At 37.6% G+C, this 288,358-nt stretch overlaps 2 protein-coding genes, 1 long non-coding RNA gene, 1 other non-coding gene and 1 pseudogene across 7 annotated transcripts; 3 read left to right on the top strand and 2 right to left on the bottom strand.

Annotated features, from left to right (window-relative positions):
• The first annotated feature begins 19,777 nt into the window (after positions 1–19,777).
• PPA2 (inorganic pyrophosphatase 2) lies at positions 19,778–114,476 on the top strand. Of its 4 annotated transcripts, XM_090267974.1 has the most exons (12): positions 19,779–19,995; positions 38,426–38,490; positions 41,245–41,289; positions 46,273–46,326; positions 50,206–50,325; positions 57,344–57,430; positions 72,409–72,535; positions 89,327–89,454; positions 90,461–90,546; positions 99,379–99,448; positions 112,955–112,991; positions 114,267–114,476. In XM_090267974.1, the coding sequence occupies exons 1-12, from the start codon at positions 19,821–19,823 to the stop codon at positions 114,293–114,295; spliced, it is 1,023 nt and encodes a 340-aa protein (XP_090124100.1). In that variant the 5' UTR covers positions 19,779–19,820; the 3' UTR covers positions 114,296–114,476. The 4 variants fall into 4 exon arrangements, with proteins under 4 accessions (XP_090124103.1, XP_090124100.1, XP_090124104.1 ...); XM_090267977.1 differs by lacking the exons at positions 112,955–112,991; positions 114,267–114,476 and adding an exon at positions 101,177–101,440 and having other exon boundaries at positions 19,778–19,995; XM_090267978.1 differs by lacking the exon at positions 41,245–41,289.
• Positions 46,541–48,025, top strand: LOC150019393 (docking protein 1 pseudogene; annotated as a pseudogene).
• Positions 114,477–132,972: 18,496 nt separating the features above from the next.
• On the top strand, positions 132,973–193,489 carry LOC150019390 (uncharacterized). The gene is made up of 3 exons (XR_016509048.1): positions 132,973–133,180; positions 187,615–187,722; positions 193,168–193,489. It is a non-coding gene; the product is annotated as an uncharacterized LOC150019390 (long non-coding RNA).
• LOC150019391 (U6 spliceosomal RNA) lies at positions 180,205–180,311 on the bottom strand. The gene has a single exon (XR_016509368.1). It is a non-coding gene; the product is annotated as a U6 spliceosomal RNA (small nuclear RNA).
• TET2 (tet methylcytosine dioxygenase 2) lies at positions 186,374–273,878 on the bottom strand. Its single transcript, XM_090266367.1, has 10 exons — positions 273,745–273,878; positions 229,900–233,348; positions 228,179–228,269; positions 226,752–226,845; positions 225,945–226,153; positions 210,066–210,216; positions 208,133–208,222; positions 197,220–197,357; positions 193,074–193,428; positions 186,374–191,143 (listed from the first exon to the last, which is right to left on the bottom strand). The coding sequence occupies exons 2-10, from the start codon at positions 233,324–233,326 to the stop codon at positions 189,603–189,605; spliced, it is 6,096 nt and encodes a 2,031-aa protein (XP_090122493.1). The 5' UTR covers positions 233,327–233,348; positions 273,745–273,878; the 3' UTR covers positions 186,374–189,602.
• Positions 273,879–288,358: the final 14,480 nt, after the last annotated feature.

The raw sequence follows: 288,358 nt of genomic DNA, 5'->3' as shown, positions 1-288,358 counted from the left end.
GCCTTGCCTGTAAACACCTGTCTTTTCCAAGTCCTTCAGGTTTTCCATTGTGCCTTAAGGTCCCTTCTAATCATCTTTCAGGAAAGCAACTTTCGTTCCTTCCCTGGAGAGATTGCCATGGACCGCACAACCAGCCAAGGTACCAGGCCTTTTTTCTTGTGGGCTTTTATTACCTTTGAAAGTCAATCCCTCTGGGTTTTTTTGTAACAACCAGAGCCCAAGCATGTCTCCTTTAGGCATAACATTCCAGTCAAAGTCTTGGTCAGCAAAACCTCTATTAACAACTGGTATTATTAGTTTTATGCAAAGAACCTTATATCATTGCTTACTTCTTCAGAATGCCAAATTCTGGAAGGATCAGGTAGGGAGAAAAATATACAGTGTGAAGGAAAATCCTTGTCCTTCTAATATTCACTAAAATTGCATTTCTATACTTTACATTTTCTTTTGTTCACTTTCCTACATGTGAAGTTTCTTTGGCGGGTGGGGAGGGGGGATTTGCTGGCTCATTTATTTATTTTACTTTAATTTTTTTCGGCTAAAAATTTTGATTTGTTTTTATGTTACAGTTGTACTACCTTTTCCCCCATTGCTATCCCCACCCTGCCCACCCCTTCTCCCACAGTCAATTTCCACCCCATTGTCCATGACAATGGGTCATTTATACGTTTTTTTTGACTAGACCTTTCCCCTTCTTACCCCTTTTTCTCCTCCCCCACCCCCTCTTGTCACTGTTAGTCTGCTCCTTGTTTACTTGCCTCTGGTTCAGTTTTGCTCATTTGTTTGTGTTGTTCCTTAGTCTTCTGTATTAGGTGACATCATATGGTATTTGTGTTTTATTTTCTGGCTTATTTCACTAAGCATAATTTTCTCTAGTTCCATCCATGTTGTCGCAAATGGTAGGAGTTCCTTCTTTCTTTCTGCTACATAGTACTCCATTGCGTAAAGGTACCACAGTTTTTTGATCCCCTCATCTACAGATGGGCCCTTAGGTTGTTTCTAGCACTTGGGTATTGTAAATAGCGCTGCTATGAACACAGGGGTGCATAAATTCTTTTGTTATTATAGGTACTTATTCATTTTCATTTCCCCCCTTTGTACTCGTGTTCCTCTCTGTCTCTCTCTGTTTCTTCATCTTCTTAAAGCAGAGCCTTTAGCATCTCTTGCAATGCTGGTTTGGTGGAGATGTATTCTTTTAGCCTTCTTTTGTCTGGGAAACTCCTTATTTCACCTTCCATTTCGAATGAGAGTCTTGCTAGATAGAGTATTCTTGGTTGTAGACCTTTGTTTTTCATTACTTGGAATATTTTTTGCCATTCCCTTCTGGTTTGTAGTGTTTCTGTTGAGAAATCTGATGATAGCCTTATTGGAGCTCCCTTGTATGTTATTAGCAGTATCTCTCTTACTGCTCTTAGGATTCTCTTTTTGTCTTTCAATGTTGCCATTTTAATTATGATGTGTCTTGGTGTGGGCCTTTTTGGATTCCTCCTCTGTGCTTCCTGGACTTGCATGACTTTTCCCTCATCAAGTTAGGGAAGTTTTCTGTCATTAGTTTTTCAAACAGGTTTTCTATCCATTGCTCCTCTTCTTCTCCTTCTGGTATTCCTATGATATGAATATTATTATGTTTTTTGTTGTCCTGCAGCTCTCTTGAAACCTTTTCATTGTTTTTCAGTCTTTTTTTGTTTTGTTGTACTGTGGGAATTTTTTTCTACATTGTTCTCCTGCTTGCTGATCCAATTTTCCGCTTCCTCTAGCCTGCTTTTAATTCCTTCTACTGTGTTCTTCAATTCAGAAATTGCATTCTTCATTTCCTCCTTGTTCTTATCAATAGCTTCTATGTCCTTTTTCATGCTGGTGTAATTCTCAGTAAGTTCCTTGTAGTTTTCCTGGAGTTCTTTGTAGTTTTCTTTGAGCTCGCTGATCTCATTGAACTTCCCTATGATCCATGTTTTGAATTACCTGTCTGATAGTTTGCTTTCCTCCATTTCATTAGCACTCTAAATGGGGATTTCTCCTTTACTTTCAATGGGAGGTTGTTTCTCTGTCTCCCCATTTTTGTGACTCTTCTTGTTTGTTGCTGTTTCTTAGATTGATCTGCACTTCCTTGAGACTAATATTTTTTAGGTGGCTGGTGACCTGATCTGGGGGACATGTCCCCAAAATATTACTAAAATGTTTTGAGTGAAGGCAGGGAAATCGAAATAACTGCATGCCAGCTACAAATAAGAGATAAATGCTCATTTGAATTTTTGTCAAAATAGGATTAAATACTTTATCATCATTTCTCTTGTCTAATGTCTGAGAAAAGACTCAATTTTTATTTCCAGGATGGAAAATTTAAATTTTACTGGTAATTAGATAAAAGAAAAGCTAACAGAAATTAAACAAAATATTATATTTACAGATAAGACTCAACTGTAGGTTTCCAAAAGTTATAAGAAAAGCACTTTAATTCAGTCACCTCTGTATGCATCTTCTTAAGGCTGAGTTACTTGATGTAATTTTTACTTATACTGTATATATATTTTCTTTTTGGAATCTCTGAGGTGATAAATGTGAAGTTTTTTAGGTATTATTTCTGAAGTTTTACTTAAAAAAATAGATGATTTCTTAGTCATTGAAGAAAGAAAGAAAGAAAGAAAAAGATTTCAGAAAATGAGGCTAATCATTTGCTAGCATTTTCTTAATGGGGTGTGATAGCAGTTAGGTTTCTCTAAGGAAATATCATGTATCTGTGATAAAGTAGATGGCACTGTGACATCAAAGCCAGCCAGGAAGAGTAGAGCAGACTAGTTAGGTAATTTAGATATTATTTTCACTTAGAAGTAAGCTTAAGAAAAAAAGTATTTTAAAAGAGAGAAAATATAAAGGAAAAAGATAAAAAAATAAAATTACATATAATAAATAATATTGCACATAAATTATATGTATGTTATAATAGGATAGATATACTTTATTAGTATACATGCTAGAATTAGGTCAGAGCTTTTGTAAGTATATATACAAAAATTATGCATTCTAGTTGATCATTTACTGTCCTAAAAAGATTATTAAAGACCGTTGTATATCTATCCATTTCTTCTCAAACCCGAAGGGCAGTTTCAGGTTTATAATCTGGTGGCTCATAATTTTCCTGATTTTGTGGCCTCAATCTATTTTCAGTTGCCCTCTCCATCTCCCCTTTGCCCTTCTTCAGATGAGGCCAAACTTAGTCCTGGATGACTCAAGAAAGCCCACATTCCATTGCTGTTTGAGCTACTGGCTCATCCTGCAGACAAGGAGGATCTGCTGTTGGTATTAGCCTGTAGGCAGTTATGAACCCAGATCGGACTTATATAAGGTCTGTTGAACACAGAACCCAGGAATCACTCTGATAAATGAAGCTGGTATCCATAACATGGGTAGGATGTACAATTGCTGCTCTTTGTTCCAGGTCCTTAAACAATACAGACTCTAATTTCTAGACTTCTCCTTGTGTTGCTTTGAAGCTGAGACCCAGATAAGGCTGAGGAGAGTCATTTATTACATAAAATTTATAACTCCAATTATGGCTACTACCAAAGTATGTTAATTAAGGTATACTTCTTTGTGTTATGGATATTACTATTTATTTCATTTGTGATAGAAAAGTTCTTTATTTTAAAAACTACAATAGCGTCTCTAAAAAGTTATATTTTAGATTAAGTAAGTTAGAAGGTAAGTCAAAAAAAGCACAATAAGCTAGCTTCACAAATGTTGTCCTCAACTGAAGTTTGTTCATATGTGCTGCATCACACCAGGTACCACTGAGCACATGACTCATGTAATTTTGATATTTTATAATTAAAGAGAAACTCTTCAATAACATGGAAGTAAATAAAACATGCTTCAACACAGTGGCAGATATTGAGTTTTTAATAAAAATTTTAAAATGGATATAATATTTAATTTTATTAGTGTATGAACATTTAAATTTTTCCTTAGTCAGTGCCCAAATCACTAGGGATTTATGGCCTCCAAATTACAGCCCCACCCAGCTTTCTAACTTTCTTCCCTTGTATCGTAAACTCATTCTTCCCCAGCTTCACAGTTCTGCTTAATTCCTTTTCTTTTCCAAATCCAGTTTTCTTTGTCCTTCTTCTTTCTCTTAGACTCTCACATCTACCTGTGTGCTAAATTTGTTCTTTCCTCCACCCTGGAAATCTGTTTCTATCTCAGCTTCTCTACCTTTTCTATTTTTCCACCATTCTTTCTGCCACTCCCAATGCCATTCTATCTTGTTTGGATTCTTCTAGTGGCCTCCTAACCAGATCCCTAGATGCTATACTACAGTTGCACCCCTCTAGTTTATTGGCCACACACCAACAAGGTGGTAGTTATGAAACAGAATTTGAATCATAGCACATGCTGCTTAAAACACTTTATTGGTTTCCCACTATATATAGGATAAATTCTAAAATCCTCAAAATGTCTCATAAAGCTCTCCATGCTCTCCCTACTACTGTCCTGTCACTCACTGTGATTCACTCGATGTGGACTGTTTTTTGTCCTATCTTCCTCCCTTGCTTTACTTCTGTCTACATTTGTTTTGGAGGGGGAGGGGGTCAGAACTGTGGTTTAATGAGCCTCATAGGGTCATGTAAAAAGAGACTGTCCCTATGGGGTTTAGATGAAGCTCTAAAATGGTGAGCAATTGGAGGACATCACTTTTGCTTGGAAAATCATTTGAAGCCTTTTTTTAATACTAAAGTAATACTTGCTTACTGTAACGACAATTAAAAAACACAGAAATAAGCTTCAGGGATGTCCTTCCAGATTTTTCTCGATATTTATTAGCAAATATGTAAACACAGGTATGTTCTTTTTCAGATAAACAAACAAACAAAATTTTAATTCCTCCCCCAGGAACAGCTGAGCCACAGAAAGGAACACTAGAAAATGGGATGTATTTAGGATGAACTTCTGTAGAAATTTTTGTTTGCTTTTCCCATGGACTATGAAGACATTCAGTTGAATCAATCCATTTAATAGTTTAATTTTGCCACCACCACCCCCACACCCAGTGTGGACATTCACCTTTGTTACTGCAAACCCTGATGCACCATCTAACAGGGCTGCTCCTGCACTGAGGAAGCTGACCCCACATTGTGAGGGACTGCTGTCCAGACACCCTGGGATGAGCAGCAGTGTAACTACACTTTCACGTACTATGGGTGGTATGAGTTATTCAACCAAAAAGACATCTCATTCTAGAATGTTTGCATTTTCCTTATTGCTAATGGTTGCACATATTTGTTTATATATTTATTGATAATGTAATTTTTCTGTGAATTGCCTGTTTTTTGTCTTCTACTCATTTTATCAATGGGTTATTGTTCTTTTCATGAATTTGTAAGTTTTTTAAATAAAATTGAATGCTGTGATGGACACAAAGCTATGTCACACAGATCCCCCTTCAAGGAGGCGCTTGTTGCCTGCGCTACAGGGAGTGCTGTTAGCGCAGAGCCTTCGACTGGCAGTCCCTTCAGGGATGGCATCAGCTGCAGGGTTATCTTGCCCAAGCTCACACCCTTACCCGAAGGGCTTATATCAGTGACAAATGTGATGGAAAGAAGGTTATAAAGTCCAGCCATTCTGGCCCATTAGGGGACAATTCTAACAGGCCCTTTCATCCTTAGATCTCGCTGTGTGGTCAGCCAAGGCTATTACTTGGGTCTGCACTACAATTGAATTTCTCCCTTGGCCAAATCCGGAATCCTTCCTTTGCCTTCCACAGGGATTGATCCTAAGGAAATTTCTTTATAAATATTCTGTTCCAGGTTCTGCTTCCTGGAGAATCCATACTGTGGAAAATATTTATGTCATACATTGTGGCAAATATTTTCTCAGAAAATATGTTTCAGGCAACTGTTGCATCAGGACATTTGCACATTCTCTTCTTCTGCCTTTTTCCCTTGGCTGCCTCCTACTTCTCCTTTAGGTATCAGCTAAAATGCTATATCCTTACTGAGGCCTTCCCTGATCTTCAGGCTAAATCAAGTCTCCCTGTTGTTTTCTGTCATAACTTCCTACATTTTCATCACAGCACTTATCCCATCAATAAATTTTAATCCTATCAATAAATCTAAGTACTTATTTAACACCTGAGTTCTTCACCAGACACTAAACACCATGAGAGCCAATAATTGTCCTATTTTTTCATCATTCTATACCCAGTTCCTGATACATAGTTCCTGATACATAGCATATCTCTAGTAAATATTAGTTAAGTGAATGAAGGGATGAATAAAGGAGAGAAGGAAAGGATGAGTTCTCTTTCTAAAAGTATGATTTCCAAACAAGGGAAACTCATCAGCTATTGAGTTTGTAACACAGGCATCGTCAACGGAAATTATAAAACCATCCTCCATTCTTTTGTGTTGTGGGCATAAGGATTGATATAAAGTAATCCTGTCTCTTATTTCTTTCAATGGATTACTTGAAACTTATTTCAGGGAATTGCCTTTGGAACCCAGGATTCTTTAGAATCCAATTTGAAAATCATCATTCCATATGATTAGCATGGTATAAAAGAGAGAGAGAGAGAGAGAAAAAAAGAAGTTCTATGGTAAAGCCATTTAAAGAGAAAATTAATTTCCACTGCTTATGGCCTAAAGGGAAAATCTAGAAAGTGGGCAGAGAAAATGGGTTGCCTCATTACATTTTGTTCAGGGCCTATTATTACCAATTTATAGCTCACCCTTGAATTGGATTAGAGTATTACCATGATTACTATATTTATAATATGTATTACAAGGGATTTATAATGTGTCATTTGGTGCTGAAATTTCTCATGATTATTTTAGCCTACAAGCAGTAATAATACTTAATCAAGCAAACTTTTTATTTTTTTCATGCCATTTAACAATGTGTAGTTAAATCACATGTGATTCTTGTATGATGGATAAATTTTATTACATCCAATTTAGTGACAGGAAGACTAAAAGCTTAATACCAAATGTATAATGCATATCATTGGAACTTGGCTAAAAACAGCTTGATTATCTTCTATTTTTAAGAGGTACATGGGCCCCAGGACACAGGATTATTTTCACATATATACAATCATTCAGAAAAGAACTGCTACGTGCTAACAACATTTTTCTCCAGACAAAGGTGAAATAAAACTAATTTCTCATCTTTCCAGCAATTATGTCTCTGTTTGGTGGGTGAGTTTGATTTTTGGACCATTTGTTTCTTCAAAACTTGGATCAACATCTCTTTTAAAACAGGGAAGAAAAGCATTTTAAAAAATAAGGAGATTAATCTCTTATCTGCTCTTCAATCATAACAGTCTTAAAGAAGACTCCAAAGACAAAGGAGAAAGACTAAATGCCTCTTCCTTTACTAGGTCTTTCCCACCAGGGGTTCTGAGGTAGAATTTAGGGGGTCATTGAATTTGGATTTTTATAAGATTACATCTTTATTTTCATTACTTCTAACTAAAATTTATCATTTATGAATGTAAGCAACAAACTCGACAGTAATGTTAATAGTATTTATGATTTTTGTCTCCAGTATAAATGATATATAATTGTTATATCATTTTCCTGATGCAACAGATGCCTCTAAATAATTTTTACACTCATCACTACTTCAAAATTATGGTAGTTTATAAGGTCTGCTGCTAGGTCTAGTAACTTAATGCTTCAGTGAAGAAGCATTATGTTATTAGGTCACAATGTCTTTAAAAAAATATTGAGTTGGCCAAAAAGTCTATTATGTTTTTTTCTGTACAATGGTTCTAGTAGTGCTTAGTTGTCTTTAACTTCATTAGAAACAATTTTGTTAGATTATAATGTGGTAGCTGTCATATCAGCGTGCATTTTTAAAAACTTATCAAAATTGGTGAATTTTTGTGCAGCCATTTAAATATTGAAGATGGAAGAAGATACACACATTTTCAGTGTATTATGCTTTATTATTTCAAGAAATGTGAAAACGTAACTGAAATACACACAAAAAAGATTCTTGCAGTGTATGGAGAAGTTGCTGTGACTGATTAAACATGTCAAAAGTGGTTCGCAAAGTTTCTTGGTACTATTGATATTTTAGCCAAATAATTCCTTGCTGTGGGGCTGTCTTATGCATTGGAAGATGTTTAGCAGCACCCCTGGCCTCTACCCACTAGACGTCAATAGTGAGAGATAGCTGGCATACTCAAAATATATAAATCAAGAATTGTTGGTGAAAATAAAGAAAAATGTGTCTTATTTTACAGAAGAAATGCAATTAACTTTATAGCCAACTCAATATTTTTGCAAATATAGGTCAATATAATTGGTTTACTCTTTAATGCTATATTTTATTATATACATTTATAAATATTATTTTGAGATTAATTCACAGGCCTCATATGGCTGTTAATGGGGTTAATGGAATAAAAATGGGTTGGAACCCCTGAGCAGTTATTTTCAACCTCATTAGACCTACCTTTTTCCTTTTAAAAAATTGTGGCGAAATTCCTATAAAATACAATTCACCATTTCAGAGTATACAATCCAGTGTCATCTAGCACAGTCACAATAATGTGTCACCTCCACCTCTCTGATTTCAAAACATTTTCATCACCCCAGAAGAACACCCCATACCTTTTAAGTAATCACTCCCATTTTTCCCTCCCCCTATCCCATGACAACACTTTTCTTTCTTCTGTCTCTGTGGATTTGCGCATTCCGAATATATTGTGTAAAAAAAATCACACAACATGTGGCCTTCTGTGTCTGGCATCTCTTACTTAGCATAATGCTTTTGATGTCCATCAAATTATAGAATGTATAGGAACTTCATTTCTCTTTATGGCTGAATAATATTCCATTGTTTGTATACACTAAAATTTGTTTACCCAACTCAATGACAAAAAGACCAACAACCCAATTAAACAATTGTCAATGAACTAGAATAGATATTTTTTCCCCAGAGGTTTGCACAGCTTTTCCTAAATCTTTTACCTTAACTCATTCCACCAAACAACAATGATGATGCAATAAAATCTGGTGACCAATTTTCTGCCTCTGCCCCAACCCCTACTCCCACCCCCACCCCTAGACAAACACAGACTCTTGAAGGAGTTATCTTGGTATTTGCTGTCACTTTATGACAGAACAAGTTGTTTTACACCTGGGATTTTATATTTAAGGCTTCTGAGCTTTAAGAACAGACTTACTGAAACACGTGGACCTTTGAATCTGTGCTCTACAGCCCTGCACCACCCCCTCCTAAGCCCTCTCTTCTGATTGCTCAAGTGGTTGTGTTGACACCCCATGGTGCCTTCCTCTAAGTAACTGCCGAGAAACTGCTTTAAAACAAATTGACTTCTCTTCTTAAGGGAAGGGTCTAGTCAAGGAACGTGTATAAATGACTCATGGACATGGACAACGGGGAGGGATATGATTGTGGGAGAAGGGGTGGGCTGGGTGGGGGGGAGCACTGGGGAAATAAATGGGACAACTGTAATTGAAAAACCAAAAAATAAAAGAAAAAGCATAAAAAACAAAAAAAATTGACTTGTTCTCAGGGACCCTTCTGATAGTGAAAAGATAGGAAAAGAACTTTGATACGATGTCGTTTCAAGAAATAAAACACAATCCATAGTTTGCTGATAGGCATCCCAAAGGCTGAGCCACCAAGGTCGAGGTTGCAGAGACTCACCATCGGCTTTGCATCAGATGGCTAGAGGCATCAGACCCCCTGGAAATCTCTTTTTACTTGGGCCGAATGTATAACATACTTCCTCCATTCAGAATACTGTGAGTTATGCCCTTGTATTTGAGTTGAAGAATCTTTTCAAGAATTTTCAGAAAACATCCTGCTGAATTACCATGCAGATATGTATCCCTCAGGTATATATGAGATTTGTGATATGTAAAGTGAAAAATGATCACAGTTGAACTACTGCCTCATTTAGAAACTTATCCTATATTACATTAAGAAGCCTTCAAAGTGAGAGCTAAAACTAGTTGCCATTTAATAGCTGCATATGTAGGAAATTTAAAAAATATATTTTATTTATTTATTTTTAGATAGAGCAGGAGGGAGGGAGAAAAAGAGGGAGAGAAACATCAATGTGAGAGAGAAACATGAATTGGTTGTCCCTCGTACTCACCCTGACTGGGGACTGAACCAGCAACCCAGGGATGTGTCCTGCCCAAGAATTGAACCGGCAACCTCCTGCTTTGTGGGATGATGCCCAACCCACTGACCCACACCAGTCAGGGTGGGAAATTTTTTTTTTTAATATTTCATATTATGCATTGAATAGCTTGTCAAAAAGCACCTCTGAGAATTTGAGCTCTTTCTTCAAGTTTAGTGGACTTGGGAGTGATGGAGGAAGTGAGTAAAACTTTATAAAATAATAATTAGATAGGATATTTGCTTAAAAATAAAATGATGCAAAATATTTTCAATAATAATAAAGAATATTATGCTAGAATGTAAAAAAGAGTGAAACTGAGCATGGAATGCCCATAGGGGAACCTACTTCTACTTAACATAAAACGATGAATGATTTTGCACACCAGGCTGCAAAACTAGTGCGGTACACCTATGCTAAAGCAACAGCAATGCAAGTTAAGAGCAAATGTGTGCTATGAATACAGCATCTAAAGGTACCAATGACACTCTTATAGGCACTATTAGAAAGTTTAAAAAAACATGGTTTCATTAGATGATAAAGGAAAATACAGGTAATACAAGAGAAATAAATGAAATATTTCCTAAATTTAAATTACAATACTAGATATTGTTTCAAAAGTTTTTGAGGTGTTAAGTTTCTTGGAATCACTTTTATTTTATTGACTTTATTTTTGTGAGCAGTTTTAGGTTCACAGACAAACTGAGCAGAAGGTACAGAGGCTTACTTTATACCCTCCACCCCTGACACATGCGGTCTCCCCCCACTGTCAATATCCCTCATCAGAGTCATACATCTGTTACAATTAAACTTACATTGATACATCATATAACTTAAATACATTAAATAAGTAGCATTGATACATCATGCTACTTAAATTCCTTAGTGTATATTACAGTTCACGCTTGGTGTTGTATATTGTATGGGTCTTGAAAAATGTATAATGACATGTGTCCATCTTTATGGTGTCATATTTCACTGCTTTAAAAACCTGTGTTCTGCCTAGTTACTTCTTCAATCCTTGACAATCACTGAACTTTTTACTGTCTCCATAGTTTTATCTTCTCCAGAATTCATACAGTTGGAATTATGTAGTATATTGCCTTATCTGATTGTTTTCTTGCACTTAGTAATATGTATTTAAAGTTTCTGCATGTCTTTTCATAGCTTGCTAGCTCATTTCTTTTATAGAACTGAGTCATATTTTATTGTCTGGATGAACCACCATTTATTTACCCATTCACCTACTGAAGGACATCTTGGTTGCTTTCCAGTTTTGGCACTAATGAGTAAAGCTGATATAAACATCCATGTGCAGGTTTTTGTGTAGACAAAAGTTTTTCTTACCTTTTGGTAAATACCAAGAAGCATGATTGCTGGATCATTTGGTTAAGAGTACGTTTATTTTTGCAAAAAATGCAAAACTTTCTTCCAAAGTGACTGTAGCATTCTTCATACCCATCAGCAATTAATGAAAGTTCCTGTTGCCTCACATCTTCAAAGCATTTGGTGTTGTCAGTGCTTTGGACTTGGGATAGTCTAATAGGTGTAATGGTAGCTCATTGTCTCAATTTGCAATTCCCTAATGACATATGATGTGGAGCATCTTTTCATATGCTGATTTGCCATCTATATGTTTTCTTTGGTTAGGTGTCTGTTCAGATCTTTTCTCCATTTTTTAATTGGGTTGTTTTCTTATTATTGAGGTTCTTTGTACATTTTGGAAACCAATCCTTTATTAGATATGTGTTTTGCAAAGATGTTTCTGCCTGTTGGCTTAATATTTCAACTAAAATTTCTCTTTCAATACCATCTTAGTTGGCTTTTAGAGTTGAACTTAATACATATTTTCCCTTCTCATAGAAGTAATTTCTTACTTTAAAAATTTCATATGTAATAATTCATGCAATATTTTTACAGCATTTTTGAGTGAAAATACACAGGTAGTAAAAAGGGGACCTTTAATTAGGTAGAATTTTTCCTAAAATATTTTCTTAGGCAAGAAGAAAAAAAAATCAGAAGTAAGTTCAAGTGGGAGAACCAGAAAACAAAAACAAAAACAAAAAATATTTTTTATGGCTTACATAAACTAGATATTTTTTCTCTCTCATGAAAAAGTCCAAAGGTAAATCTATGACAGCTCTGCTCCACAGAATCCTCTGGGATCCAAACCTCTTTCAGCTCAGAGCTCCATTCACCAGGGGGCAGCCCTTATCTTCATGGACAAGGTAGCATCCACGCTACAGGAAGTGGAATGCAGAGGGTGAAGAAGAAGAGGTAAAGTGTAAACTAACTTCTGCCCTGCCCCCCACTTTATTGAGATATAATTGACAAACAATGTTGTATAAGTTTAAGGTATACAATGTGATGCTTTGGTACATATATAAATACATAGCAACATTATTGCCATAAGGTTTGTCAACACCTCCATCACCTGACATAATTAGTTTTTATTTGTGTGTGTGTGTGTGTGTGTGTGTCGTGTGTGTGTGATGAAAACTTTAAAGGACTATTCTCTGCAGTTTTCAAGTATGCGGTACAGTATTGCTTAATTCTAGTCACTACGCTGTGTTTTTCATTCCTAGAAGTTATTTCTCTTATAACTGAAAATTTGTGCCTCTTGAGCAGGATCTCCCCCATATCAACAATTCTTTTGTTTTAAATGAAGGGGAACACTGATATTGGGACACAAGAAACTTATTCCATCCCTTTGCAATATTTCTCAGTATTTTATTCTTTCTTTCATTTATCCATTTTTTAAAATAGGGTTGCTTGTTTTTTATTTTAAAGAGATCTTTGTATATTTTGATTATAGTCTTTTATGAAATATGTCTGTATCATACTGGTGTCAGACTATGGATAACCAATATTGTGATTGGACCAGCCCTTGCAGTTCTTATCATGATTGCAAGGCACCCTTTAGTAATACCATCAGGAAACCTTGAAATGGTACAGGTTCACCACTTACAAGACCTAGAAGTTACACAGTATATCTGGGGCCACACAGAGAGGTGGTGGAGATAGAGAGAGAGAGAGAGAGAGAGAGAGAGAGAGAGAGAGAGAGAGAGAGAGAGAGAGAGAGCATGAGCATGGGCTTGGAGTTCTGCTTTCATTAGGGTCGAGGATGGGGGCCTAGGATTTCTTGGGCTCACTGTTGATTAATTTAAAACATAAGGATGGAAATTTAAAGCATGGGGAGACAAAACAAGTGGCCCAAATGGTCAGTTATTAAAATCAATGAAGATCTCTAAAACAAAGGAGCCTCAGTGCCAGGGGGCGGCCTCGCTCTTAATCTAGTGGTGTGGCTGGCGATGTGTTTATCTGAGATAGCTGGCGTGGAAGTGAATGCCTCTTTGAAGTGGACGCCTTGCCTGGCAGTTAAAGCTTAAGTTAGGCTCTTGCATTATGAAAAAGAAAAAAAATCTTTTGCAATTATTTCCTCCCAGTTTATGGCTTATTTTCTTGAGGTTTTATTGCTCTTACTAATAAAAATAAATTTATTACAGCATAATATAATATTTCAAGATCTAAAGTTAGCAGACAAAGCTTCTTTTGTTTATGATGATGATAACTTTGTTTCTCAATAAAACAATAGTTAATTTTTAAATGAGAAATGATATAGAACTTTGATAGGTATTTAGAAGGGAAAATGTGGCTGAGGAATAATGGGTAAACATGACCCCTAGACAACATTTAGAAATATTTTTGGAACATTTATTTGATAATATAACAAATATTTTAAATGTTTGGTAACATGAACATAGTTTTAAAATTCCCCTTTTTGATAAAGTATTACAGTCCACATGTCCCTAAACAGGTAAATTAGAAAGTGTTCAAAATAGGTTTAAAATTCTCATTACTTTTACTAAATACTTCTTTTATTTCACAATTCTAAAATTCTTTTATTTCTTATTAGGAGCATCCAGCATTTCAGAAAATGACAACTATAACCATGGTAGATTTTGTGTTATGCTTTCCATTTAGATTCACTAATTATCTAATTTTTCTTCAGCTACAACTCCGGTCCCCACTGCAGTTTCTTAGTTGTGGGAGTCACTGGAATATGGCACTTAATAAGGGACTTCTTGAGGTAGCTGTCAGCCTCTTCGCAGATGGCCTTAGCTGCTTGTCGGTGTCAGGGCTCTCTCCAGGGAAGCCCACATCCAGTCATGGGGTTTATGGACACCCAGCGATTTGTGCCCTACACTGGACAATTCTACTGCCCATTCAAACTCCAGCATGTTCTGCAGGGTCGCTAAGGCTAGTTGTTACCCAATTTTGCTTTTTACCTTTACCTCCACATACCGGTCCCAAGGGAACAACCTAATAAACATAGCACATACTAAACTTGACCTTGGACTTGGCTTCTTGGAGAATCCAGCAAATGAGATACTTCTTTCTACATTGGGAGCTCTCTGCACTGTTTCCAACTCAATGTGTTCCAAGGCAACTTTATCACCTGTCTCAAAAGTTTCTTACATCTTCCATTGTCAATTCATTTCTTCCAATTAGGCATACTATTTTGTAATATTTTTCAAATGTAACATTTTTTTTCTGTTTCCATTGCTAGGATTCATATCTGTGTCCTTATAACCTGATATCTGAATTACTACCAATACCTGGAAACCTTGTCTCTTATTTCCTATTCTGGTCCTTCTCACATATTATTTATAAATCAGTTTTCCTTAGTCATTAGTTTATAAAATCAATTCCCTATTCAAGAAATCTGGTGGTTTTGTATTTTGTAAACTCTGGAAATGTTATTTATGGGTACCTGTCTTTACTTTCCAACACATTTGTGATATAATTAAATATTATGTAATACCTATTACCCTCTGAAATTCATATTTAAACATTTTAAAGACTATAATCTGGTTTACCTAGTATTACATCTTATCATTGATGTTACATACTCTTAATTTTGATTCTCAAATATTTTAGTAAATTGTAGAAAATGAAAGATGCAAATATAAGCGTTTAACAATAAATTCAAACTTAATAAAATCTATTGTATCCTTTACTGAGTGTCTAATAAACTTGGTAACATTTAAAGATGTAATTTATAAAGTAACAGGTAAGTGTTATTTTTTAAGCAAATATTTCATATTCTAAGATTTTTTTTTAATTTTATTTTTTGGTATTTTAATTACAGTTGTCCCATTTTTTTCCCCATTGCTCCTCCCCACCCAGTCCACCCCTTCTCCCACAATCATATCCCTCCCCGTTGTCCATGTCCATGAGTCATTTATACACGTTCCTTGACTAAACCCTTCCCTTACTTATTCCCCTTCTCTCCCACCCCTCTCCCCCCTATTGACAGTTATTCTGCTCCTTGTCCTATTTAGTTCATTTGTTTATGTTGTTCTTTAATTTCCTGTATCAGGTGATATCATATGGTATTTTTCTTTCTTTGCCTTGCTTATTTCACTAAGTATAATTCTCTCTAGTTCCATCCATGTTGTGCAAATGGCAGGAGTTTTTTCTTTCTCTCTGCTGCATAGTACTCCATTGTGTAAATGTACCACCGTTTTTTGATCCACTCATCTACAGATGGGCACTTAGGCTGTTTCCAGCACTTGGCTATTGTAAACAGTGCTTTTATGAACATAGGGGTGCATAAGTTCTTTTGAATTACGGTTTTAGGATTTTTCAGGTATAATCCTAGCAGTGGAATCGCTGGTTCAAAAGGCAGTTCCATTTTTATTTTTTTGAGGTAATTCCATACTGTTTTCCATAGTGGCTGCACCAGTCTGCATTCCCACCAGCAGTGCAGTAGGGTTCCCATTTCTCCACATCCTCGCCAGCAGAAGTTGTTTGTTGATTTGTTGATGATGGCCATTCTGACAGGTATAAAGTGGTATCTCATTGTGGTTTTTATTTGCATCTCTCTGATGGCTAGTGATGTTGAGCATTTTTTCATGTGTCTATGGACCTTATATATGTCCTCTTCGGAGAAGTGTTTGTTCAGTTCCTTTGTCCATTTTTTTTTTTTTTTAATTAGGTTGTCTGTTTTCTTGATGTTGAGTCGTATAAGCTCTTTATATATTCTGGAGATCAGTCCCTTGTCTGAGATATCATTGGCAAATATGTATTCCCATATGGTTGGTTTCCTTTTCATCTTGCTGATGTTTTCTTTTGCTGAGCAGAAGCTCTTTAGTTTGATGTAGTCTCATTTGTTTATTTTTTCCTTTATTTCTCTTGCCTTAGGAGATGTATCCGAGAAGATATTGTTACGTGGGATATCTGAAATTTTCCTGCCTATGTTTTCCTCTAGGACTTTTATGGTGTCACATCTTACATTTAAGTCTTTGATCCATCTTGAGTTTATTCTCGTGTGTGGTGTAAGTTGGTGGTCTAGTTTCATTTTTTTGCACATCCCTGTCCAGTTCTCCCAGCACAATTTGTTGAAGAGGCTTCTAAAACTTTTAAATATTATCATTGGGTTCTTCAAATCAGGATGTGCATAACATACTGGCATTTACCAATAAGATATTTTGCCAGAATTAAGAAAGCTATTGGCAAGAGGGTCCTCAGAACTATATGTTAGATCCTCCCAATGGATAAGTGCAAGTGTTAGGAAATAGAGAAAGATATTAATATGAAGACTACTCTGGGAAAAATTCTTCTCTTCACCATTTCCTAAAGAAGCTATTTTTCAAAACTATTGTTTTTAATGCCATGAAGCAATAACATGTCTAAAAATCAAACACCTGGAATATTTTATTTTATCCTAAGACTATGTTTCTAAGATCATTAGAATTAACCCACAACTTTGTCTCATTAGGATTTTGTCTTGTTGAAACATCTGAAGTTCAAAGGTTACTAGAACAATTAGGCTTTTTTTTTGTTTCAAAAGAGTTGTAGCAGTTATTTTGAATTATAAGGATTACCTTAGCAGTGGAGATAAAACACATCAGAGCAACAAGACAGAAATAACTTGGCTCTCTCACATTTATCCTGAAAGCTCTGGGACCCAAGCATGGTAGGAACCCCATTGTTTAGAGGGCAAGACTGAGGAGCCAAACTGGACCCACAAGCAGTTCTGACACCAAGTGTCCCCTTTCCCTTCTTCTCTTCAGTAAGGGTGCTCACACAATACCTTCCTGTGAAGGTCTAGAATGGCATCCAGTCCCTTCCAGTGTCAGCTCTGGGTGGCTGCCTCAGCTCCAGGATCCTTGTTATACCAGGCCAAGAGGGCAGGAGAATGCAGGGGTCCATAAAAAATAAAGAAAGAAGTAAATAAAAATAAAATTAGGCTGAGGTCCTGCAGCTGATAAACGGAAGCACCACTATTAGGATGCACGTCTGTCTGCCTCCAAAGCTGGACTCACTGCTGACCAGTCTCCTGCAAACTCTTCCCAATACAAAGGAAAAAATGTTTTCCCATCCCTGATCCTCAGCCACAGGGTTAAAGAGAGAAGGGCAGAAGGGAAGAACTTGAACCTGATACCACCCAGATCATCAGCTTTTGGATCAGGAAGCTTGAAGCAGAAGGGAGACACACCTGCAGGTCCTTGCTCGTCCTGATGATCAAGGTCACTCCACGACATTCGTGCAGGACCTCCCTCACAAACTCCTGCTCCTGGGTCTCACGCAGACAGTATAACAGGTGCAGGACCCCCATGATGCACAGTGGGCGGGCCACATTCCTGCCACCGAGCCCTGCATCACCTACCTCCAGCATTTATGCTGATCAAAATTCTGACCAGTGCCTAGACAAAAGTACTATTCTCTCTGTAAAGTTACATAATGGCTAAGAGCAACCTTAGTAAGATTTTTTTGCTTTCAGATTATTGTGACTAAAGCTCTAAACCAATTTTTAAAATTGTTTGTTGTATTAACATTACTAACCCATGGAACAGAGAGAGGTTAACTAGCTTATATTAGGATCAGATGTGCAATCATGATTTAATTACTAAAAATTAGTTAATATAATCTACATGTTTGTCTTGTAAGAGCCAGGATATTAAGAATCATATTTTTCATGAATTTATGTATTTATTGTGCTTATTAACATTTTATTTTTATTGCAGTATTTTAAGAAATTATTTAAAACATGCCTTTCTCTCTTTTTAAATCCTCAACCAAGGATATATTTATTGATTTTAGAGAGAAAGGGAGAGAGAGAAACATTGATGTGAAAAACATCAATTGGTGGTCTCTTGCATGCATACCTACCTGGGGGGATCAACCTGCAACCTAGGTATGTGCCCTGACTGGGCATGGACCCCACAGTCTTTTGGTGTATGGGATGACCAAACCCAATCAACTGAGCCACCAGTCTAGGGCAAAATTTTTTTTTTTTTTTTAAATCTTCACCCAAAGATGTGTTTTTGTTGATTTTGAGAAAAAGAGAGAGAGAAACACTGATCAGTTGACTCCCATATTCACCTAGACTGGGGACAGAATCCACTACCTAGGTTATGTGTCCTGACTCGGAATTGAATCAGCAACCTTCTAGTGTAAATAACACTCCAACCAACTGAACCACTCAGCCAGAGCCAAAAATGCCTTCTTTTAATTAAAACCGTTTCACTTAGGTGTTACAAAGACCACAGTACATTTTCTTTTTCTTTTTCTTTTTTTGCCTTTCTGTAGAATTGCTACTCTTCTTGCTTTTATTTTGTAAAATCATAACTAAAATATTTTTCTTTAAAGTTTTAATTCCTAATTTAAAAAATCTTATATACTGCTTTCTTCAGGATTCTCTCATTCCAATTTATTGAAAATTGACCTTCATGTTGGACAACAAGGTTATTTGATGACCTTGAGAAAGTGGTGGAAACCCTTTGGACTGGGAATCAGGGAATACGAGGAATTGGAGATCACATCTATGTACAATTGTTTCCATAAGTTGGTAACTGGAATTTCATATGCTAATGAGAAAGATTTGGTGAGAAGGAGTTCCAGGAGCAATTTAACTCAACAATGGTTCCCTTATTAGATGCAAGGCATGGAGCCAGATCCTGAGAGGGTACTAAATCTTGAGTCCTATATGCTTGGCACATTAACAATCCAGGGTGAAATAGGAAACATGATAGGTTCACAAATGTATAGGTACAGTACCAAATGCCATTAGGGAAGTGAAAATGTAAGAAAAAGGAAGTATAAATCACCTTTATTTGGGTTAAATAAGAATTTCATGGAGGGAACAGAAGTTACTTAAGCGTTTATGCTTTATAAGTCAGTGTCAAGGTTAAATCTTCAAAACGAGGCCTAACCATTATGTCTCATAATGTTGTATGTGTGTGTGTGTGTATGCTTGTCGCCCACATTGGGCAGGATCTAGGACTGCGCCTAGCACAGAGTAGTCACTCGATATTATATCATCATAATAAAATATTATGATAGTAAATATTGACTGGCTGAGTGAAGAAATTAATGCATGTACGCATTAATACATGGCAGTGAGCTCCTCAAGGGCGATGGGCACTGTCTCGCTCATCTTTGAACGCCGGACTCCCTGGGGTGCAGCGTGCACTACTGGCAATTCGCTAAGCGCTCTGACCTCTCGGATCAGATTCTCCAGGGCCACCCTTGGCCCTGGCGTGGGATCTAGACCTCAGCCCCGGGCCAGAGTGACGACTCCGGGAGGTAGGGGGCGCCGGCGCGCGGCCGGGCCTGGCCCGGGCCCCACCCCGCCAGGAGCCGTACCGCTCGCGACGCCATGCGAGCGCTGCTGCCTCTGCTGCGCACCGGCTGGGGCTGTCGCGCGGGCGCCGTCGTCGTCTCCCGCCTGCCAAGGGTTGGGAGCGCAGGGCTCGGGCCGTGCCGCACCATGGCCATGTACCGCACGGAGGAGCGAGGCCAGCCCCACTCGCCCGGTTACCGCCTCTTCTTCAGTAAGTAGCTCGCGGGGCCCAGACGCGCGGCGTGGTGGGGGAGGCTCGAGTCTAACCTGTGCCACCCGCACGGCCTCCCTTCCTCCTTTGGGCCCACCGCTGTGGCCTCGCGGTCCAGACCACCTGCCTGCAAGGGGGGGTGGGGACGCGCCGAGCCACCGGAGCCGCCTGCGAGGTGAGCAGCGGTCTAAGTCCCTAAAGGCGGGGCGCAGAGACGCAGGGCGGCGAGTGGCTCTCTGTTGCCCTGGGCGCGACCGACGGCCCTTCCCGAGGTGGCGCAGTGGCCCAGCAGTCATTAGCCGAGCCCCGGCCGCCGTCTTGCGTTCACGCAACTGAGTTTCGAAAGGAAAGGCGCAGAGCCCGCCTTCTCGGTGCGCGTCACAAAGCTCCGCCTCCTGAGGGCTGCCTGCAATTGGAGACGCTGGCAGAACTTCGGAGATGCCTAGTCCCGCGGTTCTTTGTCGGGGGAACTCTGATGAGGTTCTCCCAGAATCATGAATTTACACCCAGAAGTTTACACCTTGAATGAAATCCACTCTCAACAGCCTGTTTGGCTCCAGGGTAGCCCTTCTCTCCTTCCCAAATTGAGCAGGCCCATAAGGGACTGTCAGGGCACTGAACTGGCCGACTAAGACGGGGTAGGACCCGGGTCTCCGTTATTCTCGTTTTTATTTGCATCCAGATATTTCACTGTGGAGTTAGCTATAATCTGAAAATAGCGAGGTTGGTGGAGTTGCCGTCACGCTTCATTGACTAAAGAGCTCCGGTTATTGGGGGTGGGGACTGGTTCCTTTTTTCTGTAAAGTCAGTCTTGCTTTATCCGCCACGTGTTAGAATTACTAGTTCTGGAGTTTCAGACCTGAACTCTAATCCTGAATTCCTCAGCTCTTAGCTTTGACCTGGGACAAGTTTCTTAACTTGCGAGGCCTTGGTTTTTCTCATGTGTGGACTAGGGCTGTAAGAATTACATGGTACACTATATATAAAGTGATTAGTCACAGGGTCTAGAATATAAATTACTATTATTTATAATACCTGTAATTACTATTGGTGTACCTGGCTGGTTTGGCTCAGTGGATTGAGCGTCGGCCTGCGAGCTAAGTGTCGCTGGTTCGATCTTCCAGTCAGGGCACATCAGAGAAGGAAAACTCTTGACTCCAAAAAAACCTCCGCTGCCTTGCAGCATACCTCTTCAGGGGAAAGGCTAAGGGAGTAAACCCCGACAGAAAATCCGGAGCCGGAGTCCCTAAGGCGGTTCGACGTTGTAGTCAACACCGGCAACTCCTGCGGCGCACCTGAAGCCAAGCTGTATCGACTCCGTCTTTCCCTTGGACCCTTCAGCTGCGAAGAGAGGGGGGGTCTGCTGCATGGGCAACAGCAGACCCTCCATATCACCCTGCCCAGGCTCTGTAGCTTCAGCTTCACTGGAGAGGACACTCCAGCGTCATCGCAAGATGTCGATTCAACACGGGAGGAGACAGATACCGTGTCACTCCCGAGTCGGACTGCACAGCCATTCTCGGCGGTGCAGATAGACTCTTAAGAAGCTACACCATCGTCTCTCGAGACGGACGGCTGCCGACGAATTACTATTGGTATCTGCAGTTTATAAAATGTTTGCGCATATTCTATCGGAGGTTAGGGTTGAGAAGTATTTTATGGCAGACAAAACTGAGCTTGCTTAAAGTCTGTACTGCAACTGGTACTAAAATTCCCATTGTCTTGAAAATTGATTGCTTTTTCCCTCCATGCTACATACATAGTCTTTTTCATCTTTGCTCAAGACTGATTAGGTGGACAGGAACCCCTAACAAGAAGTCCCAAATTTCTGAATGGATTGTGTTCCAAAAGGTTACAATGTGATGATTACAGGGAACAGTTTTCATAGAAACAATATTATAAAATGGCAGTTAGGTTTTTAAACAGATAAAAGCATCTCTAATGCCTGATATGGTGAAAATATTCTAGCTTTGCAATAAGTACAGTAATTAATAATAGACAAAAAAGGACTCCCAGCCAAGTTGGAGGTTTAGACAGACATGCTGTGTCTCCCTCCACAACTAAGAAGGAAATCAATTACCTCAAAACTAGAAACAACCAGAAGTTCCAGAAAATCAAACTGCATGGAAGTCCAGCAAACAAAGATATAAAGAAGAAATACTCCAGACAGGTGTGACAGCTCTACCTGGGACGTGGAGGCAAACAAACACAGGAGCCTGTCAGAATGAGGAGACAGAGAAGTATGACCCAAAAGGCGGAATGGATCAAGGTTCCAGTGGGAGAACTAAGTGATGAGGAGATAGCCAACCTAACAGATGAGGAGATAGACATCTAACAGATGTAGAATTCAAAACACTGGTGATAAAGATGCTCATAGGCTTGACAGATATGCCTGAGTATGGCAAATGCATAAGAGAAGAAGTGAAGGCTATGCTAAGTGAAACAAAGGAAAATCCACACAAAACCAATGGTGAAGGGAAGGAAACTGGGGTTCAAATCAATGATCTGGAACATAAAGAAGAAAAAGAAACAGTCAACCAGTGCAGAATGAGGAAGCAAGAATTGAAAAAAATGAGGAAAACGTCCCAGATTTTGCAAAGGAGATGGACATACAGGTCTGGGAAGCATGGAGGGTCCTGGGTGAGCCAGACCCAGAGGGGACCACACCAGGATGCATCTTGATTGAGATTCCAAAGGTGAAAGATAAAGAGAGTCCTGGGGGCAGCCAGAGAGAGGCGGAGAGTTTCCTACAGGGGGTTGCCTATAGGACTATCAGTTGATTTCTCAGAGGACACTTTGCAGGCAGGAAGGGATTGGCAAGCAGTATTCAATGTGATGAAAGGCAACCAGCAACCAGGATTGCTCTATCCAGCAAGGCTATCATTTGGAATGGAAGGTCAGATGAAGTGCTTCCCAGACAAGGTAAAGCTAAAGGAGTTCATCACCAAGCCATTATTATATGAAATGTCAAAGAGACTTAAGAAAAAGAAGATCAAAACTGTGAACACTAAAATGACAACAGACTCACAACTATCAACAACTGAATCTAAAAAATAAAAACAAAATCCAACTAAGCAAACCAGAATAGGAACAGAATCATAGGTATGGGGATCATATGGAGGTTTATCAGCTGGGAGTGGGGAGGGGGAGAAATGGGGATATGGTGCAGGGGTTAAGAAGCATAATGGGATGTTAAGAATAATATAGGAAAGGGTGAAGCCGAAGAACTTATATGCACAACTCATAGACATGAACTAAGGAGGGGTGGGATTACTGGAGGGAAGGAGGGTACTGGGCAGAGGGGAGCAAAGGGGAAAAAATATTGGAACTACTGTAACAACATAATCAACGAAATATACTTAAAAATAATAGACAATAAATATTTAGGAAGTATGCTCAGCACTGTTAGGAGTGGCATTGAGTGGATTTAATTATTAGTCCTGCTCTCAAGATTCATAACATTAGTACAATTAGTTAAGGAGAATATAATATTTTGTTTGAATGTTAGTTGAGGAAAAACAATCCTGAGGAGCCTGGAGCATATGGCATAGGTGTCAAGCACTGCCTTTGGAATGGGGAGTCCCAGGCCTTAATCCTGGCTCTGCGGTGAACTCTCACTGTGTGCTGTTGGGTGGATGTTTTCTTCATTTCCTTCTCACAGGACCAGTTCCTTTAGCTGTAAAATGAAGCAGTTTAGTCTAACAGTGATCTTCAAAGTCATTCTCAGCACTGATATTCTTAGTAGGCATTGGATGAATAATAGGTATTCCAACCTCTGTTGAGGCAGGCGTCTATTAGGGCATTTCTCAGGCTGTATTGTGTATTGGCCGCTCACTGTGGCTTTTCCTTTAGCTACAGGTGTATTTCAGACTCATGATTTTTCTGTAACTAGAATGCCACAAATGTTATTTTCACTTAGTTGGGATAAACAGCAGAAAAGAATAAAACAATTTTACTGAGGTAAATGGGCGAGCATTGGAAGAAAGGGGGTGTGGTTTTGCAAAGGGGCCCTGTGGTGAGAATTGCAAGATATGTTGGTTTATACAGTTCCTGAACTAAACGCCAGAGGGCATCCTTGGCTCAGGACTTCTGCTGCTCGCTGGAAGGGGTAGGACAAAGTGAAGAGAAGCGATTTTAGGGTAAAGGGCTTAGAGGAAAGCAATAAAAAAATTGCTCTTTATAAAGTTGGTCACAAATAGGGTATTTTTAATTCTGGCAGTGTCTGTATGCAGCACTAGGGTGCAGTTCTATTTGACTTCAAAGAGAAACATGAGTATAGCACTACTTGGCTGGAAAGGGTTGTTCAGTATTATTAAAGTGGAATAACTTTCCACATTTCCAAATATATCTGGAATACTAGTGCACCAGGAGGTATACCACTTTTGAGCTTAATGTCTGTAAATGTTTTCTCTGCTGCCATTCAGAAGAATCAGAATGATTGATGCAATAACTCCCTGCCCCCCACCCATTTAATTGGTGTTGAACTTTATAGATACAGTATTGAAGTGAGAAGACAAGGTGACATAGGAGCAAGAGCATCCTGGTGGAATCATCAGACCTCCTTGGTGCCAGCCCTGCCCTCCCTGTTAGTAACTTTCTGTGTGGCCTGTGTGGGTCATTTAACTTTCCTCTACCTCATTTTATTAAACCATGAAAAGAGGAGATTGGACTAGAGATGATCTTTTTCCAAACTGTACTTAGTTGAGCACAAACATCCCAGGGGATGTTATTTGGTGTTCTTTAAAAAAGGTCTTCGTGGTTTAATAAATTAGCGGAACACTCCCCGTGTTATCGACTTCTTGGAGAGTCATTAATGTGTCTATAAAGTTCTGGGAAATACTGATGTAAATTGTCCCAAACTTTTGAACCCCAGAGCCCTTGTTTCTCAGAACATTTGTTAACATCTTAGTGACTCCTTGAGTTTCATGGAATTTATTTGGAAAGTGCTGAATGAGATGATTTCTGAAACTTCCAGAAGCAAGTGTGTTGTGGAAACACAGTTCTAGACTAAAAGTCAAAACATTTAAGTTTTAGGCCTGGCTTGACTCTGAAAAACGGAAATAGCATTCACTACTTTACAGAATTGTTGTGGCAATTAATGAGACTGTATGCAAAGATTATCAGTGTCTCACACATGGCAAATATGTAATATGTGTTCTTTTCTCACTTGACTTGAAGACATAAGACCAAAATTTTTATTGTTACATTCTGTCAAAGGTGAAGAAAATGGAATGTAGGGAAAATTGAATATTTGGATCTATTCTAATTTATTAATTCATAGGTCTCAGAGCTTTTTGATTTGTACTGCCCTGCAGTCTTGAATTAATTGTGAAATCATAATGCAGTTATTCATGTTGACATGAGACCAAAGGCTGCATGTCAATATTTCCCTTTGATAGCCTGCATATTATTGCTTGTTTTTTCATTAATAACCTGAAAATTTACTATTTTAAGCTTTTCTCAAAGACTGGGGAGAAGCTATTTTTTTTTATTTTTTTATTTTTTTATTACTATGGATCAGGCAGCTGGCTCACTTACTGAAATAGTGCTATGGATAATCGTATTTATTTAGCATGAGGATGAATCATGCAGTTCTTTAACAGTGAGTTTGTTTTATCATTTATAGTAAGCATACGCTAATGTTGAAATTACTATAGGTTTTATGTTTTAAGTACATCTCTTGAGTAGTAGGTGTAATCTGCCATTGAATGTACCATACATTTGGACCTAATAAATTTTCCTGTGAATAATCTACAGAATATGCATTTCAGTCTTAAATAGATGAGTTTGTGTAACCTTATTGTTTTTAAAAAGCTGGCTTATGTCATGGAAGTTGAATTGACACAATGGAACAAAATTGTTATTGTGCAAATATAGAAAATTATATTTATTTAGTTTTTGTTATTACTAAAGTTTCCAGTAAGAATCTCTATAAATGGTTTCAATAATAGTATGTTATAGTATGTTGGTACTTGGCATACATGAGACCTTTGGTATATATAAATAAAATGAGATACAGGTTTCTCATTCTATTCAATTTTCTCACTTGCTAATACAAATGATAAACTTTTCATCAACTTGCTATTATGAAAGAAAATATATAGATACCTTAAAATGATAGAATAAAATTTTACTTCAGTCCAGTTGAGGAGAGAGTTTTGACACTTTTATATTTGTAAGTAAAGTTTTGTGGAACACAGCCATAGTCATACTTTTACTACCTTTGGTTGCTTTGCACCACAATAGCAGAGTTATATGGTGATTGGACTGATAGAATTCATTAGGCTAAGCCTAGGGCTGTAGCCTGGTTTTTGACAAGAGGGAATACCTAAACCAGATGCCAGGGTGACTATAACTGTTTATCTTATCTCCCTTCTAATAAATACCCTATCAAAGTGATAATAAGTAGTAAAAAAGATACCCCTAAAACAACAAATAAGAAGGAGCCATCAGATGAAAAACAAATGGAGGTTTGGTTATTGATGAAGCAGTGGAGGAAGGCCGAGCTGGAGTGTGTGTGCTGAGGGGCCGTAGTGTAGGAAGAAGCTGGACTGATGTGCAGAGCTTCAGGTCGTGGACATGTTGATGTCACAGGAGAGAAGGTGAGAGTGATGTGGAATAGCACAGGGATCTTTACCATGCTAACTGGGGACTGAGGGAAAATACTAGTTCTACAGAAAATGAAGCAAGTGTTTGGAGGGCAGTCAACTGACCTGGACCTGATGATGTTCCTGCCCAGCAGAGCGCTCTGCATTCTGGCACTTAGGAAATCCCCCAGGAACAGCTCCTTTCTACCTGCGTGTGTCCACGGGAAGCTGGCCCTGCAAAAGGCCTCTCCCATGAATGTATACACCATTTTTTTCAGTCACGGTTTCAGTCTCTTATTCTTAAATACCAACCAAATAGTCAAGGATCACCTTCAGTCAGGCTTTCATCACTGCTGCTCTACCAAACTGCTCTTATCAAGGCCACATGTTACCTCCATGTGACAAATTTAATGATCAGTTTTAAGTTCTTATCTTACATGACCTCAACAGTACTACTTTTCACAGTCAATCATTTTCTTGTCCTCATTTTTTTGCCTCTGTAATAACACTTTCTTACTCTGCTTTGATGGCATCCTTCAGCATTGTCTCCTGCTGGATCCTTCTGTGCTTTTGAACTTTAACCTTTGAAATGCTCCAGGGCTCAGTCCTTATCATACTCCTCTATCTGTTCTCTCTGGGGCAGGGGTTGGCAAACCTTTTCCCTGAAGAGTCAGATAGTAGATAGACTGTGAGCCAGCAATACAGTCTCTGTTGTAACTAGTCAACTCTACTATTGTAGAGTTGTGATACAAAGCAACTGGAGTATTAAAAGTATGGGTATGCCTGTGTTCCAACAAAACTTTACCTACAAATATAAAATAGGCCATGGACTGTATCTGGTCCAGCATCCTGACTTCTGCCATTAATCTAGATGGTCCCATCCAGTCCCATAGCTTTAAATACCCTCTATGCTTCCCAGAGTTATAACATTAAGCCCCAGTCTCTTCTTGAATACAACACTTACACATCTAATTTCCACTTGATACTCCCACTTAAAGGTTTACAAAGCATCTCACGGTTAACGTGTACAATCCAGAAATCCTGACTCCCCCCCAACCTTTGCCAAACTTGTTTTCATATCTATAACCAATAACCTAGGAAACATTCTTATTGCCTGTAACTCTGATCCCACATCTAGTTCATTAGTCTCTTCCTTTAGCTCTGCTTTTAAATGTGTCCAGAAATCAGTTGTCTCTCCACGTCCACCCTGCCACGTTATCCATGTCACCATCATTGTCCACTTGGCCAGTACCTCCTGCTACCACTCTTTCCCCCTGTAGTCTGCTTTCTACACAGAAGTCACCTTGACTCTTTTGAAATGTAAGTCAGGTCATGCCCAGACTGCTCAAAACCCCGGTGGCTTTCCATTTCACTCTAAATAAATTTTAAATATTTACTGTAGTATACAAGGTCCTGTATGACATAACATTGGGCTTCCTCTCTGAATTCATCACTCAGCAGTTTTCCCCTTTATCCTGTGTTCCAGTCCTCCTTGCCTCCTCTCTGGTTCTCGAACGTGCTGTGCCTGTTCTTGCCCCAGTACCTCTGTGCTTATTGAGGCCTGCATCAATCCTTCCTAGATGTCCGCTTGCCCTAGTTCCTCATTCATCCAGCTCTGTGCTGAGTGTTACCCATCTTCTGAGGCCTTTCAATATAAAATAGTATCCCCTTCCGTTATTCACTCTTTTCTTGCCCTGATTAGTTTTCCTTTATGGTGCTTACAGTACCTGATACAGTAAAAACATACTCATGTTCCTTGCTTCTGTATATCCTTCCCCTGTGAACATACGTTCCTTAAGAGCAGGGAATTTGTATACTTGGTACCTAGGACAGTGCTTGGTGTAGTATATGTGTTCTGTGAATATTTACTGCATGAACAAATTTATAAAGACCTTATAACTTAAATGGGAAAAAGGAAAGTAGGAAGAGAACTTGAATTTGAAAAAGTCAAATGGGTATTCTCTGAGATTTTAGAAGCTTTTGCATCCATTGAAAAGAGGAGGCTATGAAGAGAAGGCAGTCAAAGAACAAGAAAGCTTGGAAATTAAAGAATGGTTGTTAAGACAAAGAACTTAATAGAAGTTGTAGTGAGTTGAATGGTGAGTTGTTGGTTTGAAGCCACCAAGTTTGTGGTAATTTGTTATGGTAGCTGAGGAAATTAATATAGAAAAGTTAGAATATAAAGTAAAGAAATCTACCAGAAGTTCAAATAAAATGTCAGGGAAAAAAAAAGAAGAGACACCGAGATTCAATCTGGGAAGTCCAACATTTGACTGATATGAGTTCCAGAAAGAAGGAGCAAACAAAATGCAGAAGGAATTATCAATATAAAAGAGACCTAAGAATTTAAGGACCCAAGTGTTCTAAGTCCCGGATACATACTTGGGAAATCTCAGAAAACTGAGACTATAAGAAGATCCTAAAAGTCCTGGGCAGAGAGGGAGGGAGGGAGAATAGGCCACTTGAAAAGGAATGAGCGCTAAACTGGTGTCTGACTTATCAGCAACGCTGAATGCTTGATGACTGGAAAAATGCCTTCAAATGTAAGAGAAAATAATATTCCTCCAAGAATTCTCTACCCAGACAATCATTAACTTAGGGTGAAGATTGAAGACTTTGGGCATTTACCTCACATGCAGCCTTTCTTACAGAACACAAGTTAGGGATATGCTTCTGTAAAACAAGTAAGCAAATCAAAGAGGAACGCATGGGATCCAGAAACGGTGGATCTTAGCAGGAGACCAAAGGAGCAAAGTCTTAGGATGCCAAGCAAGCATTCAGTCCAAAGTGCAGCAGGACGGCAGCTTTCCAAAGGGAGCTATCCAGGCAAAGAGAGAATTCCATAGTTTTAATGGTGGCTATGAAGCATTAAAACAGTTTATAGATATGGTTATGACTCACAGTGGAAGAAAGATAATTAGAAGCACAAGTCAAAATAGAAGCTGAACAAGAAAAGAAACTTAATTTGAACATTCTACTTGGCTAAAAATCAACACATCGACAGTGCTTCTCAAACTTTTCTGAGTGTAAGAATTGTTTGGGTGTGCTAAAAATAGAGATATCCAGATTTTTCTCCCTAAGTTTCTGATTCACTAGTATGAATGAAGTCAGGGTCCAGACAGAGATCTGCTTAACGAGCACATCAGGTTTTTCTTACCCTTAAAAAAATTTTGGAACTACAACTGACCCTTGAACAACATGGGGGTTAGGGGTGCCAACCCTCTGCACAATCAGAAATCCACATGTAACTATTGACTCACCCCAAACTTTACTGATAGCCTTACCAATAACATAAACCGTAGATTAACACCTGTTTGTATGCTATATGTATTATGTATTGTATCCTTATAATCAAGTGAGCTAGAGAAAAGAAAATGGCACTAAGAAAATCATAAGGAAAATACATTTACAGTATTTCTTGAAAAAAATTGGCATGTAAGTGGACCTGCTCAGTTCAAACCCATGTTGTTCAACGGTTAACTGTGTACTAAAAAGCATAGAAAATTCAATGTTAGGTTATAGAACATTGTATCGGCCTTGAAATGAAAGTATAAAAGTGTAGGAGTCAAAAATTAGGAATAAGAAGAATGAGGAAAGGGGTAAAAAACTGACTAGTAGAGCCAATAAATATTATGTATGTTTGGTGGAATAAAGAACAAAGAGCTATAAAGTATACAGATTAGCCAATAGAGAATTTAGGAGGAATAGTTGGGGTCAAGTGAATTGAACTTGTCTCCCAGAATTGGAATCAGTAGATAATTTCTAAAATGGGTAAAACTAATCATAAATATATTATTTAGAGAAATGAAGATAATTGCTAAACTTAAGATAATTAAAGAGGTGAAGTGCACTGCTCAGCTAGAACTGTATTGGAGAGAGGTGGGTACTTTTTCTTTTTTTAACCATGCACATGCATTGTTTTGTTTAAACAACAACAAAATAGATATTTGAAAAAGTAAATTGACAACGATTTGGATTCAACTCTTAAGAAACAACTAGTGAGGGCTTCATATAATGATGTTCTAACCTAAGATTTATCACTGATTTATTCTGAGCCTCTGAGAAGGGCTACCTGTTTCTTTTTATTCTTTTTAATTTTATTTTTTGGTTTTTCAATTACAGTTGCCCCATTGCTCCCCCCCACCCAGCCCACCCCTTCTCCCACAGTCATATCCCTCCCCGTTGTCCATGTCCATGAGTCATTTATACACGTTCCTTGACTAAACCCTTCCCTTACTTATCCCCCTTCTCTCCCTCCCCCCTCCCTCCTATTCACTGTTATTCTGCTCCTTGTTCTATTTAGTTCATTTGTTTATGTTGTTCTTTAGTTTCCTGTATTAGGTGATGTGCCCATCTGTAGATGAGTGGATCAAAAAACTGTGGTACATTTACACAATGGAATACTATGCAGCAGAAAGAAAGAAGGAACTCCTGCTATTTGCGACAACATGGATGGAACTAGAGAGAAGGGCTACCTGTTTCTAATGTGTGCTTCAGTTCTATTGCCTTAAAAGAGTGACATACACTGTTGCATAGTCCATTTCTGTCTCTGTTGGCTCACATGTATAAAATGGATTACCCCTTCATTTTATAGAGGATCAAGATAGGTAGTGCCCATCTTTAAATCTACCTTTAGAGAATCTTAATACTTTACATGGAGCATAATAGCATACTAATAGCACAGACCCCATAAAATGTTTACTGGAAGATTCTCATTCTTGTTTTGTGTATTAGGTCATTGATTAGCTCTCTAATTGTGCCAAGAGGATTCTTTTAGTTCTCTCTTTTTTAAAAAAATCCTCATCTGAGGATATGCTTATTGATTTTAGAAAGAGGGGAAGGGAAGGAAAATTAGAAGAAGAGAAACATCGATGCAAGAGAGAAACACCATCAGTTGCCTTTCTTATGTGCCCGGACTGGGGACCATTCTCATAAATGCCTGGACTGAGAATGAACCCACAAACTTGGCATGTGCCCTGACTGGGAATTGAACCCCCAACCTTTCCATTTACAGGATGACGCGCCAACCAATTAAGCCACACCTACCGGGGCTAGGACGACTCCTTTAAGCTTGCTGGATGAAGTGCTCCCTCTGGTGGAGTACATGCCCTGTCCTAACTGTGGGCACAGCTCAGTTTTCTCAGTTTTGTATCCCAACATCTAGTACATTTTCTTTTACTTGACAAAATTGTACATTAGTTAATTGAAGAAAATAGGAAAAAATTAAGTTTCCAAGAAATTGATTGGTTCTATCAAGCTTAGGAACTAAAACTCAGGCTCCTGGCCGCTGTATTCATTGCTCCTGTGTGAATTTATTGGCATTATTATCTGAGCCCTAAGGCTAATTTTAACTTTATTTTTCCAGAAATAATTTTTTATGACTATATTTTTATTTATACTATTTGATGATCCAAATATATGGTTACCTGAGTGAGACTATTCACTCATTTGTACTCGTTTTACCTTCTAATAGGCAGTTAGAAAACAATTTAAACATATATTGTCATTACCTTCGTGTTTAAATAGAATACTATTTAGATCCCAATTTAAAGAGCACCTCTCATAGACCTTCAGCTTTTACTGATCACAGCTTTTCTAGTCCCATGTTTTCCTCTACCTTGAGTAAGATGCACTCATCTTACACCTTAATAAATTTGTTGGGGCTTGTCCCCAGTTAACGGGGACAATGGAGCTTTAGGGAAATATAACACCAAATCCGTGTACTAGAGGTATCATTTACTCTTAATTACAAAGGCAGCTTAGCTATTCTGTCAGGTTTCCTGTCCTGCCTTAATTTTAATGATGAATTTATCTGGTTTGTGCAGCTTCCTGAGTTCTTATAGCTAAGAATATTATTAATTTCCATCACAGTGTAGGTCCCAAATATAACAACTAAAGTAATCTGCTAAAGCATCTACGTATGGTCAACCTTTTTCATCCCAGGGCACACATAAACTAAGTACTAAAATTCTGCAGTGCACCAAAAAAAAAGAAAATTATGTTATTTTGCTGATCTGACCCACTCCCCCAATAAGTAATAATTTTGATTCGCACCTGATAGCTATTGTTGTGTTGGCTGTCGTCATTTTTTCATTTGACATCTAAGGGAAAGGAGGTCAGTGATCCTGACTAAATTGTCAGATATTGCATGTTTTAAAAATTATTGCAGCACACTGGTTGAAAATTGCTGTGCTAAAGGACTGTATTTTTTATTATATTCAAAATTCTACCTTATCTTTGAGACTTAAAGCAGAGAAAAGAATTACAGATTAATGATTGTCCTTTGGAACAAGAGCTTCCACTTGCACATTCATATATATATTTACTTGGCTCCTTTTTACTTTTCACTCCATATTTATTTTTTAAATTACATACAGTAAAATTCATTCTTTTTTGTGAAGAGCTCTGAGTTTTGATAGAAATATATTCATTTAAATACCATCACAGTCAAGGTACAGAAAAATGCATCACTCCAAAAATTTTCCTTGTGGTCCCTCTAAACTTAGAGTCAATTCCACCCTCTGACCTTAACCTCTGGCAACTACTGATCTGCTCTTTAATCCTTTAGTTTTTCATTTTCCAGGATGTCCTCTAAATGTAATTGAGTCTAGCTTCTTTCACTTGAAGTAATGCATTTTCAGATGTATCCATTTTGTTGTATTTCATTCTTTTATTTTATTTTTTATTTCTTAATATGCTTTATTGATTATGCTATTACAGTTGTCTCTATTTCTTTTCTCTTTGTTCCCTTCCACCCAGTGACTCCTTTCCCTCCAGATGCCCCCCCATTAAGTCCATGCCCATTGGTTTTGCATATAGTTCTTCTCAACATCTTCCTATCTACTCTGCTCCCTCCTACTATGCTCCTTAATTCCTGTACCATCTCCCTCCCTCTCCCCCTTCCCCCTCCCTGCTGACCTCCCCCCAGTATGTTTCCCATACCTATAGTTCTTTTCCCACTCTCGTTGCCTACTTAGTTTGCCTTTGTTTCAGTTCCCTAGCTTCTGTTGTTGGTTATTGTGATATAGTTTTCATTTCAATGTTCATAGTTTTGATCCTCTTTCTCTTAAACAAGTCCTTTTAACATTTCATATAACAGTGGTTTGGATCTGATGAACTCCTTCAGTTTTACTTCGTCCTGGAAGCACTTTCTCTGCCCTTCTATTCTGAATGACAGCTTCGCTGGATAGAGTAATCGTGGTTGTAGGTTTTTGCTTTTCATTACTTTGAATATTTCTTGCCAGTCCCTTCTTGCCTGCAGTTTCTTTTGAGAAATCAGCTGATAGTCTTATTGGGACCCCTTCGTATGTAATTCTCTTCTCTCTTGTTGCTTTTAAGATTCTCTCTTTATCCTTCATTTTTAACATATTGATTAAAATGTGTCTTGGTGTGGTTCTACCTAGGCCCAGTTGTTTTGGAACTCTCTGTGCTTCCTGGACCTGTAAGTCTTATTTTCTTCCCCAAGTTAGGGAAGTTCTGCTTCATTGTTTTTTCACATAATTTTTCTATTTCTAGTTCTTCTTCACTTTCTGGCAACCCTGTGATTCGGCTGTTGACCCGCTTATAGGTGTCCGATAAGTTTCTGAGCCTCTCCTCATTTTCCTCATTTCTCGTTTCCTCTTTCTGCACTGGTTGACTATTTGTTCCTTCCCTATGTTCTGATTTGTTTATTTGATCCCGGGTTTTCTTGCCCTCACCACTAGTTTCGTATGTGTTTTTGTTCATTTCAGCAGGACTAGCCTTCATTCCTTCCCTGTCTTGTCTAAGATCTGCTGTTAGGTCTGTAAGCTTTCTTTTTTCTTTTTTTTAATATTTGATTGCAGTGGCTATTTTATTTTATTTTATTTTTTAAGTAATTTGTTTGTTTATTTTATTTTTAGAGAGAGGGGGAGGGAAAAAGGGAGAGAAACATCACTGTGTGGTTGCCTCTCACTTGCGCCCCCAACTGGGGGGCTGACGTGCAACCTAGTCATGTGCCCTGACTGGGAATGGAACCAGCGACACTTAGTTCACAGTCCAACACTCAATCCACTGAGCCACAGCAGCCAGGTGTAAGCTTTCTTATAACCAAAGCTCTGAACTGAGCCTCAGAAAGATTTCCTATCTGCTGCTTTGTTAGATTAGATATTTGCTGTCTGGTCAGCGGCGTCACCGGGATCTCTATCATGATCTGTGCCATCTTGATAATTTTGTGTTTACCTTTGCTTCCTTGGCAGGGCTGTCACACCTCCTACACTATAGGCGGAGCCCCATGCACTGGTCACTACCGGGCAACCCATCTCACCACGCTGTGTCATTTTGTGTGTGGGGGAGTGCGTCCAAAATGGATTCCTGCTATTCACTCTCTGCTGAGAGACTTGGAGCCTCCTCCTCCCTCCCCACCCCGTCGGGCCCTCAGAGTCTGAGGCAATGGGGGTATGCCTTCCCCTGCATTGGACTTGAGAGCTGACGGGTTTGGTCTGCAGCCGGGGGTGCTCCCCAAGTGCTTCTTGCCTCCACTTAAATATGGGTGTCTGTGCTTACCGCTGTCCCACTGCCGTCGCCACAGCTGCCACTGCCAGCACAGCTTGACCTCTTCGCCCCGTCTTCACCCCTCCTATCATGCGGATGAGCACCACTTGTTTATAACTTCATACATTGGACTTCCATGTAGCTTTATTTTCGGGAACTTCTGGTTATTTCTGGTTTTGCGGTAGTTGTATTCTTTCTTAGTTGTGGAGGGAGACAGCACATGCCAGTCTAGGCCTCCATCTTGGCTGGAAGTCATTCTTCTATTTTTAAAGATTTTACTTATTTATTTTTAGATAGAGGAGAAGGGAGGAAGAAAGAGAGGGAGATCAACATCAATGTGCGGTTGCTCTGGTGTGCCCCCAACCCAGGACCGGGCCCTCCAACCAGGCGTGTGCCCTGACTGGGAATCGAACTGGTGATCTTTGGTTCACAGGCCGGCGCTCAATCCACTGAGCCATACTAGCCAGGGCTATTTCATTCTTTTTTTATCAAGCACTAATTTATTATTGAGTAGAACACCATTGTATGGGTGTAACTGAGTTTATTTATTTACCAGTTGGGTATTTGGGTTGTTTTCAGTTTTTGGTAATTGTGAATAAAGCTGCTGTAAAGATTCACTTACAGGTTTTTGTGTGAAAACAGTTTCATTTCTCTTGGTTAAGTACTTAATAATAGGATTTCTGGGTCATATGTTTAACTTTATAAGGAATTACCAAACTGTTTTCCAAAGTGGCTGTGCCATTTTCAGTTCCCACCACTTTATTTTAATGGGAAGTATGTAAATGTGACCTCTTTATGAATCTTGCTTATTTATGGAAAAGTAAATAATCATGCAACAAACTGATAATTTTGTTTCTTTTATTCTTGTGTTGCTCACTCATAGGTGACTTTAAAATCAGGCAAAAATAATTTTTTTTTCTTTTTTTGTTGTTGTTAGATGCATCCTTTTTAATTGATGAAGAGCTTTATAGATCATAGCAAGAGTTTGATAGAGTTTGACACTTGTGCGCTTCTCATCTTTTTCCTGCTTCGTGTTTAGGTGCTTAGGTCCTCCTTCAGGGGTTACCTTGTTGCTAGGGTGTAAAAAGAAACATTGTATTTTTGGAGGGGAAAATAAAACAGTAATAGATTAAGTTGTGAGTACGTGAACCACAGAGTTTATTATTGTATTATTATTTATTCTTGTATTATATTTTTCCATACGAAAAACTGTAAACCTACTTTTGCCCACCCTGTATTTATCGCTACCTACTAATTGCTGGCTACTTTTCTGGATGTCAAGGATCCAGCAGAGAGCTAACAAAACAACAAAACCTCCTTCCTTTAGGAACTTAGTCTAGTGATAAGTGCTAAGGCAATGACACAGCAGGAGAGGACGAAATAAAATTTTGGTGGAGTGGGGGCCATCAAGTTTTATGCTTCTGATTTCATTGGGCTAAAGCCAGGGCTGTTTGTTTGTTTGTTTAAACAACCATTATTTTAGAATAATTTTAGATTTGGCAAAGTTCAAAGATAGCACAGAATTCCAGTATATTGCTTACCAAGTTTCCCCTAATGTAGCATCTTTCATTGCTACTGTACATTTGTCAAAACTAAGAATGTGGGCACATACTGTTAGCTAAAGTCTAGGTTTGTTTGGTGTTACATACTAGCTTTTGCTTTGATGGCATTTTTCTGTTCCAAGATCCAATTCAGGATTCCACATTGTATTTACTCATAATTTCTTAGTTTCCTCTAGTCTGATAATTTGTCAGTCTTTCCTTGTTTTTTTTTAATTTTAATTTTTTATAATGACCTTGAGATTTATAAAAGAGTATGGGGTAGGTATTTTGTAGAATGTCTCTCGGTTTGCATTTTTCTGATGAATTTCTCACGATGACACTGGCGTTACGGGTTTTTGGGAAGATTACAACAGAAGTGAGTGCACTTCTCATCCCAGCATATCAGGAGGCACATGCTATCAACAACTTATCACTGGTGATGTTAACGTTGGTCACTTGGTTAAGGTTACTGTCTGTCAGGTTTCTCCACTGTAATGCTTTTTCCCTTTCTGCATTCTATTCTTTGGATGCCAGTTACTAAGTCCAGTCGCACTGGGGCCCTGGGGGAGGGGGGGGGCGAGAGGGTTGGGGGAGAGGAACAGGGTTAGCTTTACTTTTTGGAGAGGGGGAGCATCTGCATATATTATTTGGAGTTTTTTCTGTAAAGAAGATTTATCTGTTCTCATTTATTTAGATAAATTTATTTGTATTAAAGTGGATTTATGTATATTTCTTTTATCCAATACGCCATTATTTATTTTGTTGCTCAGATTGTTCAACTTTGGCCTTTGGGAGCTCTTTCAGGTGGGCTTCCATTTATCTTTGGCATACCTCCAACCTTTTGTATTTTGAGCACTTTGTTGATTTCTGGTACTTCAGGCTCATCTTGTGTATTCTCTGCCCCAGCCTTAGAATCAGCCCCCTCTTCAGGAAACCCAGTTCTTTTTTTATCATAGAATAGTACTTAGAAACCAAGATTTGGTTACTGAATGTACTCATTGATATTGGGGTGTCAGCCAGTCCTTGTTCTATTTTGTCAAAATATTTTTAGAGTCTGAATTTGAAAATTATGGCAAAAAGGTAGCTGGAAATTATAAAGTGAAAAATTTCTATGGCTGTATTAAGCCCAGCTTTTGGAAACAAATACATTTCAATAAAAATGCCTGTTGTGTTATTGTATTTTATTTAAATAATATATACTTTTAAAAGTATTTAAAATATACATTTCAGTATGTAATGAAGATAATTTCTGTTATTAAAGCTTTTTTCCTCTTAAACTTACCTTAACATTAACATTGTTATCACTTTGAGTGGAAACAAGTTATTTGTTTCTTTTATTTGGGTAGGACCTTTAGACCCCTGTTCATATTGGCTTGGAGGCAGAAATTGGGAATTTTGCTGTTCAGTTTCTCATGGGAAAATTGACATCAATTTTAATACAAGTCACTTAGTAAAGACTTTTCAAAATGAGAGTTTTCATATTTGGGGTTTTAGTCTATTTTAGACATTTTCTGCTTTGAATGTTTAAGCCACAGGGATAAGTAATGATTTCAGCAACCTAAAATTGGTTTATTTGGTGGTTTTTTTTTGTGTGTGTGTGTGTGTGTGTGCGTGTGTGTGTATGTGTGTGATTATATTGGAGCAAGTTTTAAAAGCTGAATTAAATTTTAAATTGGGAGTTAAAGTTAATTTTGAAAATACATTTAAAACCTTTTTTAAATTGGATAAAGGTATACTTGCTCTAAAGAATGGGATATTACATCACTTTGACTGTTTGTTTTTTCTTTTCAGAGAATGAAGTTGGTCACTATATCTCCCCATTTCATGATATTCCTCTGAAGGTGGACTCTGCAGAGGTATGGTTTTAACTTGATTTGCGGAGGAAAATACATACTTCTGGTGTCACCTTAAAATGCTTTTGGGAAGCATCTTGAAAGTTAAGAATGTGGTCACACATCAGGAAGGATGAGTTACTCCAACAGGATTGTAACCCTCCTTCTTTAATTAGAATCTGTGTGAGAACAGGATTCTGTCTGGAAGACTTGGGGAGGAAGGGGTGTTAGTGGACCATAAAGCTTAGAATCTGGTTGGAAATAAAGATTTCAGGTTAAGCATTTAAGAGGTTAACAACAGGCTTATTTTTAATAATAATAATAAGATAGTTAACATTTGTGGATTGTTTTTTTCTGTTTGCCAGCCACCATGTGAACATACGACATTTTGTTCAATCCTTATGAGTTACTATTATCTCTGATGACACTGAAGCTTTAGGTGTTTTTTTGACTTTCTAAGATCAAACAGCTGGTAATTTTCAGAGCCAGGTTTTAAACAAGCATATCTGATCGCAGAGCTCGTGGTCTTTAACCACTGTACGGAGCAGGTGCTGGAAAAATAAAGTTGGAAAAATGGTGGTCTTTGAATAGTTGTTGTCTTAGAACCTAGTTACTTGGCAGATATGAGTGAGGGAAGAATATAAGTCCCGCAGGAGTGGGAGACCTGCTGCTGAAAGTGGACTGGAGAGGGGCTCAGAGTCCTGGGAGCCTTTGTTCAGCTGGCGGAGATTGGAGGTGGATGTTAATATTGTCACTAAGTTGGCAATTCTTTCCTTAAAATTCAAGGGGTTAATTGGTTTATTTTATTACCAAATTTACTAAAGGGCACAGCTCTTAAGTAAATAAATAGGACTACATTCCAGGTTGAGATCATATGGGGCTGGTTAATGGGTTGGATTTCCTAGATCAGTGTAGGGCAGAGGCCAATGAAGAAGTGGGAAGCTGCTTCAGATGCAAGACTGTTTGACCTTGCTGTTACCTTGGAGGCTGAATAGAAGGCATCATAGTAAGGTTGTGGAAGCTGAAGTAGGATTTGTGCTGTGTGTTAGCCCGTTAGAGGACTGGACTGTCAATGATGGCAATAAGGAGAATAATAGCAAAGATTTATTGAGTACTTATAGCGCTTAGCAAAGCACTGTGCTCAGTGCTTGCCTTGCATTACCTCTGTAAGACGAGGGCTGCTATTACCTTTATATTGTTAATGAGGTTAAGTGCCTTGCTCATGGTCACAAATCTGGTCTGTTGCTGAGGTGAGGTTTGAACTTAGGACCTCTGACTCCATAGCTTGTACTCTTAACTGCTCTTGTGTAATCCTTCCAGCTCACTACTTCTAAGAAGTGTTAGGCTACAGAATAAAGGGTCATATAATCTGGAGAGAGAAAGAAGCCAAAGAGAGAGGGCAGAAAGAGCTTCATTTTACTGTGTATGTGTCTCTGTAAGTGAATGTGGGTGTGTGTGTGTGTGTCCATCCCTAAGCTCTTGTATTGATGTGTTTCATTTTGTTTGGGACATCGAACTATCCAACCTAAATATCTCATGTTTACCAATGCCTTTCCTTGCTTCTGGACAAAAATGCATGCGTTCACTTATTCATTTATTCATTAATTTAATAATTCAGTAATCATTGCATACCTACCATGAGCTCTAGAGAGTGTTCTAGGCACTATGATTGCAGTGGTGAATAAGATAAGACTTAGTTCCCTCCATTGGAGGAGACAGAACCAGAAAGCAAATGAGTCAAAATGTTACACAACCAGAACAGGATAATGAAAGAAGAGGGAACTGGTGGGGTGCTGCTTCATATGGGGTGTGCCATGACAACAGCTGTGTACCTAATAACAAAAATAATTAAAAAATCATATTATTGGGAAACGTGGTAGGTAGGGGTGGAGGTGTGGAACAAAGAGTGGGCTGGAAATGAGCAGGTCTAGAAATTAGTGGGCCTAATATTCTGCCTGAGGAGGATGGGTTTTGGGGAATATGAAATTTAGGGTTAGGCAAAATTGGAGATAGGGAAGGGCAGAATGTAATAGGACATGACAGTGAATTCTGGGCTTGTGGAGATTTATACACAGTGATTGTATGAATAGGCTTTCCTGGCTCTCAGCTGTAATAATTAGTTAAAACTATTGCATCTTGTACTTTGGGGTGTGGTATTTTAGGAACGACAATAGTTTTCACAGCAAACTTGTAATAATCATTTTTCTGTTTGTTTTGTTTTCTTCATTAGTCATTTTGGTGTGTAAAAATTACATATAATATGTGAGCATTTCTGAATGGTGTGTTTTTTCTTCCCAACCCAGCACATACTCTGTTTTAATTTACACGTGCATGATGCAGACACAGTAATCATACCTTGGTGAGATCCACAGGCAGGGGGTGCTGCCAAGTACCTTCATGGCTTGTTAGTCATGCTCCCCGAAGCTTCATTTCAATAATGAAATGACTGTTTTAAGTGCAGTCACTGGAAACTGCCAGTCTTTCCTTAAAGACTGAACAGAGCCTTTGCTTATTTTATAAAAACTAGGGGAATACACTGGAAAGAGACTTAGCTTTTCTGATAGTTTATTTTATGAAACATTTTGATGCTCATGTACTTGGGTGTGCTGCATATACTGGGAGAACACAGACTGTGCCTTTGGTAGGTTTTCTGTTGCATCAGGTTTTTGACAGGCTGTGTAGTGGGAGGTTTGTGCAATAGGCTTATTTTCATGGCTTTACGGTGCAGCTATTTTTCATGAAATATTGCAATCATAAATACCATCTTTTCTTTTATAGGAAAATGGCATTCCTACAAAGAGAGCACGAAATGATGAATCTGAGGTATATCTAAAGGTGTTTTTTTTTTTTTTTTTTGTGAATCACTTATATTGTCTGTTAAAGACCTTGATGATAGTTTGCAATTGTAAAGCGCATCTAAATTTTCCCCTTAAGACTTTTTTGTACATTCTGATGCTGTTCTTCTAGTATCACTTTAAGGCACTTGTGATGATATTACCATTTCACTATTTTTTCTTGTGGTAAACAAAATATACATTACAACAATTACCATTTTATTTTTTGCACACTTTTTTAAAGTGCACAGTTCAGAGGCATTAAGTACTTTTAGGCTACCATCACCACCATCCGTCTCCAGAATTTTTTCATAATCCCAGCCTGAAACACACAGGAAGCAGTACAGCTCCTGGTAACTACTATTCTATTTTTTGTTTATTAATCTGACTATTCTAGGTGCCATTTCATTTCATTGGGTTGGCCAAAAAGTTTATTTAGTTTTTTCTTTAAAAATAAAAGACACATTTTTTTATTTTCACCAATAACTTTATTGATTTGGATATTTGAATATGTTGGCCATCTCCCGCTACTGGTTTCTAGTGGGTAGAGGCCAGGGGTGCTGCTAAACATCTTCCAATGCATAAGACAATCCCACAGCAAAGAATTATTTAGCAAAATTTCCATAGTACCATAAACTTCACAAACCACTTTTGATACATTTGATTAGTCACAGCACCTTCTCCGCACACTGCACAAATCTTTTTTTGCATTTCAGTTGCATGTTTACATTTTTTTGAATAATAAAGTGTAATACATGAAAAATGTTGCATATTTTCTTCCATCTTTAATATTTAAATGATTGCACAAAAATTTACCAATTTTGGTAAGTTTTTAGAAAATGCCCACTGGTAAACAGCTGTCACAGTAGAACCTAACAAAATTGTTAGACAACTAAGCCATTGTACCAGAAAAACTAAACCAACTTTTTGGCCAACCCAATATAAGTGAAAAACCAGAGTGAATCAGGAAATGAACCCAGATTTTAGTAGCACGTTCTTTATCATGCTAGACAGTTTAAAGTAAAAGCACTTAGGAAAATTGATCAGTTTGCCATCTTTTTATTGCACGGGAAAAGATGTTTTGAAGGCTGTTTTAGAATTCAGGAGCAAGTCTTCTGGAGATAAAGAAAAAAATAGTTATGCCAACTATATGCTAAAATACATATATTTTAAATAGATCTTTTAAACATGTGACTGACAAACCTTTAATATTTCTTGACTTAGGACCAGAATATTTGATTGACATCTCTCATCCCACCCTTTGCTGTTGATCATTGCCTTTTCCTCTTGCTGATTCCAGGCAGCTTCTCTGCTGCGTTCCTCGGTCTTCTTTTCCTGTCTCAGCCTGACTTCCATCCATTCTCTTCTCCAGGGGAAACTGAGGAGCCCAGTCTTCTCATCCACTTCCAGACATAGTTGTTGGGGCTGTTTACTTTCTTCCACCCTTGCCTGCCGTCCCTTTTGCACAATATATTCCTAAACTGGAAAATGGTCCTTAAACCATCTAAAGTGGAACCACTTAAGGAACTTGTGAAAATTTTAGATTCTTGGTGCCATTCTGTATCTACTAAATTAGAATCTCTGTTGGGTGGGGGCTGCTTAATCTGCATGTCTACGTTAGAGTCCCAGGGCATCTGGTCACTTGGAAGTTTGAGAACCACTGCCCTCCATGTTGGGTGAATAGTCATTCAGGCACTTACGACTTTATAGGCTCCAGAGACTTTGTGTATTAACATGGAGACAGTTGTTTCAGTGGGAAAAATGTATTATTCTGAGTTCATACAGCTAACTTAAAATTTAATTTTTAGAATATAGTTTATATGTCAGAGACTGTGTGACTTGAGTTTTTGAGTTTTCAAAGTTCTCTTTCATTTCCCCCACTTCTAGCCCCTGGCAATCACTTTTTTACTCAATGTCTCTATGAATTTGGCTCTTTAAAAAAAGTTTCCACATATAGTGATAACATGCAGTATTTGCTTTTCTCTGTCTGGCCAAAGGTCCATCCATGTTGTTGTAAATGGCAGAATTTCCTTCTCTCTCCCGCATTGTGTATTGTACCACATCTTCTTTATCCATTCATCTGCTGGTGGACACTTAGGTTGTTTCTGTATATTGACTATTGTAAATAATGCTGCAGTGAACACGTAGGTGAATATATCTTCCCAAGTAGCGTTTTTATTTTCTTTGTATAAATACACAGAAGTGGAATTGCTTGATCATATTGGAATTCTGTTTTTAATTTATTGGGGAACCTCCATACTGTTTTCCATAGTGGCTGCACCTATTTACATTCCCATCAACAGTGCGCAAGGGGGTTCCCTATTCTGCACATTATTGTGGTTTTGATTTGCATTTCCTTGATGGTTAGTGATGGTGAGCATCTTTGCATGTACCCTGTTGGCCTCTGTATGTCTCCTTCAGAAAACTCTATGCAGTTCCTCTGTCCATTTGTTAGTCAGGATTCTTTGCTTTGTTGTTGTTGTTGTGTGAGTTTTCTATGTCTTTTGGATATTAACCTCTTATTAGATTTATGATTTGCAAATATCTTCTCCCATTCCATAGATTGCCTTCTCATTTTGTTTATTGTTTCCTTTGCTATACAGATGTTTTTTAGTTTGATGTAGTCTTATTGTTCATTTTTACTTTTGTTGCCTTTCTTTTTAGTGTCAGATGCAAAGTTTATTTGATATTTTAAGTTAGTAGAAGGAAAAAGGTGAGTTCCTCTCATTTTTTTCCCTGAAGTACATAAAAATAATTGACTGCTTTTTCATATCTTATTAGTTTTTTTCTGATTTCTACAATAAAAATAGGAGGAGCAATGGAGAGATAGGAAAGAACTAAAGGAGAAGGTAAAGGTCCCTAGCTCATACCCAGCTTTCTGAATTGAAACATGTCTGCCACCTTATATCTTTGTGATTGTCTGATAAAATTCAGCAGACCATTACTGCTTTATAATGAACACTAATGTTAGGATGACCAGAATAACATGGGCTTTATAAAATTACAGGTCAGACACATTTTAGCTGAAGAGAAGAAAAGAAGGCTGGTAATATGCTCTTAGTGGGAACAAATGGGGCGGGTGAGTGTGGTTTGCAGGCTAAAAATTAAAACCTTATTTATTGTTCTTTTGGCCAAATTCAAGTCTCTCTGTGAGGGCTTTTGGTAGGTGTCACTGTGTAAATAATTGTTACTAGGTTGGTCTTCTCTATCACCTCTGAGTATGCTTCTGCATGCATCTGTTCTCTTAGAGCCAGGCTTTCAGGGATGAATACATTATGTGAACATCTGCCATTTTTTAAAACAGCTACTTCAGACATATTTAAACAGGTGCTGGAGTACCTCAGGAAAGAGCATAGGAAATGAAACATAACAGCAGGACTGTGTATAAGGTTGCTAGGGTAGGTAAGAGACATGCTCCTCAGGAGCAGTTGTTGAGAACTCATTTTTGGCTTTGTTCTTTACTTATTAAGTGTATGTGGTTTTGTCATAGGTCAAGTTTAGTCTTATCAAGAAAAATGTAAAAACTATCAGTAGTTTTGTGGGTCAGTTTATACCTACATTTAACTGTGTAAATGACATTCTTTGAATTAATAGCATTTATGTTTCACTAAGAAAGCCCCAGATTATTGTTTACCAGTGCTTTAAACCAGAGGTTCTCAACTCTGTCTGCATATTAAAATTGCTTGGAGAGCTTTTAAAAATAAAGAATGACCTGGCTCTCCCCTCCATGCCCGCCCCCCCCGCACCCCCGTCCAAAAAAAAAAAAAACCAAAAAACCCACTACAAAAACCAGTTGAATTAAAATATGTGAGCGTTGGGTCTCTAGGAATCCTTTCTTTTCTTTGTAATTGGTCAAAGCTCTCCAGGTAATTTTCATGTGTGGCATGATTGGGAATAGGTATATTTAATCACTGCTTCTCAAATGATCTTGAAGGACTAGACTTTTTTGTTTGTTTAATTCTGATCTGTTGTGGACTGATAACTTTAAAAAATACAATCAAAGTGAATTCCTAGAAAAGTGTGATTTATGTTCCAAAATAAAAATTACTCCATCAAAGTGCGATACGTTTCTCAATGAACTTGCAGATGAAATCTGGTCCATGACCACACTTGGGTAGCACTGTTTTAAACCATTGCTTTGCCATGATAAGTTGTTAGTTACTGATATCAAAATGACATGCAAGTCAACTTTAACCTTAAGACTTCCTCTTTGTAAGTCCAAAACTGTAGGAAAATATGCACTATAGGAAATTATTTTTACTCACCATTGACCCAGAGTCTCCTTTGTTTTAAGCACTCTGCAAAGTTCAGAAATTATAAAAGGAAGAACTGGTCCTTTTGTAACTTAAGGGAACCAGCGATAACAAGATAGAAAGGTGTGTCTAACTCTGTGTAAGCTTTATAACTACCTACCTATACCAATATCCTTAATTTTACATTATGAACATAGCTTAGATTTAAGCATTATTTTATAACTTTCAGAATATTTTCCTTTATAATTTGCTGTGTATTTTTATTTAAATTATATGATTGATCTTCATAACAACCTTGTGTGGTGAGTAGGATGGTGATTATCACACATACTTTACAGATTGGAAAATGAGACTTTCAGCTTACACGGTGGACCTTGTCTCTCCTATTCTAGTTTGAAAATAAAAAATTGGAACAAGTTTTCTGACTCTATTTTAAGTCTGTCTCTATATACTGCAAAGATATTTCCAGAAATGTAGCAACTTTCAACATTGTGTACTCGTGATCACCTGACATGAGAGCTTAAATTCTGCTGTGCTTTATAGACAACTTATCAAATTGTTCAGAAGAAATTTTAGGCATAGGCAGACATTTGATGCAGACTCTAAACAATTTTGTGTGTGTGTGTGGGGGGGGAACTAAAGTGTTCTTGTATAGGAGAAAAGTAAAAAATAAATAATAGGTAAAAAAATTAAATTTTCTCTCTCTTTTTTAATTACAGAAATTGTTTAATATGGTCGTCGAAGTACCTCGATGGACAAATGCTAAAATGGAGGTATGGATATGTTCTATTAATATCAAATGGAAATGATGATAATGATATATAGACTTTGTTTCAAGTTGTGTGCCATAATGTTTTGAATTTGACAAACTTGTTTATAATGAAAATAGTTGAAAACATTCTTGTGAATTTATTTTGCATTTAATTTCAAAAAGCAAAATATTATTCAAAGCTGAATTTATACTTTTAAGAGAATGTTTCCCGAGCCTGCCAGGCTGGGAAGCGAAGACGGAATGGCCCGGGGCCACGGACAGGGCCTTGATGGAAGGGCCGCTCTTCTTGCAGAGTCAGCGTTTCGGTACCAAGAGGTGGAGCAAGACCTGGGCCGTGCTCTACCCGGCCAGCCCCCTCGGCGTAGCGCGCCTGGAGTTCTTTGACCACAAGGGGTCGAGCTCTGGAGGGGGCCGAGTGGCCTCGCGCCGCCTGGACTGCAAGGTGATCCATCTCGCTGAGTGTGTGAGCGGTGCCCGTGGCTCTGGAGAGTGCCCCTGCGCCTGGAGCCGCCGCCTTCCGCCTGGACACCGCACAGCGCTCCCACCTGCTGGCGGCCGACGCGCCGTCCAGCGCCGCCTGGGTGCAAATGCTGTGCCTAAACGCCTTTCCGAAAGGCAGCTGGGCTCTGGCACCTGCTGAGAACCCACCCAAGCGTTTTGCCCTGGAGATGCTGGAGAACTCGCTGTAGAGCCCCACCTGGGAAGGATCGCAGTTCTGGGTAACTGTGCAGAGGACTGAAGCGGCTGAGCGCTGTGGCCTGCATGGCTCCTATGTGCGGAGGGTGGAGGCCGAGAGGCTGACTTTCCTCACTGTGGAAACTCAGAGTCAGATACTGGAGCCACTCCTTTCTTGGCCCTACACTCTGTTGCGTCGCTATGGCCGAGACTAGGTAATGTTCTCATTTGAGGCCGGCCGACGCTGCCCCTCCGGCCCTGGAACATTCACTTTCCAGACAGCACAGGGAAATGACATCTTTCAGGCTGTTGAGACTGCTATCCACCAGCAGAAGACCCAGGGCAAGGCTAGTCAGGGGCAGGTTGTTGTTAGAACTGATTCCCGAGAAGAACTGGCAGAGCAGAAGCTGGCTTCCCACCCTGGCATCCAGGAGCTCCCAGGCAGCCCTCCGGCCCTGTATGCTGAACCCTTAGACTCCCTGCGCATTCCTCAGGGTCCTTCCCAGGATTCCCTATACTCAGACCCTTTGGACAGCACCCCTGCGCTGGCAGGGGATCGGGTACAGTTAAGACTCTCTGTTGGAACTTGTATGAGCATGTGCAGCAGCAGTTGATGAAGGCCAAGCTGAAGGACCCCAAAGAGGACCCCATCTATGATGAACCTGAGGGCCTGGCCCCAGCTGCTCTCCGGGGCCTTTATGATTTGCCTCAGGAGTCCAAGGATGCCTGGTGGTGCCAGGTTCCAGTGAAGGAGGAGGGCTGCGAGCTCCCCTACAACCCTGCCACTGATGACGATGCTGTGCTTCCCCCTTCTCAGATCACAAAGCCCCTCCCAGCTCCCAAGCCCCAGGGCCTGGCCTTCCCTGAACCTGGTGCTGCAGCTGGCAGTGGCAGGAAAGGCCACAGCTCAGACACTGCCCTGTACAGCCGGGTCCAGAAGAGCGGGGCCTCATGGAGCTGAGACTGCGGGGCTCTCTAGAGCAGGGGCTGACAGGACTGGGGTCAAGTGAGAGGGCTCCACATGAGAAGCAGGGCAAGGCTGGGATTGCTGATAGGACCATGGAGAGGTGGCATTGGGGATCAAAGAAACCTGTTAGAACCAGTGGGAACCAGGGGCTGGAGGGCCTGTGTGAGACTAGGGAAACCAGACAGATCAGGAGAGTCAAGGGAAGAATGATTAATCTCTGGAAGTCCTGGAAATGGGACAGATGGCAGGGTCTTGGGGATGGGACCTGGTGAGGCCAGCATCCCTAAGTCATCCCTGCAAAAGGAACAGACAGCTGCTGGAGCAGGTCTGTGGAAAGGGTGCTTGATCAGAGTAGGTACAGTGGGAGGGGCCTGCATGGAGGCTATAGGGAGATGCTGGACTATGCCTGGATCCTTTGCTCTGCATTGTGTTTTGCCAGAGATTTATTTTTTAAAGTTTTATTCTCATTAAAGTCAGTTTGAGTTTAAAAAAAAAAAAAAAGAATATTTTCCATTTTTGCCTCTCTAGTTAGTTATATACATATTTAATTTTTCTTGACTCCTCTATCTTTGAAAATGACAGATATTTTCAAGGTTTACTTAAATAGATTCTGAGGTGTACAAGGGGGGAACCCCCAAAAACTGGAATTATTTTCTGGTGGGCTTCCCCTACCAGGTGAGTGTTCTAGGAACCTACCTGTATCAGAGTACCAGCTGGCATTGTTGTGAGAGGCTGCGTTTGGCTTCAGTGAATTTTCTTGAAGACTCTCAGTGTGTTTGCCCATTTCATGATGGGCAATTTACCAGTGCACCTGCCTACACTGTGCTGAGTGTTCAGTAGTTTTTAACCAAAAACAACATGACCTCCGTGCCCTACGTTCCTTATTCACCCGATCTCACCACAAGAGACTTTTTTTTTTTCCCCCTGGACAAAAAAGTCCTCAAAGGAAAACATTTTGCCAATGTGAAAGAAGTGAAACAAAAAACAGTAGAAGCACTGAAAGACATCAAAATCGAGACATTCAAAACCTGTTTTAAGCAGTGGAAAAATGTCTTGATAGGTGTATTGCATCAAATGGAGAGTACTTTGAAGGGAACTGAAGTTTAAACATGTAAGAGTAAATACACAACTTTTTATAAATAAATTCCGGGTTTTTGGGTTCCCGCCTCATATTTTGTTCATAGACACCACTGAAACTTATTTATTTGGAGCTTATGGCAATTTCAGTTTCTAAGGACTTGATTCTTCTTTAGATTTTGCTCTACCAGGACTGAAAGAATTTTCCTGGCCAACTCTTGATATATGAGCACTGTCTAAGAGCATCTCCTGTTCCCCTGGTTAGCTTTTCTCAAAAAGTCTTTTCCATGAGACACGAACCTATCAAAAACTTCTCTGTTGTTTTTCAGAATTTTATTGTTCCATCTTTAGTTAGGCAAGATCCCTTGTAGTTCTGGGTGAAATTTAATTTATGACACTTATTTTGTTTAGTTAATTAAGCCTTCTTCTGCAACTTTGGATTTGATGGCAAGTATTTAAATTAAGGACTGTTACATACATGTATATTTTTCAGAGTTTCTGTTTGGAGAATTGTCAGTAATTTCACCAGGTCCCGATAGCATTTTTTTTGTTAACATTTTAATAGAAAAAAGTTGGTCTTGCTACAACTATAATGTTTTATCATTCTGGCTACTCTTTACCTTAGTTAGCAATAGAATCAAGGATCTGTGAGATTCTGCTTAATAAAAGCAGTGTTTATTCAAACATAAAAGCATCAGTTATTTTTGTTCACTTTATACAATAGTTTTCTTTTCCTTTTTGCATGGCAATTTGAGTACGTTTGGTAGAAAGGTAACTTGGATATGAAATCACTTGCTGAAAATCTTTATTAACTTTATTTGTAAGACTGATGGTAAAAAGCCCAAGATTAGTAACAAAAAAGCAAGTTGATTAATCTTTATTCTCTTGCCATTTCAATTATTTCATTTGTGTTAGAAATAATGAGTGAATAAATAATAGAGTGCCTAAATATATAATCTGATATTTCCTTTTCAGATGGTTGTTCTTATACAGTGCTCTAAATTAGAAATAAGAGCTGGTTTAATTTATTTTAAAGTATCTTTGATCAGTAAGTTGGAATATGACTTTTTAGTCTGAAAATAGCAGATCTTAAAAATACTATTTAAAGATAGGATATATCATTTCTCATTTCCTACCCCCTTTTTTCCATGACCTGCTTAGATTGCCACGAAGGAGCCATTGAATCCCATTAAACAAGACGGAAAGGATGGCAAGCTACGCTATGTGGCGAATATCTTTCCTCACAAGGGTTACATATGGAATTATGGTGCCCTCCCTCAGGTATCATTTTTGTTGTAATGGTAAAACTTTTCTGTCTTCTGAAAAAAATTGCCTCGTAAATCCTGTGAGCTACTTGAATTTAAATTGGTTCTGAAGACATCAGTTTGAGAGATTTGTACATTTAAATATTTTTAATGTGGAGTTTCATTGTATCAATAAATTTTTTTAAAACTGTATTTATGTTCATACTCTAGTTCTTAGAGTTAGGCATATAGAACACTCACATTGGGCATTTCGAACACATTTCTTTTTCTGGGCTTGGCTGTTAACATTCAGTGAAAAATGGTGTTTCTCCTCTATCTGCAGTCATTTCTTTGCATATGACAAGTAATGCTTTTATATATTCATATATAGTAGCATGAATTTCTTAAACTTCTAACAGATGAATTTTTCTAATTATTAACTTTTCAAAACTCATCATGAATTGCATTAGGTGACAATTATTCACTATTATGAATTTATAATTTTCGGTGGGACCAGTGGAAGCAAGGACTAAATAATGGTAAAGCAGCATTCGTATTAGAGAATGACACTATTTACTTTTTCTACTTTCTTGTCCCTTTTTGTTTTCTTCTGTTTCTCACTTCTGGGAAGTGGTAACTATTTCCAGATTATTTAGTGAGTAAAATTCAGGATATGCAGAATCAAATGGTTAAGTTTGGGGCCATAGAGAATCATCTTCCTTTATGTTTATAAAAGCTATTAGGCCATTCATCTATCTGGATATTTAATTTTTGTATTTTTATTTCGATTAATTAAATTATTGGGGTGGCATTAGTTAATAGGGTCATATAGGTTTCAAGTGTTCATTTCTGTGACGCATGATCTATATTTTGCATTGTGTGTCCACCACCCACAGTCAGATCATCTTCTGTGTGAAGTTCCAGGATGCTTTTGGGGAAGTATCTGAGGAAAGGGGTTTTGTTTTATCCAACTCAGAAACACAGCTGCCTATGCACGTAGAATAAACATTCACAGGAAAAGAAAAAAGAAAATTGTTTTGTGAATAGCCAGGCTGCCTTTGATGCAGTTAGACCACCCACATGGATATATTCTTTGTTAAATAAGCACTTTTAAAGTGACCTGCTAAGAATGAGAATGTCTGTTAAACTATGAAGGCAGGTTTTCTGCACCCAAGATGCCTAAGTAGACATTCTGTTTGATGTGGTGAAAGGGTAAAATAAAATTGTTAAGTTTAGGGGATACATTCTGCATATTAAGTGACTATGAATATGGGTTTTTAACTTTGGGCAAGTTACTTTGTCTTTTTTTGCCTCACTTTCTTCATCTGTAAAATAGAGATGATAAAGTACCTTCTGCATATGGATGTGTGAGGTTAAATGAGTTATTGCAGCTTCATCTTAGAATAGTGCCTAATGGGTGGTAAACACATTATTATTACTACTTGTACTTTTATTATTATATGGTCTTTCTTTCTAAAGGGACTTAGTCTCATACAGCTGATTATCTGCTAAACCAGTGGTTACAGTGGAGCATAATAGGTGCTACTCACTCATCTACTAAATCTAAGCTTCTGTAGTTTATCTATTTAAAGTCCTGATGAATTTTTGTACTTCTTTTGGTGTGTCTGAAGTTTCAAGATGCCTTTATTTGCTGTTATATTAGTCTTTTAGGTATAGTAGTTCCTACTTAATTGCAATAGAATTGGACTGAAGTAGTCTCTTAATGCTCCCTGTATTCACTGTGGCCTACCAAAATTCACACTCCATGCAGTGTCCAAAATAACATTTTAGAAACATAAATTTGCTAATGTTATGCTTATATGAGAACATTTTAGTGGTTTCTTATTGCTAAAAGTGCTAAAAGGATAAACTAAAACATTCTTAACATGACCCCCCAATCCTGCATAATCTGGCCTCTGCTCCTCCAGCCTCATTTCGAAACATTTATTCCTCACTTCCATTTCACCACGATGACTTCACCGTTTCTCATTTCCCTTGTCATTTCCCCACCAAGCTTTCACAGAGCTGTGCATTCATTCAGTACATTTCCTTTGAGTGACTGATGTTTACCAGGCAATGATGCTCTGAGACTTTTATCCTGCCCAGAGACAGACCAACACACACACACACACACACACACACACACACACTCTACATCAGATGGTGGAGTATTGGAGAAAAATAAAGTAGGAAATGGGGCTAGGGGTGTTGGGATGGTTGCAGTTTAGGCAGGGAGAAGGCCTCAGCGAGGTGTTATTTGAGTGAAGACCTAAAGGAAGTGAGGGAACAACTGCTATGGACATCTAGAGGCATTCTGCAAGAAATAGCAAGTGAAAGGTCCTAGGGCAAAAGTAGGCTGAGCTGGTTTGAGAGATGGAAAGGAGGCCAGTGTGGCAAGAATGGAAGTGAGGAAGATGAAATAGACCTGTATTCTCACTACCCTTTTTTTTTCTTTTTTAATACTGGTGATTTATTTTATTTTTTTATTGAGGTAGTATCGGTTAGTACCATTATAAAAGTTTTAGGTGTACAACATTGTAATTCAATATCTATCTGCACTGTAGTGTGCTCACTGCCAAAGGCTAGTTTCCATCCATCAACATACATTTGACCCTATTTTTACCCATTTCACCCTCCCTTTACCCCATTCTTGTCTGGTAAGCACAAGAAGATATTACCTCATTCCTGTTAGATAGGCTATTATCAAAATGGCAAGAAAGGGAACCCTTGTATACTGTCAGTGGGAATGTAAATTGGAGTAGCCTCTGTGGAAAACACTATGAAGATTCCTCAGAAAACTAAGACTAAAACAACTCTATGATCCAGTCATTCCTCTTCTGGGTGGTATGCCAAGAACATGAAAATACTAATTCAAAAAGATACATGCATCCCTATATTCATTGTAACATTATTTACAGTAGTCAAGATATGGAAGCCACCTAAGTGTTCATTGGTGTATGAATGGATTAAAAAAGTGGTATGCATATACACAATTGAATACTATTTAGTCATAAAAAGATGAAATATTGCCATTAATGACAAAATCTTGAAAGTATGCTAAATTAAATATCTCAAGACAGAAAAGGATAATGTATGATTTCACTCATGTGGAATATAATAGAAGAAAGAAATAACCAAACAAAACAAAAACTCTGCCATTTTTAACCAAATATCTTTACTATTTTTTAAAACCCAAACTGATCTTGTAGTGTGCATGTGAATGCGTGTGTTAGTTTTCAGCAAATGAACACATTACAGATTGCTTAGAAGTTATTTACCAAACAAGACAAAACTAAACTAAATTGATTCATGTTTATAAAAAGTTGAAATTAGTTCAGTTGTTGATGTGCAAGAATAATTCACTTCATTGTCCGTATTAAGATAGACTGAGCCTGTTAAAATGGAAGCAAGCTGCTGGTCCCATTTATGTCTTCCATCGCATCTCCAACTTCCCCTTCTGCTCCTCCTTCTGCGCCCTCACTGCCAACAGTGGCCATCTCATGGTTCCCCTGATTCTCCAGGCACGCCCTGGCCTCGGGCCTCCACATTCGCGGTGTCCTCCGGCATGGAACACTTTCCCGGGTCTGAATGTGCGCTCCTCCGTACGTTCGCTCAGGAGTCATCTTCTTCACTATGTCTGCCCTGAACCTGCCTTACAATTTTAACCCTGCCTGCTGTACTCCCATTCCGCCTTCCATTTTTTCCTTTTCATAACACCTACCAGCTTCTAACATGCTATGTAATTTAGTTATTTATATTTATTGTTCATCCTTCCAGCCAGAATGCAGACTTCATGAGGGCAGGGATTCTGTCTGGTTTGTTCATTGATGTCTTCCAACTGCCCAGCTTAGTGCCTGGCACAGAGTAGGTAGTCATTAAATATTTGTGGAATGAATAAATTAATGAATGCATTGTGAGAGTTAACATTTGTTTCATAGATGTGTTTGGGTTTTGCTGTTCTCTTCGGATTTGTGTTGTATCAGCATGAATTTGTTCAGAGCAGTTACCAAGCCAACCATCTTTGCAAGCACATTTAAGAAGCAGAATACTGTTTAAGGAGCAGTCTCTCCATTTAGCTTGTGAGATTCATCACTGTGCCATCATTATTTCAGATCTTCAGCTGTCTAGATTATTTAATGTTAATAACTTCTCCCACACTAGCAATAATGCCTTCCTCAGAGTTTGAGTTTGGCTGGGGCAAAAATCATTTTTTTCTTCCCTCAGTCTTTCTGAGTGACTATTTAGAAGAAATGTCTGGATAATGTTAAAGGACTAGAATCACTAAATTCAGTCCTAATGTAATATTGTTGCATTTGTTATTTAGAATTTTATTGCAAATTTGGTTTTTTGACCCTAACTATCATTTAGTACCACTTAGTATAGTAGCTTTCTGTATACCCTGCTGGGGACCAGTGACTGAAGCTCTCTAGATTTTTTGTTCACCTGTGTCATCATACCAGCCACCCGCCCAGGTTATTGTGAATCTTGAATGAGATGATCGAAGCCAAGTGTTCAGCCCCATAGTGAGTTCTCAATTTTATTATCTTGATGATGACACTTGCTATTGATATTAGCTGCTAATAGTGACACCACTGGTAGAATCTTTTGCTCCAAATTGAAGCTGATAAAGTACAGATAGTGACTGAAGAGATCTTACTTCCTTTGACTTGGTGACAGGAATCCTGATCAGTCAGGAAGTCGTTTTCAAGAAGCACCAATGGGTACAGCTCTGTAGAGGTCACTGATGTTTTAAGGAGACCTAAGGACCAAAGCATGGTGATTGGTTGATGTTTATGTACTGGTTGATATTTATAGATCATAAGGTAATATTCTCAGACACCTGTGTGAGAATGAGTGAGATTTGTTTTAGGCTTGATCAATATCCTATGAACTGATTTATTTATTTTTATAGCTTTATTGCCATTCTTTGTATGATTTTAACAATATTTATATTCCTGTTGATAGATTGCTTTTATTTTTTTTATGCTTATGCCCATTCTAAAATTTTTCTATATCATACTATATATAGGTATGTACTCCTCAGTGTATACCTGTTAGCCAAATTGCTAAATTGTGAGTTATATATCTATTTTGCTTTATTAGGTATTCCCAAATTATTTACAAAAGAAGCTGTAATAATGTATACTCCTGCCTGTTTTAGGAAAGAGGGACTTCTCTGATATTTTTGGATTCTGCTTCTAGGTTTTTTTATTCCAATTATCCTCAATCCTACCTTGGTTTCTCCAGCACATTAAGATTAATTTTATAGCATTTGTAACAAATGCTATACCATTTATTAACATGACATTCTTCAGGGTATTACCTGTGTCCTTTTTATCTCTGTTCCTAACTCCTGGCCCCGAGTAGGCACTCAGTGACTATTTACTGCATGAATGGATGCCTGGCAATAGGTCAGAGAGAACAAGAACCAGTAAGGGCAACAGTAGGGAAGAAGACAACTCCACAGTAAATATACTTAGGAGGTTCTGAGAGGAAGAACAGATATTTAACAGAAGAGACCATGAAATATAGAGTAAGGTTATATTTGAAAGTATTGTCATTCAATTGTTACCAAAATTTGGGCATCATGACATAATGGTTAATATAATAGCATGAGTTCTAAACCCTTTGCCACCATTCAGAAACTGTGAGCTTGGGCACGTTTAAACTGTGCTTTAGTTTACGTATTTGTAAAATGGGCTTAATAATGATACATTACCCATGGGGTATACATTTGTATGTGTGTATATATGGGTGTGAGAGTGTGTGTGTGTCACTTAGAAAGTGTCTCTCACCTATAACCTGTGGGTAAGGTTAACAATTAGTTTTATTCTTATATTTTATTAGTAATATTAGTATTTGGAGTGGTGAAGTGTTAGATTTGGTTTAGTGATTTTTGTTGTTGTTTTTTCTTTTTGTATGAGTGGGTTAGTTTTTTGTTGCATATGCTATAATTAGGGCTAGAAGAAAAATATGGGGGGGGCAAAAGTGTTTACAGTTGTTCATATGGAGATAATAAAATAATTAATCAATACTAATGCAAGACTAAACTGTGTTTTGTGTACTCACAACTGTAAACCTGCTTTTGTCCCACCCTGTGTTGGACTTTATCTAGAGTTAAGCTTTAAATGAGAGTTTACATTTCATTATTTATATAAAATTAGAGGAACCAAGCTTAGCTCATCCGAAATTCTAGATATAACAATCTTGAGGTGACACAGTCTCTGCATATCTTATAACATAATCCTGAGGAAAATAATTTTAGTGAATTTCTACAGTTCCATTTAGATTCAGGTAATTATGAAGCTTTTTGAGAAGGGTAGTATATGGGGGATGTTTAAACTGGATAACAAATTTCTGTCATACTACCTATTCACTTATAAAAGTACCTGTGTATATGTATATTTTGTAGCCAACAGGGTATAACCTTTCAGTAAGCTAAAGAGTTGATCTCTTCATGTTTTTGTCAAAATCTTAAGATTTGATGGAAAACGTAGAGACTTTTTTAATGGAATGAAATGAGACAAAAATAGCTTTTTATTTTCTTTGGAAGTCACTATCTTGTTCTTTAGTTTAAAGGGAAAACTAGGTTTCTTTTGGTAGAGGTCACTTAAAGAACAGGGAGTTTATTTTCAAACCCGGGAAGCCAGACCCAGGGTTGTTACCTGGTCAAAGGAAGTGGCGAATGAAGGAAGCAGTATTTGAGGCAATCATTGGAAACAGAGCGTAGATAGCAGGACCATCCAAATTGAAACGCTAAACATGAACATGAATTTAAACATTGACTAAACTTGGAAGAGTATATTTGGAAATACCACCCACTTTCAGATGTGATTATACAAACAAATAAGAGACAGAGAGGAGGAAATAGTATAAATATCCTTTAACTATTATTATGCTTACGGGTGTACTGGTGTGTTTGTCTTGAGTCTATACAATATCTGAGAATTTTTCTTGGATTATGGCTATCTATAAGACTTCATGATCATATGCAAAAGTTAAAATACATTATAGTGAGTATTAACCTATATTTCTGCTCCCCTCCCCCCTTTTAGACTTGGGAAGATCCCCATCGAAAAGATAAGAGCACAGACTGCTGTGGAGATGATGATCCTATTGATGTTTGTGAAATAGGCTCAAAGGTTTGTTTTATAAACTGTGTTATTCTGACGTGTTCTAGTTATTCACGCCATAAAATTTCAGTTCTCTTTAGAAAGCACCAGTTCTTCAACTCTTCAAAGTTCTAGCCTGTAGATCTCTCTGGTATCAGTAGCTTTTTGTGTCTTTACTTCCTTCTCTTAAACTAGGGGTTGGTAAACTTAGCCCAATGGCAGGTCAGATCTGGCTCACCACCTGTTTTTATAAATAACCCAGCTACACCCATTCATTTACGTATTGTCTGAGGAGTGGTGGCAGAGACCGTAAGTCTATAAGGTATTTACTGCCTGAGGTTTTACAGAAAAAAGTTTGCTGAGTTCTCTCTTCAGTTTCTTGCCCATTATCCAGGCAGGAAATGCAGAACTGATGAAAGCCAATGGGATTTTTTTTGTCCTTGCTTCCAGGCTGCCAAGTCCTACTAGGGAAAGCAGAACCCCCAGTTTCATAAGTTGCTGCAACCCATAGAATTCTTTTGAGTCTTCGGTCAATTTTTTTTCTGCTGCATTTATTGCTAATATATGCTGTTTTCTATAGATATTCAACTCCTTGCACTTTGTTCTCACCCCCAGCAGAATGTCTTATCTTTAATTTTGTTGAGCCCAGAGAAACCAGCAGATGAGCACTCCCTCACCTTTTCCCCTCACACTGACAAACTACCTGTGCTTTCGAACATTGTTTCTCCCCTTCCTTCTGTGACTGTGAGGGTTGTCTTTTTTTTGTACCTATGCTGTAGACCTGTCTCTTTCTGCCTCTGAGTCACAGAATTTTCCTGTCTTTATTCTGTCCTGTATTTATAATGTCTCTTTCTTTATTATCTTTCTTCCATATGTCTCCTCTTCTTCCCCTTCCCGTGAAGGCTTGTAAACAGTTTTCCACTTAATATTCACCCTATTTCAAAATTGTTTTCATCCTGCCATTATTTTAATAAAACTGCTCTCATGAAGGTCCTTGGTAACATCTTTTTTAGCCAAATCCAACAGGCCCGTTTCATAGGTTTTGTCTGTCGATGTAACAAATGTCCAAACCTGTAAGAATTTTTATGTGTTTGAGTCAAACTGATGACAATTACCAGGAAGCAACATCTCAACAGAGTGAGAAAATGCTCCAGAGAATGGCAGTTTTTCACTTTATTTTGTACATTAGGATCAAAGGAGGAGACGTAAGGAGGGGTACATGGAATCTTTTGGTGGTAGAGTAGGGAGGCGGGAGAAAGCAAAGCGGGGGTATCTCTGAGATTGGATAAAATGTAAAACAGAGAGACACATCTCTTTTACACTGGTGTGTATAATATACTTAACACACGATGGCCATAACAATGAGGGGTTTTGTGGTTTCTGCTCTGGTGCAGTGAGGGGTCTGGGAAAAGTAAATTACCTTGACATTCCAAAGGTGTATTACTGTAATGCAAAAAGACAACTAACAGTCTGAGTTAAGGTAAAGACTGACCTTTGTCAAGGAAGAGACCAGCCTAGGATGAGACTGCTCCCCATGACTATTTTAGTTAGGAAGTTTTAATTTCAGACTATTCGGTGTGGTTACTTTTAGTTGCCTGTGAGTCTGTAAGGCCCACCATGCTGAACTAGTCAGGTTTAATATGTGGCCCCTTTTTCATTCACATGTTTAACTTAAATTTACATTATCATTTTTTACTGTTAGCCTTGTCTTTTTTTCTGAGACAGTCTCTTCACTTGACTTTGTGTTATAATATCTTGGCTATTCTCTAATTCTGGTTCCTTCTTGGTTTCTATTGCAAGATCCTTTTCTTCCACCTATTCCTTAAGGATTGGTTCACTTGAGGATTGTCCTTGTCCAGCTCCTTCCCCTCATTTAGGAGGTCCCTTGGTAATCCAATCCCAAGCGCTCCTAGTTTTGCTATTGAATTAATATCCCCAGCCTCCAGCTCAGACCTACTTCAGTGCTTGGATGTCTCCATGCATCTCAAACTCATGCCCAAAACCGAGTTCATACTTTTCTCCTCTCCTAGTAACTCCTCTCAGTATTTTTAGTCCCAGAAACTGAGGGGTCCTTCTTGATCATTCTATGCTTTTCTTCATCCTGTTAATCTTGAAATACTGATTCTATATTCTTAACAGCCTTTAAATCTCTATATTTTTTTCTCCGTGTAGCTTGCTTTGTCTAGCTCCCTGTTTATCTCACTTGAATTATTCCTGCTACTGACCAGTCCTTGCTGAGGCTTATTTTCCCTACCATCATTTATTCCACACTCTTTTCTGCTTTGCTCTTTTTTTGTGTGTGCCTGGTCCCTGTGTCTTTTTCTGGCTTCCTCTCTTAGCACTTCGTGTTGCACACCTGCCTCCAGCTGCGCTGATCTTTCAGTTCCTATAATGCATCTGCTCTCCTTGGTGTCCAGGCCTTTGCACAAGCCAGTCCCTCTGTGTAGAATGAAATCTGCCTCCTCCATTTTATGTTACTTCCCCTTTTTTTCTTTCTCTTCATCTCCTCCTGCTCATCCTTCAGACCTCAGCTAAAATATATCACTTCCTCTTAGAAGTCCTCCTTTATGCCTCCCCTCAAATAAAATACTTGCTCTTTGTTATGTGCTTTCTTGGTACTAACTGTGCTCTGTTGTTTGTTCCATTGTCCTCTCCGTGCGATGTGAGTTCGCTCCGTGGGGGTGGAACTCACCATTGCGGTTTGTAGCTCAGTGCGTGGTACATAGCATGTGCTCAATTTAAGAAATACCACACTGAATTATTACTTGAGTCATATTCTTATAGTTAAGATTAAAGCAATTTTAGGCTTCTAAATAGTTCAGGAGATAGTTTACGCTGATTCTTTGTCACTTTATTTACCGTAATTATTTTGTTACTCTTTTTTCTTTCTCTTTCTTCATTCTCCTTTTCATTCTGTTCTTCATCATCTTCTTAGATTTTCTCTTCCTTCTTTTGCTTCTCCTGTTCTTCTAGTTCTTTTTTTCCATCCTTCTACTCTTCTCCCCATCCTCTCCCCCCTCCCCTTTTATTTACCTTCTCTCTCTCTCTTACTGCTTTCATGCAGGGGGATTCCCATCCAGCTTATATTTCTGGCTTTACACACAGATAAGGATGAGCAGGGGTTAGAGTCTTTGTGTTTGTGAGACTCCGTATTTCCTGTATCTCTCCAGCAGAAATATATCACATTGTTAGCGTTCTTTCAAATGTAAGCTGTAGTTTAGGAACTTATCTTTCAGACATTTTCTCCCCAGAGGGGTAGTAAAGTGTGTCTAAAGTTAATAGAGGGAAGGAAGCATATAAATATTTTAATTAGTACCTCCTGTATTTTAGACCCTATGTTACATACTTGAGTCACTTTCACCTGTTCTATTTCATGATAAGTAAAAGTCATTAGATTAAATAACATTACATGGATGGAAAGGTTTATATTTTGAAAACTCTTATTCTGAGGACATAATCCCTGGGGCCATTCAGTTCATATTAAGTGCAAATTGTTATGTTAATTTAAATTCTTGTGCAGATATTAAGTGTGAGTGAAAAGATTAAATAGAAATATCTTATTTTCATTTAAAATTTTTAAATTTTATGTAAAAATTTGTCAGTGAGTATGTAATTAATGAAATTGGTAACTGGAAGAATGCATATGAAAATGTATGTACCCAACAAATTGATTTGGCTGAGTAACACTTTCTTATTGACAAAGGAATCACTCTAAGAAAAATTGTTATAAAGATTTTTAAATAAACCTGTCAAAGTCGTTAAATACACAGAATACAATTAAAGGTTTCAAATGTAAGTGATTCTTAATAAGATATATATAATTAATCTTGAAAGTATACTTTTATATTTTACATAGACAGCTTGGTAAAGAGTAGGTGTTTGGCATATTATTACTGAAAAACATTGACTCATTGTTATTTTTTGTAGAAGTGTAGTGTTGATTATAAATGGTCAAATGATCAAATGACTGTACTTCTGGTTTAATTTTGATCATACAATGTAAGGTATAGGAGAAAATCCTATGGACCAAGAGCTGCCAAGAGAAGGGAAGACACCCTAGAATAGTGAAATAATAAATAATTTAAAAGGAAAAATGAATTTATAGGTACTATAATTTTTAGTAAGTAAAATATTGACTGTTTATTTTAGAACTTAATATTTTTCAGGTCTGGCAAATATTTAAACCCAATAATCAGTAATTTTTTTCTGATTTCTTATTTTTATCTGGTTTTGTTTTTATATTTGATTCCAATTCCTTCTATTTTTAGGATTTTTCTTCAACAATATTTACTTTTAAAGAAAATTTCATTTATATTAATGAAAACAAAATCAAACATCAACCTTCCCTCACAATCCTGCTATCTCAATTGTCATATTGTTTTTTATCTGTGTTTTCTTCCTCCTTGGATAAATACATAAACATTTTTATTTTGTTGGGCATTTTTCCAGTTTATTTTCCATTATAGAGTTGGTGTAGTTAAAAGTTTCCCTGAATATAGCATTTACATTTTAATTTCTTTAGGGACAACTGCATATGGTAGGCAAAGTTCTGAAATGGCCCTTCCAAGATGGCTGCCCTGATCCGTGGAATCTGTGAATATATTGCTCCCTTGATATATCACAATTTACTTGAAAGTAGGAAGGTTATTCTGCATGTCCCATGCATGAGCCCTAACAGTCAGTGTGTGTGTGTGGGGGGGGGGTGGGGGGGTCGGAGGTTCCAAGTGTGAGGAACAGTGACACACCATTGCTGTTTGAAGATGGAAGAGGGGGTACAATTGGATAGTGGTGGCAGAGAGTAGTCCCTTCTTGACATCTAGTGAGTTAATGGGGACCTCAGTCCAGCACCTGCAAAGAACTGAATTTAAGTTGAATCTTCCTTTGAACCTTCAGATCAAAGCCTAGCCTGGCCAGCCCCTTGATTTTGGCCTTATAGGGCTCCAAGCAGAGAATCTAGCTATGTTGTGCCTGAAATCCTGACTGATGGAAGCTGTGAGATAATAAATGTGCACTATTTTAAGCCTTTAGGTTTTCAATACATGATTTGTTACACTACAATAGAAATCTTATGCACAGGCTAACAGGCCTTAACAGTTTTGCTTTCCATGGTTTTCTTATATTAATGGACCCAGTTGAAGTTTTACCCCATCCTTCAAGTTCTAATCAGCATAGAACTTTTATTGTAGGCCACTTAGTAGTTGACAAGTGTGAGCTAAGTACATGTAGAGCCCAGAGAGGAAAAATGCTAATATTTGTGGAGGACCTCTTATGTTCTAGTTCATGTATGTGTTATTTCTGTTGCTCTATCCTTGAAGGAAAAACTGCTATGAAATGCCATTATTTCCATTTTACTATTGAGAAGCCAAGTCCTAAAATATTGAGTATATCAATTTGTCTAAGGTCACCTTTGGGAATGGTGGATGAAGAATTCAACCCCACATATTTGTGACTTAAAAATCCTATCTTTTGAGGGAACTTCTGGTTAAGATGAAAGCATAGGTAGACACACTTCGCCTCCATGAACAACCATAGAAAGAATTACAACCAGGTCTCACAAACAAATAACTAGAACCATCACAAAACTGAGCAATATGGAAGTCAGACAATCAAGGATTTAAAGAAGCCACATTTACCCAGACAAGTAGGAGGGGCGATATGGCTCAGACAGGTGGTAGCAGTGGCGGTGGAACAGATAGTTCCATATTTACATGTGGTGGATAAAAATTGGGAGGGATAACCTGGGAGCAAGCAATCCCAGCCCCAGGCCAGATAGCACAGCCCAGAGTTCCAGCACCAGGTAGATAAACCCCCATTACCTCTGACTATAAAAACAGTGGGAGTTGGGGTGGTGGAAGAAACTGCTGGATTTTTGCCACTTAAAGGGCCTACATAATCTCAGAAGGTATGCAAACCCCAGGGCAGCAACTGGAAGGGCACCAATCACATATGGGAAATGGGTGAAGTGACTGCAACCTGGGTGAGAGCTGGGCAAATCGCCAGAAGCCAGGCAGCAGTATTATCCCCTCTTTGAGCTCCCCACCACAAACAGAGCCACAAAGTAGTGAAATGGGTAGCCTCATCCTGGCAATTACCTAAGGCTCCACCCCACACAATTCATAGGTGCCTTTGCTATGTAGGCCACACTACTAAGACAGTAAAAGTGGCTCTACCTAAAATACAGAAACAAACACAGAGAGGCTGCCAAATTGAGGTGGCAAAGAAATATACCCCAACTAAAAGAACAGAACCCCAGAAAAAGAACTAAATGAAATGGAAATAGCCAACTTATCGGAAGCAGAGTTCAAAACACTGATGGTAAGGGTGCTCAGAGAACTCATAAAGTATAGCAGAAGCATAAAGGAAGAAATGAAGGTTGCACAGAGTGAAATAAAGAAAAATATACAGGGAACCAACAGGGAAGGGAAGGAAGCTGAGATTCAAATCAACAATTTGGAAAAAATGAAGAAATAAACTTTCAACCAAAACAAAAATAAGGAACAAGAATGCAAAAAAAAAAAAAAAAAAAAGAAAAGAAAAAAGAAAAAGAAAAAAGAAACCAAAAAAAACAAAACAACAACAACAACAAAAAAAAAAAAAAAAAGGAGAGGCTTAGGAAACTCTGGGACAACTTTAAACGTACCAACCAACATCCAAATCACAGGAGAGCCAGAAGGAGAAAAGGAAGAGCAAGAAATTGAAAAACTTATTTGAAAAAATAATGAAAGAAAACTTCCCTAATTTGGTGCAGGAAATAGACATAAAAGTCCAGGAAGCACAGAGAGTCCCAAACAAGCTAGACCCAAAGAGACCCACACCAAGACATATCATAATTAAAATGCAAAGGTTCAAGATAAAGAGAGAATCTTAAAAGCAGCAAGAGAACAGCAGAGAGTTACCTACAAAGGGGTGCCTATTATACTATCAGCTGATTTCTCAAAAGAAACTTTGCAGGCAAGAAGGAACTGGCAAGAAGTATTCAAGGTGATGAAAAGCAAGGACCTACAGCCAGGATTACTCTATCCAGCAAAGCTATCATTTAGAATGAAAGGGCAGATAAAGTGCTTCCCAGACGAGGTAAAGCTAAAGGAGTTCATCATCACCAAGCCACTATTATATGAAATGTTAAAGGCAGTTATTTAAGAAAAGAGGATCAAAACTATGAACATTAAAGTGACTACTAACTGACAATTATCAACATCTGAATCTAAAAAATAAAAACAAAAACAAACTAAGGAAACAACCAGAGTAGGAACAGAATCATAGGTATGGGGATCATTTGGAGGGCTTATCAGCTGGGAGGGGGAAAGGGGAGAAGTGGGGAAATGGTGTAGGGACTAAGAAGCATAATTGGTTGGTACAAAATAAACAGGGGGAAGTTACAAATAATCTAGAATAGGGTGAAGCCAAAGAACTTACATGCACGACCCATGGATATGAACTAAGAAGCGGGGGGTTGCTAGAGGGAAGGGGGATACTGGGTATAGGGGTACAAATGGGGAAACGTTGGGACAACTGTAATAGCATAGTCAATAAAATATACTTAAAAATAAGTTACTTATAAACGCTAACAAAACTAAAAATATATCTTTTGAAATCTTTTCATACTAGCTAGAAAAAATCAATAGTGACTCTTTTCTGAGTCTTCCTAAAACCTTTGTGGCCTATCTGTGTTCTTCTTTCAGAATCTCAGCTCATTTTTCAAACATGATGAGCTATATGGTTTCCAAAGATTTAGTAATAGAATCTGGTGTGTACATTAGTTTTCTTGGAAGGTTAGACTGAAAGTAATCAGAAGCTACAGTTTGTCAACAACTTTCGGCCCAGTCAGCATTCTTAGCGCGTATGCCCCAACCCTCTGCGCCACCACTGAAGAGAAAGAACAGTTCTACCATGCACTGGACGAAGCGTTATCCAAGATCCCCAGAAGTAACGCTCTCTATCTCCTTGGAGACTTCAACGCAAGAGTAGGAGCCGACCACATGGCCTGGCCCACCTGCCTTGGAAACTGGGAGAGGAAAGATCAATGAGAATGGTCAGCGACTGCTTGAGCTTTCGTGTCACCACGGCCTGTGCGTGACAAACACATTCTTCAAGTGCAAAGAGATCCACCAGGTGTCATGGAGGCACCCCCGCTCCCGCCATTGGCACCAGCTTGACCTCGTCATCACCAGAAGAACGGATATTGGCAGCACCCTCCTCACCCGCAGCTACCACAGTGCAGACTGCGACACGGACCATGCCCTCGTGGTAAGCAAGGTGCGCATAATGCCGAAGAGGTTGCACCACTCCAAGATGAAGGGTCGCCCACGCATCAACACCAGTTGTGCCAGCAACCCAGTTAAGACCCAGCAATTCATCAACAAGATGGAAGATGCACTCGGCGAGGGAGTGGCGGCAGATGACTTTATCGAATCCAATTGGCCACGTCTCCGCGACGCCATATACAACTCCGCCATTATTGCTTACGGGAAGAAAGAGCGGAAGAACGTTGACTGGTACGAGGCTCACTGGGAAGAAATGGAACCCGTGATCGAGGCTAAGAGGAAGGCCCTACTGGCTTACAAGGCCATGCCCACTCCCAGTACACTTCAAGCTCTACGGGCTGCCAGGAGCAAAGTCCAGAAGACCGCCCGCCACTGTGCCAACACCTATTGGCTAAACCTGTGCAGAAGCATCCAGGAAGCCGCCGATATAGGCAACGCACGAGGAACGTATGAGGGTATCAAGAAGGCAACAGGCCCAATCCCCTCCAAGATCGCCCCCCTTAAGTCCAAGACAGGTGAGGTCATCACTGACCAGGAACAGCAAATGCGGCGGTGGACCGAGCACTGCCTCGAGCTGTACACAACGAGGAACACCGTAACAGACACTGCTCTTAACGCCATCCCAGACCTACCAGTCATGGAGGAGCTAGACACCCCACCTACTGCGGCAGAGCTCAGCAAAGCCATCGACCGCCTCGCTTGCGGGAAAGCACCAGGAAGCGACGGAATCCCTCCAGAAATCCTAAAGAGCAGGAAACCAGTCCTGCTACAGCCGCTCCACCATCTACTCTGTCGCTGCTGGAAGGAGGGTTACATCCACCAGGATATGAGAGATGCCAACATTATCACCATGTACAAGAACAAAGGAGACCGCAGCGACTGCAACAACTCCCGGGGCATCTCTCTCCTCAGCGTCGTCGGCAAAGTATTCGCCCGGGTCGCTCTTGCCCGCCTGCAGACCCTTGCTTCCCGCGTCTACCCAGAGTCCCAGTGTGGCTTCAGAGCTGGCCGTTCAACAGTGGACATGATCTTCTCCCTACGCCAGCTGCAGGAGAAGTGTCACGAGCAGCATAAACCACTCTACCTCGCCTTTATCGACCTTACGAAGGCGTTTGATCTGGTCAGTCGAAGCGGTCTCTTCAGCTTGCTACAGAAGATTGGCTGTCCACCACATCTGCTTGCTGTGGTCATGTCCTTTCACGACAACATGCACAGCACGGTGTCCTACAACGGCGCAACCTCTGAGGCCTTCCGAGTCAGCAGCAGAGTAAAGCAGGGCTGCGTCCTCGCGCCTACGCTGTTCGGAATCTTCTTCTCCATGCTCCTCCAATACGCCTTTAAGGACTGCAGCGAGGGTGTCTCCATTCACACCAGATCCGATGGCAAGCTCTACAACCTGGCCCGTCTACGAGCCAAGACCAAAGTCAAAGAGGTGCTCATCGTGAGATGCTCTTCGCCGACGACGCAGCTTTGACATCACACTCCGAAGAAGGACTCCAGCAGCTAGTCACTTGCCTTTCCCACGCATGCAAGGAGTTCGGACTAGCCATCAGCCTGACGAAGACGAATGTTATGGCTCAAGGCACGGGGACTCCCCCATGCATCACCATCGACGGGTACACCCTGGAGGTTGTCAACGACTTCACTTACCTCGGGTCCACCATCTCGAGCTCTCTGTCAGTCGACTTGGAGGTCAACCGGAGAATCGCCAGGGCAGCCACAGTTATGGCCAGACTGAACCGGCGAGCGTGGAACAATTCCAGCCTCACTGAGAAAACCAGACTGCGCATCTACCAAGCCTGCGTACTCAGCACTCTCCTCTATGGCAGCGAGACGTGGACCACCTACGCAAGGCACGAAAGGAAACTCAACAGCTTCCACATGAGGTGCCTGCGACGCGTCCTGCATGTCGCCTGGCAGGATAAGGTCCCCAACACCGAAGTGCTGAAGCGAGCCAACATGAGCAGTTTGCATGCAGTTCTTAGCGAGAGACGCCTCAGGTGCCTCGGCCATGTCAAAAGAATGGATGCAGGCCGTATCCCCAAAGACCTCCTCTACGGCGAGCTAGCAGAAGGCCAGAGGATGACAGGGCGCCCAAAACTGCGGTTCAAAGACATCTGCAAAAAGGACATGACACAATGCTCCATCAATCTCAACACATGGGAAGTTCAAGCAGACGACCGCCTAGCCGGAGGCTCGCGGTCAGGCAAGGTACGTCATGTGCAGAGGCTGTGCGCAACGAGGAGGCGGTCCAGAAAAGATCGAGGCGGAAGTAGCGTCAACAGCAGCAACAACGGCCATCTGCCTTCACCTGTAACAAGTGTGGCAGGGATTGTCACTCCCGAGTCGGACTGCACAACCATTCTCGGCGGTGCAGATAGACTCTCAAGAAGCTACGCCATCGTCTCTCGAGACGGACGGCTGCCGACGACGACGAGACTGAAAGTTTTATAATGAAACTGGGAAAAAAGGTTTCATGTTATAGCCAGATCAGTTTATTCCTTTAGAGGTCTGAAATAACATTTAGTAGTTATGAACTGAGTACTTAATTGCTATGTAAAGAAAGATGGAGGCCTAGACAGACACACTGCATCTCCCTCCACAACTAAGAAGGAATACAACTAGCTTAAAACTAGAGAAAACCAGAAGTTCCAGAAAATTGAGCTGCATGGAAGTCCCACAAACAAAGATATAAAGAAGAAATACTCATCCAGACAGGTAGGAGGGGCGGAGCCGGGGTGAAGAGGACGTGGTGTGGCAGCAGCGGCAGCGGTGGCAGTGGCAGGTCAGTGGAAAGTGCAGTCACACGTTTTAAGAAGTCAGGAAGGACACCTGGGAGCACTCCCAGCACCAGACCAGACTGCACAGCTCACGGTTCCAGCACCAGGGAAAATAAAGCCATATTGCTTCTGACTGTGCAGACTAGTAGGGGTTAGAGTGGAGGAAGAAACTGCCAGTCTCTCAGCAGAGTCAGCTTGTTTAAAATGGGCCCCTACGGTCCTAGAACGTCTTCAGACCCACCCACTCGGGGAATGCCAGCCAGGGCAACATCTAGAAAAGCACCAGTCCCATATGGAAGTGGGAGAAGTGCCTGCCTGGAAAAGGGGCAGGTGCTAAGAAAGTGGCATTGTTCCCTTTCAGACCCCTCACCCACATACAGCGCCACAACATGGTGAAACTGGTCGCCTGCACTGACGAATACCTAAGGTTCCACCCCTTACAATGTAACAGGTGCTACAGCTCTACCTATGACCAGAGGCAAACACAGGAGCCTGTCAAGATGAGGAGACAGAGAAGTATGGCCCAAAAGAGGGAACAGATCAAGGTTCCAGTGGGAGAACTAAGCAATGAGGAGGTAGCCAACCTAACAGATGCAGAATTCAAAACACTGGTGATAAAGATGCTCACAGGCTTGACAGATATGTTTAAGTACAGCAGATGCATAAGGAAAGAAGTGAAGGCTATGCTAAATGAAACAAAGGGAAATCCACACAAAACTAATGGTGAAGGGAAGGATACTAGGGTTGAAATCAATGATTTGGAACATAAGAAAGAATAAAGCAGTCAACCAGTATAGAATGTGGAAATAAGAATTGAAAAAAATGAGGAGAGGCTTAGGAACCTCTGAGACAACTTTAAATGTGCCAACATCCGAATCATAGGGGTGTCAGAAGGACAAGAGGAAGAGCAAGAAATTGAAAGCTAATGTGAAAAAATAATGAAGGAAAACTCTCCAAATTTGGTGAAGGAAATAGACATACAAGTCCAGGAAACACAGAGAGTCCCAAACAAGCTAGACCCAAAGAGACCCACACCAAGACATATCATAATTAAAATGCAAAGGTTCAAGATAAAGAGAGAATCTTAAAAGCAGCAAGAGAAAAGCTGAGAGTTACCTACAAAGGGGTGCCTATTATACTATCAGCTGATTTCTCAAAAGAAACTTTGCAGGCAAGAAGGAACTGGCAAGAAGTATTCAAGGTGATGAAAAGCAAGGACCTACAAGCAAGACTACTCTATCCACAAAGCTATTATTTAGAATAGAAGGGCAAATGAAGTGCTTCCCAGATAAGGTAAAGCTAAAGGAGTTCATCATCACTGAGCCATTTTTATATGAAATATTAAAGTGACTTATTTAAGAAAAAGAAGATCAAAACTATGAACATTAAAATGACAACAAACTCACAACTCTCAACAACTGAATCTAAAAAATAAAAACAAAATCCAACTAATCAAACCGGAATAGGAACGGAATCATAAGTATGAGGATCATTTGGAGGGTTATCAGCTGGGAGAGGGAAGGGGGAGAAATGGGGAAATGGTACAGGGATTATTAAGAAGCATAATTGGTAGGTACAAAATAGGGGGATGTTAAGAATAATATAGGAAAGGATGAAACCAAAGAACTTATATGCACGACCCATGGACATGAACTAAGGGGGGTGGAATTGCTGGAGGGAAGGGGGTACTGGGCAGAGGGGAGCAAAGGGGAAAATATTGGGACTGCTGTAACAACATAATGAATAATTATACTTAAAAAAAAAGAAGATTTTTGTTGGAACTATTCTCCTTTCTTTTGTCCTTAGATATGCAAGAGTCCTTAAGTAATTTGAAAGGAACGTGATGGTAGAAAGTATCCTGGAAGTTGATAATAGACTGAAAACCACGGATAATAGACATTTTTAACATCAAGTTCCTTGAGAGTTTATGTATCATTCATTTGGTGTCTACATTATCCTTTTGCTATAAATTTGTTGAATTGATTTGAAATGAATTGAATTGTGGGGGGTTCATAAAAATTTTAATTTGTTCCTAAGCATCTAATCCTGAGTTTTTGGTTTCACTGAGAGTTGCCTTTCCAGTTTGTTAAGGCAATAAAACAAGGCAGTGGTTTGTCTAATCCCTCTCTGTTGCTTATGAGAGCAAAAACATTATCGTTCTGATGAAACTTGATAATCCCCAGACATACTTCCTGCTTGCCCTGGTAACCAAAACAATCCAAAAGCTTCTCTTGCTCTTATGATGTCTGATATTTCAAAGTAAATTAATTGTTATGAATAAAAATAAAACAAGTTAGAATGTGCTTTTTAAAATTATACACGTATGATTCCCAGTAATTATGATGGACACGCTTGCCACCAGAATCTACTGCAGGCTCCTTGGCTTTGGCACTGTTGACATTTTGGATGGATAATTAATTTTATTACAGGGAACTGTCCTGTTCAGCATCGCTGGCCTCTTTCCACTGGGTGCTACTAATACCTCCCTAGTTTGACAACCAAAAAATATCTCCAGACATTGCCAGATGTCCTCTAGAGGGCAAAATTGTCTGTAGTTGAGAACCAGCAACCTAGTTTATCACTACATTAAATGATGTAGCCAGCCTTTCATTGGTAATTATGCGATAGGATAGCTTTAAACACTTCTGTTTTGTAAAGGATCCTCTGGCATGTGCTGTGTAGGCCTCCCAACAAGATTTTAAGCCTTTGAGAACAGGGATCCTTTCTTTTTATATACATAGTGTCCGATATGGTGCTAAACATGTAAGAGTCTGGTTCATATATTTGTGTATATTCCCCTAAAACTGAGATTTCAGTTTAGTTTATGCAATCTCACTAATCCGTTGTGTAAACTAATTACAGCTTCATACAGACTTATATTAACATTTTAGATTTATTTTGCATATGTTCTAAAAGGATATATTTTGACTTTTTGTTTAAGGTTAGGTATATTTCTCAAATAATTTTAAGACACAAAAGTGGCTTTCTTTGCATACCTTGCTTTCCAAATGTAAAACTGCATTTAAAATTTTTTAATTTATTTAGTTTTAGAGAGAGGGAAGGGAAGGAAAAAGAGAGAGAGAGGGAGAGTGAGAGAAACATTATTGGCTGCCTCCCGTATGCTTCCTGACTGGGGACCTGGCCCATAGCCCAGGCATGTACCCTGACTAGGAATCGAACTGGCAATCTTTTGCTTTGTTGTGATGACACTTAACCAACTGAGGCATGCCAGTCAGGGCTAAAGCTTCATTTTGAAACATGAAGGAATATATTCTGAAATGTGTATTCAAATTTTAACTTGCAGTGAAATTATATAGCTAAGTCTTTAAAAAAAAATAAAAGGCTATAGAAGTAATGCATGCATTTAAACTTGTCACAGACATCTTAAAGGAACCACTGAAATTATTTTAGCTCATGAAACATCTGCTTGAACATCATGTTATTTCTTGATTTTTCTTAAAATCTTTAAAAAATATTTTATGAAGACTGTTTTGTCTGTATCCTTAACATACTAATAATTTTTTCATTGTCATTCATTAGCTCCTTAAGGCTATATTCTAATATGTTAAAATTTTACTTTTCACTGTACCTGAAAAATGTGTTTTGCAAATATGGTATTATGAAGCAATATAAAAGGAATCTTGGGTCTTCTTTAACCCCAAGCACCAAAGCCAGGGTTATATTATGTAATGCTATACATGGGTTTATTTTCTGTGTACTGTGTATTTCTAGGCCTAGTACATTAAATTTCAAGATTTATAAATAACTTTAATTTCTAAAAAGGGATCAAGATACTTAATTTTAAGAGGCATTTCTTGAAAGTCTTTATGACTTTTTACATTATTTTAAATTACTAAACCTTTATTAAATTTCAGTCTATAGTGCAAAAGCACATGGATTTTTATGAGATATGAGTAAACTTCTCCAAAGCTTTGCAAATACTGAATTTCTTTTCTCTTTAAAGGTTCTTTCTCGTGGAGAGGTTATTCGTGTGAAGATCCTTGGAATTTTGGCTCTTATTGATCAGGGTGAAACAGATTGGAAATTAATTGCTATTAATGTGAATGATCCTGAAGCCTCGAAGTTTCATGGTAAGTCTATAACTGCCCAGAAACAGAAATAAATCAGTGTGTCATTGGAATTCTTAGAATTTAAAAAGTGATTATGTAAAACACACTGTATATATTTGGGAGTTAAATTTATGTTTTGTTTTTTATTCTCTCTCTATGGAGTTTGAAGGGCATTCCACGCTGGCTGAGTCTAATTGTGTCATATTGCTAAAGAGGAACTAGAGAGAAAAGAGGATGTAGACAGACTAAAAGCACATTCTGTGGGTTCGCTTCCCCCTCTCCTTCCCTCCCTTCCTTCTTTTCTTTCTTAAAACTCTCTTGTTCATTTGAGTAATGGGAAAAACACTAAGGAAGGAGTACTTATCAAGGCCATAAGCTGTTTCTCCACTTAGTTTTTGTTCTGTCCTGTAGAAATGAAGGGAAAGATAACTGCCCTCTGACAAAATTTTAATTTTCCAGAAATGTTAAGTTCCAGAAATTGCTTGGTGTGATGCAGAACGGACTTTCTTTGGAGTCAGACAGGCTTCAGTTTAAGGTCCAGCTGTGCGGCTTTCTTCTACCTGAGCGACTCCGGCTAGATCATTTAACCTTGCTGAATTTCCATTTGCTCATCTGTAAATGGAGATAATTATACCTATTTGTGAGGTTGTTAACAGGATAAGAGCTAATTTACTTAAAGCATTTGGCTGTCTTGTACAAATGTTGACTGTGTGGCCACTATTACTGTTCTTTGACTGCTTTTTTACCCCTATTTCTCTAGCCTTTTTTTTTTTTCCCAGCTTCACCCTTATCAAGATCCTGGTTTTATCTAGATTTCAGCTGTTATCACAACTGGAACCTATATCATTTCTGAATTGACTGAAACTCATTAACAATTATGTGTTAATCTTTCTTAATTCATATGCATTTAAAACCTTTTCTTGCACATGGAATAGCAAAGAAGGATTTCTGTTATTTTTGCATGTACTTGAGAAAAGGAAAGGTCTGATGGGGCGATTACATACAACCCCATGGTCAAAATTGAAACATGACACTCCAATTAAAATAGGAAACTTCAGTTTGTAATCCATATATATCTTGTCTGTCTCATTATTTTACCCTGGGTTTCTTTATTATCATATTTCTTAAACACACATATATAAGAAGAGTAAATAAATACCCAGTTTAAAAAATTATAATACATTAACTGCTTTTCCAATGAGAACTGATAATAAATGGTTCAGCATTCCCCCAAAACAAATCATTTGCGAAGTGGCATACTAAAGTCATGCCAGTCTACTAAAGGATACCCCCTTTAACTGGATATCTGAGAGCTGGAATCAAACTAGTGTTTAGGTGGAATGAACTTGTCATTAGCTTTGTACAGCTGGAGATGTGATTTAACATTTTAAACTCCCCTAGCATATGTCAAAAGTACTGGTGCCTGTTCTTGTACATATTATTATTATTTTTTTAAATTGAATTTGTTGGGGTGACATTCATTAATAACATTATGTAGGTTTCAAGTGTACAATTCTATGCTGCATCATCTGTATATTGTACTGTGTGCCCACCATCCAAAGTCAGGTCTTCTCTGTCACCATATATTTGACTCCCTCTACCCTTTGGGCTCAAAAGATTTAAATAACTTGTCCAAGTTGTATATCTAGTAAATAGATGAACCATGAATTGAATTCATTTCTGTTTGATTATGAAGTCCATTGTCCATCTATAGTACTATACAGAGCAATTCATACTGGATTGTAGTCAGTTGTAGTATTTGTAACTAGTGATATTGAAACCAGATTACAAAGCTAAGTACCTTACTCCCTGAGTGTCTGAAGGCTTAGAATGGAAAATTTTAGCTCTCTTTCACTTTACTGCTGTTTGTACCCAGATGGAGATGACTTCACATTTAGTTATCTTTTAAACTCTTTTTGTGTGTGCTTGTACAAAAAGTATGCAGAAATACTGAAACCATGACATGCAGAAATACTGAAGATTTAGGTTGAGATGAAAACTGGAATAGAAAAACAAATCATTGTTTTGAAAGGAAAAAACTTTTTTTCATTCTACTAAAAGGTTACACATACATTATCTTCATCATGAAAAATATAACAATTCTTCTTCCTAAGTTTTTAAAATCCTAAAATTAAAAGACAACTATTATTCACATATTTTACTCTCAAATGGTATGCTGACATTATGTTTGGTTGTATTTACAGAATGGGTAAGATATAGGGGACGACGTGGAAATTATTTCCTTTAAGGATATTTGCATATTGCTTGCACTGCATAGTACCTTAAGTACTCGTATATATCTAAATATTATAAAGTAAATTGTGTTGTTTTAAGTTATAAACATTTTCTTTTACCTCTCGTGTTTTTACCTTCACATGATTGTAATACATTCCACACACCTTGATTGAATTTTCTTCTGTCTTCGCTCTTATTTTAGTGACCCAAGGAAGAAATAGATGTAGGCACAAATTGAAAGGCTGAAGGAATTATAGTATAAGTTTTATTTTTTAAATCATAAATCATGGAATACGAGGTAATCCTATGTAGCAGCTTTTATTTTGATTTTAAACACATTTAGATTTATAGTTATCATATCTCTCAAAACATCATATAGCTGTTGTCTTAACTCTTACAGACAACAGAGTTTCCATTGACCTGCTGCTTAAGGAAGTATTAATGCACAGAAATAATTTCTAATGTTAGTCTTTTTTCTTTACTCCTTAGCCTGCTGTGTTGTCTGTGTTTTCATTAGCACCTGCCAAAGAGGGGAACTGGAGAGGATGAGAACTGAGTGATGCTCAGTAATTATAGGGGTTGGAAGCTTCCTAAATTGTGAAGGAGTTTTTTTAAAGTTTCCTTAAGAAAAAAGTTATGATTTGATTACAATATTTGATAGCTTTTTTTATATCATACTAATTAAACTTTAAAGGTATCTATTTTATAATTCATGAGGAGCTCAACTATCATGAGCACATGGCTTATTTTATATGTTACAGGTTTAAAACAGAAACTTAGTGATGAGACTTCTGAACTAAAGGAACCAATTTTATGATTATGCCTCTTAGGACAACTTATGATTTTATTATAAAAGAAAAGTATATATTAGGACCCATATGATTAAATAAGTGTTAGCTAATAGTAAAAGTCTGGGGCTGTTCTCTACTATATATCTCTGAAAATTAATCAACTATATTTAATATTAAGTTAAGCAACTTTAAAATTTTTTCTTCTGTGTCCCGCCAACATTTACTTTCTAAAATCGCAAACACAGGATTTTGGATGGCATTTTTTTAAATCATAAAAATAATCATAATAGTTGGAAATAGAAACTCAGAAGTATAAAAAATGCATATAAAATGAAAACTAAAGTTCTTCCTACTTGTCACCACCCTCAGTCTTCTCATAACTTCTTTGTCACATGTTTTTAGTTCTCTTAAGTGGTTGCTTCTCTTCTGTGAACCATGTGCTTACACCTCTATTTCTTAATTCATGTCTTTTCCCTCTTGACTCAAGTTGCTACTTTGAAAGATTAGGAAATTAACTTCTTATACACTTCTCAATTTTGTTATGATATTTCTTCTACTATCTTAATAATTTTAGTATTACACTTTGAGCCATATTTCTTACTTCATTAATTTTAAACAGTAATGGGTGACTGCCTAGGATAGAACTAGACCATTTTCCTGTACTTCTGTCTTTCTCTGCCCCTTACTACCCAGCTTCACTCAGCTACACTATTAGTTCTACAGCGTCAAAACATATAATGTTTAAAGTTATGTTCTTTACCTCTGTTTTTCATATTTTGACTTGATCTGAAACTTGGGAACTAATGAATAACATTTATAGTATTTGTGTGAATGTTTTTCACACAGTTTATCATCCATTTATAAAATGATCAGTTTTTGAGAGGCTATTCTCTTAAGTCCTCTGCATAGCTATTATTATGGGTTTCTTTTCATTGCTCCCCTCCCCCCTAGCTTATTAGTGCTACTCTTTCTTAGATTCTTTGACGTCCTCTTTTTTGTTTTTCATTTTTATTGCCAACTGGTACATTTCCCAAAAATTATTACAAAAAATGCATGAGAGATTGATTTTCTGAGTGGGTTGGTACCTATTAGAATTCGTGTGTGTGTGTGTGTGTATTTGCTATATTAATCTAGACACATTTAAGATATGATTCTGCTGGGAAGTTTTAGGGTTGTTTTATTTGCTATGAAATAACTTCTTTGATCCCAATGAACATATGTGCAAACTTTGGGAGACTCTAATATCCTATTATAATAGTTACAGTTTTTAACTCTTACATGACTGAACTAATATTAGCATTTGCATTAGAGAATGTATTCTTGTTAGAAAGAAACTGGTTACTAGCTGTATTTCTGTAATTTCATATTATTATTTAAATCTTTATGTTTTATCTTCTGAAGCGGGAGTAGCCAATGTGAAAATCTGAAAAAAAAGTCTAAATATCATTTGAAAACAAATTCCTTATACTCCCTGATAGAAAATTGGTCACATTGTCTGGCTTATTAATACTCAGAGAGCACTAAGACCGTTAATGCACTGTGATTAGGTTCTAGGCTCTAATGTCCTTAATGGTGCTGTAATGGCCAGAACAAGTGACTTAGACTCCCAGGACACCTAAATTGTGACTAGAGAATGCTTGGGCCATTAGGAATAATAGTGCTTAGTTATGAAATAACCAAATTCAGAGCTTTTTGAGAAGATTGAAATACGGGAGTTGTATAATTTCACTCTTGGTTAAATTAACCACCTCTATAATGTAGAGCTTCAGATATTCATCAAATAGATGTTTGAGCCTCTTCAGAACTGCCCTTGAGGCCTGCGAACCTTGTGTCTGGGGAAGCAGTGTCATGAGAAGGTAATTTTGGCCTAGAAGCTACTTCAACTTGCAGAGCAATAAAGATTTCTTTTGTTTGGTCTCTTTAAACAAATGAAAACTATTGTCTGTTGTCCTGTAATAACTTGCTGTTGTAGTGATTTCATAGTTTAAAATATGAAAAATTAAAAATCAAAATTTGAAATCAGAAACCATCATATTGATGTAGATACGTTCTGGGATGAATAAATTACATTAATAATAAGAAAATTATTTTAGGTGAGGTAGTTGAGACTTTTTTCAAAGGCCAGCATTGCACTTGTTCTAATATTATCAGAATTTATATGTATTTTATATACAGTAGCCCACCTTATCTATGGGGGATACCCTTAAGACCCCCAGTGGATGCCTAATGCCTCAGATAGTGCCAAACCCTATGTATACTATTTTTTCCTGTACAAATATACTATATAAACTAACTTACAAATTAGGCTCAGTAAGATTAACAATAATAATAGAACCATTATAACAATACATTGTAATAAAAGTTCTGTGAATGTGATCACATGTTTCAGAGGATCCTTGCTGAGTCTTCATGTAGGCTCAATGCTTTCTGGCTTAACCCATTGCCATCAGTTGGAGCGTTTTCTGCTCATGTCTTCCACCCACAAATTTAATGCCTTTTCCATCTGAACCAAGCACTTATCAAACACTGGTTGTAACTTTTGCAGTGTGAGGTACAGTAGCAAAAATAGCATGGCTTTTATTTTCCTTCATAATTTTACAGGTAGAAGGTTCATTATTACTGTAGATGTTTCAATTGAAGCATACATTTTTTTTTCTTTCTTATTGAGTTGAGAATTTTTACCTTTACACTCAAAGAAAGCACTTTATAGCGTCTTTTGGCATATGTGAATTGCCAACATCACTACCTGCGTGCTTTGGGGCCATGATTAGGTAAAGTGAAGGCTACTTGAGCACAAGCACTGCAGTGCCGCAGCAGTCGATCTGATAACTGAGATGGGTACTAAGAGATAACAGGCAGGGAGCATCTACAGTGTAGATAACTCTAGACCCAGGTGTGATTCACGTCCTGGGTGAGATAGCATGAGATGGCAGGAGATTTTACCACACAACTCAGAGTGGTGTGCAATTTAGAAAGTATGAATTGTTTATTTCTGGGATTTCCATTTAATGTTTGGACCATGGTTGATCGTGGGTAACTGAAACTCCAGAAAGTGAAACCGTGTTTAAGAGGGCCTATTGGTATATTGTTTTTCAAGGCAGGAATATACATGTGGAAACAATCTCTTTGGCTTAAGTTTTCATTTGCTAAATTAACAATTTTTGTGTCCCTGCAATTATTAGTTTTAAAAAATAAGCAAATTAACAGGTGTTTGATTCCCTTACTTCCTAAAACATAATTTAGTGCTGTCATTTAAAGAAAAAAGGAATAGCATAGAAATCTTAAGGAAAAATATTCATATATGTGTTAACCTTTGTAACCAGAAAGAATGGAGTTCCGTTTGCTTTCCCGGGCATGTATTCTGGCACAGAAAGGGGCTGACGTGTCATCATTGTCATTCTAAAAGCTCTGACGTTTCTGGAAGAGTTACTGCCTGCCAAGGAACTCTGCTGAATGCTTCCTTTGGAATAGATGTTTAATGTGTACACAAGCTCAAGCAAGATTTCATCACGCTACTCAGAATGGTGCACAATTTAAAACTTATGAATTGTTTATTTCCCTTCTTTTCTTTCAGGTTGAGAAACTGATGAACCAGTGGTGGGGAGGATTGGTTAATAACTTGTGTAAAGTCATGCAGAGAGCCTTTGGAATCCAGTTGGCGTAGCTGGATATATTTGTGGTCTTGGGACAGTGTTGCCTTCTGGGAGTGCTGGCCATTTGCTCTTCAGTAATGTAGGCATCCGTGGGATGATTATGGTTATAGGTCCCAGTAAAAAGAAGACTCTTTTGCTCTTTATTCCTTTGATTCATTAATGGTTGTACCTTAGTAGGTGTGGGTGTGTAGGGACGGGTGTGGGAGGAGGTAGTTGAGGAATGGGGACAAATTGAGTAAAATGTACTATAATTAAGAACAGAATTAAACTTCTGGGAATCTTTTGCTTCTGTTTTAAAACTTGATATCTTTCAATGTCTTTTAGGTTTCTATCATATTTCTATGATGTGGTGAAGAGTAGGGGAGATCTAAATTCTAAAATCCTCTCTGTGTTTGTTAGTTATCTGACCTTGGAAAAGTCATATGACCTCTCAGAGCTTCTGTTTTCTTCTCTCAAGTTGATTCCCTAATCAGTAAATGTTCCCAAGGGCTTTTCCCATCTCTGAATTTTGGTTGTTCTAGGAAAAGGAAATATTTTTAATCCCTTATTTTTAGCCCATCTTCTTCTGAAGCAGAAAGACCTAAATTATTTTCAAAGTTAATGATGAAGGAAAAAATTTAAATTAAAGGATCACGAAATAGACTTCTTGGGAACATTGTCACATTTTTAAGTTCTTTGGCGTAGCTGCTAAGTGATATAGTTGGAGCCTCTGTGGGGCTGTCTCTGACCCACAGTGTGAGCTTTAGCCACTTTGTTATATGTTTCCTATTAAAACTAGATTAGAAGAATGTTTGAATTTATATTATGCACAAGACATCTGGATGGTTTTCATTTTATTGTTCATGTCAAATTTCTCATGAAATGGTAATGAACATGTATGTATGTTTCAGGAAAAAAATGAGCTAACCTTATTGAGAGGTTTTTCTTATACAATACAAATAGGCCTCAATGTAGAATTACCTTATTTGATATTACTTTTTTTTGAAATGTGTTAAGTTCCGTTATTTTTCATGATGTTAACACAGATTTTCAGTACAGGTGTTGATAAGAGTAGAACTTTGGGAAAGGAGAATGAGAAGGAAAGGACAAATGAAATGGCGGATGCCGTTCATTGGTCTGTGTACTCTTAAACACAGACATGCGGAACAGGGTGGGAAACATGGAAATCTTCTAGAGATCCCGAGTAAACACACACTATTAAAACAAATCTCTGACTTGGAACCTCTAATTGTGATAGAGAAAATACAGTGTGTTCTGGAAAAGAACTGTTGTTTCCTGTGAATGTTTATAAAATGTCATTAGAAACATATGTGCTTGCTCCCGCTATTTTGTGTAGAGGCTGGTGTGACCCGATTAGTTCTGTGAGAGCAGCATCTGTAGTGTTGAAACAAAAGTGTTGTGCATTCGCGTCACTTCCTTTGGTAAAATCCATAGAATTGGAGACTATTTATTTATTTATTTGCACTCTTTGGACAAGATTTCAGGCATGAAGCCATTTCCTAGTGTCTTTTTTTCTTTGGACTTTAGATTTACTGTATTATGCTAAATATGTTGTCATAATTTTCTCATGTTTCTAATTTCTTACTGTTTTCTTTGTTTTTAGTACATAATCATTTTTAGAGTTCATTAGTTCTTTAATACATCTATAGATTTAAAAGATCTCATGCTTTAGATATTTCTCTCAGATTGTTCGTAGGCTGTATGTGTAAAATGAACCTTATCAACTCAGTTTTCACCTCATTTACATAATTACTGTTTGCTTATCTGGCTTAAAGAGAGTATTGTCTTAAAGTAGTTTAATTCTGAAATCTGGGTAAAATTAAGTTTCGGCAAACACATGTGACTAGAAATTCGCCCTGGTGTGAGAGAGTGTATTTTTTTTTTGTATAAAAGAGAGTAGAATGAAACTTTTAATTCACAAGTCACTTTTTTCCCTAGTAAATCACAATTTGTGACATTCTGTTGGGTGTTAGAGATAAATGAATTGGTTTATACTGAAAAGAAACTTCATTACATACAAGGTGTACAATATCCCTGATGAACGAAAAAGATAAGTCATAAAGATTGCTTTTAAAAATTAGGAAGTGTTATGATCCTCTCATGTATACAGAGATAGAATTGTAGGGTTTGACTTAAGATAGTTTAGATCAATTTCTTTACTTTCATAACTTCCTAAATCAAAAGTAGTTAGTAAAATCTAAATTAAGATGGAAGAGCTCTGGACTTTGTAAAACCAAATTAAACTTTAAAATTTGTTATTTTATTTCATCATTATTTTGTTTTGCATTTTTTAGCTAGCATTTAATAAAGAAATTATAAAATTTCCAATGGATGTGTTTAGAACTCTGATTATTTTTATAAATCATATCTTTAGTTTTAATAAAAAATATCCTCTTAAGGAAACTATAATTTTTGTTAATTAAAATTTCAAATTTGAAAACAGTCCTGTAATAAAGTACCTTATGTCTACACATGATTTGTCAGAAATTAAGATACCTTATGAAGCTTTAAAAAAAAAACTAGGGTAATACATATTTAGGTAACTGTTTTAACTTAATTTTACAGACTAGTCCTTTTTAGCTCTTTCATACTTTAAGTTCTATTTAAATCTGATCTTTACTGTTTTTTGTTGTTTTAACTTTCTTTTCCTCTTGGTAAGTCCTCTCAGTTGTGCTTTTTATAGATAATCCAAAATTGACCATTTGTCACCACGTCCACACAACTACAGGTATACCCTTAGTAGACGTTTATTGGATTTCCTGCTTCCACTTCTCTCTCCACACAGTCTTTTCCCTGCACTGCAGACATATCTTCTTAGAAACTTGTGCTCCTCTGCCCAGAACCCTCTACTGGTTTCCAGTTTCAAAGTAAAAAGCCAAGTCCTTGGTGTGGCCCTTAGAGTCCTATGTGACTGCCTGTGGCTGCTTCTCTAATCTCATCCCCTCACGTGCTCTTTCTTCACTCCGTTCTAAATACAGGGCTTCCTTACTGTCTTTCTCAAACGTTTTACGTACACTCATACCTCAGAATATTTGCACTTACCATCTTCCTCCCAGGATGACTCTTTCAGATATTTGAATGAGTTGCTCCCATACTTCATTTACTAAAATATTTATCAGAGACTGTCCCTGACCTCTCATATGTAAAATCTATGTGCATAATTGTAGATTTCTATGTCTTTTTCTCATCTTTAACTATTTTCTTAAGCAGGCCTAATTTGATAGTTCTTTTTAGCAACCTGTTTTATTGAATTGTTTCAAAACTTTCACATTAATTTATAGAATCAAAGTCTCTATTTTGTACTGGAAATCACTGCCTGATCTAATATTTTAATAAATCTCATAATATAACTAAGACACAGTTGGCATAAATGTTCTGGGAACTAACACAACTGGTGCTGCTAAAGCTGAAACAACTGGAGGAAGCAGAGTGTGGGCTTTATTTAGAGTTGTCTATTCAACTCAGCATGCAGACGACAAGACATCAGGCAGAGTATTTTATTTTATTTTTTTATTTTTTTGGTTTTTCAATTACAGTTGTCCCATTTTCCCCCATTGCTCCCCCCCGCCCAGCCCACCCCTTCTCCCACAATCATATCCCTCCCCATTGTCCATGTCCATGAGTCATTTATACACGTTCCTTGACTAGACGTTTCCCTTACTTATTCCCCTTCTCTCCCTCCCCCCTGCCCCTTATTGACTGCTATTCTGATCTTTGTTCTATTTAGTTCTTTTGTTTGTGTTGTTCTTTAGTTTCCTGTATTGGGTGATATCATATGGTATTTTTCTTTCTTTGCCTGGCTTATTTCACTAAGCATAGTTCTCTCTAGTTCCATCCATGTTGTCGCAAATGGCAGGAGTTCCTTCTTTCTTTCTGCTACATAGTACTCCATGGTGTAAATGTACCACAGCAGGCAGAGTATTTTAAACAAGTCTTTCTTAATCGTCCAGGAGGTTGATCAAGTTGATCTTAATTAAAAGTGTTCTCATTTGTGCCCTGACTGGTGTGGCTCTGTTGGTTGAGTGTCCTCCTGTGCACCAAAAGGTCACAGGTTCAATTCCTGGTCAGGGCACATGCCTCAGTCGCTGGTTCATTCCCTGGTCAGTGAGCGTATGAGAGGCAACCAATGCATGTTTCTCATATCACTGTTTTTCTCACTCCCTTTCCCTCTCCATAAATTAATAAAATTTAAAAAATAAAAAGTTCCATTTGGAATTTAAAACAGGAACTGAAATAAACTTAGCTTGATTATGTATAAAAAAGCTCTTCTAGATTATTTGTATTGTTGGGTTAGTTCATCTTGAAAATAAACTATATACTGGTAATTATCCATAGTAGAAACTTTAATATGAAGTTATGTATGTTTTACCACAATAAAGAAAAACTAAAATAAAAATATACCTAGCACTTATATTTTAATGTAAATAAAATCTGACAATATTGTTTAGCGTGGAAGAAAAAAAATTATGGAATTAGAAGACTTGTATTTATGTAATATAGTAGTCTCCTCTGGTCCCCCCTTATCTGTAGTTTCAGTTTCGCGAGGTCAACTGCATCCAAACCTATGAAATGAAAAATTCCAGCATTCAACAATTTATAAATATTTAGTTGCACGCCATTCTGAATAGCATAATGAAATCTCATGTCATCCAATTCTGTTCTACCCAGGATGTGAAACATCCATTTGTTCAGCATATACATACTTTATGTATGCTACCTGCTCTCAGTTGTCAGATTGGTTACCAGATATTGTGAGAGAGAGACCACATACATATAATTGTTATTACAGTATGTTGTAATAATTATTCATTTTAATGTGCTATTGTTAACCTCTTATTGTGCCAAATTTATAAAGTTAACTTTATGAAAGGTATGTATGTATAGGAAAAAGCATAGTATATATAGGATTCAGTACTATTTGTGGTTTTAGGCATCCACTAGGGGTCATGGAACAAACATATTGGACACAGATAAGGGGGGACTGCTGTACTAGTTCCTCCATGAATTATTTAATACATTTAGGCAAATCATTTACATTTTCTTAGTTGTAGTTTTCTTTTCAAGTCTGTTGTATTGATTATGCTGTTACAGTTGTACCAATTTTTTTTATTTTTGCCCCATGCACCTGGTACCCCTCTTCCTTCCAGTAATCCTTCCCCCCTTAGTTCATGCTCATGGCTAGTGCATGTAAGTTCTTTGGATTCTCCCTTTCCTATACTATTCTTAATATCCTCCTGTCCATTTTGTACCTACCAATTATGCTTCTTGATCCCTGTACCTTTATCCCCCTTCTTTCCCCCCACCACCCCTGCTTATAATCCTCCAAATAATGTCCATACCTATGATTCTGTTCCTGTTCTGGTTGTTTGCTTAGTTTGTTTTTGCTTTTATTTTTTAGATTCAGTTGTTGATAGTGGTGAGTTTGTTGTCATTTTAATGTTCATAGTTTTGATCTCCTTTTTCTTAAATAAGTCCCTTTAACATTTTATATAATATGGAATGGAGATGATGAACTCCTTTAGCTTTACCTTGTCTGGGAAGCCCTTCATCTGCCCTTCCATTCTAAATGATAGCTTTGCTGGACAGAGTAATCTTGGTTGTAGGTCCTTGTTTTTCATCACTTTGAATACTTCTTGCCAGTCCCTTCTTGCCTGCAAAATTTCTTTGAAAAATCAGCTGATAGTTCTATGGTAACTCTTTTGCAGGTAACTCTCTTCTTTTCTCTTGTTTCTTTTAAGATTCTCTATTTATATTTAACCTTTGGTATTTTAATTACGGTGTATCTTGGTGTGGTCCTCTTTGGGTTCAGCTTGTTTGGGACTCTCTGTGCTTCCTGGATTTGTATGTCTATTTCCTTTGCCAAATTAGGGAAATCTTCTTTGATTAGATTTCATATAAGTTTTCAATTTCTTGCTCTTCCTCTTTGCCTTCTGGCACCCCTATGATCCAGATGTTGGTATGTTTAAAGTTGTCCAAGAGGCTCTGAAGCCTCTCATTTTTTTAAAATTCCTGTGTCTTCTTTTTGTTCTGGTTGAATGTTTATTTCTCCTTTTTGTTCCAAATCTTTGATTTGAATCCTGGCTTCCTTCCCTACACTGTTGTTTCCCTGTATATTTTTCTTTAGTTCACTTTGTGTAACCTTCACGTCTTCCTTTATTTTTTGGCTGTACTCAATCATTTTTCTAAGCATTCTGATCACAGTGTTTTGAACTTTGTATTTGATAGGTTGGCTATTTCCATTTTGTTTAGTTCTTTTTCTGGGATTTTGTACTGTTCTTTTATTTTGGCCATATTTCTTTGGCTCCTCAATTTGACAGCCTCCCTGTGTTTTTTTTTCTGTTTATTAGGCAGAACTGCTTTGACTCTGTTTCTTGGTAATGTGGCCTAATGTAGTAGTTGTCCTATAGGGTCCAGTAGCACAGCCTCCCTTATCAACCAAGTTGGGTTCTCAAGGTCCGCCCTTCATGCGGGCTGAGTAAACCCTCCTCTTGTAGTTGAGCCTTGGTTGCTGTTGGCAGGTCAATGGGAAGGGATTTAGCCAGGCCAGTCAGTTGCAAGGACTGGCTGTGCACACTGACCACCAGCCTCCTCCCTCTGTGGAGGATCACCTGTGCAGGGGCAGGGTGGTGGTGCTCCAACATGGCCTGTAGCTATCCATTGGGTGTGCTGGACCTGGGTTTCCTGGGTGGTGCAGGCCAAGGTCAGCCCGACCTGTGTTTTGCCTGGGCCACCCTCCATGAACTATAATGCAATCTGTAATGGCTTCTGCTTGTGCTGGGTGAAGCCAAGCTGTGAATCTAGGCTGGCTGCTGCAAGTGCCAGGCCTGGAGCTCACTGAGGCCAGCTGTTGCTTGTTTGATAGGATTTAGGAAGTTGTGAAACAGGAACCAAGACCAGCCATTCATATAGAAAAGCAGCTTGGGTGGGCCAGTAAGTTGGGTGGGGTGGAGTCTCTGGGTATCTCCAAGGTGGGTCACACAGTGTTAGCCAGGTTGATGGAGTCTCAGATATAGCACCAGCCTGCTGGCTCTATGGCTCTGTGGAGAGAGGGTTTAGAAAAGAGACAATGGTCTCTGCTGGCCTTGATGCCAGACACTTCAGTTTCTCCCTGTATGCCGCTGGTGTCTTTCAAGCTGCTACCCTGGTGCTAGAGCTCAGAGGCAGTGAGTCTGAGTAGGTGAGTCTGCGTATGGGTTCTTTAAGAGGGACTGCTTGGGGCTCCAGCAGTTTCTTCCACTGACTCACTCCCCACTGGTTTTTGCAGCCGGAAGTTGTGGGGATGTGTCTTCCAAGCACTGGAACCCTGGGCTGGGGGGCCTGGTGTGGGACTGGGAAACTTCACTCCTGAGATGTCCCTCCCAAATTTTTATCCACCACATGTGGGTGCGAGACCAGCCCATTCCATGCCTGTGCCCCCTTTTAACCATCTCGATGGAGGTCACTTCTTTAAATCCATAGTTGTCTGACTTGAATTCAACTTGATTTCTGATGGTCTAGCTGATGGTTGTTCTATATTTTACTTATAATTTTGATGTGGTTGTGTGAAGAGGCGAGTCACGTCTGCCTACGCTGCCATCGTGACAGGATCTCTCTTAGCTGTAGTTTTCTAATGTTCTGCATGAATGTGCTTATTCTTCTTAACTCTCACAAGTTTTGTGAGGAGCAAATAAGGTTATTTATATAAAAGTCTTTTATAAGCTGTAAATCAGTTTATAGGTTTTAGGTGGAATTTTTCATATTTTCAGAAGAGTAAATCACTGAACTGACAACTGGTATTGGATTTAAGATTTTGGTTTGAGGCACTTGTATTGAGGTTTTTTAAATGTTTAAATTGCTTATTTTCAATTTTGGAGTTTTTTTTCGGTGAAAATCTAGCTCCCCCCAACCCAGGATATAATTATTTGAGAATGATAAAGTTCAGCTTATATTCGGAGAATTCATTTCTTATTGGTATTATTAAAATTTGCAGGTTTTTATTACTGTATTTGCTTAACAGATCCTCTTCATAATCTTTGAAGAGAAAGCCTCCTAAGCTGAGATAGATATTGAATAACTTAGCTTTTCCTTTCTTATTTGATGTCAGTAAATTAAAAATCAGTTGTTGAAACAAGTTTATACATGGGACAGAGAATGGCAGATTGGGTCAAGTACAATGATGAGGCCATAAGCCAAATTTAAGTTATAGAAACTCATTTATTTAAGTGCCTTTCTGATTGCTCACCTTGAGTGGACTAAAAAAAATTTCTCCTTCGAATAAGAAAACAGTGCATTGGAGGAACTCAGTATTACCTGATTTACAGATATATATATATATATATATATATATATATATATATATATATTGTGTGTGTGTACAAAAACAGAGAAAGGATGTAGGAAAATGAGCAATACAAAGCTCACCTTGGAAGGAACTCTTAAAAAGATGAGCAAAGAAATAATCAGAAATTGAAGAGGAAACAGCATGTATTAGGTGAAATATTTATTAAATGTTCTATTTGTGGCATGACAACGACTTCTATGACTAGGATACGATGTAATACTAAAAAGATTCTACTGTCTTAAACATTTTCCATAATTTAATCAGTAACTACATATTGACCATGATTAATCGAGCAAGTATAGCCTGTGTTAGCTTTCAAGTGATTCTTTTCCCTCTTAGTCGTAATGTTTCTGCTCTTTGCTCCAGAATTACTTTAGGTAGACGTGTGGCCCATTGAGCTAGTGTAAAGTTTTAAATTTGAGAGCCTTTAGACAGCACACTGCCTACTGCTTGCCGTGGTCTCTGCCACCCCTAAGGTGTCTGCCGCGCCATGCTCATTTCACTTCCATGAAACATCTGGCCTCTAGAAGACCTATGTAACTCTTGCTAAACCTTTCCACAGTAGGCAAAAGGCAAGCATAAAAAGCAAAAGGACAATTTCTGTTTGTTTAACCCATGCCTGCAAAATGTGTACCTTTCCTGACTGCCTAGTGAGAGAGGGGTTCCCACAAGGCTTGGGTGAGCAAGTCAGAAACCATGTGCTCTTTAAATTATCCCTGCGCATTTGTTTTCTTCTGATTTTAGTTCTCACTTTCTAATTTTTCAGTGTTTCCAGGTCTGTTTGTCATTTGCTATAATATATTATGCTAAATTAAGCATTCAGCCACAGTCTGGTGGAGAGTAAAGACTTCTAGTTTTATCTAGTTATTTGTCATACTTTCTGAATTGATATTTATTGGAAGGGATACAGTCCTTGGGAACCTTTTATGGAGAGGGATTCTATTATTAATACACTAATATCCAATTATTTAAAAATGAATATCCTCAAAATGTAGTGGGTAAGCTGCTTACATGATAATAAAACTTAAAAATAAATCCCACAAATCATTATAAATTAAAAACTCTATGAACCATCCACATATCACCCTGTTTAAAATTGCCCCATCTGCATTCTTTCTTACTCTGCTGTTCTTCATTGGACTTTTTGCCGCTAGCATACACATATTACGTATTTGTTTCTTTCTTTGTTGTCTGCGTCTGTCTACTCTGTGAGCAGTGAGAGCAGGGACTCGTTTTCCATTACTGTTCTCTTTCACTGCTTCGAACAGCATCTGACACAATGAATGAGGAACTTAGTAAATAGTTGGTAGATACATTCGTGAAACCTTTCTCATCCAACTTTAGTTATGTTTTCTTCTCCGTGCTGCCCTCTCCTTTCTATTTCCAGTGTTCCTTTCGCTTAATGTTTCTAAACCGCTGACCCTGGTGTAACTTTCCCTACTTTAAGCCCTCTGTTGCCCACTGAATGACATCTGCTTTAAGCACATCTCACTTAATCTTCTTACTTCATTGCATTTTGTTGTCTGTTCCTTTAATTAGACCACTGAACTCCTTGAGGAAAAGAACTTTGTTGTTCTCATCTACTGTACCTAACACAGTGTCTGAAAATGCTCAAGAAGTGTTTGTAAAGCAATAATATTTACATTGCAAACTGAAGTCTGGAAGAGATAGGATGTAAGTTGATGATTATGCTGCCAGTTAGCAGAGTCGGACTAGACCCCATGTTTTCTGACTCCCTCAGTTCAATGCTCTACCATGAATAGGAATGAATTTTGATTTTTAACAAAAAGTATTCTTGTGTCTTCACTTACAGATATTGATGATGTTAAGAAGTACAAACCAGGTTATTTGGAAGCTACACTTCATTGGTTTAGATTTTATAAAGTGCCAGAGGGAAAACCAGAAAACCATTTTGCTTTTAATGGAGAATTCAAAAACAAGGTGAAGATGATCATCTTTATTTTAAAATGTACCTCGTGATCCCCGTGCAATACTTTTTCATTCCTGGGGTTTCTTATATGAATATTTGTATATAGCATGAAAACAAATGTTTTTATAACTTTTATACTTACAAACATTATATCATTTTTATTAAAAGATTTTTTTTCAGGCTGATAAGTATCTATATCCATCTATCTATCAGTAGCTCTTTAATTAAGAAAATGAAAGATTTTCATGATGAGTCTAATTCGTCAATTTTCTATGAAGAAGACCCTTCTATTTACTGTTCTGGAGAGGAGACAGTTACTTACTTTTCATGTAAATTGATGAAAGCTTATCTCCCTTGTGCTCATTCTACCATGACCGAATTAAGCTGCTAATTTAAGGAAGCTCGTGAATTATCTTGCTGTTGTAGGATTTTTCTATTAGAGTACCATAAGTGTCCCTAATATGACATAAATGGAGAAAATAGGCCAAAAAACTAAGGTATATGAAACATGGGATAGTTGAATTGTACATTATAAACCAACATTTAAGTGGGTGTGAATAAGTAAATTATGTTTTGTTAATAAGTCATGTTAATGAAAACTAAAATTTACAATTAGTATTTTGCTGGACCCAGTAGTTTTTAAAGGGCATATTAAAAGAATCTTTAAGATTTTGAGGACTTTTTATAGGATTATTAAGTATAAATATGAAACTGTTCAGTAAAATTTATTTACAAAAACAGGTGGCAGACTAGATCTGGCCCATAGGCCTCGTTTGCCGACCCCTGATTCCAAGTGTCTCATTACATTCTGTTTTAAAAATGAAGAAATTAAGATTTAGTGAGATCAAGTAACTTGCCTAAAGTCAAACTGCTGATAATTAAGGATGCCAGAATTTATACGCAGGTTTGCCTGACTCCACAGCATGTTCTTATAGTAAGTATAATGTTATTATATACCTTGTTAGTATAATGATGCGATTGCGATGTCTTCTTTTTCTTTTTTTGGTTTGGAACTAGGCTTTTGCTCTTGAAGTTATAAAATCTGCTCATGAATGTTGGAAAGCATTGCTTATGAAGAAGTGTGATGAAGGGGCTATAAATTGGTAAGAATCTATCTTTTCCACATAATATTATTATTAATTGTCACTAAACAGCCATTACTCAGGTCTGATTGTTTTAAAGAGAATTGCAATTTTTTTCCACTTAAAAACACGTACAGAGCACCTGTTTGGAAGACATTACTAAGTGCTGGGCACCGTGAAACTAGTAACTGACACCATGTCAGTTCTCAAGGGATTCATACTTTGGCAGAGGCGTTTATAATAACGTTATTACACTATATTGTGGAATGTCCAAAGATGGAATAAAAAACATTAACAAAGTTTCAACATGCAAACATATGTTTACATTATTTATCTTATAACTACCACATTATTTCTTGTTAAGAACAGTAAAAGCCTTCTTATCCATTAAGATTTGGATCACTGGCTGATTGATTCAGCAATATCCCACCCTTAATCTGCAGCTTTGCTTTCCATGGTTTCAGTTACCTGGAGTCAACTGCAGTCTGAAATATTAATGGAAAAGTCTAGAAAAAAATTGTAAGTTTTAAATTGACACTGTTCTTAGTGTGATGAAATCTCACATTGTTTTGCTCCATTCAATCCATGATGTGAATCATCCCTTTGTCCAGTGTATCCACACTCTGTACACTCCTCACCCATTAGTCACTTAGTAGCTGCTCAGTTATCAGATTAGTTATCAGAAAGAGAGACCATATTCATATAACTTTATTATTATTTTAGAGTATATATTAGAATATAATGTTATAATTGTTCTATCTTATTATTATTTGTTAATTTATCTTTTTAAAAAATTAATCCTTGCCTGAGGATACATTTATTGATTTTAGAGAGAGAAGAAGGGAAGGAGGGAGGAAGGGAGAGAGAGAGACATCCATGTGAGAGAGTCATATCGGTTGGTTGCCTCCTGTACAGGCTCAGACCAGGGACCGAACCGGAACCTAGGTGTGTATTCTGACCTGGAGTCAGACCCGTGGCCTTTTGGTGCATGGGTTGACACTCCAGCCAACTGAGCCATACCGGCTAGGGCGTTAATTTCTTACTATGTTTAATTTATAAGTTAAACTTTATCATAGTTATGTGTGTATAGAAAAAATGTAGTGTATACAGAGTTGGTTACTATCTGTGGTTTCAGGCATCCACTGGGGTCTTAGAACATGTCCCCTGCAGATAAGGGGGGACTCCTATACTTTATGAATTTGTGTCCTCTAGAAGTTCCTTGAAAGCAATCGAATAAAGCTACCTTAATCATCTCAGTTTCTTACCTGACATGTAATAGCTATTTAGTAAATACCCACTGGGGTAAATTGTTGAATAATATTTTAAAGCCACCAAATATTATTGTGTTTTTAATTCAGTAGCGACTCTTGTGTTTCTAGGAGCACTACATTTATTCAGTTCTTTACTTGATATTTTGAGTAATTATCTTTTTCCCAAGTTTTGTTATTTTTATTCTGTTTTTCCACTGTTTAATGTTTACTCTGAAAGCTACATAAAGAATGTCATTATTTCTATTCTTACCTAAAATAATGTTAAACTCTATTGTAAGACAAATATAGTTTTTGCCATTTGGGACTACTCTTAATTGCCTCTCACCCTGTCTTCAGCCACAGTTTATTTATCTATCTTACTTTTAAAAAATCTAAATTGTATTGTTCATTTTACCAGTTCATTTATTTGCTTATTTATTTTAGAGAAGGGGGAGGGAAGGAGAAAGAGTAGGAGAGAAACATCCATGTGTGGTTGCCTCTCACTCTCCCCAGCCAGGGACCTGGCAACCCAGCCATGTGCCCTGACTGGGAATTGAACTGGCAGCCCTTTGGTTACAGGCTGGTGCTCATTCCACTGAGCCACACCAGCCAGGGCACCAGTTTATTTTACTTTACTAAAAATTGTTTATTGTGATATAAATTTTTCAGGTTTTGATTGATTCTCAAATGCCCTTCTGGTTGTAAAACTGCTTTAATTCAGTTACTTATAAATTGTTTTACATATATTGCAACTACTCTCCTGTTTAATATGTTTTATACAGCACTGTCAAAATTATCTTTGAAAAATGTAAATGCAATTGTCATTTTTATTCTTAAAAACTTCATATGGTTCCCTTCCAGTATAGATCATACCCAGCTCTTCTGTGCATTAAATAATGTGTCCACCCCTGCTTGTGTAGCCCTGTGTTCTGTCCCCTCCTACCTCACTGTCTTTCCTCCATGAACACCTGCTCGTTCTTCAAGAAGCAGCTTAGACATAATCTCTGTGAAGAATTTTTATTTTTTTTCTGGAGAGAATTAACTATACTCTCACCTGGGCACTTATATCACAGCTGTACACACCTCTGGTGAACTTGGGGTGGTTTATTATTATATTTTTATCCTCTAAATTGACTGTACCTCAACACTTAGTGACAGGACTTAACACACATTAGGTAGTTGATACTTACTGAATGAAAATATCTGTGTGTGTGTGTGTGTGTGTATGTTTGCCTCTAAATTATTGAGGTCTTAAGTTGTTTATTTTTACCTTTCTGGAGGAAGGTGGGTTTGATTGTATACAGATAGCTCCAACCCTTTCACCTTTGTGTAGCTTTCCGCCAGTGTCACTTTTCTCCTACATCCTTGGGGGGTGGCAGGGTTAGGGTTATAGTCTAAAACTATTATCATTCTTAGGTCTCTGTCTCTCTCTCTCCTTTTTTCTTCATTACTTTGCTGTAGAATGAAAAGCTTGAGCAAATCTATATCCTGAACCCTGTCTTTGGAATTCTTATGAGCCTGAGCCTTTGTCTGATTTCAAATTGTCATGAAAAAAATAATTTCTCTTTACTAAAGTTCTATATTGTTGGCTGTAAATTTCAACTTTTATGTGTCTGTTTATTATTCACAGGTAATTTTATATTTGTTTTTATTTAATCAATTATTTTTGCACTATCATGTATCTATAATATGCTTTATTATTTTAAAATGCAGTTAGGGTTTGTTGTGCACCACACTTTTGGTATTGCTCATCTGTTGCTCAGATGTCATCTCTGCTTATTTTGGTGAGTAAGATTGTATACGGACTATATAGTGAAATTTACAACAAAATATTTGGGATTTTATTATAGAAAGGAAAGCAGTACATTCCTTTCAGTCACATTTAATATCATTTGAAGCAGACACCATCAGCTTAATCATCTTTCCTTTCAGGGACTTCCCTGCCTCTTCTCTTGTGGGCCTTGGTCAAGTATGAGCTAATGGGAACCCTAAACACTGTGCACTCCAGGGAGGCCCTGGGGCTCAATATCGGATCCCCAGCATCTAGATATGGTTTAGTTTTCATGTTAAAAACAGTGCATTTACAGTAATGTATTTGCTATACACTCTGCTTTCTTTTTGCCTTATTCTTTTTAAATTTTGTTTTGACTTTCTTTAGGGAAACATCTGAGTTATAAGACTTTACTTTTTTCAGTTTTTAGTTAAACATAGGATGTAGAAAAGAGATTAAAAAGTAGTTTAGTCTTAAAGATGATAATGCCAACTTTCATCAATTTTATTCATGTCAAGAATGGAAATAAATTCTACATTTTGAGTCTGGGTAGAAAGCAAACTGACCAGTTATGATAATTGTTAAATACCCAATGTCTACTTAGAGATAGATGTAGTTAAAAATATAATAAATAGATCTTCTTATCATACACATTCCAACATATTTCACAAATCATTGCAAAAATAAATTTGATAATGTATCTCTCATAGACCCACTTCTGTTAAAAATTAATTGTGCTTAACCCTCTTCTTACCACCTCTTTCTGTATCTATATTAATGTGCTGATTTCTTGGATGAAATTTATGTTTGAAAGAGTGATGCCTTTGCTTTCACCTAGGAAGGAGTGTGTAGCATGCTTGTGTAGAGAGCACGCTGTTCCACATTGGGTGGAAAGGCTTTTGCCTTTACAATAGTCTGTCTCTATAGCGTGGTTCACTTATTGCGGCCTCACTGTATTGCGGGATTTTTAAAAATGTTACATTTAATTATTTATCGCGGATTTTTCGCTATATTGCGGGATTTTGTGGTACTGTAAACGTATATTGTTAAAGTTATGTAGGTTTAAGAGTGTAGAATATGTTTAAGAACATAAGTAGTATGTTCTAATTTACTGATTAGAGGCATGGCACTTGGAGGACATTTAAGAGATGTTTATTGTTGGGTGAGTATACCCAAGCAGGGTATTGGTAGTATCTGCTTAGAAGGTTACACTGCCAGTTTTCTATTTTAGCCTGTAAATGCTGCCCTCAAGACTGTAAAGGAGGAAAGAGGAAGGACATCTCTAAAATCAGAGAAGGAAAACTCTGACTCCAAAAAACCTCCGCTGCCTTGCGGCATACCTCTTCAGGGGAAAGGCTAAGGGAGTAAACCCCGACAGAAAATCCGGAGCCGGAGTCCCTAAGGCGGTTTGACATTGTAGTCAACACCGGCAACTCCTGCGGCGCACCTGAAGCCAAGCTGTATTGACTTTGTCTTTCCCTTGGACCCTTCAGCTGGGAAGAGAGGGGGGGTCTGCTGCATGGGCAACAGCAGACCCTCCATATCACCCTGCCCAGGCTCTGTAGCTTCAGTTTCACTTGAGAGGACACTCCAGCGTCATCACAAGATGTCGACTCATCACGGGAGGAGACAGATACCGGTTATAAGCTCATCCGATTGGCAAAGGAAACGAGCGCCAGGGGTCTCCTCTGACGGTGGGAGAGGTCATCGCACCTCACTGGACAGCTACTGTCTCGCCATGGCTCGCCTGCCCCACTGGGTGCGTGGGGATCAGAGAGGCGCCTCTCGAAAAGTGGGCCACAAAACACCCGCACCAGTTAATTCCAAGCAAACAACAAGAAAGAAGCCTCCGGCTCTTCGCCTCGCTAGCTGGAACATCAGGACCATGTGCCCCGGACTTACTACAGACCTTCCGTGGATCAAGGGTGCCAGGAAAACCGCTGTCATCGATAGGGAACTGGCACGACTAAACATCGACATTGCGGCTCTACAGGAGACCCGGTTGGCCGACAACGGAACTATCAGAGAAACCAACTACACCTTCTACTGGCAAGGGAAGTCTCCGGACCAACCAAGACAGCACGGTGTTGGGTTCGCTGTGATGAACACGCTTGTTAACTCCATAGAGCCACCCACAGGAGGCACAGAGAGATTACTTACCCTCCGATTGTCAACAACTTTCGGCCCAGTCAGCATTCTTAGCGCGTATGCCCCAACCCTCTGCGCCACCACCGAAGAGAAAGAACAGTTCTACCATGCACTGGACGAAGCGTTATCCAAGATTCCCAGAAGTAACGCTCTCTATCTCCTTGGAGACTTCAACGCAAGAGTAGGAGCCGACCACATGGCCTGGCCCACCTGCCTTGGAAACTTTGGGAGAGGAAAGATCAATGAGAATGGTCAGCGACTGCTTGAGCTCTTGTGTCACCACGGCCTGTGCGTGACAAACACATTCTTCAAGTGCAAAGAGATCCACCAGGTGTCATGGAGGCACCCCCGCTCCCGCCATTGGCACCAGCTTGACCTCGTCATCACCAGAAGAACGGATATTGGCAGCACCCTCCTCACCCGCAGCTACCACAGTGCAGACTGCGACACGGACCATGCCCTCGTGGTAAGCAAGGTGCGCATAACGCCAAAGAGGTTGCACCACTCCAAGATGAAGGGTCGCCCACGCATCAACACCAGTTGTGCCAGCAACCCAGTTAAGACCCAGCAATTCATCAACAAGATGGAAGATGCACTCGGCGAGGGAGTGGCGGCAGATGACATTATCGAATCCAATTGGCCACGTCTCCGCGAGGCCATATACAACTCCGCCATTATTGCTTACGGGAAGAAAGAGCGGAAGAACGCTGACTGGTACGAGGCTCACTGGGAAGAAATGGAACCCGTGATCGAGGCTAAGAGGAAGGCCCTACTGGCTTACAAGGTCACGCCCACTCCCAGTACACTTCAAGCTCTACAGGCTGCCAGGAGCAAAGTCCAGAAGACCGCCCGCCACTGTGCCAACACCTATTGGCTAAACCTGTGCAGAAGCATCCAGGAAGCCGCCGATATAGGCAACGCACGAGGAATGTATGAGGGTATCAAGAAGGCAACAGGCCCAATCCCCTCCAAGATCGCCCCCCTTAAGTCCAAGACAGGTGAGGTCATCACTGACCAGGAACAGCAAATGCGGCAGTGGACCGAGCACTACCTCGAGCTGTACGCAACGAAGAACACCATAACAGACACTGCTCTTAAAGCCATCCCAGACCTACCAGTCATGGAGGAGCTAGACACCCCACCTACTGCGGCAGAGCTCGGCAAAGCCATCGACCGCATCGCTTGCGGGAAAGCACCAGGAAGCGACGGAATCCCTCCAGAAATCCTAAAGAGCGGGAAACCAGTCCTGCTACAGCCGCTCCACCATCTACTCTGTCTCTGCTGGAAGGAGGGTTACATCCCCCAGGATATGAGAGACGCCAACATTATCACCATGTACAAGAACAAAGGAGACCGCAGCGACTGCAACAACTACCGGGGCATCTCTCTCCTCAGCGTCGTCGGCAAAGTATTCGCCCGGGTCGCTCTTGCCCGCCTGCAGACCCTTGCTTCCCGCGTCTACCCAGAGTCCCAGTGTGGCTTCAGAGCTGGCCGATCAACAGTGGACATGATCTTCTCCCTACGCCAGCTGCAGGAGAAGTGTCACGAGCAGCATAAACCACTCTACCTCGCCTTTATTGACCTCACGAAGGCGTTTGATCTGGTCAGTCGAAGCGGACTCTTCAGCTTGCTACGGAAGATTGGCTGTCCACCACATCTGCTTGCTGTGGTCATGTCCTTTCACGACAACATGCACAGCACGGTGTCCTACAACGGCGAAACCTCTGAGGCCTTCCCAGTCAGCAGCGGAGTAAAGCAGGGCTGCGTCCTCGCGCCTACGCTGTTCGGAATCTTCTTCTCCATGCTCCTCCAATACGCCTTTAAGGACTGCAGCGAGGGTGTCTTCATTCAAACCAGATCCGATGGCAAGCTCTACAGCCTGGCCCGTCTACGAGCCAAGACCAAAGTCAAAGAGGTGCTCATCCGTGAGATGCTCTTCGCCGACGACGCAGCTTTGACATCACACTCCGAAGAGGGACTCCAGCAGCTAGTCACTTGCCTTTCCCACGCATGCAAGGAGTTCGGACTAGCCATCAGCCTGACGAAGACGAATGTTATGGCTCAAGGCACAGGGACTCCCCCATGCATCACCATCGACGGATACACCCTGGAGGTTGTCAACGACTTCACTTACCTCGGGTCCACCATCTCGAGCTCTCTGTCAGTCGACTTGGAGGTCAACCGGAGAATCGCCAGGGCAGCCACAGTTATGGCCAGACTGAACCGGCGAGCGTGGAACAATTCCAGCCTCACTGAGAAAACCAGACTGCGCATCTACCAAGCCTGCGTACTCAGCACTCTCCTCTATGGCAGCGAGACGTGGACCACCTACGCAAGGCACGAAAGGAAACTCAACAGCTTCCACATGAGGTGCCTGCGACGCGTCCTGCATGTCGCCTGGCAGGATAAGGTCCCCAACACCGAGGTGCTGAAGCGAGCCAATATGAGCAGTTTGCATGCAGTTCTTAGCGAGAGACGCCTCAGGTGGCTTGGCCATGTCAAAAGAATGGATGCAGGCCGTATCCCCAAAGACCTCTACGGCGAGCTAGCAGAAGGCAAGAGGATGACAGGGCGCCCAAAACTGCGGTTCAAAGACATCTGCAAAAAGGACATGACACAATGCTCCATCAATCTCAACACATGGGAAGTTCAAGCAGATGACCGCCTAGCCTGGAGGCTCGCGGTCAGGCAAGGTACGTCACGTGCAGAGGCTGCACGCAACGAGGAGGCGGTCCAGAAAAGATCGAGGCGGAAGCAGCGTCAACAGCAGCAACAACGGCCATCTGCCTTCACCTGTACCAAGTGCGGCAGGGATTGTCACTCCCGAGTCGGACTGCACAGCCATTCTCGGCGGTGCAGATAGACTCTCAAGAAGCTACGCCATCGTCTCTCGAGACGGACGGCTGCCACGACGACGACGACGACGACGATAAGTAGTATTTATAAAAGTGTGGAAAAGGTTTATAAGGGAGTGGGAAAGGATAATAAGAGACTGGGAATGGTTTATAATCTGTGAGAAGGGTTTATAAAGCCTTAAAATCTATATAAATACTAAAATAAAGGTAAGGTTCCTTCTTCGCGGATGTTCGCCTATCGCAGGGGGGTCTAGAACGTAATACCCGCGATAAGTGAGGGAGTGCTGTATAGAGCCTTTATTCATCGTGGACGGAGCTGCTCTTACGCCTTACTGAACTTCCTTACTTGTAAAAAAACTGAGTTTTCATGTCCATATGCTTTTCTATTGCCACTCTTAGCTCAATTACCATACCTTTCTGAGAAAGAGATTCCACAGTGTCTTTCAGTGCTAGTTACAATGCTAATCGCTTCACTTAGAGGAAAGTCTTCCTTGTCATTGTCATTCTATGGGTCACATTTATTTTTCGCTTCTTCAGTGCAGGTGAAATGTTGTTTTAGCCTTTTCTATGTACCAGGAAATTATTTAGATTTGTATATTATTATTTAAATTTTTTTTAAATTTGGGAGAGTGCAGTGCTAGGGAACATTTGTTTAACCTTGCCTGAAAGAAAATACAAAAATCTCAAGTTTTCCTAATTTATATTCACTCAGGTCCTTTTCACTAGTTAGAATCATACTGTTGGTGTGGAGCATTTCGAGTTGCCTTTGTTTTTGGTAATTGTTCCTTTTTTATCCTGTGTAATAATAACATTCTCTTTTCATTTGTAGCACAAATGTGCAGGTGTGCGATAGTCCTTTCCGTTGCACTCAGGAGGAAGCAAGAGCATTGGTTGAATCGGTAAGGGGAAAATGTCCTTTACTCTTATAAACGTCATGAGAAAAATCTTGCAGAATTTCTGAAAAGTCTAGCACTGACATGTATCAAGTCTTTGGGGAAGCATAAAGTGAAAAAACAACATTAAAATCTATTTTTTTTAATCCAGGGAATTTAAATGAAGAACCTTTCGGTTGAATAATTAAATTTTCTTTTCTAAAGTATATTAACCATTTAATTAATTTCACATGATGCCGTTTTTCTTAATGCTACCAACTTATTGTTTATGCACGTGTTCTCTTCTGTGCCGCACGGTTCTCAGGAGTCCCCGCCGTTCAGCGCTGCCGTGCAGAAGCCTGCTGGTACAGGCGCATTTGGGCAAGAGAAATGCAACAAGGAGGACTCCCTTTTCTTTCATTTCATTGGACTATCTCCAGGCAGTCCATATCCTAGCTAAGAAGAGATCCTTGGATTTTTACATGTCCTACTGATTTTGCTGCCTGGTAACAAGTGAATTTATTAGTAAATTAGTACTTTATTTGATACCACTAAATAAGAAAATTCATATTAGAAAAATCAAGTAATATTGCTATATAAAGTGTTTTTACAAATGAGCTTAGGCCAGGAATACCATTTGTAAATTAAATGAAAAAATAATAATTATGAGGTAGGAAACTGGTGAATTTAGATGTTTACTTCAGGAACAACAAGCATGTTTCCTCACTATGGCTGCTTTGATTTTTTTTCCCCCACTAATTCAGCAACTATTTAATTAGTGCCTCCTATGTGTGGAGAGATTCTAGGTACTGGGGATGTAACATTAACAAAAAGATATAAAACCCTTGCCCTTGTATAGCTAGTTGGGAAGATGGATAATAATTAAATACACAAGTAAAATGTACAGTGTCTCAGAGGGTGATAAATGCTATGATGAAAATCGAGTAGGGAAGAGTGCCGGGAGGGGGAAGGGAATTGTAGTTATTAAAAAAAAAAAAAAAAAACGGTAATCAGGGACAGCTGCCGCGAGGAGAGGACTGCCCTGAGTCAAGATTCTTAGAAGGTGTGGGAATGAGCCAAGTGTCTAGCGGAAGGAAGAGCATTCCAGGCCACAGTCCCAAAGGCCATGAGGCAAGAGGATGCCGGAAACGTTCTAGAAATACTCGAGGAACCACAGTGACTGGTAGAGAGAGTCTAGGGGACAAAAGAGGAGATAAGATTATAAATGTTTGGCTCCAGGGGTTGGAAATGAAGGCAAAGTGCAATATTATGAAAGACCTTGTAATATAGTCTGTGAAGATTCTTTTAAGAATTTTGTTTCTCATTCTGAATGAGATTGGGAACCATTGGAGGGTTTTGAGCAAAATGAGAGATATGATATGACTTAGACTTTAACAAGACACTCTGTGTTGCTGAGAAGGGACTGGAGAGAGGTAAGGGAAGATGCATAGAAGCCATTTAGTAATGAAGCCACCATATATTTATTTTCTTCACATTTTCAATTTTGTATCCAGATTACATTCTGAATTTAGTCCTCATCAATATGTACTATTAGTTCTTTAAGGGAATAAAAACAAAAAAATTTTAATCTTTGCCCAAGTAGTCTCAGCAATTCAGATTAAGAATATTCCATCTATTTTGGTTTTGGATCTATATATAATACATATAATAGATACTTGTCTTAAAATTAGCTTTAAAATTAAAGTTTCTATCTTACATTCTGTTTTTTTCAATTGTTTTCTATCATATTACTAGGGAAACGGTCCTCTTTGGGAAAAAAATTGGAGCACACGGATCTGATCTAGCTGAATTTGGGGAAGAAGATTAGAATTCAGAAATAATAACATTGAGCTTTAATTACATGGTGTGGTAACTTTGTTGTGCTTTCTGGAATAATGAAGAAAGTGCTATGCTGATTTTTCGCTGAGAATACTACAGTAGAAAAACAAAATGCAGAGAAAGCAGTCCTTCACCAGTTCTGATGGAACTTACCATAAATGGGATTTCACCATTAAAGAGTTGTAAGTCAAACAATTACACTATTAACAGCCTCCTGAGTGAGGAGGCCAGATTAGGTAACATAATCTTCTAAAGATTTATCAGTTTGTAATAATGAAATTCTTTATAATCAAAGCATTTTGACTTGGCACTTTATCTCTTTAAACCACATTGAGATGTTTGCATCAGAATTATTTAAGGGTACGTTCCCAGGTCTTTCTGTTTTGCAGTGTACTGAACGGTGCACTGGTGTCCAAGTACTGTCAGCTGGTTTGTCCTTTGGTCACTCAGAATAAACTGAAGATGCTGAAGTCATCCATAAACTTGATCATATTCAGTCCATATCAATTCTGGGCTTGTATAGAAACAAATGAAAACACCAGGGTTTATTCATAGTCTCAGAATGAATAAACTCATTCTTACAAATTAACAAGTAATATTATCTTGAGACTGATGTATACATGTTAAATGAATCTGAAGTATGGTTAAAACAAGGCCAGATAGTAATAGAAGTTTTCACTTTCTAGATGGATATTGATAGAATACTCATGATGAGTTGATTAAAGTGAAAGTTTCTCAGATAAAGTAACTGCTTTGATGAACAGATACTTTAAAGGTACATGAAGAAAATAAATGGGACTAAACTTTTGAGTGATTAACAGAACTGTTGCAGGAAGCATATATTACTGAGTATATCTTGATCAAAACAAAATTAAGTGTAGCAGTAAGACCAAAAAATAATTTAAATAGTCACTCAACAATATTGTCACTATAGCGAAGAAAAGAAAATAAATGACAACAGCCTGATGATTATTATATGGAAACATTTTAGAAACAAAATAGAAACTATCTATAATAATTGTTGTACTTAGGGTAGAAAACATAAGAAGAATAATAGATTTGAAAAAGATAAGGAGAATTTAAATGACCCAAAGGGTTTTTGGATTTTGTTTATTAGTATAGATCTTGAATTTATATACAATTATGAAAGGCATGGCTATGTCAAAAACAGTTTGCTACATAGATCTGAAAACACTAGGGACCCCTGAGAGGCAGAGGACTACACTGCCTGGTTACTCTGGGTGTCTGGGCAGCAGCATGTGGCCACTATCAACAGAAGTCACTCTCTAGTAGTTCAACCACAGGGCCACCCGATTACATTTTGTGGATATTGTGTCATTTTCTAACCTTCACCTAAGTTTACAGGCAAAAAATATGGACTCTTTCTCAATGTTTTAGGACTATGTGACTAGTAATTGGAGCTTTATTTCAGGGAGCAAGGTTCAGAGCATGTATAAGGAACAAAGAATATATGTGTATGTATGTGTGTGCACACATGAGTATGCATGTGTACATACATATTATGTGATTTGCCTTTCAGATCTAATATTAGTAGATATTTAAATGACAATTGAGTCGACTATTGGGGTTTAAGATGCCATTATAGGATTCTTCACTGTATGTAAATGTTATTTTGAAGTGTGTTGATAAGATAGAAACAAAATTTGTAAGCTAATCTAGTAGATATAATTAGAGAATAAATGCATAATTTGATTCTGGTACACATGGACACATCCAAAAATTGAGTACATATTAGGCCACAAAGAGAGTCGCAAAAAACTGCCAGAGTTGTTGTCATGTAGACCACATTAGGTAATATAATAAATTTACTAATCAGTTATGAAAATATTAAAAGGAAAAAAACTCAAAATCTGTGTGTTTGGAAACTTAAAAACACTTCTAAATAAGTCGTGCATCAAAAAATGAATTGAAATGAGTTACAGAGTATTTAAATTGAATGACAAACAAATCACTGTATGTCGAACCTTGTGCAATGCAGCAAAAATATAGTTTTTGAGAGAAAGTAAGTGTACACAACAGAAATGAAGGAAGAAAATAAAGGCTAAACATTAAACTCAACAGTTAATTTTTCAAGTATTTTTACATTATAAAAGAGAAAATTACAAAGAGCAGAGCAAATACTTGATGAAATAGAAAACAAAGAAATGATGGCAAGGATCAATGAAAACAAATAAGACAGGTAATAGACAAACTTATTAAGGAAAAGATGATGAAGTAGAGGAGGCACAAATTAAAATATCAAGAATTCAAATGGAAACACAATTATGGACATAATCAGAGGGAGATAGTATGAGATTTTTTTTTTGGCAATACCTTTCTAAATATAGATAAAGTAAATTTTTTTTAAAAAATATATAAATTAACCAATATTAAGTCAAGAATAGATAGAAAACACAATAGACTTTATATAACAGCTTAAAAGGATACTTAATCATGAAGATGGCAATTTCTCCCATGTTAATTAATGAAGTCAATTCTGACTCTCTTAGAAACCCAAGAGAGTTTTCACCAAACTTGAAGGATGATCCTAAAGTTTATACAGAATAGTAAAGAGCCAGGAATAACCAAGAAAAAACTGATAAATTTAAAGTTTTTTAAAAAGCTGTCAACTACCAAAGATACCTTAGAGTAAATTAAAAGATAAGCTATTGATTGGGAGAAGAGTTTTGCACATAAACAACAAACTTTATAAGTGATTAAAAACTTATCCATATCTACAAAAGAAAGGTAACCCAGTAGGAGAAGAAATGGGCAAACAGTATGAATGGACAGCTCACCAGAGAGAATACTGAAATGGCCAGTAAATATCCAAAAATTTGCTCTATCTCACTAGTAATCAATGAGATCAATCTAAGACACCATTTCCTAGTTATCAGTTGGCAGACAGTTAGAAGTCACACATACCAAGTGGCAAAAGAAGACCTCTCATACTTGCTGATATATTTGATGCCATTATAAATTGGTACAACTACTTTGAAGAACAATTAGTAATTTCTAATAAAGTTGAAGATGCTTTAACCCACTAAGGAATTACCCTTCTAGATTCTATAGTTTTTAATATATCTGTTTATATGATCAGACATGGAAAATTGGAAACCAAATGAATTACTATAAATTAAAAAAAAAAAACTGGATAAGTAAACTGTAGTATATTATACAGTAGAATAGTGTGACACAGGTAAAATATGTGAATTAGAACCGCATGAGTCTACATTGTGTTTGCAAATTTTAAAACACCCAAAGCAGTAGTGCCGTATATTTCTAATGAATGCAAAGAGATATGGTGTTCACATTTCAGCAACAAATAACAATAAATACCAGTGTCAGCATAGTGGTCAGGGGAAGTTACTTCTGACAGGAAAGGGAAGTAAGATTTTAATCTTGGTGAATAGCTAGAAAAAAAAGACTAGTTGTAAAGTTTCTGAAATGACAATGTTAACTCTTAAAAATCTAGGGAGTAGATATGCGCTATAATAGTCTAAGAATTTTCTGTATGTTTGAAGTATTTCATAATTCTAAAAATTTGTATGCCCAGAAAACCAATAGAGAAAATTAATGAAACCAAAAGCTAGTTCTTTGAGAAGACCAATAAAATTGATAAGCCTTTATTCAGAAAGATCAGGAAAGGAAAGAAAGAAGACATACCTTCCGTGTCAGGAATGAAATAAATGACATCACTGCTGATTCTACAGATATGAGGAGAATTGAGAAATATTGTGGAAAACTTTATACCAATAAATTTGACAACTGGGATTAAATGGACACATTCCTTGAAACACGTAAAGTCCCAAAGCTTACTGAAGAAGAAATAGGCATATACAAATTAAACTTGTGTTTTAAAACCTTTTCATAAACACAGCTCTTAAGCCTCGTTGTCTCCTACTGCTTTTATTCAGCATGTTTGTTGAAAGTTCTAGCCAGTGCAATAAGGCATTAAAAAGAAGGGAAAGGCTTCCAGATTGTAAAAAGGGAGAGCATGATTTCCTGTGTAGAATGTCCAATAAAATCTGTCTAGAAGTTACTATAGTCAGTCATGTAAGTAAGCTTGCAGGATACAAGATCGATATATAATAAATGTATTTTTTATACAGCAAACAATTGGAAGCTAAAAATACTTAATTTATGATGGCATCAAAGTATGAAACACTTAGGGATAAATCTGGAAAATAAATATGTGAAGAACCTATACCCTGAAAATATATAGCATTGCCAACAGAAATCAGAGAGCTAAATAAATTGGAAGATATGTTCATGGGTTGGAAGACTCAGTTTTGTTATATCAGTTCTCAAGTTGATGTATTGATTCGATGCAGTGTCAATCAAATTCTAACACTTTTTTTTGTAGAAATTAACAAACATATGTAAATGCTAAGGTTCTATGATGTATTAAACAACTTTGTAAAAAACAAAGTTGGAATAGTAACTATTTCTGATTTCAACATAGTTTATAAAGCTACAATAGTCAAGAAAGTGTAGTAATGGTATAAAACTAAACAAAGAGATTAATGAATCAAAATCCATACCACATGGGGAAAAAACACTATTTCATACCTTGCACTATATACGATAATAAAGTGTATCTTAGACCAGAGTTTAAAGCATAAAACTATAAGTCTATTTGGACCTTGGGTTAGTTAGGCAGGCTTTCTTAGATATGTTATTAACAGCACAATCAATTTTTAAAAATGATAAGTTGAACATCATTAAAATTAAAATTTCTGTAAAATACACTTTTAAGAAACTAGAAAGAAGCCACATACTGCAAGAAAATATTTGGAAGTCATACACCTGAGAAAGTGAGTTATATCCAGAATATATTTTAAAAATTCTCACAATTGAATAATAAGGAAATAAATCATCCCCCACCCCCCAAAGTGCAAAATATTTGAACAGTTACTTTGTCAAAAGAGATATATTGGAAACACATGAAATGAAGCTCAGCTTTACTAGTCATTTGGCAAATGCAAATTGAAAACCACAATGACATACCTATACACACTTTTAAAAATAGCTGACAATTAAAAGATTGGCCATACCAACTATTGGCAAGAACGTGGAGGAACTAGTATTCCTGTACCCTGCTGAATGGAATGCAAAATGGTACAACCATTTGGGAAAATAATTTGGCATTTTCTTCAAAAGCTAAACCTATACCTATCATATGATCCAGCCATTCCACTCTTAGATATATCCCCAAGGGAAATGGAAGTGTATGTCCATGCAATGGCTTATACACAGGTGTTAAAGCAGCTTTATTTGTAATAGAATATTCATACAAAGGAATACTACTCAGGAAAAGAAAGAGAAAGAAAGAGAGAGAGAGAGAGAAGGGAGGGAGGGAGGGAGGGAGGGAGGGAGAGAGAGAGAGAGAGAGAGAGAGAGAAGAGAGGGAGAGAGAGAGAGAGAAGAGAGAGAGAGAGGAGAGAGAGAGAAAGAAAAAAAGAAAGAAAGAAAAAGGAAGAAAGAAAAAGGAAGAAAGAAAGAAAGAAAAGAAAGAAAAAGAAAAAGAAAGAGAAAGAAAGAAAAAGAAAGAAAGAAAGAAAGAGGAAGGAAGGAAGGAAGGAAGGAAGGAAGGAAGGAAGGAGGGAGGGAGGGAGGGAGGGAGGGAGGGAGGGAATTTGATACATGTTAGACATGGCCGAATGTTTTTAAAAATTATGTTGAGTGGAAAATAGATACACATATTATATCATACCATGTGCTATATAAAATTTTAGGTTATGCAAATGTTTATATATACTGACACAAAACAGATCATTGGTTGGAGGGTTTGTGGGAGAGCTGGGAAGGAGGAATTTACAGCCATTTTTACAAGGTCTTGGGAAACTTTTGAATATCTTTATTATCTTGATATATCTTGATAGTGGTTTCACCAGTGTATATAAAAACTTATGTGCAGTTTGTTTCATGTCAGTGTTAGTCCTTTATTGGAAGAAAGGAAAGGTTTGTTCTGGAGTCAGGCTCTAGGTCCAAATCTTAGCTCTTTAGTTCTTAATTTGAAACAAATTATTTAACTCACTTATATGCTTTGGTTTTCTTATTTATAAAGTGGAGCTAAAAATAATATCTTTCTTATTAAGGCTGTTGTGGAGAACTGAATGAAATATTCCAGGTAAAATGTGGACTAGCGAGAAGGTATTCAATAAATGTCAGGGTTTATTGTCACTATTGTTAGTGTTGTTGAGTTCAATGGACCGCAGAGAGAAGCCCTGTCAGTTCCAGCCTCTTTTTGAAAACTTCAGTGATGAGATTGTCACTCCCTCATGTGATGGCCCATTGCATTGTTGGATAGTGAAAAAGTCAACCTAATTTAAATTATTCTATGTGAATGAGTCCTATTTTCAGACATTAAGCAGGAAGAATGGGAGGGAGAAAGGGAATATATTAGTTTCTACAACATAACTTATTTTAATTCTTAATCATTTTCCCATCTGGGAATTTTTTCCTCAAAATTCTCCCACATGCTGCTGTTTAAGCACTTTCCTTCTGTGCTGCCCTCTGAGGAATCAGAAATCCTCTAAGCATCGTGTGAAGTTGGGGAAAGTTTGAATTAGGAAATCTGTAAGGTTCTCTATTATCTAGTGACTTAGTCATTTTATGAAGTATATATATATTTTGTGAGGTTCCACACAAAAACCCAGTGCATAAAGGACTGAGAAAGAACCACATTCATTGCTAATGGAATTCCCAGACCTGCCTCTGACCTTGCACAGCCTGGTAGCCTTGGGGATTTAAAAATCTTAGAATCTGGGGCCATGCCAGGGAGAGTAAGTTACCACACTCCTACTTAGTCGCAGAGATCTGGTCCCGTGATACCATGAACCTTTAACTTACATTAGTCATTGAAAACGTTTCAAAAGGTTAAAGGCATCTATAACTGGATAGATAGAATGCCTCCCAGAGAGCTCTCGGCAGCCTCGGTCTGGCTCTCTTCTTGTCTTCTCATGGCCAGATCTGTACTAAAAGCATCCCAGCCAAACCTGGCATAGACAGCCTGGAGAGGACACTGATAACGGTGCACAAACGCACAGTAAGCAAGGAGGACATTTCAACTTGAATTAAAGATGTGTTATTCTGATTGCATTTGGAAGATTTTTTTTTTTTCAGTACTAAGATCTGTAATATAATCTGAGTTTGGGATGGCCATTTTATATTTTATGCCAAGACTTCTGAGCTGAAGTTTGAAGAGCATTGTATTCAGGAGTCCAGGGCACAGAATGAATCGTAGTGACAGTTGATATCAATATATAGTGTGGCCATCTATTTTATCCCTAAACTGGACCAGCAATCTTATAAGTGCACATTGGTATGTACATAGAGATTCAAAGATGAATCCATGTGAAGAACTTTATGTGCATCCATCAACACAAGCCTCTCATATTAGTCTGAGGCATTGTTATCATTTAAGAATAGCACTTTTAAAAATGCATACCAAAGCCCTGGCCGGTGTGGCTCAGTGCATTGAGTGCCCGTGGTTCCCAATCAGGGCACATGCCTGGGTTGCAGGCCAGGTCCCCATTGGGGGGCATGCAAGAGGCCCACAACAAAGATGAATCAATAAAGCAGCAGGCTTGGACTTGCACACTTAGGGGTTCTGTGCTCTAGTAGAAAAATGCCAACTTATCAGTGTTAAAGAATAGTTTCAAATTCAGAAAGTGATGACCAGAAGAGTTATATTTCATTAGTTGTTGGATAGGAATTTTAATAGCATGCTTCTCAAATGGTTTTCCTGTGAGCATATACTTTATCTCTACTGAAAGCTATTGATGACATGACAGTAACGGGTATCTTGCATATCCCAGAAAGCGGTGACAATTCTAGCTTCTGGTTATTGAAATCAAGCCAACTCAGAGCTAGCTCTGAAGTCAGTCTGGCTGAGACTCCCTTTTATCACCAGGGTTACTTGCACCCCTTGGAATGCCTGGCAATAGACTTCCTCTGTGGGCACTCACTTCAATCAAAGCTGCGCCTCCATCAAAGACGGCTGTTTCCCTTTAGGGCAGAACCGTTCTGTGGATGTAATTTTCTAATGATGTCACGCTACAATATTTATGCCATGAGGATGTGTTTTGTTTGTGACGTCTTTATGGCAATTCATTATACAAACTTTTAAAGTAATGTCTTTCTTGATAAATCAGGATCTGATTCTAGTGAACTTATATCTCCCTCCTCCTTTCCCTTTTTGCCTCTTAAAAGCTTCACTGTGCATTAGCACTCAAAGAGGGGCAAAAGAAATGAAAATAAAGTCAATCATGGGGTTAGCTACTATCCAATTATATACATTCTTGAAGAAGTAGATTAAACTTACATGACCTTAAAATACTTTCATGTTTTGTTTATGGAACTAAGAAAATGCTTGTAGGAAGCTGGTGGGACTATTTGAAGAAGATACGCTAAGTACAGAGCAGTTGTATTAATATTTTATTAATTTAAAATACAGGTTGTTCTTGAATAGGGTTAGAATAAGGACAGAATAAACTTTCTTTGATCGATAAAAGAAAGAGGGATACTTTGGTCATGAAAACACTAGATTTGTTTGAAAGAAATTAAAGAGAAGTATTTTTGGAGCGGGAAGAGCAGAGGAGATAGCATTTTTAGAATGGGGGTATGAATGAGTAGGGGGTGCCTACACTTTTCCTTACTGAGAAATAGAGGTAACTCAAAAGCATTTTTGTTTATTTGTTACTTACAAGGAAAATATAATGGTGGCGACTCCTGTTGACTGAGAATGATTTGGGGTTAGTGCTGCTCTGTGTGCTGCTTTGTTCTTACAGTTCCTCTAAGCAAGTGTTATGTATGTTGTTACATTTAAAGGTCAGGAAGTCATTATAGTTAAATAGCTGATGTGTATCATGAACCCATGTAGTTGTTTTTAAATATAACTTCCAGTCTCTCCTTTGGTATATTAAAGTTAATATGGAAAAATGCATAAAAAATAAGTTACCTTGAAACTTTAATGGTTTATTATATGAGGGTTAAATTTGCCTGTGATATTTGTTTTCTTTTATATAAGACTTTGTACATTCTGCATATGTTCTATCAACCAAGAAATACATTTTCAGAATGAAAAATTAAAAGTCTGGAAATTATTGCTGTTTTTTAATTTATTGATTTTAGAGAGAGAGAGACAGAAGTCGATTTGTTGTTCTACTTTTTTATGCATTCATTGTTTGATTCTTGTATGTGCCCTGACTGGGGATCATACCCCCAACCTTGGCATATTGGTATGACACTCTAATCTGAACTACCCGGCCAGGGCCTGGTGCTGAATCCCAGAGTGGGTGGATCTGCGTATGTTTTAAGTTCGTGCTGGACCATTAAGTGGAGTCTCCTGAAAATCTGGCAGTTTCTTCTGCTGCCCCAACCTGCACTGGTTTTTACAGCCAGAGGTAATGGGAATTTGTTTTCTGATGCTGGAATGCTGGACTCTTAGGTCTAGCCTGAGGCTGGGATCTCTGGCTCCCAAGGTATCCCTCCCGATTTTTATCCACCACTTGTAAATGTAGAGCTACCTCCTCTCTATACCACACCATGTCTCTGCCTCTCTCCACCCATCTCATCATCTCCACCCCTCCTACCCATCTGGATGAATGTGGCTTCTTTAAATCTTTGTTTGTTGGACTTCCATATAGCTCAGTTTTTTGATGGTTCTGGGTGTTGTTTTGAGGTCCAACTGTAATTCTTTCTGAGGTTGTACTAGGAGGCAAAGTATGTTTACCTACGCCTCTGTCCTGACTAGAAGTCTTGATTAGCATTTTTTTAAAGAGTTGAAGGAAGAATAACTTTAAATCATTAATAACTTGGGAGGATGTATTAGGCTTCTCCAGACAGACAGTCGGGGTGTGTGTGTGTGTGTGTGTGTGTGTGTGTGTGTGTGTAGAGAGGTGGGGTGGGGGGAGAGTGAGAGAATGAAGGCTTTGTGAGTGCGAAGTCTGCACATTGGGCTAGCAGGCTGGAAACCCAGAAGAGCTGATGATGCAGATGAAGTCCAAAGGCATTTTGCTGGAGAACTGAGTTCTCCGCAAGAGCTTGGGGAGGTTTGTCTTTTTGTTCTATTCAGGACTTCAACTAATTGGGTGAGGCCCACCCATCCAGTGAAGAGCAACCAGTTTTACTCAGAGTTCACCAATTTAATTGCTAATCTCAGCCAAAAACACAGTCCTAGGACACACATCACCTATTATAGAGAATATTTTAATATTTCTGAAGTCTAAATTTTTTTTCCTTCTGAGTTGTTCTTATTCAGTACTGCCCTTAGACGTAGAGGGTCCTACTTTGAGTCTACTTTTTAGAGGATCCCACTTTGGCCCTCATCCAGTCATGTCCCTCTCCGCGGGGCAATACCAAGGCACCAACGTTATGCCTTCGCCAGGAGCCCAAGCCCTTTATTCCTGACCACTTTCTGCTACTTAAACCCCTGGAATTCTTTGCCTTGACAGCTGCAGGCCCATTTTCAGAGCCTGCCTGGGCATCTGCCCAAATTCACATTCATTTACTATGGGACTTGGTGTTCACTGTTAGTTCTGCAGGGGCTGGGGGTAACCATTTGCAGTTAGAGGTTGCACAGACATGTGGGCTGGAATTTCCACCTTTGTGCAGATGAGGCCTCCCAAAGCAGAATGGAGCCAGGGCAGGAGGTGACATGGGGCAGGGCGACTGCCATGTGCCTCTGCTCACCTGTCATCCTCAGGGAGTCTCTGAGGCATCCAGAATGCTAAACAAGAGCTTTAAGTAATGACAAAGGTATGTTTACAAGATAGTAGAATGAAACATGCTTTATATTCTAGTCACCACTTTGTTAGCTTGATTTATAACTTTTAAATATTCAGATGTATGATAGATGGTCTTTCATTTCTACCTTTGCCCTAGACCTCAAATGTTAAAGGCAGATCTTCCCTATTGAGAGTGAGAAAATTCAGAGAATTGAAGTCAATTATTAAATTTGAAATCTGAACAGTGTGTTATAAAATCAGGTAGGGTTATCCCTTGGGGAAATGAGGTTAGGACTGGGCAAGAGCCTGTCATGTTCCAGTTCTCGAGTTCAGTAGTGATTACAGAGATGTTTATTCAAAGTACTCTTGGGCTTTGTGCATTTCTATCTATGGAAAATGATCTTCAAAGAAATATTTTTTTAATCTTTTAAAAATGTATTCTTAGTTAGAAAATATTTCATATCTCAAGAAAACCTTTCTTTCAAACTTGTCCACCACAGATTATATTACGTTTGCCCTAAGAATCTTGGACTAGTCATCGAAATAAAAGTTATCTTAAAATTTCTAGAAAGCAGCTAAGTAAATTACATAATTTCCATGTGTGTCTCTGTGTACACGCATGCACATACTTATGAATGTGAGTGTTTTTTTTTTTGTTCTCAGGACCTCAGCCAAAGAAAAGAAACAGCTGAAAGAAAACCTCTCTCTTCATTCTCAATAGTTCCCATGGGTTAACAAGAGAAGATATTTTCAAGCATGCTTTTTAAAATTTGACTCCTAAGTCTGTGGTTTGTTTATCTGAAAGACTGAGCAATGATAATAAAGGCACAGGAATATTTACTTTTTTCAGGTTAGAGAATACTATGTGTGAACTTGGTTCTATAGGCTCATGAAAAAAACTTGGATTCAGTTTCTATACATCAAAAGATTAATTGTAACAGAGACTGTTCTTATCTTTCAGGTGTCACCTTCAATAGATAAAGAAAGTAATGAAGAAGGTATGATATATTTTGGTTTTTGAGGAGCTAAATGTGTAAATTTATTCATTTACAGTTAGGGGAAACAAATAAAAAAAAAAGATGATGACGAAGAAATAGAGGTTAATTTAAAAGTTATATAAATAATTGCTCTGGCCAGGTAGCTCAGTTGGTTGGAGCGTCATCCCGATACACCAAGGTTGTAGGTTTGATTCCCGGTCAGGGCACATACAGGAATCAATCAGTGAATGCATAAATAAGTGGAACAACAAGTCATTGTTTCTCTCTCTCTCTCTCAAATCAATAAATAATCATTTTTAAAGTTATATATAAACTAAGTGAAATACTTTTAAAAAATAGTCATTAAAATTTTCACGTGAAATACCCATTTCCTAATTTCAGAAAATGAGAAAGAGTACATTTATTACTTTTAGGCTACAAAATGGTTTGATTATGTAGTGACTTTTTGGTGAAGTTCTTATAAACTTAAAAAGAGTCGAAATATCTGATCTGGGAGATTGTCTTTATTATCTTTTATCAGTTTAATCTTTCATTTTAACTGGAGAATTTAAAAATCAAATTTTGTAGTAGGATTAAAAATACTGTACTTTTTATTACTATTATTTGAAGCTCTTTTGAGAAACAAGTAAAAATGTTCTGTGGTATAAACTTCAGAATACAAGCACATACACATATCATTTGTCTTTCAATATTTGGCAAGACCTGTGTTCTTTTGCTTTAATAGAAAACATTAGAAGAGTATTGAACTTGTAAATTTGGAGGAAAAATAAGAACTATTTACTGTGAGTCCAGTTCTAGGATGTATAGAAAGGAGCAAATTCATAGACATGATTTCATGAGGAAGCATGAAATCATTCCCATTCCTTATATGGAAAACCAACCTATTGTTTCTTTGTGATAATGTCCCATTTGAGATATTTGACAGGTAGTCAAATTTTATAGTTTAAGGTTTTTCTAGACCTTTCATACTGTACATAGTGCATTAACTTCTATGGCATTCAATAGAAACTAAAATGACCCAGAAAAAAGTAGGAAACAAAGTGGAAAGGCTCTAGAATTTTTAGTGTGGTTTTATGTGAGGCTTGTTCCAAATGACAGAACTTAAGAGTTTAAATGGAAGTGCCTTTAAATAGAGAAGTGTGTCATACTAAGCTTCTTGGTTGTTTTTATCTGCCTAGACACTTCCTAAATGTGTAAATTAATTTCTCTTATTCTTCTTTGCTCCCTCCCTTGTCACCCTTCCCTAACACCTTTCTCCCTCCATGTTAAACACAGAGCAAGTGTGGCATTTCCTTGGCAAGTGATGAGCACCTGTGAAGTTCTGCCATCAAGACTTCGTTTCTAAGGACCTCCAGACTCCAAGTCTATCTCAAGTGCTAGAGATAGCCTGATCTGTGAGGATTTGATGACTTTCTGTTGAAACTTTATTTTCTTTTCAAGCTTTCTGAGACATGCATTATGTAAATAAACACTGGAATTTTTGAATTAGTCTCTTCCAAATATTTATTGATATGAAAAAGATCTAATGTTATAGCAGAAAGTTAGAAGCATTGAGTTTCCACTGGTTCAAATTTCTATGCCTGAAGGGGCCAAAGATTTTATTGGCATTTATTTGTATAGGTTAATGTAAAAATTACAAATTTAGTACATTAATAAGATTTCTGTAGATACTATTGTTTTATTTTCATACCTTATTATCTCTTTTCAGGTCCATTGCTAGTGAAGACTTCATTTAGCCAACCCCTCTCCACTTATTAGTCCTGTGTAAATGTCTTTACATTTTAAGTCTCTTCCTTATAATTTATTGTTTTAAACCTACTAAACTCTGAGCCTCATCCAGTTTTCTTAGTTTCAATTCTTGTCTCTATGATCATGACTCCAAATCTACCTTAGAAGCCTGTGTCTTTCTCCTGGGGTCTGCCTGTTGGACATCTCTTTTTTTTCTTTTCTTTCTTAAATCAGGCTATTTATTCTCTTTTTTTTTAAATTATTTATTTATTTATTTGTTTATTTATTTATTTTTAGAGAGAGGGGATAGGAGAAAGAGAGGGAGAGAAACATCTCCGTGTGGTTGCCTCTCACTTGCGCCCCCAACTGGGGACCTGACGTGCAACCTAGTAATGTGCCCTGACTGGGAATCGAACCAGCGATGGACATCTCTTTAAATGCCTTTGACCCCTCTGATCCAAAACTGACCTCATGTTAATTCCTTTGTTCTTGTTAATTCTTTTGTTCTTTAACAATGGAATTAACATTCTCCTAGTCCCCCACTCAAACCCTTGAAATCATTTGAACATGTCTTTTATGGTCTTTACTCATAAAGATCATCTAAATGTTTCTTTGTCTCTCCCACCCTTCACACCCATTCTTAGCTACTTCCCCTTATTTCACCAGTACCGTCACCACAGCCTCTTCTTTGTGCTCTTCTGATCCCGCCCCTCCTCCTCTTCCCCAGTTGTTCCAGCTCAATTTCATACCCTCTCACCTCCAAACTAAGTTCTGCCTCTGGCTTTTCTCCCTCCAGTCCATCTTCCACATTTCTAAACAGTTGTTTTCCTAAAGCACAGGTCTTGCCTTGTTATGTTTTTCTCAAAATGCCTTCAGTGGTGTTCCATATTCTTGAGAGAAAAACAAAACAAAACAGACTGATTTCCTCAGGAAGTCCTCCAGCCACGCCACGCTGCTCACTCCTCTCCTCGCACACCTTGTACGCTCACATTCCCAGTGTTGTGCTTCTTTTCTCTTGCCACATCTTTTTCTTCTCTTTTTGTTCTGTTATCATCGTCAACACATGACATTGGCAGAATATGCTTTGTGGCTTACAAAACACTGTTATGGTAATAGTTACCACTTATTGAGTATCTATGCTATATTAGGCACTGTTTTAGATGCTTATGTGCACATACATATAAGGTACAATAGATATTGCCCACTTCATAGTGAGACTGAGAAATTCTATAACTTGCCTGAGGTCACATAGCTAGTAAGTTTAAGAGGCAGAATTTGAACTCATGACTATATGGCTCTAAATCCATTGGTCTTTCCACTTCTTTGTGCATGCTGCTTGCCCCCATACAGCTCCTTCTGAGCTCAGAGCATGCATGTTTTATAGAACAGGAAACAGGCACACAGGGTGTGATGAACCCAAGTGAAAGGCAAGGTTCACCTGAAAAGTCTTTGGGAATGCGTGACCCTCTTTGAGGGACATCGAAGAATGTAAGGGAAGAATTGATTGGTTTTAATTTTATTGATATATCAACTTTTTAATCATGAAAATAAAACCTCTAGAAATATAGAAAGTGGCAAACAACTGTTATTTTAATAGCTGTAAACAAGCAGAATTACCGAAGGACATACAAGTGAACTTGTGGCATGTGGCATGTCAGGCTCCTGGAAGTTGGAAGAGAGAAGCCATGTCTGGTGGGCCTCTTTGTATCAGGTGCAACACTGCCTCTGTCAACCACATCCCAGATGCCACAACTTAAAGGGCTCTTTGGGCACCTTGAGAGGGAAGCTGTCCATGCTTCCTCTTCTCTGTTTAGAACACACAATGTATAGGGCTCTTTGCCCCCCTTTTAAGTGCCTTATTGCAAAGAGTTGACTCACAGAAATATTAGGGGGATTTGATTACATCAGCCTGCAATACATTTCATTATAATGATTTTAATTAGCCAACTCTGTTTAGACATGCTTTCTCATTAATGCTATTTTAAAATGCATTCATTCAACAATTATGTACTGTCCATATATACACTAGTCCTCACTTAATGTCATCAGTAGGTTCTGCAACTTCAAGTGAAATGATGTACTGTATTGGGTTGGCCAAAAAGTCTATTTAGTTTTTCCTGTAAAATAAAAAATATATTTTTTATTTTTGCCAATAACTTTATTGATTTGGATATTTTGAGTGTGTCAGCTATCTTCTGTGTGGTATGACGTTTATTGTTTTCAGTTAATGTTTTGATTTGATCGCTATCAACTTCAGCTGGTCTACCCAACGGTAGAGCATCATCCAGCAAGAAGTCTCCAGCATGAGACTTCACAAACCACTTTTGACATGCTTTGTCAGTCGCAGCACCTTCATCCGCTGCACAAATTGTCTTCTTGCATTTCAGTGGCGTTTTTACATTTCTTGAAATAAAGCATAGTCTGCCAAAAATGTTGCTTGTTCCATCTTCAATATTAAAATGGCTGCACAAAATTCACCAGTTTTGATGTTTCTTTTTTTAAATGTACACTGCTATGACAATGGTCACAATACAATCTATAACAAAATTGTTTTGAATGAAGTTAAAGACAACTAAGTGCTTCTAGAGCCATCTTATGGAAGAAACCAAACTATTTTTTGGCCAACCCAATATAACAAAACCAGTTTTCCATAGGCTAATTAATATAAACAAGAGTTCCTGCAGCATCTCATCAACGTTATAACAAAACAACAAGGAAAAAAATGTTAGTGAGGACCTGTGTGTACCAGGTACCATTCCAAGTTTTTAGGATACATCACAGCAAAGCAAATCTCTCTGCCTGTATGGACCTTGCATTTTGTTTGGTGAAGACAAATCATAAATATAGTAATTTATGTGTAGTATGTAGAAGAGAAAGAACAGGTTAAGGAGGGTCAGCAATCCAGCTTGTGTTCCAGGGTAGAACCGTGACTTTAAGTGTTAAATTGAGCAGGTCAGGGCAGGCCTAGCTGGGAAGATGACAGCCGAAGAAAGGTTGAAGAGAAGCAGGAGTGGGCTGAGGTGGGTCTGGGAAAGAGAACTGAGGCAAAGGCAACTCCAGGAACAAAGGCCCTAAGACAGAAGTGTGACCCACTTAGAAGAAGAGTAAGGGGGCCCCCTGGCTGGAGGGAAAGGAGTGGGGGAGCAGTCACAGATGGGATCCCAGAGGTAGCAGGGAGATCACCTAAGGGCCACGTAGGCCTTTTACCCTGATAAAATGAGCCATCAGGGGATCCTGAGCAGAAGAGTGTGGGTCACTTCAACTACTGTGTTAAAAGTAGATTGTGCTGCCCAGGCTGGGTGGTTCAGTTGGTTGGAGTGTCCTCCTGTGCGCCAAAAGGTTGCGGGTCCAACCCCTGGTCAGGGCACGTGCAGGAGACAACCAATTGATGTTCCTCGCATTCTCCCTCCCTCCCTCCCTCCCTCTCTTCCTTCCTTTCTAAAACCAATGAGTATATCCTCCAGTGAGGATTTTTTTTTTTTTAAATATATTTTATTGATTATGCTGTTACAGTAGTTCCAATTTTTTCCCCTTTACTCCCCTCCACCCAGTATCTCCCTCCCCCAGCATCCCCCCCCCAAGTCCATACCCATGGTTCGTAAAAAATAACTATCCCTCCCTCTCAGATATTAAGACCCTTTGTAATCTTGTAAAGGACAATGGGCGAAGGTCTCAAGCTCCTCTAGCTGCTTCAAGCTGGACATGGTCGTCGTCCTACCTACCCTTGGGTCCAGAAATCCCTAATAAGAGTGGGGGTGTGGAGGGGAGGGTGGCCTTCCCACATGGGGAAGGATCATGCAGACTCCAGGTCAGTTGGCTGTCTCCGGACAACGGCGTGCTTGGTTTAGCAGGCTGGCATCCTTGTTGTGTTCTGGGGGCAACAGATTTGGCAAAAAGGGTTAAAAAGCATCATTCAATCCATAACTACTAGGTGGCAAAAGGCAGGGATTAATTTTTCAATGTTCCACATTAGGAGAAAAAAAAAAAAAAAAAAAGGGCTTCTTTGGAGGAAGGTGTGCTAGGCACATCTCTCCTGTCCAAAACCCTTTTGCCCATTTTATTTAGTTTGGGCTGAGGGAAATAGTTTATGTTTCCCCCCTCTCAGACCTCTGGGCCCTTTCTGTCCAAGCCATTAGGATAGAAAAGAGAATTCAGTTTTAAAGTGAAGCCCACAGACCACCCCATTCTTCACCAACTCAGCCATTTAGTTCAGCCAAACTGTTGAGTCTCCAGAGGCAGCGCTGCAGAGAGGATTAAGTGAGGCTTATGCGTACAGACAATCACTCAGGTAATGCGGTCATAGGCTTATGCCCTTTGAAAACAGAAAACACATGTTAATTTATGTAACATAACCAACAAAAAAGTCTCTAAATCTGTAAGACTGTCTTATTGGGAAGACATACAGTTGCAAGGCACTTGACATTCTACTTGCCTGCAACCTGAGATATCACAGGTATGGTTTAATTTTCAAGTGAAACCATTTTTTAAATGAGAAGAAACTTTTAAGACGGTTAGCTGCCCTACTTTACAGTCTGCCACTGATCATTGTGATTTTCCTTGAATACTGATTTTTCTCCCTAAGATTACTCTCCTTGTCTTTAAAGGGACTACATTAAGTCCATTTTTAATTTATCCTGTTCATTTGCATAAGCATAACAAGAGCAGCAAATGATCACTTATGATCTTTAGTTCTGTTTTGCTGGAACTTACCCAAGGAACATTTAGGGTGGCCCTCAGTCTGCTCTTCAGTGCACAGAAGCTGGGCCACATACCTGGCATTCATCCTTGCCTGTACACACCTGTCCTTTCCAAGTCTTTCTGGTTTTCCATTGTGCCTTAAGGTCCCTTCTAGCCATCTTTCAGGAAAACAACCTTCGTTCCTTCCCTGGAGAGATTGCTGTGGACCTCACAACCAACCATGGCAGCAGGCCTTTTATTTCGCGGGCTTTTATTACCTTTGAAAGTCATTCCCAGTTCCTTAGGGCTTTTTGGTAACAACATGAGCCCAAGCATGTCTCCTTTAGGCTTGACATTCCAGTCAAAGGCTTGTTCAGAAAAAGGAACCTCTATTAACAACTGGTCTTATTAGGTCTATGCAAAGAAACTTAAGTCATTACTTACTTGTTTAGAATGCCAAACTCTGGAGAGATCAAATAGGGAGAAAAATATACAACGTGAAGGAAAATCTTTGTCCTAATATTCACTGAACTGGCATTTCCATTCTTCATATTTTCATTTTCCCCCACTAAAAAAAATTTTTTTGTTTGTTTTTCCATTACAGTTGTCTCTCTTTTTTTTTTTTTTTTCCCCTCTTGCTTCCCTGTATCCTGCCCCTCCCTTCCCCCACATTCAGTCCCCACTCAGTTGCCCATGTCTGTGGGTCATTTATACATGTTCTTTGATTTTACACTTCCCCTTCTTACCCCCTTTTCTCCCTCCCCCCTCCCCCCTTGTTACTGTTAGTCTACTCCTTGTTTACATACCTCTGGTTCAATTTTGCTCATTTGTTTGTGTTGTTCATTAGTTTCCTGTAATAGGTGACAGCATAACGTATTTTTCTTTCGTTGCCTGGCTTATTTCGCTAAGCATAATTCTCTCTAGTTCCATCCATGTTGTTGCAAATGGTAGAAGTTCCTTCTTTCTTTCTGCTACATAGAACTCCATTGTGTAAATGTACCACAGTTTTTTGATCCACTCATCTACAGATGGGCATTTAGGTTGTTTCCAGCACTTGGCTATTGTAAATAGTGCTGCTATGAACATTGGAGTGCATAGGTTCTTTTGAATTGGTGTTTCAGGATTTTTCGGATATAATCCCAGTAATGGAATTGCTGGTTCAAAAGGCAGTTCCATTTTTAGTTTTTTGAGGAAATTCCAAACTGTTTTCCATAGTGGCTGCACCAGTCTGCATTCCCACCAGCAATGCACCAGGGTTCCCGTTTCTCCGCATCCTCTCCAGCACAAGTTGTTTGTTGATTTGTTGATTATGGCCATTCTGACTGGTGTGAGGTGGTATCTCATTGTGGTTTTTATTTGCATCTCTCTGATGGCTAGTGATGTTGAGCATATTTTCATATGTCTATGGGCCCTCTGTATGTCTTCTTTGGAGAAGTGTTTGTTCAGGTCCTTTGCCCATTTTTTAATTGGGTTGTCTGTCTTCTTGGTGTTGAGTCGTATGAGTTCTTTATATATTTTGGAGATCAATCCCTTGTCTGAGATGTCATTGGCGAATATATTTTCCCATATGGTTGGTTTCCTTTTCATCTTGCTGATGTTTTCTTTAGCTGAGCAGAAACTTTTTAGTTTGATGTAGTCCCATTTGTTTATTCTTTCCTTTATTTCCCTTGCCTTAGGAGATATATCAGTGAAAATGTTGCTACGTGGGATATCTGAAATTTTCCTGCCTATTTTTTCCTCTAGGACTTTTATGGTATCACGGCTTACATTTAAGTCTTTGATCCATTTTGAGTTTATTCTGGTGTATGGTGTAAGTTGGTGGTCTAGTTTCATTTTTTTGCATGTCCCTGTCCAGTTCTCCCAACACCATTTGTTGAAGAGGCTCTTTTCACTCCATTTGATGTTCTTTCCCCCTTTGTCAAATATTAGTTGACCGTATGAACCTGGGTTTATTTCTGGGCTCTCTATTCTGTTCCATTGATCTATATGTCTGTTTTTATGCCAGTACCAGACTGTTTTGATTACCGTGGCCTTGTAGTATAGTTTGATATCAGGTATTGTGATTCCTCCTACTGTGTTCTTCTTCCTCAAAATTGCTGTGGCTATTCGGGCTCTTTTTTGGTTCCATATAAATTTTTGAAGTATTTGTTCTAGGTCTGTGAAATATGTTGCTGGTATTTTAATAGGGATTGCATTGAATCTATAAATTGCTTTGGGTAGTATGGACATTTTAATGATGTTGATTCTTCCCATCCATGAGCATGGTATATGCTTCCATTTATTTGTATCTTCTTTAATTTCTTTCTTCAATGTTATGTAGTTTTCTGAGTACAGGTCTTTTACCTCTTTGGTTAAGTTTATTCCTAGGTATTTTATTTTTCTTGTTGCTATGGTAAATTGAATTTTTCTTTCAGTTTCTATCTCTGAGTTTTTATTTTTGGTGTATAAAAATGCCTTTGATTTCTTAATATTGACTTTGTATCCTGCTATTTTGCCGAATTCACTTATTAGGTCGAGTAGTTTTTTTGTGGAGTCTATAGGGTTTTCTATGTACACTATCATGTCATCTGCAAATAATGACAGTTTTACTTCCTCTTTTCCAATTTGGATGCCTTTTATTTCTCTTTCTTGTCTGATTGCGGTGGCTAGAACTTCCAAGACTATGTTGAATAGGAGTGGGGAGAGCGGACATCCTTGTCTTGTTCCTGATCTCAGGGGGAATGCTCTCAGTTTTTGCCTATTGAGTATGATGTTGGCTTCAGGTTTCTCATATATGGCCTTTATTATGTTGAGGTATGCTCCCTCTATTCCCATTTTGCTGAGAGTTTTTATCATAAATGGGTGTTGTACTTTATCAAATGCTTTTTCTGCATCTATTGATATTATCATGTGGTTTTTGTCTTTCATTTTGTTTATGTGGTGTATTACGTTTATTGATTTACGAATGTTAAACCATCCATGCATCCCTGGGATGAATCCTACTTGATCGTGGTGTATGATCTTTCTAATGTGTTGCTGGATCCGGTTTGCCAATATTTTGTTGAGGATTTTAGCATCTATGTTCATCAGCGATATTGGCCTGTAGTTTTCTTTCTTTGTTGTGTCTTGACCTGGTTTTGGAATTAGGGTTATACTGGCTTCATAGAATGAGTTTGGCAGTCTTCCCTCTTCTTGTATATTTTGGAATAGTCTGAGAAGGATAGGAGTTAGTTCTTTCCTAAATGTTTTGTAGAATTCACTTGTGAAGCCATCCGGTCCAGGGCTTTTGTGTGCTGGGAGTTTTTTGATTACTGCTTCAATTTCACTAGCTGTTATTGGTCTATTCAGACTTTCTGCTTCTTCTTGATTCAGTTTGGGAAGACTATAGGTTTCCAGGAATCTGTCCATTTCCTCTAGGTTGTCAAATTTCTTGCCATACAGTTGTTCATAATAATTTCTTATAATCCTTTGTATTTCTGTGGTATCAGTTGTGATTTCTCCTCTTTCATTTCTGATTTTATTTATTTGGGTCCTCTCTCTTTTTTTCTTGATGAGCCTGCTTAAAGGCTTGTCAATTTTGTTTATTTTTTCAAAGAACCAGCTCCTACTTTTGTTGATCTTTTGAATTGTTAGTTTAGACTCTATGTCATTTAATTCTGCTCTGATCTTGATGATTTCCTTCCTTCTACTTGATCTGGGCTTTGCTTGTTGTTCTTCCTCTAGATCTTGTAGCTGTAGGGTTAAATTTTTTATTAGATATTCCTCTAGCTTTTTTAGGTAGGCCTGTATTGCTATGAACTTTCCTCTTAGGACTGCTTTCGCTGTATCCCATAGGTTTTGGGTTGTTGTGTGTTCATTATCATTAGTTTCCAGAAACTTTTTGATTTCTTCCTTGATGTCATTGTTAACCCATTCATTATTTAATAGCATGTTATTCATTCTCCATGAGTTTGAATGTTTTTGAGTTTTTTCCTTGAGGTTGATTTCCAATTTTAAGCCATTGTGATCTGAGAAGATGCTTGATATAATTTCAATTTTCTTGAATTTGTTAAGGCTTGTTTTGTGTCCTACCATGTGGTCTATCTTTGAAAATGTTCCATGTGCACTTGAGAAGTATGTATATTTTGCTTCTTTGGGGTGAAAACTTCTATATATATCGACTAAGTCCATTTGATCTAGAGTGTTGTTCAGTGCCTCCATATCTTTGGTGTTTCTTTGCTTCGAAGATCTGTCCATTGTTGACAATGGGGTGTTAAAGTCCCCTACTATGAGTGTGTTGTTGTCTATATCTTTCTTGGAGTCTTTCAAAAGTTTCCTTACATATTTGGGTGCTCCTAAGTTTGGTGCATATATATTTATAAGGGTTATATCTTCTTGATGGATTTTTCCCTTAAGTATTATGAAATGCCCTTCTTTGTCTCTTTTTATGGACTTTGCTGTGAAATCTGTTTTGTCTGATATAAGTATTGCTACCCCGGCTTTTTTTTCATGTCCATTTGCTTGGAATACATTTTTCCATCCCTTTACTTTCAGTCTGTGTAGATCTTTTGTTCTAAGGTGGGTCTCTTGTAGACAGCATATATGTGGGTCATTCTTTCTAATCCATTCAGCTACCCTATGTCTTTTAATTGGAGCCTTTAATCCATTTACATTTAAGGTTATTACCGATAAGTACTTATTCATTGTCATTTTTCCCCTTTGTACTCGTGTTCTTCTCTGTCTCTCTCTGTTTCTTTATCTTCTTAGAGCAGACCTTTTAGCATCTCTTGCATTGCTGGTTTGGTGGAGATGTATTCTTTTAGCCTTCTTTTGTCTTGGAAGCTCCTTATTTCACCCTCCATTTTGAATGAGAGCTTTGCTGGGTATAGTATTCTAGGTTGTAGGCCTTTGTTTTTCATTGCTTGGAATACTTTTTGCCATTCCCTTCTGGCTTGTAGTGTTTCTGCTGAGAAATCTGATGATAGCCTTATTGGAGTACCCTTGTATGTTATTAGTTGTTTTTCTCTTGCTGCTTTTAGGATCCTCTCTTTGTCTTTGAATGTTGCCATTTTAATTATGATGTGTCTTGAGGTGGGCCTGTTGGGGTTCATCTTCATTGGGACCCTCTGTGCTTCCTGGACTTGCGTGACTCTTTCTCTCGTCATGTTAGGAAAGTTTTCTGTCATTAGTTTTTCAAAGAGGTTTTCTATCCCTTGCTCTTCTTCTTCTCCTTCTGGAATTCCTATGATACGGATATTATTACGTTTCATGTTGTCCTGCAGCTGTCTTAGAACCTCTTCAGTCTTGTTCAGTCTTTTTTCATTTTGTTGCATTGTCTGGGAGTTTTTGTGTACGTTGTCCTCCAGCTCGCTGATCCGATCTTCTGCTTCCTCTAGCCTGCTTTTAATTCCTTCTACTGTGTTCTTCAATTCAGAGATCGTATTTTTCATTTCCTCCTGGCTCTTATTGATAGCTTCTATGTCCTTTTTCATGCTCACGTAATTTTCTGTGAGTTCCTTGTAGTTTTTCTGGAGTTCTTTGAAGTTTCCGCTGAGCTCATTCAGCTTCTCCATAATCCATGTTTTGAATTCCATATCTGATAGTTCGCTCCCCTCTATTTCATTTAGCACTCTTTCTGGGGATTCTACCTTTCCTTTTGATGGGAGGTTGTTTCTCTGTCTCCCCATTTTTTTGACTCCTATTGTTTGTTGGTGCTTCTTGGAATGATCTGCACTTCCTGGATCTGCCTCTGGTGGCGTCAGATCATGTACCAGTCTGGCCCTAGGCAGCCTGTTGGAGACTTCCAGGGATCTACTGCTGTTGTCTGTCTTCTTTGATTGTTAATCTATTCAATCTGTGATTAGCTGTCAGGCTTAAGAACTGTGGGTGTGGCAGCTTAATTCCTGTAGGCAGGGCTTTTGCTTCCCCTCAGGCTGACGCCACTTGGAGGGGAATGGTCTACCCGCAGTACTGGGGATGAGTCAGCACTGGGACCCAGTCAGCTGCTCCTCCAGTTCTCCCCTCAAAGCCACCGTGCCAAATTCTCCCCTAGTGTCTCCAGTCCTCTCTGCCTTCCCTCTGCTTGAGCCCAGGGTAAGTGGTGGCCAAAATATTTTCGTATGTGATCCACTTAAGAGCTCTTTTTCTCCTGCTGTTTCTCTCCGGCTAGCAAGAAAGCCTGTGGCTTTTCGCTTTTCACAGCTGATACTATTTTACTTTCCACTCTGTCGCTGTAGGCTGGGAAGCGCAGCTGGGGGTTTAGACCCTGCCCTTCTCAGGGGGAATCCCCGGCTGCTGAGCTGTTTCTCAGTCCCTTCAGCAGCCACCCGTGTGAGCCCAGCCAGCCCTTCCGCGTCTCCGCACTCCCTACCGGTCACGTTGTGATGTAGCGGCCTTTTCTGTCTCTCCGTGGTTATAAGACTTCTTTCCAGCTAGTGTTCCGTTGGTTATTCCAGATGATTTCTCCAAAATTAAGTTGTAAATCCAGACTGGTCCTGGGAGGAGGTTAGTGTAGCTTCCACTTACTTCTCCGCCATCTTGGATCTGTCCTCCAGTGAGGATTTTTAAAAAAAAGGTTGCACTGGGGTGGGGGATGGGGACAGTATAGGTCAAATGTGAAAACAGGAAGATCACTTATGAGGTTTCTACAGTAATCCAGTAAATTTGATGTTTTTCCTTTTTGGGGGTAATTTCCTAAGGTAGAATCAAAGAATAAAATTTTATGGCCAAATACATTTTTATAAGGGCTATTCCAAGTTTTATTGCCACCAGCAATAGATGAGATTTCTAGTTTCTTCTTTCCTATCCTTCAGAGGATAAGGATATTTTATTGTTGCCGCTGTCATTATTATTATTAATAAGTTTAAATTTTTTCCTATGTATTTACTAATTATATTGTCTTCTATGGATGTTCTATTTAATTGCCTGTTTTTCTACAGAATCTTAATGTTTTTTAAAAAATTTATATGATGTCCTTAGTTTTAGGTGCAAAATTTGGATTGTAAATAGAGAAGCCAAATTTAAAGATATTGTCCACATTCAAATAAAAAATTTAAACATGGGCCTTGGAAATATTTATACTGAGTTTACTGGGAATCAGGGGGTGAAACATAGTTATTTTCCTTTACACAGGACTAGCGTTAGGGATATACTTATTATGTTAAACTGCTTCCTGTTCTCTGTTAAAAGTTAGGGAAGAAAGTAATTTTTAATGCTAATACTCTAAATTTAAAATGGATAATATGCTAAAAACAGTACAGTTTTAAAAGAAATCATGAAAGAATGTCAAACAATGAGTCTTATCCAATTAAAGCAGCTGAAACGGGGTAGATGTGCATCTGTGGTCCTCAACCAGAAGAACCTGGCAGTTGGTAGGACCAGGGAGTAGCACCCTAAACCGAGGTTGGGGAGTAGAATATGACTACTTGGATTCAGACCAGAATCTAAATAAAAAGAGCTGAACTCACAGTGAACTGGGCAAGTAGACGTCACTATTCCTTCCTGTCTAAGCCAACAGCAACATAGGCGAGGATGCAAACCCAAGACCTGCACACGTCCTGTGAGTGGTGCAGACAAAAGTAGAACAGAGCTTGCGCTGTTAACTCCGAGACCACGTGTTGCCCTTTTCATATATTGCTTCTTGAGCTTTTTCTTATCCTCAAAGCCCACCTCAAATGCTGCCTTTTCTGCAAAACCTTCCCCAATCCTTTGTATTGGAATCAACCATTTTCCTGTGTGAGAGAACAGCTCTATTGATTTTTAGCACTATTGCAATATCTAGCCCATCCTGGTTTATATTGTATTAGACTTGTTCAGTGTGTCTCTACTACTGGATTATAAACTCACTGAATTCAGTGACTGTCATAAAACTTTGTTATTGTTTTGCACATTAACAATTTGTTGTATGAAATTGATGCAACGTCCTGTGAGGAAGACAGATATTCTATTTCACTTATATTAAATTTAGAGAGGTTAAATAGATTCCCAGAAATCATGGGCCTTCTGCATCTGAAGTTCTATCACTGCAGTTGAATGCATTTTGATGGATATTGCTCTAGTCTGTTCTAAAAGGCTGTGTAAGATCTTTGAAATATATGAATCTATTCCTTTTAGGAATCTACAGGAAGAGGGGATTTAGTATCTAATCTAAATACTTGTGACTTTAATTTTATTTTGTTTTTAATGTATACTCAGAGAACTCATAAATCTCAAGTAAAAATACGAGTCATTTTTCTAAGTTGAATAATTCTTGCCTCCTAAAACTCTACCCATCATTGAGATTTTTCCTAAAGTCCTTTCTAAATTATTTTATTGTCATCTTTGCCATGGAGTCCTCAAATGAATAAACATTTGCCTAATGAAAAAAAAACTTCAATTTTTTTATGTATTCCATACTCCTAGAATTTTTCTGATTTCTGAAACAATTAGTATTACCCAATCCCCAGCCCCAACAAGTGAATAAATGATATCTGGAAAGTAAGATTCTCTGAAAAGGATCTTATTTATTACTAGTATTTAAGCCTTTTTGAGAGTTCTTACACAAGAATCTTCTGATGCCCCAGGAAAAAAGTTTTACTTATGTAAAGACAATACCTAATTGTGAAAAACTAAGACTGAGCGACACATATTTACTATTGCTCTTTTGTGAAATATGAGGCAAAAATAAACATGAAAAACTTAAAAATAGGCTCAGGGCTCAAAAGTCAAAGTTATTATTATTTTTATGTACGTTGGTATCACTTTCTTTTTCCATACCTTTGCACAGTATGAGCACCCATCATGTGATTAATATTGTCCTATATTTAGGAAATATATTCCTTGAAAACAGTGACAGCTGTGGGGTTTAGATAATGGATTTCTGTGTGAAAAAATGCATGTCACATAGAGCTGGTTTTGCAGTTTTTAAACATTTCATATCGCAATGAATCTTTTATACATATTTAGAAAATGAAGAGGATGAAATGAAATTTACATGGTTGAGCTCTAAAGGAAATAGTCTTAGAGTACAAAGTCACATGTCCAACATTATGTAATGCTCACTAAGTACTAATTTCTTTTTTATTTTTAAAATTTTATTCCCACCCCTACCCACCCCACTCTTCCTTGGCAACCATCAGCTCATTCTCTGTATCTGTGGATCTGTTTTTGTATAATTTTGCTTAATGGTTTATTTTGTTTTTTAAGGTTCCATATATTAGATAAATCATACAGTGTTTGTCTTTGTCTGACTTAATACCCTCTAGATCCATCCATGTTGCCACAAATGGCAAGATGTTATTTTTTTATTTCTGAATAATATTATATATGCCACATCTTCTTTTGTGTTATGCATCTATCGATGACATGTAGGCTCCTTTCATAGCTTGGCTATTGTAAATAATGCTGCATATATAGGGGAGCATATATCTTTTTGAGTTAGCGTTTTTGTTTTTTTCAAGTAAATACCCAGGAGTATCTCAATTGTTTGAGAGATCTCCATACTGTTTTTCAGAGTGGCTGCACCAATATACATCCCCACCAATAGTGCACAAGCATTTTCTCTTCTCCACATCCTCACCAACATTTGTTGTTTGTTGAGAAGTATTAATGATAGGCATTCTGGCAAGTGTGAGGTGATATCCCGTAGTTTTAATTTGCATTTCCTTGATGACATTGAGCATATTTTCATATGTCTTTTGGCCATCCGTATGTCTTATTTGGAGAAGTGTCTGTTCAGGTCCTCTGCCCATTTTTTAACTAAAAAACAAAACAAAACAAAAAGAAACATGAAATACTTAAAAATCAAATAGGGTCAAGGACCAAAGGCCAAAAATTTTTTTTCTGTATTTTGAAAAAAATTGAATACAGCTTTAGATTGTCTCCAAGATTAACTGTAAAATTTTTACTTCCTTTTTGTTTTGAACAGTTAACACTTATGAAAGCTATTAGCTTGTCACTGTTACTGGAATAACTTAGTTGTCTTAGCCCTATGTGTGCTGCTAATATAATGAATATGAAACATTAATGAGAACCTAGATTATATAGCTCTTGAGACTGCCCTTCTTCTAAGGGTGTGTGGGTGTCCAGAGTGGCTTTTTACATGAGTTTTGGTGTAATTATTGATAATAATTTTCATGTTTGAAACTTGACCTCCCAAATTTGAAAGTAAAATAACATGTTTTGATTTTCATATTAGAAATATCATGAGAAGCACTGTGATAGATCTGAATTATCTTATGAGAGTGCTAAGACAAATAAGAATATATTTATAATGAGGAAAAGGTAATCCATGTGAATCTAATATAAATAGTTCAGTTAATAAACTCTCATGAAAAATAGTTTTAAAGGCCATCTGTTGTACTTAAAACTCTCTAAACTACTATATTTATGGGATTTTTTATTTTTTACAAAAATGTTAGTTTTTCCTTTTCTTCCCACAATATCAAATGTCGCTCTTCTCCTTTTCTTACATTTTTAAGAATAATTTAAGACTAAATTATTCATGGAAATTTTAGATGTTCTTAGTAGGCTCTTTCTCTCAAACCATAAGTTGATTTTCACCAATATCCAGCTCAGTCTCTTCTCCTGCTCTCAAAACAAGCACTATAAATGTCACTTACAGTAGTATTAGTATTATCTCCAGAATACACTTACCCACTTACAAACAGATTTTATGTAATTTGGGAGCTGCTAAAAGCATAGTAGTACAGACCATAGGTTGCTTTTCTGAATCTGAAGAAGGATTTCGAACATGGAACATTTTGAACTGTAAAGAATCTTGCACAAAAGATGAAGCAAGTATATTCTAGAGAGGTGAATTGCCTGAAGCCACAAGCTAACAACTACGGGACACTGACCTAAAACTAGGTCTTTTGAATCCAAGCCTGCTGTTTTGTTTTTGCTTTTTTAAAAAAATCGTGCCTTTCTGTGTACTTTGCCACCTTAAAGTAGAAAGGTACTCATATGCCCCTTTGTGGGATATGTGTTTAAAAGTAATTGTGTTGTCATGGCTGTGGGAATGAAGATACACATGATTTTGCCATTCTTTGCTGTAAAATTTCCCCCACTAATAGGTATTTAAAATATTTATGGTTTTACTACAAAACAGTATTCTTTATTGAGAGATTTCTTTTTTTAAAAGATAAGAACGTTATGCTCTAAAAACATTTGACTTTTGCCACTACCCAACCTCATCATATTTCTTGTAAGTGTGGCTACGAATAAAGATCACATGAAAGTCAAGAAATACAATGTATGGCTTAACATTTTAAATCGTAAAGTAGTGTTTGGTTGAATTACAGCAATGTCTTTTGCAAAATTATGTTTAATTTTCGTGCATGATTCCAACAATAAGCTTTTCGTTTATCTCTGACATGTTTCCAGTCTGTGGCTCCCTGTATCCCATGCTGGGAACAGGAGGGAAATGAATGTGATCTGTCTGCTTGCCCCTTAACACTTACCAATAGTGAAAGTGTGGATCAATCTTAAGTTTTGTATGATATGGCAGTACTTTGAGCAAATGAGATGGACATAAGCCAACTATATTATTAAAAATACTCCCTTAATCTAGCATCTTTGGGGGCATGTTTTCCCATGGTCTGAAACAAAAACTGCAACAAATCAGGTTTGCCACTCCTTAGTGCTTTGAATGAAAGATTTAAAAGGGAGACCGAATTCCAGAGAAAACAGGTGGCGTGGGAGCTGGAACTGACATTGGCAGTTTCATCCCCTGTAACCAATTGTCCGTTCCATGAAAGCTTTTTGCAATGGATCATAAGAAACATATGTGAGAAATATTGAGTTGGCCTCAGGGTTGGACACTTGGAGGTACGGTGACAAAGAATTATTGCTGGTACCTACATGCACTAGAAAAAATATACTTTTTAAGTGCAATTTCAACTTAAATTAGTACTTATTTCTTGGAGAGAGGAGGTACATTTTTTTTTTTTTTTTCAAGCAGATGGCACTTGGTTTCTTATCCCCATTCGCTCCCATGGGAAGGATCATCTCTGTGGCAATTATACTTGACTGTTTTAGCGCAGACACCCATATGTATACGTTCAAGGTGATGGGTGCCTCTTGGAGAAAAAAGAGAAAAACACTGAGTCTTTATGTTCTCCACAAACAGAAAATTGGCACTTGCTTTAGCAGTATGTAAACCACTGAGGACAGGATCAGTGTAAAAATTTTGTTCCCAAGGAAATAACTCAAAAAAATAATTATCTGACTTTAATTTGTGAAATTCACAGTAAAACTTCACAGAGAATACGGTCTTAATGCCAAAGTTGTGACAACATCATCAGAAGGGGTTGATAATTTTAATTTCTTCACTACAACTGATAATTATCTACCAGCCTGATTTGCATTCACTTTGGGATTAATGTTGGAGACATTTTAGATCATAAAGAGATTTTCTCTACTATTCTCATTATCTTCTAATGTGCTCTATCTTTACCTTTTGAAATTTAAATTGTTATTGTGAAGTATTTTAGCAAAGGATATTATGTAAGGAAATTGGTGGTAGAAAGAACGTTAGCTGAGTGACCTTGGCAAGAAGTCACGTTGAAAGACTGACATGAGGTAATGATCATGAAGTGATCATTAAACTGAGGACTCCATAATCACGTTAGGAATGTGCTTGTTCTCACTTCTGAACTGTTCGCATGGTAAACGAAAAACAGCCTCAGACCTGCATTTGTTTCTTTCTCTGTTCCTAGCATAGTATACTGGGAGCCATTGACAAGGAACACTCCAAATATGAACGAAAATAGCCTATTGTCTACCTCACATAAAAGTTAAACAATTATTAAGATGATTTCATCCAGAAAATCAAATACATGATTACATTAGTATGATAAGAGAAAAATTGACTTTTAGGTATTACTTTATTAATCTATTTCTGAATAACAAATTATCACAAACTGAGGGAGGGGAGTATAAGGGGACTAAATGGTAATGGAAAAAATACAATAAAGATTAAATTTAAAAAAGAGAGAGATTAAAAGACCATATTTTTACATTCCTGATCCCAGGTGTCCCTGAAGTTCAGCTTCATTGTTGCCTTGAATCCTTAAAGTAAATTAATTTTTATGCTGGTTCAAGCTATATTTTTGTTATTTGCAGCTCCCAACTAATACCAACAAGCCACATGTAGGTGATAATTGCAGGTGTGAGGAGTGAGCAAACCCTCTGAGGAAATAGGAAGAAACCATCAAAGGAACAGCAAAGGTACAGTACAAGGAATGAGGACAGAACTAACCCAGTATTGTGGGTGACACGGAGGGCAGATTGACAATGTGTCAAGTGCTGCATTATGGTCAAGGAGAATGAGGTTGGAGGAAAGCCCACTGAACTTAGTTTTTCATTTTAATTAAACTATTGCATTAAAATTTCATTTTTGGGAGTGACCCTTGGTAACTTGAACACTCAACAGACTACCTATAATAAAATTTCTTAATAAAAAATTTTAAGCCTGGCAAATAGTGTTCCCCCCTTTATACATCTTAGCACACATGTGGAGTATGTCTTTTCATTTAGAACTGTTGGTTAAATAGACTGCATTAAATCTACGTTGATTATGGTTCAAAATAGACTGACCTTTTAATGTCAAGGATACTTATTCGGGCTGAGTCTGCTACTCCTGAGCTTAGGAGCCAGCTCCGAAACAGCTGAGAGTGACATTGTGGCCGCTATAAAAGGCAGAAGAGGGGTGTCTCGTGTTGCTTCAGGAAAATGAGAACGAGGGGAGCGCTGAGAGGAGCAGCCGCAGATCAGTATGACGCGCGACACAGAACAGCGGAGTGGATCAGAGACAGGTTTCTCTGAGAATCGAGAACGATTCGGAACAGGTGAATTGAGTACATTGTAGCTTTTGGCAACTGAGTAAAAAAACTAGGAAACTGTTTAGCTTGTTAAACACTGGGACTTGACTTAAGATACGTCTTATTTGTCCCCCTTTGGTTTTTCTTGTTACTGTGTGGCCATGTATTTGTGTTTGATAAGGAATGCACTGATTGCTTTTGAAATGTGTGTCGTAGGATAAACAGTCGGTTTTAGTTTGACCAGCTTTACACGTCTGTAGCCTATGTCACTGTGACCTTGTCGCTAACCAGAAGAGGCAGGCAGGTCTTCTAGAAACAATGACGGAGGGATGAGATAAAAAAAAAAAAAAAAAAAAAATCAGAGATGTCCATTAACAGTACCAAGGCATTTTGAGTCCCTCTGAGTCTCAGCTGCAGTCATAAGGGAGAAAACGCCATTCTAGGTTTCTCTGAGACACATTCGGGCAGAAGACAGAGGCAAACAACTTTAAATGCTTGAGGAAAACACAAGTTTTGATTGGTACTGCCTGTTGCTACTTACCAGTACTGCTCCCAGGAAAGAAGGTATCATTGCCGTGATCCCCAGCTTCTTTTTCTGGTGCTTTTGGACCCTAAGCTGAGTGTGAAGAAATATGTACAGTATTCCAAAATCTTCTGCCTGGATCACTGGGTAGGAAATAATGGTTACATATTACTCCCCACCAGGCAAATGAAAAAGCAATAAAACCACTTTGGTTTTTGTTCACATGTGGCCAATACTTGTCAACACTCAAGGTGAGGGGGATGAGGGTGAACTTGTCCCCTAAAAGGCTAGGTAGTGACCAGATTCAGAATTGTTTAAAGAAGTAATTTAAACAATTGGAAGTTTAACATCAGACATGGGTGGATGTAGCCACTCAAATGATAACTTTAAAAAATGCTTCCTGAAAAGTTAGGTGAAGGGAAGCTAAATACAGAATAGCATGTGTTATGATTAGAACTAGGTAAAAAGTATACATGTGTATAAATAGAATGCAAAAGACTAAGGACAAACTAAAGAGGGTGATTTATTAGAACTGTGGGCATCTGGATGATTTTTTTAAATTCTTGTTGATGTTATAATGTTATGAGTGTAGCAAACTTAAAGTAACCAAAATCGATGTACTTTTAGCAAGTGATAGTTTTTTGGTTGAACTACAATAAAAACATCTTAACCTAAACCATGCACATGACCATTGAATCAAACAGTGGCCCAAGTCCAGGTTCTTGTGATCCAAGCAGTTACAGGGGGTGATAGAGGGGTGAGGCCTCACATCCCAGGACGAGCGCCAGGAGAGAGCAGAAGGGGTAATAGGATCTCTTAAGTGAGTTTCTTTCTCTGTGGAGGATGGATAATAGCTAAACTCTAAAGCTGGACTGTTCAGAAGTTATATGAGTAACTCTGGGTTCATGGCTAGTTAGAAAGAGAGAAAATATATGTCAATTTGTTTTGGGAAATTGTCCGTGAAGATAAACAATAAGGATGGTCTAGTGACAATAAATTGTACATAGAAAATTGACCAGAAGAAAATGTAATTTTTCCTTGGGAGGAGATCTAACCTACTGGAGATATATGTGTTCTGCAAAAGCAATTAGATTTGGCTCCTCGAAAGAAGACCAGTTCAGCTAGAAAGCAGGAAGTTTCACTTCCTTCGACTTAATGATGTGGATGAAAATATGGACACTTTATGCCTGTCTGTTTCCAGTGAGCATTTGTTTTTGCATGTTAAACTTGGAGAAGACACAGCAATAACTTCTGAAAATCACAAAGGCTCTAGCTCAGTGGATTTAGATGTCTCTAGCAGTTTGCAATGTGTGTTGAAGTTTTTTGATCTGAGTTAATCTAGTGGTCAAAACACAGACTTTGGAGTCATATGGACTTGGGCTAGAACTCTACTTTTTACTGTCTGCATGATCTTGAGCAACTTAACTTAAACTGTCTGAGTCTATTTCCTCATCAACAGGGTGGGGATAAGAATACTTTCTTAGAGACCAGTGTGTTCTACTGAATAAAGTGTACTCCAAGTAACTTAAGAAAAGAAAAATGTTTGTAAGGAGACAGAGTATCTAATGAACTCCCTGAGACAAGAAGTGTGTAATGCTTCATACGCAGGTGAATCTAGGAACTGAAATATAGTTGGGTACCAATGTGACTTCTGATTCAGTCAGTCTCTCTTAAGGCTGAATGGGCTATGTAACATTCTTTATTCTTTCCAAAGACCTGCAAATGGATCCAACATTGCTTTTTCATTAGAACATTTATTAGTTCTAATCTTCAACAAAGACCAACTTGATTTCTCTATATCCAACTGTGAATTCCTACAAATTAGGGATTGATTGAAGTAGTTTACCTGGTGTCAGGTGTCCATCTATGGTCTAGTCAACAGTGACCTGGTGGGTCGTGCACTTGTCATATGAAGGTCAACCTCTTCCTGAAATGTGATAAGGATGTGGGAGTGAAGAGCAAGTGATAGCCATCTCTTTAACGGAAACTTGACAATATGAGGATCAAATGAGATAATGGAGTGAAGTATCTAGAATAGTGCTTGACATGTAGCTCAATAAATGGAGTCTGTGAAATAACACAGCTGATAGGCAAGGGCCATAACAATTCATTTGCTTAATCTTTGAAACCATATTTTGCCACACATGTCATCAGAGGAGGAAGCTCACAAAAACATTTGTCATGTGATATCTATGACAAATTTCTTTCTTAACCAGAGTGATCACTCTGAGAAGGAGCTGCCTCAGCAACTGATGTTAATTGTGTTCACGTTCCTTCAAACTGGTCAATGTTCACACCCCAACTTCAGTCTCTGTGGTCTTATTTGAGTTTCCCATGTGCATTTACTGACTATGGGTAAATAAGTAGATGACTACCTGAGAAGTTACCTAGCAGAAAGGCTGAATTATTCAGATATTTTCCTTGAGTTTATGTAAAAGACAAGTGGCTATTGACCAACTTTTTTGCTAAGTTGCTTTCTCCTCCTGCATTGATTTTGATGAGATGATAGACTACCAGAGTCAAGACATTGGGCCCTAATGAATGCTCCTTGTTTGAACATTGAAGTAATAATTATTCTTCCCAAGCACCTCTTCTCTGGCTATCAGAAGGTAACCCCCAAGCAGAAAGAAGCAATCATTCCCCTGAATAGCCAAGGTCAGCTGAAACACAAGCTACTTCCCAAGATATGCTGTTTCATTCCTGCTTAAATCAGGTTGTCTATTTTTAGAATTCAATCATCCCCTTCAATGAAAGAAACATTATGAAGTAGATATGAGTGCGATTTTTCTTCTGCACCTGAAGCAGTTATGGGGTCTAGAGGTACTGTTATCTAGAAAGGAAAATAATATCCCAATAAACTTGAGTTCTGTAGTTGTTATTGTAAACTAGGTAAGTTTTTGAAAAATTCAAAACCCCAAATACAATGTACAGCTTCTCTTTGAGATTATCTGAACTCATTATTATACTGAATTAATGAAATGCCTTTACTTGATAGACTATGAGGTCAAACAATATATAAATAAAGGCAAAAAGTTAATTTCTGTCTGAAAGATTTTTCAGGGACTTCATGCTCACGGGAGGCATTACCTAATACATTTCCTTCATTTCTTACTTGCAGCTTTCTAGGCCTTACCCTCCAGGGCTAAGTTCTGCTCTAGTCTAAGGTCAGTATTTATTTTAGAAGCAAAGGTACTGGTGCAGTTGCCATTGCAGGGTACCAATGCAGGAAATGTCTCATAGAAAATCATGATGCACAAGTTATGAGGAGAAACATACATTTTGTAGATGTCAGTAGATTGGCTCTCGCATCCTCTAGTTTTAGGCTGGAGAATTTGGGGGAGAAGTTCAGTCTTCAGTCTGGCTTAGGTTAACATCAGGAACCTATATCTGTCCTGCGTTGGTCCAGCCACCCTGGTGCAGTCTTCCTGAAATTGCCCCAGATGGCCTTGATAAAATGGACCTCAAGGGCCCTTCACTACTGGGGAGTAAAGACAAAATGATTTTATGGTGGATTCATCATGTCTAGCTGACATGTTGAAGAGTGCACAGACGATGTGGAGGACATCAGAGCTACCCTGGTTGTTAAATGGCTGAAGTTAGACAGAGATAGAGTGAAGGTACCAGACCTTGATCCTGATGCTGGAGGAGCTTTGCATAAGTGACCGACTCTATCTTACCAAGTCAAACTTCTCCTCTGAGCCTGAGCTATATATCCAGCTAGAAAATCCACAGGCATCAGCCTGGTCAAACATTGAACTCATGGTTTTTCCTTCCAAAATCACACATCTTCCTCTGGTGAATCGGTTCCAGCTTCCATTCACTTGCCTAAGCCAGAAACCCAGGAGCAACTCTTAATTCCTCTTCCGTGTGCCTCCATATCCAGTTTCCCTCAGTCATGTCAATTCTGTCTCTTAGTAAATCTTTGACTTTGAAGTTTGCACTATTCTTGGACTACTTTTGAAGTGCTGCACTTAAGAGTAGTTTTCTCTTTCAGTTTAAATGATGGTTAATTTCCTAAAAATGGGCCATTAAAAAAATACAAACGGATTTTCCATAAGAAAAACAGCAGCATTTAAGATATATATTTAAGTAGTGAAAATAGAATAACCATATTATAGTAATGTGAATAATAAAAAGTTTATAGAAAAATGAATATATAGTTTTTTTTAAGAAAAAAAAAAATTGTAATGACAGTGTCCAAACAAGCCACTGATTTAAAGCTCAGTCTTCCTCAAACTTTAATGTGCTTACAGATCACCTGGTGATCTTGTTAAAATGCAGACTCTGGTTCAGGTGGTATGGGATGGAGCCTGAGACTCTGGATTTCTGCTGCTGGTGCTGGTTAGAGACTACACCTTAAGCAGCAAGACCTTACTTACCCTTACATCTCTCAGCTACATTCATTCATATCTTAGAGAATTCTTGTCCCCAGATTGTCTCTGTCTTACTGGGTGGGGTGGCATCTCAAACTTGGGATTAATTATTGGCAACATTGTTCTGATGTTTTCCCTCTGGTAAAGGAGCCCATCAGAGAGATGACCCATTCACATTTTTTCATTTGTAGGTGATACTATAAAATATAGAAATAGAAGTATTTTTATACCAGAGGTAAACACATCAATGTGCACGAATCCCAGTGGCATTAAATGACATTTTACAGACATGAACACTCTTTAAAGATTAAAAATAAAAATAAAAACAACACTCTGGGAGTACCCATATTTATGGAGTATGAACTTTAAAGCACTTCAACAGTAACTGAGAAATGCCATAAGATCCTTAGCCAGGCTCAGCATGAGAACCTCCGCGGCCAGCAAAGGATACCAAAAATGTTGTCAGGCCATATGAACCATGTTATACTGGAGGTGACACAGGCATATTTTCCCTAAAACAGTGGTGAAAATTTTCATCATTTTATTCTGAAAATACGAGATAACTTTGAGTTGTAAAGTTTGATATTTTCCTGAAACAAAAATTTTAATTCTTTTTTACACAAATGAGATCATGCTACCTATACTTCTTCAACTTGCTCTATTTCCACTGGACAATGACATTGGGCATCTTATGTACTAGTATATATAGTTTTTAGCATATGCTTTTGCTACCTGTGTAGCCCATTTTTTGGTATATTTGTATCTATTCTAAGTGTATTTAAAATCCTTTTGGCCTGAGGTAGAAGGTTCATATTTATTCACTGAAAAAAAAAGTTACATGACTTTAAATTACATTGTATTGCTAACATCTTCTGAATGCTTCCTCTATACCAGATACTGTACCAATTGCTTTACAAACATAATTTCATTACATCCTGGGGAAAAATTTAATGTGGGGTGTTGTAGGATAATATGCAGAAGTGAATTACTGCACCTACCTATCTCCAAAACCCATCCAGCTTGGTGGTTCCTTAATTAGCCTAGCATTTGCAATGACAAAAATAAAACTTCATATCTAATGAAATATGGTTCAGTAAAGAACTTAGTACTTACTATTTTTTGCTAATGGCAGAGATGAAGAGAAAGAAAACAGTCTAAGAAAATCATTTGGCTCAAGAGCGGAGGATCACATTTGTCAGTGGTTTGGATCAGCATTGATTCCAACTAGATTATTGTGAAAAGGATTTCAATGGGCATTCCAGTTTGAGTGCAAACACTGCTCCAGTGGAAGAGGAAGATTTAATGGAAAGTTAAAATTATTTAACTTGTGGTATTTAGACAGGCACGGGATAGGAATCTCTAAATGGAAATGAAAAGTTATGTGGGAGAAAGCCAGGCACTTCCGTAAACATTACCATATTCATCAGATTGGGGAACCGTAGGACAAATCCCTTGTGAATGTCAAAGGCCTGCTGTACCAGGTCTTTTGAATTGGTCTTCTTCTCTGTTTCCCCTCTGCCACTAACCCAGTTCAAGCTTTTGTGATTTCTCAACTGGACTATTGCAGTAGACTCCCACCTGGTCTCACTGTCTTTAATCTTGCTGCCCATCCTGCCCCAAGCCATTTTCTACGCTGGTGACAGAATCGCCTTTGCAAAATGAAGACCTGACTCTGTCATTTCTCTACACATCCTCAGTGATGCCATCAAGTACAGGGTGAAGTCTCAGCGTATGCGTTCCCCACAGCTTGGCATCGTGAATGCAGAAACAATCTGCCTTGCTTACATCTCAGAGTCTAGCACACTTACGAAAGGTGTGGAATGAATGCCCCTTTATTTCTTCTTATATGTCCTCCGTTACTGCTGTACCTAGCATATATCTAAGATGATGTGGTTTTTGAAATCATATTGCAATTATTTATGTCTCTGCCTTCCTCAACTACATAGAGAAGGGGTCGAGTATCGTACCTGACGACAATTTCTTATTCATGTTTGAGGCCTGACAGGGCTTTTGTTTGTTTGTTTGTTTGTTTTTACACAATTTTCAGTATAAAACTTATTCTTCTATTCATTTATTTTCAGATAAATTACTTGAGGTGGGATTCCTCATTCAAAAGGCAAATACATACTTTTGGTTCTTAATACATATTTTACCAGATTGCTCTTAGGATTTCACCCATTAACTGTTTCATTACTTCAGAATGCCAATGGCATTCAATTTTACCACAACTTCATTCATATTGGTTTAATATGTACTATTATTTTTTAAATAATCCAGTAGGATTATGTATTTGGCAGGTGATTTTTAGATATATCTCTTCAGCTTTTCTAAGCTGCTTGCTTTGAAAAGAGGAAGGAAGAATGTGGATGAGCATAGAGAGGCAGGAACCTCTGGGGTCCGCTGGGACTGTGTCCAATCCACTCTCTTCACTCTTCTCCACCTTTGTTGTATTGACTTATTCTCTCTGTTAAAAATCAGGCCATACTCATGCATAGAACAGGTCTCTATTCCAAAGGAGCTGAAGATTTGCTCTATATGAGATTAATTTAGAGAATAAGCTATTCTTTATTAAGATGAGCAATAGAGGCAAAAACTCTTATTGACTTTTCTGGATCTCACCAAGGAACTTTCCAGTCTTTTCTCGTGTTCATGGATGATGTCTGACCTTAAGATGTTTTAGGTTGCTTAGGTGATATTTATTTAGTAATATTTAAGTTCCTCATTGTCGCCTTGTGCTTTGTGAGCAAGCCATTTGGGGTAGGAAATATAACTGAGTGACTTCATCAGACACATGCCTAAAACATACATTGTGAGTAACTGATTGAGGTTTGAGTCTTTATGTGCAGAACCTGCAGTGGGGCCTCTTGCTGTTTATATCTGTATGAATCCTGTGATAGTGATAAAGCGGATGGGAGCTGGGCAGAAAGAGAAGCTCAGAGGAGGGGAAAAGGAAGCGCATGTGTCAGCTATTTCAGTTCTCATCATACTTTCTATTTGGATAGCACATCACATTTGGCTGCAGCTGAAAAGCAAAATCCTATATTTAATGAGCCAATAAAATGCCTGGAGCACCAGTGCGCTCAGGGAGGCTTGACTTTCCACTAAGCTAAAAGCCGATAATTGAGCCTGTGTGCCAGCTGAGACCGGAGATTTCTACTGAAAGAGCTGTGGCTTTAACTTTTTTTTTTTTTTTTATTCCCGTGTCATGTGCAGCCAGCTTCTGATGAGGACTCGAATCCTCCCAAGAATTAACTGCTATCACCTACATTATTTTGATTAACCTTAACTCTGAGATTCTCAATTTATTGACATGCCACATTAATGCAATACCCCTGTGTAAATGCCTGTGGGAGAAGTGATAAACCAGGTCTAATGCCAGGGGGACGAGGTTGAGGCTTTTTTCTTTTTACTGTTTTTTTAAAGCTTGAAATAGAATTGTAACTCTTTCTGCTTCAGAGACACACAGGGAGAGGAAAAGGTTAGCAGGAAAGACCGTTTTATGTAATTTTTGGCTAATCTCCCCTTTTAAAGTGACAAGTTTAGCTGTGAGCTTGTTTTAGTGGGAATTTTTTTTTTTTTTTTTTTTTTTTTAAGTTGAAGGGAGCCAGCTCTATCATATGTTTAAACAATTTTCCTAATATATCTGGCCCTTGGTTTCTATAGTTTTCACTGTGCACATTCCGAGAGTTGATTCTGCTGGGAGTTTTACACACACTTTCTCGAGCTTTTTGGGCTGATGGAGAGTTGTTTTTGGATGTTTAAGAAATTCAAACAACTACACAACAAAACATTATAGGAATATCTTGTTTTATTGTGCTTTGCTTTACTGCAATTCACAGATGTTGCTTTTTTTATTTTTTATTTTTATTTTTACAAACTAAAGGCAAGACCCACTACAGTGGTCTGGAACCAAACCTGCAGTACCTGCCAGGTGCGCCTGTCTTGTTTTAGCTCACTCAGGCTGCCATAACAAAACCCCACAGACCGGGTGGCACACAAGCAAGACATTGATTTTAGAGTTCTGCAGGCTGGGAAGGCAAAGATCAACGCACCAGCAGAGTCAGTGTCTAATGAGAGCTCTATTCCTGGTTCATAGATGACTGTCCCTTGATCCCCTCACATTTGGAACTTCTTTTATAGGGCACTAATCCCATTCATGAAGGCTTCACCCTCATGACCTAATCACTTGCAAAGGCCTCACCTCCTGCTTTCATCATGTAACCAAGCAGCCTGGGGTTCCACCACCTGCCACCCTGCACAAGCATAACATGAGGATTGGTGGTGAAGAAAAAATGTCTTTATTAACAGGGTACCCAATTTGGAGGAGGGGAACAAGGTACCCTGCTTCAAGTCAACCTCTTTGGCAAAACACAGAAATTCCCTTTTTCCCAGAAGGACGGAAATCCAAACGCATGCCCGGAAGTTCCCTGTCATGCTTATCTGTCCTTTTGGAGCCCAAGGCGGCCACACGAAAGAGTCTCCATCTGTCTAGCTTTCAGGATGTCTCTCTGGGGTGCACACTTGTGGGTTTCAGAGTCACCATTGCCTCACACAGCGTCCTCTCTCTCCTGGGGTCTGCAGCGCGCTGCCAGATTCCTCCGGCCAGCCCTGCAGGGGAAGCTCCATCCATGAGCCCCAGCGCCACACGGTTCCTCTAGCCCCCACGGCAGTGAGTGCTCCCAACCCACACCTCCCTGTCCTGACCTCAGCACAAGAGCTGGACGCAGCCCCAGACCCGTGTGGCGAAGCGGCCCAGCCCGGCCGTGCTGTGCAGTGGAGAGCAGCAGCGTCTCAGGGCCCGGTGCCAGGCACGACGTGTCCCAGCGAGGGACTCCGGCTCTGTGAGCTGGTTCTCCACCATGGGGGGCGAAAAGCTCCCAGTGGGTCCAGCGTCTGCCGGTGCCCCACCCCAGTTGGGGGCAGGAGGCAAGAAGAGAGAGCTGCACTTCTGTGTACGCTCTGTTTTAAAGTCCTGGCCCACAAACGCACGTGCAACAAAGCATCCAGCTTTTCCATCAATGCGCACTAAAGTCTGCCATGTTTGGCAGCCTCCACCCCTGTGTCTTTGCCCCTTTTCTGGCCACTATTTTCTGGAAGCAGGCCGTGTTTAGCACGGGGCTGGTTTGTAGCGCACTGGCTTTGTTTGGTGTTGCCTTAGGCAGCCTTCTCCGTGGCAGCCCCGCCCTTCTCTGGGAGGGCCAGGTTTTCATGCCACCTTAGGGTTTCTCCCCTGCTCCCCAGTGATCTGACCAGACCCTCCCTGTTACAATTATGTTGGGCATTAGGGATTAATATAGTTTCCTTTGGCGGGGCGTGGGGGGTCAGGGAGACACAAAACTCTGGTCTCTAGCAATTATGGTTGATATATTTTTTCAACTATATTTGAGGACCTAGACTCTAGTAATGTGATGGCTTTTAGGTTGATCCAGAACCTGGCTCCTACAGTGTAAGATATGACAAAAGAAATAAATTATATGCCTGAGTCCCCTGAGGTTTTGGTAGAAGTTTCAATGTGTATAAATTGAGATTCAAGGAAGCATTCTATAATTAGGCATATGTCAAGATTAATCTAGCTATGATTGCACACCCCCAAATTTTATAGACAGTAGGCAAATTTAAGTGAAGATAGGTCATCACAATTTAGGTAAGTGCCTTATTATATTTTAGGCTAGGGTAACTATGCCAATCTTTTGCCATTTAATTTGCAAAAAGGTTTTATGCCACATTATTCTTTTATTTAAAAATGTCTTTAGAGCATTGACTATAGGATAAAATGATTTCTTTAGCATGTGTTGGTAAGAAAATAATTCCCTTCTGGCCTACATTTGCAAACTTCATATACACACAATCTAGCCAATTTGGAAGCCAACTGGAAGACTCATTTTCTAGAGGCAGATTTTGGCTTTTCTCCTCCTCTTTCCCCTTGCACCCAATTTCTTCTGCATCAATCTGATTTCATTTGAAAGTTGTAATTGAGACTTCAGGAGAAGTCAGAAAAAATGAGGAAAAAGTTTTCAAATTAAGGAGGTACCTGAAAAGTTCATCTCAATTCTCCTAACTATCCAGAGACAGAGGGGTTTCTAGTCTCCTGTATGGAGTTCTTCATGCATTCTTACTTATACATTATCCTCCACAACTAGGAACTTTTCCCCTTAAACCTGACTCTTTTTCAAAAAGTTATATACAAAAACCTCTTTTGTTTAGGGAAACAAAAATTTCATTTGTATGCATTAAAACTTAAATTGCGATCCATCACATTGAATAAAACTGAAATCAATAAGATTGATATAATGTAAGTAACATAGTCATGTATTATTGAAAAAGAATTTATTTAAGTAAGTTCCTTCCAGAAAATCACTTTAAAATTGAGAACAGATGTTCTTGGCTTAACTTTTAAGTTTTGAAATCAAACCATATGTTTTAACCCTTCCAGTTATCTCGGTTGTTCTCAAAGCTTAAGGGCTTGTTAAACCACAGATTGCTGGACCTTCCTCTGAGAGTCTTGTAAATCTGGGATGGGGCCTGAGAATTTAAATTTCTAAAATTTCTCAGGTGTGATAGGCAGAGTTCTAAAGATATTCCACCAGGATTTCTATCCCAAGGTTTTCAATCAAACACCAGTCTAAGAATTCAGGTTACTAATCGCTGACTTGTAAAAGAGTAGATGGCCCTGGATTACCTGGGTGGGCCCAATGCAATCACCTGAGCTCTAGAAAGTGGAAGGAGAGGTCAGAGAGAGGTGAAGCTTGTTGGAGGTAGGGACTATAATCCAAGGCTGTGATTGGCCTCCAGAAACAGAAGAGTCCCAAACAGCTCAAATAAACAGGGACCTCAATTCCACAGGAACTAAATTCTGACAACAACCTGAATGAGCTTGAAAATGGATTCACTTCCAGAGCTTCTAGAAAGAAGTTCAGCCCTGATGACACCTTAATTCTGGCCTGTGAAACTCTCTATGCTGAAAACCTTGGGAGCCATGCTGTGTCCAGCCATCGAACCTACAGAAACTGTGAGATAACAATTTGTGTTATTTTAATAATTAAATTTGTGGTAATTTGTTATAGCAACAGTAGAAAATTAATACACATGATAATACTGATGCTGCTCATCCCAGAAACACAATTTAAGAATCACTGGTTTATCTTTTGTAAATCTTCTCTTATTACTAATTTTACAGACTTTTGAAAAAAGTTCAATCATTTAACTTTGTTTTTCTTAATAGATACTAAGATGAAGGTTGTGCCTTTTATTATTTAAAATAGAATAATGTATATAAGCTGTTTAGAAGAGTGCTTAGGCCCTTGCTATAATAATAATTTCTATTAGTAGATAATATTTATTAAAATGCTCAATGCCTGGCTCATGCTAATTATTTACTGTGATCTTTGCCTGGTTTATCCTCATATTAACTCTATGAGGTAGCTACTATCATTGTTCTCATTTTACAGATATGTAAACTGAGACTCAGAGGAAACGTACCCCAAATCAGGCAGTCAGTAAAAAGTAGAGGTGAGATATGAGACTGGGCAGTATAACTCTGGAACCAAGATTCTTAATTACCATAGCTTAGGTTATTTCCCATATGGTGAGGCACTCACGTCTTGTTTGCCATGTGCGTTAAACATCTCAACATAGTTTCACAAAATAATTAAACTTAAGCTATATAGTTTTGTCTTTATTAAAGGATGCTAACTTAATAAAGAGTATCTATTATTTACTTAGCTGAAATCTATTGAACATATGCTGTATGCCAAGCACTGTCCTAGGATTGAGAATACATATTTGTGAGTGGTTCCTACCCCTGTTAAATTGATAATCCTGAAATCAACAGTCTTTAAAGTACTTAGAGAGACACTGCACAGTCACTCCGAGTGAAATCAAGAATAATACAGTAATGTTCTAAGCACTACTGTTGGAATGATTCTTGTAATTCAAGCAATGCAAGTAGATGCTCTAGATTTAGCAAATAAAAACATAGAACACCCAGTTAAATAAATGTGAATTAAAAAATATTTTTAGTATTAATATATCTAAAATATTGCATAGGAAATGCTTGCATTACCTGTTGTTTATTTGAACACATAATTTTTGACCCTTTATTTTATCTATCTAAATGCTGTTAAATAGAAAAACTAAAGATATATATATATATATATATGATTATTACTTGTAACTAATCAACTGAAAATCTAGTAGTACTAGTAAAAGATATATTAAAAGGATTAAAAGGCTGGGTATAAAATATACAAGAAACAATGACTTTTGCATATACTGACTATAATTAGAAAACATAATGGACAATGATACTTTTTAAACTTATTTTAAAATTGAGACATAATTGACATATAACAGTGCATTAGTTTTAGGTGTAAAAAATGATTATATAGATAGATAGATAGATAGATAGATATGATTACCACAATAAATTTAATTAACATCCATTATCACAGTTACCTTTTTTTTTCTTGTGATGAGAACTGTTAATATCTATTCTCTTGGTAACTTTCTGTTAGCTACAGTCACCATGCTGTATATTACATCCCTAGTACTTTTAATCTTATAATTTTATGTTTGTACCTTTTGACTATCTTCACCCATTTTCCTGCCCCCAACCTCTGCCTCTGGCAACTACTTATTTATTCTGTATCTGTGAGTATGGTGTTTAAGTGAAATCATACAATATTTGTCTTTCTTTGTCTGACTTCTTTCACTTAGTATAATGTCCTTAAAGCCCATCCATGTTTTCACAAATAGCAGGATTTCCTTCTTTTATGGCTGAATAATATTCACATATACAGTTCTCTCTCTCTCTGTCTCTCTCTCTGTCTCTCTCTCTCTCTCTCTCTCTCTCTCTCTCTCTATATATATATATATATATAGCTTTCCATATATATACACACAAATACATGTAGCTATCTAGTTTATATATATATATATACACACACACACATGCATGTAGCTATCTAGCATACACACACACATGCACATACATGTAGCTGTCCAGTATATGTGTGTGTGTGTGTGTGTATGTGTGTGTGTATATCTGTCTGTCTGGAAAAAGTCCAGCCATTGTTAATATAACAAGAACAGTTTATGTGACATCAATGTAACCTGACAGCCAAGGAGAGTGGACTGGAATGTGCATGCTGGAACAATGATGAGTTCACTGTACTAGTCAATGGGGGCAGTAGACACTATTGAGTGAGCATTTGTACTGGGTGGCCATCACATTCAAAATGACTGAGAGAATAGAGCAATGAATCTGCTCTACTTAATGCATCAGATTTTGCATTAAGCTTGAACATTCCTCCATGGAAACTATTCATATGATTCAGAAGGCTTTTGGGGATGATGAAATGAGTGCAAAACAAATAAAAGTGTGGTACAAATGATTCAAAGATGGTTGAGAGTCTGTTGAAAATGATCCACATTTTGAAAAGCCTGCAACAAGCAGAACACCTGAGAATGTTGAATGTGTATGGCCTGCAATCAATGAAGATTGGCAACTGACAGTGTGAGAACTAGAAGCTGATCTGGGGATTCCAAAAACTACTATGTCCATGATTTTGATGCAGGATCTTGGCATGACATATGTTGTGGCAAAATTGGTTCCATGGCTTCTGCTACCAGAGCAGAAGGAACATCATGCTACAGTTGTTAATGATTTGATTCAAACCACTTACAATGAACCAGATTTCCTCAAGAAGGTCATATAGCCAGCTCTGAATCGTGGGTTTACAGCTATGATCTGGAAATGAAGGCCCAGTCATCCCAATGGGAGTCGCCTGGTTCTCCATGCCCAAAGAAAGCACTGGGAGAACTGTGTGAGATCCTAAGGTGCCTACTTGGAAGGTTACTGAGGAGTCATTGTCCTATGTACAATGTTTCTTGTATCTTGTGTTTTATTCAGTAAATATCTCTTTTTTTCATATTACATGGCTGAAGACTTTCTGGACAGACCAAATATATATGTATTTATCCAAGATGACATACCAGTATATATATCACATCTTTATCCATTCATCCATCAATGGATTCTTTGGTTGTTTTCATGTCCTGGCTACTGTAAATAATGTTGCAGTGAGCATGGGAATGCATATATCTCTTCAATGTAGTGATTTTATTTTCTTCAGATAAATTCCAGAGGTAGGATTGCTAGATCATAAGGTAACAGTATTTAAAAAAATTTTTTGAGGAAACTTCACACTGGTTTTTATAGTGTCTGAACATGCCTTGCCTCCACATTCTGGCCAACACTTATTACTTTTTTGTCTTTTTATAATAGCTATGCTAACAAATGTGAGATGTTATCTCATTGTCATTTTGATTTGCACTTCCCTGATGGTTAGTGATGTAAAACATTTTCTCATGTAACACTTGGCCATTTGTATGTCTTCTTTGAAAAATATCTTCAGAACCTCTTCTATTTTTTAATTGAATTTTTTTTTGCTATCAAATTTTATGAGATCTTTATATATTTTAGGTATTATATAATTTGAAAATATTTTTTTCTCATTTAGTATATTGCCTTGTCATTTTGTTGATTTTGTTTTTTCTGTGCAGAAACTTTTTAGTTTGATGTAGCCCCATTTCATTACTTGTATCTATTGCCTTTGTTTTTGGTAGCAAAAAGAAAAAAAAATCATTACCAAAACTGATGTAAAAGAGTTTAGCATGTATGTTTTCTTCTAGAGGTTTTATGGTCTTGGAACTTATGTTCAAGTCTTTAACTCATTTTCAGGTGAGTTTCATGTATGGTGTAAGATAGTGGCCCAGTTTTTTTCTTTTGCATGTAGCTGTCCACTTTTCCCAACACCATTATTGAAAAAATTAACTGTTACCCATTGAATAATCTTGGCCCCTTTGTTATAAATTAATTGGCTGTATACTCATATTTGTGGGTTTATTTGTGGGCTCTCAATTCTGTTCCATTGATCTATATGTCTGTTTTTATGTTAATACCATACTGTTGTGGTTACTATTGCTTTGTTGTATAGTTCGAAATCAAGAAGTATGATGTTTCTGGCTTTGTACTTTTTCCTTGACAGAGCTTTGGCTATTTGGGATATTTTGTGGTTTTATACAAATTTTAGAATTGTTTTGAGAAAAATGCCTTTGGAATTTTGATTGGGATTGTATCAAATCTGCAGACTGCTTTGGGTAATATAGGCATTTTAACAAAATTGTTCCAATCGATGAGCATGGAATATCATTCCATTTATTTGTGTCTTCTTTAATTTATTTTATCCATGTTATAGTTTTAAGTGTAGGGGTCTTTCATCTCCTTGGTTAAATTTATTCCTAGGTATTTTATTTCTTTGATGCAATTTTATTGCAATTGAATGCCACACACAGAAGTAATTGGTCTGTTTATACTTTCTATTTCTTCATGATTCAGTCTGGTAGGTTGTATGTTTCTAAGATTTGTTTATTTCTTCTAGGTAGTACAATTTGGTGGCATATGCCCTTTTAAAATATTTCTATTCCTCAAAATAATGCTGACCTATTTTAGGTGCTTTCCTCTTACCGACAGCTTTGATTTAGATATTATTGGTATGGTAAATTTTTAAAAGGCAGAGACCAGTAATCATTTTTTTATTTTACTTAATATTTTGGGTACATATAAAAGCAAATGCAGTCTCACGTAAGCTAAGGGAAGTTAATTTTTAGTCACTACATAGAGGAGGCTTGTTCTCATGGGCTGTGTCACTAGGAATTCTGCCTGTTCAAAGGAAATGTTTTCATTATGATTGGAGCTGTGCTAATTACAACATCCTGACATTTGTATGTCGTTTTAAAGCATTAACTCCTTGCAATTCATCACATTTACTTTACAGTAGACCAGTGATGCATTGGTGGGCTGCTATGTACAAAGACTTGAATGTGTAACCCAGATGTCAGCTGGAGCTTCTGTTTCCTGAAGGGTCAGATGAATTGGGTTCAAATCCTCAATATCTTAGTTTTTATGCATACAGAATTCTCCATAGAATTTTTGTGACTTCCCACATTTATTTTCTAACGGTCACTCCTACCCATCTTCAATCCTAGCATATCCCTAACATTATATCCAACCTATACCACCCAATGTGAAGGCTTTCACCATTTCACTTTATTTTTCTATGAGAAAATCCAGTTATGATTCTGTGGATTTAGTGTTGCTGTTGAAAACTTGAAGGGTTGTGAGGAGCAATCACATCCTATAGTCCTCCAGTTTGCTTGCCTCATTCTAATGCCTGTGCCTCTGAAAAAAGACCCTTCTCATGATTTTCAGACTCCTGAAGATTATAGTCTAATTCTATCAGTTTGACTCCTTTTATGGCGAATGTTGTTTTCAGCTTATTTTGCCTACCTCTGATGCCTGGAGAATATACATTTTCCCATTTTGCTACATTGATATATGGAAATGTAATGTTACCAACACTCATGCCACAAGTCTGTGGCAGGGGAGACACCCCCATTCAACAGACAGATGTCTATTAGGCACCCTCCAACAACCCCAAATTGTGCGAAGTACTGAGGATACAAAGACTTAATAATGGAATGTTTTTAGAGCCTGTTCCATTAGAAAAAACTTATGAAGTTACAGAACTTTACAACTAGAAAAGCTCTTGGAGGCCATGTGTTTGAACTCTATCATTATAGAAATGAGAAAACCAAGGAATAAGATTTGTACAGTTGATGGTGGCAAAACTTGAACTGGTACCTGTGTCTTCAATCTCATTGTCTAGTTCTTTTTTCTGGACATCTTGGAGGGAATTGATCAAGTCAGGATTCATGTGTGAGATGTGATGAAGGAATACGAAGGGGAAAGATGTAGGAGGTGTACAAGGAAGGAAGAGATGAAATGAGCAGGGCCTCATGGTGAGAAAAAGTGAAAGAGGATATGCCGAGCCACAAGGCAGAGGAGGCTCGTTCAGGTCAGAGTAGTTCCCCCGCAAACAGAGGTGTGTTGCAGAGAAAATGAACATAGATGTATGCACGAGTAGGTGGGAAAAGGAGAGTAAAATGTAAAACCAGTGCTTCCTGAAGCTTGATAATGTTTTATCTTGTTTATTTCAAACTGATTGCCCCTAAAATTTCCTCTGATGTCACTTTTCTTACTGTGGGCTATGAGAGTAGGAGTGGGTAGATTTTTGAGAAATCAGGCTATGTTTATGGGATTCCCAAGGGTTGAGAAAATGAACTGAACATTGTAAAAGAAAAGAAAAACTTTTCTTTCTCTCAAAGGATTTGTTGGAATCATTGGAATAGACTAAAACTCCGTATAGTATGAGTGTTAACCTAAGGACCATCCCAAAGACACAATATGTGATTTCTATGGTCCGCAGGCTCTACAACATCTGATTGCTTGAAAGTGGTGATAGTGGGAGGATGGAAATACACTGAAGATGTTTGTTCCTTACTACTTTCCAAACAGAAGCATCCATTTTGCTAAGGAACACTTTTCCTTTACCTCTGTTGTATAGTATTTTCGTTGTCAATTAGTACATGTGAGTTGGTAGCCTGGGTCAGTTATAACAATATCTTTTAAAGTTTTATTGCTTTTAAGGAATAAATACACACTGCTAGACTAGAACATGAATGTAGCAGAATAGAAAGCACAATAGAGCAATGCCAGGCAGAAACTAGGGCTGGGAAATAAGCAAGGTGCTGCCTGTCATTTGAGCCTGCATGCTCTTTTCATTCCTGATTTTTGAAACTCTCTTCCCAAACTTAAATGGTTTTATCAACAGATAGCCCAGTATGGTGGCTCCAGCATAATTCTACATGATCCTTCTCATAATTCATGTACACATGACCCTATTATTGATTCAGTTCTTGTAGCTCAGAGCTCAAATTCTTGAGAGGTAATATGGCTCATTGTGCTCAACATACACCTTGGCTCCCTTTGGAAAGATGTCCACTGTTGATGAGCTCAGTTGTGGCTAGAGAGGAAGGAAGGCGTGATTAAGGCCACTCTCTCCAAGGGAATATGCTTTGCTGCTTCCAGGGAAGTCCATATGCTTGAATCTATGATCTAAATTATTTTTTCAAGCGCATAGTTTTAAGGAACAAATAAATCACCCTTTCCAACTCATTAAGCATTTCTCAGTGGTCTTTTGGTCTGGGATTTGAGTTTTCTTCATGAGAACTTAAGAAATTTAGAATTAGAATTTGAGATCTCATCAGAGAAGGTGAGAAAAAGTTAAAAACAGGGAGATGTGGGCTTTTATTTGTCTCCTTAACTATAAATGTCAATAGCCACAATTTAGTTAAATTTTCTTTATGTTCCCGATTCTCTCAGAAGGCCTAAATTTAAAAAAAAAAAAAAAATCAGAGTAGGTTTTTAAAGGAATATGTATTTGACATGGTGGGACAACATGCCTCCAAAAATAAAAGCCAATTTGAGAGATTAAACAAAATCAGACTATAATGTGAGGATATGCTGATTGGGTAGGGGGGATTGGGTTTTTTCCTTTTTCTTTCTTTTGTCTGTAGATTTTGATAAATGGTGAATTCAGTCAATTCCATTTGCCCTTTTGTGGAGATGTAAGAACCTAATGCGAAGCACAGTCCATAGCTCCTAGTAATGTCTGCAGGATTCAGTGAGTCATAATGATGCATTTGTTGATTACATGATGAGAAATCAATTCAAAAGTCACCCAGACCCTTACTCCAGGATGCCTTCTGTACATGCAGTGGCAGGGTGGCTGTTCACTACTGTGGCTAAGACTGAGTACCACGGGTGCCCAATTACAGCCCTGGTGAGAGGATCTTTAGGAAAGCAATTTTGGTTTCCTTCATTGCTGTCATGTGACCTCTGAGTGAGGAGCCTCACGGTTGGCTCCTTCCCTTTGGGGGGCAGCGAGAGCACTAACAGAGCGCTCTGTAATTCTGACTTCCCCACCCACTGGATTGAGTCAGTGCTTCCCTACTCCTCCAATAAAACTCTTTCCCACAGATGCTGAGCAGCTGTCCTTCTTTGAAGATGCTCCAGGAAAGATAAGCAGGGGCTAAAAATACGCCCTTCTTTTGTTCATAGTGAGCAGACTTGTTCATTGAAAACAAAATGTCCCCCGAGAAAGGAGGCGAGCAGAAAAATACTGGGTTAAGGAGGAAGCCAGAGAGGTGAAGGGGTGTCATGGAGGAGCTTTGTCAGGAGCCCTCCTACAAAGGCTACATTCTGGTGGGCATCTGGCTCTCTTGTGCTAGAATGGAAATGGTTAATAAAGTGCTTTGGATCAAATATGTTTCTTAAAATGAATATAGAATGTAGGTATCAAGGCTGTTGAGAGAATTTAACCCACATGCCAAAAAAGAAAACAAATTATCAGAGCTCTCCGGCCAGATTCTAATGTCTCCTAATCATTGTGTAATGACTTATTTTGATCTTCTAATATTCTGGTTTCATTGTAGAGTCTCATGTTGAGAGAATGAGGTGGAAAGAGCATGACTGTATGTTAAAAGGGAATGGTGTTATTCTTTATATTAAGAAAGGGATTTAATTCTCCCCATGTTCCTGAAGTCTTTCCATTTGTCTGGGAATGAGGCACAGCAAAAGGAGAACAATGGGCACTAAAGGCACTGAATTAGGCTCAGGTGGGGATGATTGTCGATGCAGTCAACATGCGCAGCTCAGAGTTTCAGTCTCCTGGACTAGAGGACTGTTGGTCTGTGACTCTGGAAATTTGAGAGGCAAAATCTAATATAGACGTACCTCAGAGATACTGTGGGTTTGCTTACAGGCCATTGCAATGACATAAGCATCGCAGTAAAGCAGGCCATAATCCTTTTGCTGATGGAGAGTCTTGCATTCAATCTGTTTTTTTTTTTTTTTCTTACTGCATCTGTAAAGCACAATAAAGTGAAGCGCAATAAATGAGGTATGCCTGTAGTGTACATGATTGGATTTCTATTACATTTTTTCCAGTTGTGACTAATCTTCTAGATTTTGAGTTTTCACAGCAAAAGAAATAACCTCAATATCGAAGCTTTAACTGTTTTTATCCCACTCGAAAGAAATAGATTAGACTTTCCTGGGGATTCTGTTATAATATATGGGACTCAGTCCTATAATGCAATCAATCACCATGTATTTTGCAGTAAAATAAACCACCATCCTTGTAGGTTCTTTAGCGCGGGAATAGGGGACAGATGATGAATGCAAGGTGGTGTTCACAAGCAAGCTGTGAAGAAATATTGGTTTCTGTTTTCAAAAGCAAACTTTTCTTGTCTCATTTTTCTTTGATTGAAATATAGCAAAATATAAAGTTTGGGAGAAAAGACTGCTATCTGAAACGTAGGAAAATATTTAAGCTACATTAAGTTAGCTGCGATGAGTTTTGGTGGTTACTGGGTACAGTACTGGCAGTTTTGTATCTTCAGGGACAAATTGTCAGTCTAAACTGTGGAAGACAAAATTGTCAGCTATGTTTCTGGGTAAGCAAAATTATTGATTGAATCTCAAGAAGGTAATGTCCTTAGGAGTGAAAGAAAATTGTCAGATGCATAGTTTTGAGACAGACTCATTGGCCATGTCAGTTAAATAACAGGTTACTATTATTTTACTGCTGAACTGTGAAATTTCGCATTTTTATCCCCTTTGCCATTTGAATTGATGGAGTGAACTCCGCCCAAATTGTCATGTGCATTGGTACTTTGCAAGGACAGATGTGCCACATGTGTTTCTGTATTATGACTGGAAAGATAGATACATATGGGCAACCAACCAGACAGTGTATGATAAAATGCTGCATGTGTTAACAGAAAAATTGCCATTCTAGGTTCCTTGAATGGTGCTTCAATTGAAAATGAAAGGCAGTTAGGTCAGTGGGAGGTGGGACAAAGGCACAGGGAGAGGAGCAGTCATTACTAGAGCACTATATTTAATAACATGGCTGGTGACAGGTTTTTGCTAAGTCAGTAATTCCCTCTGAGTCACATTGTTTGGCTCCTGAGTGTGTCTCTGTGTGTGTGTGTGTGGGAGAAAGAGAGAGAGAGAGAGAGAGAGAAAGAGAGAGAGAAAGACAGACAGGGAGAGAGAGAGTGAGAGAGACAGACACTGATTGGCAAGAAGTGTTTGTAACAGAGGAAGTTATCCTTAAGAATAAGGAGCAAATAGATAGGAATGTGTTGTGTTCACCTATATGACAAGAGTTTTCAAATTCATATTTGAGAAACTGGCCTGAATAACACTGCCAAAGTGAGGTAGAGTTTCCATTAGTGAAAGGATTTGAATTCCCTTCCCCATTACTAAGAAGTTAACACTTTTTGAAACCAAGATGGTATGCTTCAACTTCCCAGGAGCCTCTGGGTCATTCCCAGAAATTAGTTGTCTATTTGTGGGAGAAATCTTTTCATGAAGCTCCTGTATTTAACTGGGTAAATTTCTATTCCATATGCCAGAATAGAAGGAAATGGAGAAAGCTTATAATTTTCAGCATCTAAATTTGGTGAAACATTTAAAAGAATCATAAATAGTGACAAGTTTTTGGACACCTTTATTTTGTAAAAATTTGTACCAAAGGACGACACTCTGAAGAGTGGCAAAAATATAGTATCTGCGAAAATATTTAAGCTGAAATGCTTCCAATTTCAACATGCAAAATTTGATTTTGGCCTAAGCTTATCAGGAACCATAATGATACTTTCTCAGTAAGAAATACTATAAGCTACAGAGAAGAGCTGATTAAAGGTGTAAAAACTTCATAATATGCAACTTTAAAGATTTCATATAATTTTATGAAAACAATAATTATTCAGAAAATAATAGTTATAGGATTAAAGTAATATAGCTGAGAAAGAAATATAACAAATATGTATCAAGAATATTCTACTACTGTGATTTTTAGTTTCAGATAATCCACGTAAATGATTTTTTGCTTTAATATATACATAAATATGTTATTTTTTAGAAAGAATTTTATTTAATGTGGTAAGAAATAAAAATATTTGCCATTTTAACTTTTAAATTTAGTGACATTAATTACATTAACAATGCTATGTAATTGTAGTCACTATGTATATACAAAACATTTTGACAGCTGAAAGAGAAACTCTGAACCCAAAACAATAACCCCTACGCCCCTGGTCCCAGCTCCTGGTAACCTCTTATCTACTTTCTGTGTATATCAATTTCTCTTTCTGTAGTTTTATATAAATGGAATCCTACAATATTTGTCCTTTTGTGTCTGACTAGTTTCACTTAGCATAATGTCTTAGAGGTTCATACATCTTATCTCATAGATGGCTGAAGAATATTCCATTGTATGTATATACCGCATTTGTTTATCCATTCCTCTGTTGATGAACAACTTCTGGCTATTGTGAGTAATGTCACAATGAATACTGATATATTAATATTTGAGTCTCTGTTTTCATCTCTTCTAGGTATATACTTAAGAGTAAGATTGCTAAGGTATATGATAAGTCCATGTTTAGTTTTTATTTTTTCAAGGAAAGAGCTTTTCTTTTTTAAAAAATATTTTATTTATTTATTCTTAGAGAGAGAGGGAGGGAGGGAGAAAGAGGAGAGAAACATCAATGTGTGGTTGCCTCCCACATGCCCCCAACAGGGAACCTGGCCCACAGCCCAGGCATGTGCCCTGACTGGGAATCGAACTGGTGACACTTTGGTTTGCAGACTGGTGCTTAGTCCACTGAGCCACACCAGCCAGGGCCGTGTTTAGTTTTCTGAGGAACTGCCAAACTGTTTTCCATAGTGGCTGTGCCATTTTACATTCCTACCAGAAATGCACAAGGGTTTCAGTTCCTCCAAATCCTCACAATTTTTTGTTTTTTAAATTTGTTCTTTTATTTTTATAACCCTCCTAGTAGGTATGGAGTAAAATCTCATGGAAGTTTTGAGGGATTTTACTTATCAAAAAGAATTCTTGAATAGAACTCTTTTAGAAGTTCACCAATATATTGAAATCAACTTGTCACTCAAGATAGCAAATATGGGAAGGGTAAAAAATAAAAGTAGGGGGACTGAATGGCAATTGTTATAGTCCAGGCAGTAGATGATGATGTCATGAACATGGGGAGTGGTAATGTGAAGGAAATAAAGAGATTTAAGAAGTAAATATCCAGAGGTATTTAGCAGGTAAAGTGAATGGACTTAAAGACTGACTGTTATGGGGGGTAGGAAGAGGAAAGAGTAAATTACATTTCTGACTTGAGTAACAGGGTGGATGGTGGAGCCATTTTCTAAGCTATAAGCCCCAGCAGGAGAAAGAGAAGGCATTGACATGAAAGTGGATGAGGGTGATAAGCTGGGCATGTTGAATTTGAGATATCCATGGAGCATCAGAATGGCGATGTTCGCCCAGCAAGCGGGTGGAGCTATGGGACTGATGCTCAAGAGAGAAACCTGGGCTGGTCATGGAAAGTTTGAAACCATTTTTTTTCTGTGTTCTTATCTTCCCAACAAGATGATAAACTTCTTGGGGGCACTTCAAATATTTCCCTGTATCTCTGTTTTCTAGCCATACAGCAGATTTTAACTGAGCGACTTTCATGCTTGAAGCATTGTACTAGATTTTAGAAAAATTAAGTAAAAGATGAAGATAGTTCAGTTCTTGTCCTTAGATAATTTACAATCTAGTAAGGACAAGTAACATTTTAAACGTATAAGTAAATACAAAGATTAAGTGAGGTACTTGGAGGCATGGAGAAATGTATCATTTATTCTGATTTAGGAGATATTAGAATCAATGATACACTTAAAAGGACTTAGTACTTCTTTATTGATTGAATGATCTAATTATGATGGCTACATCATTTGCAGGACCCAGTGTAACATTAAAATATGGGGTCCTTTGTTCAAAAAGCAGGAAATACTACTCATTTATATGTACGTATGAACTTTTATGACTTAACAAATTGTTTGCTATTTGCTATTTAATGGTGGTCTCAGTTAAGAAAAGTTAAAATCTTGAATTATTAGCATAAATTTTACCATTTACATTTACATTGTGCAAAACTAGTTTAAAATGCAAATATTAATATGCAGAATCACTAAAATTATACAGTTTGAATTTTGTGGCTCATCTCCAATCAGAGTGCTTAAAAGTGGCTAGAATATGTAAGCACAACAAAGGAAGAGAGGATCCCCGCTGAGCAACTCCTTCTTAAGGACCTGCATGCCAACCAATAACACTTAGGAGAATCCCCGAGGATCTTTATGCCTCTGAACCTGAATAGGTTCAACTCCTGAATCAGGGATGAATGTGTGAGGGACTTCCCTGCTAAGATGTCAACTCTGGCTAGCTGTACACATGACACACCGTGGTGCTGCCAGCCTGGAGTGGGACCAGCTGCCACCATGTTTGTCCCATAGAGGCTCCAAACTGAAAAGGAATGCGCCTTCTTTGCCTGACCTCAGCCCTCTGCCACACCCTGCAGGGGGGAGACTGGGCAGGGCCAGTGCACCAGAATCATCCTTGACAGGCAGTGTGAGGCAGCCTGCAGGTTCCCAGAACATTTTCCATGGTCCATGAGACTTCATTAACACACACACACACACACACACACACACACACACACACACACATTTAAAGTGTCTTAAAAACTTCAAAACAATGACAGCACCAGCATTAAACCCTAATGATGGGGCCCTCTGAGCACTGCGGCGCGTGTGGCTGGGCTGGTTGTATGTCCATGGAGCTGGCCTGGATGGAATCAGCTCTTCAGAAGAAGGAAACAAATTAGTGGGTTTCTGGATCTGGGCATGCCAGGCCCTTGACTCCATGCTCCTTTTTCAGAGAAGCAGGAACATGATCTTCCTCACCTTGGGAGTGAGCATAAAGATGCCCCTTTGAGAAAAGTCAGGTTCAAGTGGGAAGGCGTGACCCCAAATTGCCCTACCTACTTACTGAGAGGACAGTTCTGGCAAACCCTGAGGCTGCACGCGGAGCGCCCCAGAAGAATTGAGCCTGCATAGCGGAGCCGTGTGTTCACTGCTCTCTTCTTCTCTTTATGACTTCTTTCCTAGAGGGAAAAAATAGAAACAAATCAGAAATACAGAAAATGTGAATGCATTCAGTCTAGATTAAGCCTTTTATTTGGTTTTGATTGGCCTTTGGTGGGGCGGGGTGCAGGGCAGGGGAAGGAAGGCAAAGGAGGCTTCATCTGGCCTTGGAAAAAAACTTCTCAAACAAGAATTACTTTTATTATGGGTTGCATTTCACATACATCATCTTGTTGAATTCTGTTAACTCTGCAAGGTAGCCATCATTAGCCCTGTTTTTCCAGCTGAGGACAATAAGGCTCAGAAAGTGAAGTAGCTTGTTCCTCTCCAGACATTCAGAACCAGATTCTGAGCCCAGCTGTTCAAATGAAAAGCTATGGCTTTCTTTTGAGACTAGGTTCTTGTCCTCAGGCAGCAGACTAGTCGCTCCCCTGGGTCTCAAGAAGACCTAAGTGACACATTTTCAGGGGACCTAATTAGTACCAAAGAGGTGGTTTGTTCAACAACTTTTTACCAGCCCAGGCAGACTCTGAAAAATTTTCTAACAGATTAGCACCTATGAGATTGTGCCATAAGTATGAGAGAGGAAGAAGAATTGGGAAATAGCTCCCTTTCCCCACTATGAAGTTTTTAACTTCTTGGCTTTCTACTGGGGAAAGAGCCATTAACCTTCCCTCCTCCCCCACTTCTCCCCTCCCCAGTCCCCTCATGAAGTCTGTAGCCATAACTGGTAAACCTAGTCCATGTGTACGAGATAAAAGAGAAAGTAGGGAGAGGATTTTTCTTGCCTAGCTCAGTTAACCTTTCTGTCTCTGTGATTTTCCAATGTATAGGCTGTGCACACTGGGTTGTGAGGTCAAGTTCTTCCATTTGTGGATTCAGTCTCTCTGAAACTGAGGTAGATGGACTCTGCCACTTCTGAGTCTCCGCCTTCTGAGAGTGTCATCACTAAATACTTGAGAAGAGCACCAACCCCGAGGAAATGCTTCTGAGTCTCTTCTGCCCTCCCTCAGCCTTACCACCCCCACCCCCGCACCCCTCCTCTCTCTGACCCCATTTCCAGGACAGGTAGTGCTCTCTTGAGTCATTCTTTCTGTTTCCAGATGGCTCACATTAATAGTGACTCAGAAGTGGAACAGCATCTTTTCTCTGAAAAATCTCCTGGGTAGATTTAGTGAGTGGTTTCTGGGTGTCTTTCTATCCTTGGGTTGTGGAGTGTCATTCTGTGCAGCCCTGGGGTTTTCCCTCTTCAGCTCTCGTTATGAATGGCTACCATGAGAGTGAATGAGTCACCACTGTTTAACATGCCAAGGAATAGGCGAGGCTCTGTGACATCAGCTGCTGGCCTGCGCTTGTGCCAGACACACGCCCACTTATACCCACACTGCTTTACTTTTGTCATTCGGAGCCGGAAACCCCGAATACAGCAGGGTCTCGGGTATTTGTAACATCATGTGTGGTGTCATGTTTTCCACTGACGCTCTTCAGAGAGAGAAGAGGGCGGCCCAGTTACGGGGGTTACAATGTGTGCATGCTAGATACTCACCATCCTGAGCCACGTTGTTAAATCTGAGGCCATTTTTGTCTTTCCCTTTCACTCGCCCTTTTCGCACTGATGCAGACCCCTTTGCCAGGGAGTAAAGAACTAACAAGCAGTGCATCTTAGCCAGTTCCTTAATAGGGCCAGACACGATCCACAGGGCTCAGCTGATGGCCTCGATCAGACTAACAGACATGTGGTCCCCTGGGAGCTTGAATAAAAATTGGACACCTGGCCAAAAGGCTGATCTACTGAGCCTCTGACTGTTTGAATTGGTCAGCCAAAGATCCTATCGCTCAGATAAAACAGACTTTCTCACACCCGCCTTACCTTCTGCTGGGATCTAGAGGCTCTTACTAGTTCTGTGATCCTGAGAAAATTATTTCAATTCCATAACTCACTTTTTTTGATGATAAAATGGAGGTAACAGCAGGACTTCCCTTAAACGGTGATCAATGAGGATTGAGAGTTAATCCATGTAAGGCACTTAGATCAATGCTTTGACCATGGTAAAATTTTAAATAAATATTAATGATTATTAATATCCTTACTAAACTTCTAGTTTGGGAATTTCCTAAGTTGCAAATATATAAGTAATATCACAGCCTACCTGGGAGATGGAAGCATAGTTTTTGCATGGTTCTGTGCCCTGACATGCAAATACTATGACGACAGATCCATAAGCACTTGAATACTCTTCAATGTGATGCTCTTTACCTGCAGCGGTATTTAAAAGGAAACCTGGAGGGGCTGGAACCAAGTCTAATTGCTCTATATTCAGACCTTTTTGTGGTTCTTCCATGAAGCCTGGCATGTTGAGATGTTCGTTTGAATTGCCATCGAAGGCCATGATTTTCAATGTTTACTATGAAAATGCTCCTTATGCGTGGCTGTGCAGAGATGTCTGCTCCATAGCACCGTGGAGGATGATTTCAGGCACTAGCGGCTCCACAACTCCTGTCTACTATGATGTAAATGCCCCAAAGACACAGAGGTTTTTTTAATTATTGTATTTCCATTGTCTAGAACAGTGCCCGGCCCATGGTCAGTGGTCAATAAATATCTACTAAAGATATATTAAAAGAAAAACATTGACTTTGGGAGGTAATGTGTTTGGGAAAGGCACAAAGAGACTATGTGAAGTCTGTGATTGCATAACATAAAATTTACTATTTTAACAATTTTTAGTTGTATAGTTCATAGGTATTAAGTAAATTCACACTATCATGTAACTATCTCCATCATTCATCTCCAGAAAATTTTCAACTTCCCAAATTGAAATTTTGTACCCTTAAGACTAACTTCCTTTTACCCCTACTCCCAACCCTGGCAACTATTGTACGTTCTTTCTCTGTGAATCTTACTTCTCTGAGTATCTCATACAAGTGAAATCATACAATATTTGTTATTTTGTGTCTGGCTTGTTTCACTTAGCACAGTCTCCTCAAGGTTCATCTATGCTGTGGCATGAATCAGAATTTCATTTGTTTTTGTGGCTGAATAGTACTCAATTGCATGTATATATTTCACATTTTGTTTATCCATTTTTTAGTCAATTTGCACTGTTGTAATAAATCACCAGAGACTAGGCGGCTAAACAGTAAACATTTTTCTCATACTTCATGAGTCTGGGGAGTCAAAGATCAAGTTGTCAGCAAATGGTCATCCTCTCATTGTATCCTCATTTAGTGGAGTGCAGAGAGAGGGGCAAGCTTTGGTGTCTCTTCCTTTAAGGACACTAATATCATTCATGAGGACTCTCACATTTTGACCTAATCATCTCCCATGGTCCTACCTCCTAATACTATCACATTTGGAGGTTAAGATTGCAATGTGTGAATTTGGTAATAGACACAAATATTCTGTCTAGAATACCATTTATCTGTCAATGGACACATGGGTTGGTTTCATCTATTGTGAATAATACTGCTATGAACTTTGGTATACATATATTTGTTTGAGTCTCTGCTTTCGATTATTTTGAGTATGTATCCATAACTGGAATTGTTAGATCATATGGTGATTTTGTGCTTGATAGGTTTTGTTTGTTTGTTTGTTTTGAGGACCCACCATACTGCTTTCCACAGTGATTACACCATTTTACATTCTCACTAGCAATGCACAAGAATTCCAACTTCTCCACTTCTTCTCCAGCACTCGTTGTTGCTATCCTGATGGGTGTCAAGTGATACCTCATTGTGGTTTGATTTGCATTGCTATAGTGATGAGTGAGGTGAGCATCTTTTCATATACTTATAGACATTTGTACATCTTCTTTGGAAAAATGTCTATTCAAATCCTTTACACATTTTTAAGTCAGGTTGTATGCTGGTTTCTTGTTGAGTAAAACAGTTGTTCTAAATTCTTTGTCTGATTTCTTTAAATTCTTTGTCTGATGTCTGTGCTTTTTTAGGGATGCTTTCTGCCAGTTTTTCTTCGTCCTTGCAATGGGTATGTTTTCCTGTTTCTTTGTCTAGTTTGTGATTTTGTTGTTGAAAATTGGGCACTTGAAAAAGCAGCAACATCTTCTAGTCTTTGTAGACTGTCTATGGGCTGAGCTTGTACTTCACCAATTAACTGGGTGTGTTTCGGGCTTTGAGGTCAGCCTGATTCGAAAATTTAAGATTTTAGGGGGTCTCTTCTGAGCATGAGTTCTGTCTGGACCCTGTGTGTCTTTTTCAATCCCCTCCACCTTCATACAAGACTGTCTTTGAACATTTTACTTCTTCAGAGTGTCTCACTCCAGCTTCTTCTCAGAGCCTTGGATGGCCTCTTATATGTCTTCACCAGTAATCTCTTGCCCTGGACTGGTCTTAGTCTCCTTGCAGCTTCCAAGAGCAGCTCCCACTCCTCCCCACCTGAGTTATAAGTCAGATGAGGAGAGACAGATGTTCAAGACCCCATGCAGATTAGAATGTAGACTGTAGCAAATAAGGTTTGTTTTAACCCACTGGTTTATGGGAAGGAATTGGAAACTGGGATGCACTACCTTTCCTGATCGAGACACTGCCAGGAGGTGGTGGGGCCAGAGTGAGTAAAAACACTGCAAAATTCTCTACCATTTTGAATGTGGCTTTTTCCTGACTGGATGTACTCTTGGTTGCTGGTAGACATTTGACTTTTTTCCATTCCTATACCATGATTTTAGCTAGTATATATATGTGTGTGTGTAATGTTTCTGTGGGGAAGGGAAAGCTTAGAGATAAGAAGTCTGACATTTTGTTGACATCACTCCTCAATTAATTAATTTTATTTTACTTTTTGTTTTTCTTTTTAAATGCAATCTTTATTGTATTTTTATTACCATTTATGTCCCTTATATCACCTTCCCCCAGCAGTCACCACACTGCTGTCCATGTCCATAAACCCTTTTTCATTTTTGCTCAATACCTCCACCCCTTACCCACCCCCCATAAGCTGTCATCATTCCTTAATTTAGATTTTATGACTTCTTTTTATGATAGGTTTGGGGGGAGTATTGATGAAAATTGATACTCTTTGAATTCCCTCTCCACTGAAGTTACTGTTAGGCACTATCCAAGACTACTGGATTTTGAAACCATGAATATAACTAGAATCTCTCATTAGAATGCAAAAAAAACCTCCCAGCCAAGATGGAGGTGTAGGTAGACATGCTTTGCCTCCTTGCAAAACCATAAGGATTACAACTATCGCAAAACAAAACAAACAAACAAATGCAAAACTGCCAGAAAGTCAAACTGTATGGAAATCTGCCAACCAAAGATTTAAAAAATAAATATACATCCAGATGGGTAGGAGGGGTAGAGCCAGGGAGCCGGGGCAGAGAGGACATAGTGTGGTGGAGGCAAGGTGGCGGCGGCAAGGCAACAACTGTGGCCAGTGGAACGAGCAGTCACACATTCCTGGTCTAGCCCCAGGCTAGATCATGCAGCTCATGGTTCCAGTGCTGGAAAATAAAGCCTCATAGCTTCTGGCTATGAAAACAAGTGGGGGTTGAGGTAGCAGGAGAAACTGCCAATCTCTCAGGAGAGTTCATGTAGAGGGCCCTCACAGTCCTAAAATGTATACAAACCCACCCAATCTGGAAACCATCACCCAGACAATAGCTAAAGGGGTACCAGTTACATATGGGAAGTGGGTGAAGTGACTGGAAAAGGGGCAAGTGCTGATCAAGTAGCATTGTTCCCTCTCTGACACCTCCCCCACATACAGCATCATAACACAGTGAAATAGGTCATCCCTTACAAATACCTAAGGTTTCTTCCTTTACAACATAGTAGGTAGGTGTCACAGCTCTACCTAGTGCACATAGGCAAACACAGGGAGGCTGACAAGTTGAAGAGACAGAGAAATATGGCCCAGGCAAGGGGGTAGAACAAAACTAAGCAAAAAGGAGATAAGCAACTTATCAGATTAAGAGTTCAAAACAATGGTGATAATGATGCTCAGAGAAATGAGTGAGTATGGCTAACACATAAGGAAAGAGTGAAGGCTACACTAAGTGAAATAAAGAAAAATACAGAACCAATTGTGAAGGGAAGGAATCCAGGGTTTAAATCACTGAATTGGAACATAAGGAAGAAATAAATAGTCAACCAGTACAGAATGAAGAAACAAGAATTAAAAAAAAAAAAAAAAAAAAACAAGGAGAGAAGAAGACTCTGGGACATCTCCTAAAGTGCCAACATCCTAATCATAGGCATGTCAGAAGTAAAAGGAGAAGAGCAAGAAATTGAAAACTTATTTGAAAAAATAATGAAATAAAATGTTCCTAACTTGGCAAAGGAAATAGACATACAAGTCCAAGACCCAAAGAGGATCATACCAAGACACATCATAATGAAAATGCCAAAGGCTAAAGATAAAGAGAGAATCTTAAAAGCAGCAAGAGAAAAGCAGAGAATTAACTTACAAGGAGTTCCCAGAAGACTATCAGCTGACTTCTCAAAAGAAACTTTTCAGGCAAGAAGTGACTAGCAAGATGTATGCAAAGTGATAAGAAGCAAGGGCCTACAACCAAGATTACTCTATCCAGCAAAGCAATCATTTAGAATGGGAAGGCAGATAAAGTGCTTCACAGTTAAGGTAAAGGTAAAGGAGTACATTATCACCAAGCCATTATTATATGAAATTTAAGAAAAAGAAGATCAAAACCATGAACAGTAAAATGACAATAAATTCACAACTATCAACAAATGGATCTAACAAACAAAAACAGAGCCTTGGCTGGTGTGGCTCAGTGGACCGAGTGCCAGCCTGCGAACCAAAGGGTCGCCAGTTCAATTCCCAGTCATGGCACATGGCTGGGTTGCGGGCCAGGTTCTCAGTTGGGGGTGTGGAAGAGGCGACCCACACATTAATGTTTTTCTCCTTCTCTTTCTCCCTCTATTCTCCTCTCTCTAAAAATATATAAAATCTTAAAAAACAAACAAACAAACAAAAAACAACTAACTAAGCAAACAACTAGAACAGGAACAGAATCATAGATATTGAGATCATATGGAGGGTAATCAGCAGGAAGGGGGAAGGGGGAAAAGGGGAAAGGGTACAGGGCTTAAGAAACGTAATTGGTAGGTACTAAATAGACAGGGGAATATAAGGAATAGTAAAGGAAATGGAGAAGCCAAAGAACTTACACACAAGACCCATGGGCATGGGTAGCAGAGGTGAGGGTGATTGCTGGAGGGGTACCAGGGAAAGGTGGGCAAAATGGGGGGAAATTGGGACACCTGTAATAACATAATCAATAAAATATACTTTAAAAAAAAAGATGGCAAAGGAAAGAGTCTATGGAGAGCCATATTTGGAGTTGGGAGAAAGCCCTCCTCTGATGTTCTACATGTGTTATTTATGAGATTCCAAAAGAGAAGTTATTCTCTTTACTTGGTAAGATTTAAAGTGCATAAGTATTCTTTGAAAAGTAGGCAAGACATTTATAATGCCCATTTGCCTTATGAGGAAACTGAAAATTATTACAAGTTTTAGTTAGATTCTTCTTCCCACTGTACTGTGCTGTCCCTCCTGCCTTCCTTGAGTATAGAAGATATATTTGTAGCTAACAGTATCTTTGTCTTGTTTGCTGATGTATCTCATGCATCTAGAATGATTCCTGGCACAGAATAAGTGTTCAATAAATGTCTGTGGCATGAATAAATAAATGGGAGGAGCTAGTTTTCTACAGTATACAAAAGTAAAAATGAGGACTTTCTTATCTTTTTAAAATTTTGGTGAACTTTATAAAGAAGTAGAATGTGCATTACAGAAAAGGGCACCTGTCCTAAGTATATAGGTCAGTGATTTTCTATGTGAACACATCTGTATAACACTATACCCTCTGTCAATCAATACCACCACCAGCCCCCATCTTCTCTCTGAAGAGTAAAACCTACCCTGACTTCCCATCTGCATAGATTTGTCTTGCCTGTTTTTGAACTTTCTATAGATTAAATAATGTAAACTGTACTCTTTTCTCTTTTGTATTTTGCTTTTTTTGTTTTTGTTGTTCAACATGTCGTGAGATCATCCATGTTGCTAAGTGAAGGTGTCATTGAACTTTGACCTTTTGAATCTTTAAAAACATTATTTTGAAATTAATCAATGCTAGGGGAAACCCCAGATTTATAGAATAATAGCCTTCAATAACCACCACTTTTTAAGTACAGAGTGACAAACTCTATGCTGAAAAGTGATATTCATGAATGATCTTAACGCTCTCAACAGTGTTCTGAAGTGTAGCTACCATTTTCTCTACTTTCTTGATGGAGAAATTCAAATATAGGGAAGTTGACTAGCTTGCTAGTAAAAAACAAAACACAACAAACCAAAAAACAGGCTTGTAAATGATGAAACCCTCAGTTGAACGCAGCCCTCCCCCCACCCCCAGTCAACCGTGCCCATGATTTTGTTAACCGCTACTATCATTTGCATCTGCACTGTGTGACAGGACAGTTTCCCAGGGCCCCTTCACTGACCCTTCAGGTCCTTTGCCCTCTGATCACCATGGCTGATGCAGGGACCCAGAGCCCAGGAGAAGAGGAAGAGCGGGCCTGGCCCCCAGACTGTATATCCCATATTTGGGTCTCAGGATCAAGTCAGGAAAGACAGTCTCCTGCCATGTCCTTTCCTTTAGGCCCCAGAAGTCATGGGTCACAAACCAGCCAGAGAGGTCAGCCTCATACCAGCTGTTCTCAATTTCTGGGTGGGAGGTGGTGACCTTGGTTGAATCAGCCCGGGCTGAGAACTGGATTCCTCTGTCAAGTGGTGAGCATCTGTGGGGCGCTTCTCCAGAGGCAACTGCCAGCCTCGGATTACTGTGCTTACTTCCCAGCTGTTTTTGAGCCACCATTCAGAAGCCTGCAAGATTTTCTCTTGGATTTTCCTTGGGCCCACATTTGGCCTTCTCCATTTTTGTTGGCCTTCAATATGGCAGGCTCACTTGACTCTCAATTTTGCATTCATTTGTAGGAGACATCCTACAAGCGAGTGAGGACAGACATCCATTTGGCACCAGCAGTGGCTGTCCTTGCATTGTGTTGTCTTGCCAATTGGCCTGTCTTTGTGAAGCAGGACACTCCCTACCGTTCTATTCTCCTTGAACCTTCAGCTTTTTGTTAAAAAATGAAAAAGGTTTTATTTGCTGAGTTGACAGATTCAGCCAGCATTTAACTTTTAGTGTAGATTTCTCACTTCCCCAGTTTTGGGGAAATGCATGACTCTGTTTCTTAGTCCCTTTCCCTAATTCTCTTATTTCAGGCCTTCACTGTTTGGGGTAAGCTCTCTTGTTGGTATCAGCCTCCTTTGTCAGTGTAACATTTTCTTTTATGTCTCTCTTGCTTTTAAAGATATATAGTCTCTGTGCTGTTATGATTGTGGCCTTTGCTAATTTCTTCTGCTGACCTAACTCTCTTTAAAATACATCTTGCTCCTGGCTCTCCCTTTCCTGTTCTATTTCCTCTTATGTCAGACAATGATGTTAAGTACAAATTTCCACTCTCCACAGCCTCTCTGAATTGCCTGGAAGAGCCCAGCTTATTTTGCACCAGACTTGTTGGACATGTTCCCATGCTTAGTGCATGAGTCCTTGCTGATACCTTTGTGAGGGAGATGCCACTATTGCCAGTTAATAAAGATGAAGAAATCATGCTAAAGCACAAGGAGCTGGGAGTCAGACTTGGGTTATTAAAACTGAAATTTTGTCTTTTTTTACCCCATTGCCTCCATGCTTTTTTTTCTTTCTTACCTTCAGTAATTATACAAGAATGCTGTCCAGAGGAGAAGGATCTCATCCTATAATTTGCAGAGGGAGTTCCCTAAAATGGAGGGTCCTCGGGCAGTGCTTCTCTAACCAAAGCCTGCCCTTCAAAGCTCAGCTCAGACCTCACCTCTTCCACAGGCCCTGCCTGGGAACTGCCCTGCCAGTGCTGTTGCGCCTCTGGAAGCCCCAGGCCTGTTTGGTCGCGCATTTGACACCTACTTATTCACACTTTCCTTTCATTCTTTATAATGTGACACATCCCCACCTCCCATCATCAGTGTTGTAAGGATGGAAGTACTTTCCGTGCCTTCTCTTCCAGACCTCCCTGAGCGTGGTTTGCGCCCCAAGAACATATTTTGATGAACTGAGTAGAACACATCTCTTGATTATTTTGTAGATTCTGGCTATTCTCTTTCACCCTAGATTTTTGTCTCTCTCTTTTTTAAATTTCTCAAGTCCAGGGATATACTCTTGAGTTTCTCTCCTTCCTTTCTATTCAAAAGCCATGAGACGTTTCCAGGTTGCTTAAATGTCACCCTTCCTGGGCTCCTGCTGGGGGTGTCTCCGTCCTTTGAGCTCCCGCTAAGAGCAACAGCTTTCACGGAGCTCCAATCCTATGTAAACTTGCATTAATATACTTTCATAATAAATTCCTTAGGGAGCAATTAGTCCATCTCGTTTGAATTCTTCTTACATTCCGGACACTAGATTAAGTGGGGGATCAGGAATGGGGAGTAGAATGAGGGCCCATGGGGATCCCAGTCCCTGAGTTCGAGGGGCTGTGCTAGCTGTGGCAGCCTGGTGAGAGGAGGCCGAGGGCAGACAGATCTGCTGCGAAAGGGGGATACTGATCTCAACTGGAGGAGTTGGGGACTGTTCCTGTGAAGTATTGTTTCTGTGGGCGAACTAACACATGTTCAGTGTGACGATAGTATAAAATGGACTAAAGATAGAGGCACAGGAGTGGCAAGAGATGTCATAATAGCGAATATCTGGAAACAGCCCAAGTGTCCATCAGTACAGGAGTAGATAAAAAAGCTGTGGTACATCTATATGATGGAATACTACTCAGCCATAAAAAAAAAAAGAAAAAGGAAATCTTACCCTTTGGGAAACATGGATGGACCTGGAGAACTTTATGCTAAGTGAAATAAGCCAGTTAAAGACAAATACCACATGATTTCACTAATATGTGGAATCTAATGAGAAAAATAAACTCATGAACAAAATAGAGGCAGAGGGATAGATACGGAACAGACTGACAGCTGTCAGAGGGGAGGGGGTTGGGGTGATTGGATGAAAGAAGGTGAAGGGATTAACCAAAGAACATACATGAATGATCCATAGACACAGACAACAGTGTGGTGATGGCCAGAGGGAAGGAGTGGGGGGCTAGCTGGAGGTGAGCAAAGGAGGAAAACATGGGGACCATGGAGACCATTACAGAATGGTCTCAACAATAAAAATAAAGAAAAAAAATGTGACCAGAACCAAAAGTGGGGGCCCATCTTGAAGGACCTGGTAAGTCGTGCTTAGGAAATTGATACTGAGAGCGATGAGAAGTGTGAAGGTCATTCTGAAAGTCTGTCACCCTGACTTGGTGCTAAAGTCTTTGAAGGCAGAAGCTTGTGTGGCTTTTCGGTAACCCTATGGTACTTTGCACATAATTGCTGCCTCTATTGGTAATGACATAATATAGGGCCAGACTTCTGGCTTTACTCTTCTCAGCCCATTGCCTGAAAGGACGTGAACAAGGACAGTGAGGTCATGCTGCATTGGAGCACTTCCTCTGTGTTGGGGAATTGGGAAAATAAGGAGCTACTGGTCAAAGGATGTAAACTTGCAGTTACAAGGTTTACAAGTTTAGGAATCTAATGTACAACAGGGTTTTTTGTTGTTGTTTTGGTTTGGTTTTGGTTTTATTTATTTATGTAGGAAATCTTTACTGAGCACCTAGTTGATACCAGAAACTCTACCAACAGTGAATGAAAGCACGTATAAATACTGAGGAAGATATATAAGCTTAGTCTTTAAAAAACAATGTAGAAAATACGTAGTGATTTCAGCTAATAATACTGTACCAGACACTTGAATGTTGCTAAGAGAGAAGTCTTAAGGATTCTCACCACACACACACAAATGATAACTATATGATGGCAGGGGCTATCTAATGCTATGGTGGCAATCATTTTGCAATATATAAATGTATCAAATCAACACATTTACACCTTAGACTTATAAAGTGTTATATGTCAATTATGTCTTTTAAAAAGTGGGTTTAAAATGAAAGTTTTAAAAAGCAAAGATATTATCAAGAAAGCTAGATAGGAGGTCACTGTAATAGGCCAAGTAGGACCAGGATGATAGAGGTGATGAGAGGTGGTTGAACTGAGGATGTGAGTGTGAAAGAAAGTCAGAACGACTTTGAAGTTCTTGGCTTGAGCAACTGGAAGACTGGAATTGCTATTTACTCAGGAAGAAAAAGTGAAATTCGAATAGGAAGACTAAAAAGAGAAGGCTGGGGGCTAGGGTGGAAAGAGTTAAGTGTTTAGTTTCAGAGAGTTTGACTTTTTTAGATTCCATGTATATGCGTGATCATAGAATATTTGTCTTTCTGGCTGACTTATTTCACTTAGCATAAGGACCTCGGGTATCATTTGAGTTGTTGCAAATAGCAGGATTTCCTTATTTTCTATGACTAAATAATATTCATTTTATATAGTCCTTATATATGATTTCACTTTCCATGGTTTCAGTCATCTAGAGGCAACCACAGTGTGAAAATACTAAGTGGAAAATTCCAGAAATATAAAAATTCCTAAGTTTTAAATTGCATGCCATTTTAAGTAGGAAGGTGAAATCTAACACTGTCCATGCTCAGTCCTCTCTGGGATGTGAATTATCCTTTTGTCCAGAATCTTATATTGACCTGTCTGGGTTTTTTTTTTTTTTTGCCAACACCATACTGTTTTGATTACTGTAGCTTTGTTGTATATTTTGAAATCAATGCCTCTTGCTTTGTTCTTCTTTCTCAAGATGATTTTGGCTATTCAGGGTCTTTTGTGATGTCATACAATTTTTTTCTGTTTCTGAGAAAAATACCTTTGGAATTTTGATAAAGATTGCATTGAATTTGTAGAATGATTTTGGAAGTTTGGAAATTTTTACATTTTTTTCAGTCCGTGAGCATGTATCTTTTTATTTTATGTGTCTTCTTTAATTTCTTTCATTAATGTTTTATAGTTTTTAGAGTACAGGTCTTTCACCTCCTTGATTTAAATTATTCCTAGTTATTTTATTCTTCCTGATGCAATTGTAAGTGGGATTGTTTTTATAATTTTTCTTTTAAATTTTATTACTGAGTATAGCAGTACAACTTCTTTTTCTATATTGATAGTTTTATATCTTTCAACTTTATTAAAGTTATTAGTTCCAAACTTTTTTTCATGTAGTCTTGAGAGTTTTCTACCAATAATATCATGACACCTGCAAACAGTGAGTTTAGATGCCTTTTATTTATTTTTCTTCCCTAATTGCTCTGGTTAAGACTTGCAATACCATGTTGAATAAAAGTGGTGAGAATGAGCTTTGAGCTTTTCCCCACTGAATATGATGTTAGCTGTGAGCATGTCATATATGGTATTTATTATGTTGATTTACATCTCCCCCGAACCATTTTGAGAGTTTTTATTATAAATTAATGTGAATTGTGTCAAATGCTTTTTCTGCATCTACTGAGATCGTATGATCTTTGCCCTTCGTTTTGTTAAAATAGTATAACACATTTTTGGTTAGCAAATGTTGAACCATGCTTGCATCCCTGGAATAAATCCACTTGATCATGGTGAATGATCCTTTTATTTTATTGTTGATTTCAGTTTCCTATTATTTGTTGAGGATTTTTGAAGGTTTGTTTAGCCTGGATATTGGCCAGTGATTTTCTTTTCTTGTAGTGTTCTTACCTTGTTTGGTATCAGGGCATTGGTGGTCTTGTAAAATAAAATTGAGAGTGTTTTTTCTTCATTGTTTTTGGAATAGTCTGTGACAGTTTCTTGATAATTCCTCTTTAAATATTTGGTTGAATTCATTAGTGATGCTGTTTCATCCTGGACTTTTGTTCATTGGGGAGTTTTTGTTACTGATTTAATTTCCCTCTTTGTTATTGGTCAGTTCAACTCTTCTGTTTATGAATTATCTTGGTAGGTTATATGTTTCTAAGAATTTATCCATTTCTTCTAGACTACCCATGTTTTTTTTTGGGGGGGGGTGTGTACTTGTTTTTACTAGTAATTTCATGATACTCTGTATTTCTGTGGTATCAGTTGGAATGTCTTTATTTTAGATTTTGAGTTGTCGGTTCTCTTTTTCCGAGCAGTCTAGCTAATTGTTTGTCAACCTTATCTTTCTTTATTTTTTTATTTTTTTTTATGTTTTTTATTGATTATATTGTTACAACAGTTCCAATTTTCTCCCCCTTGTTCCCCTCCACCCAGCACCCCCCTCCCCCAGCAATCCCCCGCAAGTCCATACCCCTGGTTCGTAAAAATTAACTATCCCCCCCCCTCTCAAATATTAGGACCCTTTGTAATCTTGTAAAGGACAATGGGCGAAGGTCTCAAGCTCCTCTACCTGCTTCAAGCTGGACATGGTCGTCGTCCTACCTACCCTTGGGTCCAGAAAACCCTAATAAGAGTGGGGGTGTGGAGGGGAGGGTGGCCTTCCCACATGGGGAAGGATCGTGCAGACTCCAGGTCAGTTGGCTGCCTCCGGTCAACGGCGTGCTTGGTTCAACAGGCTGGTGTCCTTGTTGTGTTCTGAGGGCAACAGATTTGGCGAAAAGGGTTAAAAGACATCATTCAATCCATAACTACTAGATGACAAAAGGCAGGGATTAATTTTTCAATGTTCCATATTAGGGAAAAAAAAAGTTTCTTTGTAAGAAGGTGTGCTAGGCACATCTCGCCTGTCCAAAACCCTTTTGCCCATTATACTTAGTTTGGGCTGAGGTAAATAGTTTAGGTTTTTCCCCCTCTCAGACCTCTGGGCCTTTTCTGTCCAAGCCATTAGGATAGAAAAGAGAAACCCGTTTTAAAGTGAAGCCCACAGACCACCCCATTCTTCCCCAACCCAGCCATTTAGTTGAGCCAAACCGTTGAGTCTCAGGAGGCAGCGCTGCAGAGAGGATTAAGTGAGGCTTATGCGTACAGATAATCACTCAGGTAATGCGATCATAGGCTTATGTCCTTTGAAAACAAAAAACATGTGTTAATTTATGTAACATAACCCGCAAACAAGTCTCTAAATCTGGAGAAGAAACTTTTAAGACGGTTAGTTGCCCTGTTTTATACTCTACTACTGATCATTGTGATTTTCCTTGAATAATAATTTTTCTCCCTAAGGTTACCCTCCTTGTCTTTAAAGGGACTACATTAAGTCCATTTTTAATTTATCCTGTTCGTTTGCATAAACATAACAAGAGCAGCAAATGATCACTTATGATCTTTAGTTCTGCTTTGCTGGAACTTACCCAAGGAATATTTGGGGTGACCTTCAGTCTGTTCTTCAGGGCACAGAAGCTGTGCCACATATCTGGCATTCATCCTTGCCTGTACACACCTGTTTTTTCCAAGTCTTTCTGGTCTTTCCTTGTGCCTTAAGGTCCCTTCTAGCCATCTTTCAGGAAAACAACCTTCGTTCCTTCCCTGGAAAGATTGCCGTGGACCGCGCATCCAACCAAGGTACCAGGCCTTTTATCTCACGGGCTTTTATTACCTTTGAAAGTCAATCCCAGTTCCTCGGGGCTTTCTGGTAACAATCTGAGCCCAAGTATGTTTCCTTTAGGCTTGACATTCCAGTCAAAGACTTGGTCAAAAAAAAAAAAAAAAAAAAAAGAACCTCTGTTGACAACTGGTCTTATTAGTTCTATGCAAAGGAACTTATGTCATTATTTACTTGTTTAGAATGCCAAACTCTGGAGGGATCAAATAGGGAGAAAAATATACAACGTGAAGGAAAATCTTTGTCCTAATATTCACTGAACTGGCATTTCCATTCTTCATATTTTCATTCTTCCCCCACTAAAAAATTTTGGTTTGTTTTTCCATTACAGTTGTCTCACTTTTTTAGCCCTCTTGTTTCCCTGCACCCTGTCCCTCCCCTCCCCCACATTTAGTCCCCACTCAGTTGCACCTGTCTGTGGGTCATTCATATATATATATATATTTTTTAACTTGACCCATCCCCTTACACCTTTCTTTTCCTCCCCCCCGCCCCCCTTGTTACTGTTAGTCTACTTCTTGTTTACATACCTCTGGTTCAATTTTGCTCATTTGTTTGTGTTTTTCATTAGTTTCCTGTAATAGGTGACAGCATAACGTATTTTTCTTTTGTTGCCTGGGTTATTTCACTAAACATAATTTTCTCTAGTTCCATCCATGTTGTTGCAAATGGTAGAAGTTCCTTCTTTCTTTCTGCTACATAGAATTCCATTGTGTAAATGTACCACAGTTTTTTGATCCACTCATCTACAGATGGGCACTTAGGTTGTTTCCAGCACTTGGCTATTGTAAATAGTGCTGCTATGAACATTGGAGTGCATAGGTTCTTTTGAATTGGTGTTTCGGGATTTTTTGGATATAATCCTAGCAATGGAATTGCTGGTTCAAAAGGCAGTTCCATTTTTAGTTTTTTAAGGAAATTCCAAACTGTTTTCCACAGTGGCTGCACCAATCTGCATTCCCACCAGCAATGCACCAGGGTTCCCGTTTCTCCGCATCCTCTCCAGCACAAGTTGTTTGTTGATTTGTTGATGATTGCCATTTTGACTGGTGTGAGGTGGTATCTTATTGTGGTTTTAATTTGCATCTCTCTGATGGCTAGTGATGTTGAGCATACTTTCATATGTCTATGGGCCCTCTGTATGTCTTCTTTGGAGAAGTGTTTGTTCAGGTCCTTTGCCCATTTTTTAATTGGGTTGTCTGTCTTCTTGGTGTTGAGTCGTATGAGTTCTTTATATATTTTGGAGATCAATCCCTTGTCTGAGATGTCATTGGCGAGTATATTTTCCCATATGGTTGGTTTCCTTTGCATCTTGCTGATGTTTTCTTTAGCTGAGCAGAAACTTTTTAGTTTGATGTAGTCCCATTTGTTTATTCTTTCCTTTATTTCCCTTGCCTTAGGAGATATATCAGTGAAAATGTTGCTACGTGGGATATCTGAAATTTTCCTGCCTATTTTTTCCTCTAGGACTTTTATGGTGTCACGGGTTACATTTAAGTCTTTGATCCATTTTGAGTTTATTCTGGTGTATGGTGTGAGCTGGTGGTCTAGTTTCATTTTTTTGCATGTCCCTGTCCAGTTCTCCCAACACTATTTGTTGAAGAGGCTCTTTTCATTCCATTTGATGTTCTTTCCCCCTTTGTCAAATATTAGTTGACCATATGAACCTGGGCTTATTTCTGGGCTCTCTATTCTGTTCCATTGATCTATATGTCTGTTTTTATGCCAGTACCAGACTGTTTTGATTACCGTGGCCTTGTAGTATAGTTTGATATCGGGTATTGTGATTCCTCCTACTGTGTTCTGCCTCAAAATCGCTGTGGCTATTCGGGCTCTTTTTTGGTTCCATATAAATTTTTGAAGTATTTGTTCTAGGTCTGTGAGATATGTTGCTGGTATTTTAATAGGGATTGCATTGAATCTATAAATTGCTTTGGGTAGTATGGACATTTTAATGATGTTGATTCTTCCCATCCATGAGCATGGTATACGCTTCCATTTATTTGTATCTTCTTTAATTTCTTTCTTCAGTGTTATGTAGTTTTCTGTGTACAGGTCTTTTACCTCTTTGGTTAAGTTTATTCCTAGGTATTATATTTTTCTTGTTGCTATGGTAAATGGGATTTTTCTTTCAGTTTCTATCTCTGAGTTTTTATTGTTGGTGTATAAAAATGCCTTCGATTTCTTAATATTGACTTTGTATCCTGCTATTTTGCCGAATTCACTTATTAGATTGAGTAGTTTTTTTGTGGAGTCTAAAGGATTTTCTATGTACACTATCATGTCATCTGCAAATAATGACAGTTTTACTTCCTCTTTTCCAATTTGGATGCCTTTTATTTCTCTTTCTTGTCTGATTGCTGTGGCTAGAACTTCCAAGACTATGTTGAATAGGAGTGGAGAGAGCGGACATCCTTGTCTTGTTCCTGATCTCAGGGGGAATGCTCTCAGTTTTTGCCCATTGAGTATGATGTTGGCTTCAGGTTTCTCATATATGGCCTTTATTATGTTGAGGTATGCTCCCTCTATTCCCATTTTGCTGAGAGTTTTTATCATAAATGGGTGTTGTACTTCATCAAATGCTTTTTCCGCATCTATTGATATGATCATGTGGTTTTTGTCTTTCATTTTGTTTATGTGGTGTATCACGTTTATTGATTTGCGAATATTAAACCATCCTTGCATCCCTGGGATGAATCCTACTTGATCGTGGTGTATGATCTTTCTAATGTGTTGCTGGATCCGGTTTGCCAATATTTTGTTGAGGATTTTAGCATCTATGTTTATCAGCGATATTGGTCTGTAGTTTTCTTTCTTTGTTGTGTCTTGACCTGGTTTTGGAATTAGGGTTATACTGGCTTCATAGAACGAGTTTGGGAGTCTTCCCTCTTCTTGTATCTTTTGGAATAGTCTGAGGAGGATAGGAGTTAGTTCTTTCCTAAATGTTTTGTAGAATTCACTTGTGAAGCCATCTGGTCCTGGGCTTTTGTGTGCTGGGAGTTTTTTGATTACTGCTTCAATTTCGCTAGCTGTTTTTGGTCTATTCAGACTTTCTGCTTCTTCTTGATTCAGTTTGGGCAGACTATAGTTTTCCAGGAATCTGTCCATTTCCTCTAGGTTGTCAAATTTCTTGCCATACAGCTGTTCGTAATAATTTCTTATAATTCTTTGTATTTCTGTGGTATCAGTTGTGATTTCTCCTCTTTCATTTCTGATTTTATTTATTTGGGTTCTCTCTCTTTTTTTCTTGATGAGCCTGGCTAAAGGCTTGTCAATTTTGTTTAGCTTTTCAAAGAACCAGCTCCTACTCTTGTTGATCTTTTGAATTGTTACTTTAGACTCTATGTCATTTAATTCTGCTCTGATCTTGATGATTTCCTTCCTTCTACTTGATCTAGGTTTTGCTTGTTGTTCTTCCTCTAGTTCTTGTAGCTGTAGGGTTAAATTTTTTATTAGAGATTCTTCTAGCTTTTTTAGGTAGGCTTGTATTGCTATGAACTTTCCTCTTAAGACTGCTTTCGCTGTATCCCATAGGTTTTGGGTTGTTGTGTGTTCATTATCATTGGTTTCCAGGAACTTTTTGATTTCTTCCTTGATGTCATTGTTAACCCATTCATTATTTAATAACATGTTATTCATTCTCCATGAGTTTGAATGTTTTTGAGTTTTTTCCTTGAGGTTGATTTCCAATTTTAAGGCATTGTGATCTGAGAAGATGCTTGATATAATTTCAATTTTCTTGAATTTATTGAGGCTTGTTTTGTGTCCTACCATGTGGTCTATCTTTGAAAATGTTCCATGTGCACTTGAGAAATATGTATATTTTGCTTCTTTGGGGTGTAAACTTCTATATATATCGACTAAGTCCATTTGATCTAAAGTGTTGTTCAGTGCCTCAATATCTTTGGTGTTTCTTTGCTTTGAAGATCTGTCCATTGTTGACAATGGGGTGTTAAAGTCCCCTACGATGAGTGTGTTGCTGCCTATATCTTTCTTGGAGTCTTTCAAAATTTTCCTTACATATTTGGGTGCTCCTAAGTTGGGTGCATATATATCTTCTTGATGGATTTTTCCCTTAAGTATTATGAAATGCCCTTCTTTGTCTCTTTTTATGGACTTTGCTGTGAAATCTGTTTTGTCTGATATAAGTACTGCTACCCCGGCTTTTTTTTCATGTCCATTTGCTTGGAATACATTTTTCCATCCCTTTACTTTCAGTCTGTGTAGATCTTTTGTTCTAAGGTGGGTCTCTTGTAGACAGCATATATGTGGGTCATTCTTTCTAATCCATTCAGCTACCCTATGTCTTTTAATTGGAGCGTTTAATCCATTTACGTTTAAGGTTATTACTGATAAGTACTTATTCATTGTCATTTTCCCCCTTTGTACTCGTGTTCTCTGTTTCTCTCTGTTTCTTTATCTTTTTAGAGCAGACCCTTTAGCATCTCTTGCATTGCTGGTTTGGTGGAGATGTATTCTTTTAGTCTTCCTTTGTCTGAGAAACTCCTTATTTCGCCTTCCATTTTGAATGAGAGCCTTGCTGGGTAGAGTATTCTTGGTTGTAGGCCTTTGTTTTTCATTGCTTGGAATATTTTTTGCCATTCCCTTCTTGCTTGTAGTGTTTCTGCTGAGAAATCTGAGGATAGCCTTATTGGAGCTCCCTTGTATGTTATTAGTTGTTTCCCTCTTGCTGCTTTTAGGATTCTCTCTTTGTCTTTGGATGTTGCCATTTTAATTATGATGTGTCTTGAGGTGGGCCTGTTGGGGTTCATCTTCATTGGGACCCTCTGTGCCTCCTGGATTTGTGTGACTCTTTCTCTCCTCATGTGAGGGAAGTTTTCTGCCATTAGTTTTTCAAAGAGGTTTTCTATCCCTTGCTCTTCTTCTTCTCCTTCTGGAATTCCAATGATACGGATATTGTTACGTTTCATGTTGTTCTGCAGCTGTCTTAGAACCTCTTCAGTCTTGTTCAGTCTTTTTTCATTTTGTTGCATTGTCTGGGAGTTTTTGTGTACGTTGTCCTCCAGCTCGCTGATCCGATCTTCTGCTTCCTCTAGCCTGCTTTTAATTCCTTCTACTGTGTTCTTCAATTCAGAGATCGTATTCTTCATTTCCTCCTGGCTCTTATTGATAGCTTCCATGTCCTTTTTGATGCTGGTATAATTCTCAGTAAGTTCCTTATAGTTCTTCTGGAGTTCACTGTAGTTTTTCTGGAGTTCTTTGTAGTTTCCGCTGAGCTCATTTAGCTTCTCCATAATCCATATTTTAAACTCTGTATCTGATATGTTGCTCCCCTCTATTTCATTTAGCACTCTTTCTGGGGATTCTACCTTTCCTTTTGATGGGGAGTTGTTTCTCTGTCTCCCCATTTTTGTGATTCCTTTTGTTTGTTGGTGCTTCTTAGAATGATCAGTTCTTCCTGGATCTGCCTCTGGTAGCGTCAGATCATGTACCAGACTGGCCCTAGGCAGCCTGTTGGAGACTTCCAGGGATCTACTGCCTTTGTCTCTCTTCTTTAGTTGTTACTATACTCAATCTGTGATCAGCTGTCAGGCTTAAGGACCGTGGGTGTGGCAACTTAATTCCTGTAGGCAGGGCTTTTATTTCCCCTTAGTATGACACCACTTGGAGGGGGATGGTCTGTCTGCTGTAAAAATAGGGAACGCTTCACGAATTTGCGTGTCATCCTTGCACAGGGGCCATGCTAATCTTCTCTGTATCGTTCCAATTTTAGTATATGTGCTGCCGAAGCGAGCACTCAACCTTATCTTTCAAAAACCAACTTAATTCCATTGATCCTTTAATTGTTTTTCTGGTCTTCATTTATTTTTGCTCTGATCTTTGTAATTATCTTCCTTCCACTAACTTTACACATAGTTTGTTCTTGTTTTCTAGTTTCTTAAGGTATAAAATTAGACTGTTTCTTTAAGATCCTTCTATTTCCTTAATTTTTGCATTTATGTACAAGCTGCCCCTTTAGAAGTGCTCTTGCTTTATCCCATAGGTTTTATGTTAGTATCTCCATTTTTATTATGTTACAAGATATTTCTCGATTTCCCTCTTGATTTTTTCTTCCATTCTTTGTATGTTCAAGAGCATTTTGTTTAATTTGCACATATTTGTGTATTTTCCAGCCTTCCTCTTGTTAACTGATTTCTAGTTTCATACCATTGTGTCTGGAAAATATATTTGCTATGATTTCAGTCTTCTTACATTTGCTAAGACTTGTTTTGTGACCTGTCATATGATCTATCCTGAAGAAACTTCAGCATGCATTTAAGTGAAATGTGTATTCTGTTGCTGTTGAACCAATGTACTGCATATGTTTATTATCTTTATTTAACGTTTGGTTCAAGTCTGATGTTTCCTTGTTGATCTCCTGTCTGGATGAGTTATCCATTGTTGAAAATGAGTGTTGAAGTTGCCTACTATTACTGTATTGTTATCTTTTACTTCCTTCAAATATGTTAGTATTTGCTTAAGATATTTAGATGCTCTGACATTGGGTGCATGTACACTTATGTTTATTCTATTTTTTTTCAATGAATTTATCCTTTTATTATAATATTTGTCTTTTTTTCTGGTTATCATTATTGGCTGCAAGTTTATTTTTTCTGATATAAGTAGGCTACCCCTACTCTCTTTTGGTTTCCACTTGCACAGAATATTCTTTTTCCCTTTATTTGAGTCTCTTCAAGGCAGCATGTAGTTTGGTCTTTTTTTTTTTTAATTATTTTTATATTTTATCTATTCAATCATTCGTTGGGAATTTAATTCATTCGGATTTAAAGTGCTTATTGATAAGAAAAAGTTTACTGATGCCATCTTATTTATTGTTTACTGACTGGTTTTACTTTTCTTCCTTTCTTGCTGGCCTTCCTTTGTAATTTGATTGTTTTCCCTAGTGAAATGCTTTGATTCTTTTCTCTTTAGCTTTATGTTAACTGTTGTGGATTTTGGCTTTGTTATCATGAGATTTACATAAAACATATGTTTGTACATATATTTATATATTACAGTCTATTACGACTTTAATTACATGCAAAAACTTTATACTTTTACATCTATGTTTCTGAGGTCATCATTTACCATCTTTTTTATTGTGTGTTCATTAACAATTGTTGAAGCTATAGCAATTTTTATGCTCTTGTGCTTTAGCCTTTATTGTAGAATTAAGTAGGTAGTACATCACCATATTACAATATTAGTGTATCTAACTATATGCTCACTTCTACCTATGTGTTATATATTTTTATGTTTTCATGTTACTAATTGGCATCCTTTTGTTTCAACTCATTTCAGCATTTCTTGTAACTTTGGTTTAATGGTGGTAAATTTCTTTAGTTTTCTTTATTAGAAAAAGTCTTTATTTTACTTTCAGTTCTGAAAACAACTTTACTGGGTAAAGTATTCTTTGTTGACAGTTCCTTTCTTTTAGCACTTTGACTATGTTATTCCTATCACCTAGCCTGTAAGGTCATTGCTGAGAAATCCACTAAAAGACTTGTTGGCTTCCTTTGTATGAAAGTTTTATTTTTCTCTTGATTTTTTTTCCAAATTAGCGCCTTGTCTTTGGTTTTAGTTTTATTATTATGTCTTAGAAAAGAGCAGTTTGAATTAAAATTTTGAAGTGACCTTTTAAAATCCTTTCTTAACATAATTATTCTTTAAAACACAAATCAGCTCATGTTTCTCCTTTTTCTGAGAACCTGTTACTAACATCATCATCTTACTTAAAGACTGAACAACTTAAAATGCTCTATAACGGGCCCTCGACCATCTGACCTTATCACCCACCCCCCATTTCCACCCCTCATTCTGTCCACCCTCAGCCTTGCTGGGTTCATGAGCACACCTCAGTGTTTTTCACTTGAAGTTTTCCTACTTAATATAGTCTTTCTTAAATATCCATACGGCTTGCATCTTTACTGCTTTCAAATGTTAACTTATCAGTGAGACTTCCCTGGCAAACCTATATTTAAAAAACCCTCCATTCCTCTCAATGGCCAACACTCCCTTCCCGCATTCCCTTGACTTACTTTTTCCCACGACACTTATCTCCAGTTTTACTTTATTCCGTGTCTATTTCTCTCAACTGGAATTGAAACTCCAGGAGGATAGGGGCTTATTGGTTTTGTTCATGGCTGGATGCCTAATTCCTAGAAATGGACCTGACACCATTTTCACCTGACACCATTTTTAAGAGTGGGTGCTTAAACACATTTGTGAATGAATGACTGATGGAATGATTATATAAAACCAGGGTGTTAAGAAACATGATCCCTAAGGTCTCACTCAAATCTACTTATCCATGATTTTGTCCAGTTGATAAGTACTTTCTCTTTTGCACTTACGACTTGAAAATGCACACAAAACCACCCGATGGTAAGAAAAACAGCCTCGACTGAGTTAATAAACATAATTGTAATAGCTTTTTAAATAAATTTGATGTGCTTTAAATGAACTCACTTATTCCTCACAACAGCCTTGTAAGATAGGTATTATTATTTGCATTTTCTAGATGCAGAATTTGAGGAGAAAGAAGGGTTAGTACCTAGCCTAAGGTTACACAACTAGTAACTGGCAGAGCCAGTACTTGAACCCAGAGCTATAGTTCTTCATTGTATATCATATCCTGTGGAAAACAAAAATAAAAAATTTTAAAGTTAATGATACGTAACCTTTAAAACATAACTAGTGTCTGCCTTCCATTGTAACACACTCTGCCTTAAAATATTTCATTGAAATGCAGATATTTGAAACACAGATATTATAAACATTTATTTCATAAAATATATCTACTAATAGGTGACATCATATTAATAGAAATACAAATATTACAATTTCCTCAATTTTTTTTTTTCTCTTTGGTTGATTTTTTTTTTTTCCCTGTTGCTTTTAACTCTTAAATTGTTTGAGCTTTTCATTAGTCTTTGTGTATTTGCTATGTTAGGGACTGGGACATCATTCCAACTATTGCAATTTTCACATAATCACAAGGGAATTATTAACTCATCTGAAAATCAGTCTGAGGCTTTATGAGATTACAGGACAGGGGATTATTTCCCTTTTTTGTCACTGTCTTATCTTTAGCTTTGAGGTGCTCATGGAGCTTTGCTGTTATGTAAACCTGTTTTGTCAGGTGAGGGATCCAGGGGTCCTGCCCATAGGGAGAAGGGCAGGGGACTGCAGGTGTCAGCCAGACAAGCACTAGGTATGATCAATGGAACGAACCTCCTAGCAGGAAGCAAAGAGAGATAAAAACCTTTGTAAGAATAACAGTTTGTTCTAGTTTGTGTGTAAGGCTTTACATTCCTATCAATCTTTAGCATATCCCTGTGAGAAATACACTGTTTTACTGAGTTTTAGGGATGAGGTTTCACAGCACATAACTAGTATACTGTGAGGCCGAATTGAAAGCCAGGAGTTTCCATCACACTGTTACTTGTACGTCCATCATCCTGCTCTTCAGAGCTGAACCAACAGTGGCCAATGAGAGAAGGATGAAGGGCACCATGAGCATCTCAGGTTTCAAGCAACACTCACTTTTCTATTCACATGACTATTCTCTGCAAGGAATAAAAGCAAGTGGTCAGTGAATATGCCTGTAAATCTTGAATTCTATGCATTTAAATGATCTGAATTCATTCTTGCGGGGGTGGGAAAGTGGAGTATCTTTATGTGACTACCATTTTACTCAACACCTGAGTAGGAATCTCATTTCAGTTTGAATTAAGAATTGATTAGAGAGTAAAATGTCAAACTGAGTGGAGAAATTCCTTTTGAAACAGCATAAAAGAAAGCCCCCAAAGAAAGCATATTTGTCAAGCGCATATTCAAGGAAAAGACTGGCCCCTTTCAAGAATGAATGTTGGCTAGACAAGCAAAACAATTTGTGAGAAATTGCCTGGTGAGAGAGGGAAATGTAGGCAGGTGGCCTCGAATATATGGGAACAAAAGTATCTTTGTTCTTTGAAACTGAAGAGTGCTGGTAAAACTGAAATAATCTATAATTGCAGCTAATTCTCATCTCAGTATCTTTTATGAAAGTTTTCTCACCATGCCAACAGCTGGAGAGTGTGTTTCTGGGGTGAGGGGGCAGGGAGAAAAGTCCCAACTCCTTACTGGTAAGCCAGGTGCTGAAGTTAATGATCAAGTGTTTTCATGCGACAGGCATTCTCCCCTCACATTGATTTTGGAGGAGAAAAGATGCTTCCCCAGCCTTCATTTTCTGTGATACTCACCTCCACCTGGCTTTTCAGCCAACAAAACCAAGGTCTTTACTCACTGACTCTGGTCCTCACACAGCTGACCAAGTACAAAGCGGTAGAACCAGACAGGAAGTCAACACTAAGCTAGAATTACTCAAAGCAGGAGGATTTTTGTGATAAATCAACTGGTTTTTCCTGAGAGACTGAAGAAGGAGCAGTGGTAGCATATGTGACAAGGCGGCTGTGTGCCCTCCTGTCTACGTGAAAAGGTTCATCTTGGCAATTATTTCCAGAAAAGGTAAGGAGCCAGTAAAGCTTTGTGAATGCTGGCTCCTCTGTCACTTCCAGTTGCCTCCCTGGTTCAAGTCCACCTGCAGACAAGAGCAGCAGGCCTGCCCACACCTTTATTTACAGTGCGCTAGCCTCAGCCAGCTGGGATCCAGAGGGGGCCCTGACAGGGGAAGCTTTTGAGCTCATGGAATCTTAAGTTCCCTTTGCTCTGGGCATGAGAGACTAACAAATGAGACTGTGGGAGGTTCCAAAGATTCAGCCAAGGATGGATGGTGAAATAAGGGTTGACAATGTCCCTGAAGGGCTGAAATTAAAAAAACAAAAAACCATTAGATCACTGCTTTTAAGGGACACTGCTGCTGCATTCACTGGGCTGGCTTTGAGTAGTGCTTGAGGAGTCACCCAGTCAAGCTCAAAGGTGACTAAATTGCAGTCATTTCCTGGGCTCAGAAATGACTATTTAAGTCAAATTTGCCCAGACTGAACAGAGAGAAGAAAATGGGAAAGGGATTCCCTGAATGCATGATGAGAATAATTTCTTTGTCAATCTGGGAAGGGATGGAGGTTGGGTTGGAAAGGGGAAGGGCTGAGAGACTCCTAAGTATAACTAGTTACCGTGTTTACTACCTTGCTTCTAGGAAGTGTTTCATCAGGGGTACACTGATGCTGCGTGAGGGGTGATTCACATAGAAGGGGCGCAGATGGGGACAAGCTGGCCCCTGATCCCTGAAGCCATGTGAGATGTATGAGGACATACATGCATGTCTCTCTGGTGCCTCCTAGACCACTTCTGCCCTCTCCTCCTGCCTAACATGACCTGCTTTTGAATGGGCAGGAAGAGGAATTTTTCTTGAGAAAAGTGGATGTGAAGAGGAAGATGTGAATCAAAAATCAGGGCTGGCCTTAGATCAGAGCAATGTGAAGTCAGCCCCAATGTATCTGTGCTCACTGATAGCCCTCATAGACTACACACCAAAGGGAGGGTCAGTCTGAGGTCAGCAAAGGTACTTCTGCTCTGTTCCTGACTTGCACTGGCTACACATGTAAGTTCATGAAGAGACTAAATAGAAAACTGGAGAAAAAAAGTTGAATATCTAGACTATTCAACCAGAGAAATATTTTGGCCTTAATTATATGGATATTACTTTAGATGTAATTTACCATTAAGAATAACCATCTAAAATTATTTTTAAAAAACAAATTCTTTTCATTCCTTTTGCCTCATTGAGATGGCAGTAATTTAGGCAGTAAACAGAAACTTCCACAAGACAGTACTTAGAGTGCATTAAATAAATATAAATTTTATTAAAAACACTCACATAGCGTTATCAGGAATGATATAATAATAAACACTTTGAAATAACTTGCATTCATAACATTACAATACTTACAATATTTATAACCATCCTCAGATTTTATAGACAAACCGACATCTCATGAAAATGAAATGGAACTAAGTTTTAAAAAAGCATAGAGAAATGCACACAGAGCTCATTATCTTAGTGTCAAACTGCAAAAGTTTCCTACACAAGTTGACCACTAGCTTTAGAAGTGAACTGTACATCACTGTGCGTCAATCAAGATGAAAAATTCATTCAAGTAAAGTTGACATCACTCAGAAGCATTTTCAAGTATGGCTACACAGTCAACCTGATATTCCTATATAAGCAAATTGGAGATCTGCTTTCCATTCATTCTGAGGCAGGTTTTATATTTACAATTATAGATCTGATATTTACAATATGCCACTCAACTTCCTCTTCTCCTCCCTACCTAACCTCTCCGAAGCCCCACAAACTATACTTCCTGCTCGTGCTGGCCAGCAGTTTGACAAGTGACAGCGGGTAATATAGAAGTAAAATATTTGTATAGGGATGGCTTACTCAAAACCAACAAATGAGCATGTAGTAACCAAATGTTTGGAGTTCGACATATAGTATATGCAAAATATTAAAATCATGTGGTTTGACATATGCAAAGCAAATGTTTTTGAAATGATTATAAATTGGTCACAGACAGAAACTGGAGAAAATCTTTTAAAAGACAAAAGCCATGTTATAAAGAAAGATTTGACCAATAAAACTCAAAGGCTCCCTTTGATCAAGAATTTATTTGAAATATTAATAAGCAAAAAATGTACTTAGACTAAAATGTAATTGTACAGTTGATGGCACACCATACCCCCAAGTGTTTTGCCTGTTTGGGGAAGTCCTTATGGATCTGTACCTATCCTGATTACAGGATCAAAACATCTTTATTTAGAGAGTTGAAAGACTCTAACCAGCTGCCACTTGCCAAACTCCTGCCTTACAATTTTCCCTTTATCAACTCAGTGCATTCTATTTTCATGTAATTTTCTTTTTCTGCTTGACACAGTCAAAATATCCCCCAAACTTTTAAAATGCTTTTCTTTACAATAAAAAGTCAACAGATTTATAAAATTAGTTTTAGTTACTTCAGGACATATACAAGCAAAATAGGAGGGATTCAAAATAAAAAGGTTAAATCCCTGAAAAAAGAATATATTTATTAACCTACAGCAATTTTACATAAACACAGGTGACGTGTTGGCAGAAGGAGAACATGAGCTGAAATATCCCTGATTTTTAGAACAAAAAGGCTGACGTTCAAGTTACACTTGCTAAGAAATCAAGTATTGAAAAAAAGGTATGTTTTTTTAACAATAAAAAAGAAAGTCTTGGAAAAAATAATGATGGTACACAATGCTCTAAGCTTTCACTCAGTTCAATATCCTATTGCCAACTAGTGTTGAGGTATATGACAAGTAGGAACATCACTCAAACCTTTAATGAATTCTTAGCTCACATTATAATATATTTGTAGCAGGCTGAGTAGCACCATCATGATGTGAATTCTGCTTCAAATCCATATATTTATATCTATATGTATATATTTAATTTTTTACAGTACTAAAATACTAAAGCATTGTGTTAAAAAAGTTTTGTTTACAATTAATTTACTTACTATACATCTCTTTGACTTCTTCTTTATACAAATCAATGATTTTAAAACCACCACAGCAAACTAGCTGCCTGTTTTTCTTTTTCCTTTTAATTAACAGATTCACATGGAACTAACCCTGTTTATTCATCTTATGCAGGCATCAGTCTGCTCCGTCTTCCTGGTAAAGAGGACACTTAAGCTAAGAAATGACAAAGTCACAATGTACAACTATCAACACAAACGCAGACCAACAGTCGGCTTGCTGAAGAGCATACAGAGCCATAGAATCGCTTTGCGTCACTGAACAGCTTGGTTGAGTCTGTGGCATGCAGTTAATTATTACTGCAGTTGATAGAAAATTCTTAAAACTACATACTTGAGCAATGAACTTGTCATATAATGTTGTATAAAACGTTTACAGTACAACATGTGAGATGAGCACCAGAAAACATGTTTTATGGACTAACGTATTCCCTTAAATCCAGTAAGCCCCCTTTTGGATCGAACTGGCTGTATGAAAAATAGACACATTGCTCATCAGCAGAGGCATGGCTAAAAGCAAAAATATTTTAAAAGCTTTCCTTTCCTTAAAAAGATCAACTTTGCATTCTAAAATGAAAGTAAACTTTTTAAAAAACATCTCAGTACCTTAGCATTGTTCAAGTTGTCAAAGCTTAGGTAGGCAAAGTGCTTCTAAGACACCATTTAAAATATTTATATATACATGTGTGCACATATACATATGTGTGTGTATATATGTACATATATATGTTTATTGTCCTACAAGGACTTCGCTGGAACAAAATCCAGGGGCCTTTAAAATGTCCACATTTTAAAAACAGCTTGTGTAAGAATAGGTAATTATGATAAAAACTTGAATGAAAAGGTACCCCTATTATTGAAGGGCATTGGAGTACACTGATAGCATCTTGATGATGTAAAGGCATTAAATTTTCAACTATTAAAGACACCATTTTCTTTAGCACCATTTCTTAGAACACCCAAACAAATTCAGTGTTTTACTGTCTGTTCATTTGTTTCCTGGAACTATTTTGATAAATAAAAGTTAATATTAAGATTACAGTAAAAACTGCATGTTAAAAAGCCATAATTCCAGTATTTCAGTACATCGTGTTCAGCACCAGATGGTATTTAAAAGTCCTGCCACTGTAATACTACAGTACTTGTTTGATTTGTGTCATGACCATGCAAACTGGCATTATTAAAAGTGGTCACAGATGTGTCGAGTTGTAAGGGGGGAAGAAAGTTACATTTACATATCATCTCATCCAATAATAGAACCAGTGTTTAAAAATGTAAATTGTGGAACACTTTCTTCCCCACCTTCTGTTTGCATAGAATGCTTTGGTCTTTTGCCTAGATGCCAGATGTGACCACTTAGGAGTCAGTGGAAATTAAGTGCTATGGTAAGACGACCTCTTTTTTTTGCTGGTGCGCTGAGGTTCTTCCCAATTTGTCATGAATACTGTATCCTTTCCCCACTGCCCGTGTCATGAAAACTACACTACAGACAGGTTGGTTGTGGTCTTGTCAAATGAGGTAACCACCGCATGGGGGGGATATCATATGTATCTGTTGTAAGGCCCTGTGACCCGAGTGAAGGCGTAGGGAGATGTAGTCACTGTGGAGTCTGTGGTCACGGACATGGTCCTTTCCGCAAGGGACTTGAAGAAGCGCAGGTAAGTGGGCTCGGAAGGTTCATGCGGCTCAGCAGGCTCCCGTTTCACTTTTTTGCCATGTGTCTTCTGAGGCACATAGTCCGGGCCGTACTTTTCACACTCTTCTTCTTTCTCGCGGGCTTTTTCGGCCATTTTGGCTTCCCAGAGCGCCAAGCCATGTTTTGGCTCATTCATGCTCTTGTGCTGGTAAAAGACGAGAGAGATCCTGGTGGGGTGATTCCTGTTGGGATTCTTTAACGGGGTTGTGGCATGAAGCTCACGCTTTGCACACTCAATGAGGATTGACCCATGAGTTGGAGCCACAGCCACTCCGCCAATGTCAGGGTCCAGGAAGCTCTGCTCGCTGTCTGACCAGACCTCATCGGTTTCTTCGGCGGCAGAAGGCTGCTTCTCCTGACTGCCCGCATCGTGGAATCTGTATAAGCCTTCTGGGACAGAAGCGGTTCTATTATGGTTAAGACCGGGAAGCATCTTAGGCAGCCCATTGGCTGTGTGGGAGAGCAGGTCATTCTCCTTGTTTTGGAGATGCAGGGCATGGAGAGCGCTGTTGAACATGCCTGGGGCTGCGCTGTAGTTCTGCATGATGTGAGAAGGCGGGTGATGTTCACCATTTTTAAAGTCTGTGTTTGGATTGCTCATATTGGGTGGTAATCTAGAGGAGGTTCCCATGAAGTGACCATTCATCTCATGTGTGGAATAAGGAGGAAATGTCCCTACGTGGTGTACATTCGGCCTAATAGTACAACTGCTGAAGGCATCTCCCTGCATATTTTGGTTTCCGTAACCCAAGTACTTAGAAGTATAACTCTGGCTATTTCCAAACCTTGGCTGGTAAAGTGTATGGATGGGTTGTAGATTTAGCTTAGAGAGAGGGTCTTGGTTTGGATACCTATACAGATCCATGGGCTGAGACTGCGGAGAATAAGAACTCAGATACCGGGAGCAGTTGTCCACGGATACATTTCCATTGCACTGATATGATGGATATTGATTATTCTGATTTAAAAGCCCAGGATAAGGGTTCATGGGATTAGATGGATTCAAATAGGAACCTGCAGTTTGGGATGAGGTGGAATAGAAGTTCATACAGTTGGCACCTCCATATATATTTGAAGTATGTGAAGAGCTTGGATAAGGACTAACTGGATTGGGCCGTCTCATATAGACATTGGTGGGTCCAGAAGAAGAGTAAGAGCTGACGGCCTCTGACTGAGGGTTCACAGTCAAGGGCTGATGTGGCGGAGGAGGCGGCGGCAGCGGTGGTGGCTGGGGTGGCGGCGGCTGCTGGGGTTGCTGCGGCTGCGGCTGCGGCTGCGGCTGTGGTGGCTGTTTCTGTAGCTGTGGAGGCTGCTTCTGCAGTTGTTGGGGTTGTGGCTGGGGCTGCTGGGGCTGCTGGGGCTGCTGCATGACTGGTCCTGAAAGTCCTAAAAGTTTTGTGGAGAAGATAAGGAAAAGAAGAGACAAGTATGCTTGATGATTATTTTGTAAAAGCTAGTGAGGATGCTTAAATGCATTCAAGAACCACCACCAGGACTATGCAACACCCATCAAACAAAGATAAGAGCAAAGTCAGGATTCTGATCACTGGTCTAATTTTTAAAAATAAAATGGCAGACCTCTTAACAGTACAATTGGGTAAGTGAAGACAAAGGTAATAAGCACCCAAAGGCCATGGCATTGAGAGCATCCCGTTCCCTGGAGCTCTGTGCTGACCGTGCCGCACTCTCTACATGGCCTGCCCTCCTCCCGCCAGTCCCTCTCCCCGCCCTTCCCTGGCACGATCGTCCCTCCTTGAAGGAGCCTCTATCACCTTATCTTCCAGTGCTTTTGCAGTACTCACTGCAAACACAGTCCTGTGAAGCAACAGTCACAATGTATTGTAATTATGAATTTTTAGTCCCATTTTTACCCCCCTGAAAAGGATTTCCTTGAGGGGAGGAACCAAGACTTATTTTACTTTATTTCTCCATTGCCTGGCATGCAATACAATTGGATAGATAGTTAAAATAAAGTAGCATAAAATTTGTTATGAAAGATTCAGGAATGCTATGAGAAAAAGAATGACACTCATTTATCCAAAAGCATGCTAATGAAATGGGTTCATGTATTATAGAAAATGCTTTCAAGAAAGGAAATTTACACAGTTGTAGATAAAACTTTAATGAAACTTTAAGCTTTGCAAGTAACATTTAAAGAAGTCATACTTCCGTTTCATGACCCCACTTAAGGAAGCGATCTGAGATAAGGGCATATGGAGCTGTAATGGCAGCCCTGGCAATTGAAACAACTACTACAGACACTAGTTAGAAGGAACAGGAGGCCATGTTCCATGTGCTTATACTTTACAGCTAACTTACAAGAGGTATCAGGGACTGAAGATGCTTAACTTCTCTTAGTGTGAGTCAACCAATAAACCAATATTTATTAAGCATCTTCTACATATTCCTCTAAATTACTTAGTTTCTTTGAGCTTCAAAATCATCAGGGAAATTTGACTTTGTGATGCAAAGATGGTTGGTGGTAAGCAATCTGTACACTAGATTTAAAAAATATATGTTTTTCTTTTGCCAATATCATGTCTAAAATTTGGATATGGACATTATATTGTTGTATGATTTTTTACATGATTAACTGCAGACATAAAGCAAGGAGCTTTGGAAAGAAAATATTACTATTAATAAATCATGAACTACTGTGATGGGTAAAAGCTTTATAAGAACTACTAAACCACTACTAGTGGATTCACCTACTAAACCTCAGATTCAATATGTTGAAGGAAAGGTATCTTATTCTCTTGCCACTACCTCCACTAATGTGTTTCCAAACTTATTCCCATAAATAGTACTGTTTTAATTGTCTAGGCTTAAAATTTCAGAGTCATCCTTAAATTTTTCTTCTCATTCCATTGTTTTGTCACCAATGTACTGATATTCATTTTGGCAGAATTCACTTTCATCATTTTTGCTACAGCTTCAATGCTACTGCTAAGATTTATTAAGCTCTTATTACCTCACTCCTGGTTTATTTTATCCGTCTCCAAACTATTTGCTCCTTTACCTCTAATGTGGCCTACCTGCCACTGCTAGATTAACACGAATTTCACCATATCCCTTACCTATCAGAAAACTTTGCCATTTATTATAGAATAAAACCCAAAATTTCCCAACAAGTACAGGTGGATGGTGCAATATCTCAGCAGTACCATCTCCAAGAGCAAGGCCGGCCCTCACTACTTTACAGAAGATCCTGGTACAGACCTAAGACCATAATTAAATGTAACCTTCCAAAATTGACAGTGTTCATTTTTAAGTATGATATAATACATATTTCTACAATGCTTCACATTAAATTTACCTGCCAATTGTTTAGCCTGGGTAGCACTTTCGGTCTGTTTTGTACGAGATGGGACTAACTTGTCCTTTTCATTCTTATTTGTGCTGTTCTCCAGAGAGAGAAGCTTTTCAGCTGCAGCTTTCTTGGCTTCTAGTTTCCTTTGTCGGCACGTCTTCACCGGCTCTGCTAACATCCTGACTTTCCGCCGAAAAGAGCTCAGTACCTGAATGGCACCACTTCGTTTTTTATTCTCCTGAGCTTCTACACTCCCAAACTCATCCACATCGGATATTTTGTACAGTGGCAGAACATGGAGCTGCTCATCCTCGGGTTTTCCTCCAATTTCTCGATTGTCTTCTCTAGTGAGGGTGCAGACCTGGTAGGAAAATAAGACAGTACAGCCTCAGTTTCAGTCCAAAAGAAAAGTGTGTGTGTGTGTGTGTCTTTTTTCCTTGCTCTCAGAACTTAGATTTGTGGTGTTGACCTACTGGACCAGAGCAGTGACCATGAAACTGTGTCTGTCTGTTATTAATGAACATTGGCTCAAAATGGTTCAAGGAGAGAGACTAGCTCCTATTGACCTTCTTTTGTGTGTGTGCCTATCAGGAACTATTATCTCTGGTGATTCTGTTCTTCACATATATTTCTGACTCTAAGGGAAGAAGCAACAATCCTACAAAATGAAGCAATCTCCTACTTTTCACACTTCAAAAAGAGTTGTGATAAAGGTACAGCCTTTTCAGAAGAAGCCTCAAAGTTTGTTCTACCAAATGACTTTCTCTGTTTTTGGTCATATTACATTAGCCTCATTTCATATTTCTGTGCACAAAGAAATTTCACATCTTTCCTCACACCTGACTCTTAACTCTCCTTCAATGTGTTTTAGAAATTTCCATAAGATACCAAAGTGAAATCTAAATAACATAAAATTGAAGATTTGTTTGGTATAGCTAAGATGTAACTTAACACTGTATCTATCTTCCCTTTCTCTCCTCTGTCCTCTGTTAAATCTAACTCATTGTTTCTCTTCTCATTTCTTTTCTGAGACATCACTACATAGAAGGAGGAACTCTGAAAAGGGAGGAAAAAATGCTACTTTTGTTGCCTTAATAGTACTTTTTCCTTTCGTTAGCCACAATCACTGTTTTTGATGAAGCATTATGGTTGGTTTTAAAATACTAGCTTTTAGTATTTAGTGTTGTTTGATTGGTGGAAACGATGTAACCATGGTTATTTAAAACCTAAGGAAATATAAAATCGTTGGAAAATACTCTTGAAAGAGATGTGACTGTTATCATAGTAGACTTTTATAAAAAAAGTTTATCAAGAGATTGCATTAAAATGAATTTTTCACTTCCTATACATAAGTCTTCCAAATCCACATCTCTGAGTACTTGTCCCTTTTCCCACACGCATTTATCTTGTCCAGGTCACCTCACAGAACCTGTGACCTGGCAGAGGCAAATTTCCCTTCATTCAAAATACCTTCCCCATTTTCTTCTGGAATGAAACATGTTATCTTTAGGACCCACTACAACTCCAGCTATCATTTACTTCTTCTCTTCCCAGAAACTTGCACGTCCTCCTCATAAAGAGCAGGTGCTCAGTACGTGACTAGTGATGACTTTAGATACTGTGGGTAGTAAGCCTTGTATTTGTTCTCTTGGGTCAGACATCAGCACGCAGGGCCTGTGGGCAATCTGCGTCACACCCGTTTTTATATGACCAGGGACACTAAGCTGGTTTTTGCATTTTTATAGGACTTTTAAATTAAAAAGCCCCAAAGTACTCTATGGTAATCCTATGCAGCCCACAAAACCTAAACTATTTACTATGTTGCCTTTAATAGAAAAGTTTTCTAACCCCTGCTCTAAAGCAGTGATTTTCAACCTTTTTCATTTCATGGTACACATAAGCTAATTACTAAAATTCTATGACACACCAAAAAAATGTTCTTTATTTTTTTCTGATCTGACAGTGTAGAAAAAGGTATAATTTGTTTCATTCACATCAGGTGGCTATTACTGTGTTGACTGTTATCATTTTTTTATTTGACAGTCTAAGGGAAAAGAGAGCAGTTTCCCTGACTAAATAGTCAGGTATTGCATTTAAAAAATCGTTTATTTTCCACGGACATGAGCTTTATTTGCAGACTGCTGGGGAAGAGAGGGAGGAGCTATGACTGGTGGATATATGGGGTGAGGGGCTTAACTTGCTTTTTAATTTAGTGCTTGTTGCCTGAAGGTTAGGATGAGTGAGAACAGCTGTAGAAGTGAGAGGAGAGGAAAAGGGGAGGTCATAGAATGGACGCTTTCTTTAGGGAGGGAAGCCAGGGCCAGGATAAGGGACTAGGGGCAGGGAGGGAAGGCACCCTTCATATACTGAGACTCAACCAAGGTCATTTTTAAAGCCAGCTTCCCCAGCCAGCCAACTCCTGGCCCAGATGCCTGCCCTACTCGTTCCCTCAACTTCCTGTAGAAAGGAGGGACATGAAGATGAATGGTGGCACCCTGTGTCTCCAGGTCCCTTGCCTAGGAGAACTGCTCACTCAGTCTGTCCGGAAGTCCCAGCCAGAGTCCGGAGGTCAGGAAGCCAGGGCGCAGGCAGGGCAACCATGTGCCCTTCTCCATCTCTCCTGACACTCTGCCCTTCCCCACCCCCTCACATGAGGTTACAATGCTTGATTCAATCCTTGTATAATCTATCTCGCTTTTGTTCCTGTTTCCCCAGTTTGGCCATCCTGCTAGCTAAGTGGATCACTGCAGTCCCCAGTGAGAGTCAGTGTGGTGCAGTTACCTATGGCCACAAACAAGGGAGGCCACTGTGGCCTCGTGGAAGACATCCCTGATGCTGCACTTGGAGTGAGTGGGAGGAGAACTTCACGTAGGACACAGCCCCCCCCTGCCTGGCCAGCACAGTGCCCTGCTCACGTGTAAGAGGGATAGGCTACTGCTTGGACAGCTCCCTCAGTGTGGCCAGGTCAGCCGGCATGTCCAGTTTATAGCCAACCAGCACAACCTTGGCACGGGCAGAAACTCCTGAGTCTCTGCAGGCCACTTCTTGAGGACACTGCCCAGTGTTTACCTGCAGCAGTGCCGTCTTGTCTTGCTGCACTCTGAGGCCCCTACCGCTGTGATCTTGCAAGAGTCATTCTGCCCATCCCTGGCCTTGGCCACGCACCATCTCCCTCCTGGGCCTTGCTGCTGGATACCAGCATCTGGCAGGTGCCCCAAGCTCCCACCTGGGGCCCCCAGTATACCCTGCCCTGCCCCCATCCCCTTAAAAATATTTGTGGCACACTGGTGGAAAATTGCTGCTCTAGACCATTAAATAAACTCTCTCTGCTTCTCAAGAAAAATGTTGCACTAGCTTCCTCAGATTCCACTATTGTCTACTACCTCCCTGAATTCATTTCTTTCTAGTGTATAACTATAGTGTCTATCTTCTGTTTTTCATTTTAAGTCTCACTGGTCATCTTCCTTAACTATAACTGTGTCCATGCCGGTGACTCTTTAGGTTGATTATTGTGTAGTTTCTTCACCAGAACTTTCTCATTCTTTGTCTCTACTCTGGATCCTCTCTCTAGAAGCAAGGCCCCACCTGGACTTTGTCAGTATGGAATGCTGCCCTACTTTAAGGCTGTATCCATCTTCTACCCTGGCCATAGCCTCCAGTAAGTCCCAATGCATTTCACCCATTGGAGTATGCAGTTCTCGTGGGCTCTTTTCACTTTGAATCTCCTATAGTAGTTTCTGTGACGATGATGATGCGTTTTTCATTTGTACTTCTCTGCAAGATGAACTGGTACCTTGGCTTGTTGATGGCTTTTTGCTTAACTGATTATAACCTAGCAGATACCTGACACTTAACTTTTAAAGATTTGTTGGCAGCCAACTGTAGCTGGCAATGCATACTCACTGGTTTAAATTAGCACCAGGAATTTCCGTGATTTTCATGTGCTTGTCAACACAGTTTTCCACCAGTGTGCCAACCTGTTATGAGAGTACTAGTTATGCCAAACAATTATGCAACAGCAGGCCACTCATGAAAACACTGCTGTGCAGAGTGACCCTTGCAGGGGACATGTTTCGCTAACCAGTGCTGGTAACTCCCAGCCCTCTGGTCTTCAACAGGGCGTACTGCTTGCTGGTCCTCAGCCTCACTTACCAATGTGCTGCCATTCTGCATATTGTGCAGGTCTCTATGGGCATGAGCACAGAAGTCCAAACATGCAGTGACCCCTGAGAACGGGCGGCCTTCCTTCAGACCCAGGCGGCACTCTGGTGCTCTATGTTCATATTCAATCTGAAAATAAAAATGTGCGTGTGAGTGAGAGGCATTTGGGCATACATTTACAAAAAAGCACAAGACCTGTGCACTAAAGAGGCCAAAAAGGCACATAACTATTTAGAATTTTTAGAAATGTTGCATGCTTTATATCCAAAAACACAATAGAATTACACAAAATAAAGCAAATACCTTGACATTGTAAAGTTATTTGACAGTGTTACTGAGGTTTAGCTGATAAACATTAAATAGGACACATTTAAAGTGTAGTATTTGACAAAGAAACATGGCCCAAATGAAAGAACAGATCAAAACTCCTGAAAAAGTGAAACATAATGGAGATAAGCAATCTCTCACGCAGAGTTCAAAATACTGGTTATAAAGATGCTCAAGGAACTTAGTGAGGACGTCAGCAGCATAAAAATGATCCAATCAGACACAATGGATACACTAATTGAAATAAAAAACAATATACCAAGAAACAACAGTAAAGTGGATGAAGCCAAGCACCAAATTGATGATCTGGAACATAAGGAAGCAAAAAACAACCAGTCAGAACAACAAGAAGAAACAAGAAGTGCTGGCAAGGAACCCTAGTGCACTGCTGGTGGGGATGCAGACAGGTGCATCCACTGTGAAAAACAGTTTGGAATTTCCTTAAAAAACTAAAAATGGAACTGCCTTTTGATCCAGTGATTCCACTGCTAGGATTATACCCAAAGAATCCTGAAACACCAATTCAAAGGAGCCTATGTACCACTATGTTAATAGCAGCACTATTTACAATAGCCAAGTGCTGGAAACATCCTAAGTGCCCATCAGTGGATTGTTGGATCAAAAAACTGTGGTACATTTACATGATGGAGTACGATGCAGCAGAAAGAAAGAAGGAACTCCTACCTTTTGTGATAGCATGGATGGAACTGGACAGTATTATGCTTAGTGAAATAAGACAGACAGTGAAAGACAAATACCATATGATCTCATCTAATATAGAAACCTAATGAACAAAACAAAGAAACAAGCAAAACAGAACCAGAGGCATGGAAACAAGAAACAGACTGACAGTGACCAGAAGGGCAAGGTTTTAGTCAAGGAACTAGTATAAATGACCCATGGACATGGACAATGGGGTAGGAATTGACTGTGGAAGAGGGGATGGGGGTGGCGCAGGGGAGAGCGATGGGGGAAAAATGGGACAATTGTAATAGCACAACAGTAAATTAAAAAATAACTTAAAAAAAAGAACAACAAGAAGAAAAAAGAATCCCCCCCAAATGAGGATAGCATAAGCAGCCTCTGGGACAACTTCAAATGTTCCAACATTCACATCATAGGGTTGCCAGAAGGAGAAGAAAAATAGTAAGAAATGGGAAATATATTTGAAAAAATAATGAAAGAAAACATCCCTAATTTGGTGAAGGAAATAAACATGCAAGTCCAGGAGCACAGAGTCCCAAACAAGATGGATTCAAAGAGACCCACTGGAAGACATATCATAATTAAAATGCCAAAGTTTAAAGATAAAGAGAGAATCTTAAAAGCAGCTAGAGCAAAGCAGTTAAGTTACCTACAGGGGAGTTCCCATAAGACTGTCAGCTGATTTCTCAAAAGAAACTTTGCAGGCTAGAAGGTATTGGCAAGAAATATTCAAAATCATGAAAAGCAGGGACCTACAGCCAAGACTGCTCTACCCAGCAAAGATATCATTTAGAATTGAAGGGCAGATAAAGTGCTTCCCAGACAAGGTAAAGCTGAAGGAGTTCATCATCACCAAACCATTATTATATGAAGTATTAAAGGGACTTATTTAAGAAAAAGATCAAAACTATGAACATTAAAATGGAAAAACTATATAGCTATCAACAACTGAATCTAGAAAACTAGGCAAATAAGAACAGAAACAGAATAATGAATAGGGAGAGCAATTTAGTGGTCACCAGATGAAAGAGGGTGTAGGGGAATGGGTGAAGAGGTGAGGGGACTAAGAAGTGCAAATATGTAGTTAAAGAATAGCCATGGGGATGTAAAGTACAGTATAGGAAATGGAGCAGCCAAAGAACTTATACACAGGACCCATGGACATGAACAATGGTGGGGGAATTGCCTGAGGTAGTGGGGGGTGCTGGGTGGAGGGGGCAAGGAGGAAAAACCAGGACAACTGTAATAGCATCATCAATAAAATATAATTTAAAAAATAAAGTGTATTATGTGATATGTTTTGACATATTTATATATGAAACCATTATTTCATATTTATATATGAAACCATTGCCACAATCAGAATAATATACATAGCCATCACTCCCAAAAGTTTCCTCATAACCCTTTATAATTCATGCCTCCTCTTCTTTGTTCCCAGGCAACTACTGATCTGCTTTCTGTCATTATTGATTCATTTGCATTTTCTAGACTTTTATATAAATAGATCCATTCTGAGTTAATTTTTATATATGGTATAAGGTTAAGAGTCAAGAGTAATTTTTTTCCATATGGCTATCCAACTGTTCAAACACCACAGGATAAAAAGATTATTTCTTTCCCACTGAATCTTTTTTCAGTTGAAAATCGACCCTATATGTCAGATCTTTTTCTGGACTCTGATCTTTTGGTATATAATGGTGTGTGTGTGTGTGTGTGTGTATGTGTACCAATATTAACTGTCTTGATTACTAATAAATGTAGATGTTTAGTAAATCTTGAAATCACAGTACAAATCTTCAAATTCTGCTCTTTTTGAAAAAACAGGGGGATTAGTCAAAAAACATATATATAACCCATAGACACAGAAAAGTGTGGTGATGGCCAGAGGGAAGGGGGAGTGGAGGCTGGGTGGAGGTCGGCAATGGCAGAGGGAAAATGGGGACATCTGTAATAGTGTCAACAATAAAAAGTTTAAAAATGTAGATTTTTAAGTTAATCTTAAAATCAGTATAAATCTTAAAATGCTGTTCTTATTTATAAAAATTTGTTTGACCATTCCAGGTCCTTTACTTTTCTATTTTAGAATCATCTTGTCAATATCCCAAAACACCTGGTGAGATTCTGATAGGTGATGTAATTGAACTCATTTGCATTGATTAGTCTGGGGACAACTGACATCTTAACAATATTATCTTTGTGGTCATGAACATGGTATATCTCTCCAGATATTTAGGCATTCTATAATTTCTCTCAGCAATGTTTTGTAGTTTCAGTGTAGAGGCCTTATACACTTTTGTAAAATGTATACCTTTGATGCTCTTTTGATTGCTATTGTTTTTCATTTCAATTCTTAACTGTTTATTGCTAGTATTAAAAATACAATTGATCTTCATGTTTTGCAACTTTGCTAATTCATTTATTAGTTCTAGGAGGGTTTTTTTTTTTTTTTTTTAATAGATGCTTTGGGGCTTTCTGTGTAGACAAGCTGCTGTCTGCAAAAAAGAAGAGCTGTATTTCTGCCTATCCAATCTGCATTATTTTAATTTCTTTTCACTGTCTGAAATTTTCAGTTAGATGTTAAGTATAAGTGGTGAGAATGAAGAATAAAATCCTTGTCTTGTTCCTAATCTTACAGGTAAAGTGTTCAGTCTTTCACCATTAGATATGATGTTAGCTTTAGGTTTTTGATTTATGCCTTTTATAAGGCTGAGAAAGTTCCCCTCTATGGATGCTGAATTTTGTGAATTTTTTTTTTTTTAATCTATTGAGACATTCATGTTTTTCCATTTATGTTGGTTAATAGGGTGAGCCATATTGATTGATTTTTTAAATGTTAAATGAGCTAATAAAAACTCCTTTCAGTCATGATGTATTATTCCTTTACACACTGTCAAATCTAATTTGCTATAATTTAGTTAAGAATTTTCACATCAGTATTTATGAAGAATATTTGACTATAGTTTTCTTTTTCTTTAATACCTTTGTCTTGTTCTAGTATCAGAATATTTTCAGCCTCATAGAGCTGGGAAATATTTACTCCTTTTCTATTTTCTAGAAGTATTTCCATTGAATTACTATTCTTCCTTAAGTAATGGGTCAAATTTGGATAGAAAATCATGTGGACCTGGAGTTTTCAAAAAGTTTTTAACTACAAATTCAATTTCTTAATAGACATAAGACTATTCATGAGTTTTAATTTTTCATTAGTGAGCTTTGGTAATTTGTGTTTTTCAAGGACTTTGCCAATTTCATCTAAGTTATTGAATTTATCGGCATAGATTTAATAATGTCTTTATTATTAGTTTAGTTGCTTTAGGATATGTAGTGATGTCTCATTTCTAATTCTCGATACTGGCAATTTTTACCTTCTCTTTTTTTCCTGATCTAACTGACTTAAGCTTTTTGTTTCCCTGACTTATTATTCTCTTGTTCTCTATATTTTATTTAATTGATTTTAGTCCTTTCTTTAGCTTTTCCTTCCTTTTGCTGTTTAGGGCTAAATTGCACTCAGTTCTTAGGGTAGAAGCATAAAGCATAGCTCATTAATTTAAAACTTCATATTCTCCTAACATTAAGTGTTCAGTGCTATAACTGTCTCTCTAAGCAAGTCTTTATAGCTGCATCCCACAAATTTCAATGCCATATCTTAAGTTTCATTTAGTTTGAAATACTTTCTATTTGCCTTGTAATTTATTCTTTGGCCTATATGTCACTTAGATATATATTGCTCCGTTTACAAATATTTAGGGATTTTGTTGGTATCTGTCTGGCACAGTTTTAATTTAATTTAACTGGCTTTAATTTTGTGGCTGATTTCTTTATGGTTTACAGTGTACTCTTTAGCTTACCACAGTCTACATTCAAGTGTTATTATACTATTCCATATATAATGTAAGAACCTTACAACAGTATACAGAAGTCTCCTCTTATGTGCAGTTTTGCTCTCCACAGCTTCAATTACCCATGGTCAACCATGGTCAGAGAAAATGAAATAAAAAGTTCCAGAAATAAACTACAAGTTTTAAATTGCACACCATTCTGAGTAGTGTGATGAAATCTTGCACCAACCTGCTCAGTCCCACTTGAGTTGTGAATCATCCCTTGGTCCAAAATCTCCAGCTGTATGTGCCACCCTACCCACCCATGAGTAACTTAGTCATCTTGCTATCAGATCACCTGTCATGGTATCCCAGTGCTTGTGTTTAAGTAACCCTTAGTTAATAATGCTCCCCAAACACATAAGTAGTGATGCTTGTAATTCAGATATGCCAAATGGAAGCCATAAACTGCTCCTGTCAACTGAAAAGGTGAGTACAGTACAGTAAGATCTTGACAGGGTACTTTTTTACAAAATATTGTTATAATTGTTCTATTTTATTATTATTGTTACTCTCTGTGTCTAATTTGTAAATTAAATTTCACTGTAGGTATGTATGTACAGGAAAAAAAAACATGGCATATGTAGGGTTCGGTACTATCCAGTTTCAGGTATCCTCTGGAGTTATTAGAATGGATTCCCTGTAGATGAGGTGGGGCAGGGGGTGGGGAACTACTGTAGTTTCAATTCTCAAGCCTCTGTGCTACTTCTACATATTATAAATCTCAAAGTACATTGTTATATTCTTAATTAGCAATTTATCTTTTTAAAAAATTTATTGTTTTTCTATTACAGTTGTCTCATTTTCCTCCCATTACTCTCCCTGACCCCACCCACCCCATCAATTTTCCCAGTCAATCCCCACCCTGTTGTCCACATCCATGGGTCATTTATACATGTTCCTTGGTTAATCCCTTCCCCTTTTTTCCATCTTTCCCTCCCACCACCCTCCCCTTTGGTTACTGTCAGTCTGTTCCCTGTTTCCATGACTTTGGTTCTATTTTGCTTGTTTCTTTGTTTTGTTCATTAGATTCATGTATTAGGTGAAATCACATGGTATTTGACTTTTGCTGTCTGGCTTAAAGAAAATTTTAAAATAAGGAAAATCTTTTCACACACTTATATACAATTTGTGATATTTTTCATTCCTTTTTGTCAATCCATATTTCTATCTGGTATCATTTTCTTTTTACCAGAGGGCTTCTGTTAACATTTTTGAAGTGTTAGTCAGACGGTAGTGAATTATTTCAGCTTTTGTCTGAAAAAAAAAAATATTTTGCCTTTAAGAGTTGTTTTTACTGGTTTTCTAAGTTTTTCAGTACTTTAAATATTTCTTCTCTATCTTCTTTCATGCATTTCTTTTCTGACATGAAGTCTCTGTGTTTATCGTTTTCCTTATTAGATGTAATATGTCTTTTTTTCCCCATCTGCTTTTCACATTTTTCTCTTGATCTCTGACTTAAGCAAATTGATTCTCAGGTACCTTTTATGTAGTTTACCTCATGTCCTTTTTCCACCTCTATTGGGGCTTGCTGAGCTTCCGGAATCAATGGGCTTATAGTTTTGAACAGATTTGAAAAAAAAAAAAAGCTATTATTTCTTAAATATTTTTCTGTACCCTACTTCATTCTGGGATTCTAATTACATATATATTAGTGTAATAATTAGTTTAATCACTAATAGGTCACTGACCTATTTCATTTTTTCCAGTTTTGTTTTTTCTGTTTATTTCACATTGGAATTTTCCCAGTACTGTGTATTCCAGTTCATTAATCTGCTTTTGATTCCATCTAGTGTATTTTTTAAAATCCAGACATCATATATTTTTTTATTTCTAAAAGTTTAATGTGGGTCTTTTTGATATCTTCTTAGCTTTCTTTATTGTGCTCATAATTACCACTGTTGTCTTAAACAAATGGAATACATATATGATTAGTATTTTAATATCCTTGTGTACACATTTTTATCATGTAATTTCTGTAACTATTTTTGTTGATTGCTTTTCCCCATCCTCGTTATGGGTCATATTTTCTTGTTTGTTTTTGTGACTAGTAATTTTTGATGGGATGCTAGATACTATAAATTTTACCTTGTCTTGGGATGCTTTTATTTGGAATCAGTTTGATGCTTTCAAGTCTTGGTTTTAACCATCTTTAGACGGGACCAGAATAGCCTAATCTACTTCTACTACCAAGATCATAAGATTCTTTGCAATCTCATCTGTTAATAGGTCTTTTCCTTTTGAATGTTATTAACAAAAAACTTCCTAGGTCCTGCATGAAACGAAGGGATTGTTTTGTCTGCTTCTATAGCATTGGTCTTCTCTTCACAGGCATGTGATGCTCAGTCCTCAGCTGAAGACTCAAGCAGAACTGTGGGCAGATGTTGGGAGCTCTTCTCAACGATGCTCTGTCTTCCCTGGTACTCTGCATTGTGTATTCTATGCTTTGTTTCCTTAATGCATAGATAACCCTGGGGTCTGTTCAGGATCCTCCTTCTGGCCCTGGAGCCTAAAGTGCTCTTCAGGAAATAGGTTACAGTAATCATAGGTTCACCTTTTTAATTTCCTCCTTTTTTCCCCTGGCATAACTATCCGTGCTTTTCTATTTTCCTATGTCTAAAAAAACTGTGTCATATTTTTTGTTTTGCTTTTTTACTTTGTAAAAGCACATCCAGTTCTTGTTAATTCCTCATGACTAGATACTGAATTCACAAGATGATGTTTTTGATGGCTTGAATATTATTTACTACTGGGTTCATATAACATAATTGTGTATCGAAACTCATGACTATGGCCAAAGGAAAGTGAAGGCGTTTAGCACTTTATTTCATAGTTGTGTAGTTTGTGACTGTTTATTCCATGCTGTGTTATGGTCAACATCATTCTGTTCTTATATAAAAGTGTATAGAAAATCTAGTTGGTCATTAGACAGGCTTATGCCATCTTACAAGAAATACCATGCTGGGGTTTGTGCAGGAATTACTGAAAATTCATCTCCATGTCTGGAAGACAATTCTAAGTGTATGGCTTTCTAATAATGTAAAGCTATATTATTCAATATGGTAGCCACTAGCTAAATGTGGCTAAATTTAGTTTCATTAAAATTAAAATTAAAATTCATTAACGCCATTGCACTAGACACATATCAAGCATTCAGTAACCACATGTGGCTAGCAGCTATCATACTGAACACCTAAACAAAATATTTCCATTGTCACAAAGTTTGGATAGCTCAGATCTAAAATGTTATTTCTACATATGAAAGCACATGATTTTGAGATTTGAACCTGCTAATTCAGGTCTAAAATTTAATGTTAAGACAACCATGGAAAAGACTGATAATAGCACCTATAAAAAATTCATTCAATTGAAAGTGGTTGAACTTAAAATTTAGCAACACAGATTCAATTCATGTTCTTCTTTTTCACCTGATGTACTGTGTTTCTCATCCAGAATTATTTTTCATCAGCACCAAAGCATCACTTATACTTTTCTGTTATACTGACTAAAATAGGTGAGGTTATAAAATAATAATTTTAATCCCACTATTATAAATAGCATTTAAAATAATTTTCACAGACATTCATATACATTTCTAAAATGCTAAAATTGTGACATAAAAAACTTATAAATAGCCCATTATTATTAAATTTGCTTTCTTTGCTTCCACTAAAAAGAGAGTTGAGGTTTAGGGAAAGTATTAAGATTACAATGGAAATGAATAGCTAAATTATTTATTAGGATTGTTTTGTCTCCTATTAAACTAGTCTAATCCCATTAGTCTTTAATGTTAGGTAAATGGTTGCCAATGTACTACTGCCCTTCGTACTTCCCCGTATCCCTTTCTGCTGTGTACTCCACTCCATACCTTCTCATCACCGCCAGCTTCCCTAGATCTATTAGTCTGCCTCTTGCCCTTAAATCTTTAACCTCTCCTACTTCATTGCTCTCACCCCTAGCATGCACTTCACTGGCTTCTCTTCCTCCACTTACCCATACAATGTTGATGTGCTCCAGAATCCCATCATTACCATTAGCCCTCTTTCCTCTTTATAATCTCCACTCTAAAAAATAGACATTCCCACCTATGTACTCAGCTTTAACTATTTCCTGCATTTTTGGCAACTCCCAAATCTACAGTGGGAGCCAGGGTTTTCCGTCAGATTTTCCAGATAATTATCCCAAAAGTATATAAAACCTAGCATCTCCAAAATGAAATTTATCCTTTTCCCTTTCTCTCCCCCAAATTTACTTTTCCTCTCTGATTCCTGATACTAGTTAATAGAACTACCTGTTCAAGTCAGAAATTTAATGGAACCTCAAAGTCTCTTGATCAGCCTCAAATCCAATTGATCAGTAAATCCTGTAAGTTTCACCTCAAATGCTTCACATCCTTATTTACTTTTCTCTATCACTGCCATTTCTTTTGACCAAAGATTGCAACAGCATACTGCTTTTACAATTTAATCTTATACTAATCTAAATTATATTTCATTTATTTGGGTAGTTGAGTGACCTTTTAAAATTAAATCAGTTTACCCTCCCCAACCAGCCCTGGCTGGTTTGGCTCAGTGGATTGAGCATCGGCCTGCGAGCTAAGTGTCGCTGGTTCGATCTTCCAGTCAGGGCACATCAGAGAAGGAAAACTCTGATTCCAAAAAACCTCCGCTGCCTTGCGGCATACCTCTTCAGGGGAAAGGCTAAGGGAGTAAACCCCGACAGAAAATCCGGAGCCGGAGTCCCTAAGGCGGTTTGACGTTGTAGTCAACACCGGCAACTCCTGCGGCGCACCTGAAGCCAAGCTGTATTGACTCCGTCTTTCCCTTGGACCCTTCAGCTGCGAAGAGAGGGGGGGTCTGCTGCATGGGCAACAGCAGACCCTCCATATCACCCTGCCCAGGCTCTGTAGCTTCAGCTTCACTGGAGAGGACACTCCAGCGTCATCGCAAGATGTCGATTCAACACGGGAGGAGACAGATACCGTGTCACTCCCGAGTCGGACTGCACAGCCATTCTCGGCGGTGCAGATAGACTCTTAAGAAGCTACACCATCGTCTCTCAAGACGGACGGCTGCCGATGACCCTCCCCAACCTCAACACACACTTAACATACCCAAATGGTAACTTTCTTACCTACATGATGAAGTTCAAAGATCTTTTTGTGGCCTTCAAGGACCTGTGACCTTACGTACACCTGTGCTCTACTTTCAGGGAGAACATTTTTGTGTCTTCAGAAATGTGTGCTTATTTCTATCCTGGCTGTTATTGTATTGTTCTGTATTGCTATTTTACATATTTCTTATCTCTTCTAGGGAAAAAAAATTCCTTAAAGACAGAAAAATTACATTGCTTATATGTATGTTCACAATGACTAAATAGTGTCTAGTTTGTAACAGGTTTTCATTAATGCTTTTATTGTTGTATTATTGAAACAGGAAAGACTTTTATAGTCTTTTGTCTCTTTCCTATTTCTGAACAAGTATTTTAGAAAATCTAGCTTTCTAAATAGGTACAGTGTAGAACATACTTATAAAATAGAAATTTCTTTTTTGCTTGGTTCATGGAACCAAGGTCAAAATAAAGAAGATCTAGCAAAAGCTGGCACATCTGGACACTTATACAGCAGTATACCCATATCCATACACACACACACACACACAAACACACTTTCTGTGAAAACAGTTAAGTGGTTAGAGCCTATAGTATGGGCCATATAATTTTAATTAATCACCAAAGTCTGCTTACAGAGACAAAATTACTCATATGAGAACAAGGTTAGTCGATATTGTGAGACTCAGAAACTCATATTTACAGATTAAGACCAAAATGGCGTCATTTTTGTTTAGCAGAAACAGAATATTGCAGGAACTTCAATGAATAGGTAAAGAAAAAGTTAGAATAATAAAGAAATATTATTGTTTCAAAAATATTTTTGGTAGGTCATCAACAATAAATAAATGGTTCCAATGATTGTCAATTATTTAAACTTACCTGATTATTATATGCATCAGGTGCAAGTTTCTTGTATGTGGGTGCCATGAGAGTGGACAGGTTTTGTAAATGCGACTCCAGTTTCTCCTCCTGTTTAAAGTGAATAATTCTACATTAAATTCTAAATCCATTTTGTCTATATACAGGAGAGAATATCAGTTAGATTCTCCTGTATATCTTATATCCAAATTACTATATACTGTTCTTACTAAATAACTAAAGCATTTTAACATGACTATTTCTAGGTGAAAGGATAGGCCATATATTACCAGTTTTGTATGTGCTATTAAATATCTAGTTCTTCAGTATTTTCATAAGATTAACTTTCCACTTTGCATGCAGATAGTTGGCATTTTATAATTAGAAGCCTATGCTAGTAGTAGGGTAGAAGAATGAAACATGGTCTTAAAGAGGTCACATTCTCTACTCCCTCTCCAATTGGCTGCCAAGGATGACAAGCTATTGAAAGGACTGGTTTGGTTTAATTTGTCAATTTCTAATCTTTATACTTCGATATGTCTTAATTTGAAATGATCTTTTCATATAACTAAAAATTACTAGATGCTTCAAATATGAATAAAACTTTGAGAACTAGAATGTGGTTTTTATGAAGAACTTTGTAGAGTGTACTTGAAAGGAGAAATGTTCAGTCCCCCAACAAAGAACAGATTTTTTCAAAGTAATATACTTTTTTAAAACTGTGGGTGATAATGCTCAGTTGTCTATTCATACTTGGAAATTCTCATTTCATATTGGTATCTCTCTAAAAATTTTGGGAGATGTAACTACCAGGTAGACACGTACTTACTCGCATTTTTGGAAGATGAGGAGGTTTCTGAGTGGAGCTCTCCTACCTAACTGAGGATGTTACTAGCCACTTCCTGGGTTTGGTTTACATGAAACCTGGCTGGAGTGATAAACATTTATGAAATGGTGTTGAAAATGCTCTTCAGTGTGAAAATTAAAGTGGGTGACAGCATGCAAAATTCCTACTCTTCATTAGGTTTATTAAATATTGATTTTTTTCTTATAAAAAAAGACATCTAGCACATTTAAGTAATTTATTTAAAATATCTTATGAAAATGTTATATCATAATTTCAAGTTTTTGCAGTTCTATTATAGTCATAAATAAAAGTTAACAATTTTTTCTTTTAGAAGGACATATCAGTATTATAATATCCATAGCATAACTTTATATTTTTCAATTGCATTTATAATTTGAAAGATAATTATAAGGTACACAGAATAACTAAAAATTTGGTCATATATAAATGATAAATATGATTAGGTTTTCTGATCATTCAATTAGCACACTCTAGAATGCATGCTACTCAAATGTTGAATTTGATACAAACCTGCAAGTTATATTTTGAGAAATATATATTCTTGAGAAAAGAAAAAACCAGTAAGTTAATAAGAAATCAGTGTTCAGTGATTTCAATTATTCTTCTATATTAAAATCTAAATATATTTTAGGTACTTAAATGCATTCATTATAGTTTCCAAACTACCAAATCTCATGGTGTGTAAATGTGACTAGAAATGATTTTTTCCGAATGTGGCAGTCATGAATGTGACTTCTATTATTCAGGTTCAAAAGATGAGTTTTTAACATCAAAGTGTTAATGTTTAGTTTTAATACTGAAATGACAGCTGCTTAAAAGTCTGGAATTAACAAATGATAAAGAATAAATATAAAAAACAACAGGTATGAAGAGTTTATATTGCTTAAGTTTTATTTGTTACTTTGGTATAACATGGTTATTATGATAACTTAATAAATTGTAATGTATCTACATACAGTTTAGCAAAAATCTTGTTGATTTCTCTCTGAGATGAAAGTCTTAGGGTTTAATGGCGTGTATCATATTGTTCATCTGTGCTCACCAGTTCTCCATGAAAAATAAAGATATTTCAGGAAGTAAACAAACCTCTTTTGGGTCATCCCCAAGCAGCTTAAATTTTCTTGGTATCTTGCTTCTGGCAAACTTACATCCATTGTAGTACATGCTCCATGAACAACCAAAAGAAAAGGAGGCACCACAGGTCTCTGGGTCCAGCCCTTGACAGGCACAGGTTCTCCTGAGAAATCAAAGGATCAAGTTCATGGCTATGGATAGCATTATCTAGACTACCAATCTCATATTCTGGGTATCTGCATGCAAATATGGGTGAAAATTAGTTTTAATGACCTCTTATCTAATTCTATATTAAGCTGTGACATACCCATATCAGAAGAAAACTATTTCAATTGACTTTAAAACATAATTTAAAATGAACTTTTTATTGTATTATAACACACACACAGAAAAATACACTTCATTTTATAGCTTGCAAATGCTCACAAATGAAATACTCAAGAGAGTAGCACCTAAATGAAGAAACAAAACATATTCTTGCACCACAGAATCTCCTCTTAATTCTTCCTTCCAGGCATTGTTCCCCTAACAATAACTTCTATCAGAAGAGATTAGTTTTGCCTATTTTTATAATTTGTATAATATGTAGACACACACACTATATACAGTAGGTGTATAGTATCCTACATGTAGTATAAAATAAGCAATACTATGTGTTTGTATATAATAATTCATTTTATAATTGAAATGTTGTATTCTTTTATAAACCTCTTCCTATTTTCCCTGCTCCTGAGCCTCTTACACTTTTCTACTCTGCTTCTATGAGTTCAACTTTCTTTAGCATTTGTATACATATATATAACATATATACACATAGTATTGCCTATTTTATACTGCATGTAGGATATTAGATACCTACTGTATATAGTGAGGATCTACATGTACACATATGTATCTACATATACACATATGTGTGATGTATAGTTTTGCCTATTAGTATAAAATACTATATTAAAATACTAGTATTAAATAAATAATTGTATATATATTATAAAATAGGCAAAACTATATATACATACACACACATATATATGGAATTATATAGTATACGCTTATTTGTGTCTTGCTTTTGTTTATTATGTTCAGAATATACATCCATGTTGTTGCATGTGTTGTACTTTATTCATGTATTTATTCACTGAGTTCAGTTTTTCATCAGATGCCACCAATTAACCATTCTACTACTGATGGACATTTGAGTGCATTCTAGTTTTGGCTAAAACACACTATTGTGCCTTTACAGCCCAAGTCAAATATATCCTAAGGGCAATAAAAAACAAGCTAAGAAGCCAAAAAACAAAACATGATGAAACAACCTAGTAAGAAGACTATATTCAGTAGGTCTTCTTTCAGCTTTACTGAGGTATAACTGACAAGTAAAATTGTTAAGATATTTAAAGTATACAGCGTGATAGTTTGATATATGTATGCATTGTGAAAGGATTCCTCCATCAAGTTAGTTCAAATATCCATCACCTCACATATTCATATACACATACATATATACATATATATGAATATGTGAGGTGGAAAGAACATTTTTTTGGGGGGGGGTGTGGAAAGAACACCAAAAAGTTCTACTTTCTTAGCAAATTTCAAATATGTGTTAACTATAGTCACCATGTTATACATTAGGTCCTCAGATATTACTCATTTTATAATTGAAATATTGTATTCTTTTATAAACCTCTTCCTATTTCCCCTGCTCCCAAGCCTCTTACACTTTTCTAGTCTGCTCCTATGAGTCTGACTTTCTTTTGCATTTGTGCTTGATTCCACATATAAGTGATACCATGTAGTATTTGTCTGGCTTTTATTTCACTTAACATAATGCCCTTCAGGTTTATCCAGATTGTTGCAAATGTCAAGGCTTCCTTTTTTAAGGCTGAATAGTATTCCTCTGTGTGTGTGTGTGTGTGTGTGTGTGTGTGTGCATGTAACACATCTTCTTTGCCCATCATCTGTTGATGGATGCTTAGGTTATAATCCTGCAATAAACACTGGAGTGCAGATAGCTCTTTGAGATAATAATTTCATATTCTTTGGATATATACCCAGAAGTGATATTCCTGGATCATATGGTAGTTGTTTTTAGTTTTTTGAGGAATATCTATACTGTTTTCCATAGTGGCTGTACCATTTTGTTTCCAACAACAGTGTATAGAGTTCTCTTCTCTACACATACTTGCAAGCATTTGTTCTATCTTGTTTTTTGATAATAGCATCCTAACAACTGCGAAGTGATAACTCATTGTGGTTCTGATTGGCATTTCCCTGATGATTAGCGATGAGAAACACCTTTCACATACCTGTAGGCCATTTGTATTTTTTTTATATAAAAACGTCTATTCAGGTCCTTGCCCAAATTATAATTTTCCTTCCCTTCCTTTCTCTTCCCTCCCTTCCCCCCTCCCTCCCTTTCTACATTCCTTCCTTTTTTTGCTATTGAGTTCTATGAGTTCCTTTCATATTTCAGATATTAACATCTTATTGGAAATATGGTTTGCAAATATTTTCTCCCATTCCATAGGTTGCTTTTCATTTTGTTGATGGTTTCCTTTGCTGTGCAAAAGCTTTTTAATTTGATGTGGTCACATTTAATTTATTTTGCTTTCTGTTGCCTTAGTTTTTGGATTTTGTGTCAAATCCAAAAATCATTGTCAAAAACAATGTCAAGAAGCTTACCCCTGAAGGGGTTCAAGTCAGGCCTCCCCAGGATGTGCCACTTTGGTATGTGAATTATTTTGAAGGCAATAGAGACCCTGTAGACTCACAAGACACTTTATCTCTCCTTTAAGTAATTTAATTTAGGGGACTTGCCTATAATAAGAGTTATTAGAAATAATTTTTATGACTTATCTACAAGGTGGGGCAAACATTTAATTACTGAACATCTGCTCTTCCTTGCATCCATCCTGCAAATGACTTTCCTTCTGAAGCCCCAAGGTGCCCTAACTCAGAATATTATATATACATCACTTTCCCTTCCTGTCTCTGAACCTCTCATGTATGTGAGGTCTCTGACTCTCTCATGTATGTGGTTTTCCCCTATGTATACATGTGATTAAACTTGGTTATTTTCTCTTGTTAATCTGTTTCATGTTGGTTAAATTATTAGACCAGCTGGAAGAACCAGAACAGTAAAGGAAAGTTTCTTCCCCATACCTCCTATGCTTTCTCCTACAAGTTTTATAGTTTCAGGTCATATATTCAAGATTATAATCCATTTTGATTTTTGTGCATGATGTGAGAGAGGAGTTCAGTTTCATTCTCTTGCATGTGATAATCAGTTTTCCCATCACCATTTATTGAAGAGACTACTTTACTCCCATTGTACAGCCTTGGCTCCTTGGTCAAAATTAAATGACCATATTTTCATGGGTTTATTTCTGGGCTCTGTATTCTGTTTCATTGATCTATGTGTGTTTTGATGTTAGTACCATACTGTTTTGATTGCTATAGCTTTGTAATATAGTTTGAATTCAAGAAGTATGATGACTTTGGCTTTGTTTTACATCTTAAGATTGCTTGAATATTGGGGAGCTTTTGTGGTTCTATACAAACCTAAGGATTATTATCATTTTATTTAAGTAAAAAATTGCCATTGAAATTTTGATGGAAATTTCACAGAATCTATAGATTTCTTTAAATAGTACAGGCATTTTTAACAATATTATTTTTCCAATCCATTAGCTCAGAATATCTTTCTAGTTATTTATCTTTTTCTATATCTTTTCATCAATAGCTGATAGTTTTCAGTGTTCAGAGCTTCCTCCTCCTTGGTTAAATTTATTCTTTTTTCTGCTATCATGAACAGTATTGCTTTCTTAAATATTCTTTCAGTTAGTTCATTGTTAGTGTATAGAAACGCAATGGGTTTTTGTATATTGATGTTGTATCCTGACATTTTACTAAATAAGTTCCTTATGAGTTTTTTGGTATAATTTTAAGAATTTTCTATATGATATTTTTCTACATATATGTTATCTGCCAATATTGATGATTTTACTTCTTTCTTTCTAATTTTGATGTCTCTTATTTCCTTTCTTGCCTGACAGGTTTGGCTATGATTGTCAGTAGTATATTAAATACAATTGGGGAAAGTGAACATTTGTGTCTTGTTTCTGATCTCATAGGAAAAGTTTTCAACTTTTGAACACTGAATATGACATTAGCTATGATCCCCTCATATACAGTTTTTATTATGTTGAGATACATTCTTTTTATAATCAGTTTATTGAGTTTTTATCTTGAAGGGATGATGAATTTTGTTAAATGCTTTTCCTATACCATTTAGATAATCATTTGATTTTTATCCTTCATTTTGTTAATGTGGAGTATTGCATTGATTGGGTAATGTGAAACATTCTTACATCCTGGAATGTAGCCCCCTTGATCATGGTGTATGGTCCTTTAAATGTATTAAAACCTTGGTTTGCTAATATTTTGTTGAGGAATTTTACATTTTATGTTCATCAGGGATAATGGCTGTTGATTTTCTTTTCTTGTAGTGTCCGCTGTTTTGGTATCAGGGTAATAATGGCCTTGTAAAATAAATTTAGAAGTGATTTCTTCCAATTTTTGGGAAGTTTGAGGTGAATTTAAATTCAGATAAATTGAAGACAGCCTTACTAGTGAGGTCTTGTAGCAAATTACAAAACAGGTAACATGACAACTCTTCTCTGAGAATGGGGCTTTGGATGATATCCAATCTAATTCTGCTGCATTCAGTGGCTGCCAGGATGATTTTTACCATAAAAGAAGCCTCTTGGTTTCCAAAGCTATCCTGGAGTTCAGGGTACAATGGGAATAAGGCAAGTTAAAACACCACAAAACTCATTCTTCTCATCAAAATTCCATTGCTTTTCTCGAATAAATGTTCCCCAAAAGCTGCAAGCCTTTTGTTAATTCCTAGAGTTCTCAGGAAAATCCTGATAATATTTACCAGTATTCTCACTCCTTTTATGGTAGAGAGAATTTTCAGAGATTCTTATTCTGCCATTTTTGTTGACATCTGTAAAATGGTAACTTCTAATTGTAACATTTCTTCTGCATTTATTAGCTTAAATTCTTTAAATTTTCTTTATCAGCTGTTTGGTTACCATTAAATATAGTTTGTAAACAAATGACAGAATAAATTCATGGTAAGCTGTGAAATTTCTGAATAATTTAGTGCCTTAGAAATCATCCAAAAATGATCAATTATTTTGTTCATTAGGTTCCACTTATAGGTGAGATGATATAGTATTTGTCTTTCATCATCTGGATTATTTCACTTAGCATAATACACTCCATTTCCATCACTGCTGTTGCAAAGGGTAGGAGTTCCTTCTTTCTTTCTGCTGCATAGTACTCCATCATGTAAATGTACCACAGTTTTTTGATCCAACAATCCACTGATGGGCACTTAGGATGTTTCCAGCACTTGGCTATTGTAAATGCTGCTGCTATGAACATCTGGGTGCATAGGTTCTTTTGAATTGGTGTTTCAGGATTCTTCAGGTGTAATCCCAGCAGTGGGATAACTGGATCAAAAGGCAGTTCCATTTTTAGTTTTTTGAGGAAATTCCATACTGTTTTCCACAGTGGCTGCACCAGTCTGCATTCCCACCAGCAGTGCACTAGGGTTCCCTTTTCTCCACATCCTTACCAGCACTTGTTTGTTGATTTATTAATGATGGCCATTCTGACTGATGTAAAGTGATATCTCATTGTGGTTTTAATTTGCATATCTCTGGTGGCTAGTGATGTTGAACAACCTTTCATATGTCTATGGGCCCTTGGTATGTCCTCCCTGGAGAAGTGTCTGTTCAGGTCCTTTGCCCATTTTTTAATTGGATTTTTGTCTTCCTGGTGTTGAGTCATATGAGTTCTTTATATATTTTGGAGATCAAACCCTTGTCTGGATATTATTGGCAAATATGTTTTCTCCTATGGTTGGTTCCCTTTTTATATTGCTGATGTTTTCTTTAGCCATGCAGAAGTGAGCAAAATAGAACCAGAGACATGGAAATAAGGAAAAAACTGACAGCAACCAGAGGGGAGGGAAGAGGGAGTTAACAGGGGAAAGAAGGGGAAAGGTCTAGTCAAAGAACATGTATAAAGAACCCATGGACACGGACAACAGAGTGGGAATTGACTGTGGGAGCAGGGAATGGGTGGGAGGGGCAGGGGAAAGCAACTGGGTAAAAAGTGGGACAATTGTAATTGAAGAATAAAATAATATATATTAAAAAAATAAAAATGATTTGACTTCATTACTGTAAGCATCAAGCTTGCAGGAACATTTATTACTTAAACTAGCTGTGAACAAATGCTATTGTAATTTCTTTATTTAAAAAAAATGTGATACATGGCTTTCAACAAGCAAGATATTTTATGTGCAATAAATATTTTAATTGAAAAATTATTTAAAAAAAACAAAAATGATCCATTAGTTCTTTCTTTTAGTATCATCATTAACTCATGGATTTTAACCTATATTAATAACAAGATTTCTTCATGTCACAATATAGAGAAGTAATTTCCAAATAATATCATTACTACTAATAAACTACTGATGTGCAATGAGGTCAAAATGACAATGCACAAACAAAATGAGAATTTTAGCAGAGACAGAAAATATTAAAAAGCACCAAACAGAAATCACAAAGCTGAAAAATACATAACTCAATTGAAAATTTCACTGAAGGGGTTCGACAATAGACTACATCAAAGGTAAAAGGATCAATGACATCAAAGACAGGGGAAAGAGCAGTAAAATTAATCTAATTAGAGTAGCAAATATGATTGTGGGAGAAGGGATGGGCTGGGTGGGGAGGAGCAATGGGGGAAAATGGGACAACTGTAATTGAAAAACCAAAAAAAAAAAAAAAAGAAAAAAAAAGAAAAGGAATAGGAGTGAACATAGCTTAAGGATTTATAGGATACCATGAGGACTAATATATATATTATAGGGGTCCTAGAGAAGAAGAGATCACTTCCAAATTTATTTTATAAGGCCATTATTACCCTGATACCAAAACAATGGACACTACAAGAAAATTGCCAGCGAATATCCCTGATGAACATAAATGTAAAATTTCTCAACAAAATATTAGCAAACCAAGTTTTATAGTACATAGGATTGCACACAGTGATCAAGGGGGCTATATCCTAGGGATGTAAGAATAGTTCACCATACCAAATCAATGAATACTCCACATTAACAAAATGAAGGCACTGGGATAGCAATATTAAAGTGCTGTAAGAAAAAGTTGGTCAACTATGAAATTCTATATCTAGCAAAAATATCCTTCAATAATAAATTAAGGTATTCCCTGATAAATAATCTGAGAGCATCTATTGCTATTAGGCCAGCTCTAAAAGAAATATTAAATGGAGTCCTTCAGGCTTAAAGGAAAGGACACTAGACATTAACTTGAGTGTACATGGAAACAGAGAACCAGTAAAAATATATATTTTTTGTTTTAAACTTTTTTCTATTTGATTTAAAGGCAACTATATGAAGCAATAATTATAAATCTATGTTAATGAATACACAATGTATAACATATAACTTGTAGGAATAAAAAACAGTAAAAAGGAAAAAGAGGGAATGGAGCTATATAGAAACAAAACTTCTGTATACTATGGTAATTACACTGATATTTCTCCAAATTATGTTGTTACAATTTAAGATGTCAGTTAAAATCTCCTGGGTGCAACCAACAAAAATATAACCTCAAATAATATAATAAAGCAAATGATAAGGGAATTATAATGGTACACAGAAAATATCTATTAAACATAAAATAAGGTAGTAATCAACAGAGAAATAAAAAACAGACATGCAGAAATCAATAGGAAATTGGCAGACATAAATCCAACTTCATTAGTAATAACATTTGATTATATGGATTAAATAATACAATTAAAGGCAAAGACTGAAAAATGGATTAAAAACACAGTCCAAATATGTGTTGCCTACAAAAGAGATGTTTCAGTTTCAAAGATGCAAATCGGCTAAAAGTAAAAGGATGGAAAAAGATGTTATGCAAAGAATGATCAAAAGCTAAGTGAAATGGTACACTAATATTAAAATAGAATTGAAGACAACATTATTGTCTTATTAAGTAATTAATAACAAGAAGTAGACTTTATAATAATAAAAGGGACAATTTGTTAAGAAGATGTAAAACACATACAAACCTAAGAACAGAGCACCGAAATACATGACATAAAAAATGACAGAATTAAAGGATAAAATAGATAATTTCATACTCTACTTTTAATAATGGATGGAACAACTATACAGAAAATCAAGGAGAAAATAAAGAAATGAAAAACACTATAAATCAACTAAAGGTAGCAGAGAACCAAACAGCAGAGCACACCTTCTTCACACGTGCACATGAGAAAATTTTTCCAGAATAGATTATGTCAGATTATAAGACAAGTCTAATTAAATTTAAAATAATCAAAATAATACAAGGTATATTCTCTGTTATCAATGGAATGAAATTATGAATGAATAAGAAGCAGAGTTGGGTAATTAATAAACTGTAGGAATAAAACAATATACTCCTGAATCCAGTCAAGATGGTGATGCAGGCAGACAGCTCGCCTCTTTGCATAATCACATTAAAATTACAAAGATTTCTGGCCAAGATGGAGGTCTAGACAGACACACTGTGTCTCCCTCCACAACTAAGAAGGAATACAACTACCTCAAAACTAGAGACAACCAGAAGTTCCAGAACATCGAGCTGCATGGAAGTCCAACAAAGAAATAAAGAAGAAATACTCATCCAGACAGGTAGGAGGGGCGAAGTTGGGGCAGAGAGGATGTGGTGTGGTGGTAGCAGCGGCAGCGGTGACAGTGGCAGGCCAGTGGAAAGCACAACCACACATTTTAAAAAGTAGGAAGGGAAACCTGAGGAGTACTCCCAGCACCAGACCAGACTGAGCAGCTCATGATCCCAGCGGCAGAGAAAATAAAGCCTCACTGCCTTTGACTGTGCAAACCAGTAGGGTTTGGGGCAGAGGAAGAAACTGCTGGTCTCTCAACAGAGACCACGTGTTTAAAGGGACCCCATGGTCCTAGAATGTCCACAGACCCACCCACTCTGGGAACGACCAGGGTAGCAGCTTGAAATGCACCAGTGGTAAACAGGGAGAAACTGAAGTGTCTGGCATCAAGGCCAGCAGAGACCATTGTCCCTTTTCTAAACCTTCCCCTCACAGAGTCAGCAAACGTGCCATATCTGAGACTCCATTAACATGGCTAATACTGTTTGACCCACTCTGCCCCACTTAACTTACAGGCTCACCCAAGCTGCTTTTCCATATCAATGGCTGGTCTTGGCTCATGCTTCATAAATCCTTTCAGACAAGCAACAGCTGGCCTCAGTGAGCTCTAGACCCAGCAGTACCAGCAGCCAGTTTGGATTCACAGCTTTGCTTTGCCTGGAAATCTCCAAGCCCAGCACAAGTAGCAGCCATCTCAGATTGCTTTATAGCTCAGGCAGGGTGCCCCAGGCAAAACACGGGGGGTGGGGGGGGGAGGCTGACCTTGGCTTGTACCACCTGGGAAAATCCAGGGCCAGCACACCCAGTGGACAGCTACAGACCACGCTGGAGCACCACAACCCTGCCCCTGCACAACTGACCCTCCATGGAGGGCAGAGGTTGGCAGTCAGTGGTCACAGCCAGTCTTTGCAGCTGACTGGCCTCGGTAAATCCCTCCCATTGATCTGCCAATAGCAATCAAGGCCCAACTACAAGAGGAGGGTGTACTCAGCTCACATGAAGGGCATACCTCGAGTACCCAGCTTGGGTGATAGAGGAGGCTGTGCCACTGGACCCTACAGGACACCTACTACATTAGGCCATTACTACCCAGAGACATGGAGTCAAACAAGCTCTACCCAATACACAGAAACAAACACAGGGAGGATGCTAAATTGAGGAGGCAAAGAAATATGTCCCAAATGAAAGAACAGAACAAAACCCCAGAAAAAGAACTAAATGAAATGGAGACAGCCAACCTATCAGATGTAGAGTTCAAAACACTGATGTTAAGGATGGATGCTCGGAGAACTCCTTCAGTATGGCAAAAAACAAACAAACAAACAAAAACAAATGGAGAAATGAAGGTTATATTAAGTGAAATAAAGAATAATTCACCACAGGAAACTAACAGAGAAGGGAAGGAAGCCAGGATACAAGCCAACAATTTGGAACGTAACGAAGAGATAAACGTTCAACCAGAACAAAGAGAAGAAAAAAGAGTGGGGAAAAAAAAAAAGAGAAAGAGAGAGAGAGAGGCTTAGGAACCCCTGGGTCTCCAAACATGCCAACATCTGAATCATAAGGATTCCAGAAGGAGAAGAGGAAGAGCAAGGAACTGAAAACTTACTTGAAAAAATAATGAAAGAAAACTTCCCTAATTTGGCAAAGGAAATAGGCATACAAATCCAGGAACCACAGAATCCCAAACAAGTTGGACCCAAAGAAGAATACAGCAAAACACACCATAAGTAAAATGTCAAAGACTAAGGATAAAGAGAGAATCTTAAAAGCAGCAAAAGAAAAGCAGAGTTACCTACAAGGAGTTCCCATAAGACTATCAGAGGATTTCTAAAAGAAACATTGCAGGCAGGAAGGGACTGGCAAGCAGTATTCAATGTGATGAAAGGCAACCTGCAACCAGGACTACTCTATCCAGCAAAGCTATCATTTGGAATGGAAGGGCAGATGAAGTGCTTCCCAGACAAGGTGAAGCTAAAGGAGTTCATCATCACGAAGCCATTATTACAGTAAGTGTTTAAGGGGCTCATTTATGAAAAAGAAGATCAAAACTATGAGCACTAAAAAGGCAACTTATTCTCACCTATCAGCAAGTGAATCTAAAAACAAACAAACAAACAAAAACTAAAGCAACCAAAACAGGTACTGAATAATAGGTATGGAGATTATTTTGAAGTTTACAGCTGGGAAGGGGAAGAGGGAGAATGAGGAAAAGGTGCAGGGATTAAGCAAATTGGTAGGAACAAAATAGGGGGGGGTGTTAAGAATAGTATAGGAAAGGGAGAAGCGCAAGCATATATGCACAACCCATGGACATTAACTAAGGGGGAGACTGCTGGAGAGAAGCGGGGTACCTGGTTAAGGAGGACTAAGGGGGAAAACTTGGGACAACTGTAATTGTATAATCAATAAAATATACCTAAAAAAAGAATAAAAGTACAAAAAATTCACTCAAAATAAATTTGATTAAACTAAAAAAAACGTTTGTGCTTCAAGGACATTATTAAGAAAGTGAAGATGAAATCTACAGAATAAAATATCTGCAAACCGTATATCTGATAAAATTCTAGTATCCAGAATATATAACTGCTACATCTGAAAAGCAATTTAAAAATGAGCAAAGATTTACATAGGCATTTCTCCAGAAAAGATACATGAATGGCAAAAAGCACAGGAAATTATGCGTGGTGCCATGGCTGGTGTGGCTCAGTGGATTGAGTGCCAGTCTGTGAACCAAAGGGTTGCTGGTTTGATTCCCAGTCAGGACACATGCCTGGGCTGTGAGCCAGGTCCCCAGTTAGGGGCATGCGAGAGGCAACCACACATTGATATTTCCCTTTCTCTCTTCCTCCCTTCCTTCTTCTCTAAAAATAAATGAAATATTTTTTAAAAGAAACAATGCCTGGCATTATTAGTCATGAGAAAATGCAAATCCAAACCTTGAGATACACTTCACACCCACTGGCAGGGCTATAATGAAAAAGGCAGACAATAACTGGTTTGGTGAGGATGTGGAGACATTGGAACCACCATATGTTGCTGGCAGGAATAAAAAATGGTGCAGCTGCTTTGGAAAACAGTTCGACAGTTCCTCAAAATTTAAACATTATAATTACCAATATGACCAACAATGTCACTCTTAAGCCTATACCTATGAGAACTGAAAACATATTTCCATAAAAATACTTATACACAGATTTTCATAGCAGCATTATTCATAATAGTGAAAGCGAAAACAACCCAAATGTCCATTAACTGAAGAACAGATAAAGAAAATGTGGTATATATTCACAGTGGACTATTATTCAGCCGTAAAAAGAAATAAAGTACTGATTAATGTTATATGGATAAACTTTTAAAACATTATGCAAAGTAAAAAATACCACATAGGAAGGCCAAGTATTGTATGATTCCACTGATGCCCAGTATAGGTGAATCTATAGGGATAAAAACTGATTAGTGGCTGACATTTAGGGGAGAAGAGAATGGGAAGTAACTGCTTAATGGCTCTGAGGTTTCCTTTTGGGAGTGATGAAAATGTACAATTTTGTGAATATACTAAACCACTGAATTGTACTTTTAAAGGGTGAATTTTATGTTATGTGAATTATATCTCAAAAAGATCCCCATATAATAAGTTAGAGTGATTTTAAGGTGATTTTCTATGTGAAGAGGCTACTAAAGGCATCTTATTTCTATAGGGGCCTTTCAAATATTGTTAGAATTAGCACAAAGCCTCATTTTAATATGACACAGTATTTGACCCATCGCTAAATGATAAATCAGTAGAACAATTATAACAAAAATAATTCATCTTTATAACAGATCTTTTAAAAATTCTCAACCTTTGAGTTACCATTTGGAATTCAAATTGAAAAAAATTAATAATTAGTTCAGATATTCAAACTTACGCAAGTATAGAAAAGCTAGCAAAATAAATTAATTTAAGTGTATCTAACAATTAAATTTACACATCAAAAAATAAGAAAATTATCAAATTTCAAACTCTTAACAAAATACTGGAAACAGGCAATAATCAAGAGATGTGCGAAATCATTAGGTGCAAGTCTTCTGGGAAACTTCATAATGGATGGATCAGGCTGACAACTCCTGAACTAACTGAACACTCTTAATATCACTATAAAGGAATTAAAAATAGAGGTACATCCCTCCTAATAGATAAGAACTAAGACTGATTCATCACCAGTTATGAAGCATTTCTGCATATAACTTATTTAAGTCTCTAACTACCAGTGTACAGAAGAAACGGGACAGAGTAACCAGTTAAATGAAACAAGTGTGCAATTAGCCAATCAGAACATGGGAAATTTTATAGAGCAAATCATACAGTTTCTCTAACAAATAAATTCATTAAAAAGAGAGGGAGGCTATTTTAAATAAAAAGGGGTCTGTGAATTATATAACTTTTTTTCCAGAATGGGACACTTCTGAGAATGCAAGAAATTCTATTAACAAGTATGCTAGATAATAGACATGAACTGGGAGCACTCTACTCAAAAACATCAATCAAATGCAAGGTGCAGACGTTGTCTGAACATTAAATGATATTTACAAATTATAATCAATTTTATCGTGAATGATAAAGACACCGTAATCTTTGTAAAAAAAGTCATCTGTTAGATATACATACTGCAATGTACATAAGGGAGATGAATTAGTATCTATGTTTTGCTTTAAAACACTAGTGGGGGTGGGGGAAATATATAAAATGGTATTGATAAAATGATAATAAATATTTAAGCTACATGATGGGCCCATAGGGATTGTTATACTACATATCTCCATTTAATGTACATTTGAAAACTTCTATAAAATAAAACTTCTTTAATGGTTTAACATCACCCACTATGGCAGAAAGCATTTCTGGCTTTGCCTTTCTTATAATGACAGATACAGACCCACAACATTTACTTGCCAAAAAGTTATTGGTTAGGCTTAGTCATAAAATGGAAATCTCAAAGGGAAATCTTTAAAGGAGAAACAGCTGGTTTGGCTCAGAGGAAATGTATAAATCTATTCTTGACTGTCCCCCTAAAAGCTGCTCTCAGGGTTCTTTCCTGGACTCACAGAGGGTGGTTACGGTGCATGTGGGCAGTGGGATTTTAAGAACTCAGCAATGATTCTAACACAACCTTGAACATTAAACTGAGTCAGCAGCTCTAATTTGATATCATCTTATTTTCTTGGCAAAAAGTCAGAATTCTAACTTCTGTCAGAAATAAAATTTATTTTATGGGGTACAAGAAACTTCAAAAGTATATCAAGTGAAGTCTGTTGCCACTGGTTAAGAGTCTATTTTATTCATGTTTCTCAAGTACATTTTTTGAAGAATTGCTATTTGGAGAATAGCCCACAGTTAAAATTTCATCTAAATAATTACCCATCTTCACCTTGAAATTCTAGACAAAGATAAGCAAAAGTTTACAGATTAAATAGTGAGACATGTTAAAGGTCAAGGTACATCTTTTAATTATACTTCTTTTTAGATCCTGGCTCAATTATTGTTCTTACACAGAATTTCCTTCTATATGTCAGATCCATTTCAGGCAATGACTTTTATAGGAATAAAAGAAAAACCTTAAGAGGAGAAATACCAGAGATGTATAATACTCATGAAAATTAAATCAATTACAAAGAATATGAAATATAGTTTGCATAAAACTTAAAGAAATTTAAATAAAACTGTCATTTTTCACTAGTTCCTCAGTGCTTCAGGAAGTTTAATGAACTCAAGGTGCCTTGACTTTCATTTGTGTGTGTGTGTGTGTGTGTGTGTGTGTGTGTGTGTGTTGAGGCACTAAGTGCATTTTTAAATAAGAAACAAGGAAAGTTAGGGTAAACTGAAGAGTACTTTACACCTAAAGCAGTCCATTGTAAGCCTGAGTTGTGTTATGAATCAGCAACTTCTACATACCACCTTATCATTCATAACATGAATTTATGGCAGTGAGGTACACACCATGGCATTTTTGCATTATAACTACCATAAAAAGCCAAGTAACAATTCCATGTAGAAAAAAGAACTTTACTAAACAGATTATTTATATTTGATTTGCACTCCTTCATGACCCAGAGAGAGAACCTATTTTAAGATATAGTAAAACGATACCAGTGAGAGTAAGAGCAGAAGAACAAATTTGGTTAGCAATGGGTTGTTGCAGAGAGCAGCAGAGTATTTCTATAAGCTTAGTAAACTATTCTGCAGTTTGGTGGATACAGAGGAAAGAAGACTAAAGAAAGAAGTGCAAAATTAAAGTTATTTCAGGAACAATTGTAAGATAACTACTGCAGGATTTCAGTATAGCATGGTGAATTATCCTATAATCTTTGAACATTATGTATACAGGAATAGCATAGCAGGGGACTAAGAAAAAATGGGGAAGTTAACAACAAACAACAAACAGAAGCATACTAATAGTTGGATGCACTAAATATATTTAACTGCAAAACCCTGCTCTTCTATTCCGAATATTTATATTCCTGTAAAAATGCATATCCATAGCCACTAAATTCTCAATTATTTAGTTGTAATATAAACGGAAGCACTTTTGATTTCAACTGTGGAAATAATGAACTAAATTAAATGGAAGTCAAAGTCAATGTGTGTCTCTATAACTTCTACAGGCCTCCTATTTTGTTTGCCACATATACAATTAAGGTTCTTGACCTGGGAATCCTAAAGTTTCTCACCAAATTTACGTTCTGTTTCAAATACTGCCACTTAGAAGGGGTGTCAATACTTGCTGATGTGATGGCCAGGCACACAAAAGAATTGTCATTTGTAGCACATGGACACACAAGTATTTTCAAGGTTATGTCTGATGGGATTCGTGTGGTTAACAGATGTTCAGGCTAGTGGGTCCTAACTAATGGCTATGTTGTCTGAAGGTACAAAATATTAATGAAACCACCAAAAGCTGTCCATGTTAGCAAACAACAACCGCCTATTGCATGACTGTGAAGAAGCACTTTGACCCCTATTTTATAAATGTAAAAATGCAGGTTCAACTCTCTTCCCTCCAACCAAAGATCAGGCTTTCCTATCAGAGGAAAGAAAGGAGAGGCCCTGGCTTCACTTACTCTTCATTGAGGGCACACCGACGGTTGGTGAGCGTGCCATATTTCCTCAGCGTCTCGGTGAGCTCCGAGTAGAGTTTGTCGGCCAGAGACAGTGGGATTCCTTCCCACACCAGGATGAGAATGACAATCACTGCAGCCTCACAAGTGTGGCCAGCTCGCTCCCGCACCAAGCACAGTAGCTTCTCCTCACTGCAGCTTCTGCGCACCACCTGTGCGGGTCACCATTCCACCCCAACACCCCCCACCCCAACCAAACAAAACAAGGGTCACTTGCAGCAAATGTCAGCATTGATTTATGTATGCATATTTTCTCATGTCTGGGACACAGTTAGGGCAACAGTCACCCCCCCTGCCTGCAGCTTGCCTTTTGCTGCCCATGTACAAAGTGAGGGTTTACCCTGAGGTCAGAACTGCTCAATGTTTTGCAGACTACTGTATGCCCAGGAGAGTGGGAGCAATATCCCCTGCATTAAAGTCAGAGCTAGAGGGAAGCCTTTTCCATAAAGTTCAAGGTTTTCATAAATGACAATATAAAGATTAATTTCTGAAGCTATGTATTTAAAGGAAGAATTATACTTGTAGCAGGTATGTGAATGAACCTCCTCCTTTCAATTAAACATGGTTAATACATAATTATAGAACTATTCTGCCTTTTAAAATATAACACATGATAAAATAAATATAGGCACTATTCCTTTTAACTGTCACAGATGACTCTTTGATCTGGGTAAACTCAATTCTCAGGGTTAGATTCATGAATCAAAATTCCAAGACTGAAGACCAAAAGCCTCATCAAGTCACACTTACCCATTTGGCAATAGGACATCCCTGAGAACTTTTGCCTTCTTTACCAGTATAGATGACTCTTTCAATCCTAATAGCTTTACCCTTCTGTCCAAACCTTAAAGAGATCCACAGAAACACACACACACATAAAATTAGCAAATGGATCTAAGAGGCATCCAAAATATTGAACATCTGAGCATAATCTTATTCTATTACCACATCCTGAGAAATAAATGGTTTATTAAAAAAAAAAAAGACAAAAAACAGGTCTAAGTGAAGCAAAATGGATAACAGACTTTAAGCTTAGTTTTTCTTCAGTATCAAAATATACTGGTAATTGTAATGAACTATTTTGAAATTATATGTTGGGTGAAAATAATGGGAAAGCTTAATTTTACACATAATATCACAAAGCATGAGTTCTTTTTTTTTTAAGTTTGCTAATAAATTCAGTCTTCTAAGATAGGTACTATTTGGTTTTGTTTTTTACTAAATTTAGCTACTTTAAAACTTAAAAGAATCATAATAGATTTTAGTTAAAACTATTTCTCAAAGAATCTCTTGTATTTTTTAAAAAGGAAGTTGGCAAATAACTAGTATCCAGCAATTTTGAAAATATAGGATAATTCTAGAAATAGACTATATTTTCCCTTATGTCCAAGGTAGTACCCACTAAATGATTATTTAGTGTATTTCTACATGCTAACTTAGAAATAATTTGGAAATGGGGTGAGAATGATGTGTAATATGTCCTTGCTGCCCAGAATGTCTCCTACCTCTTAAAGACACCCTAGCATAGTAACAGCCCAAGAGCTGTGGATACCTATATGAAAGTCTCTCTGCATTGATTATCTCACTCTTAAAGAGTCTTCTCCATGCAAGAGTAACTGTGTAGATTCAAATAAATACTTGCACACCTGTGACTGAGTAAAAAAGAAAATGCAGCTATGAATAGAATGGCTATTTCTACTCAGTCTATCACACTTGCCCTTTGCTCACACCAAGGGACAAATCCTTAGAGATAACTACATCTTTACAGCTCCAGGTGAATTGAACTCAATGGTTCCTCTCTTATACCACACTTCCCCCCTCATTCTCTGTGACACTTTATCACCAGTGGGAGAGCCAGAGTGGGCCTCTCTCTGCAGCTTGTGCCAGCACCCTTGTGCCTGGCAGGCAGGCTGGCTGGGTCTTGCTCATGCCTAGGTTTTCCGGCATCCATGTCAAAGTGGGCAGCCTGTGTCAGCTCGCAGACTATTAGTCCTGTCAAATATTGTGGCTCTCTGGTGAACAGCACAGCGTGTTGTGTTGGCAACCCTGGAATAGCTAAGCCTACTAATAATTACTCAATTTACAATGGTTTACTGCTTTGTATGTGAAAGCTGGAAAAATTCTGACATATACAAAAGGATAAACGTTAATCTGCCCTGTGCCTTTGCGTTAATTACCTTTCTTCCATGATTTCTCTAATAGCTGCCACATTAGGACCTGCTCCTAGATGGGTATAAAAAGGACCTTCATCTTTTTCAATAATTTGCTCTGTTGAGATAATAGAAGATTATTATTTTAGACCTCAATTTTACTAAATATAAAGGCTACATCCACAAAACTTATCCCCCAACTGCACATTAAGGGCCCTAAATGTGACTTTACACATTTTTTCCTTTCGAATGAGTAAATTGATGGAATAATCTATTAGAAAATGTGCAAAATAATTAAGTATATGTACATGTTGGCTGTTGGATAAAAATATATTAAATTATACTTCACATATGGGATCAGAAATTATTTTATACGAAACATGTGGAATGAAACAAAGCAAACAGTGTGGGAATTATAATATATTATATGTAATATCGACTGCAATCCAATTTTTTAAACTAAAATAATTTTGTTACAACTAACTAGAATCCTATCTGCTACCTGAGTGTTAGAAGATTAAAAATAAAATATCCTTTCTTAACCAGCCCCTCTGGAGATTGATCAGTTTATTGTCAAGATACCTTTTTCTCCTCTTGTCTCCCCACAATATTTAATTGCTCTATTTTGAAAATAAAACATTGAATCCAGACCCATAGTTGTATGTACTTTAGAACAATGTATGAAGAGAAAATATACTGGAGAAAGGGTCAGATAAAAGGAAGAGGCTCCTGCAAACTATCAAAGATGAAAAGTTGGGGGGAAGGGTTAGGGTGATGAAAAGGGAGTGAAGGTGATGATAACTTACCTAATATTATCTATGACGTGAAGCACTCTAGCCCAGTGAAGCAACCTAATACCACAAACAAAGGGCCAGGAGGCATCCTTCCTCCATTCATCTATAAAACGAGGGGTGGCCCGTTGTAAGAGGAATAACACGTGGTGGGCGGGCCATTAGCCACTTTAGTTTTAACATTTGTTTTTTGAACTGTCTTCTACTGTATCCAAGCCGAGTAGCTATAATTAAGATCTCTGTGTATATATGCATAAAATCTGCATTCATAAGCAAAATGTTTCCCTATTCTAACAGACCTGTCACGTATCTTGAATTTTAACAAAAAGGTGTTTGTTTCAAAAAAATTACATATTTTTATCAAAAGATAAAACTTTATAAAGAGAAAGTAGAATCAAAATGAATATAAATCACAATATTTCAAGTGGATAAATGAAGAAAGGGCAACTTCATAAATATTCAGAATTTCAGCACTACAATTTCTCCCAACTCACCAAGACTGAAGATAATTTCTCCCTTATCTAGAAATTAACCTTGTAAAACTACAAATAGATTCAACCCTTAATTGAAAAATATTAAAAGCTTTTACATTAGTTTGCATATGGCAGTTATTTCTCTCATCTTAATATGTTTTTACTGCCTGGCTGTCTCTCCAGAAGATGATATACAAAGAGTTAAAGATTGATTCATATAAAACAGATACCTTTATATTTTAAGAGGCTTGAACACAAGGAAAAAAATGAGCATGCACGATTGTTTTAATATTTTGGAAAAACTGAATGTAAGTGAAGTTCTCTCTTGCACAGCACAAGCATTTGTAATTTCAAGAAATGTAAGCTTCAGATTTTTATGAGCCTTTACGAATTGCTGCCAGACTTAAAAAAAATCCCATATCTAAAGATAAATTTGCTAATTCTGGATAAACACCATGTGTCTCAGGACATTTTTGGCACTTACCTACACATCTGCATGATGGGAAATCATATTGAGTCTTGACAGGTGTATCCAATAAATTTTTTATAGGAGTATCTAGTAATTTGGAAGGTGACTCTAAAAAATTATTGAGAACAGAACCAGCTGTTCTTTTGGTTGGTGTCTTTTCTGAAGAAAGAGTTGCCTGCTGCTCTAAAGCTGGGGTGTGGTTATCCAGTTCTGCAGCGGTGGTTTGTCTAGTTAAAATCGTGACTGGCCCTGACATTTCAACTTTTACTTGCTTCTGTGATTTGAGAGTAAGAGCCTTATGGTCAAATAACGATTTGACCTGAAACTGCTTCAGATGTTGCTCCATGGCCTCAAGAATGCTGCTTTGCTGCACATTATCGCAGCTCGGAGGTGGAATCTCTTGCTTGCTTATCTTTTTCCATGTTTTGTTTTCTGGCTGCGCTGACTTGGGGTGTATACAGGCGTGGGGTTTGGATCCAGGTTCAACCTTAATTGGCCTGTGTGCCTGGTTATGGCAGGGCTCGGTATGGGATTGTTGATTTTGCTGCTGTTCTTGCCTCTGTAAGAGGTGCCACCTTAGAGCAGCATGCTTTTGAATATCCTTCTGGGGAGGGGTCTGAGTGTGACTTCCTCCTTGGTGAGGCACAGGGAAAGCATTCCCTCGGTTGTGCATCAGGTACCTTTGCTGAGCGAGTTGTGCTTGTTGACCAGACATATCCTGGTTTTTACTCTTGTATCCCTGTAGAACTGAAGTTTGTTGAGGCTTCTGTTCCTGTTCTTGAAAGCACCTGTGAAGAGCATCTTGCTTTGGGGTCACATTATTTGGAAAAAATTGCATGTGATGCAAGTTTGGGGTCCTATTTCCTGCAAAAAGTTCAGAATTTACAGTCTGTTCTGTATTCTCTGAAACTATGTGAGTATTGTTTGAACAAGAAATCTGTACTTTGCCTGCATTTGATTTCAAGATGTGACTATAGGGAGAATTTCTACCATTCATGCTTTGTATGTGCTCCAACCCCATTTGGGTATTATGAGCCTGAAACTCACTTGATTTTGAGTACTGATTCTCACCATGAAAGTTTTCTTCCACTTTAATCTGACTAAAGAATGATCCTTCTCTTTGCTGATCATTGTTGCCTTGGGGATGAGAAAAAGTATGAGGCATTTGTTCTTTATTCTTCATGTGTAATTTTTGCTGCTGCTGGTTTTGCGGGAGATGTGAATTCTGGGATGTTTGTATTTGTGCTGCCTGCTTATGAGGTTTATGTTGCAAAAGGTGTGAATTTGAGAACGGCTCCGTCTCTGAAGCCTGTTGATTCAAGTGCTGCTTTAATGATGAGGGCATGAGTTTCTCGGTTTGGGAATCTGGTCTGTGTTGAAAGTGAAATCTAGGGGTGCACAGTGACTGCATGTGAGTTTCGGGTGAGGGGTCCGTCTTGGAGAAGTGCACCTGGAGTGAGGGTTTCTGGAACTGGAGTTGCTGGTCCACCGTACCTTGAGACTGCCCTTGATTCATCTCAACCTGGTACCTTTGTGGCCTCTGCTCTGGTTGCATCATTTTCTGGATGTGAGCTTGCCCTGGGAGCCCCCCAGGCAGGTTGGAACTTCCAGTGTATTGTTTGGAGGTCACCTGATTGGAGGAGTTGGACTGATACTGAAGAATTGACCGCAGTGATGCTTTATTATATTTTAGATGGGATTCCGCTTGATGAAAGTGAGGGGCCTTCAATTCAATCCATCCTGGTTTTAGGTAGGGTTGTGTTGGGAGCACAAGGTCTTGTGTTTGTTCCTTGTCTTGACCCTTCCGAATCTCTTGTTCTTTGTGTCCCATCCACTGCTGGCAGAGGTCCTGTGGTACTCCACTGTGACTGAGAGTTGGTGGGTTATGCTTCAGATGTTCTGATAAGTGCCTCGTTTTCTCAGAACACAAGGGAACAGTTATTGTTCCTGGAATCCGTATGTCCTCCTTATTAACACAGTTATTCTGAAGCCTTTCTGGAAGTGTCAGAGAGGGCTTGGGTACATGTGTAGATGGATTAGGACTCTGGGATGGTGGTGCCTCAGGCTGACCCTCTGTTTTCACTTCCCTTAAAAGAGCTGCATTACTTTGGTTGGGATAGTGATGGCGTTCTTCCAATACGCCATCATTCAGAGTGCTTTTTCCTTCTGAAGGAAGCTGAAGAACCTCTAGAAGAGGAGGAGGGGGAGGAAGAAGCAATTGTGATGGTGGTGGTGTGAGAGCGGCAGAAAAGGAATCCTTAGCGAACACTGAGGTTTGCTTGAAGTAAGCACCATTCGTCTCATTTTGCTTGAAATACCGTTCAGAGCTGCCACCGGGAGCCTGCAAATTGCTGCTGGAACCTGAACAGGATTCTTTACCAGATACTAGCTTTGCAGTTCCTTGGATGTGACTGTTTTCTGCAGGAGATGGGCATATCTCAAAAACTGAGTTTTGTTGTTCTGGTTTCTGAAAGGAACAGGTACCTAGCATTGCAGCTGGCTTACTGACATTATCAGCATCACAGGCCTCAGCCACCGCTGCAGCTGGCTCTGGAGGCAGCTCCGAGTTCAAGGTCTGTGGCAAATTGATCTGCCCTGAGGTATGCAACGGGTGAGTGATCTCACAGGACAACTCATTAGTAGCCTGACTGTTAATGGCATGTATGTGAGATGTGGTTTTCTGCACCGCAATGGAAACACAACCTGGATAATATTGAGACAGTGTCTTTTCCAGGAGTTCACCGTGTGTGTTCTCCATGGAAGAGGCAGAAACTGTAGCACCATTAGGCATTAGCACTGACTTGTTTTTAAGAAGTAATACAATGTTCTTGTCATGGTAGTTAGCATTTTTCCCCTCCTGCTCATTTAGAATCTGATGCTCTGGATTTTCAGACCCACTTGAGTTATGTGTTGTAAAACTGGTGAAATCTTTAACTGCGTTTTCTGGGGCCACAGAGCTCACAGATTCTCTCTTGTCATTCGTATTGGAGACATTTGGTTGACTGCTGCCTTTGCCTTGATTTCTTTCTTGGCTTTCCCCGAAGCTCTTTCTTTCTCCATTAGCTTTTTGGTCTTGTTTCAATTTCTTGTTCTGATGGAGCCCAGAGAGAGAAGGTTCACTAACTGTGCGTTTTATTCCTCCATTTTGCAAGTACTTGGAATACCCCCTGCCTTCTTGTATAAAGTCCGGACTCACACGGCTATCCTGGCGTCCCTTCATATGGGGTATTCCATAGTAACTTTTGAAAGACTGCCACTTGGTGTCTCCATTTACTTCTGGGTAAGGTCTCTCTGTTAAAGGGCATCCATTCTGGAGCTTTATAGCCAGAGGTTCTGTCTGGCAAATGGGAGAAGGAGATGGTGTCAGGAAGGGACTTAGTCTGTTGCCCTCAACATGGTTGGTTCTGTTCTGTTCCATCAGGCTTGCTTCGGGGCCATCCATAAGGCTGCCCTCCGAGTGAATTCTAAAGAGCAGGGGAACAAAAATTAAAGTGCATTAATACATATCGAACACTATTCATGCTTATTAGAGAATAATCATGTCATTAATAGTATTGGAATTCTTAGACATAGCAAATTGTGATGTTTTCATGTTTCAGAGTGACAACGGTAGCTACTCAAGTAATTATTATTCTTGTGTTCTCAGCGATTGTCAAATAGTTATGGTCATAGAGAACAAAGATGATAAAAATCACCAGCTAACGTGGGAAGTTCATACTACATTAGTAAATATCATTAACTTCCTTTCAAAATAATTCTTTGTGTCAAAATGCCAAGAACAATGGAGAAAGACTATCTCCTTTCTGTCCTCTCTAGCACCTTACATACCAAATCACTTGCTAGGCTGTCAGTTCCATTTCCTGTATATTCCCTGAATTTTCTTCACTGCCACTTGGTAGCCGGATTTACATTATCTTGCTTCATTACTGATAGCAGTAACTTTTTAAAGGTTCTCCCTAGCCCAGCCTGTCCTCTCCCCAGCCCCCAAGGATCCTTCAAATTCTTATCAAAGGGAAGGTTCTAAAATGCAAATCTGATGTCATACCCTCCTTATGGCTTTATATTGCCTACATTAGTAGTTCTCAAACTCCTATACCCAAACACACCTGAAGGGTAAGGCATGCTCGCTTTAGTGTTAGCATCCCAGGGGAGGGGCCAGAGATGAAAAGCGTAGTTTATAAAATGCCCTTTCTAGATTAATCTATGTGTCCTTCTTCAGCCTGGCAGCCCACTTCTATTAAGAATTCCTAATATAAATGCTTTTTCATATGCAGATTTCTATTGTTCTCTCCTGCTACTTCTTCTCACAGTTTATACTACAACTATAAGAACGGCTTATAAATACATAGCTTAAGCTGGTTCAGACCTCCACGATTTCTGTCGTGTCTGCCCGGAATACCGTCTTAGTCCCCTTATCTGTCCAGTGACTCCTATTTATCCCTCTAAAACTGTCTCAGATATCATATCCCCTAGGATTCCTCCTTTGATTTTCCAAGAGAATTAATTATTTTCATTTCCATGCTCTTTCTGTATCTTTCATATGGTCTACAACTAAATATATCACATTCAATTATATTTTATTCAGTCTCTTTCTGGACTGTAAACCTAAGAATATTCTACTCTGTTCATGTTTGTGTTTAGTATAAGGTAAGCATCCAGTCAATCTACTATATTAATATAAATTTGCTCATCTTATGATATCTTCCTTCATTCATTCAAACATTTTTGAGACCAATACAAATGGAGATTTCAAAGTCCAGATGATAGAAAAAGTAGGAAGAAATGGGCACTAAAAACATAAATAATCCATTATATAAAGTGAATGCTGCCCTATTCATGATATAGACATGCCTTATTTTCCCACGGTTTTCTCTATTACATTTATTTGAAGGATGTAAAAAAAAAAAAAAAAAATCAAGACTATTTTGCCTTTGGGCTATGAAAAGGTCTATTAAAATACCCATTGCTTACTAACCAAGACAAAACAGAGGAAAAATAAGATATTAGCACTGGAAAGCAACACTAAAGTTATCATTATTTGCAGATAATAAGACTGCACACTAGTCAACCAAGAGAATCAACTACAAAACTGTTAAAGCTGATGAAAATTAAGTAAAGTAGAAGAAAAAAAATATCAATAGCCTTGGTATATAAAAGCAACAACCAGCCAGAAACTTAGGTGGAATAAAATCCAGTAATAAAAAATTTATAAAACACTAGGAATATGCTTAAAAAGAAATATGAAAAACCTATTTGAATATAAGTTTAAAACAAGCAGAAAGGATATATTCTTTTATAGTTGTCAAATTCATCACTTCTTTTAAGGTACTCTTGATAAAAATGCTGGCAGAATGTCTTGAGGAATTAAAGAAGCTGACTCTAAATTTCATGGGGACAAATAATTTGGGTGGCCAGGAATAATCTGAAAAAGAACTATAATGGGGCCTGGACAGGGCAGTAACCAATTTAAAAGATACCTAAAAGAAACTAAAACTACCATACTTAAAACAGCTTCTACTTGCACAATGACAGGTAAGAAAGTGTTAATAAGACCAATGGAATTGAACAGAACATCCAGAAAGTTATAAACAGAAGTATGGCTTGAGGTAATGATGACATTTCAAATAAATATGATATTGAAACAATTGGACAGTCTTCTAAAAAATGATACAATTGAACTTACCACTTACATTGTATACCAAAATAAATTTTAGATGGATTTAAAATTTGAATATAAACTCCCCCCAAATTAAAAGCAATCTAAGAAACTTAAAAAAAATATCTGATGACTAGCTGAGTTCTTTGCGACACAACCCTCAAAGGCAGAAAAGAGTAGAAAGTTCAGTAAAATTTATGCATACAAAATTTAACCCGTAAGTAAAGTTAAAAGTCACAAAAAACTTAATATATAAAACTCATACAGATTGACAAGGAAAAGCCCAACTATCCAATAGAAAAATGAGCAAAGGACATGGACAGTTTACAGAAAATGAGATGCAAATAGCTCATAAATATTTTTTTAAATCCAGTATCACTCAAAAATATATGCAAATTAAAACTGCAACAAGATACAGTTTTTCTGAAATTGGGAAAGATCAAAGTTTGATAATGCACAATGTTGGCTAGCATGTAGGGAAACAGACACTCCACTGCATGGTTCTTGGGAGTCAAAATTAATAGCAATGCCGTGAAGACCAATTTAGCAATATCTACAGAATTTCAAAGAAACTTCTAAAATATTTATTTTTATTACATTTACTGGGGTGACATTGTTAATAGGATTATACAGGTTTCATGTGTACACATGTATGATACATGATCTGTATATTGCATTGTGGGTCCACAACCCAAAATCAAATCACCTTCTGTCACCAAATATTTGGCTCCCTTTATACACCTCACCCCACCACCCTTTTCCCTCTGGTAACCACCATACCATTGTCTGTGTCTATGAGTTTCAGTTTTATATTCCACATATGAGTGAAATCATATGGTTCTTAGCTTTTTCTGACTAAGCTTATTTTGCTTAGCATAATATTCTCAAGGTCCACCTATGTTGTGGCAAATGGCAGTACACTTATTGCAGTCTCACTGTATTGCAGGATTTTTAAAAATATTATATTTAATTATTTATCACGGATTTTTTCTATATCGCGGGATTTTGTGGTACTATATACATATGTTGTTAAAGTTACGTAGGTTTAAGAATGTAGAATAAATGTAAGGTTCCTACTTTGTAGGGGGCATCTGGAATGTAATACCCATGATAACTGAGGGAATACTGTATTTCATCTTTTCTTATGGCTGAGTAGTAATCCATTATATATACATCTATCTATCTATCTATCTATCTATCTACCTCACTTCTTCCTTATCTAATCCTCTATCAAAGGACACTTTGATTGTCTCCATGTCTTGGCCACCATGAATAATGCTTCAATGAACATAGGGGTGCATGTATCTTTGAGAATAAATGTTTTTGAGTAGAGAAACTTTTCTGACCCTTTAGTTTTAACAAGTTATGTAACAAATATTCTCATATGTATGTTAAATGATGTATGAATGATCTTTTTCAATAGCAAAAGGAAACAACCTAAGTATTTCCAAGTAATTAAATAAAATAAATCAAGCGACAGGACAGTATGTTTAAGAATGTCACACCTGCACATTTACAAAAATAAATATAAAGTCAGCTCTGGAAGAATATACAGCAAACTGATAGTAATACTTTGCCTCCAGGAAAAGGACTGGGGAGGATGGAGCAGAGCACTGGGGGTGGGGGGTGATTGCTTTGAACTCTCTGCTGTTTCTGTAACTTTTAAGCATGTATATTAATTAGTAAATAAGACAAGTAAAAAATCATAATTCCTATGGAATAGAAGAAGAAAGAAAACAGAGCCAAGTGATGTGTTTATTTCTGTGAGAACTTCTTGCTTTTAAGTATTAAGAGACGGGCTGGATGTACATAGCTACTAGTCACGCTGGCCAGTGAGCCCTTGACATGTGGTCAGTCCAAACTGAGATGTACTGGCAGTGTAAATACACTGTGTTTTAAAGACCTCAGTGAGGACAAAAAGAAAGAAAAGAAAAGAACTCAATTTTAAAAACTATTCATTACATGCTGAAATACAGAATACTCTTTTGAATATATTATTATATAGCATCAAATTAATTTATTTGTTTCTTTTTACTTGTTTTAATGTGAGTACTAGAAGACTTAAAGTTCCATTATGTGGCTTATGTTGTAATTTATCGGACATCTCTAAGCTAGACTAACACTCTTAATCATCAATAACTCTTAATAAACATTCTAGGTTCTGGAGTCATAAAAATTGATTTGTAGGCTTTGATGTAAGAGGATTCTCCAAAATCAAAGCATAGAAATAAATCTAGATTAGATCAATTAGCTTTCCAAATACTATAACAAAAAAATTTGTTTTCTTTTGGCAACTGTAAAATCAATTCACACATTACCAATCAACAGGTATTTATATGTACACACATGTACATTTATGTTATATATTACATAAAACTTACATGCTCTGTAGACATTATGTAATATCCTACTTAATTTTCTAGATATAAAATATTTTTAGTATTTTTATTCTCTTATAAGCTATTCCACATAACTTGGACATTCTTTAAAGTGTCAAGGCAGAGTTGCAATAAATGGAGTTTGCAGATCTTTTATGAGCATAATAATAACTCCCAAGAGAAATGAAAGGGACTTAAAATGAAATTTGTTTTAATATGGACTTTTAAATGCAACAGCCATTTTTAAACAATAATTTAAATCAATTATCAGAATTATTCTGTCTGTGACAGCAGTTCCTTTACTGAGCACACTTATTAGATGTGTAAAGTTTAATGTTTAATTTTTTCAGAGAAGGCAGGAAAATTATATATCTTTCCATTTTAGAATGAAAATAATTTGTTTTTGAGAAGTATTTGTTACTAACTTATGGGTCTGATTCAGAACATTTAAACCAACAGAGTGTCCTTTTAGAGGGAGGAAAAAATATTTTCTTGTCCTAAACCACACTGTATGTATATATCCCAGAATATTACATGGTCCAGTAACCCATTTGCACAGCGTTCTTTCAATCACCTAGTGCTTTCAGGCTGACATTGGCAAGCAATACTTTTAATAAAAAAGAGAAATGAGGCCTGTTTGTTTCACTCAATATAGAAATACTGAGAAAGCTTTTAGGCTGTAATTTTTACAGTGTTATTTATACCAAGTTTTTTCAAACTTACACAAAGTCAATAATTTATGTATAAGACAAAAAAAATCTTCCAAGACAATCCTTGTAGATATCTGCCTATTAACCAGTAAAATAGAGTTGATAGGTTATTTCTACAAATTTAGGGAAATAAGAAAATTTTTCCAAACTTAAACTAAGTTTTTCAAATTAATGTACTTTTTGCTATAAAGATATCTTTGTGTGGCATTGCTTTAGCTTCTCAGAGACCAAGAACTAAGATATAGAATTGTTATTCATTCACATCTGCTCTTATAAAGTGACTGGTATCAGAAATAATTTGAATTCTCACAAATTATTTTTTTTCAAATTGAGATTAAACACCCTTTATTTTTCTATACCAGAGAATGTGTAATACAATATACAGTACCAATCAGGATACTATTCCCTTATGCAATTTAATATTCAAATACCAGCTCTTGGACATTTGTATATGTTAATTTATGCCAAATAAAAATTTATCTATAAAAATCAGGAGAAATAAATTTTATTTTAGAATGAGACTCAGTTTTACAATAGGGACAATGATTCATTCACCTACGAAGACTTTGATCAATCAAAATCACTAATTTTTTTCTTAAAACTATTGTGAAGTGTATATGCAAAACCCTAAGCAGAAGAGTCTTTGGCAAACCTGAAAAGGGTAACTGGTTGTTTTCCAGGAATGTTCTTCATGGTGTCAATACTTCATGATATAGCCTTTAGTTACATTAAAATTAACAATAGAATAAAGAGAGTTGGAAATATTGGACAGGGACAAGCAAAAAAAAAAAAAAAAAAAGAAAAGAAATCAAATCACCAACTTACATGATACACAAGAATACACTCAAAATGATAAAAGACTTAAATGTAAGTTGTGAAACCATAAAAATCCTAGAAGACAACACAGGAAGTAAAATCTCAGACATTTCTTGCAGGAATATTTTTGCCGATATGTCTCCTAGGGCAAGAGAAATAAAGGAAAAAATAAACAGGACTACATCAAACTATAAAACAAAAGAAACAATCAACAAAATGAAAAAGGAACCCGCTGTGTGGGAGAACATGTTCGCCAATGATACATCTGGCAAGGGGTTAATTTCCAAAATATATAAAGAACTCATACAACTCAATGCCAGGAAGACAAATAACCCAATTTAAAAAGGGGCAAAGGACCTGAATAGACACTTCTCCAAAGAGGACATGAAAAAATGTTCAATGTCACTAATCATCAGAAAGGTGTAAATTAAAACCACAATGAGAAGTCACCTCACACCTGCCATAATGGCTATCATTAATAAATCAGCAAACAACAAGTGCTGATGAGAATGTGGGAATGCAGATGGGTGCAGCCACTGTGGAAAGCAGTAAGAAGTTACCTCAAAAACTTAAAAATGGAACTGCCCTTTGATTCAGCAACCCCACTCTTGGGAATATATTGTAAAAATCCCAAAACACCAATTTGAAAGAATACATGCATCCCTATGTTCACAGCAGTGTTATTTACAATCGCCAAGATCTGGAAACAGCCCAAGTGTCCATCAATAGATGAGTGGATAAAAAACTGTGGTACATTTACATAATGGAGTACTATTTGGCTATAAAAAATAAGGAAAAGTTATCTTTTGTGACAGCATGAATGGATATGGAGACTATTATGCAAAGTGAAATTAACCAGTCAGAAAAAGACAGATACCAAATAATCTCACTTATATGTGGAATCTAATTAAAAAATAATAAACTGACAAACAAAATAGAAAGAGACATGAACACATGGAACAAACTGACAGCTGTCAGAGGGGAGTGGGGGGGACTGGTTGAAACAAGGTGAAGGGATTAGCCTAAGAACATACATGCATAACCCATGGACACAGACAACAGTGTGGTGATGGCCAGAGGGAAGGAACCACAGGGGCTGGGTGGAGGTGGGCAAAGGTGGGCAGGGGGCTAATGGGGACATCTGTAATAGTGTCAACAATAAAATTTTAAAAAAATAAATAGCCAGCTGTTAACATACTTCTTAAGTGATGCTCTTAGAGGGCATGGCTGACTTCAAGCTAATCAACCTCCAATTCACAAAATTCCTGAAATTTTCATAATCTGCTCTTGCAAAGTGCTATGAGCTGGTTCTGAGCACACTACTGTTAGCGCTACCAAAATATCATATTACTTCTCTTTCCTTTTTTTTTCCAAGAGAATAAAAGTTCCTTGAGATCAAATGCATGCCACATTATTTCAATAGTTTTCCTGAACAGTACTGGACAAAGAGCTCTTGCTCACAGAATTACTAAACAGTGTTTTAAGCTTCTGGAAGGCTAAGAAATTTTAAAATAACATATCCAAAATAAGTGGTAATATGTGATGATGATGAACCTAACAATGTATAAAACATTCACAGTATAAAATATCTAATTCCATTCTCTTATTTTATAGATGTAAAAACTAAGCAATTTGTTTAAGGTTAGGCAACAAAATAACCATTCTCACAGGGGCTTAGACTGGCAATTTCATAGAAGCATTTCCTGCCACAAAATGTTAAGAAAAAAGTACAATTCAGGGATTAGATTTTATTTTGTTAATAAATCAAACAGCCATCATTTGAGTTTTTTTCAAGCTTAGGATGAAAAAAATAAAGTATTCTGGTTATATGTTTGTGGGCCTGTAATAATTATTATGTTTAAGGGTATTTTGCATGTTATTTCATCAACATATCATTTCTTTGCATGGACTAGAATTAAAATGAAAATGTTCCATGTAGTAAATAGAACTTGAAGTAGCCACAAAGTTATCCCAATCTCTTCTTTGCTACTTTTCTAGAGTACTTTTCAATCAATACTGGGTTGCTTATGATTTTTCTCTAAAATATTTGAGGACAGTTTATAAATCTCCACTGATAATATCATTGAGAGTTGGAACTCAATGCCCATTAGTTCATTTGTGAAGTTCATAGTCATAGCTCCTAAGTCAAGCACTAGATGAATCCCCACTGACTGCAAGTGTTACGGCATACAGCTCACACAAAGGCAGGCAGGGCCTGCACCACCCTGGACTGTGAATATGGGAAGGCAACGTGACTGTTCCAAGTGCCACAGGAGCACGGGAGAGGGGAAAGCACTTCCAGATATCAGGGTCTGCGTGCTGTCAACCCAAATCTCTCTCAAGAAATTCATTCCCTACATGTCCACTGAGTCAAAGTTAGTTTTAAAAGGGTGACAATGAATGTACATCAGCCATAGCTATCAACATCACAGAGGCAGAAGACTTAGTGCCCCAAGGCAAATACATATCAGCTGTCATCTAATACAGAGAAGATTATGTAAAAAAACTCAGTGGGATGCCTTTTAAAATTAATAATATTCAACTAATGACATAATTACTGAACTCTTAACCTAGGAAATTAATGGCATATATTTATATGCTTTACTCTAACAGTTGTCTTTGGTAATCAAAATGTAGTAAGTAGCTTATTATTTAAATTGTACACATACACAGGGTTTTTGATTAAATGGTACAGCATGAGGTTCCTTCATAGGTTTATCAAAAAAGGCAACAAAGGGACTTAAACTTTAAGAATGAAAAAAATATATAACACTCAAATTCTAAAACCAGCTTCAGGCTTTTTTAAAGCCTAAAGAGGCAGTTTTAGAAGTTATTTACCTCAGTGACAGGGGTTAATTTAATCACAATTTAAAGTGTCATAATTTAGATTCTATTAAGTCATATTATTCATGTTTATTCTTTTATTCTAAGTCTAATATTTCCATGAAGTATTGCCTTCTAAGGAACCCAAAAGAGTAATTCTAGCAGCAATAAATACCACCGGTATTTTTGAAAATTCCAAAGGCCAAATTATAACCAGGTGATATAATATAAATAGAATTGTGTGTAATAATATAGTATTGTCATTCTATGGTTTCAGCTAATGCTCCAGAACAATTTTTCATAAGCTATGAGAAAGAGAGACTGAGGCAGAGATAGAGAACTTTAAAAATGCCAAGTATGTCAGCCTTCATCCTCCATGTCAGAGGAACACATTCAGGAAGCTTGTTTACCTAAGTTGAAAATACTGGCCCTTTAACATTTAGGTTTCCTAACACCAAAGCAGGTTTTAGCTGTAGCAGTTTTCCTTTGGTATTTGATTTTGCTCCTTCTCCCACCTCTCTGACAGTAGTTTATTATGAATTCAAGTCACATCAGCAGCATCTGTGAAACAATTACTGCATCTAGGACTGACTCTGCAGTCTAATCCATCATAATTATGACAGGCCTCTTTGAAGATGCTATGATGCATGACTTAAAAATAGCACATTAGTGTGCAAATGGATCAGCATCTCATTTCACCAATATGCATTTAGGGTTGTAATTTAGCTTAGAACCATTTGATTCTTTTTGAATCACTCAGGAATGGAGACTGTATCTTTTCCCCACATAAAGCTGTAGATGATGCTCAAAATTTGTGAAGAGGGCTTTTGGTTTTTTGTTTATCGATTTTGTTTTTGGCGTGTCTTTCACTGCTCTAAGAGAAAAAAAATCCACATCATTTAAATCTCATGTCAGCTTTTTCAAGGAGACAAAAGAGTCAATTTATATATCTGTATAGTTGCCATACTGTAAAGCAGTACACTTTTCTCTATAAAAACCTTTGACTTCATGTTCTAATATTAAAAGTACATAAAATACTCTGCCATCATCAAATGAATTATGTTTATTGATATATCCAAATTATTGGGGGAATTCTTAAGACTAATTATTTGCAGGGAATGTATATCCTAAAGACCATGTGTGCAGCATAAACCTTAGGAACTTACTGTATAAGTCTCTATCACGCTGCTGACAAGCATTGCCCCTATCAGTAGCTTGGGTGTTAGGAATGAATTTGTTCTTGACACAGAAAACGTTAAATAAAGCTGACGTATTTGACAACACCTCCTACAAAGATGGCACTATTCTCCAAAACTATTTTTGATTCTTCCTACCAAAATGGGACATAATTTGCATATTACACATTTATTTCAACATATGTGCAGGACAATGGGCCTGAGCACTGGCTATTAAAAGTCCCTCTAGATAGTGCTGCTCTAAAATGTTGGTTTCAATAATCCCTGTCTTCTGCATCTGTCAAATTGCCTTTAGTTTGACTTTCTTTCTTAATTAATATATAATATTAGTATGGTTGTTAAGTCCCACTCTGGTGGTAAGCAAACTGTTTTCTATAGGGCATTATGTATAAAATTAAAAACATATTTATTAATGTAATAGGAAAGCTAAATTTTTAAAGAAACAAAATCACCAATCCAAAACATATATTTTCAACAGTAAAATTAAGGTACCAAAGCTACACATTAGGTATGAAATATAATGCTTCATGTATGCATTAAGTATGGGAAACATGAGGTAAGTTAATTTTTTATGGCAAAATTGACATTTATGTTTCTCATCTGATAAGAAATTTCAATCTCAATATTAAAATTTTGTGAAGATGTATTTTACATCTCTGGAAAAGGTGCCAGTGAATACAAAAGCACATCAGTCTCAAAGGAAGTTCCTTCATTTCCAGAAGTGTGTTAATTGAACAAGAATCCGCACACACATGACAAGCAGCACAAATACGGTGATGCCACAGTGTTGCTGCAGGCATCCTGGGGAGGTCTGGTCAGGCTTCTCATCATCCTCATCATTTAATTCCAACATGTGATGTTTTAAAATTTGTTCTTATCTCAAAATAACGGTGTAGACAAAATTTTAGAATGTACAGATTAGTTGAGGGAGGGGAGTCGGGAGGAATGTCCCTGGAGAGGTCTGTGGACAGAAGTCTGAGTCTAAGATGTGGAGACAACTGACATTTAGAAATAAATCTGCTTACAGTTTGCAACTCTAGTCAACCAGCTTTCCAACTGATGGGCAAGATTTTTTTGTCAGTTCTCAATTATCCACTTATATCTGTTACTCCTGGGATGATTTTTTAAATTTGGGCTTATTCCTGGTCTCTCTTCAAACTAATATGTGCCAAGGAAAAAGATCATCAATTCTAATTAGCAATGTGATTTGATACAAGCAGTATTTGTTTCTCATGAATTATAAAAATTATCTGAATATTTTTCAGTTTCAGTCTACTCCATCATTACAATGGCTAATTATGAGCTGATTAGTCTTACTAGGACATCCTCTAGGTCAAAGGATACACTCTATCAAGTTTGACATTTTCAATTTTTTAAAAATGTACTGCAGAAATTGTAGTTGTTTGGGCTTGATCTCTCTGATACTCTACCTCAGAATCTCTCTAGTGGGCAAGCAGATGCCAGCAGAAAGGTGGACTCTCCATATCAGGGAGCTATGCCATAAGAGACCCTGCAGGCTCCTCTGAAGAACCCACATGTGCCAAGAGAGAGCTAGTATTTGGTTGCCTGCCCCACAAAGGGCACTGGATGACTAGTCAATGTCAGCTATCAAAATAGAAACATCTAAAGTCTGCAGCCTTGTTTAGGCGAATATGGAGCCTTAAGCTTTTATTGTTCTTCCTTAGACCTGCCCAAAATCCTAGGGTCTGTTGCTTAAAAGAAAGGGGTAAAGTTGGGGGGGAGATATTCAGAGTGCGACTCTCCTGCTCTCAAAGCCAAGTGTGGGAGCCAGAGATTAGGACTGTGCTGGGGGAAGAATAGTACTGAATCAGGCTGGACTTGTACATCTATTTCCTTCACCAGATTAGGGAAGTTTTCTTTCATTATTTTTTCAGATAAGTTCTCAATTTCTTGCTCTTCTTTTTTTCCTTCTGGTGTCCCTATGATCGGATGTTGGCACTTTTTGAGATGTCCCAGAGTCCTCTTATTTTCACTCTCTCTCTTTTTTTTCCTGTTTTTGTTTTTTTGAATTAGTTTCTTCATTCTGTACTGGTTGACTGTTTATTTCTTCCTTACATGCCAATTCGCTGATTTGAACACCAGTTTCCTTCCCTTCACTTTACTATTGGTTGCATGTGGATTTTTTATTTCACCTAGTGTAGCCTTCATTTCTCCCTTTATGCATATGCTGTACTCAATGAGTTCTCTGAGCATCCTTATCACCAGTGTTTTAAACTCTGCATCTGAGAGGTTGGCTATTGCCTCCCGGCTTAGCTCTTCTTCTGGAGCCTTGATCTGTTCCCCCTTTTGGCCCATACTTCTCTGTCTCCTCAACTTGACAGCCTCCTGTGTTTGCCTCTGTGCATCATGCAGAACTTCACACCTGTTACGTCGGAGGGGGCGGAGCCTTAGGTATTCATCACTATGGGTGACCTGTTTCACTGATTTCCGGTGCTGCATGTGGGGGAGGGGTCAGAGAGGGAACAATCCACTTGTTTGGCACTTGCCCCATTTCCAATCACTTCCCCCACTTCCTGTATGCAACTGGTGCCCTTCTAGCTATTGCCCTGGTGATTGTTGCCAGAGTGGGTGGGTTTGCATATGTTCTAGGACTGTGGGGGCCTCTAAACAGACTCTCCTGAGAGTCCAGCAGTTTCTTCTGCTGCCCCAAACTCCACTGGTTTTCACAGCCAGAAGCAATGAGGCTTTATTCTTCCTGCACTGGAACCATGAACTGTGCAGTCTGGCCTGGGGCTGGTATTGCTCTCCAGGTGTCCCTCCTGGTTTTTATCCACATGTGAATGTGGGACTGCTAGTTCCACTGGCCACAGCTGCTGCCCCTCTTACCTGTCTGGATGAGTATTTCTTCTTTAAATCTTTGGTTGTTGGACTTCCATACAGTTTAATTTTCTGGCAGTTCTGGTTTGTTTGTTTGTTTTGAGGTAGTTGTAATCTTTACGGTTGTTTGAAGAGGTAAAGCTGTCTACTTATGCCTCTATCTTGGCCAGAAGCCCCCAGAAAAGGTTCTTTTTCTGGGAACAGAACTTATGGGATCCAGAAGTAATTTCAAATATGGTTTTTATCTTTATAGATTTTTAATTATTTAATTGGTGAGATAAGATATATACATATAAGAACAGCTATTCAGAACAAGAAAGCTGGCTTCTAATTCTGGATATGAATTTCTGAGCAAGCCACAACCTCCACAAATCACAATTTAAAAAAATAAAAAGATCTCTGATATCACACAAGGGAAATTAACAATAATACATCTAAGGTCTTTATGGGTAAACACTACAATTCTCTAAATTGGCAATGATAAATATCTACTGAGGTATCACTGAAATGTCATTACAAAGACTACTTTTGGTCTGGGAGGTATAATTTTCACCTCATTTACATATAAGTAATCAGAAGCTAGAAGAGTAAAGTAGCTTGGCACAGCTGACCCGAGGCAGAGGCAGATATGAAATGCAGGCTTGTCCAATTTCTGAGTCAAGTGTGAATAAATTGGGATTGGTCAGCTGAGGGCAGAGAAGGAGATTTGGCACTTTATCAACAGTGTCCTGGGAAGGAAAACACTGGATTGGCCAATGTGAGTACAGTTATTAAGCAAGCAAACTCTTCTGTGTGAAATGGATGACTAAAAAGCTTTCTTCATTGAGGTCTAGATAATAAACTACTAAGACTCTCTGCCTCCAAGAAACATTGGGTACCCTTAATGCAAGTACTACTTTGGACAATGCACATAAATTATATTTTGATCACTGGAAATGTGAGTTTCTGATTATGAATTGAGATACATGTGTGTGTGTGTGTATGTGTGTGTGTGTGTGCAGTTCTTATTAATTTAATTAAAACATCACTTTTTCAGGGGAAGATAAAATTGGGTTTCTGATTTTTCAAATTAAGGAGAACCTGGGCAGTGGCGTCTGCTCCAAAGTGCTATCTTTTTTATATCTCTATCAAGTCTCTTTTTGAGTGTGTTGTTAATCAACTAGAGATGCATATACATGCATAGGTGCATGAACACAAATACACATCCATACTATTGGAACAGAGTTATGTAAATTTGACCCATGAAACACTAGTTCTATTAGATATTAATATGTATTTTTAAAAAGGGCCAGACTGATGTAGAATAAGTAATAAAAACTGGGTTAAAAACAAATTTAAAACTCCTTTTAAATGAAAGGCCTCAAAGCATTTAATATGATAAAGTGATCTCTAAAAAGTCACTGTGATATGTGGCATTTCACACATATAGCTTGGGTTCAGAGTATCCTGAACAACCAACATCCCATGGAATAGCGCACACAGAAAAAGCCCATGTCAAATGCATATGATAATTTTATGCAGTTTTAATATGTACATGGATCTTGAGGCATTAATGAAAACTTGTGGTCTAGGAGAATACAAATTCATTTACCATTCATAAATTAGCTGTAAAGAGCTCTGTGTTTATCATCAAGAGCCAAGGACATGTATATATGCAAGTCTTGCTTTTACCTTAAAATTAAACTTATAAACACTGAAATGTTTTGTCTTATTTCTTCCAATTATGTAACTGTTCTAATTATTCAAACTCTTCCTTAGAAAGGATCTTGCCTTTAGCTCAAAATCTCTTCTGTCCTGATGAAAATATTCAGAAACAGTTACAAAATTTCAAACTGAAATGAAAGTTTTGAAACAGTAACTCAGAATTCTGTAATTAATAGTAACATTTTTCTCAATAACTTCAAAAGTAGCTGTCATTTAATTAATGCCCGAAGTGATTTTCATCAAATACATCCAACAAGATCACATATAATTTTGCTCATTGCAACTTCATTATAACTTTTATGAGATGCTTTAGGGACTTAACTGTTTATATCAATTAGCTCGTAGTAAAATTGGTTTCCTTATATGTCTTTTCCTTTAAAGTTGCAGAACCGATTGACAAGGTTAAGTAAGGACTTACTGTATCTCAAGAGACAAATAAGTACTTACTTTTATTTTATTTAATTGAATTTATTGAGGTAACATTGGTTAATAAAATTATATAGGTTTCAGGTGTATAATTTTATAATACATTGCCTGTATATTGTATTGTGTGTTCAATACCCAAAGTCTAGTTTTCTTCCATCACATTTATCCTCCCTTCACCCTCTTCTACCTTTCCTACCCCCTTTCCTTCTGGTAATCACCATACTGTCTCTGCTTTTTTTTTTTTTTTTTTTTTTTTTTTTTGCTTAATTCCTTCACCTATCTCACCCAGTCTGCCAACAGCCTCTGCTATGAGTGTACTTAGTTTTAAAGTTAAATCTCATAAACTATCCTTTGTGATACCTACATTTCCACCTGCTACATCAACAAAACTACCACTAATTGTCCAATACCAGATCACATAAAAATGTAAAAGAAGCATGAGGATTGGCATAAGGTAAGTTTTAATATATTAAATGATAGAAATAAAATCAGATTAGAGTTAAGAAACTATGGTAATATAAGAATCCAATTAAGGATAACATTAAATAAAATGGGAACAAAACTTAATTTTTTATAATTATTTTCTAAATACCAGAAATGCTATTATATTCATACATCATAAATGTAATTAACTTTGAAGTGAATTAAAGTTTTTGTAACATGACCACAAAAGTCCCTATTTTCTTTTAAATTCTTCCTAATATGTCATGTACTAGAAAGAACCTTCAGCACTAGCATAGAATGCAATATAAAACAACCCTGAAGCATAATTAAAAAAAATACGGTAGTCCCTAGCTATATTGCGGTTCACTTATTGTGGCCTCACTGTATTGCAGGATTTAAAAAATATTATATTTAATTATTTTTCATGGATTTTTAGCTATATTGTAGGATTTTCTGGTACTATATACGTATGTTGTTAAAGTTACGTAGGTTTACAAGTGCAGAATAAATGTAAGGTTCCTACTACGCGGGGGGCTCTGGAATGTAATACCCACGATAAGTGAGAGAATACTGTAAAATAAGACACACAGGAAAATTCAGATTCCCAGAAGACCTTTTATTTATATTAAATTATCCTGTGTAACCCTGTCCTTTTCCCAAATACATAGAAAATCACTAATTTTTTAATAAACCATTTAAGTTATATCTAAATTTAAGAGAAAAGTGTGCTCTCAGGGTATAATATGGGTGATTTTTCCTTTAATATAGCATTGCACTAATGTATATCCTCACAGGGCATTCCAGGAAGGACAAAAAGCAGAAAAAAAAGAAGTTTTTAAAGAAAAGGATTGTAACTCACTAAATCTAACCATTGAAGAAAGCTAAAAATATACTTCCACATATGCCTGAATTAATAATATCATTTGAATTCAAAATAAGATCTAATTACCTGCAAATTAATTTCCATACAACCACTGCCTTATTTAGATATCATACCTTCACATGTCACAGCAAATGGTGCACTTAAAATTAATTTGGCCACTGGTTTGCCCAACACAAATAGCTATTCATCTGTTATCATGACTTTAACTATATCTGTAAAAGATGAATTAGGTTTTTGTTTGAAAATAGCATCAAATTAACAGATCAGTGAATGATCCAAATTTATGACATTTTTTCATATACAACATAACTTTCTAGATTAAAAAACCTAATAGAAAATGTCATAAATTTTCTGCTTAAATTTATCATATAAATTTTCTTGTGTCAAAACATTACTTTTATCCCTGGCCAGGTGGCTCAATTGTTGGAGCACCATCCTGTATACTAAAAGTTTGCGGGTTTGATCCCCAGTCAGGGCACATACCTAATTCCTTGTCTGGGTGCTTAGGTGATTCAACCAATCAATGTTTCTCTCTCACACTGATGTCTCTGTCTCTCTGTCTCTGTCTCTCTTCCTCTCTCTCTAAAATCAAGAAATATATCCTTGGGTGAGGATTAAAAAAAAATTACTCTTACACTTCATTTTATTTTAATATGGTATATACAATATAAATCTGAAACAATGTACACTAAAGATGTCACTAACCCCCTAAAAATAGCGTTCTCTTCTTTCTCTTTTCCATCTTTCAGTGGATATAAGAATTATGATTTTAATTTCTACCTTATAAATGTGGCATCATAAGTCCACCAGTTAACTGCCACATTTATAAGGTTGAAGAAGAAGAGCTTCTCAGATTAACTCTTAAAGGTTACAGAACTGTAATAACTAGAAACACCAACATTTCCTTGAAAGGCCTTTTGTTAAAATTCAAAACAGTTATTTCCTTTGAACTTTCCTCCCCCTCACCTGTTTCAAAGAATTACAGTGAAATAAACACATCTGAACATTCATTTGTTTTAGTCTTTGTCTTTAAAATTATTAATTTTTACTCTACTTGTACTCTTCCATCCCTCTTAGAAGTTCTAAAGAAATTCCAAGTCGACTAACTCTAATATTCACAGTGTAGAAATGTTTTACATTGCCTTCTAAACCCACGATTAGCAATAAAGACCATAAAATACTCTAAAGCTAAATTAATTTTATTTGAGAAAAGAACAAAGGGTTGAAGAAAATGGTGGTTAGTGTCCTAAAGGAAAAATTGCTTAAGCACATATAAAGAAAATAGAGCTCTGAATTGGCAGTTATTTCTATTTGAAGGGACTGATTTACAGTTGAAATATTACTCAGGCCACCTATTTATGGTATTTCATAAAAATTCAACACTACTCTGCTGAAAGAAGTCATGGGTTAGAGTCCCAGAACTGAGTTGGCATTCTAACTGCCTTTCAGTTACATACAATTCAAGGCAAACTCTTTTCCATGTTTAAATGTTCTCTTTGTGGCAACATGAAGCATAAAGAGATAGTGAAATCACTGGAGCCAAACACACACATGCACACACCCACACATACACATGGACACAACTGGCTGATCTCAACTGCAGCTAAAGCATTGAGATGATGTTTAAAATGGCATTATGGAAGCAATGTTGGGAAAAATGTATTTCTTTCTGTTTCTCTATTTGAAATACTTTAAAAACTCTAGATCTCTTCTCAAAACCCACTCTGGCATTTCCAACTTTGGAAGACTACCACAGAGCTACCACTCTTATAAAGATTTAAAGTATCCCCTAGCTAGTTTAAGTTTTACATAATTGAAATTATAATGTGTTGAATAAGAATTCAGGCTTTTTGGTAATAAATATAAGTCAAATGTCACAAAGTTTTAAAAGCCCTTTCACTAATTTTTTTGAATATATATTTCATGCTCTGGTAATTATCATAAGATATTTCTACAGACAAATAACCCATTCTTTTCTGTTTTACTGTTATTTAGTTGAAGAAAATTAAATTTTATAAAAAAAGTCTTATGGAATTTTCTATAAGAATAAGCATTGTACCTTTACCACTATTCATGGTGTACTTTTTGGCACATGTTTTCAAATCTGTAGTTCAGCTCACTTTGTATTAAGCCTGTGAGTTGAGCACCGTGCTAAGTGCCGTGAAAAACCCAATGATGATGGTCATAGTGCTTTAAGGGAGTTTATTCCTAAATTTAGAGGTAAATCATGGAGTTAAAAGAAGGTAAGTGCCACCAGATTTACCCAGAGATGGAACTATGAAAACATACATCTAAATGGAGATGATTTTGGTAGAGAGACTTAAGAATTTTTAGGATTTCTTGAGTTGAAGTGGAAGAAGAGAAATTTAGGTGAAGGGAAATGCTCGAAAAAAACTTATTTTTAAAAAAGTTAAAACACAGAGATTTTAAAATAACAATAAGACCATTTGGTCAAGCACAGGCATATGTAAAACCTTAGAATGAGAAGGGTACAAATGTGATAGTACTTGGGGTGTCATTTTGACTAAGACTATTTCTTTCTTAAAAAAAATAATTTATTTATTTGTTTATTTACTTATTTTTAGAGAGAGGGGAAAGGAGAAAGAGAGGGAGAGAAAAATCACTGTGTGGTTGCCTCTCACTCGTGCCCCCAACTGGGGACCTGACATGCAACCTGATGTGCCCTGACTGGGAATCGAACCAGTGACACTTGGCTCACAGGCCGATGCTCAATCCACTGAGCCACAGCAGCCAGGGCTTGACTAAGACTATTTCTGATGGCCACTACAAGCTTTGATGAATAATCACTCAACTTGATTAAAATTTGCTAAAAAAATTAGTATACTTTTTTTTAGATTTTTACTTCTTCTGGATATATTTGAAAAGCTGAGAATCTTCCTAAGCTCTACCTTTCTGATCTTATAATAATCAAGTAAGTATACTGTCAAATTTTAGCAGGTTATGTCAGTATGCTTATAGATACTGAGTTCCAGACCTAAAAATTGCCACTCTAGGCTATTTCATCCTGCAGATGTACATTTCCATGTCAGAAGAAGGCTTGAGTTGAGTCAAAATTTAAACTCAGGACTTGATGCACTTAAAAAAAAAGATGACTGATGTATTTGTAAAATAAAACATCTGTGGAGTCTCTGGGGGAGGAGAGGTAGTGAATAAATACATCTTCTGTTTAAAATAGAAAATAAGAAAAATAAGGTTAATAACATTAATTCTATTTTTAATGTATTTAGGCTGAAAAAAATGCACTGGAAAATACAAATAGCCTTCACAATTTCAGTTTCTAAAATTTTGAGAATCCTAACTTTGATTTACTGTGCACAAATGAGTAGTTTTACTTTAGTTTAAAATATAGATGTGCAAACTAAAAGTAGAAGGAAGGAATTAATAAAGATTGGAGCAGAAATAAATGAAACAGAAAACAATAGAAAAGATTACTAGAACTAAGAGTTGGTTCATTGAAAAGATAAACAAAATTGACATACTTTTAGCCAGATTGACAAAGAAAAGAAGAGGAAGGACTCAAATCAATACAATTATAAATGAAAGAGGAAACATTATACCTGATACCACAGAAATATAAAGCATCATCAGAGATTACTATGAACAACTATACATGAACAGACTGAACACAGAAGTAAGTCATAGATAATTCTGAGAAACATACAAACTACCAGACTAAATCACAAATAAATAGAAAATCTGGATAGACCAATAATGAATAAAGAGATTTAGTCAGAAATAAAACACCTCCCTACAAAGAAAGGCTCAGATGGTTTCACTGGTGTACTTTACTAAACATGTAAATAATTAACACCAATCCTTCTCAAACTCTTCCAGAAAATTCAAGAGGAGGAAACACTCCCAAACTCATTTTATGAGGCCAGGATTACTCTGATATCAAAGTCAGATAAGGACACCACAAGAAAAGAAAACCATAGGTCAATATCCTTAGTAAATATAGATGCCAATAATCTCAACATAATACTAGCAAACTGAATTCAACAGCACATTAAAAGGATTATACAGCATAATCAAGTGGGATTCATCCCTGGGATGCGAGAATGGTTTAACATACCCAAATCAGTAAATGATACATCTCGCTTCAAGAGAATACAAGATAAAAATCATATGATTATCTCAATATATGCAGAAAAAGCATTTGACAAAATTCAACATCCAGTCATGATTTAAAAAAAAGAACAAAAAACAACCTTCTCAACAAACCAAGTAAAGGGGAAATGTACTTCAACATAATAAAGACCATATATAGCAAGTTCACAGCTAATATAATATTAGTGGTGAAAGGTTAAAAGTTTCCCCTCTACCATAAGAACAAGACAAGCGTTCACATTCTCACCACTCCATAGTACTGGAAGTCCTAGCCAGAGCTATCAGTCAAGGAAAAGAAATAAAAGAAATCTGAATCAAAAAGGAAGAAGTAAAATTGTCTTTATTTGCAATGACATAATTTTATGTACACTAAATCCTAAAGACTCCATCAAAAAACTGTTAGATCCCATCAACAAATATAGTAAAGTTTCAAGATGCAAAATTAACATACAAAAATCAGTAGTGGTCAATAAATTAGCTAAAAAAAAAAAAAAATTAAAGAAAATTATCCCATTTTACAATAGCATCAAGAGCAATAAAATATTTAGAAATAAATTTAACCAAGAAGGTGAAAGATCTTTACACTGAAAATTATAAAATACTGATGAAAGAAATCAAAGAAGAAATAAATGTAAAGCTATCCCATGTTCATGGACTGGAAGAATTAATATTGTTAAAATACCCACACTACCCAAAGTCAGTATTCCAATGGAATTTTTTACAAAAAAAAAAAAAAAATCCTAAAATTTATATGGAACCACAAACGACCCTGAATAGCAAAAGAAGTCCTGAGAAAAAAGAACAAAGTAGAAGACATCACGCTTCCTGATTTCAAGCTATATTATAAAGCAACAGTAATCAAAATTGTATGGGACTGGCACCAAAACAGACACACAAACCAATGGAACAGAATCAACAGCCCATAAATAATGAGATGAATATATGGTCAACTAATATTTGACAAGGGAGCCAAGAATACTCAATGGAGAAAAGACATTTTCTTCAATAAACAAGACTGGGAAAATTGGATATTCATATGCAAAAGAATGAAAGTAGACATCTATCTTACACTGTTCAAAAAATTTAACTCAAAATTGATTTCTACTTCTAGTCTTCAGCAGAGTTCCCAATTTATATTTGAAACTGTTTCCCAGTCATCTGTATATCTAAAATTGAATTCATTATCTCTCATTTGAAACTTGTTTTCTTTTGCTTATTCTCTATTAGATTGAGTGGTAAATATAACCTACCTATTTATTAAAAAAGAAACCTTGGATGCTTTATTCTCTCTTCTCTTTTACAAACATCCCATGAAATACCAGGTATTATTGGTTATACTTCTTATTGTCTCTGGAATCCATAAATTATCTACATCCTCGCTCTTAGTACCATAGTTTTTGCTGTCACTATCTCGTTCCTGTATTACTACAACAATCCATTAAATGGACTTTTTGCCCCTAGTCTTGTTCATCTTCTAACTCTTCTTTATACTAAAGTCCACCGCTGAACACTATTATTCCTCTACTTACTTCCCACCCTTCAGTAGATCCTCTTAGCTTCCCATATCCCTTACTGTGACCCTAAGGCCTTCTTTCTAATCTTTTATCTCATGTCCATTTGCCCCAACCTCTTACTGATATATTTATAACTTATAGTTCCTTTAACACACCACATGTGCCTTTTCACATGTGGTTTCTCTCACTGTGATAAAATCATACCTATCTTTTTTCTCTTTACTATTTCCACTCTGGAAAAATTAATTCTTCCTTATTCTATTCAGGTTTTAGTATACACAATACTTCCTTTAGAAAATCTTGAATGAATTCATTGAAGAGGGTGTTAGATGCTTTCCTAGATGTTCCAAGAACAACACCTTTATTTGCTCACCATAGCACTTACACTATGCGCTACCTGCCTGTGAGCTAATCTGCATCCTCCACAAGGCTTAAACTTCTTGCTCAGTAAGAGCTGTGACTACTGGTTTCACAGTCATGAATATAATTATCGAACTCAATACCCGGCAGAAAATATTTGTTGAATGAATGATTGACAGCATATATACTCTCTCTTTTACTGGTTTATAGGAATCATAAGATCCATATTTAGCAAGTATGCCTTTTAACACAGAAATTTATTTGAGTGATTAAGTGCATTAAAAACTGAAAAAACAAAAAACCTATAAAGAGCAAAAGTATGTATCATACAATCAGGTAGAGCTAGTACATAGGAAAAAATAACTACTTAAAACAAATAACACCTAGTCATTGAATTAGCAATTAAGGAAAAACAAATTTAAAGTCTCTTCTCATACATTCTTATTTTCAACCCAGGTCCTAATACACACACACAAAAAAAATAAACCCTCAAAAAACTACTTTGACTACAATATAAGTGATTGTTTCTTTTTAAAGCATATTGGCTAAAGGTATAAAGACTTTACATAGGAATTTGGAGCCCTAACTCCCTTAGTTGATTCCCCTTGTCATCACTAACAAGGCTTCTCCTTTGACTCAGTTGTTTCTGAACTACCTACAGGCAAATTCTATGTCTTACCTACCTTTCTTCTCCAACTTAATGGCTAGCACAGATATGCAGCAAGCACTAAAAATTTTTCCGTTTATTGAATACAAATAGGGTAGATATGCTTATTCTTGATAGGTTTTACTAAAAACAAATAAAGCTGAAACGTCAGTGAAATACTTAAAACTAAGTATTTTATGCCAACCACAGGGCTATATTTTTAGCATTGGTGTTCCCAGATAAACAGAAATAAACTCTGAGTTTTCTGTTTTTGTTTAAAATTGTTATTTCAATGTTGGCTACAAGTTTAAGATTTCTAAATTTTCTTACGGACGTCTACTAAAAATAAAACATTTTCACTGTGAGAGAATAAAATCATATATTTAATTGCATTAAAAAGTGCGGACACACACACACAAACACACACACAAAAGAAATCTGTGGTCAGATATCTATTTGATTCCCATTGTGACAAACCTACCTGACATATGTACTATTTTAATTAAAAGAAAGTTGTTGGAAGCGCATCATGTCACCCCTGAACCTCAATTAAAGAGCACAAAGTATTTAAATCTCTAACCCTGGAAGTCAATTCAGCTGACTATTTAATGTAAAGACCCAAAGTCAGTGGGTTCAGTGGGTTCCAGGTCCAGGATTATCCAGAGCATCTCAGTTGGGATAAGAACAGAATTTTCAAATTTCATACCAGATAAGGTTGAAGACTCATTTTGATACAGAAATCTGTTATTACACTTGACTCATCCAAGAACAAATTCAAATGTCAAATACTGTCAATCAAATGCAAACCTCGAATTATATTGTTATAAACTTAACCACCCTGGTTGTATAACTCATAACTGGAATGAACACCAAAGGTGAATGTATGAATAATATTCATGTAGACATTCATGCCAGTGTATTCAGTTTGGCTAGATGCAGCCCTCACTCAAACATACACACCATTCATGAGGCATCTATTTGTGTTTCTGCTGTGCTAGTTGTATTTATCAAATTCCAAACTTAATTAAACTGGCATGCATTTTAATCATTTTCCAGCAGATGTTCACATTTAATAGCTTTGTCCCTTTATTCCTGTTTATTTCTAAAACACTTATCACTATTTGAATTTGAGATTACATTTGCTGACAGTTTAATTCTTTGGTGGAAGGAGACTGGTTTTAATTGGTACCAAGTTTCCTGCTGTTTCCTCTTTGTTATGGCAGGTCACCATGTCAAAAAACAGGAAGACATCAAAGAATAGAATTAATACTAAATTAACCCCAAACTTTGAGATTAATTGGAAACACTATATTCTCACTGCTGTGCCTTTCTGCACTCCAATTTTACTCTTCTTTATCCTATAAGCTAGTAAACAAAATTGGACACTCTCAGCAACTCTTCTAGGACTGGAAAAGATTTAAGAAATGTAAAAGGGATAAGTGGTAAAATAAAGATGCCCTAATTAAGTTTTTAAACTTTTTTGCACGTGAAAATAAATACTCTGTGTCCCTTATACTTCAGTTAATGGCAAGAAAAATAATTAGATGATAAAAGTAAGTGAGAGAACCAAAGTTTACCAATTTGGAAAACTGATTCTACAGAGAACTTAAAATGTAATTAGGAGAAATATGTTGGAGAGTCTTGCTCCGTGCTGGGCAGTCAGATTATTCACAAATTGAATAAAATATGTCTTCATATTTCCACCAAAATAAAAGAATGTTTGAAACTATTCTGATACATCTGAAGAGAGAGATTTATTCTGCTAATGCCTAACTATATAACAAAATTATTTATCATGATTTCCATAGCTGACAAAGTTGTGTTAGGGAGCCCAGCTCTTTCTCTCCTCTGAAAATACAGAAGTTCAGAGTTGCCATCATGACCCATCTTTTAAATTCCTTCTTATGTTCCCCACTAAAACTGAAGTCATAGTCAAAGCCTAGTGAAAATGCTTACCACTTTTCTCTTAAAACTCCCTCTTTGTTTCTCCTGCAGCATATCAGAGGAGCTATGCAAGGAAAGATCTTGCTTAAAATCTATTGGTTATTCTGGATAAACTTCAAATCATCACAAATCCAGTTTTCTGCACTATAGCTTAAAATTTTTGTGTTTGTGTTAAAGCAATCTCTTGTGGAATTACGTTTATTATCCTCATTGGTTACTCATAATAAGGTACATTTTTGCTTTAATTTTCTTATAAAGTTACAGCATTATTTCCTTAACTTTGATATCCCGTTGAGAATCTTATGAAGTCACCCAGACCCCTCTTCCTCAAAAAATTTATGTAAAATTTCTTTACTTTTTTTATGGTTGTTCTATTACAGTTGTCCCAATTTTTCCCCATTGCTCTCCACTGCCCCCCACACCCCTGCTCCCACAGTCAATCCCCACCCTGTTGTCCATGTCCATGGGTCATTTACACCTGTTCCTTGACTAGACCCTTCCTCTTCTTTCCCCCTTTACCCTTTCCCCCTCCCCTCTGGTCACTGTTAGTCTGCTCCTTGTTTCCATGCCTCTGTTTCTATTTTGCTCATTTGTCTGTTTGTTCATTAGGTTCCTGTATTAGGAGAGATCATATGGTATTTGTCTTTCACTGCCTGGCTTATTTCACTTAGCATAATACATTCCAGTTCAATCCATGCTTTCTCCAAAGGTATGAGTTCCTTCTTTCTTTCTGCTGCGTAGTATTCCATTGTGTAAATGTCCCACAGTTTTTTGACTCATTTACTGATGGGCACTTAAGCCATTCTAGCACTTGGATAGTGTGAATAGCACTGCTATGAACACAGGGGTGCAGAGGTTCTTCTGAATTGGTCTTTTAGGATTCTTCAGGTATAACCCTAGCAGTGGAATCACTGGGTCAAAAGGCAGTTCCCCTTCTAGCTTTTTTGAGAAAATTCTATAATGTTTTCCAGAGTGGTTGCACCAGTCTGCATTCCCACCAACAGTGCACCAGGGTTCCCTGTTCTCCACATTCTCAACAGCACTTGTTTGTTGATTTGTTAATGATGGCCATTCTGACAGCTGTGAGGTGGTATCTCATTGTGGGATATCTGCAATTTTCCTGCCTATGTTTTCCTCCAGGACTTTTATGGTGTCACAGCTTACATTTAATCTTTTATCCATCTTGTGTTTATTCTGGTGTATGGTGTGAGTTGGTGGTTTAGTTTCTTTCTTTCTTTTTTTTTTTGAATGTACATGTCCAGATCACCCAACATCATTTATCAAAGAGGCTATTTTTACCCCATTTTATGCTCCTGCACCCTTTGTCAAATATTAATTGACCATGAAGACATGGTTTTATTTTTTGGCTCTCTATTCTCTTCAATTGATCTATGTGTCTGTTCTTATGCCAGTACCAGACTGTTTTGATTGCAGTGGCCCTGTAATACAGTTTGATACCAGGTATTGTGATCCTTTGAACTATTTGTTTAGTCTCTATGTCATTTAGTTCTGTTCTGATCTTGATTATTTCCTTTCTTCTACTTGCTCCTGGCCTTGTCTGTTGTTGTTTCTCCAGTTCTTGTAGATGTAGGGGTGGCTGTTTATTTGAAAGTTTTCTATTGTTTTTAGGTAGGCCAGAACTGCTATGAACTTCCCTCTTAGGACAGCCTTTACTCTGTCCCATAGATTTTGGGCTGTTGTGTGTTCATTATCATTTGTTTCTAGAAACTTTTTTATTTTTTCCTTGATCTTATTGTTAACCCTTTCATTATTCAATAGCATGTTATTCAGTGTCCATGAATTTGAATGTTTTTGAGTTTTTTCCTTGCAGTTGGTTTCTAGTTTCAAGCAGTTGAGATCCAAGAAGTAGCTTGATATGATTTCAATATTCTTGAATTTGCTGAGGCTTGTTTTATATCCTACCATGTGGTCTCTTTGAAAATGTTCCATGTACATTTGAAAAGAATGTATATTTTGCTTCTTTGGGGTGAAAGGTTTTGTATATATCAATTAAGTCCATTTGATCTAGAGGGCTGTTCAATGCCACATTATCGTTATTGTTTCTTTGCTTAAAGGATCTATCCATTATCGACAATTGGGTGTTAAAATCCCCTCCTATGAGTGTGCTACTGTCAATATCTTTCTTGAAGTCATCCAAGATTTTCCTTATATATCTGGGTGGTCCTATGTTGGCTGCATATATGTTTAGAAGGGTTATATCTTTTTTTTTTAATTTTTTTTATTTTACTACCATCTCCTTTATGGGTTATATCTTCTTGATGGATTGTTCCCTTAAGTATTATGAAGTGTCCTTCTTTGTCCCTTTTTATGGCCTTTGTTAGAAATATGTTTTGTCTGATACGTTTTTTTTTTTTTAAATGTCCATTTGCTTGGAATATTGTTTTCCCATCCCTTCACTTTCAGTCTGTGTAGGTCTTTTGTTCTGAGGTGGGTCTCTTGTAGACAGCATATATGTGAGTAATGCTTTCTAATCCATTGAGCTACCCTATGTCTTTTGATTGGAACACTCAAATCTATTTACATTTAAGGTTATTATTGATAGTACTTATTCATTGCCATTTTTCCCCTTTGTACCTGTGTTCATCTCTCTCTTTCTCTTCATGTTCTTAAAGCAGTCCCTTTAGCATCTCTTGCAATGCTTGTTTGGTGGAGATGTATTCTTTTAGCCTCTTTGTGTCTGGGAAACTCCTTATTTTGTCTTCCATTTTAAATGAGAGACTTGCTGGGTAGAGTAGTCTTGGTTGCAGATCTTTGCTCTTCATTACTTGGAATGTTTCCTGCCATTTCCTTCTGGCTTGTAGTGTTTTTGTTGTAAATCAGCTGTTAGCCTTATCAGAGATCCCTTATATGTTACTAGTTGTTTCTCTCTTGCTGCCTTTAAGATTCTCTCTTTGTCTTTGAATTTTGCCATTTTAATTTTGATGTGTTTTAGAGTGAGCCTCTTTGGGTTCATCTTAATTGGGACCTTCTGTGCTTCCTGGGCTTGTGTGACTTTTTCACTCATCAACTTAAGGGAGTTCTCTGTCATTACTTTTTCAAACAGATTTTCTATCCCTTGCTCCTCTTCTTCTCTTTCTGACATCCCTATCATATGGAAATTATTGTGCTTCATGTTATCCTGCAACTCCCTTACACTCTGTCTGGGATTTTTTTCTACCTTGTCCTCAAGCTCACTGATTAGGTCCTCTGCTTCATCTAGCCTGCTTTTAATTCCCTCTACTGTGTTCTTCATTTCAGAAATTGTATTCTTCATTACCTCTTGGCTCTTACTGATAGTTTCTGTGTCCTTTTTCATGTTGGTGTTTGTTCCAGCAAGTTTCTTGTAGCTTCCTTGGAGTTCCTTATAGTTCTCACTGAGCTTGTTGAGGATCCTCATAACTGTTATTTTGAACTCAATGCCTGATAGTTTGCTTACCTCTATTTCATTTAACAGTCTTTCTGGGGACTCCTCCTTTCTTTTTGATTGGGATTGTTTCTTGTCTCCTCATTTTAGGTGACTCTTCTTGTTTCTGCTTCCTAGGTTGATCTGCTTTGACTCCTTGTCTTCATGGTGTGATGTTCTGTGGTAGGAGACCTGTGGGATTCAGTGGTGCAGTCTCCTTGATCTCTTGAAATTGATGCTCTTGGGATGCCCATTATGCAGTTTATGTGGGCTCTCTGGTAGTAACTGGGCTTTGGTTGTTGTTGGGTCACTCTTTGGTGGGTCCTTCCCTCCAGCTGGCTGGCTGAGAGTCTCTCTGCCCATCACATCTTGTATGCTGTTGTACGGGTGCTGCCAGAACAAAACCCAACAGCCCAGGAAAGAAATCGACACCTACAAAAATAATCCTCACCCACAATCACACGATCAACAGCAAATGAGCCAGTATTAATAAAGGTGTAAAGAGATTAAGACAATATAAGAAATGAAAAATGGATATGAGATGACTAACTGAAAGAAAAATGTTTTTGAAAGGGTAGAGGGAGGAGGAATAATAAGAGTAGGTAATAGGAGTGAGAAAATGAGAGAAAATAAAATTTATATCATCAATAAATGAGGGAGGGAAGAAAGCAGAATGAAGTAAGGGAACAGAGGCATACAATATATATGTGGGGTGGGGGGGGAGGGAGAACAACAGAAAAGAAGAAAAAGAAACAAATTGGAGAATAAGATCCACCACAGCACTACTGAGAACCAATGAGCAAAGATTAATATAGGTGGAATTGGAATATGATGGAAAAAAGAAAGAAAAGCTTAAGAGATGTCTAGAGGAAAGGGAAATGATTTTGAGATGACAGAAGGAGAAGGAATACTAAGAGTGAGGAATAAAAACCAGGCTAAATGGGGAATATTTGAAATTTAAAATGAAAACAAAAACAAAAGGGCAGGAGGAAGGCAAACTATAATAAACTAGTGACTTAATATGCACAAAATTGAAGGATGACAAATGAATGTTAAAAAGCTATGCAGGAAAGAAAATAATGGAAATCACAAAGAAGACAATGGTGGAATTTGTCTCAGTAGTATCTAGTGTTTACCACTTCTCTTTCTGGATCCGCCCCTGGTGATGTCAGATCACATCCCACTCTGGGCCCAGGAAGCCTGTTTGAGACTACCAGATATCTACAGTCTGTGACTATCTCCTTCACTTGTTAATCTAGTCAATCTGTAATCAGCAGTCAGGCTCTAAAACCACAGGGTGGGGCAGAGTAATTCCTGTAGGCAGGGCTATTGCTTCCCCTCAGGCTGATGCCACTTGGAGGGGAGTGGTCTGCCTGAGAAGATGGCTCCTGCAGTATGGGGGATGACTCAGCATGGAGCTCCCTCACTTCTCTCCCCAAGGCCACCATCCCTAAACTCTCCTCAAGCATCTCTAGTCCACTCTGCCAGAGCAGGGCCCCTTTGACAGAGTCCAGAGTAATTGGCTGCAAATGAAATTTTATGTGTCGGCCTTTTAAAAGGCTCTCTGTGACTCCAGCCATTTGTCTCTGGCAGGCAGAAACCCTCCTGCTTTTCATAGCTGGATGCTATGTGGATTCCTTTCTGGCTCTGATGCTATAGACTGGGGAGCCTATCTTGGGGTTTAGACCCCATATTTCTCAGGGGGTACCCTCTGGCCACTGAAATATCCCTCCAGAACTTCAGCTGCCACCTATGGGAGCCCAGCCAGCCCTCTCACATCTCCAATGCACTCTGTACCAGTCACATTGTGGTGAAGCAGTTTCTTGTCTGTTCATGGTTATAAGGCTTCCCTCTAGCTATTGTTCAGTTAGTTATTCTGGATGATTTATCTCCAATTTAGTTGTCCAGATTGGTCCTGGGAAGAGGTTAGTTTAGATTCTACTTACTCCTCTGCCATCTTGGATCTCCAATTTATGTAAAATTTCCAGTGGGCTTAGAGAGTCCCCAAAATTAATGCTTAGAAGCTTTATCAGGTAAAGACTTTAGCTCTTCAATTTCATTTGAAGGCTTCAACTTGAATTGGAAATGTAAAAAAAGTTTATTCCAAAACCTTTTATAAGGTTTGGCTTATTTTTGTCTTCGTGAGACTGGTTGACAACTTATTCTCTCTTCTTAAAATCTAATTTTCTGTTTTGAATTTCCTTGAAAGCAGCATGCAATATTAAAGCCATTCAAGGAGCTAATTTTCATCATGTTCATGAACAAATTTAGACTTGAGCACTTGTAGAGAAGTGGTAACATAAGAGCAGACACCTGAGCCCTATTTCCAGTAAATAATTGAAATACTTTTTAAAAATTGGAAAATATCCTGCATCAGCACCAAAATACCAGGGAACAGAACCAGCTGAGAGGCAGAAAGTTTGAGGAATATCTGGGTAATGTGTAGATGAATCCGTATCAAAGGACATCACTAGTAGTCTAATCGCAGCCCCTATTCCTAAGTCAGTGTGGAATGCTGCAGGAAACTAAAACAAACAAACAAAAACTCCCAATGTGACTGCCCAATACTCTTTATTTTTGGCATGGATTTGGTAGACAGGGCTAACAGAAGAGGGGGGAACTTTATAACAGAAAGCCCTCTACTACTGTCCCATAGCTGAGAGGAAGCTAGAAACCCAACAGAAGCTCAACAGTGCGGTGGTATTTCTCTCTGAGCTACCTACTTTTTTGCTCAGCTTACCCTGACAAAGGAAAACTGTTTTCCCAACAAAAAGGAACCCTCCTACTGTAGAATAGCAAAAGCTAAATGGGAGGGAGCCTTTGGAGAAAAAAAAATTTTTTTTCTACTTAACTGTGAGGCAGCCAAAGGAAGCAGAGTTGGCAAAATAAAACATGCATGAACTCTCCAAACAGAACACTTCGGTGTGGCAGGACTCTGCTCTAACCTGGCTTCTCATTCCCAGTGGGCTCACCTTGACAAGAGTGTTTAATTTCCTCAACTGGTGGGGCTTACTGTAGGAGGGGGTCGTGAAGGGACTGAGCTCTTCCCCAACTAAGTGGGCTGAAGCAGCAAAAACGAAACAACAACAAAAATCAGACAAAACCAAATTGCAGACCTGGACTCTTATAAGTGAAAGAGAAATGGTGGCAGGTGGGAGGAAAGATGTTGCAGATCTCTGACCTCTTAAGTTTATTTTCAACAAACAGAAAAAAATTTCACAGTGATAATGGTCCAAACATACCATTAAAGGAATGTGTTGAACAATCTAAGACAATGCTATCACATTTTTATGGTAGCAGGTAAGTCAGCCTTCCTTAAAGGGTGTGTGAGCAGGGAACAAATACAGAATGATACTGATGGGTAAGGAAAACAAAACTTCAACTTAAAAAGGAAAATAAACTGTTACTCAACAGTAGAAGAAAAGCATGCTTTCAGAAATGATTTACTTATTGCTCTAGATAGAAACTTTAGGCCTCATGTACTTTATCCTGCCAAAGAAAGTTTTTTATAGGTACTCTTTGGAACAACAGATGAATGATTAAATTAGAAAACAGACTGTAATTAAGAAAGAAATTAAGATGTTAAGGAAAATAAATCCAAGTAACAATTTCCCAATGAAATATAAAACAGATTTAAAAGAAGCAACCCCCACACAGAATTAACAGTACAAATAAGAGATTACAAGTAAAGAATAAGCTGAGGAAAGATTTCTTTCTTTCTCCAAAAAACTTTTTGCTCAAAGAAGAAATTAAAACTTCAAAAGAAAGAATTTCTGACAAATGGTAATAATGAATGCAGCACATCTTGAAATGTATGGACTGTAGCCAAATTATAATCAGAGGTTTAAAATCCTTTTATTGATAACAAAAAATAGAAAATAAATGACATAAGCATTCTAACTCAATAATTTAAGAAAACAAAACACACTTAAAGAAGGGAAAAGTAATAAACAATAATATAATTAATTAATAACAAAAATATATGTAGTAGGCTTAGTAAATGAATCCAGGAATAGATTATTTGGAAAGATTACATGGACAAAATAAAAAATCGCTAAGGCAATTAAAAAATAAAACCAACTCAAACACATAAATTAGTGTAGACAGAGGTGCTATATCTAGAGATATAAAAACTACTAAAAGAATGATGAAATGTTATATACCAAAAGATTAGAAAAACATGACAAATTGAATAGGGTTACAGAGAAATACTGCTAAAATCTGCTCAAAAATGTATAAAGCCTAAATAAACATATACCTTTGACATAGAATCTTTAAACTTTTCAAATTATTATTCTGTAATTAGACCAGAGTTCAAATGTTCCCACAGACAAAGTCTTACAATTTTCCAATAAACATGTAATTCGTGTTACTTAAATTTTATAAAGTGCAGAAAAGGGAACAATTAAAGTTCTCTCTATTAGTAAATTTTTCTGAATAACTGAGCTTTTTTTTTATATTGATGGTATGCCTAAAATGATATGATGTCTACATTTTCAGGCATCAGTAACCCATTATTCATTTGAATAACTAATAAATCCTTAGTATGTACTAAGGATTCAAGATTTTTATCCCTGAAGAAAAGAGATGCTTAAAACATAAGTAAACAATGTTATTAGCTTTCTAATAATTATTATAACATGTTTTGGAAACATAGAAAAGAAGCTAAACTTTCCTCAAGGAGTTGAAGATGACTTTACAAAGGTTGTATATTCCTTATTAAAATTAAAACTCAAATTTTGCCATCATAGTTATTTAAATTGTTAAAATTTCTAAGAACTGACGCACCTTGAGAATGTAGAACTTCAAAAAAAGGAACAACTTTAACACAAATTATGCAGAGAAAACTATTTCTTACCTTTAAAAAAGTATGAAACTGACTAAAGGGAAATATCTTTTTTTATTGTATTTTTTCCATTATCATTTATTCCCCCTTACATCCCCTCAACCATGCAATCGGTTGTACTGTTGTACACGTCCATAACTCCTTTTTCCTTTTTGCTCAACAACCCCCCCCATAATTGTCAACGTGCTGAAATATATGGTTCTATACTTTTAATAAATATATAACAAAAGGTTACATATTTTTGTCCTAATTGCAACACATTAAAAAATGCCCAAGTATTCAATTCTGCATTTTATATGGAGAGTTTATTTACCCTCCTCTAAAGCTACGGGTTTTAATACCCACTTTACTGGTTTGGTTGGGGAACCTGGAGCTCTGCAAGTTTGCATACATTCTCAACAGTGTCCTCCTAACATCACAAAGCACCTGGACAACAAGGCCAGACTATTGTCTCCCACAAGGACTACATTCTCAAGTAACTTGACCATTTTCCTCCTTTTACTTGAGAGTGAAAATGAGAACAAAACAAAAACGGCTGAAAGTTGCAGGTTTGTTATGCAAAAGGTTGATTAATAATTTTTTAAAAAAATGTTTTCTTTTTCAATAAAGAGTTTATTTTTAGGAAAGAAAATCTATCATCAACTAAGTTTTCTGGAAGTTTCAAAACATTTCCTGCATCGATAACTCACTAAACAAGTTCTTAAGTGTGTTTATTCATCAAAACTGTCATCCAATAGACATCAAATATCCACAACAGCTTTCCAATTGCTCTTCCTATAGTGAAACATTTAGGTTCGTCAATAACACTGGATTTAGAATGCTAAATGCATCCCCAAAGGCTCCGAAATAGACAACAACACCACAAATCGCAACTGTTACAAATTTAATTCAGGTAGGATACTTTAGGAAAAAAACTTAGTATCAAATGGTACTTATACAAGTATTGTAACAACAACTGAGGTATAAGCTCTGACATAATGTAACTTTGTATACCAGATTACCGTGCCTAGACACTTGCAGTTCCAACTATTAACCCTCCACAGTTCCCTGTCCCTCACCGCAACTCAATGGGCAGGTGCTACATCAATTTTAAGAAGGGGCCAGAGGAACCAAAATATATATATATATATAAAAGATTATGAAGTTAATTTTGAAGAGTGTGATTAAGTGTCTATGATGTAACTAGACACTGTGCACAATGTTAGGCATAGGAAGGTACGACACAGCCTTTGTCCCAGGTATGTCTGAATTTGTAGAGAAAACAGGCGCAGGGAACTACAATAAGTGTGACACTGAGAAACAACAGTGCCACAAATATGAGGCTTTGCTGATGAGAAACCTGAGCTGGGTTGTTAACCAGGAGAGAAACTATAAATACAAAGGCTTAGATGAGTGAAGTTAAGTTCTGTTCAAGACCTATAGTTACGAATAATTACATCCTATAATCTGAGGGACAATATGATGACAAGGAGGTTGAAGAGTAATCAGGAGCCAGACAAGAATATCAAGCGCGAGTCTGATCTACTTCCTGTAGGCCAGTGGTTTTTAAACTGAGTTTTCTACATGCCATAGGTTCACAGAGCTGTTCAAGGCCATCCTGACTGAAGATGGGTAGGTAGGTGGTCCTAAGTACCCCCACATTGCATTGGCCATCTCTGCAATGACCAGATAAACTCCATTTTAATTGACAAAAATTCTGTAGGGGTGGGAAGAAGGAGCATCTACTGCTTTAACAAAATTTGACGAGTATCCAACAAAGGGTTTTTAAAAAGGGGTGTGCATGGTTAGATTTGTATTAAGAATGAGTGTACTGGGGCACATTAAATTGACCATCCCCCCCTAAAACGAAGTACATAAGTAGAGAGAACAATAAGGATCTGATTAATTAATGGAAAAAGGAAACAAAAGGCGGTATGAAGGAGTATGGTATGGATAAGCTGGATTTGAGGGTATGGGTGGGAAAGAAAGGTAGAAGTTCTTGCCTAACAAGTTCAACTTTCTCAACAAAGAAGGAAACAAGCTGGCTGGGAGGATTGAAGGAAGGATGTTGTGTGCGTGTGTTCACATGTATGAATGTGGAGGGAGATTCAAGATCTTGAGAAAATGACCAGGGCTTTTGGGTTTATTTTAAAGTCCTTCCAAGACTCCCACTAAGATTCAAGAACTGTATGTGCCTTGGTTTGAGAATTAGAAAATTGTTAAAAACACATACAACATTAACTATATGATCACAGATTCTCCTAGAAGTCCATTATTTGTTCTTCCAATCTTCCCAACTTAAAAAAAAAAAAAAAGCCAAAATAACACACTATTTTCACATTTTTAGGAAAAGGTTAGGTCAGAGTTAACATCTGTCAAGACGGATAAACATTTCTAGTACCTTCATTTACATTAAAACTTTCTTTCAGAACACAAAGTTTATTCACCAAGATACTCATTTCTGTTTAAAATATCCTATGAGATCAGTGGAGGCAACTGATACTTCACCTTTTGATGGGGAAACTGAACCATAAGAATGGTAAAAACAACTTCCACAGGGTGCATTCTATTTTAGCAAGGCTTACTTACACGAAACTCAAAGTACATGTCACATGCAGATAGGCATTAATACCAGAAATGCTATAGAGCTATTTGTGATTTTAGGGGTTGCCAGAGTTCTCAGGAGAATCCCATGAGAGTGTCAATAGTCTTCCATAATTCAGTCTTTTGGGACACAGAGACTATGACCAATCTGGGACTGAAAATATACACAAGACACCATCACATATAACGAAGGTTTTATTTTTACACAGTTGAGTCATGCCTTGTATCATAATGTGGCATATGTAATGGAGACAGTAAGGAAATGTATAAAAACTTATAAATAGAAAAAGAAACATTTTCTCTTTTTAACACACTTATCACTTGCTAATTATATTTTATTAAAAACAAGAATTCATTAACAAACAGATGGGTTGCAGAATAGTTTGAAGAGTGCAATTTGAATAGACTGCATTAGATGATTTTTGTTTAAAGTCCTGTCACTCAAAAAATAACTTGATAAGTCTTGTTAGAACAGTGACCATTGATTTCAGTTTATAAGACCGATCTTTGAGAAAGCAGCATTTGATGTCTTAATTTTAAAGTTTAGGTAGTGATTTAAATTTGAGATAACAGAAACTACTTTTCTTCTGAAAGATAAGCAGAAAAACAGTACAATGATGGAAATACTTATTCCATCTCAAACTACTGAAGTAAGATGAGTTATTTTAAATCAGGAGACAGCAACAAAGACTAGACTGGAGACTAAGCATATGAAGCAATGACCATCTGCTAGTCCTACCAATGCTTCTTTGACCCTTTCTAAACAAGTCAGATACGTTTCATGAAAGAGGGTAAAAATGTCCCCATTAATTACAAGAACAGCTAAACACAGTGCTAATGGGCATTTCCAGACCTTCTAACTATTCTCCACAAGCAAGTTGGCAAAACACAAATTACCAACACTCTTTACAGCCAGCATGGAGCATGGTAGGAGGGGGCCCCTCAAAATGGAAACCTGAGGCCAGTGCAGGTTTTGCTATTAGCTCATGACATGACCTTAGGCAAGTCATGTTTCACCTCTGGGTACCCAAACTTCCCTATTTCTTTTAGTGCCAACTCTTCATTGGTCATTTTAAAACTTGAAGAGAAACTTTGACTCTTCTCTTGTATCTCCTGTGTGCAAAAGCTCGATAAAATCATCCTGATGTTTCCTTAAAAGATATCAAATCTATCTGCGTTTTATCAGTCTTACTTTTATTATCATAATCCATGTTCTCAACCTCACTCCTAAATCACTCTAACCATTTCCTCCATCTCCCTACTCTTCTAAACTTGTCAAAATAAGAACATTGTTAAGACTTGAAATAGCTTGTTACTTACTGCTTCAATTGTTCCTTAATATTTGTAGGATCGCATGTAATAACATTAAACCCAGCTGTAGGATTTTACAAAGTAGGGCTTTGCTTGCTTTTCCATCTTCTCTCCCGTTACTTGGCTTCTTTACACAAGACTGCCTGCCTCTGCCTCTCCCCCGTGCCCTCTGTCCAGCAGACCCCTGGCCGCAAAGCCAACATCCTTAATTCACTTCACCTCATGCTGTTTCTCCTTCACTTGTCTCGGGGGGGTGGGGGGGGGGATGTGTGTGTGTGTGTGTTTTGTTTGTAAAAGTAACTTTAATTAGAACTTTTTCCTTGGAGTTTTTTTTTCCAGCATCACAGATATAAATGACAAAGTGTAAGATTAGTATATATAATGTACAATATAATAATTTGATATACATATGTACATTGTGAAAGAAGTTCCCCCCATGAAGTTAATTAACACATTCATCACCTCATATATTTAAACTTCTTTTTTCTTTTGGTGAGAACATATAAGTTCTACTCTCTTAGCAAATTTCAATTATATGATACAGTGTCATAGTCACCACGTTTATACATTAGATCCTCAGACTTTATTCATCTTATAACTGAAAGTTTGTACCCTTTTACCAATTATTCACATTCTTTACATCCTTCAAGATTTAGGCCACAACCTGCCACGTTTTTTTGTGAAGTCTTCTCTCTTTTAGTCTAAACAACCTGTGCCATTCCTAGAACTTCCAAAGTTCTTATCTGTATCACTTGGGTACATGGGTAAATGTTCATTGGTGGAATATAATTAAGATGCATAAGATGCTTTGATTTTCTTTGACTCATCTGGAAAACATTTTACTGGTCTAAGGCTTTGTGGCTTTTCTCTTCTACCTGAAATACTCTTTACCATGTAACTTTTCAGTTATGTCTGTATTCCTTTTTCACATTTTTACTAAAAAATAATCTCATGAGGTCTTTCTTGACTACTCCATCTTCAGTTACTACCTCAACATGCCCCCAATTTTTTTCTACTTTACATTTTTATGCTTAGAATTTCTTGATATTTAACATGTTATACATTTTTATTTATTTATTTACCTTGTTTCAACAAGGGAAAAAAAAAAACAAAAACTTTTACCTGTTTTGCTCATAATGCATTCTAGTTCCTAAAGAGTATCTGGTATTTGATAGATACTGAAAAAATACTTTTTAACTAAATTCATTATTAAAAAACTAAAAACATGAAAGACAAAAACCACATGATCATATCAATAGAGGCAGAAAAAGCATTCAATAAAGTACAACACCCCCCCCAAAAAACTAAAAACAGCATTAATAATAGTAATTAATAACAAATGCTAATATAAAATTGAGAACTTACTATGTGCCCTGTACATATCCATATAATATTATATGATCCCATTAGTATTAACTATGAACTATTTGCCAACTAAATCAAGGCATAAAGAAGTTAATTTTCTAAAGAACATAGAGCTAATAAATGTTACTAAAATATAAGCCCTAGGTTTATTTGCTACTGAAAATTAGTCCTAGACTGAACTTATCCAACTATAAGAAAATAAATGTAAAATAACATATTTTTTGGACCTGAGGGTTACTTGTAAAATCTTTTTTTTTTTTTTAACATACAACTAATCTTTTAGTTTTCTGACCTCATTTCTTGTTGGTAATTTATCTTACACTTCTCCCTAAACTTCTGCACTTTCCTACTTACCTACCCTTCAACTCCAAGAAGAGAAAAATCTTATGACTTCACTAAAATGATTAAAATTTTGTTTAAAAAATTTCTTTCAGTTCTCACGTTAAGGTCAAGTACAGAGTGAGCAGTCAGAGTCCTCACAGTGAGAGGCAAAGCATCCACTAAGGGAGGAGGGGAAAAGCAAAGAATGCTTTATTCATAATTACCTAAGATTTTCCAGCATGAGAGGGGAAAGAGGAAGTCTATTTTCAGTGACAATGATTACTCTAAAAACATTAGCATGCAAGGGAAAATTTTTCATTCTGAGAGTTACTACAGTGCTGAGTTCTCTTTCCCTTACTTAAAATTCCCAGGGCAGAAAGGTAATCTAGGCAGAGGCACTTGCCCTGCGTCTGTGTCTCGAAAATGGCAACATCCAGGAATCATGGGAGTTTAACTGAGGACACCCTGGAAAGGATTTCTCAGCACCAGGTCCGTCTCTAAGAAGTATCAAGTGGCAGACTGCATACTTACATCCTTAGAAGTCTGGAGTGAGGGCACAGATTACAGCTACACGGGCTTTTTAGAAGATTTGTTACGTTGAATGCATAAACAAATTCAGGGAAACAAAAGCTGAATCACCTTCTAAAGGAGTTCCAGAAGGGGAAAAAAAAGCCTCATCCTACCTTTTCTCCATCTAACCTCCATTTTCTCCCCTACAAAGCCTTCATAATTTTAACTGGTTTATAGTAAAGACAAAGCTATATATGGTAGAATTCACTGTAGCCTTCCTCTTAAATATTTTGGAAAAAAATACACCAGTTACCTACTTCTATCCATTCACATAAGTGAAACTGATCCAATAAATAACTCTTATGTTGGGACATTCATTAGCTGGTCAGTGGCATTCAGAACCAACTTTATCTCTATTAAGATCAACTGTAAAAACAAAAAAGTATTTTGTGTCTCCCTCTCTGTCAGCCTTCAATTTGCTTTTTAAAAAACCATTGAAAAAAAAAAGATCATTTGAAATATGAACAAAGTTTTCCTGAATTCTGTCATTTTATACCTTAGTTCTCCACTAGGTCTCTGAAGCCAGATTGTCATGAAGCCCAGCTGCCTAGGCTCAGCAGGTGCTCACTTTTCAGTCCAGCACATGACCACATATGTCACTTTTTTGGTCCTCAACAAGACTGAGACAAAGTGGCCATAGTGAAGTAAAAATGGACAGGAGAAATACTGGGGCAAATGGTTATAGATATCACATTTCTCCATGTTGTTATTTTGAATGGTTATTATCTCTCTTTTTAAAATTCACAGACGCTGAGAATATGATGAAAGTCTTTTCTCCAGAAAAACAAAGTATACAGGTATACACAAAACTCAGCACATAACTTTGGGGAATTCATAGATTTTAAAATCTAAGCCATGCGCCTACAGCATAGATAATAAAGGGAGTTGAGACAGTACAGAGTACCTTAGGAGCTGAGTTTGGAAGAGACATTTACCATTACTTTGGGAATAAACTTCTCTCACACACCAAGCAGCAACTGCCCCCACCATCTTACCGGCAGCTCTGTCCCTCACTGCTCCTCCCGGGTCATGGCCTGCTGGCTGCTGCTGAGCCCATCTCCTGCTTCCAAGCTGGTAACTCAACAGGAACAAGGGCAAGTAAACAATCTCAAGAGGGCCTGCTGCTGAATGTTGGCCAGCCTGGGAAAGATACAAAGTGAGTATTTTTAAGTTAGCAAAAAGGAACAAGGCATGCACATCTGGTATGAAAGCTATTACGTCGTTTAAAAGGTTTAAGATGCCCTTAATTGGATATTTCCACTCCACTGTTGGCTGTTAAAAAAAAAAAATTGGGGTTGGAGGATCTTTCTCAAAGCAGTGAAACTCCCAAATGCACCACAATAACATCGTCTAATATCTGTAGAGTACTTTGCAATGCCCAAAACATCTGCCTGCACCGGCGCTCCTCACATCTTGACTGTGATAATTAACTAGGCTGGAGACCCACTGGCTTATAGTCCTTCATCTGTTTAATCAAGTGGCTCTCAGCCTTGGTTGTAATAGCATCACCTGCATGGGAAGCTGAGGCCTCTGCTCAGAGATTGTGATTTTGGGGGCTAAAATGAAGCCTTGTTCCCCAGGTGATTCTAAGATGCAGCCAGGATTGAGAATCATTAGTTTAAACCCCTGTACTTGCTATGTAGCACTAACTTAACCCAGAAATAGCAAATATTTATTCAGAATATCATTATATCAAGGCAACGTGCTAAGTGCTATGGAGAAGGTAAAGCATAACAACATGTGGCCCCCTTAATTTAGCTGGAACGATTGAACATACTTTTAAAATGTCACCTTATAAAGGACATACTCAATATACAGAACCCAAGTGCACTGGTCAAAGATGTAGTGAAAATCTTGAACGCTACAAAAAGTAACGATTACCATCCATGAAGGAGGAAGTTGAATGCATGGCTTCAGAAAGTCTTCTGAGTTGCAAGGGCAGGGTGAAATTCAGAGAAAGACAGAGAGGAACAGGAAGAGGACACTTTTCAGTCAGACGGAGCTGTAAGAATATGTACAGCACATTGAGGGAAAATAAAAAGCCCGTTCTGTTTAAAAGATTTCTATAAAGGAACATTAAAAGGATTTGGAGAGGCAGATTTGAGTCAGAACATAAAGAGTATTGGTAAAATGGCTAAAGAAGTTGGGCCATTTCTCCAAATATCTGAGAATAGTATGTGGAATAGTACGGGGAGCTGTTGAGAGCTGATGTCCCAAGGGGTCTTAGTAAATTTATTAGGTTCGGAGTAAATGTTAGACACAGTGCTGGATGTATTACATGTGTTACTTCATTTAACACAAACAGCTGGTGAGGTAGCTATTATTATCCCTATTGTACCATGTAAGAAGAGAGGTCACTTAATTTTCTCAAAGTTGCATAGCTGGAAATAAGAGCTGAGACTGGGGCATATTGTTTCTTTAGAAACATGGCATCATGTGGGTCTTTAAAAATTGAGATATAATTCATATACCATAAAATGCATTCCTTTAAAATCTACGATTCGGTATTTTTAATATATTCAAAAAGCTGTGCCATTATTGCCACTATCTAAAATCCAGAACAATTTCATCACTCCTCAAATTAATCCAGTACCCATTAGGAGTTGGTTCTCATTCATCCCTCCTCTAGCTAATTGAATGTCTGTCTGTATAGATTCGCCTATTTTGGGTATTTCAAATGAATGCAATCACGTAAAATTTGGGTCTTTGTGTCTGGTTTCTTTTACTTAGCATGTTCCCAAGGTCCATCTATATTTTAGTGTGTATTACTACTTCATTTCTTTTTATCAGTGAGTAACATTCCACTGTATAGGTATAGCGCACTTTATTCATTATAAATATTTGAGGTATTTCTACTTTTGGCTATTATAAATAACACTGCTATGAACATTTATTTACAAACAAGTATTTTTTATTGTGGTAAGATGTATGTAATATAAAATTTACCATCTTAACCTTATTTTTAAATGTACAGTTCTATGGCATTAAGTTATTTACCACCTATCTGGAGAACTTTTTCATCTTCTAAAATTGAAACTCTATACTCATTAAACACTAACTTCCCATTTTCCCCTCCCCAAAGCCCCTGACAAATGTGATTCTATTTTTTGTCTCTATGAATTTGATTATTCTATGAACCTCATATAAGGAGACATACAATATTTGTCTTTTGTGATTGGCTATGTTATTTAGCACATATTTAACATTCATCCAGATTGTAGCACGTCTCATAATTTCCTTCTCCTTTTTCTATTATTTATTTTATGCTGAATTTGTTCCCAGGCCATAAGCTTTTGTTTCTTCAATTTCTTCTGGGATATCTTTTTCTTCTATGCAGCCTCCTCTTCTGGTTCAGAAACAATCTGCTCTTTTTCAGTAGTATCCTCAGTGTGGCAGGGAGAGCTCCTGTGTGGGTTAATCCACCTATGAGCTCTGTTAAGTTTTGTGTCTTATCTTGGGAACTTTGTTCACCTGGATGTGCTCAATGACAAGAGAATCTATAGCTAAACCCTTAAGTTCAGCATTACTCTCTGCATTTTTAAGCATGTGCAGCAAAAAATCAGCACCTCTTTTTGGGCCACCAACCCTGTGTTCAGCCCCACTGTTTGGCCTGGCACACCTACCAACTCCACCATTGTAGCAATGGGATGGTCCACATTGCTTCTATAAAGTGACATCCTTCAGATACTTGGTGGCTTTACAGAATTGCATACCTTTGATGGCCTGGGCAGTTTCACGAGTGTTGGTAGAGTGAACATGAAGATCTGAACCTCTTGACTTGCATGACTTTGTGGGATTTTCTTGGTCAAGTGAATAGCAAAACATTATCAGAGGTGATCTCTGGCTGCTTATGGGAAGAGCTCCTTCCTTTATTAAGGCTGAATAGTATTCCATTATATGTATACATTACTTCTACCTTTAAGTTATTGTGAATAATGCTGCTTTGAACATGAGAGTTCATTATTGTAAGTTTTTGTGTGGACTTATGTTTTCAATTTTCTTGGAAGTGGGAGTCTTAGGAGTGGAATTGCTGGGTCATATGGTAATTCTATGTTTAATCTCTTCAGGAACTATCAAACTGTTTCAGAGTGGCTATACTATTTTTCATTTCTATCAGCAATGTATGAGTGTTCCAATTTTTCTACATCCTCACCAATACTTGCTATTGTCTGTCTTTTTTTATTATAGCCATCCTAGTGGGTGTGAAGTAGAAGATTTAGGTATTATAGGACAAGCAAGATATTAACTTATTGTAGCAGTTCAGATATAAAATGGTAAGAGAATGAGAGGGTTCCAGAGGAAATGAAACACAATGATCAAGCAGGAAAATATTACCAATTGAGGAATGAGTGGACTTCAGTAACATTCTATGTGTAGAAAGAAAGGGAAAAAAACCCTCAATTATAATAATAAAGCTTTGAGTTTGCTAGCTTGAATGATGGTATTAATCAGAGAAACAGATGATTCTAGAAATAAACCTGAAAAGACAAAATAAATTCCTGACATGATATGGTTGAGGAATCTATAATAGTCCAAATAAATATCAGGCAGCTGAAATTCAGGAGGTCGGGGTTGAATATGATGAAATATGTCTTGCTTTTAGAAAGGATCAAAGCAGCATTGGTACCAATAGAAAATGGTCCTTGTTTGTATGTGCTTAGACTCCTAAGGCTGGGTTTAGCAACTTAAGGACCAAACATTTGAGGAACACAAAGCAACAGAACTATACATTTGCCTCCCTGTTTTCTGTTTAAAATAGTACAACAAAACTTAAATAGTAAAAATAACATATTCTTTATCTCAGAGTTTTATTGGAACTTTAGCTGTAAGTTCCCTGAATTGGTATTAGATTTCTACCTACACACTAGGGCATTCAGGATGGCGGTGCCCTTGGGCAGGATGGTGTGAACAGCTTAGCGGGACTGCCCTCTGAGGATTGGCAAGGGATTGGGAGTCTTAGAGAAAGGAGTGTCACTACAAGCAGCTATCTGGTTGGCTGGGGACCAAGCTGGCAAACTATCAAGGAGAAACGTGAGTTCTAGTTTTATATGCTGCAAACAACCCCTTATAAAAAGAGGCCATCTGAACAAATACAATGGACACCTGTAAGAGACCATAGGTCTCTTGTTAGAATACAGTTCCTCAATGGTCACAATCCTGGCTTTGTTCAGTTTTGGAACATCTCCAATATGATAATATTCAGAAATCAATACAGTGATGACTCGCGAGCTTCAGTACCTGTTTTGAAAGAGAAGTTCAATGATACTATTTAGGGGGCTATGGTAAATATTCTCAAAGAAGCTGCAAAATACTGACAGCTAGTTTATGCACTGAGTTTTCCCTCTGACCTGGAAAACTGAGATTATAAGAAAAAAATCATGTAGAATGCAAAGCAGAATAAACATGAATGGTAACTTGCTGAAGACAGGTTAAGATAAGGGAAAGAGAGAGACAGAGAGAGAGAGAGAGAGATAAAGAGAGAGAGAGATCTAAGAATGAAAGCCTGTAAGTTCATTTAAATGTTCTTACTCCCGCACACGTATCTACATTTTTAATTAAATGAAATGAACCTCACAGTCAAAGTTGCAATCTTACTAAGGCTATGTGGTTCCAAGACAGCTTTTTCTTTGTTCTCCTAAATTGAAACCTATTCTGGTATATTTTATCTTCATCAATCCTTCACACTGTTTTCAAAGGTAGGATGTACTTCCTACAATATTTTTGAGAATGTATGTGAAAAAAAGAGCAAACATAGCTAAGATTTACTGAATGTCTTAGTCATTTAAGCCTCAAAATACTATCGGTCATGTCCCTTAGCACACACTGTGTAGGTGGCAGGTCTCCAGCCCCTGTGGTCTTTTATCCACCAGGCCTCACAGCCTCTTCTGGCTGAGATTCAATGAAGAGAACATTTTATTTTGGTTAAAGGTAAGTGATTCTATATTTCAAACCCTAGAAGCAGATATTCTCTCAAAAAGTAAATATGACTTTTCTTTACAAACCAGTCATCCCACCTATAAACATGTATGTATCAATATAAGCTATACATCTTGTATAGAAATCTTTCTTTAGGGCCTTAAATACAATGTCCTTTCAACACATGGATCCAGCAATGATCAAAAGTCATTAAATTCCTCCGTTACAAACAGGGGACTGTTATCTTGCTAGATATAATCCTTCCTTCCCCCTGTCTCTTCATAGCTTCAAAGCTATAGATGTTTTCTCCCATTGTGATGCTGCAGTCATTGCTTCCGAGCTCAGTGTGATCCTCCTTCAGGTCCAAATGGGGTCACACTAGAGTTCACTGAATAGCAGGTTACTGACCTCAGCAGAATATGCCCACAAACTGGTTTTCTTCCCCTTTCCCCCTCTCTCACCTCACTCATTCTCACACATGCATCCACCCACATACATATCCACACCCTCTTTCTGCAAGTAAATGATCCCAACTGTACAGTGCCGAAAGGAAGTGCTGTTTCAGAATGTGAGCTACTTGGCAGCAATGGCTGTTCTATTAACACATAAAAAAAAAATTTTTTTTAAATCACTACAGTAGTCAAAGCTCTAAGAAGAAAACTAAAGGAAGTAAATTTGCATATTTACTCCCTGCACTTTCTAACACATTTTTCCTTGGTGACTTCAAGGAAAAAGTCAGTAAGTGTTTACAGAACAAATTCCACTAAGAGAAAAAACAAATATACACCAAACAAGATTGTTTCTAATCAACAGCCCTTATAGAACTAAACTTGCCATGAAAGTTCAAATATTAGGCAGCAGTTATAAACTGTTTGGCACAGTATTTTCATTGCACAAAGAAATTCTTTAAGAATCAAACACAAAAATGGAGAGGTACAGGTATGAATTCACTTGGCATTGATGGTAAATGATCAGATCAACTTCTATATCTTCCAGAAATAAACAAAAAATGGGGAAGGGCATGAGGAAATAAATATTTTTAAAAACCAAGATGGAAAACCCACATTAAAAGAAAATATTGAGTAGAAATCAAGCAGAAAAGCATATATAAATACTTGCATCTGGAACACAGACATTTTTATGACACTCTTACACTTGCTGATACGTGACCTCTTTGGTCAGAGACTGGGCTATTATAAACCAATTGAGATGTGCCCAGTTTCTTAACTCTGAAAAGCCAGTACAGGATATGGTTTAGCAACTTATGGACCAAACATTTGAGGAAGGCAAAGCAATAGAATTATACACTTGCCTTCCTGTTTTCTGTTTAAAATAGTAAAACAAAACGTAAATAGTAAAAATAACATATTCTTTACCTCAGAGTTTTATTGGAACTTTAGTTGTAAGTCCCTTGAATTGGTATTAGATTTCTTCCTACACACTGAGGCATTTCATCCACGAAAACAGGAAACATATTTCTCTGCAACAGAACTGCCATCCTTAATGTCCAAGCATTTAGAAGATCCCCTCTAGAAATTACACGTAATGAAGGAGAGGAAAGGAGGAAAGGAGAAAGGCGGTAAAGAAAAGTGTGTGTACTGATTTTAATGGTTTATCTGTCATTTCCTTTTTTCTCCACACAAGGAACTTTAGATATTGGCGATTATATTTATATGGTTGACTGCAGGACAATGATTCTACTTGGAGCTGTTTTGAGCTGCATCTTGGAAGAAACTTCTCTGCCATAGCTCTCATAAACCCATAAGCAAACTAAGAAAGAAAGCAGGTAGAAGAGATAACTAAGACATAAATCCATCTCAGGTTCTAATTCTGACACTACTACTCCCATAACTTCATGAACCTCAGCCATGAAGACCACAGATGTCTCTAAAATGGTGAAGTGCATTATATCTGTTCTAGACCAGGTTTAGGGATTTATGATTCTACGACTTAAGAGATCTAATTTGATGCAGACAGAAAAAATAATATATATGTGTGTATATATATATATAAAGATATTGCACAAACAAGATATAAAAACATAAGCAAAATTATATTCACAGAATTATCCCAATTTAAATTTCATTTAATACTAAAACTTTATAATGAATAAGCCTTAAATTATAATATATAACTGTAACTGATAGTCACAATGCTAATTATTGATTCCAAAGAAATCTTTACAATGTATATTCTATTCCTTTAGATATAGTAATTTTATATTATAAGTGATGTAATGAAATTTTCAGAGTAATGAGGGTACTACCATGGCTCATTTAGACTGAGTTGCTAATTACATACATTCATAACAGTAATAGATTTAGGATCAATAACTTGGCAGACTATAAGAGCTTTTTAAAAAACTGCTTCAAACTATAATATTAACCTAAGTATTTTAAAAACGAATTCTTTTTCCCTACTCTTCAGGAAAATTACTAGGTGTATAATAACCCCACCTTTCTATTTCTTTAAAATAGATTGGAAGTAAAAGAATTCATTTTAAAATCTATTAATTATGACATAAATTTAATAGCCCAGATAATATCTTCACGTAAGGGTGCTTTACATCACATGAGCTATATGAGTGAAGTTTTAAAGCCATTACATTAATAAATCAATACAAACATCAAAAGGCCAATGAGAAAAATTCTGATGCTTGATGAAATGGCAAATGGTATATAAAATGAAGTTTCATACTATATATAAAGCTGCCAACATTTGATTTATTGCTATTTTTAAAAAGGAACATTACTTCAGCTATAATACTGTCTACATTTTGCATTCTAAAAATTTAAACAAATCAAATCTTACTTCCAATAAAAAAGCAAAGGAGAAAGAAAAACTCCAGAAATGTCCCGAAGATTCTAACTTTATCTTGTTCCTTAAAATGGAACATACTCAAAAGATTTCAAAACACGTAGAAAAACTCCAGTGTTATGATTACCTGGATTGTTAAAAATAAATTATGCCTTTTGCAAAACTGAGTCACTGAAATACTTTTATCATAAACCATTCTTAAAAACAATTTAGTAAACATCAAGACAAATGATGATTCTTTTTCAATGCACAAGTGATAATCAAAATATTAATAGCTAGCATGCCAAAACATGGGCTATGGTGCTGCAGGAGGGTCCTAGAGGTCACCTACAGATCTAGATTATTCTAGTTGGTGGGTCATGGAGAGAGGGGGTCAGGGAGTCAGAAGGAGAGAGTCACATGTCTCAGGGAAGCAGAATTCTCCGGTTCCCTTGGCAATGTTTCAGTAACCATCAGCATAGCCATACTCTTGTCCACCTGCTGCCCATCAGTTCTGGCTGTTTATATGATTCTTATAAAGGGTAAAAAAAAAAGGCATTAAGTAAATGTTAAAATTTTTTGCATATCTACCACTTTTTATTGGAGAAAATGTAACTATTAACTTTGGCAATGGCTAGAAAGCAACATCATGGGTAAATCTGACAGAAGGAATGAAAATTAAAGAAGAAAGGTTCTTTTTTATTTTTCAAAATTAACTATGAAAATTATATAAAATATTTTGATAATTTTTAAATTATTTAAATAAAAACCTATGAAGTTAAACCTTTTAAGTAATGACCAGGATGGCAGAATTGAAATATATTTCCAAATAGATATTTTAATAACAAAACTTTGACATATTTTTCATAAAGTTATAATTTTCATATTAAACTGAATTTTCATATATTAATTTCCTGGATATTCTGTACAATTATTGCTACTTAGAAGATACACGATTTCTTATTAACAAGCATATTATAATAAGGAAATTGCAGCATAATTTTAAAATATTTGATGCCATGTTAGAGCTGTAGGAGGTGATCTGTTTAGAAGCATATTATTGAAAAATGTTTTAAATCATTTTTTAAGTAAATCTTCTAGGTGAAATATACAAATCTGAAGGGAACAGGAATTTGTTGTTGTTCTCTTGTTGAAAGGGATTAAAATCACCTAGCAATCTCTGTGTTGTAGAAACCAAAATAAGAGTTGGTTGTCTACTACCAGTTCCTCTAATAGAGAAGAGTATAAGCAAGTAGAGAAGCACTATTAATGCTATGGTACTTTGACACACATTTTTCATGACATGACAAAGTAAAAATCATCAACAAATTTCCCAGGAAAAAGAAAGCCTCTAATAGCATATTAATTATAACCACATTGAAAGTTTACAGATCACTCAGAGACACATACACACTGCAAAAGTGAAAATAACATAAGACTTGACCAAAGAGTATATAGATCATGGCTTAGAGAGGGGGGTTGGTAATATAAATGTTTCAAAAGTCTTTAAAATATTCTAGCTAGAAATATGAATGAGCACAATAATTAATGATAATAATAATATATAGAACCAGAGACTATTTTTGAATTTACCTTTATAGAGGCAAACAAGAAATTAAAATTTGAGATATAAAGAATGATAAAAGGACAATACCAATTAGAATGTGAAATATAGTTTGTGATAGTGGTAAATAATAAAGAATATATTTCAGAAAGTTTTGTGTCATATTTCAGAGTGCAAAAAATAAGCTCTGAAATAAATATAACTTTGCTCCCTAGCAAAACAAACCCACTACATGTTTTAAAACAAGGGCTCAATAAACAGAACATGTGTTCATATATTTTATAACTATGCAAATATGAGACCAGAAAAGAATAGGAATGTGAGAATTTGTTTTTCTCTGTGTATTAATGATAGGGGTCTTGGAATGTGGGACAGTATTTTTAGATAGTGAAAGAATAAAATCACCATTTTTAAATCATTATTGAGCGAAGTGGAGTTTGGAAATAAATTAGCCACTGACTCTGCCTTTAGAGAATGATATCTAAGAAAAGCCCTTTACACCAAGTAACTTGGGTTCACAGGCAATGAAAATCACTATTAAGTATCTTGATTCTTCATTGACTGAGTGGGTGAGAAGCTAAATAAAAACAGGAGTATCTAACTCCTTACACTTGGGAATGTGGAAGTGTCATTTCTAAGAAAGATCAATTGTCAGCTGACCAGAAAGACATACCTGCTCTAACCTCCAAGAATGAACCAGAAAAAGCAGAGAATGGAAACAAACAAATGAACACCATTAGAAGCTGTATGTTATTTTGGCTCAGTAGCCATTAAAAATCAGATACTTTTGCATGCTAGAAAAACCTCTTTCCGTTTAAGAAAAATGAATAAAACTTAACCTAATAGTGAGGCAAACATAATTAGGTTCCACAAGAAATGCAGCTGCTTCAGAGAACCTCACTACAGACAGTCCTATAGTGTGTGGTTGATCATCTCCCCAAGTGCTTGCCAGGCCAGTGTACACAGGTCATCTTCAGAGCCACAAATGAGGTCATGCGTTATTAGAGAGCATGTCAGAGGTGGCATAAATCATCTAAGTATAACAGCTAACTAAAAATAAGTTTCTACTATAAGTTAGCATTTGTAAATGAGAAGAATATATACCCTTCATTTTTTGAGCAGTGATGAGGGGGAAATATATAAAAGCAAGCAAGACTTTTTCATTTTCAACACTCTAGGAAAAGGCATGGTGTTTGTAGATACATGAATTTCACTCATAGCCTTTGAGGTACCGTGGGCACCTTCTGGATATGCCCTATCCCCTCCTCCACTAGATTTTCTATGAATGACTGGTGCTGACAGTTCATTGCAAATAAAGTTGTGGGTCAATAAAGGAGATTAGGTTATTCCTTAACTTTGAGTTGGAAAACTGAGTAACCAAAGAGGACTTGAATTGAAACCTTACAGCTACCCATAAGGAAGAGAAGACATGCTTTTATTGCCTCATTTATTTTATTTCTATACGTTTGAGGCTTTTCTGGTTGTTTTACTTTTCTTTAACTAATAAACTTTATTTCTGAGAACAGATTTAGGTTCACTGTACAATTCAGCAAAGCATAGAGAGTGGTTACATACTTCTGTCCATACACATATGCACACCTCCCCTCCGTCACTGTCTTCTTAGTTTTACCTTTTCTAGAATGTCATGCAATTGGAATCAAGCTGTATGTAGCTTTTACAGAATTGCTTATTTCATGTAGTAATATGCACCTAAGGTACCTCCATGTATTTTCATTGCTTGGTAGCTTATTTCTTTTTAGTACTGAATAATACTCCATTGTCTGAATACTACTGTTTATTTACTCATTCGCCTACTAAAGGACATCTTGGTTGCTACCAAGTTTTGGCAATTATGAAGAAAGTTGCTATACACATCCATGTGCATGTTTTTGTGTAGACATTACTTGTCAACTCTTTTGTGTACTATCAAGGAGCACAACTGCTGGACTGCACGGTTAGAGTAAATTTAATTTTGGAGGAAACTGCCAAACTTTCTTCCAAAGTGGTTTTATCATTTTCCATTTCCAACAGCAACGAATGAAGAGTTTCTGTTACTCCACAGTCTCACTAGCATTTGGTATTGTTAGTTTTGGATTTTGAACATTCTAATAGTTGCATACTGGAATCTCATTGTTATTTAAATTTGCAATTCCTTAGTGACACATGATGTTGAACATCTTTTTAAATGCTTAGTTTTCAGCTGTACACTTTCTTTGGTGAGATGTCTATTCAGGTCTTGCCCATTTTTAGAATCAGGTTGGTGGTTTTTTTTTATTGTTTTAAGAGTTTCAAGAGTTTTTTGTGTATTTTGAATAGTTTTTTTTATCATACCTGTCTTTTGCAAATATTTTCTTTCAGTTTGTAGCTTGTATTCTCATTCTGTCAACATTGACTTTAGCAGAACAGAAGTTTTTCATTTTAATGAACTCCAGCTTAAATTATCACTTTTATGGATCATGTCTTTGGTGTTTCATCTAAACAGTCATTACAATACTTAAGGTCTTCTCAGTTTTCTCCTACGTTATCTTCTAGGAATTTTGTAGTTTTGCATTTTACATTTAAGTTCATGATCCATTTTGCGTTTTTGTGAAAAGTGTAAGATCTGTGTCTAGATTCGCTTTGTTGCATGTGGATGACCAGTTGTTTCAGCTCCATTTGTTGAGGAGATTTTGTTCCTAGTCTGCTTTGTCAAACAAAGATCAGTCCACTATATTTATGTGGGCCTACTTCTGGGCTTTCCGATACACTGATCTATTTACCTATCCTTTCACTGATACCGTAACTCATTGATTGTTGTAGTTTTATAGTAAGACTTGAAGTCAGGTTGTGTCAATCCTCCACCTTGTTCTCCCTCAATATTGTATTTAAATATTGAACTTTCTGCTTCTCCACTGAAAACTTAGAATCCATTTATTGATATACATAAAATAACCTACAGGGATTTTGACTGAAATTGTATCAAATCTATAAATCAAGTTGGGAAGAATTGACATCTTAACATTATTAACACCTCCTGTGCATGAACATGGACTATCACTCCATTTATTTAATTCTTTTTTGTTATCTTATTAGAGTTTTGTATTTTCCTCATAAAGATCTTACACATATATTTATATTTTTTATTTTTTGTATGTTTTATTGATTCCGCTGTTACAATTGCCCCAATTTCTTTTCCCTTTGCTCCACTCTGTCCAGCAACCCCCACCCTCCAGCTATCCCACCCCCCTTAGTTCATGTCCACAGGTTGTGCATTTAAGTTCTCCGATTTTACCCTTTCCTGTACTATTCTTAACTCCCCCCTGTCTATTCTGCACCCTCCTACTTTGCTTCTTAATTCCTACACCATTTATATCCCTCCTTCTCACCTCCTTCCCTTTCCCAGCTGACACCCCTCTGCATGCTCCCCACACCTATGATTGTGTTCCCACTCTGGCTGTCTGCTTAGTTTTTGTTTTTTAGATTCTGCTGTTGATAGTTGTGATTTTGTTGTCATTTCACTGTTCATAGTTTTGATCTTCTTTTTCTTAAATAAGTCCTTTAACATTTCATATAATAATGGCTTGATGATGATGAACTCCTTTAGCTTTACCTTGTCTGAGAAGCACTTTATCTGCCCTTTCATTCTAAATGATAGCTTTGCTGGATAGAGTAGTCCTGGTTGTAGGTCCTTGCCTCTCATCACTTTGAATATTTCCTGCCAGTCCCTTCCTGTCTGCAAAGTTTCTTTTGAGAAATCAGCTGACAGTCTTCTAGGTACCCCTTTATAGGTAACTCTCTTCTTTTCTCTTGCTGTTTTTAAGATTCTCTTTATCTTTGACCTTTAGTATTTTAATTATGATGTGTCTTGGTGTGTTCCTCTTTGGGTCTAGTTTGTTTGGGATTCTGTGCCTCCTGGATGTGTATGTCTATTTCCTTCCTCAAATTAGGAAGTTTTCCTTCATTATTTTTTTCACAAAATTTTTCAATTTCTTGCTCTTCCTCTTCTCCTTCTAGCACCCCTATGATTCGGATGTTGGCATGTTTAAAGCTATCTCAGAGGTTTTAAGTCTCTCCTCATTTTTTTCAATTCTTCTTGTCTCCTTCTGTACTGGTTGACTGTTTATTATCTTCCTTATGTTCCAAATCATTGACTTGTACCCTGGTTTCCTTTCCTTTACCACTAGGTTCATGTGGATTTTCCTTCATTTCACTTAGTATAGCCTTCATTTCTTCCCTGTCATGTTTAATCTTTTCTTTCAAGTCTGTGAGCATCTTTATCACCAGTGCTTTAAACTGTGCATCTGTTAAGTTGGCTATCTCCTTGTCTGTTAGGTTCGCTACCTCCTCATCACTCAGTTCTCCTACTGGAACCTTGTTCTGCCCCCCTTTTGGGCTGTACTTCTCTGTCTCCTCATCTTGACAGCTTTCTGTGTTTGCCTCTGTGATTTAGGTAGAGCTGTTGCACCTATTATATTGTAAGGGGTGGAGCCTTAGGTATTCGTTAATGCTGGTGACCCATTTCACCATGTTGTGGTGCTGTATGTGGCAGAGGGGTCTGAGAGGAAACGGTGATGCTTTCCCCGCTCTTGCCCCTTTTCCAGGCACCACCCCTCATACTGGGCCAGCTGCCAACTTTGAGAGGCTGAAAGTTTCTTCCTCCATCCCAATCCCCCACTGGTTTTCATAGTCAAAAGCAATGTGGCTCTATTTTCCCTGGAACCATGAGCTGCATGGACAGGTCTGGGGCTGCGATTGCTTCCCAGGTCTAAAATGTATGACTGCGCTTTTTGCCATGGCCACAGTCCCTGTGCAGCTGGCACTAGCCACACCATCAGCTGCTGCAGCCCAGCACTGCACCCGCAGCTGCTGCCACAGCACCAAACCTCGTTATCTCAGTCCTGGCTCCACTCCTCCTACCTTTCTGGCTGAATATTTCTTCTTTATTTCTTTGTTTGTTGAACTTTTATGTAGTTTGATTTTCTGGATCTTCTGGGATTTTTAAGTTTTGAAGTGGTTGTAAAGTTCTTCTTAGTTGTGAGGAAGACACAGTGTGTCTACCTATGCCTCCATCTTAGCCAGAAGTCCAATATTTTTAGATATATACCTAGGTATCTCATTTTGGGGACACTAAAGTAAATGGTAATATGTTTTCAATGTCAAATTCCACTTGTTCATTGCTGGTTCATAGGAAAGTAACTGACTTATATATTGGCATTGTACCCTGCAACTTGCTGTAGTTGCTTATTAGTTGCTGGAGTATTTTTGTTGATTATTTCAGATTTTCTATATAGCAGATCATGTCATCTGGGAACAATGAGTTTCATTCCTTCTCCCTCCTCCCCGACCCCCAATCT

The sequence above is a fragment of the Furipterus horrens genome, unplaced genomic scaffold (assembly GCF_987537825.1).
Source record: "Furipterus horrens unplaced genomic scaffold, mFurHor1.1.pri manual_scaffold_2, whole genome shotgun sequence".
In the NCBI taxonomy this organism is placed as follows: Eukaryota; Metazoa; Chordata; class Mammalia; order Chiroptera; family Furipteridae; genus Furipterus; species Furipterus horrens.
Note: the sequence above shows the minus strand (reverse complement) of the source record. Positions and strands in the feature narration are given on the sequence as shown.

Excerpts from the sequence above, each read along its gene's own strand:
- PPA2 (XM_090267974.1), top strand. The coding sequence starts at position 19,821 with ATGCGAGCGCTGCTGCCTCTGCTGCGCACCGGCTGGGGCTGTCGCGCG. Across the intron at positions 19,996-38,425 it reads CGGTTACCGCCTCTTCTTCA|AGAATGAAGTTGGTCACTAT; the intron begins GTAAGTAGCTCG and ends TTTTCTTTTCAG. Across the intron at positions 57,431-72,408 it reads TTTGTGAAATAGGCTCAAAG|GTTCTTTCTCGTGGAGAGGT; the intron begins GTTTGTTTTATA and ends TTCTCTTTAAAG.
- TET2 (XM_090266367.1), bottom strand. The coding sequence starts at position 233,326 with ATGGATGGCCCCGAAGCAAGCCTGATGGAACAGAACAGAACCAACCAT. Across the intron at positions 226,154-226,751 it reads GATGTCCTATTGCCAAATGG|GTGGTGCGCAGAAGCTGCAG; the intron begins GTAAGTGTGACT and ends TGACCCGCACAG. Across the intron at positions 193,429-197,219 it reads TGCAGAATGGCAGCACATTG|GTCTGCACCCTCACTAGAGA; the intron begins GTAAGTGAGGCT and ends TTTTCCTACCAG.